Source organism: Pipistrellus kuhlii, unplaced genomic scaffold (assembly GCF_014108245.1).
Source record: "Pipistrellus kuhlii isolate mPipKuh1 unplaced genomic scaffold, mPipKuh1.p scaffold_m20_p_11, whole genome shotgun sequence".
NCBI lineage: Eukaryota > Metazoa > Chordata > Mammalia > Chiroptera > Vespertilionidae > Pipistrellus > Pipistrellus kuhlii.
The window spans coordinates 21743585-21945851 of record NW_023425416.1 but is presented as its reverse complement, the minus strand read 5'-3'; the positions used below and the strand labels follow the sequence as shown (position 1 = coordinate 21945851).

At 43.0% G+C, this 202267-nt stretch overlaps 4 protein-coding genes across 21 annotated transcripts; 2 read left to right on the top strand and 2 right to left on the bottom strand.

Annotated features, from left to right (window-relative positions):
• Positions 1 to 26860: 26860 nt before the first annotated feature.
• On the top strand, positions 26861 to 92956 carry RAF1 (Raf-1 proto-oncogene, serine/threonine kinase). Of its 8 annotated transcripts, XM_045579192.1 has the most exons (18): positions 26861 to 27005; positions 66966 to 67198; positions 71616 to 71728; positions 73715 to 73817; positions 74107 to 74264; positions 75499 to 75597; positions 77633 to 77786; positions 78378 to 78437; positions 81037 to 81064; positions 81171 to 81298; positions 81645 to 81762; positions 87471 to 87555; positions 88259 to 88435; positions 89494 to 89540; positions 90713 to 90831; positions 91190 to 91321; positions 91453 to 91587; positions 91915 to 92956. In XM_045579192.1, the coding sequence occupies exons 2-18, from the start codon at positions 66992 to 66994 to the stop codon at positions 92056 to 92058; spliced, it is 2007 nt and encodes a 668-aa protein (XP_045435148.1). In that variant the 5' UTR covers positions 26861 to 27005; positions 66966 to 66991; the 3' UTR covers positions 92059 to 92956. The 8 variants fall into 8 exon arrangements, with proteins under 8 accessions (XP_045435148.1, XP_045435149.1, XP_036287052.1 ...); XM_045579193.1 differs by lacking the exon at positions 75499 to 75597; XM_036431159.2 differs by lacking the exon at positions 78378 to 78437.
• Positions 92855 to 125341, bottom strand: MKRN2 (makorin ring finger protein 2). 3 transcript variants are annotated; one of them, XM_036431165.2, is made up of 8 exons: positions 125187 to 125341; positions 105594 to 105722; positions 104127 to 104308; positions 102688 to 102989; positions 100940 to 101154; positions 99235 to 99345; positions 94663 to 94807; positions 92855 to 94292 (listed from the first exon to the last, which is right to left on the bottom strand). In XM_036431165.2, the coding sequence occupies exons 1-8, from the start codon at positions 125210 to 125212 to the stop codon at positions 94155 to 94157; spliced, it is 1248 nt and encodes a 415-aa protein (XP_036287058.1). In that variant the 5' UTR covers positions 125213 to 125341; the 3' UTR covers positions 92855 to 94154. The 3 variants fall into 3 exon arrangements, with proteins under 3 accessions (XP_036287058.1, XP_045435157.1, XP_036287060.1); XM_036431167.2 differs by lacking the exon at positions 92855 to 94292 and adding an exon at positions 94377 to 94429 and having other exon boundaries at positions 94623 to 94807; XM_045579201.1 differs by lacking the exon at positions 94663 to 94807.
• A 259-nt stretch (positions 125342 to 125600) lies between these two features.
• MKRN2OS (MKRN2 opposite strand) lies at positions 125601 to 137619 on the top strand. 3 transcript variants are annotated; one of them, XM_045579202.1, is made up of 5 exons: positions 125601 to 125712; positions 129978 to 130145; positions 134732 to 134781; positions 136019 to 136181; positions 137204 to 137618. In XM_045579202.1, exons 4-5 carry the CDS (start codon positions 136108 to 136110, stop codon positions 137442 to 137444), a joined length of 315 nt encoding a protein of 104 aa, XP_045435158.1. In that variant the 5' UTR covers positions 125601 to 125712; positions 129978 to 130145; positions 134732 to 134781; positions 136019 to 136107; the 3' UTR covers positions 137445 to 137618. The 3 variants fall into 3 exon arrangements, with proteins under 3 accessions (XP_045435158.1, XP_036287066.1, XP_036287067.1); XM_036431173.2 differs by lacking the exon at positions 125601 to 125712 and having other exon boundaries at positions 129476 to 130145; positions 137204 to 137617; XM_036431174.2 differs by lacking the exons at positions 125601 to 125712; positions 134732 to 134781 and having other exon boundaries at positions 130088 to 130145; positions 137204 to 137619.
• Positions 137620 to 143508: 5889 nt separating this feature from the next.
• On the bottom strand, positions 143509 to 180929 carry TSEN2 (tRNA splicing endonuclease subunit 2). Of its 7 annotated transcripts, none has more exons than XM_045579196.1 (13): positions 179892 to 180407; positions 176449 to 176547; positions 174295 to 174486; positions 171792 to 171873; positions 168719 to 168755; positions 163366 to 163882; positions 162441 to 162518; positions 155485 to 155535; positions 152685 to 152823; positions 147590 to 147626; positions 146754 to 146865; positions 145596 to 145685; positions 143509 to 144631 (listed from the first exon to the last, which is right to left on the bottom strand). In XM_045579196.1, exons 3-13 carry the CDS (start codon positions 174466 to 174468, stop codon positions 144572 to 144574), a joined length of 1377 nt encoding a protein of 458 aa, XP_045435152.1. In that variant the 5' UTR covers positions 174469 to 174486; positions 176449 to 176547; positions 179892 to 180407; the 3' UTR covers positions 143509 to 144571. The 7 variants fall into 7 exon arrangements, 6 of the variants coding, with proteins under 6 accessions (XP_045435152.1, XP_045435153.1, XP_036287057.1 ...); XM_045579197.1 differs by having other exon boundaries at positions 174295 to 174481; XM_036431164.2 differs by lacking the exons at positions 176449 to 176547; positions 179892 to 180407 and adding an exon at positions 180765 to 180887 and having other exon boundaries at positions 174295 to 174488.
• Between the last annotated feature and the right edge of the window lie 21338 nt (positions 180930 to 202267).

Below are 202267 nucleotides of genomic sequence, written 5' to 3'. Positions count from 1 at the left end.
AGCTGCCTCCTGCACACTCCCCACTGGGTATGTGCCTGCAACCAAGGTACATGCCCTTGACCAGAATCAAACCCGGGACCCTTGAGTCTGCAGGACAGCACTCTATCCACTGAGCAAAACTGGCCAGGGAAAAACATATGGCTTTTTAAAAATATAAAGTTCCACGACAGACAAAAACAACACTATATTTTTAAGCATATTTTTTTTATTACATATACAGGTAATAAAACCACGAAGTAAAGCGATAAAGGAATAACCAAAGCATTCGAGAGGGAGTGTGATGGGGGGGAGGGGGTTGTGTTACTGGCTGTGCTCTATTTATTTACCTGGGAGGTTATTTTATAAGCTGTATGTATATCTTGGATATTTTTCTGTATGTTATAGTCCACAACAAAAAAATTATTGAAATCAGGTATTATAAACAAAAAGTAATCTTGGCTCTTTGCTCAACTGAAGGTGCTATTACAGGCATGGACACAAGAAGGCGCTCTAACCAACGAGCATAGGCGAAGCGAGGTTTCCTAGCAACAGAAAAAACACCGAGGAGAAAACTTCCTGAGAGTGGTTAACTGAAGCATTCTGGCTCCTGCACCTGCCAGGTCAGCATGAGGTCAGCTTCTGGCACCTGGAGCGTTTGGGTCTAAGAACGCCCTTGACCTTTCCTGGTAAGAGGGGCTCTTCTTCCAAAGGCAAGCTCAAGCTCAAGCTCAAGTCTGCAGAGGTGGGGAGGCTGCACCCCGGAATCCCTTGCTTTTTTGCTTTTTTTTTTACTTTTCACCATTGAACATCATCTCACCATTTAACATCTCAGTTTCCTCATTTACAAAATAGAGCGATACCAGAATAATTGTGAAGTCAAGTGATACAAAGTCTGGGAAAGCTGTATTTTGCATTTCCTGCTGGTGTCAAATAATGACACTCTCAGGCTTTGATGGAGGCCCTTCTCTGCAAAACCCCAAACACTCTATTGTTTCCTTCAAAGCACGGAGGTATTAAGAAGGGACTTTTCTCTCAGCTTTCTAAGGCACCAGTTCCCCCACAAAAAGTAAGACCTTCAGGAGTGGAGGAAGTTTTCTGAATTGTTGACAAAACAGAACTTTGATAATAAAAAAAAAAAAAAAACTTTTATAGGTATATTCGAGGCTAAATGGGTCCAGTCATGATAATAAATATATGCAAAATACAGCTTTCCCAGACTTTATATCACTTGACTTCACAATTATTCTGGTATCGTTCTATTGTGCAGATGAGGAAACTGAGAGGTTAAGTGGTGAGATGATGTTCAATGGTGAAAAGCCCAGAGCTTTTCTCTGAAACCAATTTACAAAAGAATAAATATGAGCTATTAATTTATTTTTAAAGGTGAGAAGCTGTATTTGTCTCTAATTTAAAAAAAATAAGAAAATTAAAACAACAGGGCGATAACTTATTTTCTCCATCGAGTTAGCAAAAATTTAAAATTATCTTACCTCACCCTGGGAAGACTGTTTGGAAACTGGCTGTCTTGTACCATGCTAGTGGCAGCTGAGACCGGTAATGGCTCTTTGGGAGAGCGGTCTGGCAATGCCTAGCAGGAACCTTAAAAATATTCCTATCCTTTGATCTAGCAACCACACTTCTGAGAACCTACCTAAAACTTGAGAAAAGGTGTATGTGTAAATATTGGCGGCAGTATTATTTATAATGGCAAAACATTGAAAACACAGGGGAACAGTCAGGTGACTAAGGAAACAGCCTTTTAAGTCTCTCTATGTGTCACACATTGATTTCTCACCAGAAAATGATGGACACTTAGGCTGTTTTTCTATGAGCATTCTTGTAGCTAAATATTTGGTGCATTTTATTTTTATTATTTTTTAAATTTATAATTTAAATTCATTTTAAATTATGAATTGTATGAATAATTAAGATAGTCATCATTATTAATTATCTTAATTATGAAAGTGACTAGGATTAAGGTTTCAATTCCAGAAATAAAATTGTTGGGTCAAAAGACCTGTGTGATTTTCAAGCTTTTGATACATATTGTCAAATTACCACCTTAGAATCTAAGGTTTGCCCCATGCTATGCATATGCATCATCTCATTTAACCTTCAAAAATTCATTTATTCATTCAGCATATATTCACCAAATGCTCCTGTGTGCCAGCTATGTTAGGGACTCAGAGATAGACAAGACACAGCAATCCTATGAGGTAGACACTGTTATTAATTCCATTACATGGATGAGGAAACTGAGACCATAAAACATCTTGCCTATTGAGAGCAGCGGTACCTGAGAGCTCTGAGTTACTGTTGGCTCTGGGAGGCCTCAAGCTCTATTGTTCCACGCGAAAGGGCACATTTTAACTTTGGGTGGCAACTCCTTCCTCTCTCTTTTCCCATCACGATCCTGGAAAAACCAAACGGGGAAACATCCTGGCATATCGCTTAGAAAATAAAGCTCACCCAAAAGCTGTCAGGAATAAAAGCTGACGAAACGTTCTCAACTGAACGTGACACCCGCCTCTTAAGAAACCAGGTAGAGCTGGTCCTCTTTGATCCCAAAGTTAGTTTATGAAAACTTCCAGCAAAAAGCATGATGGAAGTTTGGGGACATGGAACAATTCATTCAGATCCTTTTTCACTTCCCTGCATTAGTTCTGATTACAATTATTGTTTGGATAGCTTCGTGGTTAAATGCAAAAGCTTGTGAATTAAACAGATCTGACAACGTGAACATTGATTTTACAATAAATATACTATTTTAATGGCTCTCTAAACTTTAGTTTCCTCATCTGCAAAATGGATCCAGGAATACTTTCTCCTGAGATCTCTGTGTAAGATCTAAAGGATTCAGGGGTAGCAGTCACCATCTATTCCCCCTTTAATCCACTAATCTCACCCAGCACAAACCAGATGGTGGACTACTCCCAACTCAACCAAACAGTAGCCCCAGGTGCAGCTGCTGCATTGGATGTGGTAGCTTTGCCACACAGATTAAGAAAGCTTCAAGATAATAGTGTTCAACCATCGATCCGAAATACATTATTTTATATATATATATATATATATATATATATATATATATATACACTGTATATATATATATATATTTTATTGATTTTTTACAGAGAGGAAGGGAGAGGGATAGAGAGTTAGAAACCTCAATGAGAGAGAAACATCCACTAGCTGCCTTCTGCACACCCCCCACCGGGGATGTGCCTACAACCAATGTACATGCCCTTGACTGGAATCGAACCTGGGACCTTTAAGTCCACAGACCGACGCTCTATCCACTGAGCCAAACCAGTTTCGGCCTAAATACATTCTTTCCCATCCCTAAATACAACCAGAAACAGCTCACTTTTATGTGGGACAGACAACAATACACATTTATGATCCACCTCAAGGCTATAACTCTCCTGGCCTCTGTCATTACAGATTCTGAACGAATTGAAACACCTGGACATTCTGCAAAACATCGTATTGGTCCACTTTACTAATGAGATAATGTTACTAGGGCTAGAGAACAAGCCAAGGTTTTGGAGAGCAGGAGATAAAACCCTCCAAGAATTCAAGGGCTCCAGAGGATGGCCAATTAACCCTATAGTAAGAGGCTCACCACATCGGTGTAGATTTGGGGGAGTGAGTGATCTGAGGTATGCTGGGATATGCTGGAACATCCCCTGCAAAGTGAAGGACATGTGATTGCATCTTGTACCTCCTAACTGGGGTAGACCTCTGCAGGCTGGAGTCAGCATGTTTTATATTTGGCAATACTGATCCAACCTATTTCTGAGTGACATGGAAGGCTGCCAGCTTTAAGCAGATTCTGGGCAGAAAAGAGCTCTGCAGTGGATCCAGACTGTGCTGCAAACAGCTCTGCCTCTTGGGCCATGTGGCCGGAAAGGGTCTGTGGTATCGGAGGTACCTGTGGTATTAGAGAAAAGGTGCCATGCTTTTACAGCAAGCCCAATGAGATTACTACAATCTACTAGTAGAGAAAGGCTGTTCAGGCTACAGCAGGGGATTCTCACCTTTTGAAAAGCTCCTCCTGGGTTGGGCCTTGGTAGAGGTGACGCACCTGGCTGTGGACATTAAGTGACCCTATCGCCAAAACAGCCATCATACGCTGGGATCTGTCAGGCCTACCAAGTCATAAGGTCAAGTGGGCTCAACAGCAATCCAAATTAAGATGGTACATATGCCCGGCTGGCACGGCTCAGTGGTTGAGTGTCGAACTATGAACCAGGAGGTCACAGTTCGATTCCTGGTCAGGGCACATGCCTAGGTTGTGGGATCCATCCCTAGTGTGTGGATGTGTAGCAGGCAGCCAAACAATGAGTCTTTCTCATTATTAATGTTTCTGTCTCTCTCTCCCTTTCCCTTCCTCTCTGAAATCAATATATATATATATATATTTTAAGATGGTACATCTGGGATCAGGCACAAGTAGGGCAGAAGACCCAAGTAAGCTGCACATGCAGATGACCTAAACCCCCCATGTTGTCCACCGATGTTGCACTAACACCTCTCCTTCATCTCACACCTATGGCTGCGTAGGGCTTCTTTATGGCTATCTGACAAGGATGGAAAAGGCCAACCTTGATTCACAGATGGGTCTGTTTGGTAGGCGGGCAAAAGCTGAAAATGGAATATAGTTTCACTATAGCCTCACTCAGAAGTGACCTTTAAAGACAGGAACGAGATGGGATCTTCCCACAGGCAGGGCTTTGGGCAATGCATACAGGCATCCACTTTGTAGACATGTGGCCTAAGATAAAAATAAATACAGACTTATGGGCAGTGGCATTGATTGATTGACTCCTGCATGTGCCACCAGTGGGGCTGGGGGTCGAATCTGCAACCCAGGTCTTGACCAGGAATAGAGCCTGCAACCCTTTGGTACACTGGTTGACGCCCTAACCATTGAGCACACCGACCAGGGCTGAAACATCTATTTTAGGTATGAGTTTGCCTTTCCTTCAGCCATTCTAAAGACTTGCAGAGTGTCTGATCTGATGACATTTAGCCTCAGATAGCATCACTTTATGGACCAAGGGCTCATTTCATAGCAAAGCAGGTATAGTAGTGGGTGCATGATCATGGGATCTACTGGACCGCATGGCATTGCTCTGAAGCCACAGGCCTTTGGAGCTGAAACCTACATCTAAGCCAAACTGGGCCCCAAAGAGAACAAATTTTGGGTTTCTCCCAGCCTCAGCCCAGAAGTATCCTCTCAATTCTACCCCCACAGGCCTGTAAGAAGCAAGTCCTTCACAATTCTTTAGTTCTTAGTTTTTTCTGACTTTGTGTCCTTTCTCTCATCCACACATGCAACAAACTCTGCCTGAGAGCATTTGTACCGCTAGGCTCTCTTGAGTACTCTTGGCCGAAAGCTGCCGCCCAAGACCTCCCTGGCCCACCTCGAGGCTTCCTTAGTCGACGCTTGGCAGGGCTCCAGCCTTGTTTGGCCAAAGGCTCTGTCATTCCTCCCCTTTCCCAAGCATCAGAGCCGATCCAAGACTCATAGGCCAGGAATCCCGGTATGAGATAGGCTCGGATTCCATTCTGTTCTTCTCCCAGGCGGCTTTTTACCTCTTGCCAATCTAACAACCTCTAGAAAACACTATTCTACACCCAAAAAAGTGTGATCAGCAACACACTGAAAAAAAAAAAAAAAAAAAAAGGTAAGTTTCTTCTCAATAACAACCACTTTCCTGTTGTCTCCTAACTGCACTTGGTTTTCCCAAACGTGGCGATGATGACATGCTGGTGGTGCCTCCTGGATTCAGGCCACCCTAGCGCAAGCTCTGAGACGTCCATGCCTCTAGCTACACTAAATTCTCCTCTGGTAAGACCTTGTACTCCCAGGCAGCAAAGGCGATCACAGGTGAGGGAAACCGAGACCTGAAAACCTCCCCTTTCCCCTCATAACTGCCCCTCGCCCTCACTGTTCTGCAGACGCTGTTATGATTGAAGTTTGTATATTAAAGAATTCTTATATTAAAAATATTTGGTAGGTCTAAAAATAAAAAAAAGCACTGTAGCTAGAAAAAAGAGATGCAACCGAGGCACCAACTGGGAAATACCAGTGTGAACGAAGCATCACCTCCCAGGATGCTTCATTCCGGCACGATTCACCCTGGACCAGAACCATGAGTGAGCGCTGTCGACACCAAGTAGAATACAGCCATACCTCAGAGATATGAAGTTTGTTTCCAGACCATGGCAATAGAGTGAGTCTCACAGTAAAGGGAGTCACATGCATTTTTGGTTTCCTGGTGCATGTTATGTTTACACTATATTGTAATCTGTTAAGTGTGCAATAGCATTGTGTCTAAAAAAGCAATGTACATACTTCATTGTTGGCCTGGCCAGTGTTGTTCAGTGGTTATAGTATTGGCCTGCTCACCGAAGGGTAGTGAGTTCAATTCCCGTCAAGGGCACATACCTGGGTTGCAGGATCAATCCCTGGCCTTCAACCAATTGTCTTTCATCAATTTTTCTCTCTCTCTCCCCCCTTTTCTCCCTTTTTTACATTCTATCTAAAATGAATGGAAAAATATCCTCAGATGAGGATTAGCAACAACAAAATATTAATCATCCTATGAGCCTCAGCAAGTCATAATCTTTTTGCTGGTGGAGTCTTACCTTCAATATGTAAAAAATGCAATATGTATCTGCAAAGCACGATTGAGAGAAGCACAATAAAACGAGGTAGGCTTGGAAATGGATCTGGGAATAGGGGGTAGAAGTAAGAGTGACTCCTCTCACCATACTCCCGGTGAGCCTCTGGGAGAATTTGAGCTTCCCGCCCCCACAGCTCTAGACTCTGTAGGTCTCCAAGGTATCGGTTCACAGCAGGCAATGCTTCCACTAGGAGACACAAGAGTCCCATTATCCTTCAAGCTATTGTTGCTACCTGATCGCTTGAAGTTCCTCATGCCAAGAGACCAGCAGGCAAAAAGCGGAGTCACCCTCCTGGCAGGTAAATGGACCATGACATCAGAGAAGGCAGGGCGGCTGTTACACAACAGGACAGGGAAGAACACATCTAGCCCAGCAGGTGACCTACTGCAGCGCTTCTTTGTGCTTGTCTGCCCCATTTTGAGGGTACGTAGACAGATACAGCAACCATGACTAAGACAAGCGTGGTGACCAGGGTCTCAGATCCCTGAGAGATGGAGGTCTGGGCCATCTCGCTAGATAAACTGCCTAGACCAGCGGAGGTGCTAGCCAAGCAGTAGGGTTTAGAGGGGGTAGTAGAGGAAGGAGATAATGAGTCAGCCAGCTGTAGCGTGAGAGCTATAGCTCATTCCACTAACCTTTTAAAGTTTATGCAGAAAAAAAAAAATGGAGCCAAAACCAGTTAGGCTCATCGGATAGAGCTCAGCCTGCGGACTGGAGGGTCCTGGGTTCGATTCCTATCAAGGGCATGTGCCTTGGTTGCAGGTACATCCCCAGTAGGGGGTGAGAGGGCAGCTGATCGATGTTTCTCTCTCATCAATGTTTCTAACTCTCTATCCCTCTTCCTCTCTGTAAAAAAATCAATAAAATATATATATTTTTTTAAAAAAAAGAAAAATGGATCAGAATTCAGGAGGACCTGTTCTCAGATGGCATTAACTTATTTTACCAAGCAGGAGATTCAAATGCCACAGAACTGTGGAGAAGGCTGTGGTGTGTGCCCTGATCTTCTTCGGGACTGAGGCATGCACTCCCCAGCTGCCAGGAGTCTTGCCTTCTAATAGATGGGGCTGCTTTGTCCAAGGTTCTGACCCCTCTTTGGGGGCAGCCTCGGGCAATGACTGGCCAATAGAGGGGTACAAATGCCTGGCACCTTTCCATCATTTCAGGACCACTCTGAAGGGCCATCCTGCTTTTTAGAGCTCTGGGTGACTGGGTGAGTGAGGGCTCTGCCACAACGCCATGGCAGTTCATCCTCTCCCTTTGTGAAATCCTGCTCTTCTCACTCCCTTGCCAGTAAGTGCGGCTCCTGAGAGTGCTGCCCGTGAAATCTCCCGCCTGCAAACCTCCTCCTCAGAGCTCGTTTCCCAGGGAACCTCGCCCAAAACACTGTGCACATCCTCAACCGCACTAGTTAACGTCAAAGCATTTCCCAAGAAGGTTGTACCAACGTAGACATTCCTACCCACAATGCACGAGCGTTCCATTGGTTTAACGTCCTTGCCAAATCCTGGCATTGTTAGGCGTTTTTATTTTTAGCCGATCTGGTGGGTGTGAAATGGAATCCCATTGTGGTTTGGGTTTACATTTCCCTGATGACTAATGAGGCTGAGCACCTTTTCATGGGGGTTCCTGGCCATTCGATGTCACTCTTTGAGGACAGCCCCAGCTCCTTTGCCAGTTGGTGTCACAGACCCACCCGTAAGAGAGTAAGTGCAGGGGTAAGCCCAAGTAGAATTTAAGCGGCTTTCCCAAAGGTCACTGATCTCGATGAGTCCTTCCGTCCTTTTCTAACTTGACCCTGGAGCGGAGTGAGATTTGGTGGGCCACTCTCTCCTCCCATGACCTTCTTTTCTTGGCTTTCTCAGCAATGCACAGTCCTCTGCCTCTCTAGCTGCTCCTCGCTGTCTCCTTGGCAGCCTTAACCTCCTGCAAAGGCGCAGTTGTTAAACGCTGGGCTCCTCAAGCCGCAGTCCTTGGTGTCCTTTTCATCTTCCTCCGATGTTCCCTCTGGGCCAGCTCACGTGGACTCTCGACAACGGTTGCCATAGTGAAGCACCGAGGATTCCCACATCCTCTCCTTTGGCACTTCCACACGGTGTACACGCCGTCTCCAAGCTCCAGCTCGAGCTATCCAAAGTGGAAATCATGACTCTCCCTCTGCTGGGAAATTTCCCCTGAGCCCAGAGACCAGGGAAAGAGGCTGACAACGCCAGGATTACATCAAGAGTTTATTAAGGGAACTATGCAATGTATGTCACCAGGCTTGTCTTGGGCAGCAGGGAGATGACACATGGCAGGCGCTGGAGGGTTATATAGGGCAGGGTAGGATGGATAGCCGTACTGGGGTGTGACCCGCCTCAGAGGAGGGGGAAAACACCTTGCACACTTGTCCACAGCAGAGCCAGAGCCTGTTCCAGGAACTGGCACGTCTGGGGCACAGGGGAGGTTAGTCAGACACTGTCAGAGGAAATTTATGGGAAGCAACCCCTGTTCTGGCTTGAATCTAAATGGATTTAGCTCCAGGGTCCAGCAGCCGTCACATCGTTGAACACATAGGAGCTATTATCATTGCATCACAAATCAGCAAGCTGGACAAGACGCCTTCATGAGCCAATCAGTTAGGAGTCATCTTTATTGCGCGCAGGTTCAGAGCAGATTACCTCTGTCAAACTCTGAACACCCAAGGGAGGAAGCATTCTCTTTTTATATCTTTTTTTTTTTTTTAGGTCCTTTGTAAGTTATTTTTACAGACAAAGTGTAACCTTGAGTACGTATCCTATCTAACACACACCTGTAACCTTTATTATCACATCTATACAGGCACCTGGCATCAATATCAGCATATCAGTTAGATGGCTAGCTTGCAAGGTCAGACAATTAAGTTTATCTTTTCTATTCAAGCAAAAAAAAAAAAAAAAAAACCCACAAAGTTATTTCACGGTCTAAAAACAGAGTTGACCTACAGAATAAGAGACTAAGAAACACAGAGTAGTTCAAACAGCAGTTTCCAATAGCAGTTTTCCAAAGGAGGGATTACTGTGCTTCATCATTGGCCTCTCTTCCGTGGGTGAGGAAACAGAAGCACAGAAATGATAAGTGACTTACCCAAGGCCACACAGCTAGGAAGTGGCAGTGACAGGATTTAAACTCGGGTGGCCTGTAACCACTACCCCACACTGCCCCTGCCTGAGACAGTGCTTTCCTCTGTTTACTTTTCTCAAACTAGTGTTTGGTTTCTGATAATAAAATGATGCATGCTCATAAAAAAAAATATACAGAAAAGTTTAAAGAAGCTAATAAAAAATGGTTCAGACGTCCAGCATATTGGGCCATCTCCACAGACACACAGAAATGTATGTCATACAACATGAGATAATAGGCATAGGTAATAAAAACCAACAACCATGAGAGAAGGATCTAGGGCTCACACGTGGGAGCCATTCAGCCCGGGTTCAGTCCGCCTAGCTCAGTGGTGGGCAAACTGCGGCTCGCGAGCCGCTGCCGCCATGGTTTGCCGCTCTGTTGACGAATGAGTTTGCCCACCACTGCGTAAGGCATTACCCTTACCCAGAAGTTTTGACTTCGGGTTAAAGACTTTAGTACATGATTAAAATGTCTTTTTAAGTGTTTTTCCCTAAGGCAGTGGTCAGCAAACTCATTCATCCACAGAGCGGCAAACCGCATGTGGCTCGTGAGCCGCAGTTTGCCGACCACTACCCTAGCTCATCCTCTGCCTGTGTGATCCTGGGCAGTTCACCTAAGTTTCAGTTTTGCCTCCGGGAAAATGGGACTGATAGTATTATAGTCCAACCTCGAAGAATAGGCCTTAAAATTCAGTGAGAGCCAAAACCGGTTTGGCTTGGTGGATGGAGCCTCCGCCTGCGGACTGAAGGGTCCTGGGCTCGATTCCGGTCAAGGGCATATACCTTGGTTTCGGGCACATCCCCAGTAGGGGGTGTGCAGGAGGCAGCTGATCGATGTTTCTCTCTTATCGATGTTAATCTCTCTATCCCTCTTCCTTCCTTTCTGTAAAAAAAAAAAAAAAAAAAAAAAAAATCAATAAAATATATTTTTAAAAAATTCAGTGAGATAATCCCTACAGGAGAAATGTGCAGTACGGTACCTGGCATCACCCAGTGAGCGCTCAAAACATTTTGGCTAAGATGATGATTATTCAAGACTTCTGTATGCACCTGAGGTCAGTGAGCCTCCCAAGGAAGATCTGAATTCTGGCCACCAAGAGAGAAGCAGGGTGAAGGCTGTACACAGTCTGAAAGCTGAGGGGAGCCCCTCAGGCTACCCTGACTGCGGCCCGCGGCCCCGGGGCAGCTTAGAAAGTGAGGTGCCCGCCCCTATGTTCATAGCAGCACAATCTACAATAGCTAGAATCTGGAAACAGCCTAGGTGCCCGTCAGCAGATGACTGGATCAAAAAACTATGGTACATCTAAACAATGGAATACTATGCTGCCATAAAAAAAGAAGGAATTCTCATCATTTGCAGCAACCTGGATAGAATTAGAGAACATCATGCTGAGTGAAATAAGCCAGTCAATGAAAGAGAAATATCACATGACCTCACTCATTTATGGATAATAAAAACATTATAAATTGATGAACCAAAAGACAGATATAAAGACAGTAAAGCAATAAGCAGACTGTCAAATTACAGCGGGAAGGGGAGGGAGAACTGGGGGAGATAAGAGATCAACCGAAGGACTTGTATACATACAAGGACTTGTATACGTAAGTACAACCAATGGACACAAAACTCTGGGGAGGGAGGGTATGTATGGGGGAGCAATGTTAAAATATGTACACAGATAATAATTTAATAATGAAAGGAAGGAAGGAAGGAAGGAAGGAAGGAAGGAAGGAAGGAAGGAAGGAAGGAAGGAAGGAAGGAAGGAAGGAAGGAAGGAAGGAAAGAAGGAAGAGAGAGATGCCCGGGGAGCCAAGATGTGGACTGTGTCCTGAGGTTTGGGGTAGAGGCTGGCGATGCTATGGAAGGAACACCACACAGAACAGCGCTCTCAGGGGAGGGATTCTCTCCTGTGTGCTGAGGGTGATGTTCTTCCGATGATGAAATTTGCCCTGCAGTCTCCTCCCTCCGAATAAATAGGTGCTGCTATTCTGAGCAGAGGCCTGCGATAAAAATACTTGCTTTGCTTTGGAGAGTTTTTCTTGTTTTGTTTTGTTTTGTTTAAGGTATGAAAATAACAGGGCAGTAGGCTGTCTATTTTAAGGTTGGGGCCTTTGGCTTGCTTTCAAAGTCACGGCCCACACGGGATCTATTTAGAAGCAGGTCACTGCACACTTTGCACGCGTTGACCGTCCGGTAGAACAAGCCTGAATGCACTCCGGGGCCTGTTCCTGAGGGGTCAGCGCTGGAGGGAATGTCGGGCCATTGTTTGTGCCCGAATGTAAATAAGGAGCCCTGGCTTCGTTCCTGGGCCTCAGAGCGACCCCCGCGCCCCCGCCCTCCCACCACCACACCCCACCCCTTCCACCTCCGCCGGCCACCTCCCGCTGCAGAGCGCGCAGGAGGCGGAGCCCGCCTGTCTGGTCGCTCTCCGCTTTAAGAATCCTGGGCCAGGGTGGGGCTGGGGTATGGAAAAGCTCCCCGCCTTCCCTGTAAATCACCAGGGCATGCTGTAGCGTCAGAACGAAAGCAGGATCTCCGGTTGGACTGTGTTTTTTCTATCCTGAGTGGACCAAAGAGTGCCTGGACTGAGGAAGACAGTCTGGAGAGGATGGTCTGAGATAAGAGTGGAAAGAACTCGTGTGAATGTCGGCCTTGGCCCTCCCTAGCTGTGTGATCTTGGGGAGGCAACTTCACCTCTCTGTGATCCCTTGTGTTCTTAGTGAAATGGAGACAATAAAGCAATCCTTACAAGACTATGGGGAGGATTAAATAAGGTATTTTTTTTTTAAAGCATCTAGCACATATAAAGTGGCATCGATCTGGAAGCATAGAGGAATTTTTAGGGAAAATCGTTTATTGATAATGTATAATAAAATTCTCTATATTTCCAGACTTTAGGATCACCCTGTGGTAATAATAATAATTGCTAGTACTTATATGGTACATACCATGTCCCAGGCACTGTTCTAAAGGTTTTACATATATCAACTCATTAATTCTTCATAACAATCCCACATCATTCCCATTTTACAGATGAGAAAACTGAGGCTCAAAAGTTAAATGACTTACTCAAGGCCACCTGGGTAGTAAGTGGCAGAACTAAGAATTAAACCTAGGCAGTTAACCATTATACTATAGTTAACTATTTTGCTGTATTTCTTTTTCTAATACAGCTGATGTCTTGACACTCAGATGATGCTAATTGATAAAATAATGATAATGACAATTATGATGGTCACAGAGTCCCAGAATTGCAAAAGGCTCTTAAGAGGGCCACCCAGTGACTATGGTCTTAACTTTCTGCCTTTCTCAATCAAGATTACTCCAAAAAAAAATAAAATAATACTGCAAAAATACTTGGGAGGGAGTTAGCAAATTGACTTTGTCCAATCTGATAGGTGAAAATTGGGCTCTCAGTGTGATTTCTCTTATTACGATGGTGGCTATCTCTTAATATGTTTGATTTATTTGCATGTTTATTTTCATGAATTGTCTTTTCAGATCTTTTGGTTATTATTATTTTTTAAATTGATTTCAGAGAGGAAGGGAGAGGGAGAGAAACATCAATGATTAGAGAGAATTATGGATCAGCTGCCTCCTGCACACTCCACACTGGGAACCGAGCCCACAACCTTGGCATGTGCCCTTGTCTGGGAATCGAACCTGGGATCTTTCAGTCCACAGGCCAATGTTCTATCCACTGAGCAAAACCAGCTAGGGCTCCTTTGGTTATTTTTAATTGGGCACTTGGTCTTTTCTTATTGATTTTGGAGCACTCTCATTATAGAAGCCAGTCCTTTGACTATGAATTGAATCACAAATATTGTTTCCCCGTGTGCCACCTGGCCTTGGATCTTACTTCAGCTATTTATTACCATGCAGAAAGTTGACTTTTATGTGGTTGAATTTACCAACGCTTTTTTCTTTTACAGCTTCTGGCACTTGTATCACACTTAGAAATGCCTCCCTTGCACTGAATAAGTTTGTTTAAACTTTCACATATTTTCCTCTAGTGTGCATATGGTTTCATTTTTTATGTTTAAATTTCACTCTTTGCATTTCATTTTGGTGTAATTTGCAAATTAGATGTAGAGCCCCCCCCCCCCCCTTTTTTTTCTAGGTGCTGGGAAAACAGCACTTGGGGTCCCATTCTTCTACATTCTTGGCTCCTCCAAGTTTAGCATGGGGTAATTTCTGCCCAGTTCTCCTTGGTTCCAACTTTGTTTGTTTGTTTGTTTGTTTGTTTATTGTAATCCTCACCTGAGAATATTTTTTGATTACCTTTTAAAATTTTTTTTAAAAGAATGGAAGGGACGAAGGGGAGGGAGGGAGGGAGGGAGGGAGGGAGGGAGGGAAGGAGGGAGAGAGAGAGAGAGAGAGAGAGAGAGAGAGAGAGAGAGAGAGAGAGAGAGAAACATTGATGTGAGAAACATTGATGTGAGACACATTGGTTGGTTGCTTCCCACAGGAGTGTTGAGTGGGTTCCATCCAGTCCCGTTCAGGGTGTTTGTGGGAGGCAACCAATAAATGTTACTCTCTTGCATTGATGTTTCTCTCTTTCTCTCTCTATCCCTCTCTAAAGTCAATACAAACATATTTTTTAAAGTTATAGGATAAATCATAAAATCATTAAGAGTGGAGGGAGTGGGTGGAGGTGAAAGAAAGGATGGGGATAAATGGTGACAGGAAAAAATTAAATTTAATTAAATTTTTAAAAAGAAAAGAAAAATATCAAAATACAGACAAAAGACTTCCATAGCTTAAAAACATCCAAAAATACCACAACAATAACTTTAATTACAAAATCACCAAAAATAAATAAAACAGTTTCAAAATAGAAAGGTAAACAGAAGACTAGGAACAAACACTTGCAGTCAGTACGTAAGACATTAACTGCTTTCTCATAAATATTAATTCACACATATTGATAAGAAAATAATGCCAATACCCAGTAGTCAAAGCACAGGCACAGATAGGTCAGAAAGTAGGGAACATATATATGGGAAAATATTCACCTGCACAATTAATCAAAGAGATACAACTGAAAGCAGTAATAAAATACTTTTATTCTTTTTCTAATAATCAGCAGGAAAAAGTTATAATATTTTGTGCGGACAAAGGGGTAGTGAAACTGGCAATCTCAGATGCCACCAGTGGCAGCACCCTTTTGGAAAACAAGTTGGCAATATAGACCAAGGGCCGTAAAAAATGTTTATTTCAGTAGATTCAGTGATTCTACTTCTGGGACTCTGTTCTAGAGTAGTAATCTGAAGTATTAAAGCTATTTGAAAAGAGAGAGAAAGGAGACAGTTATTAGATCCCTAATAGGTACCATGCTCTTTACATCTCTTATCTCAAATTCCCTCACTAATCTCATGAGGGCTATATTCTTTGCTCCATTTACAGATAAGAAAACCCAGGCTCTGTGAGGTTAGGCCTCAGTCCAAGGCCACATGGCTTATAAGTTACAGAATTGGCCTTTGACCTGAGCTGATCCGGTTCTAAAGCCACTGGGCTCTCAGCTCCCCTGGGCTGCTTGGGAGTCAGAGCCCTGGCCCCTCCTTCGGCCGGCTTACCCACCTGACGAGGGTGGGAGGAGGGGGCAGGAGGTGAGGAGGTGGTTTGCATTGAAAAGTGTCTAAGGTTTCTGTAAGCTCTGAGCTTTTGTGAATTTTTGCTTATTGCCGTAAGTAAACCTCAGGAAGGATAAACACAGAAATGAGTAAGAATTGTGCAGAAAATATTAGACACATTTCATTTCCCCCTTCAGCTTTGTGACTTCCAGCCAAGACTAATCTTTGTTTTGGATTTTCGTTTTGGGAATATTGATGTTTTCTTAATTAAAATTAGCTGCTTACTATGTTTCTGTGCCTATTTATGTATTGAACAAATATATTGTAATGGTTAAAAGTGCAGGTTCTATATATGTGAGCTCATTATAGTACTATTGCACATTTTCTTTTTGAAATTATGTGAAAAACAAGTAGCTATTTTTTTTTTTAAATTAAGGGGGTGGGGTTGAACTGTTTGAATTGGATCCAGAGCTCAGGCATGTTAGCCGTGTGTCCTTGCCTTAGTTCCCTCTTCTGTTGATGATGTTCTCTGTCTCACAGCGTTGTTATGTGAATCAATCATCTGATTTACTGCTTACTATAATAGGCCTTATGGCATTAGGCCTGATATAGTTATTAGCTCTCAATCACTGTTATCGGTTTTTGTTAATATTAACTTTATTATTACACTAACCAACTTGCTTTGGAGTGGTTTGGTTTCTGAAAATGTTTTATAACAGAAAACATTGCTTTTCCTGGTGGACAGGACCCCAACATTATTAGAGGAAACCTGAGGAGGAAGATAAAATGTAAATTGCCCAAAACCAAAATGAGGGAATGAACTAAGAAATCTATAGACTTTTAAATGTGCAAACCATATCTGAGGCTGAGAAAAGGGCTGCACAGATTAATACTAATCTGGTGTCAGAAGCTTCTAGCTAAGGTTGACCTCTTGTATCATCTTTAAGTCTTTCCCTTCTAGAGAGGTAGGTGAAGGGGTACCAACTTAAGCTGAATCCCAGAGCATCCCATCCACACCTACTGAACAAACAAAGCTCCTCACTTCTCACCTACTCAGTTCTGTGGCCAATATCTATTTGTAAAGGGTGCAAACATTACTAATTATAAGAATACCCAAATTCTCACAGCATAGTTAACCTAAGTCTGGTGAAGGTGGCCAGTTGGCCTTCCCAATACGAAACCCTGTGAATCCACAAGAGCTTCAGAGGCTGGGGAGGGGCAGATACTGTGGGGGTGGAGTGGAAGGAGCAGGCCATCCAAGGACACAAAGCTGCAGAAGGAAGACAAAGACATTGGGAAGATGTCTCCTTGGGGGCTGGAACACTCTTTCAGGTCAAAGACACACTCCCTCTGCAAGTGTGTGCATAGCTTCCCAGTGGTTTCCATGTTCTACAAGATCTCTCTCTTCAGAAGAAGGAAAAGAATGACCTTAACTTAATGTCAATATTGCAAGAGAGGACATCAACAGGTTATCCCTGGAACATCTATTAGGACTCTATTACAAGTGATAGGAAAACTAACTCCATGGTTTTAGGTTTAAAAAAAGGAATGTCACGCTACATGGAACTGAAAAGCCTGTGACTGGCTGGTTGTAGGTCTGGCTGGTTTTAATGCTCAGCAGATGCCAGCAGGAGCTGCATGACTTCAGGCGTAGCTGAGGTGACCCCAGCCTTCCCTTCTCCCAAGATTCAAGTTCAGGGGAAAAGGTCAGAAGACATCTGGGGGCTCCCTCAAAACTCCTGAGATTTGCCCTAACTGGTTTGGCTCAGTGAATAAAGTGTCGGCCTGCCGACTGAAGGGTCCCAGGTTTGATTCCTGTCAAGGGCATGTACCTTGGTTGTGGACACATCCCCAATAGGGGGTGTGCAGGAAGCAGCTGATGGATATTTCTCTCTTATCGATGTTTCCAACTCTTTATCCCTGTCCCTTACCCTCTGTAAAATATCAATAAAATATATTTTTAAAAAACTCTGAGATTCACTTTGTTTGGATCCAGTTGGGTATGTGTTCATCTCTGAACCAATTATAGTGATCAGGGGCATGTGCAATTTTGATTGGCCAGGCCTGAGTCACATGCTCTGTGTAACACTAAGACCTGTTTGAGTTCCTTGAATATAGTTATACTTCATTTGTCTGTGAACAACCCCAACCCCCCTATTTCCCCCCCACACACACACACACTGAGGGGGGCGGTGCAGACTGTGCTTGGCATCCCTTCATCCACAGTGGCTAGATCAGTGCCTGGCTCCTGGCATACAGTAAATGGCCACTGAAATAAACTGAATTGTAGAAAATGGACTATGAACTAGAGCACATGTGTCAAACACAAGGCCCGCGGGCCAAATCCGTCCCGCCAGGCCTTGCAATGTGGCCCGCACAGTGCTGTCATCACTGCACTCCGCTGCGTTTCCATCACAATGACAGTTTATGACTGTTCAGTAAACCATTCGGCCCGCGATTTAGGCTGGATTTTAGATTTTGGCCCCTTCTCTGATTGAGTTCGACACCCCTAAACTAGAGAATTGAGATGACTGTCCATATGACTTAGGCAAAACAAAGCAACACAAGCATACCTTTGGCTTTAATTATCAGGCTTTCTTTCTCCTTTTGGAATCATCCAACCTAAGCCAATGAAGGACACTACCTGCTTTAGGCTCTGGATAGTGGTATCAATGAAATAACCTGAAATTAAAGTTTTAGTCATCCAATAAGTCTTGTTTCATCAGAAGTTACCTCCAAGTTAGAATCACAGTTTCTCTTCTGCCTTAGCTAATTGTGAAATAAATATATATATATATATATTAAGCACCACCTGTATGCTCAGTTCTACATGTTGGGGAATCATGATGGTAGAATATTACAAAAATAAATCATAGGGCCCTCATTTCAGAGACTGAGGCCAGAGCCACTTCCATTTAATTTTTTATTTATTGATTGATTTGTGTGAGAGAGAAACATTAATTTGTTGCTTCACTCTTCCATGTACCCACTGGTTGACTCTGTGTCCCTACTGAGTATCAAACCCACAATCCTGGCAAATTGGGACAATGTTCCAACCAACTGCACTACCAGGCCAGGGACATGCCTAGCATATTTTTTAAAAATAGATTTTTATTAATTTCAGAGAGGAAGGGAGAGGGAGAGAGATGGAAACATCAATGATGAGAGAGAATCAATATCAGCTGCCTCCTGCATGCTCCACACTGGGGACCAAGCTCACAACCCAGGCATGTGTCCTTGACCAGAAATGAACATGAGACACTTCAGTCCACAGGCTCTATCCACTGAGCCAAGCCAGCGAGGGCCTGGTATATTTTTTAAAAGTGTAGAATGCCAAAGCAGATATTTAAAATGGTGATGATATATTTTAAGTTCTTATATTCAACAAATTAATTTTTAAAAATCATAATCCCATTATAACCGTAACAGAAATTAATGATGCTTTTTGAAAGATAATTACAAGATTTATTTTAAAACTTAATTTATAGCTGTGGCTGATTGCCCTTTTATTTTTAAAAAATATTTTAAATTGATTTTTAGAGAGAGGAAGGGAGCGGGATAGAGAGATAGAAACACCTATGAGAGAGAAATATCCATTGGCTGCCTCCTGCACTCCCCCTAACAGGGATGGAGCCGGCAAACTGGGAATCGAATCATGAACTCCTGGTTCATGATCTGACACTCAACCAGGCTTATTGCACTTTTCAAAGATGGCTGCGACAATATGTCCCACCTATATGAGTTTCTCTAACCTTGACAGTTCCCCATCAAGAGACGGAATCTGTTTTTTCTGCCCTTGAACCTGGGTGGGCTTGTGACTATTTCAACCAGGAGAACATTGTTTGCTAGTGCTCTGGGCATAGAAGTAAAGAAACCATCTTGGCAGTGGACACTCCAGCCCCAGCCATTGAAGTCCTTTCTCCTGGGGCCCCAGACATCCTGGGGCAAGCCGTCACGGATAGGACCTGTCTGCATTCCTAACCCAGACAATTTGTGAGCATTAAAAAATAGTTGATGTTTTATACCCCTGAGTTTGTGGCGACTTGTTAGGCAACAGTGGGCTCTTGGAGTGATGGTCTGCCACAGACAGTGGGATCTGGTGACAAGGCTCCAGGTTAACATTGCGTGCTGGGTGGTTTCTCCTTTTACTGCTATTCTCATTAGTGTGTCTCTGTAACCTTGTTTGGGGAGAGCTGGCAAATTTTAAGACCCTTTGGGGGGCCATAGGACCTTCCTGGCCTCTCTCCAGAATCAGTGACATAATTTCTGAGCCCGTTGCAAAGTGAAAATGTGGAGCCCCTTGCTCATGAAGCAGGAAAAAGTGCCATCGAAAGTATCACAATGTAGAACGTTTTCCTTTCTCCTGCCTTGTCACAGTGCTTTGTGTTTGCTGTTTAATGTTGGGTTCCCTGAGGGGCAGGGGTCTTCACAGGGTGAGTGCAGACTCCAATAAGGCCCAGGTTGCCTGCTGGCTGAAGGGTCTTTCCCAGGGCTGCTGGACGGGGGCAGAGGCAGGGAGGCTGGGCAGGACTTGGCACGCAGGTTGCAGGTGGGGGGAAGTGTCAGAAAGGAAGGGCAGTAGGGAGCTGACCAGAACCCCTGGGAGGCAGGAGGCAGGTGGCAGGACCACGTGTGAACAGTGGTTCCAAAGCCCCCATGTGCATGCTCCGTTGTCCCATCAGACTTCACTTATCCAAACACAAATTCAGAGATAAAATTATCAAGAATTTTAAGATAGAGACCACAGGATCATTAAAGCCCAAGCTTTGGGCCTTCTGAGTGCAGGCAGGGGTCTGCCCGGATCTCATGCTCATGAAGCCCGCTCTGCTTTAATAAGGGTCTCAGCCGCACCAAAGCCCCGTGACATGAGTTATTATCTCCATTTCACAGATAAGACAACCTTTCAGACAGGTGTATTAGCTTGTTGGCCTGACACAGCCAATAGGAAGAGTAGCTGGAAATTCAGTCTGCCCTGGCTCAGTTGATTTGGCATCAATCCGGCCACCCACGGGGTTGCTAGTTTGATCCCTGGGCCTGGTTTGTGGGCTCCACCCCTGGTGGGGTCAGTGGAGGAGGCAGCCAATCGATGTGTTGCTCTCACATCGATGTTTCTCTCTCTCTCTCCCTCTCCTTTCCTCTCTCTCTTAAAATCAATTTAAAAAGAAATCCAATGGCTGCTTCCAAAATGTGTCCTTTTCTGCCAGTTGACACGATGAGAGACCGAGAAAAAGACAGCGTAATGAGGTGTGGGCTGAAGTGGGAAACTCACAAAGGTCCAGAGAAAGGACAGGCACTGTAGGTGGCAGCTGCCAGAGGAGGCTCCACGGAGATGTGGCCCTAGCGCTGGGGCTGAAAGTCGGGAAGAGCATTTCTAGCAGAGGGAATAGTGTGAGCTGCTTCTCCGGGTGCCCCGGGTCCCGCAGGCCTGAGAGGAGAGCAGGCACGGGTCCTGGGACAGGAGGAGTCAGGCCGGTGAAACAGACCAGAACCTCAGAGGCAGGCCTTCCACAGGAAAGGGGTGCCCTTTACCAGATGTCAAAGAGGCGGTGAGGCCTGGGCGGGGTCCCTCCGGGGGGCATGTTTCCCTGCGGAGAGGCATTCAGGGGTGGCTGTGGAAGGCAGACGGGTTGGGGCTTAATGGAGGGGTGGGTGAGGATGGGTGAGCCTGACTCCACACTATTTTTTAGATACATTTGGCCCTAAAAGGGAAGAAAGAACGAGGGTGGCAACTGAAAGGGGGGAAGAGACCCTTGAAAATTCTGATGTTTTTTTTTTTTCTTCTTCAACTCCTGGCAGACTTGTGTGAAGACCTGGCAGACTTGTGTAAGGCAGAAACCAGCAAGTCAGGGGAGGTGTGGGCGAGGAAGGGGACGAGGAGCAAGACTCCCTGAGCACCTGCTTGCTGCGTGCCAGGGCCCGTGCTTTCCTGCTCCAGTTCTCCCCAAGAAACCCTCCAGGCAGGTGTTCCTCCTCCGACATCACCTGAGGGAGAGGCCCCACGTCACAGCAGGAGGGCCCGGCTGGCATCTGATCTGCTCCTCCGACTTCAGAGCCCATGCCTGCTGCTCCGCAGGGGAGAGAGGAGGGACTGCGGCCACCCCTGGATGCCTCTCCTCACCAGAACATCCCTCCAGGCCTCACCGCCTCTTTGACATCTGGTAAAGGGCACCCCTTTCCTGTGGGAGGCCTGCCTCTGAGGTTCTGGTCTGTTTCACCGGCCTGTCCTGTCCCAGGGACGGTGCCTGTTCTCCTCTCAGGCCTGCGGGGCCCAGGGCACCCGGAGAACCAGCTCACACTATTCCCTCTGCTGGAAATGCTCTTCCCGACTTTCAAACCCCAGCTCCAGGACCACATCTCCGTGGAGCCTCCTCTGGCAGCTGCGACCTGCAGTGTCTGTTCTCGGCAGCTGCGGAATTAAGAATATGGTGGAAAGGCAGCAGCTCAGCCTCCGGCTGGAAGTGGTCTTCAGGTTGAAGGTCTGGTCTGGGGATGGGAGGAAGTCGGAGGAGGTGGAGCCATGGAGATGGTAGCAGAGACTGTCTGAGGCTCTGTGCTGGCCATACCTCAGAGGCAGGTGGACCCCATCAGTCACTATAAGTGGGGCTGATGTGAGAGACACATCAATTCGTTGGCTCCTGCATGTGCTCAGACCAAGGCTGGGGATTGAACTTGCAACCCAGGTACATGCCCTTGACCAGGAATTGATCCTTTGGTCTGCGGGCTGACACTTTAACCACTGAACCAAACCAGCCAGGGCTAAACTTTAAATTATTTACTTATTATTATTATTATTCACTTTTTTTTAAAAATTGATTTCAGAGAGGAAGGGAGAGGGGGAGAGAGATAGGAACATCAGCGGAAACTTTTTCAAACATGTGCTAAGTCACGCCTCCTACGCCTTTGCCCATACTGTTCCCACCTCTTACTCTGCTCTCCCTTTCTTCTCGGTCTGGAAAATTCTGACTCCTCCTTTAACATTCAGTTTACATGTTGCCTCTGCAGAGATCTCTGTGACCCTCCCTGGCAGAACTGGTTGCTCTCTCCCCTTTCTGCGTGCCCTCCCACAGAACTTGGATAGCTCGCCATTAGAGTACATTGAGATGACCTGCTGGGGTAACTGTTTGTTTACCTGGCTCTGTCTCCAGCACTCCGTCCAGGCCAGCCCACACTTCAAACTCACCAGAGAGGCAGGGTGGGATGGAAAGGCCATGGACTGGGGGTCCAGCTGCATACGACTCTGTCCTCTGTTCTCTTCCCACCTCCCCAGCCTCATCTCCTCCCCAGCCTTCTCTGTGCTCTGAGCCCACTGGCCTGCACTGCTTTCCCACTCCATGGCCCTTCAGTGCTGTTCCAGCTGCTTAGAATGCTCTCCCCCGGCTCTCTCTCTTCTCTTGGTGCCCAATTTAACAACCACCTCCTAAGAGAAGTCACAGGCATACCCCTTCCCATTCTATCATTCTCTAGTCATTCCCCTTATTGATTTACCACAATCCGAACTCTCGTGTTGATATATTATTGGTTCACTTGTTTGCCTCTTGTCTCCCTGCTAGACCTCGAGGGCAGGGACTTTGACTTGTTCACTGCAGGGCCTGGCACATGTGAAGCACAACATTAATCTTCGTGAGGAATAAAGAAATGAACAGGTTCAGGTCCCTGTTCTGCCACTTCCCAGCTTTGCCCTTGGATTAATTACCCTCTCGGAAGGCTTCCTCATTTGAAGATCAGGCCTTTCAAGTTGAGATGAGTAATGGAGATTGTGTAAAATGTCTGATTATACGAAGAGGCTCCATAAAAGGCAACTATTATGTGTGAAGTTTTTCTTTCCTTCATCTGAAAAATGCACCCTTTTGCCAGGCTTAGCGACCTGGTGTTTTTCCCAAAGAACGTTTTACTGAGGTGTAACAAATGTATAGAAAAGTGCACATGCCAATTACTGATATATATGTAGGTACATATAATATACACACACCCATGTAACCACCTCCTAAATTAAGGAGAACATTCTAATACCCAGGAGAGTTTCCATGGTAGTCTCCCCAATCACTCCTCCCACCGAGGACACCTGTTCTTCCCCTCCTCTGTTTGATCTGAGATCATGGCCTGTCCAGTCTTCCTTCATGCCATTTCTGACTCATTCCTTTCCCCCTTTTCTTTCCCGAGACCTTTCCTAACACCCATAACTCTCCTGACCTCTCCTTCCACCAGTGGATGAAAAAAAGGGGTTCAATGGGAAGTAGATGGGTGATAGGTCAAGCTCAACTGCTGAGCCACACAATCGGCTCATGCCCCTCCTTCTAATATGAGGCCACCCTCATATGAGTTCAACAGCCTTGTAATCCAATCCCTGCCTTGCTTTCTCCCTCTAGGGTAGGAGTGTCGAACTCAATCAGAGAAGGGGCCAAAATCTAAAATCCAGCCTGAATCGCGGGCCGAATGGTTTACTGAACAGTCATAAACTGTCATTGTGATGGAAACAGCAGCGGAGTGCAGTGATGACAGCGCGGTGCGGGCCACATTGCAAGGCCTGGCGGGGCGGATTTGGCCCGAGGGCCTTGTGTTTGACACATGTGCTCTAGGGGATCTTCCTTATGGTCTCTCCTTAATTTCACAGGCAAAAAAGAAACTGTTATTCTCTGGAGGATTTGAGATCTCGCTCCCTGGCATATGTCACCAGTTTGGCTCAAATAAACTCTTATAAAAATTCTCTACAGGTATGGACATTTCTTCAACACACCAAATCAGAGGTTTCAAAGTGGGGACATGCAACCCAGCGGAGTGCAAGATGACCCCTACAATTCCACTCCTGGTGTATGCCCGAAAAAAGCTGTAAACAGGTACTCAAACAAGTACATATATACATGCATGCTCATAGCAGACACTATGCACAATAGCAAAAAAATGGAAACAGCCCAAATGTCCATCAACAAATGAATGGATAAACAAAGTGGTATACACTTACATGTTTAGCTATAAAAAGGAAGTAATGACACATGCAACCACATGGATGAACCTTGAGAACATCATGTTAAGTGAAAGAAGCCAGACACAAAAAGTCACATATTGTACGATTCCATTTATACGAAATACCAGGATAGATAAACCACGGGGACAGAACACACGTATTGGCGGCTGTGAGGGGCTAGGTGGAGATGGGATAGAAGAAACTGTTTAAAGAGTAAGAGGTTACTTTGGAGTGATTGAAATGTTTTGGAATTATATGGTGGTGGTTGTACAACCTTGTAAATGTACTAATTGCTACTATAAAATGGTTAGTTTCACGTTATGTGACTTTTACCGCAAAAATTATTTTTGAAAAAAATCAAGTTGGCACTCTTTTTTTTTTTTTGCATGCTTATTGATCAGCTGAGAGGTTTGAATGAGGCACAGATTCCTGAAGATTTCTAAGCTGTGAAGTGCAGGACAAACACCTGGGTCAACGGAAAGGCATGGCCTGGGGTCAGCAGCTGTGGCTTTGCTGCCCTGCCCTAAGTACTGATGATGAAGAGAGAGGGCTAGAGTAAGTACAGCTGACGCTTGTAGTGTAAATGAGCCAGACACTGTTCTATGTGCTTTACATCTTCAACTCACCAAAGTCTTACCATGCTGTCAGGTGGGTACTAGCCTATTTTCTTTACAGATAAGGAAGCTAAGGACCTGAGGTCTAAAGGACTTTTCCAAGTCACAGCTGAAGAAGTGGCAGAGTACAAATTTGATCGTAGGCAGTTAAGACTCCACAAACTGAAGTCTAAAACCCAAGGCTCTGTGCTAAGTGATTTCTATTATTTAATACTATGAAGTAGGTATTGCTGTTATGTTAAAAGAAAAAACAAAAAAAGAAACAAACAAAAAAAAAACAAGCCCAAAATGTGTCACTCATTAAAAGCCCATGATACTGCCGTAACGGTCTGGCTCAGTGGTTAGAGCGTCAGCCTGCAGACTGAAGGGTCCCAGGTTCGATTCCAGTCAAGGGCATGTACCTTGGTTGGGGGCACATCCCCAGTAGGGAGTGTGCAAGAGGCAGCTGATTGATGTTCCTCTTTCATCGATGTTTCTAACTATCTATCCCTCTCCTTTCCTCTCTGTAAAAAATCAATAAAATATATTGTATTTAAAAAAAAAACACAAAAAAAACCACCATGATACCAAACCTAGACTTAATACCTGATCTAATTGCAGATTCAACCTCTCCCACACACTGTTTTCTGGTCAGGTACCAGTAAGGTAATCTGTCACATAGGCCCTTTCCTCTCCCTATGGAAAGAAGAGGCAATCTGCATGATAAAAACCTTTTCCCTTCTCTTCCCCCAAGAAAAGATGTGACTGCCCCCCCATCACTCTTGCCCCATCCTTCTTCTTTTAAAGACCTTCCACTTTGTACCCCTAAAAGCACCTTTCTAGTTGCTGGATAGGATGCTGCCTGATATCGCTCAATAAGATCAACTAGATCTTCAAGATTACTCAACTGAATGTTTTTAAAAAATATATTTTTTTTGATTTTTTTGAGAAAGGGAGAGGGAGAAACATTGATAGGCTGCCTCCTGCACGCCCCCTACTGGGGATCAAGCTGGTAACCCCGACTGGGAATCCAACCCATAGAGAATCAATTGCCCTCTTCACACCCATTCCTGCCAGTGGCTGATTGAGGGCGGGTCCGCCACAGGTTTTCCTCTCCTTGGGACCACACTGGATATTAACCACTTTGTAACTTCTTGCCAACCTGATTTTTTTTTTTTTTGGGGGGGGTGAGGTGGGGAGGAGAGGGAACCACCAATTTACAGATGAGGAAACTGAGTTTCAGAAAAGTTCAGGGGCTTTTCCACATCCCCGGTAAGTGGTGGAGCCGTGATTTGATAGCCCTAGTTGCCCATCTCTGGAGAGGATGCGCCAGAGCTGGACAGACAGTCATGCACGCTGAGCATCCTCCGGTCCTCCCCGGCCTCCTGATGCTGGCACGTCGGCCTTTCTCCCTCTGGCCGCAGACCCCTTGGAGGCAGGCGGCCAATCACCGGCCCTCCTCCACTGCCAACAGCCGGGGACTCCTCGCCCTGCAGCCTGCCCCTCTCCGAAATGGCGACCAGCTGGACGGCGAAGCCACGCCCCTCCTCGGGAGGCGGGGCCTAAATCCAGGCCAGAGCGATAGATGCCCGAGTCAGGTTTTGAAGTCGCCAGCGCCGGGCGGGCGGGCTCGCGCAGGAGCGGAGAGACGGCGGCGCCGCGCAGGTCGGGAGGAGGAGCGCCGAGCGGAGGAGGGCTCGCTCGCCGCCGGGGCCGCCCGAGAGAGTTTCTTCATCGCGGGCGCTGGGGCCGCCATCTTAGATGGAGGGAGTCAGACGAGAAGGAGCGTGAGACGAGGAGGGTTGCCTGCCGCTTCTCCTTGGGCCCCCGAAGAGGGCCAGCTGGCCGGGCTTTGGGGCGTGTGCCCTGAGGCGCGCAGCGCGAGTGCGGCGATGCGGGGGCTGCCCGGGGCCCCGTCCCCTGGGCTGGGGACGCGCCGAATGTGACCGCCTCCCGCTCCCTCACCCGGCGCGGGGAGGAGGAGCGGGCCGGACGCCGCCGCCGCCGCCGCCGCCGCCGGACGGACCACGGGACTCGGAGGCGCCCCGGCTCCTTCAGGTAGGCGGCAGGGCCGAGGCCTGGATGAAGGGAGGGGAAGACCGGCGGCGGGGCCGAAAGGCTCGTCTCCCCGTCGGGCCGGACTGGGCGGCGCTGGCGGGGTGGCCCCGCGGCTGGTCGTGGGTGGAGGGCCCGCGCCAGGCCGCTGTCACCCCGGGAGGCGCTGGCGGGCGGGCGGGGACCCCGGGGCCCGGTGTCATGGCCGGCGAGCCATGCTCCCCACATCTCCCACTCTTTTAATTTCCTTGTGCCAGCGCCACCCCTGTACCCCGTGTGCACATTCCTCACTTTTTGGTAATGGGAAAGTCCGCCGGAGCGAGCTGCCCCGTATTGTGTTGTCACTCAGATGAGCTCATGCCTTTTCTCGGGGGAGGGAGGTGGCGCCGTCGCGGAGTGTGGGGCCCGAGCCTGCATCTTCTCTCCAGGTCCGTCCGTCACTCCAGTGACAGACAGCCTTTTTTTTTTTTTTTTTTTTTTTTTTTTTAGGGGAGACGCGAGGAACCCCGTGACCCGGGGAGGGTAGGAGAGGTCACTCACTGCCCCCCCTCTCCCACCACAAAGGCATAGGGACCTCGAGGTGCGTGCCTCTGGGTTTCAGGACTCGGTGGGTTATTCACGGAAGGTTTGGGATGCTTTGGCATGAAGATCCGGGGCTGGCTGTCTTTTGTGTGGAGCGAGAGCCGCCGGGCCGTTTCGGTTCTGCAGCTGCAATCACGGGCTCTGCAGCGCCAGGCGATGCCCAGGGAGAGGAGTTTGGGCTCCAGGAGAGGAGAAGAGAGGCCGGCGGCTGTGTTCATTCATTGTTCTCTTCCCAGGGCCCTGGGTGTGCCTCTGGTATTCATTTTCTGGTGGGAAGAATGATAGGATCTCCTTGAGACGTGACCGGGCTCCAGAGGATCGCTTCATCTGTGTTGTAGGGATGAAGTCAGCGCACGTTCGCTGAGGATTTTCTGCTGGCCTTTTCCTTTGTGGGCTCGGCGAGGGGGTGGGGGTGGGAATCCACCCTCTGGTGGCCCCCCAGGGCGTGAAAACAAGGCGCCGCGATCCGGGTGGGCTTACCGGTGCTGTGGGAATTCGGAGCTAGTGTTTCCCTGGGCGAGTTGAGGAAGAGCTGTCCACGGGAGGGGACTTTTGCTCCGAGTTTTGGAAGAAATAAAGTGCTCACCAGGTGAGGAGGGCAGAGCATTCTAAAGGGAAGGAACAGCTGGTACAAAGCCTGAAGCCTTGCTGGGCTTGGGATGAGTTTGGAGAGCAGCAAATAATTATAGTCTGGGGTGCTGGAAGTGGTGAGAGATGAGGGCCTGAAAGAAAAGGTGTCTACATTGTGAAGGCTCTTTGGTGAAGATAGTGAACTAGTTTACTAAATTTGGGTTATTTTAAATGTGTTGCTTACTCTTTTTTTTTCTTCTACTTCTTGCTGATGACTAATTTTCCCCCTTCTCTTGATGATGTTGAAGGTGATAGTAATTGAAAGGATTTACTTTGTGAAACCCAGTTAAGAATATTTTTGATAAGTGCTTTACACTATGAGTTAAACTGAACGCATATTCCCAAAGACTCTTGCAGAAGATTCTTCTAAAATAAAGCAACGATTTTCAACCTGCGTGCCATGGCACTCTGGTGTGTCTCAAGAATTTTTAAAACATGCAACACCTGCCCTGGCCCGGTAACTCGCTCAGTTAGAGCATTGTCTCCATTGGACTCAAGGTTGCTGTTCCTTCTGTCTTCCCCCTTCAGGGCATATCCAGGAATCAATGCAGAGATAAGTGGAACAAGTAGTCCATGTTTCTCTTTCTCTCTCTCTCCCCCCTCCCTCTCTCTTCCTAGACCCCCCCCCCCTCCCTTTTCTCTCCCATCCTCCTCTCTCCCCTCTTAAAAAAAAAAAAAAAAAAAAAGCAATGTCTATTTAGTTCGTTAGATTGTCAAAAAAAATGACAGCCAGCCAACAATATCTGTCCTGTGTGAATGAATCAGAATTATATCCTTATTTATTTATTTTTTGCCAGAAAGGCAAAAATATTTTATATTTTTTGTGTGTGCCATATAATTTTAGTATTTAGTTTCTGTGTGCTATGAGATGAAAAGGGTTGAAAATCACTGTTTTAAAGTTATAACTTGCTCACAGAAATGTTGACTTTATAAATGTAGTCCACTGTACTCGTAATGCATTTTAAATGGCTGCTACCCAGTCATATAGAAATTGACAGGTTATGTAAAACATCTGAAAAAGTGTAGAATGCAAGTGAGTATATTAAGTTTAGTAAATGTGTTTTGTACAGTAAACTATCTTTGGATTGATTCCATGGATTCCAGTTCTTTATAAAATCTTTAGCTTTATGAACACGATTTTCCCACAACAGGATTAATGCTATGTTAAAGTGTTGTTTATTATCATATTAACAGACTTCAGCTAACAGTTTCTAAATCTTTCTTGAGTTGTGCTGCTTATATGCCACTGAAGAACATTAAGATTCTCTTGATGTTGATGGAAGGAGACTAGACTTTGGGTGGAATATATAGATGATGGATTATGAAATTGCATACCTGAAACTTATATGGTATTATTAACCAGTGTTACCCCCTAAAACTTGTCTTAATAAAAAGACTCTTCTGGCTTATTTTCACTCTTATCACTTCAAGGACTAAGCTGCTTAAATTGCACCAGAAGCATTTGACCCAGTTGAACACTGGATACTTGGGAAAATAAACCAGTTACAGTTTCTGTTGTAAAAGCTTATCTTTTAGGTATGTGGTGTTTATGAGCATAAATCATAGTGGAATTGCTTAGTCTTTGTTAAACTCTTGTCAATAGTTGAAAAAAAAAGTGTATGCCTTCAAAGTAGAAGGTTTGTGAAATACATTAAAGTATTTTAAGGGATTTGGTTTTGCAGAAGAAAACAGCGAGAAGCAGATTAAGCTGGTCATTTATGATGAAAAGTATCTAAAAGATGAAATGGAGAATGTTTAAACATCAAGTGTTGTATTACAACCGCTCTAGTTGCTTTTAGTTTAAAACATGCCACTTGTGAAATCACAGTAGGTGGTTTTCTTTGAAGATTAAAAACTTCTTGGAAATTAAATTTGACTTTTCCAGAAGCACTAGATTACTTATTAAATGGAAAATATAATTAATTACTTCAAATTACTATTTTAAGTAGTCTGTTAGTAGATGTATGATTCTATTGCACTTTAATTTCAGATAAAACTTTGTTGATAACTTACTGCCTAAAAATAGAAAAATGTTACATGAGGGAGTGCTTTTGTTTTGCGTGTGAGGAACATAATGGGCCATGCATAATAATCCTGTTCTTGGGAGGAGCTTGTTAGCCAAACAGCATGCCTTAATGTCGATTTGCAGAAGAGAATTTTAAATATTGCCTTTGAAAGGCAGTGGACTAAATGTGACAGTAGGGGGTTTATGAAACCACAAAATTGTGACTTGAAAAGTTTGTGGGTTTTTTTCAATTGTGCAAAATCATGGAAATTTCATTTCTTCAAAACAAATGACTGTAGTTGGAAAATTGCTCACCTTGACTAAATTAATTGGAAACTGAGGAACACTGGGCTGATTTAGGATGAGTTTGTAATATTTAGGTTGTCTTATTTTGTGTGTATGTGTGTGTTCATGCATGTGTATGGATGGAAAAGGACTCCTATTTAACAAACTAGGTTCAAAATGTAATATCAGATATCTGTACTAAATTCAGTTAGTATTTCATGTGTAGGGCTAAATTAACCTTGCTTATAATCTTCATGATAATAATAGCTGGTTATTTTATTCTTGCCTTAAAGTTGTGAGTAAAATTCTGTAATAATGTATTAAAGTTTTCATGTTTAATTTTACAGAGACATCTGTTCCTTCATTTCTCCCAGAATACCTGTGTAGCCTTTCTTCTAAAATTACTCCCAGGATTTCATTTTAACCAAGGAAAATGTCAAGTGGGTGTTGTTTCTTTGTTACTGGTTTTGGCTCAGGCTATCTGAAGTCTCTTTGGCAAATCACTCACAAAGTGTATTAATTGCCTCACATTCCAATCAGTGTACATAGTTTTTCTTGAGGAACACTTGACACATAGTTTTATTTTTAGACCAGATTCTAAGGGATTTTATTGGGTGGGATTAACAATTCTAAAGCTAGTTTAGAATTTTAAAACCTTTGTGACTAAGATTGTTTACATTTTTGGTTAATGAATGAGAAGCAGCAGGCATTGGTAATTGATGGCAACCAAAACCCAATATCTGATTGCTTATGAGGACCATGTGGACTACACCAGGGTCATTTTCTCTTTTTACTTGTTGGATTTTTATTGTCATTTAATAGCAAGAGTTAAGTACATTGCCCTAGATGGTTTGGCTCAGTGGATAGAATGCCGACCTGGGGACTGAGGGGTCCCGGTTTTGATTCTAGTCAAGGGCACATTCCCGGGTTGCAGGCTTGATCCCCAATTGGGGGAGGGGGAGAGTAGGGGGTGCGGTGCAGGAGGTTTCTGTCTCTCTCTTTCCCTCTCTCTTCCTCTCTGAAATCAATAAAAATATATTAAAAGAGAAAGAAAGCAAAAGGAAAACTGGTGAGGAAAAAATATCTTAAAAAAAAAAAAAGAATTAAGTACATCTTTACTGTGTTAAGATGTCTGTTTTATTATTATTTTTTTAAATCAGTCTCTATGCAGTCTCCACTTTCTGTCATTGGTTATTAGGATTCTCTCCAGCTTGTCTTCAGCTGATTATTCAGGGTGGCTTTAAAAAAAAAAAAAAAAAAAAAAAAAAATATATATATATATATATATATATATATATATATATATATATATATTCAGAGAGAAAGGGAGAGGGAGAGAGAGAAACATCAATGATGAGAGAAAATCATTGATTGGCTGCTTCCTGCACACCCCACACTGGGGATGGAGCCCACAACCTGGGCATGTGCCCTTGACTGGAATCAAACCTAGGACCCTTCAATCTGCAGGCCGATGCTCTTATCCACAGAGCCAAACCAGCCAGGGCTTTTTTTCTTTTCTCTTTCTTTTCTTTTTTTTTTTTTTTTTTTTTTAATTTTTGTTGTAATTTCAGTTTAGTCCTGCGAATGTAGTATCCACTTATCCGCCACCATTTTTTTAGTCTCTAGAGGTGTTTTTTCTTTTTCTTTTTCCACTCTCAATCTGCTATGGAAAGCAAGCTTTCTGATTTCTTTGAAGCTACTTAATACTAGGCATCACATATGGACAAAGTATTTACCTTTCTCCATCCCTGTACATTTCTAATGGAAGAGTAGTCAGGCTAATGTTTAATTATGCTAATATGTCTTTAAATTGATGAGTTTTCATTGTTAAAATGGGTATTTTGGAGGCATTCTTTTCAGCCTCGGATAACTTTTAACGTCTTCCTTTACCTAGGCTTGAGATAGATGAAATCTTAAGTTTTCCTTGGAAGGATGTGATTCTTCTCTGTGGCAAATCTCATTAGGAAGCTCAGAGCTTCGGGATCCAGATATATCATTCAGAAAGGAGCTCCCATTTGATTTAAGGAAGTTTGTTTTCAATAGAAAGAAACTGGAAAGAGTTAAAATGTTCAACAGTAATAAAATGATTATGTACACTGGTATAGCCACTTGATGAAGCACTATGCTTTTCATTAAATATGACACGTATGAAGCATTTATGACATGGAAAATGCTGAATACCAAAATTATGTATCTGGAATATAAAAACTTAAAATAGTGGAATATTATCTAGGAACAAAAAGAAATGGTGTACTGATATATTCTCCAACATGTGTAAACCTTACAAACATTATGGTGAATGAAAAAAATTCAGGCAGAAAAGACCACATATTGTTTGATTCCATTCATATGAAATGTTCAGAATAGACAGATCTGCAGAGACAAGACTGTAGATTAGTGGTTGCCAGGGGCTGGAGGAAGTGGGGATAGGGCAGTGATTGTGATGGGAATTTTTGGGGGGTTGGTGATGAAAATGTTCTAAAAATTGATTGTGGAGATGGATGCACAAATCTGTGAATATAATAAAAACCATTGAATCGTACAGTTTAAATATGTGATTTGTATGGTATGTGAATTGTATCTTAAAAACTACACATAGGAAGAAAATACATGTAGATGTTAACAATGGTTGTTAAACAGTAGACATAAGGGTAATGTTCCTCGTTATACTTTCCATATTCTTTGAATATATTGCTTATTATTACATTTAATAAAATAAAATTAAATCAATTCAATTTATGGTATGGGCCCTTATGTCACTACAGACATTCAGTCACTGTCAGATTACATTGACAATCATATTTTTTAGCGTCTTTCAACTACTTTCTACTTCAGATTACCGTATTTTTCGGACCATAAGATGCACTTTTTCCCCCCCAGAAGTGGGGGGAAAAAGTCCCTGCATCTTATGGTCCAAATATAGCCTACACATATACTTTAAAAAAAAAGTTTTTTTACTTGCCCGGCTCTGTGGTCTCTGTGTGCTTGCCCGGCTCTAAAATGGTTCTAAATGCTGCTGTTTACTTTACAGGGTTGATTACATGTGTTTATGACTGTGATGTTGGGTTTTAATGCACATAAAATATTTTAGGACACTATTTGTTTCAGAATCTTTTTTTCTTCTTTTCCCTTCTCTAAAAACTGGTGCGTCTTATGGTCCGAAAAATACGGTAGTTCTGGCTTTTATTACTACCCTGTTTCCCCGAAAATAAGACAGTGTCTTATATTAATTTTTTCTCCCAAAGTTGCGCTAGGTCTTATTTTCAGGGGATGTCTTATTTTCGGGGAAACACGGTATTTGCTTTTACTGTTGAGCCTCTGAACTGAACTTTAAAAAAAAAAATCCTTACTCAAGGATATGTTTTTTTTTATTGCTTTTTAGAGAGAGAGGAAGGGAGAGTGTGAGAGAAACAACATCGATCAGCTCCCTACCATACACGTCCTGACTGGGAATCAAACCCACAATCTGGTATAAGCCCTGACCAGGAATTGAAACCTCAAACTTTTGGTATACAGTACAGCACTCGTCACTGAGCTAACCTGCCAGTGCTGAGCTCCTTTTCCTTATGTTTTTCCCCATGCCACTGCATTATCCTTTATTACTACCAGATTCACTTTCTTAATGTGCAAATTTAAAAAAAATGAAATTTTAATAATTTTTTGAATCGATAATATAATCACATGCCACAAAATTGAAAGGATGCAGGAAGTTATGTTGTGCAGAGTAATGCTACCTTCTTGTTTGTTTTGTCCCCCCAGTTACCCAGCTTTCTTTCATGGAGAAATCTTATATATATCTTTTTTATGATGATACAAGAATATTCAGGTGTAGATGTGCTGGCCTTTGTGCAAATCTTCCAAGAATTTCTTCCATTACCTATCAGAATACTCATACAGTTCTTGGTTCTGTGTCTTGCTAGCATGGATTCCTCATACTATATTTAGTGGAATTAAAAAACCATTTTTATTAGCACTTAAGTAGATGCAGGGTACTGTGCTTGGTGCAGAGTGAATAAGGTAATAAGTTCCTGCTTTCAATGAAGAGAGATTGGCATGATTTCCTTACTTTTATCTGTTCTCTTTTAATAACCATTTTGAATACCATCTTCTGAATATCTCATCCTGATCTTTTTCTCTTCTCATTTATTGTTATTTCCTTGAGTCCTGCCTTAAAACTCTTTGTATTTATTTTTTTATGGCCTTTATCATATAGTCATTTGTAAGTTTACCATTTCCTTAGATTAGTGTTTCCCAAAGTGTGGTATGCGTACCCCCAGGGGTACAGGAAGAGTTTGGTGGGGATATGCGCTGCACCTAATTCTACATTCTCATGAGTATGAGGGGTACTCAGCGTTACAAAAATTATAGAAGGGGTACACATATGTCAAAAGTTTGGGAAACACTGCCTTAGATTATAAACTCAAATTAATGCTTCCAACTCAATGTTCAATTCCTTATTTAGTGATACTTGTGGGGGGAAATTTTTTTCCTTTGAGAGGCTGAGGGACCAGGTCTGTGTGTTTTGAAAGTATTGAATCTAAATTCCAATAGTTAATAGTAGGTTTTATTGTAGAAGACCGGAAAAAAAACAACAAGCAACGCTTTGAGAGTTTGGAGTTACACTTTAATATATACTGGTGGGCTTAGAGAAAAATGAATTTAAATTCTAAGCAGAACAACAAGCAGAAATTTTCTTATTATTAGAGAGCCAGCCTTATGTGTGTTTAGTGGTTATCTCACTGGAAGCTTGTGGCCTTAAGAACAACACAGTTCTATCCAATTAAAAAATACATCTGGCATGGCATGAGAGTATGGGTGTATTTAGTCTCTGGCCTACAAGGTCAGACAGCTAAGTTTATCTTCCTTATTCAAGCAGGCTAAAGCAGGCTAGAAAGCAAAGTTATTTTTTTCAGAATAAGGTGTTTCTAAAAAATAGCAGAGCTGACTTTACAGAATTAGGGACTATCTAAATAGCAGAGAATTTCAACAGTAGTTTTACAAAATAGGGTTTAGTCTTCTCATGAGATCTTTTATTTAAACTTAAATTGTATAAGTACCTTTTGGTACTACTCTGCTTTGTAGACTTTATATGTATTTATTGTGGTACATATTTGTTTATGTTTCTCTTTTCATAGAGGACTGTATCTTAATCACCTTTGAATATCCAGATTTTAGCACAGTGGCAAGCCCTGATTGCAGCTCTATTTGTTGAATATGTAAGAGGCTAATGATATTTATTGAATTGAATTTTTTGTATAGATGTCTTACATCTCTGGCTAGACTTAAGCTCCTTAAAGGTAGGTCATGTCTTACTCTTGGTTATAAATCTCCAAGTCTTAAAAGTTTGTGTATACATAAGTAAGGTTAATAGGATAAATTTTGTTATATATAGTTTACCCCACCCACCAAACATTTTTCTGTGTAAATTTTACCATATTAACCATATGTATGTAAACTATTCAGTGGCATTAAGTACATTCACAACATTGTGCAATCATCACCACTATTTTTAGAACTTTTTTGTCATCCCAAACAGAACCCTGTACCCCTTAAACAATAACTCCCCATTCCTCTTATCCTTAGCCTCTGGTAAACTTTTCTATGTTCTCTCTTATAAATTTGCTTATTCAAGTACCTCAAATAAGGGAATAACACAATATTTATAATTTTGTGTCTGGCTTATTTTACTTAGCATGTTTTCAAGGGTCATTCATATTGTACCATGTGTCAGAATTTTTTTTTTTTAATATGGTTTTTATTGATTTTTAGAGGAAAGGAGAAGGATAGAGAGATAGAAATATCAATGAGAGAGAGAAACATCAATTGGCTGCCTCCTGCACACCCCCTACTGGGGATCGGGCCCATAACTAGGGCATGTGCCCTGACTGGGAACTGAACTGGTGATCTCTTTGTTCATGGGATGATGCTCAACCACTGAGCAACACCATCTGGGACCAGAATTTAATTCTTTTTCTTATGACTAAATAATATTTCTCTGTGTATGTGTATGTAATATATATATATTTTAAATATTTTTTATTGATTTTTTTTACAGAGAGGAAGAGAGAGAGATAGTTAGAAACATCGATAAGAGAGAATCATCGATCAGCTGCCTCTTGCACATTCCCCAATGGGGATGTGCCCGCAACCAAGGTACATGCCCTTGACCGGAATTGAACCTGGGTCCTTTCAGTCCGCAGGTGGATGCTCTATCCACTGAGCCAAACCTGTTTTGGCATGTATGTAATATTTTGTTTATCCATTTATCTGTTGATGGACTCATGTTGTTTCCACCTTTTGGCTACTGTGAATAATGCTGTTATGAACATCTATACTAATAAAAGGGTAATATGCTAATTAGACTGGTGGATGTCCTTTTGGACAAAGCCATGGCAGCTGCTGGTACTGCAAAGGCTGGGTCGCGGCTCAGGCAGCTGCAGTGACCGGCGGCGGCAGCAGCAGTGTGATGGAGGCATCGTCTTCCCCTGATCAGCTCGGTCGCTTCCTGCAGGGGGAGGCCAGAGACAGCAGCAGCGAGGGGGTGATGGGGACAGTGCCTTCCCATGATTGGCCTGTTGCCACCCGCAGAGGAGAGGGCCTAAGCTGTCAGTAGGACAATCCCTGAAGGCTCCTGAACTGTAAGAGGGGGCAGGTGGGGCTGAGGTTCCCCTAGTCCCCCACACTAGGCCTCTAGTTGGTATATAAGTGTTTTAGTTTCTGCTTTGCTTTGATTATATGCCTAGGAGTGGTCTTATGGTAGTTCTGTTTAACCTTTTGAGGAACTGCTAAACTGTTTTCACAGCAACTGTAATATTGTACCTTCCCACCAGCAATGCATGGAAGTTCAAATTTCTCCACATCCTTGCCAATGTACATGGTTTATCTTTTTCTTTTTTTAATAACTGTCCTAATAGATTTGAAATGGCTCTAGGCTTATTTCTTTATGCTAATTATATTTAACGAGAGGCCCAGTGCATGAAAATTCACACACTGGAGGGGTCCCTCCGCCCGGCCTGCCCCCTTTCACAGTCCGGAACCCTCAGGGGCTGAAGACGATGCCCCCATCACACCTCTGCTGCTGCCACTGACAGCAGCCCAAGCCTCGGCCGGCCCTGGTTAAATGACCCTTGGGCGGCCCTGGGCAGCCGCCATCTGAGGCTTGTCTGAGCTGCTGGGTGGCTAGGGGGCTGAGCGCCTGCCGCAGGGCTGAAAGGACAGGGGCACTCCGGCGGGGCTGTGGGGACTGGGTGCCGCCATCTTTGTGGTGTGACAATTTGCATATTCCCTCTTTATAAGATAGGATAGGCAAACCAGTAGCTTAGAAGATAGACAAGTGTCTATATTTGCATTTGATGGACTTTTTTTCTTCCTTATAAATATATTTGTATATAATATTGTTCAAAGAGATAAATTAATTACACAATTAATGACCTTTTTTTTAAAAAATATATTTTATTGATTTTTTACAGAGAGGAAGGGAGAGAGACAGAGAGCCAGAAACGTCGATGAGAGAGAAACATTGACCAGCTGTCTCCTGCACACCCCTTACTGGGGATGTGCCCGCAACCAATGTACATGCCCCTGACCGGAATCGAATCCGGAACCTTTCAGTACGCAGACCGACACTCTACCACTGAGCCAAACCGGTTTCGGCAACGACTCATCTTTTTTGAAAAGAATAAAGGTTTTTGATGAGCTGGTACATGTAGTTGTTATAACTACCTTTCTTTATACCCTCATACCCTTTTTTTAAAAAGAAGTTTTTTCAAAATTTTCACTGAAGATATGTTTTTATTGATTTTAGAGAGAGTGGAAGGGCGATAGAAAAACATTGATGTGAGATAGAAACATTGATTGATTGCCTCCCTTATGCACCCCAGGGATCAACCAGCAACTTAGGTATGTGCCCTGGCCGGAATCGAACCTGCAACCTTTTGGTATATGAAAAGATGCTCCAACCAACTAAACCATCTGGCCTGGGCATATCCTTTTAATCTAAAATGTATTCTGTCAACTAGTGAAAGATGATTTCAGTTAACCCTGGGTGATAAGATATATTAAATGGAAAAAGTAGGGCACTAAGTATAAGAAGATCCCATTTTTATAAATAAAAATATTGAGAGATGCAAATCAAAACAACAATGCAGTACCATCTCACACCTGTCAGAATGGCCAACATCAACAAATTAACAAACGACAAGTGTTGGCGAGGTTGCGGAGAAAAAGGAACCCTCTTGCACTGCTGGTGGGAATGCAGGCTGGTGCAACCACTGTGGAGAACAGTGTGGAGTTTCCTCAAAAAACTGAAAATGGAACTCCCATTTGACCCAGTAATCCCACTCCTAGGAATATATCCCAAGAAACTAGAAACACCAATCAGAAAGGATATATGCACCCCTATGTTCATAGCAGCACAATCTACAATAGCTAGGATTTGGAAACAGCCTAGGTGCCCGTCAGCAGATGATTGGATTCAAAAACTATGGTACATCTACACAATGGAATACTATGCTGCCATATGCACCCCTATGTTCATAGCAGCACAATCTACAATAGCTAGGATTTGGAAACAGCCTAGGTGCCCGTCAGCAGATGATTGGATTCAAAAACTATGGTACATCTACACAATGGAATACTATGCTGCCATAAAAAAGAAGGAATTCTCATCATTTGCAGCAACCTGGATGGAATTGGAGAACATCATGCTGAGTGAAATAAGCCAGTCAATGAAAGAGAAACACCACATGACCTCACTCATTTATGGATAATAAAGAATATTATAAACTGATGAACCAAAAGATAGATATAGAGACAATAAAGCAACAAGCAGGCTGTCAAATTACAGCGGGAAGGGAGAACGGGGGGGGGGGGGGGGGGGGGAGATAAGAGATCAACCGAAGGACTTGTAAACATGCATATAAGTACAACCAATGGACACAAAACTCTGGGGAGGGAGGGTATGTATGGAAGGGAGGGGCAATGGTAAGATATGTACACAGATAATAATTTAATAAAAAAATAAGGAAAAAAATAAAACAATATTAATATTTAGTTTATATTTAATTAAAAAATAAAAATAAATAAAAATATTGCTGAAAACCGGTTTGGCTCAGTGGATAAAACGTCGATCTGCAGACTGAAAAGTCCCAGGTTCAATTCTGGTCAAGGGCATGTACATTGGTTGCAGGCACATCCCCAAGTGGGGGGTGTGCAGGAGGCAGCTGATGTTTTTTTTCTCGTAGATGATCCTCGCTCTTTATCCCTTTCCCTTCCTCTCTGTAAAACATCAATAAAAAATATATAAGAAAAGAAACATTGAAGATTCTTCCATATCTATCTGGCTGGTATGATTCAGTGGCTGAGAACCCAGGCTGGGCCGGGAGGGAATCTCTACGGGGTCTGCGTGCTCTGCCAGCCTGAAACCCCAGGCTGGGGGCATGGACCCAAACCTCCGCTTGGTGCTAGAGCATTCCCAAGTGGCTGCAGGTGGGGCGGTAAGTCCCCCGCGTCCATTTCCGCCCTGCCCCCAGCTCAGGATCTAAACACAGGCCTACGGGCTAGGAGCAGCCTGGGCCTGGAGGATGTTCCCGTTGTCTGGGAAACCCGAGCCTCCCTCCTGTTCTCTGTGGCTGTAGCCATCTTGGTTGGGTTTATTTGCATGCTTGCTCTGATTGGCTTGTGGGCATGGCTTGTGAGTAGCATAGTGATGGTTAATTTGCATATTACTCTTTTATTAGGTAGGATGGTATTATAAGCATAGAGAAAATCACCAAAGAATGTTAGGCTGTTAATATAGGTTACTTAATGGAATTAGGAGAAAAAAGGGAAGGGGTAAAGCAAAGAAGGGGTTAAAAAAAAGAGCCCTAATTTATATATTATTTAGATACTATAGAAAAAAATAAAGCAGAACAAAAGTTTTATTTTTTGAGGATGGAGACATTTTGCTATTTATGGTGGATATTTTTGTAAAGTTATTATATTTAAATATTTAAAATAAAAGGAAAATGAAGTTGTATAAAAAATAAAAATGACTATCCTCTTCATTATTAGGTTCGTTTCCTTCTACACTTTTCCTCCATTCTCACTCCCTGTAAAACAATGATTGATTTGGAGATGAAAAGCAAAACTTGGGTTAGAAAGGGTTCAGACAAAGTAACTTTGCAAGAGTTAAAAATGAAATTGGCTAAAAACATACTTCACTGTGGGGCTGATTAACATAATTATTTTTGAACTAGCTGATTTTTAACTTGTATTTTAAAATTAATTGCCTTTTTAAAACAGAAACTTCAAAACTTGAGCAGTCCCTGCTTGTTAATTTTGAGAAGGATAGAGTATCCCATTTTTCTATGTGCGTTTATGCTGGCAAGTCATCTGATGAAGTTATCAGTTTGTGGTCAGAAATTGAGAAAGAGGAGTGAGGAAACTTAAAAATAGTGACACCCCCCCCCCCCCCCCCCCCCCCCCCACACACACACACACCTTGCAATGTATCAGAGTGTCCTTTTGGACTGATTGGGAAACTATAGCCTAATACTACAAATAGCCTTTTCCAAAGTAGACATATTGTTTCCTAGCTTGGATGAGTTGACATTTGATTTTTTAAGGGTGTGATTCTTTTGTTTAAAGAAACGCTTTTTTAAAAAGTGACCTGTAAAGATAATAGCTTACCTTTATTGACTGAGTATACTTAAGATTTTGTCTTAATTCCCTTAATCTTCCCAACAACCTGGTGATGTAGACATATACATTATCCTATCTTAAAGAGGAAGAAACAGGTTCTGCAGAGGATCTCTGGGAATATAGATACAGTTTGCAAAGAGCAAATGAATAGATAGTGCCAGCTAGTTAAAAAATAATTATGTTAATCAGCCCCACAGTGAAGTATGTTTTTAGCCAATTTCATTTTTAACACTTGCAAAGTTTCTTTGTCTGAACCCTTTGTCTGAACCCAGTCTTACTCCCCTAAGTAATGTCAAAGCTAAACAAGGTCTTTCAAAGTTGGTCTGTACTTTGGTACCTGAAACTTAATTTTTGGAATACAATAGCATAGTGATTAAGAGCTTTAGGCTTTGAACTCAGAAAAACCCAGGTTGGAGGTTTAAGGTTCATTGTGAAGAGTTCCTGATTATTGTAATCAATAGAACCATCATTGATTGTATAACAATTGATAATAGGTAACATTTACTATCTCAGGCTAACACTATGTACTTCCCATATATTATTTAATCCTCACACGTTATAAAACATGCTAAGTAGAGAAGAAAGAAATATGTCTTCAATTTAGATGTCAGTAAGTAAAATACTATTTAAAAATACAGGCATTATTTAGTGTATTCAGGCCATTTATGCCAGACTTTTAAAACTCTTTGCTACTAGTTCCTCCTCCTCTCTTCTTGTGAAGGAGAAATTCAGGGCAGCTAGATAATATTACAATAGAATTTTAACTGGAGGGCAGTGCTTAGGTTATTTGGATGTATAGGAATTCTTTTGTATTGACTAATATTTATAATTAGTGAGTCATGGTTTTTAAGTTCAGAAGTCTTCTAATTTATCTAATCTAGGGAAATTTTTTTGGAATGAGGATAAAAAGGAATGGCTTAAAAATTTATGGACTCTTCATTGTATTTGTCTTAAATTGTATCCATTTACTGCAGATTATAAGAATTAACTTTCTGAATAAGAAATTATGTTTTTGATACACCCTCTGTTCTATATTACTTAGTAGATAAGAAAGAAAGGCCAAGTTAGGGGAAAAAAACATTAGGAATACTAGGATAATGAATTTAAATTAAATCATGCATTATTTAGAAATGAGATAAACATCTCTTAAATATGGAGAAAAATATAAATTTGTGATATATAAGACCATGGTGTAAATGTTCATTTCCTATACATACAGGTCTGATGCATTACTCATAAACTCTTTAAAAGTACTACAATAGTAACATCACATAATTAAATCAGTGTGTTAAAGAACTGCAATTTAATGAAGATCTGAATTTTTTATTTGTTTTGCTTCTCTTACATTTTTACTAAAGCTTTTTTGTTGTTGTTGTTAATCCTCACCCAAGGATATTTTTCCATTGATTTTTAGAGAGTGGAAGGGAGAGAAAGAGAGTTGGAGAGAAACATCGATGTGAGAGAGAGACATCTATTGGTTGCCTCTCATATGTGCCGTACTAGGGGCTGGGATCCATCCAGCAACTGAGGTACGTGCTCTTGACTGAAATCAAGACTGATGCTCTATTCACTGAACCAAGCCCACTAGGGCATCACTAAAGCTTTTGAACTTTACATATTCTTTAAAAAAGAAATAGGAATACTACCCTGTTTAACAGTCCCGTGAGATAGTGGTGAGGAGAGTTGGATAAACTGTAAAGTTCTGTAAAATTATAAGGTCTATTAATTGAATCAACATTTTTTAAAATATATTTTTATTGATTTCAGAGAGGAAGGGAATGGGAGAAATATCAATGATAAGAGAGAATCATTGATCAGCTGCCTCTTGCATACCTCCCTCTGGGGATCAAGCATGCAACCCGGGCATGTGCCCTTGACCGGAATCGAACCTGGGACCCTTCCATCTGTAGGCTGATGCTCCATCCACTAAGCCAAACCAGCTAGGGCTGGACTCAATCTTAACCACACAGAATGTATTGCTACATTCTCAGAAACGAAGTTTTAGATAGATTCTTTTCAAAACCACATTTAAACACCGAAGTGTTTGGTGTCATAGGTATTTTTGTTCTGCCACTAAATATAAGTGAAATATAAGATATTATTTGAAGAAAAACTAGAAAGTAAGGTTTTTCAGAGTAATAAACTGATTTATGAGGCATTTTTTTTTCAAATTTAATAAATCTTTATTGCTTAGATTATTACAATTGTTTCTCCTCCCCTCCCCATAGCTCCCTTCCACCCAGTTCCCTACCCCCATTGTCCTTACCTCCCCCCCCATTGTCCTCATCCATAGGTGTAAGATTTTAATCCGGTCTTTTCCTGCACCCCACACCCCTTTCCCCCTGCTAATTATCAATCCACTTCCTTTCTTTGCCCCTGATTGTATTATATTCACCAGTTTATTCTGTTCATCAGATTTTTAAATTCACTTGATTTTTAGATTCACATGTTGATAAATATGTATTTGTTGATCACAACTTTTTATCTTTACTTTTTTCTTCTTCCTCTTCTTAAAGAATACCTTTCAGCATTTCATATAATACTGGTTGGGTGGTGATGAATTTCTTCAGCTTTTTCTTATCTGTGAAGCTCTTTATCTGCCCTTCAATTCTGAATGATAACTTTGCTGGGTAGAGTAATCTTGGTTGTAGGTTCTTGCTATTCATCACTTTGAATATTTCTTGCCGCTGTTGTCTAGCCTGCATAGTTTCTGTTGAGAAATCAGCTCATAGTCATATTGGTGCTCCCTTATAGGTAACTGTTTTTTCTCTTGCTGCTTGTAAGATTCTTTCTTTGTCTTTTGCCCTTGGCATTTTAATTATGCTGTGTTTTGGTGTGGTCCTCTTTGGATTCCTTTTGTTTGAGGTTCTGTGCGCTTCCTGTACTTATAAGTCTATTTCTTTTACTAGGTGGGGGAAGTTTTCTGTCATTATTTCTTCAAATAAGTTTTCAGTATCTTGCACTCTTTCTTCTGGCACCCCCATAATTCTGATGTTGGTACACTTGAAGTTGTCACAGAGGCTCCTTACACTATCTTCAGCTTTCTGAATTCTCTTCTTTTCTTGCTTCTCCAGAGGAGTGTCCTTTGCCTCTTTGTATTCCAAATTTTTGACTTGATTCTTGCGTTCCTCTAGTCTGCTGTTGGGACTCTGTATAATATTTTTTATTTCAGTCAGTGTATGTTTAATTTCTAGTTGGTCCTTTTTCATATCCTCAAGGGTCTCGTTAAATTTATTGGCCTTTTATAGGAAATTCTTGAAAAACCTTATAACCATGGTTTTGAACTCTGTATCCATTCTTTTGTTCTTCATCTCTTTCGTTTGAGACCTATTTCCTTGTCTCGGCATTTTTGCTGCTTCCCTGAGTTGGTAGGGTGGCTTTGTGTGTTTGGTGTCCTAAATGGCCTGGTGGGTCAGCCTCCCCAGTTACCTGAGGTAGACACTCTTGGTGCTCCCCTTTGTGGACTGCGTGTACAGCCTTGTTGTAGTTAAGTCTTGATTATTGTTGGTATCACTGGGAGGAATTGACCTCCAAGCCAATTGGATGTGAGTATCAACTGTGTCTATGCCAGGTTACCTTTTGTATTGGAGACAGTCTTATAGGATCAGACTTGCAAAATTACAAAAGCCTCTGTGCTCAGCTTGAATGGGGCGGAGTCTCAGGGCTGAGCCAACAGTCTTGGCTTCCAGTCAATCCTGACCTTGTGTGTACGCCTCAGACCTCTACCTTCTGTGGCTACCCTGAGTTTCCGTCTGACAGTCCAGATTCCCCCAGCAAGAATGTGGGTGCCCCAGGGGCCCACCCGGAATTGGGTTGGGTCTCTGTAGTCTGGAGCTTCCAACTCCTTCCACTATGGAGCGACTGCGGCAATCCATGGTCAGATCTCTCTGCGTGCACTCACTCACGTGTGACTGTAGACTCTGCCCCCTGTGGCTCCAAGCTCCCCCGAGTCTCCTAGTCTCTGAGTCTCTGGGTGCCTTTCTCTAAAGTCCAGATTCCACCCATATGAGCCTGGGTCCACGGGGTTTCAGAAGGGGTTGGGGTTTAGTGCAGCCGGAACTGGGGTTTAGTGCAGTCAGGGGCTTCCTTTCCCCTCCCGCCAGCCAGGCACTAGGCTGCCCTTCCTTTCTGCATGCGAGCGTCTCCCTACCTTAGTGCTTTGCGGCTCCCCTATCCGTGAGCCTCTCTCCCTCTTTCTAGTTGTAGATTTTCCCACTCAGCCAGCTTTCCTGTGGTTTTGGATGATGTCCATTCTGTCTTTAAGTTGTTGTTTTGAAACTGTTGTTTGAGGCGGGCAGCTTAGGTGCTTACATAGGCCGCCATCTTGGTTTCCCTATGAGGCATTTTTGAAGAAAATTGAAAATGCCTGTGTGTTAAGTATTTACATGATTCTGTTTGTGTGTGTGTGTGTGTGTGTGTGTGTGTGTGTGTGTGTTTCCCTACTTAAAAAGGGTTAATAATAAGATTTATGTGTCTGCTTGACCTGGCTGAGGTAGGGAGAGGGTGAAACAAAGTCAATTTTAACCCTAAATTTGCCAATTTCTTCTTGATTCTTTTAGGCAGAAGTTTTAGGATGTTTTTATTTCTTGTACATTTGAACTCCTGAAAAGCTATGTGGATTAATTAGGATTGCTATAATTGTGGGTTTTTAAAATATATTTTTAATTGATTTCAGAGAGGAAGGGAAAGGAAAAGAGAGAACCATCAGTGATGAGTCATTGACCAGCTGCCTCCTGCACACCCCACCCTGGGGATCTTGCCCCAAAACCCAGGCATATGCCCTAGACTGGGAATTGAACCGATTCATAGGCCGACACTCAACCACTGAGTCACGCTGGCTGGGCTTGTTTATTTTTTTAAACCAAAACATGGGGCCACCTTTTAGAAGAGGAGCTGTGTGACAAGAGGATAAGTCAGAAATGTTGAGTGAGTGCTCTATCTAGTATGTTTTATATCTCCAGAATTTGGTAGGGTAGAATTTCCAGGTACTTATGCCTCAGATTAGGCTTTACAATGGGAGATGGACTTTAAAGCATAGAACTCAAATCACTTAAAATTATACCCTAAGTACTGCTAGTTACATTTACATAATTGTAGTCTTAACAGATTTGACCTGTCCTGAGGCTACTTAACAGTATTTTGTATGTGTGCTGCTCCCTAGTAATATCGCACCTTACATAACCCTGCTTTTAAAACATTTTTATAGCATTTGATAAATTCAAGCAAAACCAGTGAGACCCTACTAAAGTTTTTGAAAAGCTTATTTTGTTTTCTAACTTATATTTTACTAATCGAGCACTAGTAATTCATTTTTAGAAATGCCTTTGAAATTATTACTAGAGCTGGGCCGCAGTGTGAGCAGACTGAAATGAATGTATTGAGTTTAAAATGCTTTTATCACAACTCAGTGTTCTCCTGGATTATGAGCATCAGAATAAATTATACAAATGTCTTTTGTAAGATCACTTTGGACAGTTTATTGGGAATTGTACCAGGAAATAACTTGATTTCTTGTAAAATTTTTAACAAGTCACTTTCACAAACATAGTGTGGCCCCTATATTTACTACCTTCTTACTTTGTTTGATATATAAAATGTTTGCATACTTGAATGTTCTTAACTGCTATAATTGGTTTCTCATGATGCTTTGTGTAGATTTGGGCATGCAGATTGTGGGAAGTTTTCAGAACTCTGCAGACTCTGGAAATACAGTACAGCTTTTTGCCTTAGCCAACAGAATGTGGCTTCTCTGCTGCTGCTTGGGGGTTGAGTGCTGGTACTGTGCTCTTAATGGCCATTTGATTTGTTTCTTGAGAATGGAAGTGCAATATTATGGCAGGACTTGAACCTTGACTTTCTGATGTTTAGACTTAAACAGGTAATTAATAATTTTTAAAAAATGTATTTTTATTGATTTCAGGGAGGGAAGGAGGGAGGAAGGGGGAGAGAGAGAGAGAAAGAGAGAGAGAGAAATATCAATGATGAGAGAAATTGACCGGCTGCCTTCTGCACAGCCGCCACTGGGGTTTGAGCCCGCAATCCTGGCATGTACCCTGACTGGGAATTGAACCATGACCTCCTGGTTTACAGATTGATGTTCAACCACTGAGCCATGCCGGCTGAACAAACTCCTTGAATAATTCAGAAATATAGAAATGTTCAGAAACACTCTGTAAATGAGATTTTTTAAAACCAGGAATACGTTTTCTGAGAGTTTCCATGAATAGCATGCACCAGTACAGCCAGTGAGTTTTCTGCTATATGTTTATCGGAAAGCTCTGAAGCAGGAGGCCAGTGATTTCCATCGTTTTACTTTCAAGAAATAAGATTAGCCCTACCAGTATGGCTCAGTGGTTATGAACCAGGAGATCATGGTTCCATTCCCGGTCAGGGCATATGTTACAGTTGTGGACCGGATTCCCAGTGTAGGACATGCAAAAGGCAGCTGATCGATGATTGTCATCATTGATGTTTCTATCTATCTCCTTCTCCCTTCTTCTCTGAAATCAATAAAAATATATTTAAAAAATAGTTCTAAAAAATAAAGGATTTTGAGAAATTTATATTGTACCATAGAAATCAGCTAATTTGCTGTGGCTTATAAAACTTGTTGACATTCAACTGTTCTTATTAAGAAATTTGCTGCTGCTGCTTTTTTTTGTTTGTTTTTTTTTGTTACTAAAGTGGAGAATTATTCTTACGAGTACAGTATTATGGCCTGTGGTGTTTGGTCCATAACAAATAGAAAGTAGTGATTACCATTACAGTCATTTGCATTATATAGTCATAATGTGAACATGTAACAGTTCTCTTATTATTTAGCTTTTGCTAGTTTTGGAAATCCTGGAAATGTTAACAAAATGTTAAGCTTGTTTTACTGAATTACTCCTGTTTGTTTACGTCTTAATTTTTCTGTTAATCTTTTTTAATATTACTCCTTGATTGTTTACTCTTTAATTCTCAATTTTACTGAATGTCTGCTTGGTTTCATGGTGGGCAATTTACAAATGTACATGAAGAATATATATATATATATTTTTTTTTTAATTTTATTTACTTACTTATTATTTTAAAAAGAATATTTGAGTATTTATAACATAAAAGTAAACAAAAATAAAAGAAATGAAAGAATACATACATATGTAAATATACCCTGGGTCCTGCTTCATAAGGTGGGTTTTTTTTTACATGCAGTAAACATTAATATTTCAAGAAAAATTTATTTTAAATATAATAATGTTACATGCAATAAACATTAGTATTTCAATAAAAACTATTTTAAATATAATATTACCAAAACTGTACTAATATAGTGTAATATCAGAAAGCTTGTAGGAAATATCAAAAATCTGCAAATAACAGAATTCTGTTATTTTCTAAAGTATTTTTCCTCTGGCTCTATTTTTATTCATTAGTTTATGTTGTTTATTATATTCCACAAATGAGTGAGATCATGTGATATTTATCTTTCTTCGACTGACTTATTTTGCTTAGCATAATGCTCTCAAATCCATCCTACAAGAAGAATATTTTAAATTTATACCCAAGAATCTAAATTATAACTAGCATAATGCTTACAACATTCTTGGTGTGTGTGTGTTTGTTTGTTTTTGAAACATGCACTCCAAATACTTGGGAATTATTGTATTTTCTTTAAACTGAACAATCACCTCTAAAGAATGCTTCTCTTTCTATACATTCTTTTGGATTGCACATGACCTTATGCATGTTTAAAAACACATTTCTACTTTCTTTGGTAGGGTTACTGTGGTTTAAAACCACTTTTTATTTTCAGCATTCTATATTTAGGACCGATTGAATGTGTGTGTGTGTGTGTGTAGGTGGGAAATGTTTACAATTTCATGTGACAGAGCCAGGTGAACAGAAGTGGTGCTTAGTTTTATTAAAACACACACACACAAACTATGGAGGGAAAGACCAAACAATATTAGTAAGTCAAACTTTGGAAATAACATCAATATAATAATTCCATAATGGCTTCAGTTGGGTATTGTCAGCTAGCTGGTTTTTGCCTGGGCTCTGTTCTGATGAGTTCTTGTAAGACTATTTAGTTGACTGCCAGTCAACAGTTGTAAAATGCTGAAGTACAATTTTAGAATTCTGCAGTTGTTAGTGTTCTGATTCTAGAGTGTAGTCTCTTAGTATAAGGGTGATTCCTAAATGATTGCACTGAAGATTTCTGTTAGAGTGCAGCATTCATTGGACCCAAGTGACAGTGTTTTGTTATTCATTCAGGAAATATCTCAAGGACCTACTGTATTTTAAACATTGTTAAAGGCAAAGAGGTTATAAGGGTGAAATGAACTTAGCTTATTGGAGCATATTGTCTAGAGGGGTAGGGGACAATAAACACTGAATAGACAGATATCTAATACAACTTCAAAGTATTATGAAAACCACAAAGCTGAGTAAAGGGAAAAGAATGATGGGTAGGGGCAGGTTGGTCAAGGAGCTCCCCTTTGAGAAGTGACTTTTGAGTAGAAGCATGATTGATAAGAAGTGAACTCTCAGCAAGAAGGTTAGTATGACAGAAATAAAGTGAGCATGAGAGAGGGGTAGGAGATAAGGTGGAAAAGGAAGATAGAGGCCAGGTCATGGTGTAAGGCCTTGTAGGTCATAGTTAAAGAATTGGGGTTTTGGGGGGAAACCAAGATGGCGGCATAGGTAAACACCTGAACTTGCTGCCTCACACAACAACTTCAAAACTACAACTGAAAGACAAAACAGACATCACCCAGAACCACAGGAAGGCTGGATGAATGGAAATTCTACAACTAGAAGGGAAGAGAAAAGCATACTGAGACTCAAAGGATCTGTGGAAGTAAAGGGCTGGCAACTGAGTATATGGCTGGCTTTTTTAATTCCCAGGGAGAGACAAGCTCCCAACTGCTCTGAATTCCAGTTCTGGTCAAGATTCTGGGGACCCAGACTTATACGGGGGGAAATGGACTGTCTGGCATCAGGTGGAACTCGAGGGCAGCTTTTCTCAGAGATGCTTGCAGCGATTACCAAGGGACTTTGAGACCTGGGGGCCTTTTAGGGCAGGGCTGATGGGAAGCCATTGCTGTTTGCTCTGCCCTGAGACTCTGCCCAATCCAAGCTGTGGCAGAGGCTTTTGCATATGAAAGGCCTGGTCCTTTGAAATCTAAACTTACCTATCAAACTGCAGTTAAGTCAGAGAGATCCAGAACATTCAAAAGTAGGCCTAAGGCCCTACAGCAGCTTGCATTGCTTCACAGCTGGGCCTCATCTGGGCACCTCCAAAACCCAAACAAAGAGGAATCTGCAGATCTCTCCATAGCTCCTGCTGGTTGGCCTCAGGCAGAAGCTAAATTAGCACCTCCTTGGAGATTCAAGAGCCAGTGTACCCAGGGGTCAGAGTAGGACCATCCAGATTACAAATCCTCAGATCCATAAGGGGCACACTCAGGGGGCATACTCAGTGAGCACCAAAACCCCACTGAAGCAAGTCTTGCCTCATAAGGGTGTCTCCAGCACAGAAGTTCTCCCATCGTAGACACAGCTGATTCTCACAGCCACTTGGCCTAGAGGTCAATTCCTCCCAGCCATACCAACAACAATCAAGACTTAACTACAACAAAACTGTGCACACAGACCACAAAGGGGTGCACCAAGAGTGTCCACCTCATGTAACTGGGGAGGTTGAGCCATTGGGTCCTGTAGACACCTAGCACACAAAGCCACTCTTATCAACTCAGGGAAGCAGCCAAAATGCGGAGACAAAGAAACAGGTCACAAATGAAAGAAATGGAGGAAAGCAAACTACAGGATATAGAGTTCAAAACCACAGTTATAAGGTTTTTCAAGAATTTTCTAGAAACTGCCGATAAATTTAGTGAGACCCTCGATATGAAAAAGGACCAATTAGAAATCAAGCATATACTGACTGAAATAAAAAATAATATACAGAGATTCAACAGCAGATTAGGGGACCACAAGAATCAAGTCAAAGATTTGAAATACAAAGAAGCAAAAAACACCAACCGAAAAAGTAAAAAGAAAAAATCCAAAAATAAGATAGTGTAAGAAGCTTCTGGGACAACTTCAAGTGTACCAACATCAGAATTATGGGGGTGCCAGAAGAAGAGAGAGAGCAAGATACTGAAAATCTATTTGTAGAAATAATGACAGAAAACTTCCCCCACCTAGTGAAAGAAATAGACTTACAAGTCTGGAAAGCACAGAGAACCACAAACAAAAGGAATCCAAAGAGGACCACCCCAAGACACATCTTAAAATGTCAAGAACAAAAGACAGAATATTAAAAGCAGCAAGAGAAAAAGAGTTTGTTACCTACAAGGGAGCACCCATACAATTATCAGCTGATTTCTCAACAGAAACTATGCTGGCCAAACGGGAGTAGCAAGAAATGTTCAAAGTGATGAATAGCAAGAACCTACAACCAAAATTACTCTACCCATCAAAACTATCATTCAGCATTGAAGGGCAGATAAAGAGCTTCACAGATAAGAAAAAGCTAAAAGCACCACCCAACCAATATTATATGAAATGCTGAAAGGTATTCTTTAAGAAGAGGAAGAAGAAAAAGGTAAAAATAAAAATTATGAACAACAAATATTTATTATCAACAGTGAATGATGAACAGAATAATCTGGTGATCAGAATAATGATGAACAGAATAATTGATGAACAGAATAATCTGGTGAATATAATGGAATCAGGGGCATAGAAAGGGAGTGGACTTATAATCTTCGGGGGGAAAGGAGTGTGGGGGGTGCGTGAAGAGACTGGACAAAAATCATACACCTATGGATGAGGACAGTGGAGGAGGAGGTAAGGGCATGGGGTAGGGTGGGAACCGGGTAGAGGGGAACTAGGGAGGTGGGGGGAGAGGAACAACTGTAATAATCTGAACAATAAAGATTGAAATAATTTTTAAAAAAATATTGGGGTTTTATTTTGAGTGGGATGGAGAACCTATGGAGGATTTTAGGAGGAAAAATATCATCAGGTTTGTGTTTTAAGATGATAAGAATAGATTTAGAGAGATTGGGAGTGAAACATAGTGGAATAGATGGAATAGGCAAGGGATGATGAAGATTGGCTAGGATTAGGTTAAAATGGTTGGATTAAAAATTTTTTTAAATATGTTTTTATTGCCGGGACCGGTTTGGCTTGATGGATAGAGCATCGGCTTGGGGACTGAAGGGACCCGGGTTCGATCCCGGTCAAGGGCATGTACCTTGGTTGCGGGCATATCCCCGGTAGGGGGTGTGCAGGAGGCAACTGATCGATGACTCTCTCTCATCGATGTTTCTAACTCTCTGTCTCTCTCCCTTCCTCTCTGTACAAAATCAATAAAATATATTAAAAAAAAAAAAAAAAGAGGCAGCTGATCGATGATTCTATCTCATCGATGTTTCTAACTCTCTATCCCTCTCTCTTCCTCTCTGTAAAAAATCAATAAAATATTTAAAAAATATATATAAATATGTTTTTATTGATTCAGAGGAAGGAAGGAGGAAAGAGATATAGAAATATCGATTGGCTGCCTCCTGCATGCCCCCTATTGGGGATTGACCAGGAATTGAACCAGTGACCTCCTGGATTCCTGGATTAAAATAATAATAATAAAAGAAAAATTAAAAAAAAAAAAAAAAACCATTTCAGAGAGCTCCTGGAAATTAGGCTGCTGAGTTATACTTATCTTTGAAGAAATATGAAGAATACAAAATTATCTCATTTACCTTGCTGATGAAAAGCTGACCTGATGTGAAATTCTTATAAAGGTTACACCCCTGCCGAAACCGGTTTGGCTCAGTGGCTAGAGCTTCGGTCTGTGGACTAAGAGGTCTCAGATTCAATTCTGGTCAAGGGCATGTACCTTGGTTGTGGGCACATCCCCAGTAGGGGGTGTGCAGGAAGCAGCTGATCGATGTTTCTCTCTCATCGATGTTTCTAACTCTCTATCCCTCTCTCTTCCTCTCTGTAAAAAATCAATAAAATATATATTTTTTAAAAAGTTACACCCACTGGTTGCCTTTATCAATCTATATCTTTACCCTTTTCTATACTTTTAGAACTCTGTCTTCTAAGAAAATGAAGTAGTATCACAACTTGCCTTTTCCGGATTAAACCTCCCCTTTACCACCACCCCTCCCCCTAAAAAAAGATCAGAGAAAATAGATAGCAACCAATTGCTTTTAGAAAACAAGCTTATTTTAAAAACAAAAATTTACTCAAGTCCAGTTTTAAAGTGTTAAAAACATGACAGTAGCAGTACTCATACATAATTCTTAACCTTTCGACCCAGTAATCCCAAGCCTAGGGTGTTAAGCACAATGTCTATATTCCTGTGTTTATTTCAGGTACTCTGTTCGGACAAATAAGGCGATTTCAGAAATTTTAAAATTTGAAAAAAATATAAAAATATGTGGCAATAGGTAATAATAAATTACATCCAACATAATTGAGTATGATTAGGCAAACAATTGTCAAATATTTAAAATTATATAGGAAGAATAATGGAGCATAGGATTTGGATTGGGAAAGCAATTGTGCATACATATGGACAAGGATTATTAATGTGACACTAGCCCCAAAGGCACCATTTCCAAATAGTGAAAGATCCATGGCTCAGCTAGCAGGACTGCCCACTTCATGTTAATTAGGAGAAAGCCTTTCCTCCAAGCTAATGGTATCTGTCTACAGGGCACATGGCTGAATTTCTGTCCTGTTTCATTTTCTATGCTAGGTGTCCTTGTGTAGATCAGAAGTTAAAACAATACCAGAGGCCGATGCGCGAAATTCATGCAATGGGCTCAGCCCTCCCAGCCGTGGCTGCCTTGGCCCTCACAGCCCCCGCTGCCTCCAAGCCCCATGGCCCCGCCCACTGGTCTTTCTGGAAGGCCTTTTGGGAGGTCATTCTGCCAAGTCTAATTAGCATATTAGCTCTTTATTATATAGGGTAATTTTCTATGTGTCAGGCACAGTGCTAAGTGCCTTACAGACATTTTTGAACAACTTTCATAACTCAGTGAGGTATTTATTATCTCTTTTTTTTACATTTAATTCTTCAACCCAGACTTCATAATTCTACATCTATTGTCTTTGTGGTTTATTTGCAAAAAGCAGCTGGACCAATCCTTGTCTGCTTTGGTCAGAACCTTTCCATGGCTTTTTTGTTTCACTCAGTAAAAGGCAAAGTCCTTATAGTGCAGTGTGTTATCTGTATTGTCTCCCCTGCTCCCAACTGTACTCTCAGTTCACTGAACTCCATGATCTTTTTGGTATTCCTTGTATACAGGACACTCATGCTCTAGCAGGCGTCTTCAAACTACGGCCCGTGGGCCACATGCAGCCCGCAGAGGAGCCTGATCTGGCCCGCCAGGTTTTTTGGGCAGTGAGCGCAGCTGAGGTGTTACAGTAGGAATTAGTAGTTCATATAGTCTGGCCCTCCAGCTCTCTGAGGGACCGTGATCTGGCCCCCACTTTAAAAAGTTTGAGGACCCCTGCCTAGGGTTTTTACTGGCTCTTCTCTCAGATATCTGCAAGTTGAACTCCCTGACTTCCAAGTCTTGGCTCAGCTGTTGCCTCCTTACTGAGGCTTACTCTGACCTCGATATATAAATTGCAACCTCTCTTTCTTCAGTACTTATTACCCACTGTTATATATCTTACGGTACTTATTTTGTGTCTCTCCACTAGAAGATAGGCTTCTCCTAAAATCAGGGATTTTTGTCTCTATTTCAGTGAGGTACCCGAAGCATCTAGAACAGTGTCTGGTGCATATTAGGTACTTAATAATGTTTATTGGATGAATGACCAAGTGAGAAAATTTTTGTGATGGCAGTAAAGCAGTTAAACAAAGGCCACACAGCTAATAAAAGTTGGAGGTAGATTTTTGAATTGATATGCATGTATTGTGTTTTTTAAAAATATATATATATTTTATTGATTTTTTTACAGAGAGCAAGGGAGAGGGATAGAGAGTTAGAAACATTGATGAGAGAGAAACATTAACCAGCTGCCTCCTGCACACCTTCCACTGGGGATATGCCTGCAACCAAGGACCTAAATTCCTTGACTGGAATCGAACCTGGGACCCCTCAGTCTGCAGGCCAACACTCTCTCCATTGAACCAAACCAGTCAGGCGTATTGTGCTAATATTAGAAAACAGTATTTTAAAAGTGTTAGGTTAGGATGAGTAAGATTATAGGTAATGTTTTTCCTTTTTCTCCTCAAATTTAATTCTTATTATATCATGTTCTAAATAAAAATATAATTTTTAAAAAGTTACCAGAGTGGAAGGAAAGAGCAACTATAAGGAAGCAGGCAGCCACAAGGTTGAAATCTAGCATCTTATCTGAGCAATAGCTTGTCTCACAATTGCACTGATCTTATCTCCCCTTAGAATAAAGAATGATGGTTTGATAAAACCTTAGTAAAACTGTGAGTGCTTTTGACCTTAGATATTCTCTCAGTAATCTTGATTGTTCTCTATCTTATTATGTATCCTTGGACAATTTTATTTAACCTTTTTGGTCCTTAGTTTCCTAATCATCAAAATCAGAATACAATAATAATCTTGGGGAACAGAGTTGGAATATTAAATGAGATATTATATGTAAAGAATAAACTTCTTATGTACATACTAAAATGTAAAAAAACTCAGTATAATCATTAATGTTGCTATTTAGTTAGTATAGAATTTGAAGAAAAAAAAATTTAGTGGATATATCTTGTTCCATAGTGAGATGGCAGGCATTAAAATAGAAAGCAAACCAGTATTGTAATTGTTTAGATAGCCAAACAGTCTTTGTTAAATATTTGTGTTTTTTAATGGATGCTTGCTTATGGTTATAACTTTCTATTACAGTGTTTCCTGATGGCAGCAGAGTTGGTGGATCTTTCTTGCACTTCCTCCCAGAACCAAATTGGAAATAAAACTAAATTGGGAGCCTGGTTGGTGTGACTCGGTGGTTTGAGTCGACCTATGAACCAGGAGGTCACGGTTTGATTGCCAGTCAGGGCACATGCTCGATCCCCAGTAGGAGGCGTGCAGGAGGCAGTGGTCAATGATTCTCTTACATCATTGATGTTTCTATTTCTCTCTCCCTCTCTGAAATCAATAAAAAATATATATATTTAAAGAAAACTAAATTCGGTAACATTCACCTTGAATTACCAACTGAAGACTAGCAGAAGTGGAGACTTTTAAAAAACAAGGAAGGACAGAAACCATCTTGAGACTGCACTTGCACAGCAGTTCTCATGATTGGTCAGGGCTGAGCCTCACAGTCAGCCAGCTTTAGGGGAGAATCCCACCCATGAACGGGGCAACAACATTTAGGACCTAATTACTAGAGGAGAGCCCAAATAACCCACACAAGGCTACATTTCTAGAACAGCCAGCTCAGGAGATCAAAAGACTACATCACTGAGTCACATAAGGCACTTACTACATGAGGCTACCCCACAAAGAATGGGAGTCATAACAGTTTCTATCTAATATATAGAAATAAACACAGAGACAGTTAAAATTAGGAGACAAAGAAACAGTTCCCAAATGAAAGAAAAGGAGGAATCTCCAGAAAAACAGCTAAATGAAATGGAGGCAAGCTATTTATCAGATACAGAGTTCAGAGTAATGTTTATAAGGATGCCTACTGAACTTAGTGAGAACAACAACGAACTTAATGGGAACTACATCAGCATAAAAGACATAGAAACCAGGAATAAGTAACAGTCAGAAATGATGAATTCCATGTCTGGTATAAAAAATACACAGGATGGGATTAAAAGTAGACTGAATGAAGCAGAGGGTGGAATCAGCTATTTGGAAGGATGCTATGATTTACACTGACCACTAAATTACAGATGCTCAACGCACAGGATTGGGCTCTCTCCTGTCTGGATTGGGCTGAAACTGGCTATCCAACATCTCCTGAGGGGTCCAGATTGCAAGTGGGTGCAGGCCGGCCAAGGGACCCCACCGGTGCACGAATTCGTGCACTGGGTGTCTAGTATAATTATAGTAGGGAACTATCACCCCACTAACATCACTGGATAGGTCTTCCAGACAAAATATCAGCAAGGAAACACACTGGATCAGATAGATTTAATTGATATTTATAGAACATTTCATCCCGCCAAAACCGGTTTGGCTCAATGGATAGAGCGTCGGCTTAGGGACTGAAGGGTCCTGGGTTCGATTCCGGTCAAGGGCATGTACCTTGGTTGTGGGCATATCCCCGGTGGGGGGTGTGCAAGAGGCAGCTGATCAATGACTCTCTCTCATCGATGTTTCTAACTCTCTATCTCTCTCCCTTCCTCTCTGTACAAAATCAATAAAATATATTTAAAAAAAAAAAAAAAGAACATTTCATCCCAAAGCAGCAGAATATACATTCTTCTCAAGTGTGTACAGAACATTCTCAAAGATAGATCACATATTAGGACATAAAATAAATCTTAACAAATTTAAGAAGATTGAAATACCAAGCATCTTGGATTGCAGTGGCATGAAACTAGAAATCAACTACAGTAAAAAAAAAATACCTGGAGGCTAACTAGCATGTTATTAAATAGTGAATGGGTTACCAAGGAGATCAAGGAAGAAATTAAAAAAAAAATTACCTGGAATTAAATGAAAATAAACACACAACATCCCCAAGTCTATGGGACACGGTGAAAGCAGTCCTGAGAAGGAAGTTCATAGCATTATAAGCCTGCCTCAAGAAGGAAGAAAAGTCTCCAATATAATTTTATATTACATCTTAAAAATAGCCATTTTACTTAATAATTTAGAAAATAGCCATTTTACTTAATAATTTACATTAATGTTAATATATTGTGGATTCTACAATTACTATCCCATTGGTTTTGAAGTCTTGGTTGAATAATGCCAATGAGGCAGGAGTCATGCTAAGTTCTGGAAGAACAAAGAAAGCATGTATTCCATTCTCAAAGAACTTACAGCAGGTGGGGAAGCAGACATGTACCGGTAAATAAATAAATTATAGCAGAGGGTGGGAAGTGCTATTAATATATATGTAGATAATATAAATATGAAAAAGAGGAGAGAGTAATAAATTCTTTATGAATAGGAAACGAAGAAGGAAGCTTTATCGTGGAGAATTTTAGGTGCTTTACCTAAAGAATCTCACAGAGGATCGGAAGCCTCAATAGAGGCTTCCAGAATTTTACTGAGGGGCTGCCCTCAAAGAAAGACTTCCAGAAAACCATTTGTACATTTTCAGATTTTTGTGAGGTATGGAGTCTGAATCTCTTAAGCCATCTAGAGAGAAGGTAAAAAGTTGCTAGACTAAATGAATACTGTAATCTTTGTTGTGTGCACTACAGAGGATTTAAATTGGGGAGGGAATCTACATTAAGTTTAGTGAAATAGAGTTAATACCACCCTCTTATTTGGTGTTTTATTTGAAAGTAGAAGAGAAAATCCTCTCAGCAGGCAGGAAACAGAAGGCCCTGCAGCAAAAACGATCACTTTAAGAAATGATAAACAAGAAAGTAAAGGAAGGCCTAACATTGAGAGACAGATAATATCAGAATTCCACTTAGGGCAAAGTAATGCATTAAATGAGATTTTATATATATCGTAAAAACCCTGGGAATGTAAGTTCCATGCCTTAAAATGTCATCTCGTTTAAGTTAGTAAACAGTGTGACCTAATCAGTATTGGAGAATGGTCTCAGGTTACTGTCAGTGTATTCATTAAAGTAGATATCTTCACAGCAATTTAAGTAATAAATGAGGTCACAGAATAACTAATGTATCTGAAAACTTAATATATTGATTTTGTTTCTTTTTAGTCCAGATAGCAATGAAATACACAAAACTGGAAGAATTACAATACATGAAGTAGGGGAAATGACTTTTTAAAACATATATAACATAAAGTGGAATTAGCACACATATGGAGAGCAGTTCATTAGTAGGACTAATAAAGATATTTTAAGACTAGATGGATCTATAAAAAAGTCATTCAAGTGCAGGAATAATGTATTGTGTGTGGATAAATAAGTGCCTTTGGAGAAGGTGATGCCAACTCTCCTTGAGGTTCTAGGCCTCAGAATTAACATCAGTAACTTTCAAATTTATTAGTGATTCACACTAAGAAAAACATTTCATAATGTGTGTGTACCTAAACAAAGACTTCTTAAAATAGTACTTGTCCTATGCAAGATACATTCTGCCCTAATCCTATATAATAAAAGCCTAATATGCTAGGTGTCCGGTCGTCCTGTTGGCTGCTCAACAATCAATCAAAGCATAATATGCCAATGATATGCTAAGGCTGCTCAACCACTTGCTGTGATGTGCACTGACTACCATTGGGCAGACGCTTTGATCCTGTGATCGGTAGGTTAGCTTGCTGCTGGAGTCTGGCTAATCAGGACTGAGCAAGAGGGGCCTGACACAGCCTGGAGCCCTCCCTCGGACCCTCCCCGGCTGGCCAACCTCCCACGTCCCTCCCTGGCCCCAGTTGTGCACTGGTGGGGTCCCTTGTTCTGGCCTGCACCCCCTCACAACCCAGGACCCTTAGGGGGATGCAGGAGAGCTGGTTTTGGCCCGATCCTGCAGGCCAGGCCGAGGAACCCCACTGGTGGACCAATCAGGCTTCTAGTTTTAACAGAAAGCTGGTCATTACTCACCAAAACTATTTCCTGAGCAGTAATGGATCATCATACCCCACTGTTGGAAATAAAGAGACTTGAGTATTTTAAGTCTTTCCCCTGAAGAAGCAGTCTATTATAAGATTAGAGGCCCGATGCACAAAAGTCATGCAAGAGTAGGCCTTTTTTCCCCCAGCTGCCTGCATTGGCTTCCCTCATAGCTCAAGCCTCATCTGGAAGGATGTCCAGTCTAATTAACATATTATTCTTTTATTATTATAGATACCTAGTCCTGGCTGGTTTAGCTCAGTGGTTAAAGTGTCACCCTTGGACTAAAGAGTCCCGGGGTTGATTCCTGGTCACAGACACACACCTTGGTTGTAGGTTCAATCCTAGTCTGGGTTGGAGTGTGTGCAGGAGGCAACCAATTGATGTGTGTCTCTCACATCGATGTTTCTCTCTTGACTCTCTCCACCACCCCCCCTTTTCTCCTTCCCTTCCACTCTCTCAAAAAGATTAGTGAAAAAAATATCCTCTTGTTTGAAACCATATTGGGTGCTATTTTAGTTATACCACAAAAGGGGCTCGAAGAAGGCAGCTGAAATAGATCTCAAGATGGAGCCTATCAGATTATTGAGGGGCTTGGCTTTTGACTCTGTTGAGTCCCTTGCTGCATTATTCAGGGCTGTGCGTCTTTATACTGTATTTATTTTGCTTGTTGCTAAACTCAGTACTTTAGGATTTACAAACCGTCTTTTAACTTAGATACTCTAACGTTCTAAAAAGGAATATTCACACAGAGGATAAATGAGGTTGAGTGATTATGACAAGTGAACTGTGATAATAAAAATGGACATTTTGTGTGTGTAAAACCTCACCCAAGGATATTTTTTCCATAAGCTCTAGAAAGCTTAGAAGGGAGGGAGGGAGAGAGGGCAAGACAGAGAGAAACATGGATGAGAGAGACACATTGATTGGTTTTTTCCTCATACGGAGATAGAACCTGCACCCCAGTTTGTGCTCTTTACTGGAAATCAAACCCATGACCCTAAGTGCGCAGACCAATGCTCTAACCACTGAACATCAGCCAGGGCAAAAACGAACATCTTTGTATAGAAAGATAAAGCTTTAAAAAAGAGTTTAGACTATAAAAATCTTGAGTTATGTGACTACAGTGAACATATCTTGACTCCAGGATGGGAAAATGAAGCATGAAGCCAATTGAAGGCAAACTTTGGTGAACTATGGAACCCACTGCCCTCAAAAATAATGTAGGCCAGAAATTATAGATTAAGAGAAATTTAGAGAAACTTATGATTGACAGTTATAGAGTGGGTAACTACAGAAAGCTAAGATATCTAGGAGTTCATGCGTTCTCTCCATTTTCTTTCATAAAATATCCTTACTCTACTATCTCCCAGAGACTGGCTTTGGGAGTAGGCCCAGTGTCACTTCTTCAATGGAATAGTAGCCAAGATAGAGGAAGCAGTTAGGATCTAGGCTTTTAATTTCTGAGGTGTTCTTCGATGCTGTAGGTGGGTGAGGAGGGAATGGAGTCTGGGATGTAGAAGGAAACAGCTAGAACCAGTTGAACCTGAAATCTAAAATAAGCCAGAAAAATTTATATTAAATAAATTGTAAGCTTTCTAAATAATTTATGCAATGTAGCTATCGCAGTAAATAAAACTGAGTGTTATGTGTTTTCTGGTGAAAGGTGAATGTTTAGATTTTAGAATACAGAATTTCAGACTGTTTCAACAAATATTAAGGTCAAGGAACTTTTGCAATAATAAAGGTACTGTTTTATGGGGGGAGGGCTGTTATTTACTTTGGATATTACTTATTTCCCCCCTTTTTATTGAATGTATTGGGGTGACAAAATTTATCTGGCTAACAAAGTTATACAGTTTTCAGGTACACATCCCAGCAGCAATAAAGTTGCTGTTTTGTATATGTAAAGAGAATGACTTTTTTTTTTTTTAAATATATTTTATTGATTTTTTACAGAGAGGAAAGGAGAGGGATAGAGAACTAGAAACATTGATGAGAGAGAATCATCAATCAGCTGCCTCCTGCACACCTCCCACCAGGGATGTGCCCGCAACCCAGGTACATGCCCTTGATCGGAATCGAACCCAGGACCTTTCAGTCCGCAGGCTGACGCTCTATCCACTGAGCCAAACCGGTTTTGGCATGACTAACTTTTGATACTACATAACACATGTAGTCCTTTAAAGTATTTTTAAATGTATTGGTAACAGATAGTTGACATTGGCCCCATTCTTACATTATGAAAAGTAATTTACAATTTTAACAGTGGCATCCAATAGTTTTTCTACTTAAATAAAAATGTATAAGATAATCCCTATTTAAAGCAAGTTTTCTTTTTAAAAAATTTACTCTGGCAAAACAAAAGTAGTGTTTTTTTGTGTGTGTGTGTTTGTTTTTTTGTTTTTTTATAACTTTAGATAATATTTTTTCTAGACAAAAAGTCTAGCTAAATATTTTTTAAATTAAACCTTTAGCCAGAGTGTTGAAGCAGCAACCTTGCCTGGGAAGTGTTTTTGTAAACCAGTCTTGCTTTAAATTGTTCCTACTTTAGTTCCACAGTTTTGGCTCTGAAATAGTTTACAGTTTATTGATATTACAGACAATGCTGCAGTAACTATTCCTGTGTGTTTATTTTTTTGTTTTGTTTTTTTTTTGGTGCCGTGACTCGGATTCCTGTGTGTTTTTGCAATCCTGAGTTCAGGTCCTCTTCCCTCCTGCCACCCCAGGATAGATTGTCAAATGCTAGGGGAATTTAAATCTTCATTTGATTGTTGCAATTTATGCTATTAACAGTATAATGAGAGGTAGTTTTCCTCAAATGCTTGTGATGGATGTCTTCAGTCTTTTAAATTTTATAAATCTGATATTAAAAGTAGTACTTTATTTTAAAAATTTGCATCTCTCTAATATACGCTGAGTGACCGGATTATTATGATCTCTAAATGCATAATAATCTGGCCACTCAGTGTATATACATACATGTTTATGTCCTTTGTGTTTCTAGTCTGTGAATTTAATTGTGTGTGTGTGTGTGCTTTTTTATCTTTTTCTTATTACTTTTCAGGAGTTTGTGTACTAAGAATAGAAATCCCTTATAGGGGATATATATGTCTTTTAAATTTTTATTTTATTTATTTTAAATACTTTTTAAAAAATTATTATTTCAAAGAGGAAGAAAGAGGGAGAGATAGAAACATCAGTGTTGAGAGTGAATCATTGATTGGCTGCCTCCTGCAGGCCCCCTGCTAGGATCTAGCATGCAACCCTGGGCATGTGCCTTGAGTGGAATCGAACCCAGGACCCTTCAGTCTGCAGGCTGACACTATCTACTGAGACAAACTGGCTAGGGCTATAGTTTTTGTTTTGTTTTTAAATATATTTTTATTAATTTCAGAGAGAAGGGGGGGGGGAGAGAGATATCAGTGATGAGAGAGAATCATTGAGTGGCTGCCTCCTGTGTGCCCCACACTGTGATCAAGCTCACAACTTGGGCATGTGCCTTGATCGAGAATCAAACCATGACCTCCTGGTTCATAGGTAGACACTCAACCACTGAGTCTATGCCTTTTTTTTTTTTTTTTTTTTTTAAAGTATGTTTTTATTGATTTCAGAGAAAGGAAGGGAGAGAGGGATAGAAACATCAATGTGAGAGAGAATCATTGATCAACTGCTTCATATACATCCACCACTGGAGATTGAGCCCACAACCCGGACATGCACCGTGACTGAAAATTGAACCAGTGACCTCTTGGCTGGGCTTTAATATGCTTTTTATTGATTTTTAGAGAGAGAGGAAGGGAGAGGGATAGAGAGAGAGAAACTTTGATATAGAGAGATACATCAGTCTGCTGCCTCCTGCATGCCCCCTACTGGGGACCAAGCTGGCAATTCCAGACATGATCCCTGACTGGGAATGAATTGGTGATCTCTTGGTTATTTGATCAATGATCAGTTGCTAAGCCACACCAGCCGGCCAATATATATAGTCTTTTTAAAAAGGATTTTCTTCCTCAATGAATTTCTTCGTTTACAAGAGAATGCATTTGCTTTAAATTTTTTCTTTGGAATTGTGAAAGACCTTCCTTTCATGTTCAGAAGTTGATTTGTACGTATCTAGTTATAGTATGTCTCCACGTATGTATGTGTTGGTGTATGTATATTTTTTATGCTTAGAGCATGTAGTCAACAGATCAGAGAAATCACAATACTGGAGGCTAGATGTACATTTATGTTGCATCTGTTTACATTTGAGAGTAGCATCAACGGGATATCTGAATATCTCCATTGGAGACTGAGTGTTGCTACTATATGGATTTTCATATGGGTCCCCTTTAGTAAATTGATTAAGAAATACCTTAGCATAGAGCTTCCTATGATGGACAGGTTAGAGGTGCACCCATTAACCCAGGGCAACTGGGAAGGCCCCTGGCCTTCCTGGGCTTGTAGTATGTTTCCAACTAAGCGTGGTTGTGTTCTCAGTGCCTACAAGACTCAGAGACTTCAGCATGAAATAACTGTGTTCTTTGATTTAAGCTACATTTAAGTCTCATAAGTGGGTTCTTTAGACAATAGATTATACAAGGTGGGGTAAAAGTAGGTTACATTTGTTTGTATGGCAAATAATACAATAATTAATTAATAATACAAGGATAAACTCTGTTTCATATACTCACAATTGTAAATCTATTTGCCCCACCATGTAATAATGCGGTCTTCCCACACAATTAAATACAGAATGTAATTTATTGCAGTTTGTCTGTTGCTCAGTGGTTGGTGTTTTTCATTAAATTTTTTAAAAATTTATTTCAGAGAGTAAGGGAGAGGGAGATAGAAATATCAATGATGAGAGACAGTCATTGATTGGCTGTCTCCTGAAGTCCCACACTGGGAATCAAACCGTTACCTTCTTGTATACTGAGCCTCGCTGGATAGGCGATGGCAGGTGTTTTTCCTACATATACTACCAAATGGAGATTCAATTCATATTTCCTTGAAAAGTCTTTTCTGTGAAAAATTATATTTTTACAGCGTTATTCTGGTTCCTAACTTAATTCATGTAATAAATATTTGGGTGCCTTCATGTTCCAGGGACTGTAATTAGGACCAAGATTGGCAGAGTATTGCCTTCATGAAGCTGAAGGAGGAGTGGGGCATTGACCAAAATCTGTAAACAGTCTAACATAGGAATAAGTATCAAGAAGACAATGAGATAGGATTATTTGATGGTGCTAGGGGAATGGTATCTTTTGGCGACGGTGGCTAGGGAAATTGTCTCTAAAGAGACCTTTTAGGTGAAGACCTTAGTAATGGGGAAAGGCCAGCTTGCTTATTTCTGGAGGTTTCTACCTTTCAGGTGAAGAGAACAAGAAATTCAAAAGTCCCTAGGTGTGAAGCTTGGAATATTCAGAAAGGAGTTCAGCTTTTATTCCGTGTTTAAAATGGGAGCAGTGAGTTATATTTTAAAAATTGCTCTACCCGCTTTATATCTATAGGTCATAGGAGCTGCATTGAGATGCTCAAATGAGTTCTCTCTCCCTCCCTCCCTCCCTCCCTCCCTCCTACTCCCCCCCCCCTCTCTCTCCCTGCCTCCCCCCAATCTGGTTGTAAACTCCTTCTTCTCTTTCTCATTAGTTTGGGAAAAATGATCCAGGAAAAAACAGAAACTGTAGGTGGCCCTAAAAAGTGACCTCATGGTAACCAAGGGATAAGTTAGGAGTGTGTCAGGACTCAGTGTGCCAGAGGTAGAGGCAGTGTTTCATGGCCCTGTTACTTGTCCCACACTCCCTCCTTGCAGAAATAAAATAGGCATGTAGAAGTTTATAGTGTAATCTATAATATTAAAGCATAATATGCTAATTAGATCAGAGGTCCACATGTGAGATCATGTGATACTTGTCTTTCTCAGAATGGTTTATTTCACTTAGCATAGTACTCTCTAGGTCCCTCCATGCTGTCTTAAAAGGTAAGAGATCCTTAATTCCCACTTTGCTAATTTTTTTAGTTATCTATGAAATATTTTATAGGCCCTGGCCAGTTTTTCTCAGTATTTAGACCACATGTGTCAAACACAAGGCCCGCGGGCCAAATCTGTCCCACCAGGCCTTGCAATGTGGCCCGCACCGCACTGTCATCACTGCAGTCCGCTGCGTTTCCATCACAATGACAGTTTATGACTGTTCAGTAAACCATTCGGCCCGCGATTTAGGCTAGATTTTAGATTTTGGCCCCTTCTCTGATTGAGTTCGACACCCCTAATTTAGACAGAGCATTGGCCTAAGTACCAAAGGGTCCTGGGTTTGATTTCGGTCATGGGCATGTACCTTGGTTGCAGGCTTGATCCCCAGCCCTGGTCAGGGCTGGTGCTGGAGTCAACCAGTTGATGTTTCCACATGTTTCTCTCCTTCTATCTCCCCCTCACTTCCACTCTCTAAAAAAATATCATTGGGTGAGGATTAACAAATATTTTATAGGGATATACTAATATAGAAGCTTTCTAATTAATTTATTTAAGCAGAAGGTATCTACATATATAACAACCTAATATGCAAAGTTGTCCTCTCAGGAGTTCTATCAACTAGGAGTTCACTCACTCACTATGACCAAGGGGTGGTGTGGAATGAAGGGATGCCTCAGCTGGCAACCAGCAACCACTAGGGACCCTACTCATGCATGAATTCCGTGCACCGGCCCTCTGGTTACTTATAAGAAAGCTCTAAAATAGTCAAATTTATAGAATCAGAATGAAATGGTGTTGGCCGGAGGCTGGGGAAGGGGTAAATGGAGTGTTGCTAATCAAAGGCAAAAGTTTTACTTAAGCAAGATGATGAATAACATTAAGAGATTTGAGATTTGTACAACACTGTATGTATAGTCAGCAATATTGTATTGTACACTTAAAAATTATCAAGAGTATCTCATGTTGTGTTCTCACCACAAAAAGATAAAAATAAGTAAAATGAAGTACTTAAAAAAGAGAAAGCCCACATACCATGATTTTCACCATTTATATATTGTTGAGTTAATTGCTTATGTTTTAGAATTATAATTTAATAAAATAATTTAATTTGTTGTTGTTTTCTTATAACCAGGTTTAAGTATTGTGTAAGCTGCATCAATGGAGCACATACAGGGGGCATGGAAGACGATCAGCAATGGCTTTGGATTCAAAGATGCAGTGTTTGACGGCCCCAGCTGCATCTCCCCCACCATAGTTCAGCAGTTTGGCTATCAGCGCCGAGCATCAGATGATGGCAAACTTATGGACTCTTCTAAGACAAGCAATACTATCCGTGTTTTCTTGCCAAACAAGCAAAGAACAGTGGTACGTGAACATTCCTCTGAGAAAATGTAGTTGTCCATCTGCCTATAGGGAACATTACGGATCATGTTGCCCACCGTATGAACAGGCAGAGTCTTCACTGTCACTTAGGATCTTCATTAATTGGCTTTCCAGTTGCAGATTTTATTATTTTATACGGCTGTGTTCCTCCCATAGCCCCTATTTTTTCCCAATCCTTGGCCTTTCTTCTATTATAACTCTTGCCTAGTGTATCTTCTTTTCTGCACTTCATTTAAACAAATAGTACATTCTTTTTTTTGTTAATCCTCAACTGAAGATATTTTTTTCATTGCTTTTTAAAGAGAGTGGAAGGGAGGGGAAGAAAGAAAAACATGGTGTGAGAGACACATCGATTGATTGCCTCCCATGCACACCCTGACCAGGGCTGGGGATTGAACCTGTAACCCAGTTATGTGCCCTTGACTGGGAATTGAACCCAACACTGAGCACACCCGCCAGGGCATATATTATATTCTTATGGGATATATTTTAAAGACTTTCAAAGCTCCCTTAGACCTTTCTAGCTAATTAAAAAAAAATCATTAATAATTAAAAATTATTTTCTTCTGAATATTAAAGCAAAATGTTCACTTACATTTTTTTGAATATTATAATGAAGTATTTAGAAGAAAATAATATTACCTATAAAGATTTATTATGTTAAAGTTCATTGGCCCCAGGGCAAAGCTGGAGGTTGCTTAGAAATCAGAGCATCATCTTTTCTAGAACACTGGCACTAGCCAGTTGTTGCAAAGCTTATTTTTTTTAGTATCAATGACAGACTTCTATTAGCATCATGCATGGCAGACACTGCCACTCAGTTTTTTGACAAAAAACAAACAAAAAAAAACCCCAACTTAAAAAAAATGTTCAAAAAAGTTGCCTGCTATCCTAGCACCTCCGCATTGAAGCAGAAAAATGAAGGTTGTGCTCATTTTGCTTGGTGGGACATTTGCAAACCTTAATTCAAACTTCCACACCTTCTCCTTTCCCACCCTTCATTCTTTATGCAAAGTCATTGCATAGTGTTTACTCTTTGTACTTAGTGTGAGGCGGAGGTCAGGACAGAGTTTCTCAGTCTGTTCGAACAGTTCCACTCTCCGCATTTTACTAATAAATTATACTTCTTTTGTGAACCTACGGAGCCTCCCAGTTACCGTATTATTGATACATTAGGTACATTTGAACTCAAAAGTCATTTAAAATTTAAGTAAATTTATTTATGTTTCCTAAAAATGAAAGTTTAATGACTGGCAAAATAAATAACAATCCCCTTATATTTCAGTAGTGGTCTTTCATTTGCAAAGTGATTTTTACCTACTATTTCAATTTTCTAACTGTAATAGAGAGCCCAGGTGGGAAGTATGAATGTGATGTGAAGATCATCTGTTGTGGCTCTGGGCGTTATTGCAGTTACTTCTCTCTCCCCGTCTACCGTTAGTTTGCCTGGGAGGCTGGGAACCTTAGTTTGACATAATGATTAAGTGTATGGACCTTTAAGAAAGCAGGCCCAAACTTAAATCCCTGTGTTGCCTTTTATTAGCTGTGTCATTTAGACAGGTTACATAATATTTTGAGGCTCTGTTTCCTGACCTTTATGAAATGAGGCATGCTGAATACAGTGGCTAATTCATAAGTAAAATGGTAGCTGTGATTATTTCTGAGTTTTTTTCTACATCTGTGTAGTCCTTGGCAGCTTTCATTTGAACACAACTGGTAGTTGGGAACCAGTGATTTGGAAACTTGATTTCTTCTACAGCTCAAGAGAAGGTTCAGTAGAAAAAGTTTCTCCTATTTCTTTGACTTGAGATGGACCCTCTGTCTCTGGAAGAACCAGCTTCTTTCACAGGCACCAGCTTAGGGGGGCACCGAAGGAGAACGGAGCTCCTTGCTGGCCAATACCGTCAGTCAGCTGCTTCTAATTAGCTCCAGGTTGCTTCACTGTAGGAACCCAAAATAACTCATCATTACTTAGCGGGCTCCGGAAATTAGTCAGATGTAACCATTTCCAACATGTGTCCATGGGGAGTTGTAGAGAGAATGACAGAGAAGATGTATATCTGATTTAAATAATTTTATAAGTAATAAATTAGTAGTTGCTTATATTTTGAATTTTTTCTTGTCATTTGTTTTGTAAACATGTCTCTCTGACTAACTGCTGTTGCTCCTTGTTGTATGAGAAACTGCACCATAGCTAAGACTTAAACAGTTAGAATCACCTGACAAAGCAGGTTAAAATAGAGATTCCTGGCCTTCATTTAAGATTAATTGAATCAAAATCCTTGTGTTTTGGAGGGGAGTGGCTGGGAATCTGTATTTCACAAGCCCCTTGTATGATTCTAATGGCAGCCACATTTGAGAACCCCACTGGATTAGAAGATATTTAAAGAACTGTCTAACTCTTGGAGTCTGTTAATTTTAACGAAGATTAATGATATAATACAAGTATCACTTTACAGCTTTCAAAGCACTGTTGCACAGTGTTTGATGCAGGTCATGTATGATAGTCTTAGGATGTGTTTATTACTCTTTGTTGTCCTCATTCTTGCTGTTCTTATCTACATAGTTCAGCTCATTATATTTTATTATTTTACTATTTCCCCCCCCCTTTCAATCCTCACCAGAGGACATGCTTTAATGGATAAGAAAGATGTGGGGGAGGAGGAAGGAGAGAGTAGGAGGGAGGGGGGAAAGGAGGGAGGGAGGGAGGGGGAGAGGGAGAGGGAGAGGGAGAGGGAGAGGGAGAGGGGGGAGGGAGGGGAGAGGAGGGAGGGGGAGAGAGAGAGAGAGAGAGAGAGAGAGAGAGAGAGAGAGAGAGAGAGAGAGAGAGAGAGAGAGAGAGAAATATGAGGGTGAAACATCGATTGGGGATCCCTTACTACTGGGGATCGAACCTCAACATGGATACATGCCCTGAACAGGAATTGAACACTCAACCTTCCGTTTGTACAGGACTATGCTCCTAATAACTGAACCACAGTAGTCAGGGCTCAGCTCATCTTTATTTCACTTTGTTTGTTGTTGGTTGGTTGTTTTTCCCCTGAAAAGCTGGAAGTTAGTGTGATCTTTTAAAGAATATCACTGATTCAAGAAACCTTTAAAATAAACTTCTTATGTAACATTTTAAATGAATGTTTTAAAATATTTTAAACTTTTATAAAAGATACACTCACATTCCTCTTGGTCAGCAACTGGCATCTGTTACACTTTCACCCAGTGGGGGAGCTCCACTCCAGGCAGTTCACAAATGCTGTCATTCCATTCTGCTCCCCTTACTGGCCATTCAGATTCTAGTTGCCTTACGTTGTGTCAACTTTATTGGCTTTAAAAATAAAGTATATAGGGCTTGTATAAAAACCCTTTAAGATTTTAGTTGAGATTTTTATATAGCAGCCCTTAATAGTACCGTGGGCACTCACACATTCTACTAGGCCTCTGGACTGTTAAGGATTGGGTACGGGGACTGTGGGGAGGCATACATGCGGAGGCTCCTGGCATGTTGTGCACATTGAGTTAAACTAGCAGTGGTGTGTCCTTACAGCAGGCAGAATCTGTCCTTTCATTTCCTGCTTGCTCTCACTAGTGTGAAGTGCAAATGAGATGGGATTTTTTTTTTTTTTTAATCCTCATTCAAAAATACGTTTTAATTTACTTGAAAGAGAGAAAGAAACATTGATGTGAGAGAGAAACATCAATTGGTTGCCTCCTCTACGTGACCAGGAATTGAACCTGCAACCTATCGATAGATCTGTGCCCCAACAAGGAATCAAACCTGCAACCGCTTGGTGCCCAAGATGATGCTCCAGCCAACTGAGCCACCTCACCAGGGCAAAATGGAAATTTTTTTATGAAGATCAACTGTTTGATTGAAAATAGTTTGAAATACAAATTTTTTATCAGAAAGACTCGTTTGTTTATAGGTCAGATTGGCTTATTTTTCTTTCTGGTGGATATTTATGCTTGCATGTACATTTTAATGAGTCAGATAAATTAGAGATGGGGAAAGGGAAAGTTTATTATTTTATCTTTTCCAACCACTCTCTCTTGATGTTAACAGCTAGGTGTATATCTTTTCACACAGATACATGTACATGTTCTCCACCCTGTAAATAACCTTACTCTTTGTATTATTCTGAAAAACATTTCCCCTCAGTTAACATATCATGGACACCCCTCCCTCCACGTTATTATGAATAATCTAGTAGTGGCATAATGTGACATACACAGATGTTCTGTGTTTTATTCAAGCGCTCACCTATTGCTAGACATTATATGTGTGTGTCTATGTACTCCATTATAAGCTACATGCCTCCTTACAGACTGGTGCATTTATTTCTGTGCTTGTTTTTCCAAGGGTGTGCAGCCTGTGTTGGTTCTAAAGATGGTCCTTTGTTTGTAGGTCAATGTACGAAATGGAATGAGCTTGCATGACTGCCTTATGAAAGCACTCAAGGTGAGGGGCCTGCAACCAGAGTGCTGCGCAGTGTTCAGACTTCTCCACGAACACAAAGGGTAAGAACTCACAAAATTAGCTGCTTCATGCTAGTAAGGATCTTCAAATACTTTTTCATTTTTAAAAATATATATAGCTTCCTGTAAAATATTGTATATTTGTATATCCTTGTTTATAAAGATAGAATTCAGAAAAATAAAATACTAAAACCTTGAGATTATTGCTTAAAAACATTGCATTGAGCCCTAGCTGGTTTGGCTCAGTGAATAGAGTGTTGGCTGAAGGGTCCCAGGTTTGATTCTGGTCAAGGGCACATGCCCGGGTTGCAGGCTCGATCCCCAGAAGGGGGCAAGCAGGAGGCAGCCAATCTCTCTCATCGTAGATGTTTCTCTCTCTCCTTCTCCCTCCTCTCAGAAATCAATAAAAATATATTAAAAACAAAACAAAACAAAAACACATTGCATTGAAAAATAAAATACATGTTAGATGTTTTCATAGATGGAAACAGTCATGTCATTTTTTGAGAGCAAAGTGTTTTTGTGTTTGCAATAATGCAGTGCATACATTAGGTACTCACAAAATGTTGCATTATTGTTTATAGATAAGGAATACTATTCCCAAGAGATTGACTCTCTTGTAATTCACTCATTTATTTTTATTCAGTTAAGTTTACTGAATCCCTACAGTTTGATTGACACAGGGCTAAAAGATGCAGAAGAATTTCTGCTTCAAGCAAGATCCAGTGGCACAAAAGAAGCATCCCCTCCAAGGCTAGGAATAATACACCAGTATATCAGAGCCACTTATAATTGTCCATTATCTGTTACTGTACCCCCAAAGTGTGGATAAATAACCTCGTCTTTACCTTATTGGAAAGTGCTAGTTCTGTTGTTGAGCTTCAGCTAACATTTGTAATATTTGAGGGAGTCCCCCAGTTTGAGAGTATGGCCCAGAAATGAGCCTACTCAAAGAAGTGAGCATAAATTCCTCTATTTATGGTATTTCTCTCAGCTTAGAAGGTGGTGTTGAAGTGCAAATATTCTAAGCAGATGTCATCTTTAGCTCCAGGTTGGTCCTCAACCCAATCTATAGTGCTTCTTAAAGACTAGAGATTCTAATGTGAGGGATACAGTGCAAAGGCAGCCACCTTCAAGCCAGGAAAAGGGCTCTTAGCAGAACCTAATTTCTGGCGCCCTAATCTTAAGACTTCTAGCCTCCAAAACTGAGAGAAATAAGTCTGTCATTTAAGAAAAAAGGTTAGAGAGATTCTGAGATAAGGAGGAGCTTGGTCCATTCCATTCCCATCCAAGGTTGCATTGATTTAGAACTACCCTGCATTATTTCTTGGATAGACAGCACCTGAAGATTGATTGGAAAATAGGGCTGCTCCTCTTTTTTCTTTTGGGCAAAACAGGACTTCCCAGACCTTGTGTAAGGGATTATATTAAGGGATTGATTGTTTACTATTGGAAACAAAAACAAAGAAAAAAGGCTGGAATCGTCTTCTGTAAACAAAGGTTTGAATGGTGGTTTTCTTTCCCTGAGAGGACTTGTCATTCAGGATGATTGGCCTAATTAACTAGACAAGACATGAGAAAGGAGCTGGGCATTACATTTTACTTCAATGCATCAATTTTTCTGTCTTGTATACTCTAGGCACAGAAAGAATGGTCTCAATAAATATTAAGACAGTCAAGTCGGCTGTCAACTTATATTTATAGAGTCTGCAAACTACAGATTTGAGCCTGTTGTTTATTAATAGAAAAGTGCATTTCATTTGTGATTCCTTTCTGTTTATCTTCTAGATTGAAGTAAGCAAGTGAAGATTAAATTTTACCCCCATAGCAGTATTTATAACCTGTTTTATAAGTTCTTTAGGATTTTTAATAGGATTTTAATATCACAAAGTCCAATTTACTGCATATTTACATTATCATGAGATTGCTATATTTCATTGTGTAAACAACCAACCTGGGTTCCAATAATAATAGAACTCTCACCTTGTGTAAACATTTTCCTTTTGCATTTTTTTTAATCCTCTTTAGTAAAAAAGCACGTTTAGATTGGAATACTGATGCTGCCTCCTTGATTGGAGAAGAACTTCAAGTAGACTTCCTGGATCATGTTCCTCTCACAACACACAACTTTGTAAGTTGCAGATCTCTTCTCTCTTTGTGGCATAGTGAGTGTTTTGGCTAGCAGGAATTTCCCTGATGTCATAGCATATATCTAAAGCGTTAATTATGTCATTGTTTTACATTAAGGCAGTTTAGGCTTCATTAGTCACAGATGTACTTTTTTCCTAGGTATGAATTTTACAAATGTTGGAAGTATGATTATTTATGAAACCTCTTGGGGGTCAAGAAAGAAATTATTTTGTCTTTTGTCACCTTTCATTTATTCAGCATAATTTACACCCGTGTTCTTGTCGCTCCAGGCTCGGAAGACTTTCCTAAAGCTTGCCTTCTGTGACATGTGTCAGAAGTTCTTGCTAAATGGATTTCGATGTCAGACTTGTGGCTACAAATTTCATGAGCATTGTAGCACCAAAGTACCTACTATGTGTGTGGACTGGAGTAATGTCAGACAACTGTTGTAAGGCATTATTCTTTATTAACATAATATAAAGAGGTGGGGGTGTATAACATCACTTGAGGATGCTTATTGTATATTTGACTGACAGGTCAGGTTTTTGGACTTGGTAAATGAATTATCGTGATCCGGAAACCATCTACTATGGAAATATGACATACCTGAAGCCAGTGAGTTTTAGTGCAGCATAACTCTCTAAAATGAGCAGGTAGGGCTGTTAATCCGTCATATAGAGATTGAGATACTGTGATTCAGTAATGCAATGAACAAAGGGATACAGGAACCAAAAAGACAGTGTCAGCTAATACACTCTATCGTTACTTCAAACTGGAGAAACAGTCTTGAAATGTTTTGAATCTAAAACCTTAAAAGACATTTGTATCCCTCAGGAGATAAACCAGTTATCAAAATGTATATCATATAGAAGAAATACCTTTTAGTAAGATTTAAGTTAAAGGTACATATTCCAAAATGCTTTTTAAAACTGTTAATACAAGAATATGAAAAGTCAAAGTGTTACCCTTTTTTGAGGGATAAATTAAGGGAGTATGATCATTAAACCACAATGGGAACATCTTTTTTTACTTTTGTGGTAGTGACATGTTGCTTTTACAGAGACCTTGAATGGTATAAATGGCACAAGCTTTGGAGTCCAGCAGACATGGGTCAAAATGTTGATGTCACTAACTGTAATCACCTCCGAGCCCCCTGATTCACTTATCTGGGCGGGGGCGGAAGGTGACTGCCTTCCTTGCAGTGTCCTGTGAGGATTACCTGAGATGATGTGGAATTGCTGAGCACAAGTGCTCATCTCACTACCACTTCTCTTATTTATAACCTTTGGTGCTGAATGTGACTTATTCTTTACATTTCAGTCTTTTCATCTGCGTGTTTCTGAGACAATGTTTCCAGAAAACTCCACATGATTTATGTTATAAATGTGCTTTACTGGAGCTTTAAAAAATATTATTTTGACGTAGTTGGATATAGGGCCAGTATTTCCTAGAAATACATAGAGCCTGCAATGTTGATTGACAGATCAGTATTGTTCACAATTTGTGGTCATTCAAACCCAGTCATTTGGGTTGGTGGTCTCTTTACTCTGGGTAGCCTAAAATAATCAAAGAAAATGTGAATAGGAAAAGTTCAGTTTGAGGAGCTTTAATTTGCAAGGAAGTCAGGCTGATTATAAAATAACTGCAAGTCTATAAACTAGACTTTCTCTGATTTCATTTAGATTGTTTCCAAATTCCACTATTGGTGATAGTGGGGTCCCAGCACTGCCTTCTTTGACAATGCGTCGGATGCGAGAGTCTGTTTCCCGGATGCCTGTTAGGTAAATTTTTTTTATTTTGTTTTGTTTTGTTTTTAAGTTATAATGGGGACTTGAGAGGTGGGATTGCATCCTGAATAGAAAAGAAAAGGGGTTTGTTTGTTTTTTGCATTCTCTCCTCTCTGTGTAAACCCTTTGCTGCTTTATTGGTATTAGAGAAAAATGTAGAACTTTCTTTTTTTGGTCCTGTGATTCTTACATTCTGGAAAGTGACTCTTACTAGAGGATTCTTCTATTATCATGTATGACCCTTAATATCTCATCATATTTTTAAAACCTTGTGATTTTGCTGCCTTCTTTAGTGAGGTGAGCCTCAGGAAGGATCCCAAAACTATGTAAAATGATGTAATAAAGACAAAATTTGTTAAAGCTTTTTTCTCTTTTAAAGGTATTTTTATTTATTTCAGAGAGGAAGGAAGAGTGAGATAGAAACATCAATGATGAGAGAGAGTCATTGATCAGCTGTCTTCTGCACACCCCCTACTGGGATCAATTCTGCAGGGGGCATGTGCCCTGACTGGGCATCGAACTCTGACCATCTGGTTCATAGCTCAGTGCTCAATTACTGAACTTACTGTGGCATTGCATTGCTAAGACATGGTATTTAATAGACTGCTATCTTTAAAAAGAATCTAATTACATATATATTTTTTGAGTCTTCAGTTTTATTACGAAAATGTAGATGATTAGTTTGATCAGAATGAAAGCTTGTTCACAAGTTTGCATGAATATTGTAAATACAAAGAATTCTGAAACAACAATTTTGATACAATTTTCAGTTTTTAAAGGGATGCAAACATTCACTTTTCTGCTTTGTAATCTCAATGCCAAGACATACTATTTTAATAGTGTATCTTTTCTGCAGTTAAATTGAAATTCACAGGAATAGTTGAAACATGTAGACAAAACCTGGTCAGCAAAGGTTAAAAATCCATTTTTTGGTGGTATTTTTATGTAAATACCCTTCGTAATGTACCTATGATTTTGAACATTTTCTTTTACTGTTTTCCACCTTTAAAATGAGCGTTTGTGACTTTACATCTTGCTTAGTGTTACATGTGAATTTGGAACCTAAAGTAATAGCTACATCTTTGTCAAAAAACTGACTTTAATGTACATATAATTGTATAATATTTAATGGCCTTTATGAAATCACCATAGAATTGTTAAAAGCAACATATCTTAGAACAAGGGACTTGTATTGAAATAATATCTGAATATATATTTGTGTATTATTTTGTTTTTCTTGATAATTTGAAAAGCAAGTCTGACCAAAAAAAACTACTTGCTTCTAAAATAATAAAATAATAAAATAACCAAACCTCTACAGCAGTGGATCGTGACCCACAGGTTGAGAACCGCTAGTAGAGTCGCCTAAGACCATCGGAAAACACAGATATTTACATTACGATTCATAACAGTAGCAAAATTACAGTTATGAAGTAGCAACGAAAATAATCTTGACCCCCAACAGCAAGAACCTGTATTAAAGGGTTGAGGCATTAAAAAGGTTGAGAACCACTGCTCTAGATGTTCTTTTCACATGAATTCCAAGAGCATGTATTACTTTCTTTTCAAAAATTTGCATGCAAAAACACCTACAACAGAGGAAAAATTTTGAATGATGCATATTGAAACAAAAGAACATTTTGTAAAAGGTGGTATGTAGTACAAGTAGGGGTTACCACAGAGTATCTTTTTTCCTTTTTCTTTTTTTAAATATGTGTATTGATTTTTTTAGAGGAAGGGAGAGGGAGATAGAAACTTACCAATGTGAGAGCACAACATTGATCAGCTGCCTCCTGCACCCTCCTCCCTACTGAGGATTGAGCCCACAACTCGGGCATCGAGCCTACAACTCTGTCAAGTGCCAACAGGGATCGAACAGGCAACCTTTCAGTGCAGGGGATGATGCCCAACCAATGAGCACACCTGCTAGGGTCTCCCAAGTATCTTAATGAAGTAGGTAGTTGAATGACTTTTCCAGTGGGGAGGCATGCATGTCAATCATGGAATTGTCTTTCTTCTCTTCACCTAGTTCCCAGCACAGATACTCCACACCCCACGCCTTTACATTCAACACCTCCAGCCCCTCCTCTGAAGGTTCCCTCTCCCAGAGGCAGAGGTCGACATCCACACCTAATGTCCACATGGTCAGCACCACCCTACCTGTGGACAGCAGGATGATTGAGGTAATAATAGGGTCCGGTGGGTGGTGATGGGAATCAGTCAATTCGGGTGGGATTGACTATTGTGCCATAGAGTTTTGGGTTTCAAACCTGATAAGCACTTTCTCAGATCTCTAAACTTTGTAATTTCATTTTTATCCACTATATCTTTAGATTGGCTCAGTAATCTGGTTGGTATATCATTCAAGTGGAGAACTAAAATTTCCTGAAGAAAAAATGTAAACCCTTGAATTCATTTTTTTCCATGTTAGATTTTAATAGGATTTAAGTGAGCTAGTGAATAAACTACATAAAGATTAGTTTCATTTTGGTGTGGGAAAGAAAATAATAGTGATGAAAAAACTACAAATTCTGAAAGACTTTAAATGTTTTAGCTTAGAAATAAAAGGGTGGAGTCAGATTTAAATAAGCAGGTATTTAGGGAGATGTAAAAGTGCTCAAAGCTAGTGCTTTCAAACGCCTTTTCTTTTCTTGGCTTTTGGTTGATCTATTTGTTTGGTTTGCTTTCTAGTTCATCTTTAATAACAACTGAATACACTTAAAACTACTTCCTTTGTTCTTTATTCTTCTTTATTTCTCATTGCTTTGGACTAGAATAACAGCCTGAATGCTTCTCCCAGGGCGTGGTCCAGAGGATTTTGTTTGAGGGGAAGAGTAGGTATTCTTCTTTATGCCTTTGCTTTCTTGTCAATTAACAGGATTGCTAAGACTGTCAGAAAGGAAACAATCACTAAGTTAAATTTTATATTTATTGTCAGACTTGCTTTCTTGTTCCTTTTCTTTTTTTGGAAATACAGTACATAGGAGTAAAAAAGAAATATTGTCTGTGGTATTGCTGACAGGTGAAATTAGTTTCTCAAGTGTGATTTTGAGGCTAAGGGCATTACAAAATTTTAAAAAAATCATTTCTAATCCAAGATCAGAGCTAGTATAGATTTGGTTGGTACAGCACCACTATTCTATTTATACCTTGTTTAAAAACCAAATGTGTAAGTTTGGTTGACATGCCCTGAAAATCCTTTGTTAAAATTTATCAGAGATAACTGTGCTTTCTCTACATCATAATTTGTTCCTTGAAGAACCTCAGGGATACCTGCCACTTCAGGCGCAGCTTACCTCACTCAACCCTTAAATCACTTGTCCTACCAATAAGAGGTGGCAGGAACTCAACAAAAAACTTGGCTTTCTGATATGGGGTCTATAGTAGGCATTTGTTGGGAGGGACACTTTGAGTATCACAGGATTATTGTGAGGTCATGTGTATATATAAGCTATGAATTTTATTTTTAAATCAAAATTAGCCCTGTTAATCATATGGTAATATATCAGTTACTTATTTTTTTCTATATGACTTGTTCCTGTGTAAATACTCTAATATTTAAAGGAAACATTAAAAGTAAAACATTTTTGTTACTATAAAATAACCAGCACTGCCATTGTGCTTAACCCTCTCTCTACTTTATTTATTTGATCCTCACCTGAGGATATGTTTTTATTGATTTTAAAGAGAGAGGGAGAGAGAAACATGAGACAGAATAAATTTGGATTTGTTTTTATCACATATGATTCAGCATTCTTAAAGTATACATTCTTGCTTTAATATTTAGATTCCAAGATGACTGAAAGGTTCCTTTTAGGATAAATCAATCCAACTGTAGATATTAGTACAGAATAAAATATGTGATATGGAATTGATACAGGAAGAAAATTACTGACATTAAGAAAGAAATCCTAGTGAATGGGAATAGTGCCATGCTTTGACTTCAAACAACTAATAGTTGGATAATAAAGCTGTAGCTGCTGCGTATTTAATAAACGTCAGGTTTATTTTTGGCCAATATTTTCCCTCCTGGCAGTCATCCTGTTGTACTTAAAACCATACCGGTTCCTAGACTCCCACCTGCTCCCCCAAACATGCTCCCTGAGTCCTAGTGGGGTGCAATCTGTGATATTAAGCACCTCTCTAGGGGATTATTAAAGACTTGCCAGGTGTGGCGACCCCAGATCCAGGCTTTATTAAAGATGCTTTGGTTGGGGCTACTAAGGCCAGGAAGGGGCAACTTGGTTTATGATTTTTCTTTAAATCTTGTGAGGATATTACGAAGTCGCAGCATTCTAGTAATAGTTGTGTGGAAAAAAAGTATCTTAATGTGGTGACACAAAGAAAACAAAGAGGATAGGATTTACTAGAAAAATACCCTTTTTGAGGATATAGGGGCCATGTGGTTTTACATTGTTACTATTTATATACTCTTTTTTTTTTTTAAATATATTTTTATTGATTTTGTACAGAGAGGAAGGGAGAGAGATAAAAGAGTTAGAAACATCAATGAGAGAGAGTCATCGATCAGTTGCCTCTTGCACACCCCCTACTGGGGATATGCCCGCAACCAAGGTACATGCCCTTGACCGGAATCAAACCCGGGTCCCTTCAGTCCCCAAGCCGACGCTCTATCCATTGAGCTAAACCGGTCCCGGCTATTTATATACTCTTAAGTGAGGATATATAAATTGAGTATTTAGGACTGTGGAGGGTCTTGTGATTTAACTTTCACCCAGTTTGTAATAAATTCTACAGAGAGCATTTGACATCTTACCCACCTAGAGAGGAACGAATTTCAGAGCTTGCCCATAAGGTCTGAGGAGCATTTTGTGGTGAACGAGCAGAGATCCCTCGTGATGGTTTCTTGTCCTAGTTCTGCCACCTACTGGCAGTGTGACCTGGCCAGGTCTTTTGACCTGTTACACAGTTTTCTTATATGTAAAATGTAGGTATTGGACTAGGAGATTATGATCCTTTCATCTTTCCACGATTTTTAGACTTGGATAAAGTGATAAAGTCATGGCTCACTCATATCAAATCCAGCTTCTGGCCAATGTACCCTAATAAACTCCCAGAGGAAGTTAAGAGTGAGCTTGCCACTGAATCCCCCACTTTTTTTGGCCCCACAGGAGCAAGATCCCCAAGCATTGGAAAGATCTTAGCTGATAGTAACTTTCTTAGCCTTCCTTAAAACGTATGTTTGCTGTGTGCATTGCTTTCTTCTGAGATAATATGGTTTTCATCATATATGAAAAATTAACATCAGTTAGAAACAGTGACATTTGGTGAATTTGATTTTTAAAAGTGTAAAATTAGACTGTATTTAGAGATTTTGTCATCTACTTTGTTCCTGCAAATCCTCCCCTCCCGCTTCCCCAAAGAACATCTTTTCTGATGCCGAAATTGACCAGCTTTCCTTTTCTATTTCAGGATGCAATCCGAAGTCACAGCGAATCAGGTACTTGTCCAGAGTCTTAGCAAATAGTAATGGGCTTTTGCTCTTTATGCTGTGTATCTTCTTCTGGCTTATCCACGTGTGGATTCTGTTTATCTTGTCTATTAAGCCTCACCTTCAGCCTTGTCCAGCAGCCCCAACAACCTGAGCCCGACGGGCTGGTCACAGCCCAAAACCCCCGTGCCGGCACAGAGAGAGCGGGCACCAGGATCTGGGACCCAGGAGAAAAACAAAATTGTGAGTATGGCCAAAGCATCTGCTGCAGGTTAGGGTTCAGTAGGAAAAACTTAGAAATGAGAATCCTTTTAATTTAGGGAGGCAGGGGACTCTAACAAAAAGCACTTGCTGAATCATATTATAAATGTCATGCCATTTTTGGTATGCTTGCATTAGGAAAACTTGCTGGTTTGTTGTAAGGGAGGGTGCAATTAAGATGGTATTTTCTAAAAAACAAAAATTGGAATTATAGTAAGTTTATTTTCAAAATGTCTGAGAATAGATGGAGTTGATCTTTCCTTTGAAACCCTTGTTAAATAGGCCTTTACCTTTCCATGAAATGTATTTAATGATCTGATTGTTTCAGAGGCCTCGTGGACAGAGAGATTCAAGTTATTACTGGGAAATAGAAGCCAGTGAAGTGATGCTCTCCACTCGCATTGGGTCAGGCTCCTTTGGAACTGTTTATAAGGGCAAGTGGCATGGTAAGTTTGGGGCCTTGACTTCAAGGGGTGAAGTCAAGTTTCAGTCCAAAAAGCATAGGAGGGGGATACGGTTCAGCAAGCTCTGTAGCTCACAGCAGCACGCTCTAGGGATACTGGATTACATCTGAAGATCGAATTTAATATTTCAGCGAGATTCCACAGCATTCATTTTAGTCTCTACAATGCTGTAATTGGTATAAGGTTGTGAGGGTAATTGGAAATTTGTGAACAAGAGGTGAGCTCTAAATGTCAGGGAATCTTCTTATAAACTGACTAGAGGCCCGGTGCAGGAAATTCGTGCATGGGTAGAGTCCCTAGACCTGGCCGGCAATCGGGGGGGCAACTGGCAGATAAATGAGGGGGAGGGCTGGGGGATCCACTGGCACCTGCCTTGGCTGGCCTGGCACTGCCCTCTTGCCAGCCCTTTCTCCCCCCCTCACCCCCGCTGGTCACCTCCCTCTGCAGGGCGATTGGGGGGTCTCCACTAGCACCTGCCTTGGCTGGCCTGAGGCCTGTGGACAGAAGGCAGCTCCTGCATTGGGTGTCTGCCCCTGGGTGATCAGTGCGCATCATAGTGACTGGTCATTCTGCCATTTGGTTGATTTGCATATTAGGCTTTTATTACACGCATTAAATACAGGCTGCACAAGGGACATGCTTTGAAGCTTCTCAGATGAGTAAGAATCTTCTGCTATGGTGGGAGCATGCATTCTAGAACCTTAAAGCCGGAAAGCACCTTAGAGATTTTACATGTAAGAAAACAGGTCCTGAGAGGGGAACCATCATGCCACCCTGCCTCTGGTCAAACATCCTACGACAGCTTCTCTTTGATCTGCCCTGGGATTGGCTGTGGGAATCCCCATCAGATAGGGAAGGGAGCTTTCAGAGGCTTACTTCTTGAATCTGTAGTTGTTAGTATTCTTATTCTAATGGGAACGCTTTCTCTTGGAAGAAATGTACTATTGCAATGTCTGTAGCCACAGCTGGTGTATTTGGCAACTAAATACTTGGCATTTTTTGTCGGGTTTTTAATGCCTCTGGTTTATGTTAACATTTTAAGAAGTATTGCCTTTAAAATGCTACATGTTCCTAAAAAGACATCTCTTATAAATTCATATTTTAAAAAAACAAAAATAAAAACCAAAGCAAACAAACAAAAACTAAAAACACCTAAAGGGCCTACGTGCCTATTTCCACTTTGGATGCTCCTATATTATCTTTATTGTAAACAGGCAAAGATTGAGAGAGCTTAAGAGCATCATGTGAATGGAGCATTAAAATTCAAGGTTTTGAAAACTGAGAAATACCTCCAATATTGCCTGAACTTTTAAGTACATGAATATGAGTATACCACTTGTAATTAATCATCTGACAAATTTCTCCTTTCAGGGACTAGCACATTTGTAAATTACATGTACGATGATTCATTTTCCTTTGAAAATTCTAAATAATATACTAGTGGCCTGCTTGTGGGTTTCTGAGAAACATGTCATAAATGTCTGACCCCTTAGGAAAAGATAGAGGTGCTTGTATCTGCAACAAGGCTGATAGTAATTGTAGGAATTAGAGCAGTGACTATTGCTTTAATGCTTCCATTGGAAGCATTTAATCATTTTTATGCCACATTTTTTTTAAGCATCAGCTAAAAGCCAATAGATGCAGTGTAAATTGTGCCCAAATTTAAGTTTCCTGATTGAGCACATATTTTTTATATTATTAGTTATATTTGGCACAATACTGCTTATGAACTTGTGGTTTTTTTTCTCAATCATGAGCTTTTAGGCTGCTATACTGATACTGCCATAAAGTCTTCTGTTAGAAGGTAGATAATATGTCTAATGGCTTTTAAAATTCTAGTTTTTTAAAGTCTGAAAAGTCAGAGGAGTGAGGAGCAATGGACTTTTATGTCAGTCCCTCAAAAAGAGTCATGTGAGCTCTAAATGTCAGGGGAGAGTCAAGGAAACCATAATTTCTAGATCGAGTGTTTTGTGCTGTACTCTCCCTGCCACCCCCTTTGTTAATGTTTCTCTGGTTCCTGTATATAGTATGTTATTCAATTTATCAGTGAGACTATTTTGATGATTTTTGAAAATTTGTGATTCTGCCTAGCAGGTGTGAAAGTAAACAGAAGGGTCTCAAACAGCTGAGATGGAGACCTCAGATCCATGAACTAAAAGCTTACTTACTGTATGTAAAGAGGCGGCCCTGGGGTTCAAGTACAGAGCCTCCTTTTAAGCATAAGTTTGTGGTCTGATTTGTTAGTCTCGGCTCATTACAAATAACACCTTAAAGAGCATGAAGATAGCAGTAGAGGCTGTAAACTGATGACAGGGACCAGCACTGACAGCATGAAGAGGAGGCAGCAAAACCCTCAAGCAGGTCTCTCAACTTAGCTTGAGGCAAGCAGTCTGGCATAACCTTGTCTGGGGATCCCCATCTCAGCCTAACGCTGAAGTTTATAACTTTCACTGAGTCAATGAAAGGAAGAGAAATGGTGTTCGTTCTGTTCTGTTGCTGAAAACAAGGTCTGTGTATAAATCTTAGACAATCCCAATGGGGAAATGAATTAGTACCATCCTTGTTGAAAGATTGCCAGCTATAAAGGTATTGAGATAGTTTGGAGAAGCATCTTTGTTTTGAGCTGGTACCTAATTCTGCAGACTTGGGGCCAGGCAAGGCCTGGGGGCCTCAGGCTGGGCACTGAGTCCTGACTTACCCTTCCAGAAACTGATTCTGAACCTGGGCTGCAAACAGCTAAGTCCTCAATATTCTCCACTTCCCACTCCAGAGCCTCAGACAGCTTGTTAATTCATAACTTATCTTGCTTACAGTTACATTCATTCCTTTGCAATGCTTCCTGAGTATTCTTCTAATACCAAGCATTCTTCTAGGGGCTAGGAATGAAGCAGTGAACAAAACACATAAAAATTCTCTTAATGAAGTTTATATTCTGATGAGGACAATAATCAAGAAAAGTAAAGTATTTGTGTGTTGTAAGTGCTAAGCAGGAAAATGGAGGAAAGCAGGCATGGAGTGGCAGGCCCAGTTCAGTTTTTGTAGATTGGGAGGGGAGGAGTCTGCTGAGGAAATGGCATTTGTATGAAGCCTGAGGGTGGTGCAGATACCAGCAGGTGCAAAGTGGACCACTCACCTGGCCTGATGGCTTCGGTAGAGTAAATGAGGAGAAAGGCTAATAGGAGTGAGGTCTGGGGGTGGAGGCTGTAGGATCCCATGAGAAATCATTCCAACTCTGGGCAGTTCCTACCAATAGGAAAACTGTCCGTTATACGAGTTGAACTCCATTTTCCCTTGTCCCTTGCAGACTGCCTATCATGGAAATTCTTAGACTATTTACACGTAAATGAAGTGGAGTCATATAGTCAGGCTTCGGTGAGAAGTTACATATAATCTGTTCTTGTGTTTACTGTAAGCTGGCTGGCAGATGCATCCCTGTGGGGGCCATGGGACTCTGTCTTGGACCCTGTTCGGTTTCCCATCAGTGACTTGCATGAAGACTCAAGTATTGTGGAGCGCTCAGAGTTATTATATGATGTATCTTTGGATAACAGAGTTTAGAGAGATGGGTGGATTTGAATGGGCTGTGATGATGGAACAAAGAAAATATGAACTTTTAATTATCCCTGTTCACTCTTCCAAAAAATGGAGGCTAGAAGTGAAGAATGATCAGCTGACTACCAAGTCAAGTGAGTCACTGTGAGCAAGCTTTGGCTCCCAGTGAATCCTGAGCTCTGAGGTAGGTCTAAAACTGGTGCCACTGGGGATGAGTTTAGTAGCAAGTGGAGCATGTCTGGAGGAAAGCTGTAAAAAAAGGGAAGGGCTCATGAACTAGGAAGCTCCTGAGGAACAGTACAGCATCTCCTCAAGCCTTCCTCCTGCCCCCCCCTCTGGTCTGTCCCTTTTAAGCTCTGCCCAGTGTCTGGGCCAGCAGCATCACCATCTCCCAGCCCTGCCACTCAGTTGGCCGCCACATGGGTTTTACCTTCATAGGGCTTCTTGCCCCCCCCCCCCCCCCTTCCTATTCCCACGCCACCACTGTGCCTGCATCTTACCTGGGCCCTTGCAGCAGACTCCTTCCTAGCTTCTCGTATCCTGCAGGTGCCCAAATCCCATGCTAGAGCTTTCTGAACACAGTTTCTATTTCTCTCACCCTCCCCTCCTTACCTCACCTGCTCCTCACCTTTCTTGGCTCAGATGCTCCAAGGTGAGCAGTTATGCTAATCCTACTCAGTCATAAGGAACTTGAGATTGGGGCTTCATGTTTTCCTGGCTCCATCTTCCTAGAAGGCAGCTCTGAATACAATGTGCAACTCCCATCCCAGGTCAGCAGCAACTTCACAGGAGCCTGGCTTGAGGCTGCTGTTAAGTGGACTTCAGTTTTTAGTTGATAAAACCAGAGATCACAGTGCAACAGTTTGGGACCCATCTCAAGAACTACCTACCTGTTGGTGCTCCCCAAAAGTGTAGTGAGGAGTGCTCCAACAGAGGTTGCAAGGATACGATGTGCTTGATAGGTGAAGGAACTATCTCTTCCAAGGTGCTATTCAACTGACTCCTACTTTATTTGATCACCAGAAGGCTGTGTTAGTGAATTTATTTGCCATGAAAATCCAAGGTCCTAATAGGGCTTCAAGTAACTTATTTTAAGTTCTGTGATAAATTTGACATAAAAGCATTTTTGAAATTGGTTTCTAAATTGGTAGCACATATAAAGTAAAATTGATCCATAGATATTCCTAAGGTAATATAAAGAGGCTCACAGTGATTGATAATGATTAACAGTAACTTGATAGTATTATGGTTAAAAATAGCCTTTGGAGTCAGACTACGGGTTCTATCTAATCTTGATTCCAGCACTATGGTTTGTGGCTATAAACTTCTTTTTCTGTAAAATGAGGATAATAGTATGTATGTCATAAGGCAACTGTGAGAATTAAATGAAATAATGCCTGTAAAAACACACATTGCCAGGATATAGTAAGTAATCACTATTAATCGTTAGGAATTAATAGTATTGAAAGCATCAGAGCTTAATTTCAATATATATCTGAATTTGTACAACGGACCATCTCAGGTCTCATTGAAACGTGGCGGCTAAGTTTAACAACTGCTTGCTAAATGGCCTCCTTCCTGGCCCCAGCCTTCTGGCTCCAAGATTCAGTATCTGCTGGGGCATTCATGTCCATCCACTGATGTCATCCTCAGAGGCCCAGGTTGTGTGACCTGTCACACATGCCCTTACCTCAGGGAGCCAGGCTTCTAGGAATAGTTTAAACCAAGCCTGTTCAACCCCGTGGGGTGGTATGAATGTTTGTATATATATGTTTTTTATTTAAGAGAGTGAGGAAGAGAGCAAGATAGAAACATCAATGATGAAAGGGAATCATTGATCAGTTTCCTCCTTGCACACTTTCCACTGGGGATCAAGCCCGCAACCCTTCAGTCCACAGGCCATCGCTCTATCCACTGAGCCAAACCGGCTAGGGCTTGTGGGGTGGCATTTAAAGGATAGTAGTGTAACCTATGTAACTTTTTTCCAGCCACTTGAATACCGGTAATTTAGAATTTTGCATATTCTATCTTTCTAGGTACATGATTTTTTAATGATTCACTGTATCTCAGAACTAGGGTCCATGAACAGTAAAGTAAGATCATTCAACTGACTATACTGACTACAAACTAATTTGCAGGAGACGTTGCAGTAAAGATCCTGAAGGTTGTTGACCCCACACCAGAGCAGTTTCAGGCCTTCAGAAATGAGGTGGCTGTCCTGCGGTGAGTAGAAAATGGCAGGGTGGGGACTGGTGGTGCACCAACCAGAGAGTAAGTGGGCTTACTGGTGCAGACCTGTCTCTGAGGGCTATGGCTGGGACTGGTGGTTGGTGAGTTCACTGTGGAGGCCTGTGGCTCAAACTCCTCCCTTTCAAGTGAAAGGAAATGGAAGGTTTCCTTCCAGCTTATGTGGTTGTCAGACCTTTAGAATGAGCAGACCCCTCCGTTGCTTTGTCTCTGGGCACACTGTACTCAGTAGCCCAGGTTATTTCTTGAGTTTTGGTTTGAGGTAGGGAGAAATAGGTTTCATTTCACATTTATTTTCATGAGCTTTTTTATGGCCAAGCTTTCTTATTATGGATGTCAGACCTTCAACTTTCAAATCTCTGAGTCACTAGATTTGTAGCAATAAGTTGGATAATGTTGAATTCCACCAATGAGGGGTCCTGCCGACCCCTGTGGGGAGAATCGGGAATGCACAATGATAAAGAGAATGTCCTTTATACAAAAAGGCCAGCACTGAGGTGAATCGTAAGTCTTGGTGACAGCTCAGAACACCAGTTGGATTGTTTGCTTTGCCAGCCACCCAGATTGTAAGCAAGAGTGGTGTCAAGAACATACAGGGTTTGTCAGTGAGGAAGCAGAGTAGATAGATCTCAATCTGAAACAAGGCAGAGTTCACAGCCTTCTCTCTTCCCTCCTCCAGCAAAACACGGCACGTGAACATCCTGCTCTTTATGGGGTACATGACAAAGGACAACCTGGCGATAGTGACCCAATGGTGTGAGGGCAGCAGCCTCTACAAACACCTGCATGTCCAAGAGACCAAGTTCCAGATGTTCCAGCTGATTGACATTGCCCGGCAGACGGCTCAGGGAATGGAGTGAGTAGATGGCCTGATGACTACAGTTTAGGGTCCCAGCATCAATTTGTCCCTAAATCAGGATGAGGAAAAGCCAAGTGTGTTAAGCGATTTCTGTGATATTTTTGCATAGCTGAAAATAAGCCTCTGGTATAAGAATGACACTTTCATGTTCCTCATCCAAGTTGAGGCTGCTATCTTGGGACTCAGATTCTGTTTTCAGCCACTGCCCTTAAAATCCAGCCACCCAGCCTTACAGCTGTGGGAGTGGGTATCAGATGTCACTTTAGGATAATGCTTAAAAGGTTATGCTCAGCATCTCCAGTACACACCACCCTTTTGTGTCTGTTTCACACATTTCTTTGTGAAAGTGTTTATTCCTTCCATTCTTGGCGAGCTCAGAGCAGTGCTTCTGAAACGTTTCCTCGGAAGTACCTTATGTGGAGGAGCGTGTGTTCCTCACACACCACATACCTGGGAGCTTAAGCTAAGCTGTGCTTTAAAAGCTCACTTCTACCTACGTTTTAGGAAATAACTAGTCACAATTACTTTTTAGGAAAAAACTAAGTCTATTATTCACATGTCATCAAATTCACCCCTTTAAAGTGTACAATTCCGTGTGTGTGTGTTTTAAATATATTCAGAGTTGTGCAACCATCACTATTTATTTTAGACCAGTTTCAATAACGAGATCTTTCGTGTCTGGCTGCTCTCATTTAAAATAATGTTTTTGAGAGTTTCATTCATATTATAGTATCAGTACTTCATTCCTTTCATGGCTGAATAATATTCCATTATACAGATATATGCTGCATTTTATGCTGCATTTTATTTGTTAATCAGTTAAGGGATATTTTGGTTGTGAGAATTACTTTTTGGTTAAAATAGATGCTTCAAGAGTCCCTCCATTTTGCTATAGTCATGACCTTCAGGGTGAGGCACGATGTGGCCCTGCCTGACCGTCACAGGGCCCAGCCCCAAACGTAGCTCCACCAGGAGCCTGGCCTTCGGGTGGTTTGCTTCTTAGTAGTTGGAAGCTGCTTTCTAGCCAGGCCCCTTAAACTGTTTTCCCTTTACAGCTACTTGCATGCAAAGAATATCATCCACAGAGACATGAAATCCAACAGTATCCTTTGGTGATGGTTTGACTGCTTAGTTATCAATTTAGAAAAACAAGGGAGACTTTCATTTCAACGTTATCTCAGCAAAAGGTGACCTTGAAAAGGATTCCACAAGAGTGAGATGTGTGTGGGTTATGCTTGAAATAGGTATAGTTTTATTAAGCTGTTGATTACTAAATTTAACTGGGGTGTGTGTGTGTGTGTGTGTGTGTGTGTGTGTGTGTGTGTCTTTTCCCCTAGTCAGAACATAGATGAAGCCAAATGTAAAATTTTCAAAATTACTACTTATAATTGTCTGTCTTAAATGTACAGAAATAGTTTCCTTAGAGGTTTAGAATCAACTCTTCCCCTTTTTAAGGTTTAATGTGCTTTTGTAGAAATAATTAAGGCATATTTCACACTAATGGGCATGAAATGTGATTTCACATCTTCCTCCCTCTCCCACCCTTTTTCAGGCATGACAGTTTAGTATTGAGTTTGATTATGGGACATAGCTTATTTGGGTACGTGTCTGAGGTATGGGATACTTTTTAGTAGTGGTTTTTTGGGGACCAATACATTATGCCATGAAGGCAGATACCACAGATTTTAAGGTGAATCACTGGGCATCAGCAGATCACAAGGCAGCCTTCAACAGCCTGATCACCCAGAAATGATTTTGCAGTCAAATGGTTCTGATTTTGAAATCAAGTGCTACCTGTTCTAGTAAGAAATGACTTAGGACATTCAGAATTTATTGAGTAATTTGCTCTATTGTTATTCACGTGCCATTTGAGGGCAGAACACTGAGAGAAACAATAACAGCAGGCCATGCACAGCTGTGAGGCGCACCTGCACTCTAAGTCTTGGGGTTTCAGACACCTGTCATGTGGGAAGGTCACAGGCCAGGAACCTGGCACCTAGATGTGTAAATGGGGAGAAGCAGCAGGGGCTAAACAGCCTTGTTTTGGGCTGGAGCCAAATAATTTTGCACTCCAAGCATATTTTCGATGCCTCCTGGAAGAAGGGACATTTCAAAAGTACTTCTTAAAACTTTAGAAACCCTAGCAAATCCAGGGCAAAGCAGGCTTGCGGGCAAATGGGAGGTGAAGAGATGCTATGCTAGTAAGAATTTTGGTAAGTTTTTCAAAATTAACTTGACCAGTGTTTGAAACCAGAGTCCTTAACAAGCATTGAGATATATTTCTCCATGAAGGCCTGACGGTGAAAATTGGAGATTTTGGTTTGGCAACAGTGAAGTCACGCTGGAGTGGTTCTCAGCAGGTTGAACAGCCCACCGGCTCTATCCTGTGGATGGTGAGGCGGCCTGGCTCCCACAGGAGGGTACAGGGAAGAAGGGGTGCCCTGCATGTCTGTGCAAAACGTAAAGCGTTTCTCCACGTTTCCCCCAGTCCAGGCCACCTCACGGACGCTTCCTCTACCAGACAGCGGGGGGTGAACTTGGGCTTCCTGGAAGAAGCTGGTGATCAGAACCATGCTCAAGCTTAGAGCTTGAAAAGAAGTGCTAGATCACAGAGACTAGGATTTCTGAGCTCGAAGTGTCAGGGGCCCTTTAGGGAAGAGTGACAGAGGACAGGACTCTCATGCCCCATGGGAGAGATTGGCCCCTGGGAGTGTTGGGTGCAGACGGTGAGGAATGCCCTTTGTCCTGTAGGCCCCAGAGGTGATCCGAATGCAGGATAACAACCCGTTCAGCTTCCAGTCTGACGTCTACTCCTACGGCATTGTGCTGTATGAGCTCATGACAGGGGAACTCCCTTACTCCCACATCAACAACCGCGATCAGGTACGTGCACTGCCAGTAAAGGGCCTAACTTGCTGTGGAAGCTTCTGGGCCTCCTGCCAGTCTGTGCAGCAGAGGGTTGGAAGTTGCTTTGTGTTAATCACGCATTCCCTCAACTGTTTTCTTCCCCTTAGATCATCTTCATGGTGGGCCGTGGGTATGCCTCCCCAGACCTGAGTAAGCTATACAAGAACTGCCCCAAAGCAATGAAGCGGCTTGTAGCTGACTGTGTGAAGAAAGTTAAGGAAGAGAGGCCTCTTTTTCCCCAGGTAAGACAGGTCAAAGGTGCTGGAACTGGTTAAATTGAAGCAATTTTTAATGACGAGGCAGTGTGGTGGTGGTTTTTTTTGTTTTGTTTTTTTGTGTTTTTTTTTTAAACCACTTGAACGCCATAAGCATCTATAGACGTAGGTTTTGAATTTAAATAAAAAGTATCATAGCAGTAACTGGTTAAGCAGGGGAAAGGCTCGTGTTCTCCACAAAAATGTTACAGGTGGGCTGAGAACAGCTTGCGTCTCTGGATTCCTAACTGAAAGCTGCTGCTGCTGTGGAAATACCAAGGCCCTCATAATGAGACTGTTGTGTGGCTGTTTCAGATCCTGTCGTCCATTGAGCTGCTCCAACACTCTCTACCGAAAATCAACAGGAGCGCTTCTGAGCCATCCCTGCATCGGGCAGCCCACACCGAGGACATCAATGCCTGCACACTGACCACATCCCCAAGACTGCCTGTCTTCTAGTTGACTTTGCACCTGTGCTCAGGCCACCAGGGGAGGAAGGGAAGTCAGCAGGCACCATCTTTCTGCTCCTTTTCTATGGGAGCAGAGAGCTTGTTTTCAGAGAAGCTGCTGCTAAGGACCTTCTAGACTACTCACAGGGCCTTACTTCATGTTGCCTTCTTTTCTACCCTTTCTGGTCCGGGGAGAAGGAAGCCATTTACCATGCTGGTTTCTCCTGCTCCCTACCTGCATCCTCCATGCTCATGAGCTGAGCCTTCTCCAGATTCACCAGTGGCTGCTGATGGCAATATATGATCTGGGACGCTGGCCATCAGCTAGACAAGTACTTTTAGGGCAAGAAAAAGCACTTGGAGAGAAAATGAAGGTAGGCAGACCAGCCATCATGGCAGGGGGACATGTGGATTTTGAATATCAGCTCCTATAAGGAATGCTTATCACAGGAAGGACTTTCTTCAGAGACAGTGGCGAGTGATGTGGCTCCAAACAGGAAGTTTTGCACATAATGCACCAAACAACCCAGCACTGTTGAGACCATGGCCGCCTAAAGGCGTCTGCTTTGGTACTATGGAACTTGGGTTTGGGGACCCTTCCTTTGTCGTGGAGGTCTCCAATGCATTGGGATGGTTTTCCAGAAGAGGTGCCCGGCCTACCCCATCCAAGTCTCCGCTCTCTCAGGGAGCAGTCTTCCATCATGCTGAATTTTGTCTTCCAGGAGCTGCCCCTATGGGGTGGGGCCATTGGCCAGCCTTGTCTCTCAACAGTCGTCATGTGTATGCAAGGAAGCCAGGAATACAGGTTTTCTTGATGATTTTGGTTTTAATTGTTTTTATTGCGCCTGACAAAAAACAGTTACCTGATGGTTCCTCAATTGTTATTTTAATAAAATAAATTAAATGTAGGCTTACTGGCTGTTTCTTCCTTTTAGAGTAATGTTAAGCTCACAGCTTGAACTCTCCATTTGTTCATCCCTTCTGGAACAGGACTCGAGAAGCACGAAATGGGCCCAGAGCCTCTGCTAGGAATGAATTTAATTCAGCCTTTGCCTGTGTTGTCACCCTTCACTAAAGAGTTAACTATAAAAATTATGCATAAAGCACTCTAAACTCAGGTAAGAATAGACCTTTTTTTTCTACCCACACTTTAATGCATTTTACAAAATATTTGATATCTATAACTGTTTATAAAAATAGGTAAATTCAGGCTTAGAGTGAGTTTGTTCTGATTCACAACATTATGCTCCTTCCATTAAAATCACAACTGATGATAAAAAGACATGCTTAGAACCACTGATGGGTCTGGACCAGGTTTTTTTTACAGGTAAGACTAGATAGGTTGAGCAGGAGGCACATACAAGAGCGCGTGTGTACCAAGCCCACAGGGAGAGCGAGGGCCATGTTTCCCTGGAGGCACATGCGTAAGGTTTCCTCCAATCGTGGCTACAACACTAACCAGAAACGAGGGGCTGTAGTGATCTACCGCCTCACATTTCCTGCTACTTTACGAGGCCCCCTTACAAGGAAGAAGGTTTATATTCGCTTACTGACTATAGAGCAGTGAGACGCCTGCTCTTGTTTGGGGCACTAAGGCGTGCAGTGCCCATTTTTTGTTTCTGGAAAAGCCCTGAATATATCAGGTTTTGACCACACACAAAGTCTTATGGAAATTCACTTAAGGAATCATTTTTAGGGATGAAGAATCCTTTGGTAAGAAAAAGAAATCTGCTTTAGTGGCAACCGTAAGTTGACTAGTTTCTAGGGAGCTAAAGCTCACGAAGGATAGGAGCCAAATTTGTTTTAAAAGCAATCAATCAAAACTCCATCTGGCTGTTTAGCTAGTCCCCCTCCCTCCCACCCCCCAAGGAGCTTGAGGTGCAACTAAGATATCAGCTATAAAGTAGTGATTCCATATACTTGTTAACTTTACATCCTTCACTCTTCTCACGGCTGTAATAATGGAGAATGGGTGAGAGCCCAGGTTAAAACAACCCCACTCACTCCAAGCCGCACACTACCTGGGGCTGCGGTAAAGGAAGCTCTGCACACCCTACTTGGAAAGGCTCTGCTGGCGGAGCCCGAGGCAGGGGCATCCGTCCCTCTTCAGGGTTCTGACGACTCCGCCCCAGACAGGTGCATGAAGAGGTCCCCGAGCTCTGTCATGTCAGCGTCTTCAGTGCCGGGGACCTGCTGGCTTTCTCGGTTCTCGATGAAATCCCAGAGGCGCACGGAATTGAAGAACTGCAAAAATAGCCAGAAAATATGCCTGATTACCAAAAATGACACTATGAAGGCTGAGGAGCTTATTTTTCTTTTGTCTGTTTCTGGTTGCCCTGACTATTAAGAGAAAAACTCAGGAGCAGTATCTAGAAATGCCCCTCATTTCTGGTTAGTGGTGTAGCCACGATTCGAGGAAACCTTACACGTGCCTCCAGGGAAACATGGCCCTCGCTCTCCCTGTGGGCTTGGTACACACGTGCTCTTGTATGTGCCTCCAACCTCTCTAGTCTTACCTGATGTATACAGGACAGGGTCCCATGCAGTGTGATAGTGCCGCAGTGGTGTGTATACACAAGTAAGTGTGCCTGACTAGAGATAGCAAAGTCCTTACCCTCACGGTGCCTTCTGAACTGAGCTGTTTCCGCGGTTTCTCAGGCTCTGCCAGCCGCCCATCAGGGTAAGCGTGGCGGTAAAGACATTTGTTTCCAAATGGGCAGGTGCCCTTGCCTTGATCAAAGTACTTACACGCTTTTTTCCTAAAAAAAAAACAGAAAAAAATCCAAGATGGTGGGAGAATCTAGGGCCTACAACGCTGGGTAGGACTGGTTCACCCTCATGTTTCAGGGAGGGAAGCTGAAGCTCAGAGAGGTTGGGATGCTGATTTCCAAGCTGGATAATACTGGTATTCCCATTGTGACACATACCCTTGTACAGAACTTGACCTGCATGGGTGCTCCACTGTTTTGAGCCTGCAGTGCTCCAAAAAGGCAACTGTCATGGGCTTCAAGGTGCTGAAGCTGGGCTACTCAACAGGAGATCTACCCAGGGAACTTCCCATCCTCGGGGCCAGCAATGATAGGAGCCACAGAGGGGGGGAAATGGGGGTGAATTTTAGCAGCTGCCTAAAGTTAGAGGTCTCATCCGTTTTCCTTGGTCCCATCCTCTCAGGGGTTCTTAACTATATGCTGCAGAAAATGCATAAAATACACGTCTACCACATACAGGTATCAAAATTTAAACTCCCCCCCCCCCGACCCCATCATTGCCACAGATCTCTATGTTAAAACATTGCAGACGGATCATGAGAATTCTCATGTTTTCTGTTCTAAGGCTTGTGGCCAATCACGAGAATTCTTTTAAAGGATTAAGCAATAATATGTAATAATTTCAAAATGCAATAGGTATTTAACATTTATGTGAAACATTTTTTGTACTCGTTCAATAGAAACTTATCTGGCCACTGGGTAAAGCTAGCGATAAAACTACTGGTCCACAATGTTTTAAGAACCTCTGCTCCTGAGGAAAATGACAGAATTCCCATTTCTCATTACTAAAATGAAATTCTCACAAATGATCCCAAGTTAAAGAAGAGGAAGAGAGCCCCATAACCCAGAGGGCTATCTGTGGGTGCTGAGGAAGAGAAGTTGCAGAATAAAGCCAAATCACCGCAACAAGTGTGGGCTGCTGCCAGGGGCAGGTGACAAGGGGGACTCCCTGGCTCCGGTATTTCCAGTGAAAGACCAGTGGTGAAGGGCCCTTACACCTAACGCCTGTGCAGACGGGAGGGAACTACCTTGCTTGCCTGGGTGCTGCTCCCACCAGGTCTGATCCCAGGATAGGCGGCAAGGAGTCCATTCAAGCAGAGATGTGTGAACCAGACACCTTCCATGGTCCCCCGCCCCCGAGGTTCTGAGATCTTGAAATGACTCACAAGAAGTGTGTTCTTACCAGAGTCAGTTGGACACAGGCTTTAATAAACACATCTAGTTCAAAACTATTCTCTAGTTCCTGTCCCCAAAATAACTGCTTTTCTTTCTCCAGCCTTTTCTGGTCACCAAGGACAAAAGCCTCCAGATCACTCACTCCCTTAGTTCTCAGCACTCACATTCAACTATCACTTCTGCTTACAGAGCAACTCCCAATACACTGTCCTGTCAGGTCCCACACTGTTGAAGCCCTCAGAGGTGCCATCCTCTAGTACCCGCCTGTCAGTCAATTTCTTAATTGGCCTCTTTTCCCACTAGGTTCCAACCTCTATCACAGAGGAGCATCTCCAAATAGGTCACCTGTTTCCCCCACCCCCCCTTTGACTTGATTCTTTCTAGTCTGTCCCCCATTATCCCTGTGGTAGTAGGCCCTCCCAAATCCTTCTACATACCCCTTTCAACCTCAGTGATCACTTCCACTGCTCCCCAGACACACAATGTGTACCACCCTGCACCCATGTCATTCTGTGCACCCACCCCCACCTTCTCACACACATGGAGAGGCTGTTCATACTTCAGGTTCTTTGACTCTCCTACCCAGGTGCATCCAGGTGCATCCTCTTGCGACATATGGCTTGGGAATTTATCACCAGAAAACCTGTATCATAATTGTCCTTTTGCAATTTCCTATGAAATTATATTTACTAATCTATTCCATAGCCCCCATTGGTGTTACCTGGAAGATGCCTGGTACATAGTGGGTACTCGGTAAATGTTTGTGGAATGAATAAAAACACAGTCAATAGAAACTGAGGCCAGGAAAGATAGGAACAAGAATTTCTGGACTATTCCAGCAGACCTTCCTACCCTCTGCCTTGCCACTCCTGCCCTCTGGTGGACACATGAGGAAAAAAACAAGCCTTTCATAATCAATGTACAACTTAAAAAGGAACCTATAGCCCTGACCGGTTTGGGTCAGTGGATAGACTGTCAGCCTGTGGGCCAAAGGGTCCTGGGTTCGATTTCAGACAAGGGCACATGCCTGGGTTCCAGGCTCTATCCCCACTAGGAGGCGTGCAGGAGGCAGCCAATCCATGATTTCTCATCAATGTTTTTCTCTCTCCCTCTATGAAATCAATAAAAAATATATATATACACATATATATGTGTATGTGTGTGTATATACATACATACATACATATATATATATATATATATATATATATATATATATATATATATTTTTTTTTTTTTTTTTTTTTTTTAAAGGGACTTATAAGTAACAGTTTTTAATCAAGTAAGCGACCTGGCCCAACTGCAAGTATCTAGAAACACAAACCTTTTAAAACACCTGAAAGTACTGGAGAATGAACAGCAGCTGGAGGATTCTGTAAGAGATTAGACACCAAGGAGGAGGAAGGGCAAAGAGGTGCGTTATCTTTATAGAAAAAAATAGATTTTAGTCAAGAGCAGGCCACAGTTGGGTGTGTCTATGAAGGCTGGCTAAGACTGCCATGGAAAACTTCAGTCCTGGCCTGGAGAACCGAAAGATAACTAGAAGAAACCAGAAACGAAGAAGGGATAGGAAATATTTGGTGACCAAACTTTTCTAAATTTGGTGAATGACAAAACTTAGATTCAGAGAACAACAAGCAGCATAATATGAAAAAACAAAACACTCCTTCGTAAAATATATAACTGCTGAAACCCAGGGGAAAAAAGAAATCCCAGAGAAACAATACAATCTGAATTACCACTGACTTATCAGAAACTACAGGGGGCAAATAAGCTCCTAAACACTTGTCTTGCCAGTAATCTTTTTGGATTTGACACCAAAAGCAAAAAATCAAGTGGGTTGCCTCAAACAGAAAGCTTCTGCATGGCAAAGGCAACCTACTGAATGGGACAAAATATTTATAAATCATATCTGCTGAGGGTTATATTCAGAATATATAAAGAACAAATATAACTCAATAGCAACAAGAACGTTCCATTTTAAAAGGGGCAGAAAGGGAGAAGGGGGCCTAGATGAGATTAACCAAAGAACTTACGCATAACCCATGGATACAGACAATATTGTGTGGTGAAGGCCTGAGGGTGGAGGGGATCGAGGAGGACCAGCCAATCAGTGGTTCTCTCTCATTGATGTTTCTTTCCCTTTCTAAAATTAAAAAAAAAAGTATTTTTTTCATTGATTGGCTGCTTCATTCATGTCCCACACTGGGAATCGAGCCTGGTGATCTCCTGGTTTATAGGTAGATACACAACCACTGAGCTATGCCAGCCAGGCTGTAATACTTTCAATAATAAAGACAAAACATTCTTGTTACTACTAAAAGTACTAGTCTAATTATGACTTTTTAAAGAAAAATAATTTTTTAAGTGCTTTGCTCTTGTGGAGAGAAAAGCAATGTCCTATGTACTTTATATTTTTTTATGAAGCCATTTCATTTATTAATGAAGTTAGATCAGAATATAGAAGTGAAAATAAAATATCTAACATAGTTATATCTGACTTCATGAGGATATCATGAGTGAAATAAAGATTTTAGAGTCAACATGTAACTATGCACTTTTTTGAAATTGCAATAAAGTTATATTAACTTGGGGGGGGGGGGATAAATAAAAATGGGCAGAAATAGACATTTTCCCAAAGAAGACATACAAATGGCCAACAGGTCCATGAAAAGATGCTTGCACATTGCTAATCAGTGAAATATAAATCAAAATCACAAGAAGATATCATCTCATATCCGTTAGAAGAGACATCTGCTCTGGCATGCATGGCTTAGTGGTCAGAGCATCAGCCTGTAAAGGGTTGTGGGTTCAATTTCTGGTCAAGGGCATGTACCTGGGTTGCAGGTTTGTTCCCCAGCCCCAGTTGAATGCATGTGGGAGGCAGCCAATTAATGTGTCTCACATCAATGTCTCACACCCCCTGACAAACACACTTTACTTTTACTCCTTCCCTTCAACTCCATAAAAATAAATGGAAAAAAATATGCTCGGGTGACATGATCACAAATAAAAAGTTGACCTCAGCTTAGAAACAAGTCCACTGCATCATGGCTTTGCTCATCTCTGTATCTGCAAAGCCCAGCATGATGCCAGAGAGAAAGAAGAAATTCTGAGTGGCCTCAGGCTCCCAAGACCACATTCTCAGTTGGGGGTAAGGAAGAGACTCTGCAGGCAATGGCAAAGATCGAAACAAGAGCCAAGGCAGGCACCAGGATCATGCCCAAACTCAAAGCACTTACCCCATTCCTTGTTTAAAAGCTTCAATCAACTCGTTCTTTTTATTCTGATCTTCTACCCAATACACACTTGGAATTACAAACTCTGATATCACCCGGCATTCTGGACAAGACCTGAAATAAGAATCAGTTTAGTACGGAACAGATTAAGTTTCAAATCCTGTGCACATTACACCCTAAACCCCTTGCTCAAATGCATGACCATTCTATGTTCCCTAACCAACATATTTACTATTAAAAACATGTTTTTCTCAACAACAAAAAGCCCAATTTTAAAGTGGGCAAAGGATATGAGTAAGCATTTTAGAGAAATGCTGAGAAAGCACAGAAAAAGATGCACAATATCATTAGTTATCAGAGAAATGTAAATCAAAGCCACCATAAAAATATTACTTCACACTTACTAGAATAGCTAAAATCATAAGTAAAGACAATAACAAGTATTAATGACTATGTGGAGAAACTGGAATTTTTATACATTGCTAGTGGAATGTGAAATGGGTCAGCCACTTTGGAAAATAGTCTGGCAATTTCTGAAAATGTTAACTCTAGTTGCCATATTACCCAACCACTCCTAGGTATCTACGCAAGAAAAATGAAAACATGTTTTCCATAAAAAAAACTTGTATACGAATATTCATAGCAGCACAACTCACAATAATCAGAAGATGGAAACAACCCAATGTCCATCAACTGATGAATAGATAAACAAAATGTGAATATCCATACAATGAGATATTTGGCCATAAAAAGGAATGAAGTACTGGAACATGCTATAACATGGTTTGCACTCTAAAAACACCATGCAATGTATAAGAGTTAGCCAGTACAAAAAGGCTAAGTCCTAGAAGACTCCGTCTGAGATGGCAAGGATGGTCCCACGGGGCAGAAAGCGAATTAGTGGCTGCCAGGGCCCGGAAGCATGGAGGGGTGGGCAATGACCACAAATAGAGGTTTCTTTTTGAGATAATAAAATATTCTAGATTGTAGCAATTAACGGTTGTACAAACTCTGAATATACTGTAAAAAACACTAAGTTGTATACTTTTCTCTCAATAAAGCTGTTATTTTACCACACAAATGTGTAACTTTAGGCAAGTTATTTGAGCTCATACCTGTTTACTCATCTGTAAAATGAGGAAGACTGTAGGGTCTCTGAGACATAAGTTAATGTGTGAAAAATTTCTAAAACAGTCCACAGCATGCAGTGACTTCGCAATGAGTTAGCTCCCCTCCCCCCTCCCACCTTGTCCCACTGTAGAATGTAAGAATCCTGTGTTGTCATATGTCAATTATATCTCAATACTGGCTTCATGGAGCACATCATGTTTATCAGACATGTGAAATGTTTACATGCCATTATTCCACTTAATCATCAAATAACCCTATTTTACAGATGGAAAAAATGAAGCTTAAAAAGGCAACAGCAATTGGCCGAAGGGCAGCCCCTGTACTGTTAGGGCTGAGCTCAAACAGGCATCGCCATCAGCCTTAACAGACGACCCCTGCTGTGTGTCCTTCCAGTGCCCGAGGCTCGGTGGGAACTGTTAGCACACACCACCGGGAAGGCACTCGCTCAGGAAGGGGAGTGATGTGCCGGGGCCAGCACTCAGTTCATACCCTGCATTGAAACGCCTTTGGATGGAAGAAGATTCCAGATCAAACACACACCCCTTCTTCTACAGCTAAGACCCCTTGCTGTACTTACTTAATGATTGTGTTCTCGAACTGCTTGGCACACCTCCACTGTCGGATGCAGGACAGGCAGTACGTGTGGTTGCAGTTGGAGAGAATCCCAAATCTCCTCTCAGAGGCGGACGCCTTCTCGAGGATCACTTCCATGCAGACACTGCACACTTTGTCCTGGCTCGCCTGGAAGGCGAAGGCCTTTTCCATCTCGTGTTCAAATGTTGACATGCAGATCTGAAGTACAGAGAGAGGAGGGAAAGCTTAGGTCTGGGCTGCTGAGTAGCGGGGAGAGCTGGGGGGCAGCTGCCAGCCACACTGCCACGATCGAGACCAGGAAAGAACACAGACTGTGGCTGCTTTATGCAGGTACAGCAATCCCTGGATTCAAGACACGACACTCTCTCAGGACACAAAGAGGACTTAAAGCCATCACTGGCCCAGCGCCGTGCTTTCCTAGCATGATACGGTCACTTCCAGTTAGAGCCGAGGCCATGGCTGTCCCAAAGGCTAGAGCAGCAGGGTGGGATCACAGAGTTCACAAGAACCGGGATCCTGGTCTCCTCGCTCCTCTAGGCTGCCTTCCTCACTCTGAACCACACCGATACCAGAAACGCCAAATAATCCTTTACTTAAAACATCAGGCTGGCAGTACAGAGTCGTAAGCAGAGAATACATTATTTAATGAATCCATTTATTCAGTAAGCAGGTGACATACAGTCCAAGAAGCGTACAAAGACCTCGGCTCTGCCTTCGGCGCTCACATGAACACAGATGTGAGATAAGTCAGCGCAGCACAGAGACCTCAGCACACCCGGGTGGAGCTCTAGCTGCACTCATCGGAACTCTGGAGACAAGGGAGAGTGGCGGGCACCACCTCCACATCCAGGGAGGAGCTCCTCAGGGGTTCTACACACAGCTGTGGCTCCCCCCCTCTCTCTCACCCATCTTCAGGGCCCTGAACCAAGCACAGGGCCCACTGTGAGGCAGTGCCTCCTACACTGGCACCTAATGACCTGAAAGGCCCCTTCCAACACGTGGCTCCTCAAGTTCTATGATTTGGGCTCCTCAAATTCTCCAGATTCAGCCTGGCTAGAATGTAGCCAAAATGCCACGTAAACCTAGGGAGGAAGGGTGTGTGTGTGTTATGTGTGTGACAGACTCACTCACACCAGGCTCCTGAGGCTGATTTTATGAACTTTGCATAGCTTTATGCTTCTGAGATCTCTCCTTTTCCTTTTATTCTAAACTAGAGGCCCAGTGCACAAAATTTATGCATGGGTAGGATCTCTAGCAGCTGCCAGCTGCTGGCCTCCCTTGCCCCAGCTGCCTGCCGCTTCCACCAGCCGGGGCTGCCTTCGCACTTGCGTTGGCCTGGTGCACCCGCTCACCTGCTCCACCATCCCGCCGTGGTCCCAACTCTCATAAGGGCCCATTGGGCCAGCAACACCTCCACGGCTGCCTGCTGCCAGCACATTACCAACAACCACCATGTTCTGTGCCGCCCCCTGGTGGTCAGTGCACATATAACTTCCAGTCGGTGGAACTCCCACCCATGGGGACAATTTGCATATTAACCTTTTATTATATAGGATAATCAAGAATTGTCAAGTGACAACAGAAAAGGACTTGAAAATAGGGTGTAAATATGCCAGGTACATAATACAGGTATTATTAGCAGTCAGATGCTTGCAGAAATACCAACAATTTTGTCACATAGCGCATTTCAAATTTCTTAAAATGAGTTCACATGAAGTCCTGTAACTTTACCTTCTCATGAGCTTTCCTCTGCTCTGGGTCGAAGGGATGCAGGACCTGGAGCCTGCAGATCTCACACATCTCCCCGTGCAGGTAGACACAGGCGTCCCCAAAGCGGCACTCCCCGGCGGCCGCGTAGGGGCACAGCTGCTCCTCGCTGCTGTAGGAGCTGCTGGCTTCCACGTAATCCAGGCCACTCCGTATTGCATCAAGGTAGGAATTCGGCCTCATCTCTGGGCTACTCTGGGCGTCACTGCCTCCTGGGTTATTCACCACACTTGGGCAAGCCTTTTCTTCATCCATGCCACAGAGATCTTAAAACAAAACACACAGCACACACATAAATGAAAACTGGCCCAACCATTCTGGTAAGCGGCTAGTCAAAACCTGACAGATTAAGCAACTCTGACCTTGGGAATTTCACTCTTGGAACATATAGGAAAAAACAGGCCAAGAGAGAAAAATAAAAGAAATAGCATAAAATGCTCTTAAGTGACATTAACTTAAAAGCATAGTTAGCAACACAAGGAAATAGCATAACAGACCATGATATACTTATACAAAAGAACGCTAAAGTTGCTTTCTAAAAATAGCAAGTATAGAAATGTCAACATTTGGACCAGTTAATACAAAAATATATATATCAGTGTGTGTGTGTCAGTCAAAGGGAAATTAGAATGTGGTCAATAGAATACAGTGTTTTCTTTTATACCCGTAAAGTTATGTATCATTTTAAAGTGAATTAGAATTAATGAAAACCTGAAACTTGTCCTATGGCCTCCTCTTCTCACCCTGGAGCCCTTCCCCTCCCATTACACACACTCGTGCCTTTTTAGAGAGGACATATTTAACTGGATCACTTACTTGTTTGCTTAGGATGGAATCTGCCTATCTTAAAATCACACATTCCGAGATCTAGAAATCCCTTCACCAGATGAGAACCAGCCAACAAAAACAACTTTTATGATTTTTAGCTTTCTTTCTGCCCAAATCCTGTTCCAGGGTACAGATCACTCCCCAAACCCCAATATGCTATTCTTTTTACCAAAAGTGCAACCTAAAATGGCAAACACTGGCTCACCATAAAAACCAAGACCATGTACTGAACGAAGGGTAAAACAGTGAGTGATACATGCTCTTTATCAAAATACGTAGCTTTGACACGAACAGTTTGATGCTCCTCAGAATTGGGCAACAACCTGTGCAGATGGTAGTTAACAAGCCGACAAAAAAGTCAGTTTATATTTTGCCAGGCCAAACTTAGGGTTCAGCCCAGCCGTGGGCACAAGGCCAAATGCACCATCTGAATACTCTGCATTCAGACAGGTTGGAGGGGTATTAGGTCAGCAACTCTCTTGTCAAGAGAAAACCAGAAAGGAATATGAAAAAAAAAAAAAAAGAGACAAGACTGCTTTTCAGAATGAGACAAGAAAAGAATTCCGCACACTCACTTCGGTCTCTAAGTACCAACGTTCTTTTCTCACGTTTCCCAGGCTCGTGTAAGTTAGTTTTCACAATAGGCGCAGTGAGGTCGGAAGGAGGGTGAGGACTGTGGAAGCCTGGGGAGGGCACACTGTGGGGCACGGAGCCCACAGCACCACCAGCTGCAGCAGAGGGCCTTGTGTGATCATATCTAAACAAAACACACAGCAGATGCATTATGGACACACTACAAGCACATGTCTCCCACACTGCCCAGACGCAGAAAGCCCTTCCTTCTGCTCCATTTACAGAGGTGGAGAATGAAACAAGCTCTCCCCATATTTTAACTGATAAAAGGCTTATCAATTTTAAAAACTGCCTGGCAATTCAGAGTGAGTAGAAAATTCACCTAAGTGTCTTTGTAGGACATGAGTGGGGCAGACATACTGCCTCAGAACACAAAAAGAAACCCTGAAAATTCCTGACAGATGTTAAACTGAAATTTCCTAACACCCAATCCAGCGTTCTTTCGGGCAGGAGTCCATACAATATTAATAATGGCCAGTGTAACAGCTGGAGACCAGCCTTCCTGGCTGTCTCTCTGGGGCACCACTGGCAGGGGTAGGGCAAGGTGGGCCAACTGCCATTACCCATAGGCAGCCAGAGGAAGGGCTTTGCGACCCGGGAAAAACAGCAGCTCTTCATTAGGAAAGGACAGAAACAGATTTGGAAATATTTCCTTGTTTTAGAAGTTACAAAGTTGCCTACATATGTCAGTGGTAAAAAGAAAATTTTGTGTGTGTGTGTGTGTGTGTGTGTATATATATATATATATATATATATAAATAAAATTGATTTTTTACAGAGAGGAAGAGAGATAGAGAGTTAGAAACATCGATGAGAGAGAATCATTGGTCAGCTGCCTCTTGCACACCCCCTCCTGGGGATGTGCCTACAACCAACGTACATGCCCTGGACCGAAATCGAACCTGGGACCTTTCAGTCCGCAGGCTGACGCTCTATCCACTGAGCCAAACCGGTTTCAGCATAAAAAGAAAATTCTATACACATAATTGTTCATAGCAAAACAAACAAACAAAACAAAACTGGAAGTCATTTAAATTTCTAATGGAGTCACAGTTAATAAAGTGATGGTCTGTTAACATTATGTAACATTATAAAATAGCAGCATAGGAAAATGCTTATGACATGTTAAGTGGGGGGGGGGGAAGCAAGATATAAAATTTTATATATACCATGGGTGCAATTTTATAACTAGAGACTTATAAAAATAAAGCATGAAAAGTGATTCTGAAAAATTAAGTTTTGGGTACTGAAATTGAGGTTTCAAAATTATTTGCCATACTTTTTGTAATGTTGTCATATTACTTTTAAATTTAAAATTTCCCCTCAAGATCCATGTTCCAAATAAAGGATCCGAATCCTAGATAATATTTAACCCAGTGTAACAATTGGGGCAGTGGCGGGGTTCTTGCCTGCATCGAGTTCCATAGGCACAGTAGCCCTTCTGATAGTACTTGCAGATGGTGGATGGCTTGCTGTTTGCCAAGTCATGTGAGAACAGGCATTGGTTTCCTTCCCGACACACACCATGCATAAAATACCTGGAGAGACAAGCAGAGGCATAAAACTTTTAGAAGCATACTTTGCTGTATAAAATCATCATATTTCATAACCTAGCATATAAATATCTATTGTGTACATATTATGTCATCAAGGCTGTATTTGGCACTGGAGATATATTTCCTTGATTCTAAGACATAATGATTTTTAGATATACCACAAGGAATTCAAGGGGGGAAAAATTACTCCATAATATTTTTTCTGGAAGAAAAATGACCCCAAAATTTTCTATTTTAAGATACATCCTCTTGATTTGAGTGACATGTGTAAAATGTGCACTTCATAATTGTGAAAATACGGCTCCTTCTTTCTCATGGAGCTTACATGGTATGGTTATAATGGAGTCAGAGACCTGGGCCCAAGATCCAGCCTACCACCTATGAGTAAAGTCACAAAACCAGCTTCCCTGGGCCTCACTATCTTCACCTACAAAATGAAAGTCATACAACCCATTTTATTGGGTTGTGGTGAGCATCAAAAGATTTATGTATCCTATCCTAAATAATATAAGCCTAATATGCAAATTGACCCAACAACCAGTGGAACAACTAGTTGCTATGAAGAGCACTAACCACCAGGGGACAGATGCTCAATGCAAGAGCAGCCCCCAGCCCACAGGCCCCAGCCCAGCCTAGACAGGTCCCAGAGGGGGCCCCACAAATCAGCCCTGATTGTCGGCCAGGCCGAGGGACCTCACCCATGCTCAAATTTTGTGCACTGAGCCTTTTGTGTGTGTGTGTGTGTGTGTGTGTGTGTGTGTGTGTGTGTGTGTGTGAGAGAGAGAGAGAGAGAGAGAGAGAGAGAGTCTAATTCTGGCCCTGAAGGAATAACTGGGAGGCATTCGTATTCTGTCCAACCAGAGTAGAGAAATGTGATTGAATACTCAGAGCAAACAGTAAAGAGACCACAGAGGGGCACACCAGGTATTAAGGGTAAATAAGTCCTAAAGTAGAGAGTATTTTAGATATACCCTAATAGAAAATATCTTAGTCAAAACACACATTAATACTCTTTGAAAGAAGACAAAATCCAAATGCTCAAAAACACTAATATTTGGTATTCATCAAAAATTAATAGATATGCCAAAGAGCAGGCAAAAATGCAACCCAAAACTAGGAGAAAAATTAGTCAGTAATAGGAATAACAGATGATGAAATTAGTGGACAAAGATTTTTTTTAAAATATATTTTATTGATAGGATCCAAGATGGCTGCACAGGTAAACACCTAACCACAGCCGCACACAACAATTTCAATAAAATACAACTAAAATATAAAATGGACATTACCCAGAACTACAGGAAAGTCAACTGACTGGAAATTCTACAACGAGAAGCAAGGAGAAAACCAGAAGGAAAAGCGGAGGAGCTGTAAAAGCCTAAGGTACGGAGACACGCGGCACACTCGGAGAGGACGGAGCCGGAGAGGAGGGGGCGACTGAGTGCCTGGCTGGCGTTCCCTAGCGGGAAGGAGATAAAAGCTCCGGACTGTGCTGAACCCCAGACTGAACAGCGCTGAACCCCAGTTCTAGGCCAGACCCTGGGGACCCAGGTGCAAACAGAGGGAGCCTGGGCTGTGAGGCGGAATATCAGGGGAGCGGCGCGCACACTGTGCGCAGAGGACGGACTGTTGATTCTGCTGCTAGATTGCCCTAGTGGGAAGGAAACAAAAGCTCTGGACTGTGCTGAGCCCCAGTTCTGACTGCTCTGAACCCCAGTTCTAGGCCAGACCCCGGAGACCCAGGCTCATACAGAGGGAGCTGGGCTGTAAGGTGGAATCCCAGGGGAGCGGCAAAAGACAGAGGCCCAGGAGGCGCGCACATTGCGCGCAGAGAAGGGACGGTTGGCTGTGCTGCGGGATTGCCCTGGCGGGAAGGAGACAAAAACTCCAGACTGCTCTTAATCCCACTTCCAACTGAACTGAACCCCAGTTCCAGGCTCATTGGGGGAGAGACTAGACTGTTTGGTAGCAGGTGAAACTCGAGGGCACCTCACTCTCAGAGGTGCTTGCAGTGAGTACCGAAGGACACTAAGAAACACTGAGGCTCAGGAGCCATATAGGGCGTGGCTGACCTGGCTGAAGGAAGCCAAGGCTGTAGGCTCCACCCTGAAACCCCGCCCATATCAGGAAAGCTGTGAAAATGCCGAAATAACGAAATAGATCACAAACGAAAGAAATGGAGGACAAAAAGCGACTGGATATAGAGTTCAAAACCACACTTATAAGGTTGTTCAAGAATCTCCTAGAAAAGGCCGATAAAATAAACGAGACCTATGAGGATATGAAAAGGGATCAACTAGAAATAAGGGATCAACAAGAAATAAAGAATACATTGTCTGAAATAAGAAATATAATATTATACAGAGTCCTAAAAACAGAATGGAAGATCGCAAGAATCAAGTCAAAGATTTGGAATATAAAGAACCAGAAGACCCTCCTCCTCAGAAGCAAGAAGACAAGAGAACCCAGAAAGTTGAAGATAATGTAAGAAAACTCTGGGACAACTTCAAGCGAACCAACATCAGAATTATGGGGGTCCCAGAAGATGAGAGAGAGCAAGATATTGAAAACATACTGAAAGAAATAGTGACAGAAAACTTCCCCCACCTGGTGAAAGAATTAAGACTTACAAGTCCAGGAAGTGAACAGAACTCCAAACAAAAGGAATCCAAAGAAGACCACACCAAGACAAATCATAATTAAATTTCAAAGAGCAAAAGACAAAGAGAGAATATTAAAAGCAGCAAGAGCAAAACAGGTAGTTACCTATAAAGGAGCACCTATACAATTGTCAACTGATTTCTCAACAGAAACCAGGTCAGACGGGAATGGCAAGAAATATTCAAGGTGATAAATAATAAGAATCTACAGCCAAAAATAATCTACCCAGCAAAGCTATCACTCAGAATCAAAGGCCAGATAAAGAGCTTCACCAATAAAAAAAAGCTAAAGAAGTTCATCACCACCAAACCAGAATTATATGCATTACTGAAGGGGGTTCTTTTGGAAGAGAGAGTAAAGAAAGAAAAACTATGAACAACAAATATGTAACTATCAACAAGTGAATCTAAAAACCAAAAAAAATATTTTTTTTTTAAAAATCTGATGAACAATATTAACTGTTAAATATAATAGAATCAGAGGTATGGAGGGGAGTGAACTGACGATTCTTGGGGAAAAGGGGAAATGGGGGTGTGGGAAGAGACTGAACATAAACTGTGCACCTATGGATGAGGACAATGATGGGTGGGGAAAGGGCAGAGGGTGGGATGGGAACCTGGTGGAGGGGAGCAACGGGGGGGGGGGGGGGGGAGAGGAATATCTGTAATAAATGAACAATAAAGAAAAAAAGAAAAAAGAAAGAAAATATATTTTATTGATTTTTTACAGAGAGGAAGGAGAGAGGGATAGAGTTAGAAACATCTATGAGAGAGACATAGATCAGCTGCCTCTTGCACACCCCCCATTGGGGATGTGCCCACAACCAAGGTACATGCCCTTGACCAGAATCGAACCTGGGACCCTTGAGTCCACAGGCAGACGCTCTATCCACTGAGCCAAACTGGTTTTGGTGACAAAGATTCTTATAACAGCTCTTTTAAATATGCTCAATATGCTGAAGGATCCAAAGGAAAACATATGACTGGTTGGTAGGGGGCGGGGCCTATGAGTGGGCAGTGCCAGGACAGCCAAGGTGGGTGCCATTGGGCAGAGGGAGGGGTTGGCGATCAGAGGGGCAGGGTAGAGGGAGGGGATGGCGACTGCTGGCTGCAGGAGATGGGAGGGTGAGGCTGGAGCTGCCCCCTGGTAGTGTGCTCCCACAAGGTGAGTGCCACTCAGCCAAAAGTTGGGCTGACGGTTGGTCAGCACAGTGGCAGTGGCAGGAGCCTCTCCTGCTCCTGTGGTGGCAATAAGGATGTCCAACTGACGGCTTAGGCTCACTTCTCATGGGCCTAAGCCACAGTCGAACATACCCTGAAGGCTCCTGGACTGCAAGAGTGCGCAGGCCAGGCTGACGGACCCTCCTCCCACCCCAAGTGCACTAATTTTCGTGCACTGGGCCTCTAGTCCTATCTAATAAAAGAATAATATGCAAATTGACCATACCAGCTATACCCACCAGCCATGCTCAGCAGCCAATCAGAGCAAGTATGCAAATAAACCCAACCAAGATGGCTACAGCCATAGAGAGCCGAAGGGAGGCTTGGGATTCCCTGACCATGGAGGAAGCTAAGCTTTCCGCCTGCCCTTGCCTACCTAAGCCTCCACTCAAGGCTACAAAGTTTCAATTATAGAAGGTAAACAAATTCCAACAGAAATGGCTGCAGCCACGGAGCAAGCCAGAGGCTTGGCTCCGCAGGCTGCAAAGCTTCAATTATAGAAGATACATAAATCCCAGATACCAAGACCTCTGCTTAGGCCACTAGGGGGCGTGGCCAGCCTACAAACCACCACAGGCCCCTTGCCCAGGCCACCCCACGCCCCAAAGAAACCCCCACCCTGACCCGGGACATCCTTCAGGGCAAACCAGCTGACCCCACCCATGCACCAGGCTTCTATCCTATCTAATAAAAGAGTAATATGCAGATTGACCATCACTCCAACACACAATATGGCTGCCCCCATGTGGTCAAAGATCCTGCCCCCATGTGGACACAAGATGGGCACCACAAGATGACCAGCAGGGAAGGGCAGTTGGGAGGTATCAGGCCTTCAAGGGAGGGCAGTTGGGGGCAAACAAGCTGGCAGGGGAGGAGTTAGATATCAATCAGGTTGGCAGCAGAGTGGTTAGGGGGTGATCAGGCTGGCAGGCAGAAGTGGTTAGGGGCAATCAGGAAGGCAGGCAGTTGAGCAGTTGGGAGCCAGCAGTCCTGGATTGTGAGAGGGATGTCCGACTGCCGGTTTAGGCCCGATCCCACTAGGGTCGGGCCTAAACGGGCAGTCGGACATCCCTTGAGGGGTCCCAGATTGGAAAGAGTGCAGGCTGGGCTGAGGGACACCCACCTCCACACAAAAATTTCATGCACCGGGCCTCTAGTATAATATAAAGAGAAATACATCCAAGAGCTGCTTTCAGACATGGACAAAAGGCAATGTAATACTGGTCCTTGAGAGAAGGGATACAGGGAGGTGAGCCCGTGTTCAGTGTGGCTTACTGCCTGGAGGCATATTCTGGATCTTGGTGCAGGGAGGGGAACAGCAAATAAAGCACAGCAATCTTGCTGAGTAGAAAAGACAGAGTTTGGAGTTCAAGAAAGATAATGGAAGCTTTGTGAAGAACCCATTAATTAGAATCAATTAAAATCACACGTACATGATTAACTGACTCCTGATAGAGGTGTCAAAGTAATTCAATAGGGGAAGGGGGGGGAATCTTTTTTTTTTAATTTTTTTTTTTTTCAGAGGGATAGGGAGAGACAGAAACATCAATGATGAGAGAACCATTGATTGGCTGTGTCCTGCACTCCCCCAACAGGGGTTTGAGCCCACAACCCAGACATGTGACCTTGACTGGAATCGAACCTGGGACCCTTTAGTCAGCAGGCTGATGCTCTATCCACTGAGCCAAACCAGCCAGAGCAGAAAAGTCTTTTTAACAAGTCATGCTGGGAGGATGCTTGCTGTCTGCCCTTCATGGCCTTGATGGCTGTGACAGTTTCTCTCCTGCTGTGATATGTATAGGAAGGACTCAGGGGCTCCCAGGAAACCTAGGAGTGGACTCAATGGCCTTTGAGGATGTGGGTGTGAACTTCACTCTGGAGGAGTGGGCTTTACTAGATCCTTCATAAAAGAACTCTGTAGTGATGTGATGAGAGAAACCTTCGGGGGATTAAAAAAAAAAAAAAAAGGAGGCTGAGGGGGTAAAGGATCATGAATTGAAAATCAGTACAAAAACCAGGGTAAAAGTTTAAAAAATCAAATGGTGGAATCTGTGTAAAGAAACTTCAGCCTTATTCCAAATTTTGACTGAGCAAGAAGACTTCTGGAGTAAAACCATGGGAATAAAGTGTGTGTACGCAAAAGTCTTTATGCATCATTCACTTCCTAATATGCACATCAGATGTCAAACTGGACATGAGCCATGAGTGTCAGAATTATGGAGAGAAGCCATATAAATACAACATGTGAGCGAGCCTTCAGTTATTTCTCCTGTTTTGAAAAACATGGAAGAAATCACAATGGAGAGGAAAACCTATAAATGTAAGGAATGTGGGAAAACCATTATTTCTTCAACTTCAATACATAGAAGCACCCACCCTAGAGAGAGAAACTACCAATGTAAACTATGTGGAAAACCCTCTATTTAACATGCAAGTTTTCAAACACCTAAAGGGACCCTCAGGGAGGAAACCCTATAAATGTAAAAAATGTAGTCAAACCTTCAGTTTCTCAGTTCTCTCTTTTTAACTATCAGTATTCTCATAATGTAAATAATCTCATCCATCCAATCCCCTACAAATCTGTGTGTTCCTGGAGGCATATAACAAAACGTGCAGGGCAAAGGTACTTAGTGCTTATTTCGTTATTAGACTAGATTGGACTTAAATGCTTTGAGCATATGGCCTGTGCTTACCCTTTATTTGGCATCTCCCTTAGACATAAAAGTGCTTCCATGAAAGCACTTTGAATAGGGGAGGGTTGATGGTTGACAAGCAGATTGAAATGGCTTCAATGGTGAGAGTCCCAAGCCACAGATGGTCCTAGAAGTAGCATTGTTACATAGTCCAGAGCAAGACCACTTAGCTGAGGGGATATGGGAGGGTTGGAGAGTCAGTTTCCTTTTTCTTTAAATTTTATTTTATTGATGACAGAATTATAGATGTCTCCTAACTCTTCCCCCACCTCAGCTTTATTCCTCTCCTCTTAGCCCCTAACACCCCACACCTTCACCACACTATTGTCTGTGTCCACACACACACATATATATTCTTTGATTAATCTCTTCCCATCTCCCCTCAACCCCGAGATATGTTCCATGACTCCATATCTCTGGACCAATTTTTTAACTTTTAAATTAAATCTTCATTGTTGAAAGTATGATGTAAGTCTCCCTTCTCCCCCCACTGATTCCTTAGTTGATCTCTTCCCACCCACTTTCTCTCTGAAATTCCACAGTCTATTCTATGCTTCTATATCTCTGGACCTATTTTTTTCATCAGTTTATTATGTTCATTAGATTCCACTCATAAGTGAGATAATGGGATATTTGTCTGAGTGGCTTATTTCATTCAGCATAACGTTTCCTAGGTCCATCCATGCTATCGCAAAGGGTAAGAAATCCTTCTTGTCTTATAGCTGCTATAGTATTCCATTTTGTAAATATACTACACCAGTTTTAGCCACTCATCTGATGGGCACTTGGGATGTTTCCAGATCTTAGCTATTGTAGACAATGCTGCTATATTCTTTCTGATTAATGTTTCAGGCTTCTTAGGATATATTCCTAGAAGTGGGACCAATGGGTCAAATGGCAGTTTCATTTTTAATTTTTTGAGTAAATTCCATACTGTTTTCCATAGTGGCTGCGCTAATCTGCATTCCTTTTCAGTTCTCTTTAAATACATGAAAGAACTCACACTGAAGAGAAACTTATGAATGTCAACAATGTGGTAAAGTAAAGCCTTACATATACTGCAGTCTTACCAACAAACCAAAAGTTAGTCACAGGCAAGAAACCGTATGCATGTAAGCAGTGTGGTAAAACTTTCAGTTCTCATCTAGGTTTCCAATCTCATGAAAGAACTCACACTGGAGAGAAACTCTTTGAATATATAAAAAAAAAAAGTGGTAAAGCCTACAGAGATCCCAGCTCCTTGCAAACACATGAAATAACCCATATTGGAGAGAAACCTATGAATGTAAGGAATGTGGGAAAACTTTTATTTATCACACAACTTTCCTAAGATATGTAACAATGCGCACGGAACAGACCACATAAACTGCAGAATTGGGGAAAGGCTTTGGCTATCCCAGGTTCTTTTGAACACATGAAAGGACTTACCGGATAAAAACTCTTGAATATGAACAACTAGAATTGGCTCACATCATTACATGTGAAAAATCCCATGGAAAAGAAATACAAATGTAAGTAATATGAGAATGCCTAATAGATATTAATCCATATATATCCGGGGTGGGGCAAAAGTAGATTTACAGTTGTTCATATGGAAAATAAAACAATAAATAATAATATAAAAATAAATTGTTTCAAGTACAACTATAAACCTGTTTCTGCCCCATCCTGTATATAATGCACTAGGGATAAAAAAGACTTCCAAAAGGTCACTAGGAAAATCCAAATACCAAAATGACCTTTTTAAACAAATAAAACATTTTAAGACGATATTTAACCTAACTTCATATAAAAAATATTTAACCTAACTTCATATAAAGTTCACCCATATACCTAACAGGCTTCAAAATGGAGAGAAAATATTATTAAACATTTTAAGGAGGAAAAAAAACCACTATTAACTCTTTGCACTCTGAACCTTTCTGGACATTGGCTACCAGCTACTTGACGCTACTTTGCGGCGGACATGTGCGTTGAATTAACTCAATTCCCCGTAATCACTAATAAACTGCAATGTCCCCCCTGAGAGGGGACAGCGGAGTGCAAAGGGTTAATCTTATGTACTGCTATTGAGAGACGATTCTCAGAATTATTCCACATGAATAGTCACCTTTAAAGTAATTAGAAATTCACAGTCCAACAATATAATATAAACAGTTTGATAAACACAATATATTTACATTAATAAGAACTCTTTCAGGCTGTTCTCTTTCTAGTCAATAGTATATAACAGTATAAGAGCATGTTAACTGGCAATCCTTGATGGTAAAGTTTATAGTATTTTCATTTCTTATTTTTGCTGATCTGTACTTTCTAACATCTCCACCATGAACATATACTGATTTTGTAATAATAAATGGTTGCTTTAGATTAAAAAAAAAAAACAAAAAACATTTTTATTGGTTTCAGATAGGAAGGAAGAGGGAGAGAGGTAGAAACATCCATGATGAGAATCATGGATCGATTTGCCTCCTGCAAATCCCCCAACGGGGATCAAGCCCACAACCCAGGCATGTGCCCTTTACCGGAATCGAACCTGGGACCTTTCAGTTCATAAACCAATACTCTACTACTGACTGAGCCAAACCGGCCAGGGCGGTTGCTTTAGATTTTAAAAATTATAAATGACATCCAATTCTGGTGAGGGTATGGTTAAAGAAATACATAAAATGCTCAATACAGTACCTATCACACAGTAGGTACCCCCAAAAGTTCAGCTCTTATTAAAGTCTAGTAAAGAACACTGATGATTAGACAGTTACAAGAGGTACCTATGCCTTGTCACATGTATGCAGAATGCTGTGGGACAACAGGGTGCAATGTCTCAGTGGAGATCATGCCCAAGTTGAGTCTACAAAATGGAAGGCATGACAGTGGGTGAGAGGAGTATGTGACAAAAGATAGGACAGCAAGAAAAAAGGTGGAGAGGGGTGAGAACAGGCCTGTTGAGAAATGAGACTGAAACATCATTACCCTAATTATGCTTTAAGATACCTCAGTAGCAGCTGTAATATTATGACTGCATACTCAAAACAAGCAATTAAGGGCCCACAGTCAAGTCAGCTTTGGAAACCACAGTCTCATGTTTCTCAGAGATATACAATAGACAGTAGCAGAGGAAAAGTTATGAGTGTTCTGTCATAAAAGCAAACTGTTTACTCTTATTAAACACACCCTTTCCCAGGCTTTTTTCAGAAAAAGCCACTTGAGTTATATGTGTAAGATAGATTAGAGAGGGCTGAAGGGCCTATTAGGAGATTGCTTTGTAAAGAAGCTTTATCCAAGAACTGTTTTCACTTATTTTAAAAACTTCAAACATACAAAAGTAAACAGAATGATAGAATGAACCCTCAAGATATACCAGAATGCTTTCACATTATCAACTCACAACCAATCTTGTTTGATCCTATCCCCCTGCTCTTCTCCTTTGTTTTTGACAACTTGTCTTTTCAAGAGGGATAACTCATAAAGATTTGAATGAAGATTTTTGAGCAAGATGTCATCTCACTACTGTCACCAAACAAGTATATTATGAGACATACATGAGAAAAAATACAAAAGCTCTGATAAGCAGTTCTATCAATACTCTAGCACTTTTGCTTATTTATCTCATTTAATCCTAACAATACCAAGGACTATTACTATACCCATATGTAAATAAAAAAGTTGAGGTTCAGCCCAAGCCAGTTTGGCTCAGTGGATAGAGCGTTGGCCTGCAGATTGAAGGGTCCTGGGTTTGATTCTCAAAGGCAAACAATGAAACCAATGGATTAGTGAACTATAAAGCTAGTACAAAGGTTAAAAAGCAACAGTAGGAAAATCATGTGAAATTAAAATAAATTAAGGGATACATACAAACACATGCACAGAAGAATTAAATAACAAACATTTTGAGTGAACAAAAACTGTAGTGATTTTAGAGTTTGTTTGAGCCTAAGTGACCATGAACTTAAAGTAGACTGTTATAAACATAACTATATATACATATAAAACACATAGTAACCACAAACCAAAAATCTACAGAAAATGTATAAAATACAAAGAAAAAAGAATTCAAACACAATACTCTTAAGTCATCAACACACAAGAGCAAGAAAATAAAAAGCAGAGAACTAAAAAAAAAAGAAAAATTAATATGGCAATAGCTTTATACCCATCAATAATTACTTTAAATGTAAATGCTGTAAAGTCTCTAATCACCTTAAGACACAGAGTGGCTAACATCCTATCATACTAAACAATGAATGAGTGGGTTAACAATGAGATCAGGGAATAAATCAAAAGATACCTTAAGAAAATGAAAACACAACAATCCCAAATCTATGGGACACAGCAAAAGCAGCCCTAAGAGGGAAATTCATAGTATTACAGGCCTACTTCAAGAAACAAACAAAAACTCTCAAATAAACAATCTAACCTTACAGCTAAGTGAACTAGGAAAAAGAACAAATGAAGCCCAAAGTGAGCAGAAGAAACAAAATAAAGATCAGAGCAGAAATAAATGAAACAAGAGTCTAAAAAAACAATAAAACCAATAGCTGGTTCTCTAGAAAAATAAACAAATTCGATTAAGTAGACTCATCAAGGAAAAATAAGAGAGAAGCCCCAAATAAATTCATAAGTGAAAAGGAAATAACCACCAACAAACTAGAAATACAAAGGATAAGAAAATACTAGAACAATTATATGTGAACAAATTGAAAGAAATGTATAAATTCTTAAAAATACACAATCACCCAAGACTTAATCAGGAAGAAATAGAAAATCTGAACAGACCAATAACTATCAAAAAAACAAAATCAATGATCAAAAAACTTCCAATAAACAAAAGTCCTGGATCACATGACTTCACAGATGAACTCTACTAAACAGTTCAAGAATCATTAATATCTATTCTTCTTAACCTATTCCAAAAAATTGAAGAGAAAGTTCCTACACTTATTTTCGAAGGCCAATATTACTGATATCAAAACTAGACAAACCCTAAAAAAAAAAGAGAGAGAGAGAGAGAGAGAGAGAGAGAGAAAGAGAGAGAGAGAAAATTATAGGTCAATATATTCCCAATGAATAGATGTAAAAGGCCTCAACAAAACAAAAAACAAATTCAGCAATACATTAAAGAGATTATACACCATGACTAAGTAGGATTTATTCCTGGATGCAAAATTAGTTTAATATCTGCAAGTCAATATAACACAGCATATAAATAAAATCATTAAACATATTCATATAGAAAACATTTGATAAAATCAAATATACATTTATGATTTTTAAAAAAGTCTCATCCAAGTGGAGATAAAAAACATTCTCCCAATATTATAAATGCCACATATGACAAACCCACAGTTAATATATTCGATGAAAAGTTAAAAGCTTTTTCTTTAGAATCAGGAGCAAGACAAGTATGTCCATTTTCACCTTACCAAGTCAGGGAAGCAGCGAAAATGAGGAGACAAGGAAACAGATCACAAACGAAAGAAATGGAGGAGAACAAACAACTGGACATAGAATTCAAAACCACGATTATAAGATTTTTCAAGAATTTCCTAAAAAAGGCTGATAAATTTAACGAGACCCTCGAGGATATGAAAAAGGACCAACTAGAAATTAAACATACACTGACTGAAATAAAAAATATTATACAGAGACCCAACAGCAGAATAGAGGAACACAAGAATCAACTCAAAGATTTGGAATACAAAGAGGCAAAGGACACTCCTCTGGAGAAGCAGTAAGAGAAGAGAATTCAGAAAGTTGAAGATAGTGCAAGGAGCCTTCGGGACAACTTCAAGCATACCAACATCAGAATTATGGGGGTGCCAGAAGAAGAGAGAGAGCAAGATACTGAAAATAATGACAGAAAACTTCCCCCACCTGGTGAAAGAAATAGACTTACAAGTACAGGAAGCACACAGAACCCCAAACAAAAGGAACCCAAGAAAGACCACACCAAGACACATCATAATTAAAATGCCAAGAGCAAAAGACAAAGAGAAAATCTTATAAGCAGTAAGAAAAAAAAAACAGTAAGTTACCTACAAGGGAGTACCCATACGATTACCAGCTGATTTCTCAACAGAAACTATGCAGGCCAGACGAGTGGCAAGGAATATTCAAAGTGATGAATAGCAAGAACCTACAACCAAGATTACTCTACCCAGCAACGTTATTCAGAATTGAAGGACAGAAAAAGAGCTTCACAGACAAGAAAAAGCTAAAGGAGTTCATCACCATCAAACCAGGATTACATGAAATGCTGAAGGGTATTCTTTAAGAAGAGGAATAAGAAAAAGGTAAAGTTAAAAATATATGAACAACAAAAAGACATCAAATACATACCTACCAACAAGTGAATCTAAAAATCAAGTGAATAAAGAATCTGAAGAACAGAATGGACTGGAGAATATAATAGAATCAGGGACATAGAAAGGGAGTGGACTGACAATTCTCAGGGGGAAGAAGGTCTGAGGAGTACGAGAAGAGATTGGACAAAAATCTTACACCTATGGGTGAAGACGGTGGCAGGAGGTAAGGGTATGGGGTGGGATGGGGTGGGGAATCAGGTGAAAGGAAGCTATGGGGGGGGGGGGAGAGGAACACCTATAATAATCTGGACAATAAAGATTTTATATATATATGTTTAAAAAATAAAAAGCACCAAGAATACAGTGAATTTTTAAAAACCCAGACATAGCTCCTGATGGAATTTAAAATGATCAGATTGAAGAAGTCTGCCCACTTTTCCTGCAATAGCATGAATTTGTTAATTCTGGAAACCTTTAGAAGAGTGGCTCTCGAATGTTAGCCTACATCAAAATCACAGAATTTCTTATTCAGTAGGCCCAAGTGGGTTTTGAAAATTTCCATTTTTAACAAGTATCCTAAGCAATGCTGAAGTTGATGGTCCAAGGATACACCTTGAAAATTGCTGCTCTAGATCAAAAATTCCCAACCAGTTCAACCAGAGCCCTGGGCTACTATGGCATTTTATGAGCAGTAACTATAATCTATTGCCTGGATAAATACAACTACCATTAAAAAAAAATGCTATTCAAAATCAAGACTGAAATACTATTTTAAGATTTTTGAAGGTATAAAAGTTAAAAAATAAAAATAAAAAAAAAGTCAGTGCCAAGAACCAAGTCTGAATGACAAAGAGTTATGAGGATTAATAAACTCAAATAATGGAAGAGAACAGGCTCAAATTGGCTATACAAACAGTTGGATAAAAGTGAGATCTAACAAATAATTAATGGTTTCTTTTGGAGAAACTAGATAAGAGTATTACATGAAAACAAACAAAAAAACTAGGTAGGAGATGGCCAGAAGTTCTCTACCAGATACTATTTGTTAACCAGGCATGTAAGAGGAAAGATTTTTTTACATTGGTCATACAAGGATGCCTTTTATCTCTCTACAATCACATCCCATCCTATATAATAAAAGGGCAATATACAAATTGACCCTAAAGGCAGAACTATGGGGGAAGACCGGTCATTATGATGCACACTGACCACCAGAGGCACATCGTTCAACCAGAAGCTGGCTCATGGCTGGCCAGCGCAGTAGCACTAAGGATGTCCGACTAATGGCTTAGCAGAGCGGTCCTGAGCCGTCAGTTGGACATCCCCCGAGGGCTCCTGAACTGCGAGAAGGTGCAGGCTGGGATGATGGGACCACCCCCCTCCCCGAGTGCAAGTATTTTGTGCACCGAGCCTCTAGTAAGTCATATTCAGAAAATCTGCCTTCCAAATTGCATTCACTAATTATTTTTGCCATTAAGAAAACAAATATTTAACCACCAACCAGAGCTTTTAGTTAGTTTTGCCACTTTATAAGCTGGTGACTCTGCGCAGCCATTTCACTTTGCTAAGTGAATGAGCTCAAATTTAAAGATTCAAAAGTAACTTCTAGACCACCATCACTGCCTTCAAGAAAGATGAGTGCTACTTTTGTAGCATTTCTCCATTTCCATTCCCCAGTGACAAACACAAACTACCATACATCCTGCCTAATCTCTGGGGCATCCTTGTCAACCACTTACAGCCATTCCTCGCATTTGTTGTATTCAACTTAATCCAGGACTCTCATACCTTGTAGTGCATTTCCAATTGTCCACCTTTCTTCATGGCCAAACCATCTATCCCTTATACCTTCTTAGACATGAACTGAGGCAGATAATGTGTATGAGGGTGGGGAAGGGAGGGGGGAGAGACGAGTAGTACAAGGGCTGGGAAGTACATAGCTGGAGACTTAAAAATAAGTAGGGAGATTCTTTCTGGGGAACACTCCAGAGGGGTCTGCTATTCTGGGTGACTTCAAGATTGTTTCAGACAATATGGCTATTACTGGTATATGTTGCAAAGTATATCAACTCACTCTTAGCCACAGAACCACCAATAATTCTAGCTGTTGCTGAGGGCTGAAAAAAAACAAAATCAATATGGTTTCTTGAAGGCCTTTCAATGGTGCCTGTCTGTAGCAGAACACTTTTGCAAATCATCTCCAAGTATATGGGTAATTTATTTTCCCCGTCACCTTCCTTTATGTTTTCCTGCACATTTTTAAGGCTTAAAATTTCTGGCTCTCCTACATGTAACAACAGATCTGTTAAGGAGGAAAGAAGCTAGCTAATGCTAGGCATGATAATAGGCTTGAAATAAATGTATCGGAAGTGGGGATGAAATACAGTGTAGTGGTTAAGTGAAGACTCTAAAGTCAGACAGCTTGCTATATGACCTAAAGCAAATTATTTAAATCTCCAAGCCTCAATTTACCCATCTATAATATATAAAAGGCTAAGTGACCGTCTGACTGGCCGGTACATGATGTGCACTGATGTGGTGGTTCTCAGGTGACACACCCCGGAACCAGAGAGGAAGGAGCCCGATTGCTCACTGGGCCACCTGCTGGGCTGTACGATTCCACCTTCGGCTGTGGGTTACATTGCCTTTTTTTTTATTTTTTTACAGAGAGGAAGGGAGAGAGATAGAGAGCCAGAAACGTTGTTGAGAGAGAAACATCGACCAGTTGCCTCTTGCACACCCCCTACCGGGGATGTGCCCGCAACCAAGATACATGCCCTTGACCGGAATTGAACCTGGGACCTTTCAGGAGCTCTACCACTGAGCCAAACCGGTTTCGGCTTACATTGCTTTTATATCATGTTTTTAAATCTTGTTTTTGTGGTTTTTATATTGTGACTTTGTTGTTGTTATATCATGTTGTTATTGTTTATTCATTAATCAATTTATATATTATTTTCATAATACATTTTACTAATTTTCTTTCATTTCTGACACTTCTATTTAGAGAAAGGGCAAACAGCAACATTATAATATTTCTTCTAATTAATTTCCTTTCAATGTGCATAAATCCATGCACTGGGCTACTAGTATGATTATAATAATCATACTTCATAGTCTGCTGTTACAGATTACTGTGAGATTTAGCTGAGGCAATGCATGTAATTGCTTATCCTAACACATCATAAATGCTCCAAGATAGTCTGTTGTTATTACTTAGTATTTTAACCAACTCTGCTGGTTAGGCATTACTATTCCCATTTTACAGATGTGAAACTGTAATATCAGGATCAGAATCCAAAACTACCTCAACTCTGGAGCTCACATTCTTCCTATCACTAACTGGTCATGTTTTGTGATTTTCAAAGAATAAAAAACTAGGTTTGACTCCCTCAGGAAACTGAAATTTCTAGATTGTTTAATAGTAATAAGACAGAGGAACTTGAGGAAGAAAAAAAAAAAAATGGTTACCAAGCTATAATAAATGCCTGCACCAGTACTTTGAAGACACCTTGGAAGACATAGACAATGGTTAGGAAGGAGAGTTGAATAACAAAACTGTATGAGCTGCCATTCTAGACAATAAACATTTAGAGAGTCTTTGTCATTAAATTTGGAAATCCTAGGACTTCATATCCATCTCTTGGAGAGATATAATACCTACTAGAATGGAAGCAAAATTAACCCTTTGTCCTGCTGCCATTCAGAGTAATCATGTACATCACATTCCAGTCAGGAAAACAAGCCACAAAAATACTTTGCACCCTCAGACAAACCCAAGAAACCTGTTTAAGTTTGTCCTCCAAATAAATCATTCCTTGAACATTTCCTATAAGTCACTAATGTCTAGAAATAAGACTTTAGTGGTAAGATAGCTTAGTTGGTTAGAGCGTCATCCTGATATACCAAGGTTGTCCCCAGTCAGGGCACACACAGGAATCAACCAATTAATGCATAGCATAAATAAGTGGAACAACAAATAGATGTTTCTCAACTAAAAAATAAAAACAAAAAGGACTTTAGTGAATAAGATAATAAAGCGAGAAAGGCTTTTCCACCATGAACACACTAATGTAAACTTGGAACTCTTGGTAATACCGCGGGGTTTTTTTTGTGTGTGTGTTTTTTTTTCCATTTAAATATATGTTCAGTCCTTAGGAGGGCTGATTGCTTCACCCTCTTTGGCAAGTGAACTTTCTGTAGGTTTTTGCCTATGTTTTCCTTTCACATGAACCTATTAAAAACTTTGAAAAGTCCTGCAGAAAAGAAACTTTCATTTAGCATTTCTAAAACTTACTTGGGAGGCCATATAGTCTACAAGAAAATGGACTCTGATGCCACAGCTCCCTCACCTGGAAGCTGAATGACATTGGGTAATCGTTTCAATGTGGAGGCTCAGATTCACAATCTATGGAATAGTCCTGGTTGCTGGACTGCAAGCAATATGGCTGGCAGAGTACTCAGCATGTTGTAAGCCCCCTCTCTCCCCACCCCCAACAGAATCGGACTGTATTTAAACAGAAGTGATCCCTCCCAACATTCCAACTCACTCTTAGTTTACATGCAACATCCTGCAGGACGCCCCTGTTTGGCAAACAAAGACTAAAGCTTTCAGGTCAGGCCATCTCCTGGTACAGAAAATAACCAAGATGATGCTGATTTAAGTTCTTATTCCTGCAATTAGATGTGAAGTTTGGGGCAAGTCTCAAGTCTTTCTGAGCATAAGGTTTCGGCATCCTTAAATTAGATTCTACCCAGAGTTGAGATCCGATTATAAAACACTGTATAAATGTGCACTTCTTTTGTGAACCCCTTTAGGAGCAGTAGCCAGAATCCGCTATAGTCCACCATGACTTAAGACATTGCTCCAACAGGGATGTAAAAATATAAACAGTCACATTAAACAAGAGCTGGAGCCGCTGGGACGGCCTTGCGAGTCTTACGCCTCAAGCCTTTGTAATGTTAAAACAAGGCAAAGTAACCTTTACTGGGCCTAAAGCAACATGGTGCCCCCAGAGAACCCTTAGCAAGGAAAACAAGAAAGCAGATATGCCTAAGGACTTAACATTTAAAAACACGATCCAGAATTAGCATCACAATGTTAGCTTACCTGCATCAATACAAATGCCTTCCTTCCAGAGAAGTAACCGTTCCCCTTCACTTTCTCCTAAATACCCCTTTTCTTTGTTTCCTAATTAAAACACTACGTGGGTTTCGGCCTGAATCAGTGATTCCCCCAAAGAGACATTCTTCTTTTCTTTTGGAAAACTCAAATAAATGTGTATTGCCGCTCACTCTGAAAAGGCTTTTCAATTTTAAGTACACTGGGGAAACTTTATACAAATAAAAACAAACACACACGTCTTCACAAAAGACTTTCTAGCACAAATAACCTAGTGCAAGTCTTTCCTAGAAACGCTAAGGAAATCTCTGACCACTGCTTAACATAAATCAGCTGGGCCTTGGCTAAATTGAACCGTTAATTACACACTAATGCTAAAAGGAAAATTGTTTTCAGTCGCTTCTCAATTATTCATACTAAAGAAGAGAAATAACAACATCAATGATACTTAAACAGTGTATTACATAATCAAACGAACATCCTTTTTAGCAATGTTTCCCAAACAAGTTTAATGGAGAACAGTTATTAAAATAAAATTTGTACTTTCCAAGTGATCAGTTCAGCAAGAGAAGCATCGCAATCCTGGTGACGAACGCACAGAAACCACGGAGTCACACAACCAAACCATTTCTATTTCATCCGGTTCCGAGTTTTCTACAGAAATTCACCCATTGCCACTGTATTTCTCCACGTAAATGGGTTGTCTCGGTATGAGGATCCCTTAACCCCTCCCAGCCTGCCTCCTGCGCTGTGAAATGGAAATCACATTTGCCTAATACTGTTATTGTGTGAAGCCTAAAGACAATGAATATTAAGGACTTGGAAATAGGAGGAGCGCTTCAACTTTCAACAACAAAAACATCCTACCTACTGTTATTTCTGCGAACAACAGTGCTTACTGGCTTATTTTCGGTAAGTTCAGGTCGGAGTTCTTCGAATTCTAAGAAAACCAAGGCCGCTCTCAGGCCTCAGCTTCTTCGAGGCCCTCATCACCGATCAACAACCCACTCCTGGGCCGCATCCCCTTTTGGAAACGACCTTTTCGCGTTCCCTCACTCGAACCCAAACCTCATTTTCCTGCTCGACGGTAAGTTCCAAGAGCCCTTCTCCTGGGCCCAGGCCGAGGCCCCCGCAGGCCCCTGGCTCGGACGTCCTTCCAGCCCCCGGGGGCCGCGCTGCCAACTCGGGCTCTGGCCCCGGTGTTGGCCGCCTCCTGGGGCTCGGCCCCGAACACGGCCTCACACCGCTGGCTCCCCGGCTCGGGCCCGGCGCCAGCTCCCCTGGAAACGCCGCCGGACGGGGAGCTGAGCAGCCTTCCACGAACCCGCTCCGGCCTCAGTTTCCCCGGCGGCTGCACGAGCGCGCCCTCGTCGCTCAGGATCCGGGGGGGAGACGCCCCAAACGGCCCCCCGGCGCTCCGGGACCCCGCAGAGCCGCAAACTAACCTGCAAGTGACCTGTTTGGTGCTCATGGTGGTCGGGATCGAGGGCCGTGGTCGTCCTACCGCCTCCCCTTAGTCTGGCCGCCGCCGTCGCCGCCTCGGCCCTGCCACTCCCGCGCGGCCGCGTCACGACGGCACACGGCGTACGCCGCCCCGCCTCCCCGTGCGCACCTTTGTAGCGCCGGCCGGAAACCTCGCCGCCGTCACAATTGGTTCCGCCCCGGTGTGGAGGCAGAGCGGATCCTCAGGGCCTGCATTCCTCGTCCCGCCATTTCCAAAACTAGCGGGCTCCCTAGTTTTGATGGTCTTGATACAGAGTGCGGTTAGCCCCTACGGGTCTGCCCCTTCTCCAAGAGCTTTCCTTAGCGACTGCTCGCGTCCCTAGAGCTACCTCACCTCTCGGGCGGCTAAGCTCCCGCCTCTCCTCTGCGCATCTTAATCCCAAACACCTGCCCTGTATGTAGATGTATTCTCCTGGACCCCTTACTCAGGCCCTGCCTCAACGGTTACCGTCAGACCTCGTCTCCCAAGTAAGGAATCCCGCTTAGACCTCTTCCAATTGCTCTTTTACAAAATCTCTACTCCCCAAATTTTAGTCATTTTCTTTTCAAGCATTTCTCTATTTGTCTTCCATTTCCTATGGTGGAAACCCAGAAATATAGTTTTAAAAAATTATATATATATATATATATAGATAGATAGATAGATATATAGATATATAGATATATAGATATATAGATATATATATAGATATATATATAGATATATATATATAGATATATAGATATATAGATATATAGATATATTGATATATATAGATATATATAGATATATTTTTTTACTTTTTACAGAGAGGAAGGGAGAGGGATAGAGAGTTAGAACATCCACCTAGGGATGTGCCTGCAACCAAGGTACATGCCCTTGACTAGAATCGAACCTGGGACCCTTTGAGTCTGCAGCCTGACGCTCTATCCACTGAGCCAAACAGGTTAGGGCCCAGAAAGGTAATTCTTGACACGTTACTCTGGTTCTCTGTATCCTGCAAAAGCTGCACCTACATTTGAGAGCAGACCCTGCCCTCCAATGAATCCTCTTGTCTCCATTTCTACTTTTATGGTTCTAGTCTGAGCAACCCTCACTCCTCAGCTGGGCCCACGCAAGGGCCTCTTAACTGCTCTTCTGGCTTCTGCTCCTGCCCCCTGCTAGTCAGTTGTTATACAAAACCTATTTTGTTAAAAGTAAATCAGATCATGTCATTAAACTCTTTTAATTTCAATGATTTCCTATTGCCTTTAAAAAAAATTCTTAAAAAATTTTTAAAACATTGAAATATAACAGACAAAACACATATGCTCCCATGAATTTTACATATGTATACACTGGTGAAACCACCACCCAGATAAAAGAACATTATCAATACCCCAGAGGGCTCCCTTACGCCCCTTTCCAATCAATAGCTCCCAACGATAAGTGTAAATCTCACCTCTATCATCATAAATTAGATTGTTCTTGACCTTGATATAAATGAAATAATTCAGTATGTACTTTTTTTTTCCTTTTTATCTGTGTACCTATCTCAGTATGTACTCTTTGTCTTCTTTTGACCAATATTATACCTGTGAGACCTATATGTGATGTAAAAACATGTAGCTGTCAGTGTTGATGTAAACATACTATGAGAACTATAACTGTATGTAGTTCTTTTACTTTGCTTTTGTAAAAGTATTGCCTTCCAATGAATGAGCACAGTATATACTTCCAATTAGAACTTTTGAAATTTCAGAAATTTAGGAACTACATTGGGAAATTTGTCATTTTCAGTGTACAGGTCTCTGACAGCTTTTATTAGATGTATTCCTAGGTATCTAAATGGTTTTTGGGATGCTGTTTTAAATGATATTTTTTTAAAATGTCCTAATTGTTGTTGCTTGTTCCATGCTATATTTATGTATTAATTCTAATGGTTTGTTTGTTGATTGTTTTGGATTTTCTACACACACAATCATGCCATCAGCAAATAATGAGTTTTACTTAATTTTCAATATTTATATATTTTCTTTTTTTAATTTTTATTTATTGATCTTGGAGAGAGAGAGAGGAAGACAGAGAGAGGAGTGAGTTGTTGTTCCATTTATTTATGTACCCATTGGCTGATTCTTGTGTGCCCTGGATCAGGACTGAACCCACAACCTTGGTGTATCAGGACAATGCTTGAACCAACTGAGCTATCCTTTATTTCTTTTTCTTGGCTTACTGCTGAGAACTCTCAGTGTAACCTTAAATAAAAGTGGTAACAGTGGACAACCTTGTCATGTTCCTGAATTCAGGGAAATTATTTAGTATCTCACCGTTAATTAAAATGTTAGCTCTAGGGTTTTTGAAGCTATCCATTATCAAATTAGAGTTTTTAAAAAATATATATTTTATTGATTTTTACAAAGAGGAAGGGAGAGTTATTGTAGAAACATCAATGAGAGAGAAACATTGATCAGCTGCCTCCTGCATGCCCCCTACTGGAAACCAAGGTACATGCTTTTGACTAGAATTAAACCTGGGACCCTTCAGTCCACAGGCCAACACTCTATCCACTGAGCCAAACCGGTTAGGGCTTCTTAGAATTTTTATCATGAACATATATTAAAAAAAAAAAAAAATCCTTCCCCATATATCAAAAAAGCCATATTGTTTTATTTTTTATTCTGTTATATTATTCTTTCTATAAATCATTAGGTCCTATTTGTTAATATTGTGTTTAGGATTTCTTTATCCTTGTTCATGAGAGATAGTGGTCTGTAGTGTTCCTTGAATGTCCATGTCAAGTTTTAATATCTGAGATATGCATGAGTTTGAAAGTCTTTCTTCTTTTCAATTCTCTGAAAATGTCTGTATAATGTAGGTATTACTTTTTTCTTAAATGTTCAGAATATTTATCATGGGAGCCATTTCATCCTGCAGTTTACTTTAGCTTTGTTCATTTTTTGTATTGAATGTATGATTTTTACTTCAGACTTCTGCTCTAATCTTTATTATCTATATTGTTAAGTTCAAATTGTTCTTGTTTTCTAGCTTCTTCTTTTTTAAGTATTTAAAGCTATAATTTTCCCTCTACGCCCCTTTTAGTTGTATTTCACAAGTTTTAATGTCATTATGATTAGACTTGAAATATTTTCTAATTTCTATTGTTATTTATTCTTTGACCATAAATTATTTAGCAGTATGCTGCTTAATTTCTAAACTACTGGGTATTTTCTAGTTAGCCTTTTCTTATTGATTTCTTTTTATTTCTAGTGCAAACCCCCTGTGGAATTGTCTATTATCCTTTTAGTTTGGTTAACACTTGGTATATATTTTTTGAAGTATGTTTTTAGGTTCAAATAAATTTAAGATTGTTCTTCTGTTTTTCCAACACATTATGACCAATAAATTTCCCTCTTTGTGCGAGTTGCCGTGTGATTCAGGACAATGTTATGTCAGTGAAAGAATCTATTCACCTCCTGTTGTACACTATGTAAAGACGTATACAAAAGATTTTTCTGAGAATGCTAGTTGTTCATTGCATCAGGCTACTGTTTGCAGTGAAAGAATGTGTTGACTACAGATAGAATGGTGCATTTAATACACTATATAAAAGATGCTTCTAAGAGTGTTAGTTCAAAAAAAGAAAATATCTCAAAATTAATAGAATTATATCAACTTTCTTTCACGGAGCCACACTGGCCAAGCTAGTTGGTTGGTTTTAAAATGCAGTCTGAGAGCCTCTCACACCCTCTCCTAGTCAGTAAGTACTACCTAGGGTAACCACTATCTTTTTCTTTTCTTTTTTTAAAATATATTTTTATTGATTTTTTTTATAGAGAGGAAGAGAGAGAGAGAGATAAAGAGATAGTTAGAAACATCAATCAGCTGCCTCCTGCACACCCCCTAATGGATTATTCGGCAAGTAATCCAGTGGTTTCGGCAAGTAACCACTATCTTTATTTTTACTGTGCTGTTAATTAAAAAAAAACAAAAAAAAAACCCCACATATATTTTATTGATTTTTTTTTTTTACAGAGAGGAAGAGAGAGGGTTAGAGAGAAACATCTATGAGAGAGAATCATCGATCATCTGCCTCTTGCACATGTGCCCGCAACCAAAGTACATGCCCTTGATCAGAATCAAACCTGGGACCTTTCAGTCTGCAGGCCGACGCTCTATCTACTGAGCCAAACTGGTTTCGGCTGTGCTGTTAATTTTTTATGAGCAAGATTACCTTAACAACATAAAGCATCAAAAGACAGTCACCTCAAAGTAAGGTTACTTATTCAAAACCAAAACGATATAAACTTTTCCTAGACACACACAAAAAAGTGGAGATGCCTAATTCCAAGAGGCGCGTAGACTTATGACTAATTAAAGGACAGTGCCCCGGTGGAAACATGAACCCAGCCCTGCAGGGCCAGGGAACGCTGGAGGAGGCGGAGAAAGTTTTCCCAGAAACCTGCGGCTTTAAAGCATGAGTAGGAGCTGGCTGCCAGCAGAAGCAAAATGTGTGAAGGCTAGAAAAATGGCCTTGTAAGCAAGCACAAACGAAAGGGAAAATGAAAGACACTAGTGTTAGGGGCGGCCTGACTACCGTCCTGGTTAATCCTACCCGGCTTGGCCTCGGAGGCCGTCAATCAGAATGACGTCACAGCCGATCAGGTTGCTCGGGCTGCGGGAATTTGCTACCTGTGCAATCAGGAAAAGGAAGTCTGGGGAAAGCCATGCAGCTCGAAGAGGCCGGAAAGCCTTTAATTAAATTCAACCACTGCAGGAAATGCATCTACAGCTTCAGCGTGCCGCGCTGCTGCCCCCTCTGCCGGCAGGACGTGGGCTCCAGGAAGCTGGAGGAAGCACCTGTCAGCATCTCCAATCCGTTTACTAATGGGCATCAAGAAAAGTGTGCATTCCTCCTCAGGCCAACCGAAGGGACGTTTCTTAGGTACAGTGTTTTGTTTTGTTTTTAATGTGTTGCATTGAATTGTGCAAACTTTCCTCCTGTATTGTAGTCACTAAAACCTTTTACAGTGAGAGTGAAATGTGATGGATAATTCTTTCCAGTTTTTTGGCATTTAATTCTAATATGTGGGCCTATTTATTTTATTCGGTCTAGTAATAATTAATGTCGTTTTCTAATACTTTTTAAAATCGAATTTATTTAAACAATATAACAAAATTTAATCAACAATATAGTTGCCGTTGTTTTCTACTACTTGTGCCCAACGCTCAGGAAGCATTTTAATTCCTCTGTTGTAAAATTCTTGTGATTTTGATGCAAAAAATTCGGTCAATGCATTTTTGAGGCATTCTTCATTATTAAATTTTTTTCCAAGAAGAAAGTTTTGCAAAGAACGAAACAAATGGTAATCGGAAGGGGCAATATCAGGAGAATATGCAGATTGAGGGAGAACTTCCCATTCCAACTGGCGCAGTTTTTCAGCAGTGATTCTTGCAGTATGCGGTCGTGCGTTATCATGGTGAAGAATTACGCCCTTCCGATTAATCAGCACGGGTTCTTTTTCTCTTAAAGCTTGGGCTAACCTTTCCAATTGGGCACTATACACTGCACTTGTAATGGTTTGGTTAGATGGTAAAAGTTCATAATAAAGAATTCCTTTAAAATTCCACCAAACACACAACATCATTTTTTTCGCATGCAAGTCAGGTTTTGGCGTGGGCTGTGGAGCCTCATTTTTGTTTAACCATTGAGGCCGCCTTTTCAAATTAACATACAGCACCCATTTTTCATCTCCGGTAACAATTTGCTCTGAAAACGGCAAACGGTTTTGATGAGAGAGGAGCGAACTGCAAATTGTGACTCTTTGATTACGGTTGTTGTCGGTCAACTCATGAGGAACCCATTTTCCAAATTTTTGGACTTTGCCAAGTGCACGCAATTGATTGGAAATTGTTTTTTGTGAACAATTTAAAGTTGTCGCAAGCTCTTGTTGGGTAATTTGAGGATTTTGCACCAAAAGAGCTTGAAGAGCTTCTTGATCAAAATTAGACACACGGCCTTGACCACTCTTGTCTAACGAAAAATTTCCCTTGCGAAATTTCTCAAACCAACGCTGGCATTTTCTGGCGCTAACTGCATCTTGACCAAGAGCACCACAGATGTTTTTTGCAGCCTCACTTGCTTTTCTTCCTAATTGGAACTCGTAAAGCATGCAGTGCCGAATATGCTCTTCATCCGCCATCTTCTTAGCCCTAGTTTTGCAACAAAAACCAATCCAAACACAAACTTTTTCAAGCAAAACTTGTTAATTGCACTTCACACGTTCTGTAGATACCACGTGTTTGAAGGTTATGTCAATACAAGTCAACGCCAAGCAAGATTTTAAACGGATGTTTAAAAATGACATTAATTTATTATTAGACCCGATAGATGGGGTGCTTACTTTCCTGGAGCGATAAGTGCAAGAATATATGAAGGTCAAACCTACTTATACAATTTTAAGAGAGAAAATTCCATAATCTGGAGACTTACTCAGCCATAGATTTTGAGCTAAGAGGCTAATTGGAAAAAATGACCCAGCAGCCGGTCTTACCAAAATACCTCTATTGTGAGTTAGTTTGTAATCTCTCTGATGAACAGGTTCAGTGTACAGAGCCTGAAGACGCTTTTGCATGGAGGTGAATTAAACTGGAGACTGGAGCTGGTTTATTTTTATTGCAGGCACCACCTGACTTTAAGGTTTCAGAAATCAAAAGGAAGGATTGTGCCTCCTGAGAGTCCTTGTGGAGTTCACAAAGGGACAAGCCAGGCTGCAAGAGAGCAGGGGAGCGACTGGAGGGCGGCACATCCGTTAGGAAGCGTGTCCATGCACCATCCCGACCTAACGCTCCCAACTCGCTCATGCCCTCGGGAGTGCTGGGGAAAAGACTTCAGAGTTGACTATTCACTTCCCCGCTCACTAAATTCTTTCATCGATTTCCTTACTGTCCCTCTGAGGCTGACATGAATCGAAGTGTGTAAAAGGTGTTGTACCAAACTGTTTTATAAGCAAGCCCCTCATTCATTCATGCTAACTTGAAGTCATTAACTGTTTAGATTCCTAATGTTTTTTAATAAAGTGGTTAAATTTTGGAATTCATTTGCCAAAACACGGTTCATTCAACAAATCCTTACTGAGCAGTTCTGGGTGGGGAACTCTGCCCTCAAATGACACACGACTGGCTTCCTGATTGGCCCCTACTAAGATTTACTTATTCTGTGATGTGGGGTCATATGACATCTGTGGCTTCCCCGGGCATTGGCAGAATTGAGGTGGAGATGTTGAAACAAGCCATAGGCTGAGCATTCTCCCAATCCTTTTACCCCTCAGGACAGGATTTGCAGAGTCTTATGTAGCCTCCTGCCTACTACCGTGTTTCCCCGAAAATAAGATATCCTCCGAAAATAAGACCTAGCGCATGGAAAGATAAAACATCCCCTGAAAATAAGACCTAGCGCAACTTTGGGAGAAAAAATTAATGTAAGACACTGTCTTATTTTGGGGGAAACAGTGTAGACCCTCTAAAGCTAAATTCCAAACTGTTTCCTTCCTTTACACCCAATTTCCAAACTCTCAGGACTGACTCCCACCATTTACCTTGAGACAGTTTCACTGACTTCATAAAAGAGAGCCCGGCAGTGACCCAAAGGAATCCCTGAGGCTCTGATCTAGCGAGGCTAGGGTCCCTCAGAGGCCCCGGGCAAAGGTGGCGTCGAGCACAGGAACTCAGCATTCCACTCGCCAAGCCAAGCGGAGCTGCTTCTGCAGGAAGGAGGGGCCCTTCGTTTGTACAAAGGTGCCCTATAGGAGGGGGTGGCCCTGGCCCTGCCCCATTATGTGCATCTGCAACATTCTATGTATTATTTCCCTTCACAGCACTTACTATTAGAAACTTGCTAAACTAAAGCTAGAATGTCTTCTTTGGAAGTGAGGGCAGAGACCTGGTTTTATTTTCTGTATGTCACTAGCCCCTCACTTCAAAATATGAGAAATACCTGACTGTACAGGCTCATAGTTGACACCCGATAAACGTGTGTTGCAAGACAGAAATAACTGAAGGAAAGAAGAGCAAGGGAGGACATGCCTGGGACTTAGGCAGGAAACCAAGGGCAGTGATGTGCTCAGGGAATGAGCTTGGGGTAGAAAATTTGGTGGGTGCCGTCCTGTCCTCAGCCACCCAAGACTATCCCTGCTTTTCTCATCTTCATTTTCATTTCTTTAAAAAAAAATATTTGTATTGATTTCAGAGAGAAAGGGAGAGGGAGAGAGAGAAACATCAGTAATGAGAGAGAATCATGGATTGGCTGCCTCCTGCACATCCTACACTGGGGATCAAGCCTGCAACCTGGGCATGTGCCCTGACCAGGAATTGAACCGTGACCTCCTGGTTCATAGGTCAACGCTCAACCACTGAGCCATGCCTCGTCTTCAACCTCTGGCACCCCCAGGGTCTCAAAAGAACTCAAAGTGGCTCCAACAAGATGACCCTGAGGAGACTGCTCTAAAGAAATGGGGCAGCCATGTGGGTCCTTGGTCATTTTAAAACCTGCAACTGCTTACTTTAATGAGGAACCAAAAATATCCAGACCTGTGGTCCGATAAAGAAGCTTTATCATTTAAAAATAACCTCTATGTGGCAGGCACTCAACGGATATTTTATTCTTACAGCCAGCTCACTAGGAGGCTTATGATATTCCCAGTTTATAGTTGAGGAAACGAATTAGAGAGAGTAAATGATTTGCCCAATGTCCTAAGGTTAGTTAGTGATGGCCTGGGACTGTATACGAAGGTTAAATTATACGGATTATCCATCTAATGTCCAGTCTCAGGTAAATAATAATTCCAGGAGACAAGGGCTGTCCAGGAGAAGCGGGTGTGGTCACAGGCTAAAAGACCAAAATGCGCGGAGGCAGACCGCACTGGGAGGCCTTCAGGAGCCTCTCACCCATGTTTGGCTGAGGAACAGGCTGTCCCCTCACAGAAAAGGAGGAAAGAATAAGGTGCTCCTTCAACAAACCACCTCTGGGTGGGCTCCTCTGCCACGTGTTATGCTGACTTTTTGCTCTAGCACAGCGGTCCGCAAACTCCTTAGTCAACAGAGCCACATATCAACAGTACAACGATTGAAATTTCTTTTGAGAGCCACATTTTTTAAACTTAAACTTCTTCTAATGCCACTTCTTCAAAATGGACTCGCCTAGGCTGTGGCATTTTGTGGAAGAGCCACACTCAAGGGGCCAAAGAGAAGCATGTGGCTCGAGAGCCGCAGTTTGCCGACCACGGCTCTAGCAGAACCGGCCTTCTAGCACACTCATCTTGAGTACTGGGGGAGGGGCAACAAAATAGATAGGGGAAGAGGGAATTTTTAGGTCTCAAATGTAGAATTGGCCTAACCAGCTTTGACACAGGCTCTGACACTGTTAGCAATCTGGCACCAGGCAAGAGAGGAGGCCCACCACTCCCCAACTCTAAGTACCAACGCTTTGTGCCAGACATATGCAAATGAGGAAAAAATATTTGTTTCTTTCAGGGAGTATGATGGAAGGTCTGATCTTCACGTTGGAATTACTAACACAAATGGTGAGTGCCTTTTCATATATATATTTTTTAGCTTGAAAAGCCCCCAAAATATCCAGAGGAGAGTAGTATTTCTAAAGAAAAGTGATGGTGCAACACTTAATTGGGAATTCCTCTGGTCCCTGGTTTCTCTTGCTGGACCATGAGGCGAGTGATGCTACTCTGCCCCCAAATGAGAGATACTTGACAGTATAGCAAAGTATTACCAACAATACTAAATATTTGAAAACAAAGGTCATTAATGTTTTCTCAGCCAAGAGTGACAGAAACCTTTTAGTTTTTTGTTGGTGTTTAAAAAAGGAAAAACAAACAAACAAACAAAAAAAAACCCAGAATCCTGGAGAGACTGAGTTGCCCAAGACCTCACTGGGTGTGGGAACCAGAATCTGGACTAAGGCCCTGTGCTCTCCAATCCTGTACTCACTCAGCCCACTGCTACTGGGTCTTCACACTCCAGGGTCTCCAGGAAAAAGGCAGAAACCTCTGGATAAGTCAGGGGATATAACGCCTGAGCAGTGGAGCAGCTGTTTTCTGTTAAAAAAAAAAAAAAAAAAAAAAAAAAAAGGCATCAGCATCAGCATGTTTAAATAAAATAAAACAGCTCTTTTGGCCAGATTTAGCTCTGAGGGCACAGAGTCTGCAACCCCTGGACCCAGAACATCCTTATCTGTAGGAAAGGGGCCTGGTGAGCCGCTTGCAGGAGTTGTAGGCCTGGGAAGGTGAGCAAGGCAGCCAGGAGAAACTGATACTGTGAACAGAAACCTAGGATTGGGTTTTTGAGCTCAGAGTTAGCCATGTGATCAGTAACACTTACCACCAGCCTGATCACTAGAAATTTATTGCTGATTGAAGGAAAACTAGGCCCATTTGTAAACGGAGAACTTCAACAAAAATATTTGGAGATGATTATCCTGGTGCCTATGTCTCCATTTCCTGGGGGTGACTCCGGAGGCTGAAGAGCAGGTGCAGCAAGAACTGGGTTCCCTGAAGGAACTGCTTTGCAGAGAGTAGGGGAGGCAGGGGCACCATAGCCTCTCCTTAGGTCCAGGCAAGACCTTCCCGAGATCTCCCAGGCAAGTGGCTGCCTCCTGAACTTGATGATCCTGGAGGAAGGAGGTCCCGGAGCCTCTCGGGACCTATTGCTAATGGGCAGGAATCAGAACGTGCAACCTGGGCTTCCAATATGTCAGGTTACTGTGGCGGCTGCTGTCATTTTCTGACGTCCTGGCTCTGGTTGCAGGAGTCGTCTATAATTACACCGTGCACGGCGTCCAGCGAGACGAAGCGGGCTGGGAGCAGTGTGTCAGTATCCCGTTGTTGCAGCCCGGCATGTTCGGACTGATGGACCAGTGGGACAAGTACCTGGAAGACTTCTCCACCTCGTGGGCCTGGCTGCCTCACAGGTATGGGGCTGCTGAGACCACCTGCTCCCTGGCCCACATTTGCCACACAAATGTCATCAATTCACTGAAGATGCTGAGCGGCATTTAGCAGTAGCACCTGTGTAACAGAATTTAAGCAGGTGTTTCTTCAGAGGTGAGCCAGCATATCCTATATAATAAAAGCCAAATATGCAAATCGACCGAGCAGGTGTGCATCCAGCCGCTATGATAAGCACTGACCACCAAGGGGCAGATGCTCAATGCAGGAGCTGCCGCAGGCCCCAGGCCAGCCATGCTGGGTGCCAAGAGGGCCCCCCTGACCACCCTGCTGGTCGCCCCACAGATCGGCCCTGATTGCCAGCCAGGCCTGCGGACCCTACCCATGCACGAATTTCCTGCACCTTGACTCTAGTGTTACATAATAGAATCAGAGCATTTTAAGAGTTGAAAGGGCCAGAACTTAGAACTCTCATTATTTGAATAGATATTTTTTACATACGTAACACTTCACAGTAATATGTACAGCAAAAGCTGTGATATTATGTTCCATAAAACAAACAATTTAAATGATATTCAAATAAAATTTCAAATGGCTAAAACAAACAATTTAAATGATATTCAAATTAAATTTCAAAATGGCTAAGAAATTTGTTGTTTGGTTTTAGCCATTTTGAAATTTAATTTCTCAATTCCTTGCTCCCTTAACATTTTATAGAATACTTGTCCACTTAAATTGTTTTCAGGCTGCCCTTGAAATGTAGGCTATCCTAAAATTTAAGAAATGAAATTCTACTTCTAGAATCTAAAATTTCAGCAAGATTAAGTTCCCCAGGTTGGGGTTTATGTGCACCTTCACTCATCACTCTGAACATTCAGTGAAGTCTCATCTGTACCTCGCGCTGCAATCTGCACTAGCCCAGGCCGGGGCCCGGCTCGCTGAGTGAGCCCGGTTTCAGGTATGGAAGGCCCTCAGCAGCTTCCCGGCCTGCTCCTGAGCAGCTTTCAGAGCTAAGCCTTCTCTTCTTCACGCCCTTGTTTTGAAGGTACGAAGAAGAACACCACAACTGCTACAGTTACACCCTCACGTTCATTAACTGCATTCTGGCCACAGAAGGCAAGGAGCAACTGGACAAGAACGAGTTCACGGAGAAGTTTGTGGTCCCCAGGACCAGGAAGGCGTCCAAGTACATCACGCTCTACCGGGCGATAGAGGCGCACGGCTTCCACGTGACCGACCGCCCGGACCAGGCGCCGAGTCCTCCTCCGGGGGGTGGTTTGTGCTGAGTGTGCCGTGGGAAAGCAGAAGGGACAGGATCTTTGGGGGTTACTACTTTTAACAGATCCTAGAGACTTCTAAAGACAGTAACCTGTGGTTAATTAAAAAAATAAAAAATAAAAGGTGCCCTGACCTGTTTGGCTCAGTGGATAGAGCATCGGCCTGCGGACAAGGGCACCAGGTTTGATTCAGGCCAGGGGCATGTACCTTGGTTGCGGGCACATCCCCAGTGGGGGGGTGTGCAGGAGGCAGCTGATCGATGTTTCTCTCTCTTAGATGTTTCTAACTCTCTATTCCTCTTCCTTCCTCTCTGTAAAAAATCAATAAAATATATTAAAAAAAAAAGGTGATAAGGCTTCCCTTTAAGCATACTTCAGTTTATCACAGTATAAGATTTTACAAAATTAAAATTGCCCTGGGTTTTCAAAATTCTTTTCATAGAATTTCAGTTTTCAAACTGAGAATCCATGTTAAAGCATAAAGTGGCAGCATATTTTATCCCCAGAACAATGAAAACTCTTCCTATAAATTAGAGCTGAATTAATCCATGTTTCCGTGTAAATCCAGACGGTGGAGTCATTTTTAAGAAGGTGAGCAAGACATCTACAATTTATGAAACGAGTGTTTTCACCTCACCCAGTGGCAAAACCAGGGTTTAAAGATGTTTGACTGCAAAGCCCATGCACTAACTCCTGGGCCACCTGGTGACCTGCAAGAGGCCCGCGGTTCCTGAGATGTGCAGCCACTGGGTGGGCAGTTTTTGCATTAGCGGAGATAAAGGAGAAAATAAGGGTTTTGCTTTCATCATTCAAATTCGGAGAGGAAGTAAGTTATATGTCATAAAGCAATTCAGATAAGGTCAATATTAGGACTGCCAATTTCATGCAACTGTCTCAGTGCTACATCCCTTGCTTTTCAAAGCTTCAGCAGTGCCCATCCTGTTTCAGAGGCTGCTCCCCCGCCTGGAGGTGACGCTGGCAGTAGTCGGCCTGTTATTTCTCCACTTGAGCAGGCTGTGAGGTCCCTGCTGGTAATGCCACAGCATCACCCTCCCGTCTCTACCCCTACTAAAGGAAATTACGCATCTCGTCACACCAATAGATGGCAATGTTGCTCTGTTCTTAGGATGATGAGCTGAGAATCTGAAGGTTTCTGTATCGTACCAGCTGAGTGCTGACTGACGGGCGGGGAGGTTCTGCATTGGTACCGGCTCTGCTTCTCCCCGCCACCTCCCCGGACGCACTTCTTCATCTCGGCCCTTAGCACTGACCACGCGCACGTGGTCTCCCATCAGTGCTGATGGAATGACCGCTGGGTTCCTTTTCACAGAGAGGTCAGAGTTTGTCTCAGTGTGACTGATTTGAAAGACTAAAATGACCCACACAAAGGTATTTTTCCAAAGCCGCTACAGCATGCATGGATTACTGTTATAACCAAGAAAACCCACATAAACATTACTTAACCCCCCCCCCCCCCAGGCCATATCTAGCTCTCTTAGTTCAGGAAGTGCTTGCTACCTCCCCTTCCCCCATCTTCGGAGCCGTCTTCACCTCACCTCAAACTATCTTCCTATCCCCTCCTTCTCCATGCTTACCTACCCGGGCATAAACCAGAGAAATGGGTGTGGTAATGCTTACACTTTTGGCCTTATCTGAAAGGGAAAAAGGTATACCTACCATGTACGATCCTTTCCCGTCATCTCATTTAGTCTGCAAAACAAACTCGGAAGGAATCACTCAGCCTCACTTCACAGCTGAGGAAGCCGAGCCTCAGGAATAGGCAGTTTCCAAGGTTGCCGTGGAGTCTGGACCAAGTGTTCCTGATGCCACTGTTTCCACTCTACCAGAACGTCCATTTAAGTCAGGAAGATCTACCTTTGCAATATTGTTTCAGAACATGTACACATTCAAAAAACATAAATGCTTAAAGCTTTTGAAAAAATAAAAGACTGCCCCAGGCAGGTGTGACTACTAACAGCATTCATCCCTCTTAACCGTCTTGGTTTGGATGGTAAGGCCACTCAGCGAACCTGCCTGAAACTCGTCCCATTAAACTACTGCCAGGTTTAATCCGTACCAAGTGTTATGTTTGAACGGTTACTTTACAGAAGTGAGATTCTTCAGAGAGCACTCAGGGCAGTAAAGGCACAGATGTCACTATTTCCCCTCCCGGTGGAGGGTAACTGCCTTAATAGAGGACAATTCCCCTCCCACCCCCACCCCCCTCCCATGAATCATCCCAGCTGCAAAAGACCAACAGTACATTAACTGGCCACTGTGTTAATAAGCACCTTATAAGGACCAACCCACACAATCCTCCAGTGATCCTCTGGGGTTGACAGCCTTTTTTTTTTTTTTTTTTAATTGAGGTGAGATTCATATTACACCGATTTTAAAGCAAAAAAAAATCAGGCATTTAGTACGTTGTGCAACCTCCTCTACTGAGTTCCAAGTCATCTCATCACCTGAAAGGTGATTCTGTACCAGAAGCTCCTCAGCCCTCTCCCCCTACTGCCCCTGGTCACCACCAAGGAGTTCTCTCATTGGATTGACCTGTTTGGGGTATATAGTTGGAATCAAACAATATATAACATTTTGTGTCTGGCTTCTTTCACTTGGCATGTTTTCGGGATTCGTTGTAGCCTGTCAATACTTTTTTGGGGGTGGCTAAACAAGAACTTCCTCTGATAGATGAGGAAAACCGAGGTTAAGAGTGTAGGGCCAGTAAGAGGATGAGTTGGGATGCAAACCTGCATCTGACTTCAGAGCAAGGAGTTCATCTTAGCCATAGCCATCCTGTCCTCCACCCAATGCCCATCAGAGAGACTAAGGAATTGCTGAAATTTAATACCAAGACCAGAGCCTTAATAAATAGTTCAAAAATTCTGAAAACTGCCGAGACCGGTTTGGCTCAGTGGATAGAGCGTCGGTCTGCGGACTGAAGGGTCCCAGGTTCGATTCCGGTCAAAGGCATGTGCCTTGGTTGCGGGCACATCCCCGGTGGGGGGTGTGCAGGAGGCAGCTGATTGATGACTCTCTCTCATTGATGTTTCTAACTCTCTATCTCTCTCCCTTCCTCTCTGTAAAAAATCAATAAAATATATTTTTAAAAAAAATTCTGAAAAGTGTGAGCTATGTGGACTCGAACTTGAAGAGGTGGTGCCTGTAGGCAGGGTAGGTCTGTGGTTACAGAACCACATCCAGTGCCCCAATACCCCGGGGCTGGTTCAGCACTGCCAACGGCAACTGTCCGACTCTGGCCACAGAAGGCAGACTCTGAAGAACTCGCTCCCAGGACAAACAGCCTTGGCCATAGGAGGGCCTCTTCAGAGTCCCCTCACCTCCCCACTCTGTGCACAAACACTGCTTGCATTTGCTTTCTGATGAGCCCAACGTCCACCAACACCTCTGTTCTCAACCCAGATTTAGCTTTGAACATGGGCACTGTGTCTTCTCGGTCTCCTGCCCGTCTGGTGGGTTTGAGCCAATCCTTCTGAGAAGGGAGGGCAAACTTGTGTCAGGTATTTTTTGAGTTCTCCTTTATCCTCAGAGCCACAACGAAGTCAATATATTAATTGGCCCCATTTTAGAGGCATGAAAATCGAAACTCATAAAGGGCAAGTAAGTTGCCCCAAGGTCACATAACCACTGAGGCAGAGCTGAGGTCGAGATGGGTCCTTTTTACGGGGCTCATTTCACTGCCAAGCTTTCAATAGAATCATCCCCAGGGCAACGAATTAAAAGCCAGGGAGCACATACTGCTCCCACCTTGGACCCACAGGTGGTCCTCAGACTCTGTGAACGCCCTGAAGATGGATACAGATTACATGCAGGAGCAGGTCCCTGGTGAGAGGGATCTCAGGCTGCACCCCAACCTTTGAGGTAGGGGAACCACCACCCAGCGATGCCAGCACACACCCAGCCCTGTGTGGAGGGCATTCTTCCTTAACCGCCAACCGCACAAGCCCTATTTCTGACTTCACAGGATTTTGCAGGCTGGCGTCCCTTCAGTGGTGGGGATGGTGTGAAGGCATTGCATGCAGGCGCTCTCAGGCCACGTCCTCCACTTGCACTTCTGACAGTGGCCACACCTCCGAGCCCCACACCTTCCTTTCGGAGGGTCCACCATCTGAACTCAAAAGGCGTCTGCCCTATCTCAATTCCCACTACCTGAATATTTACTGTGACAATTTGCAAAAAATGTTAGCCTGTATTAGTCACAAAAATGTAAACAACACACGAAATAGATGAGTTTGCAGCAGAATCATTCAAGTTGTGTCTGGGCTAGAAAGAGGACACAGCATGCATTGCTGCCTTAGGTGCCTGGTGCTTGCAATGTTTGGACAGATGGTCTATCATCCCATCACTTCCCCGGCCTTTCTATTAAGTAAAAGTCTCCTTTGGAAGTGGAAAAGTCTGTGAAGAAAGTAGGTGAGTTTTAGAGGCCGAGGAAGTAACGCTTCATTAGAAAAAATAGTTGGAAGTGATAGTGTATTTTAAAAAAGTGAATCATATAAAGTATAATTTTTACAATGATATAATCTTGACCAAGCAGGTGTCCACTTTTTCGTATGATTGTTTGCGGTAGGTTAACAAAATATAACTCGTGAAAAATGTTGGCTGCACCGTTTCACAGTGTTGACTGTGGGGTGCTATTTTCAGCGAAATTCTTGTGCACTTGGTCAGCCTGATGCCACCTGAATAGAAGACATGCTGGCACATGGAGTGGCTCTGATTACCTCAGGAGAATGGGAAAGTGATGGAGGAGAGGGTTTGGTGAAGAATTTCAGTTTTAAAGCAAGTCTCAGAAGTTTGAGAGGTTTAAGAACTTCGGTGCAACTTAATAAAATCGGTGCAACTTCTGCTCTCAGTGAGGCTGCGGCATCTCTCCGGGGAACTGCAGGTCTCCTGACGGTGGTTTTATTGCAGTCAATTTTTGATCTTGAGGAACTTGAGCTTATTTTTGAAAACAAATGCCATCTGGTACATTCATTTCAGAAGGTAAGAAGAAAGTGCTAGGACTTAATACTTCCAAAGAAAAGCTAATACTGCTTTTATTTTTATTTATTTGTTGTTAATCTTCACCTGAGGACATTTTTTAAAATTGATTTTTAGAGAGAGTGGTGGGGAGAGAGGAGGAGGAGAGAAATATTGATGTGAAAGAGACACATGGATAGGTTGCCTCCCACAAGCACCCCGACCTGGGGCTGGAGGGCCAGGAATAGAACCTGCAACCAGGAATCAAACCTGAGACCCTTCAGTCTGTGGGCTGATGCTCTCACCACTTTGCTAAACTGGCCAGGGATAGCTAATACTTTTACCTGGAAACTGTGAGGGTGATTTAAACTAAAACCTTTGCTGGTGTACCATTCCAGAAACCCCAGGGCCCTCAGGTAAACGCTGAGGAGTGCACGGCCTGCTACATCGTGTTCAAATCTACATATAAAGAAGGAAAATGCTCCGTTCAGGCTTGACTGCAGACGATGCTTTGGACATTCTACTGGAGCGTCTAGTTACAAATATCTGTGCTGTCTTTGGCTTTTCCACATTGTTACTGTCGCCATTATACCAAGGAGTCGCCACAACCTTCAATGCACATCAGCTGATGACAAAGCATCTGAGTGCTGACAGGAGGCCTGTACTCTGATGAAGGATTCCTGGAAGAGGTTTTACCATAAAGGCATCTGGTGCACTGATTAGACTTGGAAAGAAGTGTCACTACAAATGATAAATGAAATAGGGAAGAAATGCCTCCCGAAATTCTTTGCCAGCATTAAAGGTTTTGAGAAAGTGATGATTCAAAGCAAAGTCTTTCATTTTGCTCAGAAGCCTGGAGTAAGCAAAGTGAATGGTAAAAATGCTGAAGAACTATGAGGATCACGAATGAAGAGCAAAGAACTTACTAAGAAGCTCTTTCAAATGGATGGTCGTTATTGGTCTGAGGCAGGGGAGCTCCATTATTTGAGTGCCAAACCTTTAAAACACATCCGCAGGCAGACTCTTAGGCTGTCAGGATCTCTAAGGTCCTGCATGGAGGGATGCAAACAAGTGTTCATTCTGTGTGTGTTTTTTGTTTTTGTCTCAGCTTCCAAAGATGGATCTGACCCATCTACTCTGGAGCATTTAATGCCGAGGAGGGGCTGTCCGCCAGCTTCTCGAATCTGGACCGCGGACGAGCCTCAGACCATTGCTCCCTCACTCCTACGCTGGCTCCCTCTCGCTCAGCCTCCCCATCCCCATGCCCTCTGCCCACTTCCCCCCTCTAGCCTCCAAATGCCACTCCTCAGGCAACTCTGCCTTGGGATCCAACCAATTAAAAAAAGGCTCTGTTTACTGTGTTTACTAAATGTCAACTGCACTCGTTTTGTATCTTCCTTCACACATTATTTCACCACCTATTTTTATCTCAAAGAAGTTAACTGAAGCAAGGTGCACCTTTTTTCTAATACTGCAAAATATTGTGTATTCTACACAAACATGCCTACCAATTAGTAAACTGACAAATAATTAGGTAATTGATGTTTTAAATGCTTTCTCTGATACAAAAATCCTTGCTAACTATTAAATGGACTGTTATGTGCTTCAGTAATTGGTTGAAGCTCTTGGACAAGCGGAGACGTGTAACTTTTTCCATTTAGAGTGATGGAACATGGTGTCCTGCAGCCCCCAGATCTGCCTTCCGGCACTCTTTTGGGAATAGACTGGATGTGGTAACGAGATGCTGACACATGAAGTGCTGCTGTGGGACCTGTCGAGTGCCACCTCATGTAACTGTCACCAGGTAGAGGTTAGGTTAGAGTAAAACAGAGGCTCCCCATTGCAGACTCATCTGTCCACGCTCCTCACTGAGCAGATGAGGATGCAGAGCGGGGCCTGGAGGCGAGGAGCGGGGCAGCCACGGTTGGTGCCCGCCGAGGACAGAGCGGACGTCCGGGCACAGGGCTCTCTTCTTCTCCCGGTGCAATTTCTTTTTAAAACACGAATAGTTCTCTGGTGTGGGGAGCACCATGCCCTTTAAAAACCTTCCATTAATGGCCAATCACAATACAAGGACCCTTTACCTCGCCCTGAGCATGGCTTATTGTAGGAGACTCAATAAATATTTTTTGGTGAAATCAGAATTCTGAGGTCAAGTGTTAGAGTTCATCTTGGTCACTCCTCTCTCGTGAAGAAACCCAGCGGCTCAGAATCACTTCCTGTAACCAATAAAAACAAAAAAGGCCAATGACAGTTAAAAACAGGAATGAAAGAACATGCCAGGCATGTGACATCACAGCTACTTTTCACAAAAAGCTATCTACATTATGAAGATATCTGTTCCCATTTCTCGTAACCGGACATTCGGAGGAAAGTGAATGCAGCGATATAAACCTTACATGCAAGTAGCATCAACCGTAACTGTGAAAAGATTTGAAAGCTAAACTTGCCTCAGCTGTGGGATTCTACTAGCACCTTCCAGGATTAGAAATGCCAGTACAAAAGTTCATATTTAACATCGGAACCAAGTCTATGATGGCACCAGGCCCGCACTGAGAGGACAGACGTGGGTCTGTGTTGGCATTTTATGAAAAGTTAACCTAGTGGGGATGGCAGGACGAACTGAAGGGATAAGAGGCGGGGGTCCTCGAGCAGGTCTGCAGTGGGACCAACAGGAAGGATGCAAGGTTAGAGAAAAACCATGAAGTGCTGGATGTGGAGGAGGGTCAAAGACAGGGCGAGAGATGGCGATAGTAAACACTGGATGACGGAACAATGAACTTGGCAGCCCTGGCAGAGAAAATCCTGTCAGGAAGACCGGGGGAGACTCAGCTCAACACAGAACCCCAGAAGCCAGCCGAGAAGTTCAAGGAAGGAATGTCAACAGCGACACCCCTGGCCTCTGAGAATGAGACTGAGGAGAGGCCTGGCCTGGCCAGGGGTCCCAGGCCGTCGGGATGGCAGTTTCAGCTGGGCGGTGAGGACAGAAACCAGATCACATCGCAGGAATGGGAGCAGCAGGAATTAGGGGCGAGTGAAAGTAGGTTTAGCAGGGAAGGTCCTAAAAGACTTTCTTTCCAAGGCAAGACGGACTTGTTTGTTTTCTTGGGAGCACATGTTCAAGAGGATGCAATGCAATGGACAGAATCTTTGGGACGAACTGAGTGACCTAAAGTTACACACCTGAACTTTAATTCTCTTCATGCATTCTGGGGATTCCATTTCTTTGTCAGTCATGGTAGAGGGTTTAATCAGATAGCACAGCATGAGTTCCTGTTGAGAAATGAAGACAATATCCATATCCCACAAAATCACAATACAGATCTGAGTGGGCCAGCAGGACACGCAGTCTCGTTCCCAGCAGTGTCCTCCGGGAGCATCATAGCTGGGCTCAGCCTCTAGACTGAGGACCTGCCATCAGACATTGTTCACATGCCAGGAGAATGCAAATAAAGTAGATATATTCGTTATAAACACAAAATTTAATATATTAAACGTGTGCTCAAAAGTGGGCATAAAAACATTAAAAACAGTATGGACTCCCATATTTCTATGGGACAAAGTTCCTTTTCCTAGCCTACAGCCTAAGCACCCTCCCTGGCACTGAAGACAGTTGTCACCTGGCCCCTCCGGACTCGCCAGTCTCAGCTCTCACACCCCCAGCAGCAGGGGCACAGGTGGGAGGGGGTGTTTCAGTTAGCAAACTACTGAATCACAGAGAACAGAATTCCCACCCTGCACAGTCCTGGTCACTTCCTTCCTATCTTGAAGGCAGCAGGAAACAGAACACAGCCGGGCAGTCAGCCGGCTCTCAGTTCGAATCCCACTTCTGCATTTGAGCTGCATGATCATGAATTTCTCACTCAACGTCTCTGACACTTTGATTCCTCACTTTTAGGATGAGGATAAGAAATGGTGGTGAGAAACATGTAAAGTGTTTAGCAATCAATATTAATTCCCTCCCTGCCTTTTCAAGAGATCTGCGAACTTTCAAAAGAAACGTGTCAATGTTTGGACTCCTTTGTGAATGTGTGGGTGACTTTTGAGCGTGTGCTGGCTCACCAGAGGCACCCCGGAGAAGAAAGGCAATGCCCACCAACATCAATCACTACGGGGAACTTCAAAGTTCAGTTCCTGGAGCTTACACCCAGGTGGTGGTGGGAGGGACATAAGGGGGAGGAGAGCTCCTAGCCCCATCTTCCAGAACGTCACTGGGAGAAACACTTTGAAGTTTCTCCAAATGACTTTTCTATTTCTACTACATTTAAGAAGAAGAAAAAACTCCAACCATTTCAGTGACAGATAATGCAGGGCATTATGAAAGGTTAATAATGTTATTACCTTGGAGACATTCACTGACACTCTGCTCAAGGTAGCCAGTGACTTCCAACTGAAAGGTCTTCGAAGACAGCCCTCAAAATGGTCATCGACTAACTCAACAATGACAGAATAACTGGAAAAAACAAAAAGGGAGTTTTAAAAGTAAAACATATGAAATCAATCCATTTAAAAAGTATTATTTTTTCCTATCAAGAACAAAGCTACAAAAAAATGTACATCATCTGATCCTAAATTTCCCTAGACCACTGAGAAAATATTAATGAAAAAAACTCAGACTTCACATAGAATGTTAGACTGATTTCAACACATACAGGAAAGGAACAGAAATGTTTCTCCCAATACGAAATCTGAAAATACACTCAATGGTTTGGATACTAATACTCACAGATATTAAGATGAACTGTTTCTACATAGATTAACTCAATGTTTAATACTAAAAGACAGATTATCAGAACCATTTATTGTTTTATATGTAGTATAACACTGTTGGTGGAGAAGGCACAGACACATATTATTTATCCTTATCAGGCCAACTGGAACATGACTGATTCTGTGGTACTAGAAATTAAAGTGGCCAAAAATATCACGTCCTTTTAAGTCATTGACATTTAAAAATAACTCTAGCCTGGACGCGTGGCTCAGTGGTTGAGCATGAAATAGGAGGTCATGGTTCCATTCCTGGTGAGTCACATGCCCAGGTTGCGGGCTCGATCCCGTGTGAGGCATGCAGGAGGCACCCGACCAGTGATTCTCTCACATCATTGATGTTTCTCTCTTTTTCTTTTCCTCTCTTAAATCAGAAAGAAAACTATTAAAAAAAAAAAATCACTCCATACCTTGCATGGCAAAATGGAGGTCCTTTTCGATACAGCACTGCAAAGAAAAAGAAAGAAAATGTATAAGCATATGAAATAAAAATCTTATTTTATTACTTAAGTTTTTTTCCGGCTCCAGAGATACAAACACCCAATTATCTGTATGTGGGTAATCTGCAATATGCCCTGCAGTCTATTTTTAAAACCCAAACTGTTATTCCCCCTGGAACGAAATGCAATTAGTAAAGCAAATCTGTTGCCCAGGCCCTAACACCCTCCTCCCATCCCCACCCCATAAATGAATTCTGGAGTCAAGTAAAAGTGATTCTTATCTTGCTGCTTGTTTTATACTCTGGAGTGAGTGCTTGAAAGTGTATTAAAAATGTGAAATTTGTATAAAGTAGATAAACATTTTCATTTCTTAAAATTTTTATTGATTTCAGAGAAAGGAGGGAGAGAAACATCAATGACGAGATGCCTCCTGCATGCTGCTAGTGGAGACTGAGCCCAAACCTTGGGCATGTGCCCTGACCGGGAATTGAACCCTGGCCTCCTGGTTCATGGGTCGATGCTCAACTACTGAGCTACACAGACCAGGTGTGGATGCACATTTTGTTATTCATATCAAATCAATGTAATTCAAAGTGTCTGAGCTAATCTGGCCAGGTGCTGACTTAGGTGTTGGTGCTAGATATGAACAAGGCTTTTGCCTATTTTTAAGAAATTCAAAGTCAAGTAGGGAAAAGAAATCACAAAACCATACACAACACTCAGAGATCAGTCTGCCCTACCACAGTAGTGCCTCCTCCCATGCATGAAGGACATGTTCCAAGATGCCAGTGGATGTCTGAAACTGGACAGTACCAGCCCCTATATATGTTTTTTCTTATACATACATACCTGCATTAAAGTTTAATGTACAAATTAGGCACAAAGATTAACGACTGCAATTAATAATAAAATAGACCTTTTATAATGGCTTTGGGCCATAATTAAGGTAAAATAAGTGTTACTTGAACACAAGCACTGTGATACCCCAACGGCTGACCTGACAGCTACTAAGTGACTAATGGGTGGGTATCATCTACAGCATAGAGACGTGGAGACATGGAGACGCTGGACAAAGGGATGATTCATGTCTTGGGCGGGATGGAGGGGGACAGCAAGAGACTTCATCATGCTACTCAGAAGGATGCACAATTTAAAACTTATAAATTGTTTATTTCTAGAACTTTCCATTTAATATTTTCAGACTGACCCTGACCACATGTAACTGTAACTGAGAAAAGCGAAAGGTGGGACAATAGGGGACTACTGGTAACTCAGTCTGTGGAGGCCAGGAGCTGCTGCTGGAAGCATGGGGCCGGGGACTCTGCCACGAGGTCCTGGGGGCCCTTTGGAGGCAGGCGAACACCACCCCTCACAGGAGCAGAAAGACTGAGTCAGACGAGAGCAGAAAAGGACGGGGAGGGGGGGTGCGGGGGGCAATGGTAAGATATGTACACAGATAATTTAATTAAAAAAAAATAAGGGGGGAAAAAAAGAAAAGAAAAGCACCAAGGCAAGCCTTGGCCAAAGGAGCCAGCACCACAGGAGCTTCTGGGTGGGAACCAGAGAGGACCCGCCCCCGCCCCCGCCTTCCCATCTCCCTTTCAGCACTGGGTGACCAAGGTCAACCAGCTCCGCAGCTGCACTTGATTTGAGATCCCTATCACTGGTTCCAAATACTGCTCCTGGAATGAAGCTTGATTGACAAGATTTATTCAAGGAAGAGTTTCCCTGATAAGATGTGAATTTCATAACGGCCCTTTGTCATGAGTCATTAGCTCTGTAAGCAGAAACAACTGTTAAAAGAATGTCCTGCATTGAATCGGGGATGGCAGTTCTGAGGTGCATGTGCTTAGGTCCCCAGCCTTCAAAACTAAATAATATTGTTAAAGGCCAGGCACGGGCAGCTGTGCCTGGAGAAGGGGCACAGCTTAGGAAGCGCCAGCACCGCTGGGGAACCCTGCGGAGGCGGGCACGGGGAGGACACCCTTCGCGAGGCCGCTGGGCCGGAGGCTGGTCTCACATTAATTACACAGGCAGCTCCAGTGCATGATGGGCCCCAGCTGCGGCGAGGCCTCCGGGGAGTTGGGAAATAGCAGTTGATTGATTTCTTTTCTTTTTTTCCCCCGAAAATCTGCCTGCTTGTCCGTTCTTTCATTCATCCTTATAAGGCCGTTTATTTTTAAATTAGGAAAGGTCTTGCCCGGCCGGTATGGCCCAGTGGTTGTGTGGACCAATGAACCAGGAGGTCAAGGTTTGATTCCAGGACAGGGCACACGCCCAGATTTCAAGCTCGATCCCCAGTAGGGGGCATGCAGGAGACAGCCAGTAATGATTCTCTCTTATCACTGATGTTCCTATCTCTCCCTCTCTCTGGGGGAAAAAAAAAAAAAAAAAAAAGTTTTTTTTTTTACAAAGCAGGCATTGTTACCCATGTTATATGAAGAGCAAACGAAAGCTTGGAGCGATGAAGAAACTTGCGTAGAGCCAGCTGTGACCCCAAAGAGTGCTCTTTCCATCACCCATGCCACCTCTTAATGCATCACTGTAGCCTTATCCGCTGGAAAATTCTACTCAAATTTCACCCTTAAATTAAGAAAGTTGGGGAAGACCTGCCAAGCATTTGCACTGAGAGGCTATTCTTGTTTTTTTCTTTAATCCTAGGATGTGTTTTTATTGAAGAGAGAGAGGAAGAGGTGGAGAAAGAAAAACATCGATACGAGAGAGAAACTTGGATCAGCTGCCTCCTGTACCCATCTGACCAGGGATCAACCCTGTGACCTTTCAGTGTTCGGGACGATGCTCCAATCAACTGAGCCACACCGGCCAGGCCTGAGCGGCTACTCTTACAGGAGCGTGAAAAGGAGAACGGGGCAGGAAGCCAATAAAGAAAAATGAAACAGGCACATCACTTATTTAAGCAGCGTGACCTGTAGCCAACACAATTATCTGGAAACATAGCAAGCTAATCCTGAACATTTGTGTGGTGACTCTGAGTTAGGAAATCTGCATCTGAAATCCAGGCATGGAAGAAACAAAATAAACCATTTATCTTAGCGATATGGGATTCTGAGTAAAATTTCAGGAGGTACCTTCCAGCCCCTGAAGACCATTCTCTGAGTCTAGGTTAAGCACACTCAACTTTAGAGCACTTAAATATTTCAGAGACTGAACTGGCTTTCTTTGGGCACTTAAAAGGCTCAAAGGCATATGGAACAAGGATGTGACTTAGCTCAAAAGACCTCAAGGGCCAGGACTTCTTAGAAGACCTCTCAAACATCTGGCCTGTCTTTCCAATATCTCCAGGGGGCTTACTTAATGTGTCTAAAACATTAAGCCAAATACCTATGCATTATCCCTGATTCCTCTCTTACCCATAAATCTCATATCCATTCCATCTGCAGGGCTGGCTGGGCTCAGCTTCCCTGACTAAGTCACTCTGTTCCCATTTTTGCTCTCCTGCAGTCTTTTGGTAAGAGACAAGATAGAAGATCCTGTTATATGAAGTCATTAAATTTAAGTCACTCGCTTGCTCTAACTCTCCCAAGAAGTCCAATCGGCAGAGTAACATCCAAAGTCTGTGCCCGGCCCTACGTGAGCCGGCCCCAGCCTGACGCTCACTCTCCCCTGGGCCTCTAAGTTCTAGGCACAGTCTTCCTGAGGCCTGCCAAGCTGTTCCTGCCTCCGGCCTTTTCACTTACCATTCACTTTCCCTAGCACGTTCTTCCCCAAATTCCCAAGGGCACGGCTCTCACTGTGGTCACACGTTTTCAGTGTTTTCCTGAGCACCTTTACCAGCGTCCTTTACTCTGCTCTATTGAATTACAACCTGCAAATGGATTATGTCTCTTTGCTTGTTTGTCTCCCCCGCCAAAAAGTAAGTTGTTCCATCAAGGCAGCTCTGTGCCTGTCTTGTTCGCTTCTGTATTCCTGGCCACAGGAGACCTTCAGCAATTCTCTGTTGAATGAAGTGCTTACATGGCCCAGACTCCTCACTTCAAGTAAAGATCAGTGGAGGAAGAACTATGTAGAAGTTTCTCAGAGTTTGGGCTCCAACACTGAAAGTCCAGCTCTATAAGTTACTGGCCCTGAAAACTGTTAGGGGCAAATGACCCATGCTCCCAATACTGCAGTCTCCTTCTCAGAACAATGAGGTTAACAAGTATCCATTGCCCAGGATTGCTGTAAGCATTAAATGGGCTAATGAAAGTAAAACACTTAGTACAATGCTTGGCATGTATGAAATGATTAATAAATGAGAGCTGTCGTTATTAATATAACTAGAGGCCTGGTGCATGAAATTCATGCAGGGGGGGAGCATGTCCCCTCAGCCCAGGCTGCACCCTCTCCAATCTGGGACCTCTTGGGGATGTCTGACTGCCAGTTTAGGGGATGTCTGTTTGCCAGCATCGGGCCTAAACCGGCAGTCAGACATCCCCCTCACAATCCTGGACGACTAGCTCCTAATCATTCACCTGCCTGCCTGCCTGGTCACCCTAACTGCCTTCCCTCCCCTGCTGGCCTGGTCACCCCCAACTGCCCCCCCCCCCCCTTGCCGGCCTGGTCACCCCATGCAGCCTGCTGTTCATTTGTTCCGTCATCCCTCATTAATGCCCCTGTCGGCCTGGTTGTAGGCAGCCATCTTGTGAGTGTGTGAGGGTCAATTTGCATATTACCTCTTTTATTATATAGGTGGATGATTATTCTCATTTGCCAGATGAGGCAACTGTGGCCTAGAGGACAAGGGACTGTCCTATGTAACATGACCACATGGCTAATGAGAGGTGAGGGTCAGGATATGGGGGTGCTGCAGATTATAGTGCGGACAAGAGGAGGAACCTGACTTGGGTCTGCAAGCTTCTACTCCTGGGCTTTTCTCCTAGATTGCCCTTTCATTCACTCTGGACATACCCTAAACCCAATCCAAACATCCAATATTCTTATTTAAGCCAGAAGGAAGAACCTCATAGGAAAGATTAGCAACAGCACATAAAACCAAATCTGATTTTCATCCTAGGATCTCATGCAAGCCCTGGTTCTCACACTTAACAAGTCACAAATTACTTACGTAAATCTGTTCCGTACTTAAGTCCCACTTTGGGCACCCAGCCCTTGCTTCGGAAGTAATGGTACGCCATATAGGTAGTCCTGAATGTGGGCTGAATTACCGTGAAAACTTTCCAGAGTTTCAGAATTGTTAAAGGCTCCTAAAGTTATTGAACAAAAATAGGCATTATTATGTATGTACTCACTCATCACTCATCCAGTGAATCAACGTCTGTAAGTGTGAAGCTGGAGCAGTGAATAAAACAAACATGTTACCACCCTGACCAATGTTGCCAAATGGTTAGAGCATCAGCCCGAACACAAAGGGTCAAGGTTCAATTCCCAGTCAAGGGCACATACCTAGGTTGTGGGTTCATTCCCCAGTCCCAGTTTGGGGGCATATGAGAGGCAACCAATCGATGCGCCTCTCTCACATCGATGTCTCCCTCTTTCTCCCTCCCTCTATCACCCTTACTAAAAATCAATGGGAAAAAATAATTCTTTTGAGGATTAACAACAACAAACAGGGTACCCAGAACAGAGGGACTTAACTAGAAGAGCTAGACATGTGCTGTCCAATGAGGTGCTGCAATGAGAGGTGCTGCAAATGTAAAATACACACAAAATTTAAAAAGCTTAGTATAAAAACAACTATCTCCATAATTTTGGACATGTTGGGTTACACAAACTATATATTGTAAGTTAATTTCACCTCAAGAAGACTTTTTAATGTGGCTACGTAAAATGTTAGATTATACACAGGGCTCCTGCCTGAGGCTCCCATGGCATTTCCGGCGGACAGCGCTGCTCTAAGGACTTGGAAGAGGCTGCCCTGAGACAGTGACGTCTGAGAGAAAGGGGTGGTGAAGGGTCCGGAAGGGGGTGGTGGCGGCGGCTGGGAAAGAACATTCCAGGCAGAGGAACGAGTACACTTGGGCTGGGGGCTCAAATGTAACAAGTCCACAAGGCAGCATGCTCCAAAAGACCCTAAAGAGCAGCTACTACTAGTACCGTGTTTCCCCCAAAATAAGACATCCTCCGAAAATAAGACCTAGCGCATGGAAAGATAAGACATCCCCTGAAAATAAGACCTAGCGCAACTTTGGGGGAAAAAATTAATATAAGACACTGTCTTATTTTCGGGGAAACAGGGTATATGTCAGGCCATGCTCAGAAAAGCCACACATAATTTTGTAAAAGCTTTAAAAGAATGCTCCATTTAGTTTTTGAAACTAGAGAATTTGTTATCTGATAGCACAAATTAATAATCCACTGCTTATAAGAGGACTTTGTTTCTACTGTGGGACTTGAAGAGACTGAGAATGCTCAGTTCAGAGAACAAACATTCTGATGTATCAATACCAAAAAAATAAAAATAAAAATTAAAAATAATACAACAATGAAAACCAGATAAGTTGGGGAAGTTTTCTGCTTCATTTCAGTGCTCAGTAAAATGGTCAATTCTTCAGTTGGTTTAAGGTTCAGTCACTCGAAAAGATTTGCTCAGTTGGCTCAGAGGAAGATTTTAATGCCATAAGTATGAGTTAGAGTTGTGGTTTTCCTTCTATTTTTTTGGCGTTATTCCTAAGGTGGAAGCTCCATATGTGTGTGGCCTTCAAATCCCACTGCGAGCAAACACTCAACCCCTCCTCTGAGAAGCAAGTCTTGTAGGGAAGGCTGAGCTTCCAACTGGAAGGCCCACCATGTTTCAGATGCTGAATGTTCTGACAAATTTCAGCTGATGCCCAGGAGAGGAGGCAGGGTGGGCTAGGAATGGCCACCATCTGGGAAAATGAGTCACCCATCAGCCAGACACCCATTTTCAAACCCATGGAATACTTGTGAAAAAGATTTATATAATTAGAATCTGATGAGTGATAAAATTATGTACTTCCAAGAACAGAACGAAATATGCTTTCTCTAGTCCATTTACTGCTCTGCTTACATTTTTCTTTTTAATTTAAATTTCATTTGAATCAGTTTTTGAATATGTATCGGAATCACATGGTTCAGAATTGAAAAAGGACAAAAAGTGCCCAGTGGAGCCCTGGCCGGGTGGCTCCGTTGGCTGGGTGTTGTCCCGCGCACTGAAAGGCCGATGGTTCGCTTCCCGTTCAGAGCGCAGCCTGGGTTGCAGGCTCGATCCCCAGCAGGAAGCATGAAGGTGGCGGCTGACTGATGTTTCCTCTGACATCAATGTTTCTCTCTATCTTCTCCCTCCTCTCTCTATAAAAATCAATAAAAATCTATTTTTAAGAAAGAAAAAAAACGTACAGGAGAAAGTCTGCTCCCATATGTGTACTCAGCCCTCCACTTCCTTTCCTAGAAGGCAAGCAAAGGTGTCAACTGCTTTTGGGATGACCCTTTTCCTAAGGGAAGCAGCCGCTGTGCAAACTCGTGTGCTTTGGAGCTACTCTGCCCTTGGGGGAGGTAATTTCTCTGAGCTTCAGTCACTTTATCTATAAAATTCTCACCAGATGGAAGGATTAGAAATATTGTATGTAAAACACCTAGTACACAGTCTGAAGTAGTGTTAAACACTGGTAGCTTTTACTCCTGTTGTTAATTTTGTAGTACTGTTCTGACATAGATTTCCTGGTCATTATGTAAGATATTGCTTTGCTCCTAATCTCTGGGAATAAAATTCAACCTCAAAGGGTCAAAGCTGGCTTTTGCCTGAACAGTTCCAAATCAGGACCCAAAGCTGAACTTCGAAAAGAAGACACTTCCTATTTTATTTAGGGAAGCAATTGAAATTACTATAGCCTACTTTTAATATCAGCAAAGTTTAACGTGGATTACATATACATAAAACAACTTACCTTTTCATAGTAAATACTTAGACATCCCAGAGCATATACCAGGAAGAAGGCCTAAAACAGAGCAAGCAGAAAATGCTCATTAAAAACCATACACAAACTGCTGAAAAATTATGTTACACATTGACTTGTTTTCACCTCAAATACAAATTAATGTTCTTGAATATTCATCAAAACGGTCACATATTTTTAACAGAAATGGATCATATAATCTTCAAAGATTAAAAAAAAATCTAAGAAAATATGAATGTCCCAAACTGGTTTAAAATAAGTGAAAAACACCCATTCTTGTCACCTTTACTCAAAAAGTACTAGAAGTCCTAGCCAGAGCAAACAGGCAAAAATAAATAAATAAATAAAAGAAAAAAAAAGAAATAAAAGGCACCTACATTGGGAAAGAAGGTGCTTATATACAGATGACATGTTCTAATATATAGAAAACTCTAAAGAACCCACCAAAAAACTATTAAAACTAATAAATAAGTTCAGCAGAATTGTAAGATATAAAATACATAGAAAGAAATCTATTGAGTTTCTATCCTATACAAAAAAAGCCTAGGTACCGTCCTGCCCTTGTGCGACAACCTCGGGCAACATTGTTACAATGTAGCCACCACAAGATGCCTGTCATCATGTTGTCACAAGATGGCCACCACAAGATGGCCGGCAGGGGAAGGCAGTTGTGGGTGACCAGGCCGACAGGGAAGGTAGTTGGGGGCCATTGGGCCAGCAAGGGAGGGCAGTTGGGAGCGACCAGGCCTGCAGGGGAGGGCAGTTGGGGGCCATCAGGCTGGCAGGAGAGGGCAGTTGGGGGCAACAGGTCTTGTAGGGGAGGGCAGTTGGAGATGATTGGGCTGGCAGGGGAGAGCAGTTGGGGGTGATCAAGTTGGCAGGGGAGCAGTTAGGGGGTGATCAGGTTGGCAGGCAGAAGCGGTTAGGGGCAATTAGGCAGGCAGGCAGGAGGTTAGGAGCCAGCAGTCCCAGATTGTGAGAGGGACTGGGCCTAAACCGGCAGATGGACATCCCCCGAGAAGTCCCAGATTGGAGAGGGTGCAGGCTGGGCTGAGGGACACCCCCCCTCCCCCGCCCTGACTCCCATGCTCGAATTAGTGCACCAGGTTTCTAGTACATTAATAAAGAACCACCAGAAAGAGAAATGAAAAAAAAAAAAATCTCATTTATAATGGCATCAAAAAGAATGAAATATCTAGGAATAAATTGAACCAAGGAGGTGACTTGGTAATTGTTGATAGCTATAAATTCACATAACAGCGCTTCTTGGAATTCTCAATAATTTTTAAAAGAATAAAATGGCTTGAGAACTACTACATCTTCAGAGATTCTCTGAAAATGAAGGTGGTTCCATGGTCTCAATCACCATGGTCCAGATACCACCTCCTGCCTGGACTTGTGCCAAGGCCTCTTTATTTTTACTTAGCCCCTTCCAGTGCCCTCTCCACAGGAGCCAGAGCCATCTTCTCAAAACACGAAGACTGGCCAGCCGGCATGGCTCAGTGGCTGAGCAGTGACCTATGAATTAGGAGATTATGGCCGGATTCCCAGTCGAGGCACATGCCTGGGTTTCGGGCTCAAGCTCCCAATGGGGCGTGCAGGAAGTAGCCAATCAATGATTTTTTTTTTCTGATCACTGATGTTTCTACCTCTCTCTCCCTTTCCCTTCCTTAAAAAACAAACAAACAAACAAAAACAAAACAAAACAAAAAAACGTGAAGATGTGGCCCCTGTGACTAAAACCCTCCAAAGGGCTTTATTGAATTCTTTTGTTTGATTTGTTAATCCTCACCCTATGATATTTTTTCCATTAATTTTTTAGAGTGGAAGGGGGTGGGGGAGGAAAAGGAAAGAGAGGGAGAGACATTGATGTGAGAAAGATACATCCATCTTGCACATGCCTCAACTGGGGCTCAGAACAAACCTGCAACCGAGTACGTGCATGCTCTTGACTTTGACTGGAACTGAACCTGCGGGGCGCTCTAACCACTGAGCAACATCAGCCAGGGCCTTTACTGCATTCCTGCTTCCCGCATTCTACAGCAGCTCAATGTCTGATCACCAGTCTCTCTAGCCTTCGTGGCTTCACTTGTCCCTTAAGCACATTAAGCTCATTTTTGCCTCTGTAATTGCTATTCCCACATCTGGCATAATCTGCCCCTGACTCAGAGGTCACTTCTCAGAGGTCTTCCCCAGTCACATGGTTTAAGTGACCCCCATATTGACTGTCTTCTTCAACAGAGCATTTATTTTTGTCGAAAATATCCTTCTTATGTGTGTCTCTACAAACAGAATGCAAATTCTGTGAGAGCAGAACAGTCAATGGGTGCTCAATGCGTGTGCTGGGAGAATACAGAAACAGGTCCTGGATCCTGTGCTTGGTTTAGGCCTAGAGCCACCCAGAGCAGGGCAGGCCCTCAGCTCCCTTCTCCAGCGTCTCAGTGTGGACACAGGTTTGGTTCTCTTTTTACAATAGCTACTGGTACAGCCTTGCCAGGTGTCCTCAATCTCACTTTGACCCTTTCCCTTCCCATGGCCTAATACTTATTGATAAAGAATACTTTTGTTTTCCTCTCAGATGGACACCAACAATGGCCTAAAGGTGCAAAGGAAAAGGCAAAGCTGGTTCCTCGAACAGTCACGTCCTTTTTTCCCTTTCATTTTCTCACTTCTCGGTTCAGAATGGTGTAATAGGAAGAACGAGCTTTGAGATATGACAGATCTGGGATGGAATCTCATTATTGGCCATGGCCTTGGAGAACTCATTTAAACTATACTACCTCCCCTATAAAATAGGAATAATAATGCCTTCTTGAAGTTTTAATGAGGTTAAATCTCATAAAAAATTTAAAAAGCTGTGCAAACACCTAACTGCTCAATTCATTTCAGCCTCTCTTCCTTTCTAACAATCATTCAGCTACGGTAGCTGGAAAAGTTCCATCCAATTTTCACCCAGCAAGAAATTCTTTCCTGGTGTCTGTCAGAATTTAAGCTCTTCAGAGACTTTCCATTATTAGCAAACATACATTTCCCTAAGAACTGATGATCCAAGGCCTCATTTTAGCCGGCCTAAAATGAGGCATTGGTTTCATTTTAGGCCGACTAAAATGACTTTCATGAATCAATGCAAACTGATTTCAGGCACTTATTTCAAATGGAGAGAGTCTCACTTCAGTTGAGTTGGTTTTATTTGGAAGTAAGTCATCAGTACACTGGGGAGGTCTGGGGAGACTGGCAATGATGTCCCTTGAGATCTCATTGGTAAGTATTTTCTTTGACAATACTAATAAGATAGAAGGATGAGTTTAACAATTATTTTAACGTCGCAGATAACAGCAAAATAGTTCTCCAAAACAGATCTCTGAGAAGCAGATTTTTAAGTCAGCGGTGACATTACCATTCTCAATCCCTAAAAAGAACTGCTCTGAGTCACCACAGCAGGGCTGCTTGTGTTCCTGACAGACATTTACGGAAATACATTAAACAGAGCAAGTGGCGTGCCAAACACAGGCGATTCTTTCAACGGCAATCTGCCAAACAGAACTGAGAAGCAGAACCAGGTTTAGTTGTGTGCTCCTTGAAAACGATTGCACTATATCTCTGGAATGTTCTCAGGAGCCAAGCAGCTTCAAGAAGGCAGAGCAGTCTCATCAGCTATCTCCTCTCACTCCTGCCTTTCTTCAGGGCGTGTTTGGGAGGAGGCTTCTTGTCATTAAAAGCATCAACTGGTCACCCACCTGGAACAGTAAGGCTGAACCCCGTTTCTACACCTGATACTCCCTCCGGGCCTACGGATGCCGCCTACCGGAGCCGAGAGGGTCCTCATGGCCTCCGCCCTCCAGCCCACGCTCCTCCCGATGCCAGCTCTGGTCCCTGCCGCTCCCCTACATCACTGCCTGCAATTCCCTGGTGCCACCGTGGCCAGGTCAGACCCCTACTCGCAGATACGCCTCCCACCATCTAGCCCTCCTGTGCGGTGCTCTCACTTCCGGGACTGAGCTGCATGAAGGAAGAGCCCATGCCGTCCCCTGTCCACCTGGCAATCCCTATTTATCCTTTAACAACCGCAGATACCACCGGCTCTGGAAAATCTTCCCAGCTAGCATGTGTCCCTTCAGACTCCACCGGTTTCTGTGCAAATCCCACACCTCGTACACATCCGTTTAACAAATCATTATTAAGCACCTAATGGTCGACAGGCATTGGATTCAAGGACACAAGAGGAGCAACACGGGGACGATTCGTGTATATCACACTGTACTCATCACATAGAGTTACAGTTACTTCAGGGCTACCTCTAGGGCCAGCGCCATGTTCTCTGTACTTCTGAATTATTAGTACTAAACCCAGGGCCTCGCACAAAGTAAATACCCAGTGAATATCCTTGCAAAATATTGATGGCACATACCTGAAACTGAAGAGAAAGAAAACACATACAGAACAAATACATACGTGGGATTCATACTGTTAAAAAAATAAATTTTTTATTAATGTGATACTGTAAACCAATATTTAAATAAAAAATAAAAAAAAAAATGCTGACTGTGCCCTGGCTCGTGAGTCTGCTGGGTGAAGTGTCATCCTGTGCACCAAAGGGTCTTGGGTTCGATCCCCAGTCAGGGATCGTAAGGGAGATAACTGATCGATGTTTCTCTCTTTCTCCCTTTCTCTCTCTCTAAAACCAATAAAAACAGCCGAAACCGGTTTGGCTCAATGGATAGAGCGTTGGTCTGCGGACTGAAAGGTCCCAAGTTCGATTCCAGTCAAGGGCATGTACATTGGTTGCGGGCACATCCCTGGTAGGGGGTGTGCAGGAGGCAGCTGATCGATGATTCTCTCTCATCGATGTTTCTATTAATAGCTATCTATCCCCCTCCTTCCTCTCTGTGAAAAATCAATAAAATATATTTAAAAAATAAATAAAACCAATAAAAACATATCCTCAGGTGAGGATTAAAAAAACAAAAAACAAACACCCTGTGAAAGAATTAGCTACTAAATAGCTTTTACAACTAACTTAATAACAGGCATGAACTAACTTAATAACAGGCATGAGCATGTACTATATCCAGGCACTGTGCTGAACCCATTACAGGCATAATTTAGTTTCCAGACCTTATATAAAGAAGATGTTATGTAACCCTCATTTTAGAGAAGAAAGCTGAGACTCGGAGGTCAAGCACCTACCCGCAGTGCTGTCCAATTCTGCAGCCAGTAGCCACATGTGGCTATGATTATTTTACAGTTTTTTATTTTTATGTTTTTATTAGAAATTTATTTTAATCCTCACCTGAGGATATTTTTTCCATTGCTTTTATTGTATTTTATATATACTAGAGGCCTGGTGCACAAATTTATGCATGGGTGTGGGGGGGGTCCCCTCACCCTGGTCAGCGATCAAGGCCTATCGGGGGGACTGGCCAGTCAGGGGGGAGGAACTGTGGGAAGTTGGCCTGCTGCCCCTCTCCCCATTGGGATCTGGGGGAAGGAGCCACGTGAGGTTGGCTGTGGGAATGCATTGACCACCAGGGGGCAGCTCCTGCACTGAGCATCTGTCCCCTGGTGGTCATTGTGTGTCATAGCGACTGGCAGACAGGTCATTTGGTCATAATGGTCGCTTAGGCTTTTATGTATAATATATAGATATATTTCAGTTTATATTTATTTTTGAAAGTATTACAGAAGCCCCTCTTTCCCCCCCCCCATTGATCCCCTCTACCCAGATCTCATTCCCTCCCCAGGTTCATTGCTTTTAGACAGAGTGGGAGGGAGAGAGAGAGAAAGTGAGAAACATCAATGTGAGAGATATACTGATTGGTTGTCTCCTGCACACGCCCTGACCAGGATTGGGGAAGGAACCCGCAACCCAGGTTCGTGCCCTTGACCAGGAATCGAACCCGAGACCCTTCAGTGCGCAGACGAATGCTCTAACCACTGAGCATACCGACAGGGCTGTTGTGTTTTAAATGTAGTTGGCACAACTAACTGAGAAACAATTTTGAATTACGTTAAATTTTAATGAGTTTAAATTAAATAGCCACGCGCAGCTAGTGGCTATTGTATATTCAATAGTAGACTAAACTGTCTCATTCGTAAAATGAGATGAAGTAAATAATTCCAAACATCCCTTCCTGCTCTGAAAGTCTGTTCTTTGTATCACTGGCTTCTCTGCAAGGGAGGACATGCAGACCAGGAGATCAAGATGCTACAGAGACACAGTTACTTCTCTGTGCACACATCTATGAAATCACCCATGCGGATGCATTTAACAAGCACTCCCTGACACCTAGATATCCGCCAAGAACTGTGCCAGGCACTGCAGAAGCTATCCAAGACGGGCAGGAGCGCTCCTGGAGAGGAGGCAACCATGGACATGAGACTGAGGAAGGGGTGCTACCCTGAACGGCAGACAGGACATGTCTGTGTTCAGTACAAATGTGAGCAAAAAGGGAAGGACTGGCACTATCCAGTATGGCTCGGTAGATAGAGTGTCAGTCTGTGGACTGAAGGGTCCCAGGTTCAATTCCGGTCAAGGGCACATGCCTGGGTTGTGGGTTCGATCCCCAGTGCAGGAGGCAACTGATCAATGATTCTCTTCATCATTGATGTTTCTATCTCTCCCTCTCCCTTCCTCTCTGAAATCAATAAAAATATATTTAAAAAAAAAAAAAAAAAAAAAAAGGACTGAATGTCATGTGAACACAGGCTAGAGGAATTCCAAATCAGAGGAAAAACATGATGCAGTTGCTAGAAAGCCACCTTTTAAGTCACCTTTTGAGAAAGCAGCTATTGTCTTGAAGAGAGCATATGTTGGTAATTCTGCAGAAGGGAACACCCAGAGTTACTGAGTCACATGCAGGACTGCATTTGGAGGTAGACTCTATAATCTACAGTGTTGTCCAGTCCCAGAGACCAGAAGCTGGGAAGGAAACAGGCGGGGCACATACCTCCTCCAGGCTGAGCTGCAGATACTCAAAGATCCTATACGGATTTCTTCTGCAGACGAGTCTCTTCTTTTGTGCCGACTGAAGAGAAAGAAAGGTTATACATACAGAACAAATGGGAAGCACTGCATTTTATACAAAGGAGACTGCATTTTAAAATGAACATCTTTCCTATAAATTTCCCAGATTCACATTTGTTGGATCCATACTGTTAAAAAGTAGTAAGTTTTTATTACTTAGGTGGAAAAGTTTTGTTTCTCTACTTCAACATTTTATTCCTTCTTTGTGCCCCATGAGCATTTCTGTGGTGATCATTTTGTTGGTTGACTTTATGTGCTGCTTTTTTTTTCTTTGTACCTCGTAAGCATGTGCCTAGGTTCTTAATGAGCCATAAACCTCGCTTGAAAGGCTAGCTAATATTTCTTCAAGTGGGTGTTTCGCATACTCCTTAGCGATTAGATTGTTTCTCGTGTTTAGCTCTTACAGATAATTCCAGGGCGACTCTGGCAGAGTGTCCCTTAAAGAAGTGCCTGCTAACTGCTTCCCGGGGGACGGCTGACTTCCACGCCTGAGACCCGCCCCTCGGCTGTACTCAGACTATGTGCAATCACCACTGCGTTTCTTTCTCTCCCTAGCAAGACAGGATGATTAGACCTGCTTTAATCTATTAAAAAGGTAAGTTATTCACAAACTTTAAAGGTTTTAGTTGAAACAGCCCTCACAACTACTGAGCCAGCAGAGCAGGACCCAGTGCCTGCTGGCTCCCCTGGGGCGTCTGCAGTATGATGTCTTGTCTGCCTCTCACGTAAGCCGGGTGCTTCTATGGGGCTGCTACCCGTTCCAAGTAAGGGACATCCAATCAGCCAACGCCTTCTATCGGCCAGAAACAAATGGCTTTGGGAGAAGTGATTTATTTTCTTCTACTTACTTTCTCACTCGGGGCATCTTCCTTCTCGCTCACATCACACACGACTTCCTCCACCAGCACGTACTCATCAGCAGGCCCTCCCTCTCTGGCACAGGGGAGACCCCCTCGCTGGCCGCTGGCCCGAGCACCACACTGCGAGAGGACATCTCTTTGGCTACAATGGATGTGGGACAGAGGTGCAGGGACCTCCGATAAGTGTTTATCGAAGCCGTTTGCAGCCAGTGGGTCATGCCCAGAGCCGTCCTGCAGGCGGTCTGATGGCTTGCTGGGATCCTCCGAATCATCTGACTTTCCCAAGTCTCCGTTCGTCACAGAAAGTTTCGTTCTATCTGCTATGGATTCTATTTTGGAAACCATTTCAGAGTTCATCTCATCATGCAATGGAACGTCTTCATTCTGTTCTAGGCAAGGATGCTCAAGTGGTTTTGTGTAATCTTCAAGGATTCTATGCACTGTACTCTCATCCTTCCCCTGTCTTCGTATGAGCTCTGTGGCCCATTCTACACTACGCTGATACCTGAAAAATAGAAATAGTGTTAGCAACAACACTTGAAGAATTTAAAAGACAACAGACAAAAAAAAAAAAAAAAAAAAAAAAAAAAAAAAGCCCATAAAAAAAAGACAACAGAACATGTAAAAAAGATGAGAAGGTAGTATGCCAAAATGTTTACAGTGTTTTTTCTCAATGGTGAGCTATAGGATATTCTTTATACTTTTCTGCATCCTCTAACTGTTCTACAATGAACATGTACTACTTTTGTTTGCTTTTATTATAGAGCTTCATTTAATTTCCTGAATTAAAAAAAAAAATTAACCTCAGTTTAGCAAAGTATGACAATTTGTGTAATTTAAAATTGATTTTGGTAAACAAAAAGAGAAAATGGCCACTCTTTGTCAGACCTTGTTCTGTGCTATTTTCAATTTTAGGTATTACATTTTCAGATATATCTTCCATTCATAACATAAAGAGTCTTTGTTTGGTATTGGAAAGCAAAAATGAACATTTCGATATTTTTCACAGTACCTCCTAATGTCTCAGTGGAGGTCACATGGAAAAAAACGTTTACGATTATGTACATACAGCCAAGCAATCTAACAGAAAAGGCTCCTTCTTCCATAATTTTTGAACTATATTTTAACGAGAAAATACATGCTTAGTTTCTTAAACTTGAAGGCAAACCCTGAACACCTCCCGGTAACAGAATTTACAACAAGACAACAGGGCTCCGTTCTGCTGACAGCAGGCACCTAACGATGCTGCTGGGATGGTGCATGGAACGCGAGGTCTCGCCACGTGTGGGAGATCCCGCCTGCGGAAGGCCAAAGACTGTGAAACTCACCGCAATCAGTGTCAAAAGCACCTAAGAGGACACATGGCTTGTGAGATGTCAGATGTAATTTCAGTCTTAACCTTGAGTATTTTGCCTGCATGGGGATGACTGACTGTCACAGCTTATACACTGCTACATCCCACACACAGTTAAACAAGGAAGGTGGCTTCCGCGGTATTTGAAAAGGACATCTGTGGCTGCTTAATCCTAATCCATCAGAAGACTCTCCAAACTCTCCACATCCTGTTTATTCTACGTGGGGATGAACATGCATTCCTGTATACTGGGGACAGTCTGTTAGATTTAAAAATTAAAACCTTTCAGGGCTACTCCAACACTGAAAAAAACAGGATGATGCAGCGATGACAGGCATGGACTCTGGCCTTGCACATTTTGTGGTCAGCCCTGATTCTGACACTTATAACTGTGCGACAAAGCCAATTACTTAACTTCTCTTTAAGATGGGGAAAATGGTACTACTGCCCCAGAAGGATCATGTTATGAACTACTTTTTATAACCAGGGCAAAAAAATGTAGCTGCCCATGCAACAGTGAGACGCCTTTCACCGTTATGAGTATGGTCACTGGTGCATGCAGTTAAAACTTTCACCTGGGAAGAATTAGAGATCATCATGCTGAGTGAAATAAGCCAGTCAATGAAAGAGAAATACCACATGACCTCACTCATTTATGGATATTAAAAAACATTATAAACTGATGAACCAAAAGACAGATATAAAGACAGTAAAGCAACAAGCAGACTGTCAAATTACAGCGGGGAGGGGAGGGAGATCTGGGGGAGATAAGAGATCAACCGAAAGACTTGTATACATGCATATAAGTACAACCAATGGACACAAAACTCTGGGGAGAGAGAATATGTATGGGGGTGGCACTGTTAAAATATGTACACAGATAATAATTTAATTAAAAAAAAAGAATCAGAGGCATGGAAACAATAAAAAAACAAAAACAAAAACAAATAAACTTTCACCTGGTAGATCTAAAAATAATCTTCGCTCTTCCTATCACTTAAAGCACTGGTTCGATGCTTTCATGGGACTATACATCTTCTTCATTTGAACACAAATCTTTGTGTCCATGTATATCTTTCTGGGGAAGGGATCCACTTTTATTAAATTCCTTGACTCCAAATATATGAAAGAAGCACAGAATTAAAGATTCAACAGTTCCCCGCTTTGAGCAGAAGAGCTGGAAGAGAGAGAGACAGCACACACTGGTCACTGCTCTGCCCTCTGCAAAAAAGTGGCCAAGGCAGGTGTGAGTTCAAATCCTCACCCCACCTTGGTCTTGCACTAGTTGTGTACCTTCCTGAGGTTCAGTTCTTCTGTGAACCAGGGTCACTGAACCTACCTCCCGGGGCTGTTGCAGGGGTTTAAGGAGACAAGACACGTGAAGTGCTCGGGATGTAGCAAGTGCTGGATAAATGTGTTACTATATGATTGCCAAGTTTTTAGGGAGGCTTGAAAAATAAAGACAGTTTGACTCACTATATATCACATTGAAATGCAATCGACATTTTAATGAACGGAAATGTACACCTTAGCTAACTGCTCTTCGAGGGCAGGGGCAGCCACGTGGGGACAAGGACTGCACTTGGCGCTCCGCAGCTGGCACTGCTGCGATTCTCAGCTAAGCCACCGAGCACCTCCGACCTCTGTCTGCTTTCCTGACAGATGCCAGAATCATGACTGCATTTCTGTCTCAGAATGACCTCAGATATTTAGGGAAGCGCACGTGAGACAGTGCTACAAAAGTACGGAGAAAGAAAGACTCTAAGTAAGGCTGGTGATGCAAACAGCCAGACGCACAAATGACTAAGACACATGGCATATGGGTCATGGAACAGGTGTCCTCTCATTGGCTGGCAATGCCTTCAAGAGCCAAATCCTAGCGCAATTAACCCCGAACACTGCCGGAGAAACGCAGAAGAAAAGTGGAAGTCAGAAACACAGGGGAGGGTGGCAGAAGGGAAAGGTGGCAGCAGCTCTGGTCAGAAACCGTAATGAGACTGAGGAAAAGCAGGCCCATTTTAGGGCAACAACACAGATGGTACCACTTGAACACGCCCCAGCTCCTCGTGTTTCTATGCCTTGAGCACACCTCTTCCATTTCCACATCTTATTACTTAGTGCCCCTTTATCACTGGGAGTTCACAGCAAACTGGTTTTGAGTCAGTCTGCTTGGGTGCAAGTCCTAGCCGTGAGCAGGTTTAACCTCCTCTGGTTCTGTTTCCTCACTTGTCAAAGACAGAAAATAACAGGACCCACCCCACGGAGGGGCTGGAAGGACTTACGGAGACAATCCATAAACATGTTATTAGCATGGTACCTCACACAAGGAACGTATTTCAGAAATGCCAGCATATAAAACTGTATTATTCTCATTATGGTCAGTTCCTTTTAGGCTCTGGAGCTGGACTTCGTGGCTTAATCTCATGTCATCTTGGGCAAGGTAACTGCCGATTCCCATGTACGGGATCGGAAGGACTACACCTGCAGAAAGGTTTCTTAAGATGACCTGAGATGGCACATGTGTACAGACCAGTAACTGGCACTGTTGGAGCAACCAGAACCCACTGGCCATAATGATGAGGATGGTGTTGTTGGCCACAACCAGAAGCCAACATGAGGCGTGGAAGGATCCTCCCCTAGAGCTGTCTGAGGGAGCACAGCCCTCCGTGCCTGGGTTTTGGATTTCTGGCCTCCAGATCTGAGAATAAATTTCTCTTCTTCTAAGCCACTCAAGTTCGTGGTACTCTGTTATGTCTAGGGAACCAATACAGGGATCAATAACATCCTTGGAATATTACACTGCGGAGATTACAAGGGATAACCCTCAGGTAGATGACATTCAGAAACCTACATACTCAAACTGGCTTGATGTCACGTCACCTTTATTGCCAGCCTAATCAGGATGCAGCTGAGGGGCGGGCTTCTCTTTGGTTTCTTGGTCTCAGTGTGGGTTGCAGCGACCTGCCTATACTGCGGCCCTCCGGAACGCGGGTTCTGCCAGGTTCTTAGCAGGCCCCTCCCACAGCCTGGGGCCCTACCCCCACGCCCAGCCTGCAGTCTTAGCCAAAGCAGCCACTGAGATCTCCCCAGTGCCACTGCCTCCCAGACCCTCATCTGGCCACGGGGTTACTGGGCATGTGAACAAAGGGGGCTCTCGGATCCTGTCAAACACGCAGAAGCAGGATGGGGAACCACTGTGGGCTGCGCGCTTTTAAAGGCTTCCGAGAGGAGCTGTGACTCAAGCTGCTCCTCAGGGACGAGGAGGACTTGGATGGACTAACACAAGTCGACAAGATCCGACCAAGGGAACGCTGGTGCTGGGGCTGCCAAGAGGAACCAGACGTGGTCCCCGCTCGCTGAGAACTGACGTTCTAAATGTTGGGGTGTGACAAACCGTGCCGTGAGGGGCCCCAAAGCAGACTCCATGGAGCTGGAGGAATGACCTCCAGCTCAGCGGAGGGAAAGGCGGTGGAGAGAAGAGAAACTCAGAGAGCGACCAGCAGGCTGTGTGGAGTGTGGAGAAAGCCAGGCTGTGTGCACGAGTGCAGGGTGAGGGAGAAATGCTCCAGGGGAACAAAGCCCAGAGGAAGGATTCGCACGAGAGTGGACGAGGAAGGGCCTCTGGGAAAGCCTGTCCCTCACCCTAACGTGCAGCGAGGACTGGGCCGGGCGTGTAAGCCCACACAGCACAGGAAGCCAGTTCTAAACGGAAGTCTAAGCACCTTGGCACTTAAAGACATACACATTGCAGGGCAGTTGTTCATATTCTGGAAGGAATTCAACTTGCAAAGGATTTGGTTTAGGATTATTTTTAAAAATAAACTTAGTACAATATTATTTGATTCACATTAAATTCAGATACATTTCAAAGACTATTCAAAAAAAAAAAAAAAAAAGGCATGAACTAACCACATCAGAAAAGGTTATCTAAAAATAGACCCCTTTAAGCCATAATTTTGACCAAGGCCGAAGTTCACCATGACTTACTTCTTTGATGTGATTATAGGCATATTTGTCTTCATATCTGTAACAACAAAGAAGTTCTTTTAATTCAGACAAATTTTCCTTAAGGAGCCCAAACACTGACAACCTAGAAAACACTAAGGGTGTTTCAACATCCACAAAATCACACACCTAGAAGGCTGACTGCCCAACCAGCAATGGCAAATATGTGCTTTATATGCCATCACTCCTGCACACAAACCCCTGGCAGGCTCAGCTGACCAATCAGTGCTCTTGCTGGGCTCAGATGTGACCTGGGAATCCTTCTCAACTCAACACTGCAGCTAAGCAGGCTGGCATGCAAGAGGCATCCTTTCTGCCACCTCTGGAGGCTCATGCTCTTAAGTTTCAGATGAGAATTCAGAGGCCCTAACGTTACCCTCAATGCCCTGTGCTACATACAGCATCGTCAGTGAAAGCTGTGCCCGTAAGAAGGGCTGTTATAGGAAGTTTCATGGTGGAGTTTGGGTGTGAATCTGCATACCAGGTGACTCTCTAACCAACTGAGCTACCCAGTCAGGGTTTTGGATATGGACTGAGAGTTCTGGGCTCTATTTCTAGCTCCGGGTATATGGTTGAGGGGGTCTTTCCACCTAAAATGTTTATTGGATGGGCCTAGAGGGTATTCTGCTGAGTGAAGTTAGTCAGACCCAGAAAGACAAACATCATATGATTCCACTTACACGTGGAATTGAGAAAACAAAATAAATGAAAAAGCAAAAGAGAAACAAACACACAGACATAGGGAATAAACTGATGGTTGCTGGGTGGGAGAGATGTTGAAGGGTTGGGTGAAAAATATTTGTTTCTGTGTCGCTCTCCCTCTCCCCTCTTTTCTGAAATCAACACAAAACAAACAAACAAACCACAACATAACCATCAGAGGACACAGAATGTCGTGTTGACTCTTATGTCATCAGCACCATGCTGACCAATGCCTAGATCTAATAATTCATTAGAGTTTGCAAAACAGTGACATTCTAATCCTACTATTTATTCTTTATTATCGGGATTATTCTATAAAGACAGATCCCTCACTATGTGGCTATCCTAGGAACCAGTCATATATTCCAGTTTTCAAAATGATGTATCCTCCATAGGTGACTGACGAATTTCTTCTGGCATGTGTCAGAATGATCTAAAGGATTCAAGCATTTTGGTGGTATTGTTATGAATGAATACATTTTAAAATAAATTGTAGTATTATTCTTATCAATGCCCAAATGTTTCCGTGGCCTCTTTTGAAATAAGCCTAGTAGTTTTGGTAGCTTCCTTGCTTCCTGGTACAAGATGTTTCATCTAAAAAATCCTGGCTGCTCTTAACCACACCATCAAAATTATTGATTTGCTTAATTATACAATATACATACCACAGGCTCAGCATAACTGTAACACTACAACCGATAAAATACTTGCTGAAAACAATGTGAAGATTATTTTGTAGCTCTTTCTTTCTTTAGAGTACATGGCAGGTGGACTGCCCCAATTCTTCAGGTCTGCCATCTGCCAAACCCTCTGACGCTGGGCCAGTGAAATCTCAGCAAGCATGATGCAAGTAGACTGCCCCCTCCCCCTCCACCCCCCTTCCCCGCCATTCCTCATCCCAGTTGAGGCCATCTTAGACCAGTTGACAGCCAAACAGACAATCAGTGAGTCCCGCTAGATCCATTACTGGACTAGACCCATTACAGCAACCAGTTGACCCATGACTAACATAAGAATGAGCCCATCCAGCCAAGATCAGCACACCTACCCAGCAAACCTATAGACTTGTAAGCAATTTGGCTGCTACTGAAAGCCATGGAAATTTGGGGTGGTTTGTTAAATAACATTATAGCAAGAGATAATTGACGGAAAGTCTATCCCGTTAGAATTGAATAGTCAAGTTATCATGTTTTGAAGTCATTCAAAATCGTTTCCTCCTTGTGGCTATACCACTAATTTGATATACAGGCTCTTTTTTATTTCAAGAATTACTCCTACCAGCAATACATGAGAGTTTCTCTCAGGGCCTCACCAATGGTCAGACTTTTGGATTTTTGCCAATCTAATTGCTGAAGTGTCTCAGTAGCGTTGTTTTTTGTTTGTTTGTTTTACAATATAATGTTTTTAAAAATCCTTTCTAGCCCTGCCTGGTGTGGCTCAGTTGGTTGGAGCACTGTCCCATGCACCGAGGGCTATGGATTCGAATCGGATACATGGTCGGATACATGGTGTGGGTCCAATCGCCGGAGGGGCATCTATGGAGGCAACTGATCAATGTCTCTTTCTTTCCCTTCCTTTCTTGTTGTAAAAATCAATGAAAAGCATATCCTCAGGTGAAGATTTTTTTAAAAATATTTTTAATTGATTTTTTACAGAGAGGGAGAGAGAGCGAGCGAGCTAGAAATATCGATGAGAGAGAAACATCGATCAGCTGCCTCCTGCACACCCCCTACCGGGGATGTGCCGGCAACCAACGTACATGCCCCTGACCAGAATCGAACCTGGGACCTTTCAGTCCGCAGACCGACGCTCTACCACTGAGCCAAACTGGTTTCGGGCCTCAGGTGAAGATTAAAAAAATCCTTTCTAATTATGTTTTAACCTGATATTGGCTATGTAATTACCATGAGACTTCCCAAGAGAAATACACTAAAAGATTTATAAAGAGGACCAGCAAGTGAGAACTACACACATTACTATGTTTTAACAAATACATCAATGTTGTTAAAGTTGTTGTTGTAAATTCTAACTCTAGAAATAAAACTCATTTTGCATTCAGGTGAGCAGGTACCTAATTATCACCACCTTTCACATGCACAATACTCTTCTAGGCAATGCTTAACAACAAAGCCTGAATAACACTTTTGATAATTCTAGAAATTAGATAAAATGCATTTCAATTTAAAGAGCCTTTTCACCTTTATTAGAATGATTCTAACTACTATTTTTAGCAATAAAATTGTCAGTGTGCATCTTACTTCTCCACTAGAATTTTATGATATAATCCGAGGTGCAGGTTAAAAATGAAAGAAAATAATACTTTGCCACAAGAACTGAATGACATGCAAGTTACCTTTCCATTTAGCAACCAGCTTGGGATCTGAAATTGTGAAGTTTGGCCGGCTTCTAGACAGGATTCCTTTTCCAAAATAACCCTTCCAGGAAGAGAGAAAATAAAGTTAGTTCACCTTTAGTTATCAATTTTTTTAGCTGAGGGAGGATCACAATTTGAGTTAACAAAGTTTATTCCACTTTTCACCTTCCCTCTGATTATCTAATGAATACAAATACAGATTATCTAATAAAAATACAAATAGCATTTTATCTCTGTGATAAGTTTCTAGTATACCTCTTTTGTCTCATAACTAATGATTTCAGTCTAGGTCTGATAAGCTGAAGGCGACTGGGCGGGCAGAGACGGAACCTGTGTCTACCAGGTACAAAAAAGCTTCCTGGATTCTCTTGTACTCCTTCCTGCTGATTCCAAAACATCATGGGTCCCCCCACCCCATTTCTTAATTTAAGCCCACAGAAAACTGAAATTGAGAGGATAAAAAAATGAACATCTTTTACCCTCATTTAGATTTAACAGTCAGAATAAATAATCTGTATAGCAATTTACAAAGCTCCTATTTAATGTTATGTATTACAAATTTGAACAGACTACCTTTGGCTTAGACCTCCATCTAATCAAGGTCAATGCCACCCAACGTATCCCACTTTGGGAAGATGGTTAAAACAAACATCTATCTATCTATTTATCTATACACACACACACACACACACACACACACACACACACACACACGTATCTGTATATATATATGTACATATGTAAATACGCAACTGAGGATATGTTTTTATTATTTTAGAGGGAGAAGAGAGAGAGAGAGAAATATTGATGTGAGAAAGAAACATCGATCAGTTGCCTGATGAATGTGCCCTAACTGGGGATCAAACCTGCAACCTAGATATGTGCCCTGACCAGAATAGGACCAGCAACCTTTTTTGGTGTACAGGATGACGCTCCAACTGAGCTACCTGGCCAGGGCAAAACCTATATGTTTTATAAAAATGTCTAAAGAGGGCACATTTATAGCCAGGCAGTGGATCGCTGGGTGCCTTAGGCTGGGAGTGGAGCAGGGATTAAGTTCGAGGGCATGAAGGAACTTTCTGTGCAGATGGGAAGGCTCTAAAATGGGATTGTGGTGGTGGTTGTGCAACTCTATGAATTTATTACAATCACTGAATTGTACACTTACAATGGGTGCATTTTATGGCTGTAAATTATACCTCAATAAAGCTGTTTAAAAAGTGGCCCAGTGATGAACCGGCTATGAGGGGCAGGGAGGGGAGCAAGTTACCAATCTCAACCCTAACCTATCATCAACAAAAATCAGCAAAAACTATACAACTTGTCCTCAGCTAAGAAGAGGTCCCCAACTTGAGAGAGAGCAGATGCGGAGCCAGAGTGAGTACATGCTGAAGCCTCATCTGATCTGTCCATGAGCCAGGCAATATGCCACTCTGGTTACCTCTGGGGATGGAAGGGGAATAAGTGGGGAATTTTAACTTTTTACCCATTAATTTAATTTCTATAAACTGCTTGAAAATTTTAATAAATATATTTTATTGATTTCTTATAGAGAGGAAGAGGGATAGAAACACTGATGAGAGAGAAACATTGATTCAGCTGTTTCCTGTACACTCCTTACTGGGGATGTGCCCACAGCCAAGGTACATGCCCTTGACTGGAATCGAACCTGGGACCCTTCAGTCCACAGGCTGATGCTCTATCCATTAAGCCAAACAGATTAGGGCAGTGGTCATTAAACTCATTAGTCACCAGAGCCGAATATCAACAGTACAATGATTGAAATTTCTTTTGAGAGCCAAATTTTTTTAAAAATATATATTTTATTGATTTTTTATAGAGAGGAAGGGAAAGAGATAGAGAGTTAGAAACATCGATGAAAGAGAGTCATCGATCAGCTGCCTCTTGCACACCCCCTACTGGGGATTTGCCCGCAACCAAGGTACATGCCATTGACCAGAATCGAACCCGGGACCCTTCAGTCCCCAAGCCGATGCTCTATCCATTGAGCCAAACCGGTTTTGGCGAGAGCCAAATTTTTTAAACTTAAACTTCTTCTAACACCACTTCTTCAAAATAGGCCCAGGCCGTGGTATTTTGTGGAAGAGCCACACTCAAGGGGCCAAAGAGCCGCATGTGGCTCACGAGCCGCAGTTTGTGGACCATGGGGTTAGGGCATGAATTTTTTTTTTTTTTTAACACAATGAATATGCATTGCTTTTTATAACTGAAAGATAAGAAGGGTCAATGTTACCGACTCTACTTTATTGTTGAAACGTGGGTCCAGGGTGGGGCAGTTATCCTCATAATATATGCCTTTAGGGCACCTGAGTCAAACTGTAGTGTTCCTACAGGAGACTGAATAGCAAGAAGAGAATCCGGGTCATTTATGGTCTGTTGTGGGAGTGGATGGAGAGGAGGAGGAGGGAGAGCTGGCTCAGGGTTATCAGGAAGTAGCTGTGCCAGGGCCCCTTGTACTCACTTTCCCATACAGCTGCTCAAAGTCTTCTGCGTTCCTCACAATCACATTGTTGTTTATCATCTCAGCACGGAATATTCTGAAGTCTTTCTGACCAAAAGGGATTGGAAATGGAGACTCGTAATTCTCATACACTCTTCTTTTCCTCTTTGGGGCATGGAAAATGGCTTCCGCCATTTTTCAAGTGTAACTGTTCTTCAAAGAATACAATGAAGAGAAAGAAACAGTCAATCAATAACTACACTGATAAAAAAAAAAATGTAAGTACACTTATACCCAGGCTCAGAAAACCTAGGTCTATGGGAAATATAAAATATTTATAAAGCAGTGAACTAAAGGACACAGAGTCACAAGAATACTTTGTAAAAACAGTGCAAATCTCATTCACCTAGAATATCTCAGTTAATTCCTAAAATAATGCCCAAGAAGTCAGTGGCATTATTTCTAACTACAGCTGACAAGACTGAGGCCTTGTGATATGCCCCCAAAGTCACAATGCTATGCAAAAGTCTCCTAAAAGCCAGCACAATAGGACTCCTGCCTATTAGGGTGGCTCCCATTCTTTCCCTCAGCCAATAGACTTCTAAGGAGTACCTATCAGGGCTCCTAATATCAGAGGTGCTGGGGATATAAAGATAAAACCAAGAGACCCTGCTCTCAAAGAATTAAATTTAGTGAGCACTTCATTTAAAAAAAAAAAGGGGGGGGGTTAAAATACATTCCAAACATTATGTCAATCATCTTCCAATTAAAAAAAAAAGTGTATTGATTTTGAGAGGAAGAGAGAGGGAGAGAAAGATAGAAACATCAATGATGAGAGACAATCATTCATCAACTGCATCCTAAACACCCCCCACTGGGGAGTAAGCCCAAAACCTAGGCATGTGCTTTGACCTGGAGTCAAACCATGACCTCCTGGTTCATAGGTCGATGCTCAACCACTGACCCACACCAGCCAAGCAATCATCTTCCAATTGTTAAGGTAAGTTGATAAGTAAAAATGACAACAGCAATTCCCAATTAAGGGTCCACTGTGTACCTCCAATTGGAATGGAATTGGCTTTGCTACTTCCTAGTCGTGCAACTGTGGGCAAAGGTTACCTAATCTCTCTGTGCCTTGGTTTCCTCATCTGCAAAATAAGAATGAAAACAACCACCCTCTATGTTACAGTTGGGACCCATCAAGTGCTTAGAAGAGTACCCAGTTCACAGTGAGCGCTGTGTGTGTATTTGATATAATTAGTATTATGGAGTGAGCACTACCAACATCATTATATAGATGAGGAAATGGATTCAGGTTCAAGATATATATATATATATATATAAAACCCTAACATGCAAATAGACCGAATGGCAGAACTGAAAAATTGGTTGCTATGGCGTGTGCTGACCATCAGGGACACACGTGGAACATGACGGGCAGGCTTCAGCAGCAAGCGGCAGGATGGTGGAGCAGGTGAGCAGGGGCACCAGACCAAGGCGGGGCACCAGTCGCTGTCATCAGGGTGAGCCTCTGGTGGTTACTGAAAATTCTTTGTTCCCACACGCTGTGGTCCCGCCCGGCTCTCACACCTGCTGTGGGCACCGGTCCCATTTGCACCTGCAGCCTGTGCCGGAGCCACTGCTTGCACCCGCTGACTGCTGGCACCAGCCCTGCTCGCATCTGCTGCCTCTGCTGCTGGCGCCAGCACCGTGTCATCAGCGGGTATGAGCAGGGCCAGCAGTGGGAGCGGGGCTGCCAGCAGACAGGGGACCAGGGGTGCAGTGGGAGGGGCCGGCGGGGGTGCAGAGGATGGGCCCCTGTTCCTTTCGAGGTGCACTAGTCCTATATAATAAAGAGCTAATATGCTAATTAGACTGAACAGCCGATCGACCTTCTAGACATCCTTCTGGACATCCTTCCAGACGACCTTCTCGACACAGCTGGGACTGCGAGGGCCGAGCACCTTGCACGAATTTCGTGCATCGGGTCCCTAGTGTTATATAAAAGGCTCCAGGGTTGGGCACTAGGCCATCCCAGGTTTGCTGAACTCCAAAGCCCATGCTCTTTGCTCCAGGTTCTGCATTAAGCATAGCATCTGTCCCCCTTTGTCTGAAGCCTCACTGTTTCTTAAGGCTAGAAGCTAAAGGGTTATGGAGAACTGTGGGACCACTTACTGTGCACTGAGCAGCAGCAGGGAGTCAAGGAAGCTGAAGCCAGTACCTCTCCGTTCCAGGCCTCACACTCAGTCTGAGACAAAACAAGCACCGAACAGGCTGCAATTCAGTAACGGCGGAAGGAAGGAAATAGAGTTGAGTGTATTGTGCGATAAAAACACAGAGCCACGGCAGATGCATTTAACTTAGGAAAACTCAACCATATGCAAGGGGGGAAAAATGTAAACAGGGCAAGAGATTGGCCAGCCACCCCAAGCGCTGAGCAGACGCCCTAGAATGAGACAGAAGACCTGAATCTGCTGCTCCCTCAGTCCTGGGTCTAGACTCGATTTAAGCTGAGAATGTGTCTGCTGCTTGAAGATACAGTGGAGCCCTTTTACAGATGTGTAAAGTACACGGCTCCAAACCCTCACAAAGAAAGAAATAGGACTCATTATTTAGGTGCCTCCTCCATTCAAAACCAGCATCCCACTGGGCACGGGATTAACCAAGCCCAACCGACACAGGCAATGAAAAGTGGCCAAAACTGAGAAAGGAAGTCAGTGGTCTGAAGGACTCATGATCACTCAAATAAATAAACAAATAAATAAAATTAAAAAATTAAAAGCTTTGTCCAATGTATGATGTCTTTATCCACCTTCTCAAAGAAGTTGAGGAATAAAATGAGTACAAAGAAAAGCACAGATCAAGGAAGAGTCAGAGAAATTGATAAATCAGTTACAAAGATAACGGTGAAAAATTAGATCAGCAAGTCAGAACCTTCATATAACTGCCAAAGAAAATACTCCACGCAGCAAAATGCTAGAATAATTTCTAAGTAAAATCCCTCAATGTAATCACATACTGAGCATGACTTGACTGAACACATAGTGTACACACACACACACACACACACACACACTCAAAACAAAACCATGTATACTACATGTCAATGGGCAATTAAGAGATTTTCTTCCAAGGGAATCTTAACTAGATTTTTCACTTGCTGACATATTCCTCAACCTAAGTCAGCTCTTTGGTATGCAACTGTAGAAATACCAATTTATTTTAAAACTTAAGCAATACTGTATTAGCTTTTCTGAGGCAGGACATTGATCTCTAGTGAGAAAATTTCTAGGGATTTCCAGGAGCAATTCAGACTTTTATGAGACTTTCACTTTTATAATTTAACCTTTTGTTAATATCTGACTTGAATATATTACATTTGGAATTATTATTTTTTTAAAGAAAATACTTAATGGCTAACTTCAAGAACTTGCAATTTAAATCATCTCAAATGAAATGAAAAGTTGTGTTTTAATTTGTCTGATTTGTTTAGGATTTTCCCCTTTCTGATGGCAAATGTACTCTAAATAAGCAATACTGAGGTATGACACTTGATGACAAGAACTCTTGCCAGGCCAGTGTGGCTCAGTGGTTGAGCATTGACCTATGAACCAGAAGATCATGGTTTGATTCCTAGTCAGGGCACATGCCCAGGTTGCAGTCCTTGATCAGTTGTAGGAGGCAGCCTGGAGGCCCAGAGCACAAAATTCGTGCTCTCCGGGAGTTTGGGGGAGAGGGGTCCCTCAGCCGGGCCTGAGCCCTCTCACAGTCTGGGAACCCTTGAGGGATGTCCAATTGATGGCTTAGGCCCAGGGGGAGCAGGCCTAACCTTGCAGTCAGATATCCTTAGTGCTGCCACAGAGGCAGGAGAGGCTTCCCCTGTGGGAGCGCACTGACCACCAGAGGGCTTCGAGAGTCTGCCCCCTAGTGGTCAGTGCAAGTCATAGTGACCAGTTGTTCTGCCATTCGGTCAATTTGCATATTAGCCTTTTATTATATAGGATGTTTCTATCTTTCTCTCCCTCTCCCATCCTTTCTGAAATCAATAAAAATATATTTTTAGAAAACCAACTCTGTACTCCAATCCAAGTGTATGTGATAGATTTCTTGCCAAAAGTTTTTCACAAAACCTCAATAACCAGGATCTAGTGTCATCTCTGCCCCATTTGACAACATGCACATCAAGGATTTGGCTCCTAGTAGGCCTTCCATATATACAAAGATGTCATTATTATTGTGTGACCTTCACAATCCACTTAAGCTCTCTGAGCCCAGTTTCTTCATCTTCAAATTGAACAGGACTAGAAGATGTTAACCACAGAGTAACCAAATGTTAACCACAGAGTAACCATATGATCCAGCAATTCCACTCCCAGGTACAGATATTAAAAAAGTGAAAGAATCTTGTTCATACAAAAATTTGTATGTGAATGTTAACATAAAAGCCAAAAAGTGAAAACCACCCAAATATCCATCAACAGATGAATGAATCAACAAATTATAGGATATCCATATAATGGAATATTATTATCTATACTAATAAAAGGGTAATATGCTAACTAGACCGGGAGACCTTCCAGATATCCTTCTGGACAAAGCCATGGTGGCGTGGCCGAGGCAGAGGTGGTTAGGGGCGATCAGGCCAGGAGGGGAGGGCAGTTGGGGGTGAGTAAAATTAGGAGGCTGGCAGGTGAGTAAAATTAGAAGAGGTCGCCAAAACCGGTTTGGCTCGGTGGATAGAGCATCAGACTGCGGACTGAAAGGTCCCAGGTTCGATTCCGGTCAAGGGCATATACCTTGGTTGCAGGCACATCCCCAGTAGGGGGGGTATGCAAGAGGCAGCTGATCAATGATTTTTCTCTTATTGATGTTTCTAACTCTGTATCCCTCTCTCTGTAAAAAATCAATAAAAGAAAAAGAAAAAAGAAGAGGTAACCATCATCGGTAAGTACAATGCATTGCAGTATGCTGCACAGGTGGGTACCACTCTCCTGATTTCACAGACACAGAAACCCAGGCTTAGGGGAGGAAGGCTTTGTCCAAAGCCCCGTTGTTAGGGAAGATGTGAGGTTTGTAAGGCAGGGAGACTGGCCTATAAGGAGCCCACGTTCGAAGCACACACAGATGTACAGGAAGGCCTGGGTCAGCTGTCAGCGAGTGTGGGATGTGAAGGTTGGTTGGTTTGGTCTTGGAGACAGTGTAGGTCATGACAAATGAAGATAGATGAACCACCTTCACCTGGGTCGGCATATAACCGCGGCTCTCAAGCTTCGCTGCCCTTAGAATCACCGGCGCTAAATTAAAACTCCTAGGCCTTACTTGCAATTACATCAGAAGTCCTGGGGTGGGACTCTGGTGATTTCAACATGTATGCAGCCCAAGTTGCCAACCACTGCTTACAGGGCAGCCTACTTCAACGCACTTAATCCCAACAGCCCCCTGGTCCCCACTGCACAGACAAGGAAAGGGATTCAGAAGGGCTGAATGCTGTGTACCTGTACGAGGTTGTTACTCTTCCTTTCCCAATCCAGGGCATGCCTGGTGAATTAGTATAGATAACAACAATATTAGTATAGATAATATTAATTCCAGACGCCCCAAGTGCTAAATATATTTACCTTTCTATTAAGAGCGGGGCTTGTTCTTCATTCTTCCCCTGAGCAGATAAGCGAACACCTTGTAGGTGTGTTCCACACATGTTCATTCCAAACAAAACAAAGCAAAACCAAAACCACATGTCATCTTCCAACTCGCTGGGCCCACTTAGCCTTCGCAAGCCTGGTTCGAACCTCCCACCCTGCGAGGCTCGCCTTCTCCCAATTAAAGAAGCGTTTGAACTCCAACGGCTCCCCGCGGGGGGCCAGGGATAAAAGGGGCGAGGTCAACAACCCTGCCTCTGGGGCGCTTTCAAGTTAGAACCTAAGACGAAGACACACAAACAAACAGCAACCCTTTGAAGGCTGTGGTGAGGATTACACAGGGAATGAATGGTGGGAAGGCGCACCGTCCGGGGGGCAAGTGCTAGCCAGACGGTAGGTGCAGGCACATGTCACACAAGCCAAAAAGTGTGCAGAGCCCAACAAAGTCGTAACTCCATCTTAACTCATCCCTTTGCTGGTTTCCTGCAGTGCCCGCCATCCCTACCCCTACTCCCACCCCTCGCAACCCCACTAGCGGCTGAGGTTCCTCCTCCCGGGCAGAGGCGGGGGGGCAGATGCACCTCGACATCCCCAGCCCTGGGACGTGACATGAACATTTGCAGGAAGAACGAAGAAAGAGAAATAAGTACGGAAGTGCACGAGGAGGAGGAGAGGCGTTCCTCCCGGCAGCCTAGCTCCTCCTCCCGGCCCAGTCTGGCTGCGGAGCCGGGGGAGAGGCTCCGGACCCTTCCCTCTGGCCCGCGGCGCTGACACCTCGCCTCGGCGCCCTGGGCTGGGCCCACCGCGCTCTGCGCCCCAGCGCGCCTCCCGCCCCGAGGCCTGGCGCCTTACCTGCGTCCGCCCCACGCGCCCGCCGTTACCCCGACAACGCCGGCTGCGGGGGCGGACACCTCTGCCGTCAAGCAGTGCGGCCGCAAAACTGGAGGAATGCGCAGCCGCAGAGCCCGCGGCGCGCTCGCCGCGTCTTCGCTGAGTGCGCATGCGTGCAGCCTGGAAGCGGGGCGTGGGGTCGGGTGGCGGCTGTTCTGCGCGTGCTGGTGGAAGCCGAGGCAGCAGGGCCTCTCCTTGGGTTACTATTCTCGTTTAATTCTCACAACAACAGTCCCGCAGGACCCGATGTACAGATAAGATCCGAAGCCACTGCCAGCAGCTAGTGGAGTCCTGGTATAAAGACTTGGAGTCCTCGTCCCCCTGGGGCGATGGGACGCTGAGCCCACGGGCTCATCACCGGGCCCTGCCCCTGCCCCGTCCCAGCTTTCTCAGTGCACACGTACACGCTGCCGCCTGCAGGTGTGAGGAAGCGCCCCCTCGAGGATAACGGACCCCGAGCCGCTGTGCGCTGGCTGCCCTGTGCAGTGCAAAGGACCTCACACCGGGAGTCAGACCTGCATTTCAGTCCCCACCTTCTCCCTCCCTGGCCGTCTGCAATGGGTGACTTGGATGAGCGAAATTTAAAAAAAGAAAAAAAGAAAGAAAAAAAAAAAAGCGCCTTGCGAAGTGTGAAAAGTTTCTCCTATCCTGACTATTTCACTTATTTTTTATTATATAGATTATTGTGGACAATATTACAGATGTCTCCCATTCCCCCCTCCTCCCCTCTTTACCTGGAGTTCTTCACTACCTTATAGCCCGAGTCCATGGGCTTGACCTGGTTATTTAAAAAAAAAAAATATATATATATATATATATTTTTTTTTTATTGATTTTTTTTCACAGAGAGGAAGGGAGAGGGATAGAGAGCTAGATGCATCAATGAGAGAGAATCATCAATTATCTGCCTCCCAGGCACGTGGGGATGTGCCCACAACCAAGGTACATATCCTTGACCAGAGTCAAACCTGGGACCCTTCAGTCTGCAGACCCCTCGCTCTATCCACTGAGCTAAACCGGTTTCGGCTGACCTGGTTATTTTTAAAGGAGGCCTGGTAGGGAGTTCAATATATATTAATACCTCCCCCAATATGAATCCCAAGGTCCCCAGTGCGCACACGGCACATGCTGGGCAGTTGGGAAGGCTGGTGACGGGGGATGAGGTGAGGTGTGACTGCCTTTGGAAAATTGGGACCTTTCCCAACTTTCTTGTCTCCAGGCCTTGGAACACGCTGTGCCTCTGCCGGGAACATCCTTCCCCGCTGTTTGCCGAAGTAATTCCTGGTCACCCTTTAGATCTCAGTTCAGATAGCTCTTCCTCCAGGAGACTTCCTCTTGCCTCCTCAGGCTGGCCTGGGTGACTTTCCCCTGTGTTCCCTGTTTCCTGGTCTTCCTTAACTGGATTGTGAGCTCTTGCTAGCAAGACACCATGTGCCTTGACTCCTCAGCTAAGGAGTTCAGACGTCAGATGGACCAGAATCAGAATAGCTTCCTGTGGGAGTGTTGCAAAAAAGAACTTCAGCAAGATTCGGAGAAGAGTGGTATTGGGAGGGATTGGGCAGGGAAGGAGAGAGCTGTGGGGAGGCTGTAATATTGCACCAGAACATGCCAATTTAGGAAACACTGGTTTTAGAATCAGAGAGTTTTAACAATGAAAGGCAACTCATAGGTTGTCCAGTTCAACTTCCTTATTTGACTGATAAGAAAAAAGGTTCAGAGGCCCCTTGAGCTGCCAGAGGTAGCCAAGCCAGTTAGGGGGTTGCTGAGACCACAGCCGTCTGGCGAGGCTCAGTGTGGTCTCCACACTCAGGCTTGGGATCCCCCCATAATGGGAATCTCAGGTAGCATCCCCTGGAGCCCCGTCCGCACAGAGGGTGCAGCAGAGAAATTACTGAGTAAGATATTCTCCCTAGATTTTCTCTCAAAGTGTATTTTAAGCTTTTTTATTATGGCATTTTCAAACATACACAGAGAATTATCTAATAAATCATCACTTCCACAACCCTCAGCCTTTGGTATCTTGTTTCTTTTACACTGTCCATACACACACCTTTATCCCACTGCTTAGCATTTCAAAGCGGTCCCAGACATAATTTCAATCAGCATATTTCAGTATGTATCTTTAATGTTAAAAATTTATTACACACCTATATACATATATAGAGAATTATAAAAAAAAAAAAATATATATATATATATATATATAATTCTCATTATTCCAGTAGTTCTATAGGGCAGCGTTTTTCAACCGCTGTTCCGCGGCACACTAGTGTGCCGCGAGATGTTGCCTGGTGTGCCGTAGGTGCAGACAAGACAAGAATTTTATAATTTTTCACTATTTTGTTTACTTAATATTTCATAATAAAATAATTATAAAATACTTTCTTTGTGTTTATTTGATTCCTATTCAAGAGAATTACTTTATATATAGTCAATATAGGCACAGAGTTAAATTTTTTAACATTTTCTAATGGTGGTGTGCCTGGTGATTTTTTTTCATGAAACAAGTGTGCCTTTGCCCAAAAAAAGTTGAAAAACACTGCTATAGGGTCAGTGTAAACACTGAATTAGTGAATACTGAAGCATTCCTCCTAGGACCTAGGGGAAAATATAGGGATAGATTCCTGCCAGTCTCTACATAACCGTTCAATACATAACCTTTCATCAACCATTCAATACATAACCTTGTCTTATTTGTGTTCCTATTTTAAAAATACTTCATGTAATATCGATAGTTGGCTCATTGACATCAAACCCATGGCAAATAGCACTAGAACGCATGCCTGAAAGAAGCTCATCTAACACACATATTTCCTCTGTAAGATACATCACAGCCTTCTTGACTTAGGAACACTCGACAGCACTTCAGCACTCTGCTTGGGGTCCATTGGAAACAGCAGAATCTCCAGAAAGCACAAAAATTCGAGAAATGATCCGCTGGGAGGTGCCCTTGGTTGGAGTACCCTCCCGGACACCAAAAGGTTGTGGTTTTGATTCAGCACACAGGAGGCAACCAGTCGATGTTTCTCCCACTTTCTCTCTCTGGAATTAATAAACATATTGTTGGGTGAGGATTAAAAACAGGCAAAAGCCCTGCCAGCGTGGCTCAGTGGTTGAACATTGACCAATGAACCAGGAGGTCACATTTTGCTTCCTGGTCAGGGCACATGCTCCGTTTTCAGGCCCCATCCCCAGTGTGGTGTGGGCAGGAGGCAGCTGATCAATGATTCTCATGAACCCGAGATCCATGCCTGTCCTGCGTGGCTCAGTGGTTGAGCGTTGACCCATGAACCAGGAGGTCACGGTTCGATTCCTGGTTAGGGCACATGTCCGGGTTTCGTGCAGGAGACAGCCGATCAATGATTCTCTCTCAGCATCGATGTTTCTATCTCTCCCTCTCCCTTTCTCTCTGAAGTCAATAAAATATTTTTAAGTAAAAAAAAAAAAAAAAGTGCAAAACGTGGTATAGACTGGTAAGAAAAAGATATTTATGGAATGAGAGCTGAAACAAAAGACTATCATCTGTATATTGCAGCTGAGAATGTGCATTCTGGAAGGAAAAAACTCCACATTTGTTCTCCACTCTGTGTCTGCGTGTCTGTGAATGACCAAGCTCTGTGAGTACTGATTTTGGCTTTACAAATAAAATTTAGCCAGTAGGTGTATTTACAAGTGCAGAATCCACCAATAACGAGAATTGACTCTCTCTCTCTCTCTCTCTCTCTCTCTCTCTCTCTCTCTCTCTCTATATATATATATATATATATACACACACACACACAATATAATCAGCCATTTTGCATCCTATCTTAATGATCATCACAACCTTATGGGACAGTGTTCTCACTGCTCTTCTATTGCACAGCTGAGATTCCCTCCCTCTCCCAAGTTCCCAGAGCTGGAAGCCGAGGAGGCCAGAGGAGGGCTCTAGATCCAGGGACCACGGGGCTTGCATTTATTTGGACCCATCACGCTGGATATGAGGGAGAGCAGTGCGTGGTCAAAACACAGCTTTCAATTCGGAAATACAAAAACGACGCGCACGTGTTGGTGGGAGGTCAGGGAAGAACTGGGATGGGTTGAAGGACCCAGGAAGCTTGAGCTGAGCCTGGACGGAGGGTTAGCCTGGGGAACACGGCGGCTCCACGTGCCAGGCAAGTGTGGACTTTGAGGTTCCGGGCGGGCCGGGCCTGCAAAGCTGGAGGTCGGAGCTGCAGATAAGGGACCAGATAGGCGGGGCGGGGCGGGCGCGTGGGGCGCGCGCTCGGCTTCCAGGCTCGGCCTTTGGACTTCACTCCGCAGACAATGGGGAGCCGGCGGCGGCGTTTCTGAGCAGGGCGGGGCGGCTCCGAAGTCACCCACTGCTTTCCCGCCAGGTGGGGCCGAGCCCTGCAATACTCCGCCGAGTCCACTAGATGGCGATGTTCTAGCAAAGTTAAGCCGCAGGAGGGCCTCTGCAGACCCTGCGGCCAGGACACAAACCAGGCGCCTCGCAAAGCATGCAACGTGCAATGCAGGGATCGTGAAACCAAAACCCAATGAGGGACATAATTCAGCCTGACCTGGCCGGTGAACTTCAGATAACTTCAGAGCTCGAAGGAGAAAGGGTTCCGAGTGAGCAGGAAAGGCCAGACAGTTCTGACCAGTACCCTGCATGCATTACCCAGCATTCAAGTCTCATGACAGCCCTTCACGTTGGTGCTGTCATCCCATTTTTACAGGCAAGGAAACTGGGGTGCAGAGGGGGTATGTCTGCTAAGTTATTTACGGAGCTGGCACCAGACGAGGCAGGGGAGAGAGCTGATACCATGTGGTAAGAGGTGAGCTGGGCAAACCCCTAGCACATTGCTTTGCTGGGCCCAGGGCCCCTTTTGCAAAGGGTTAGACCCTGCGGTGGCTGCTAGGAATGAGGAGAGCAGGGATGAGGAAAGCAGCTGGACTCCTACCATATTTGCATGATTCCGGGTGATTTTCAGAAATAGCCTCAATTAATTCTCTCATAATACAGTGAGTTAGGGATTTTACAGGAAAGAAAACAGATTTAGAGAGGTGAAATGAGTCGCCCAGGGTCACACAGGAAGTAGGCATCAGAGGAGGTTGGATCTCAGGTATGACTGTTTGGGCCCCACAACTAACAATAAAATACATTTGACTTCTACGTAAATTTCCAAGAGAAATGTGGATACCCAGAGACACACAGAGTTTTAAAATCAAAGAATGGTGGTTTGTAATTTAAAAAAAGGGGTGGGGGTGGAGGAGAGAAACAACTTAAATGACCACCCCTAACGGAATGGACATATAAAATGTGTTATAAACCGTTCATAGAGTGGACTATTATGCAGCTTAAACAAAAAGGAATAAACTAGCTCTCTTATATACATATTAACATGGATAGATTTTAAAAAAACATAATGGTGAAAAAGGCAAGACACAGAACAATATGAATCCTATGTGCCATTTACGTAAATTAAAATACACACAAAACAATGCAAAATACTGAATATGTATAGGTAAGCTAAACTTAAATTAACAGGAAATCTGTGGGACTTGGGTAGTAGATAAGGGGACTTATACTTTATGGTTTGTTTCTTTTTTTCTCTTTTGTTGATTTGAGAGAAAGAGGGAGAGAGAGGAAGATTGATTTGCTGGCCCGCTTATTTATGCCTTCATTGGTTGTTTCTTGTTGGTGCTCTGACTGGGGATTGAACCCTCAACCTAAGCATATTGGGCCGATGCTCCAACCAACCAAGCTACCTGGCCAAGGCTTATGTTTTATTTCTTAAAACAAAAACAAAAAACGAATAAACAAACCCTAGAAGCAATTATGGGAGTGGGGATATAGATGACTGTTAAATTACTTGTTGTGTTTCTTCATCAGTTTTAATCTTTGCACAAGATAATTTGTGCAAACAAATAAATACAAAGACAGGAAAGTGCAAAAATCCAAATAACTTTGTGACTTGGAGATGGGGTTTGCCAGTACTCTGACGGCATAAGAGGAACACAGATTTCAGCACTGGGAAGCACAAGCCTAGACTTCGTTGTTAAGGGAAGCTGGCTGATGGGATCTAACTCCCGGCATCCCACCAAGGGTCCCACCACCTGTGACTGCCCTCCCCGCCGGGGAGAGACTGTGGGAACCCCACAAGGAAGACAGACAAGACGGGGAGGCGGTACGGGGGGCTGGGGAAGATACACTCCACTGTGGAGGCAACATGGCTGGATGTGACCACACCCTCTGCTTCTCTTCCTCCCTCCCTTTCCTTTCACCATTTTCTCTAAACTCATGGTCACATAAGAACATGTTGTGTGTCCTTCAGGGGCCACACCTACTTCCCAGCACCAGGTGCTCCAACTGGAAACAATTCCCATTTTGCCCACCTCCTCTGGCTGAGGTGACAAGCATGTAAAGCCATGAGTGCTAATGTTTTTTGCAAACTGTTATCACCACAGAGAAACACAGAGAAATAGAGCCTTACTGCGCTTTCTCTTCCTTTTCAGTGGTCACACTACACAAAGAATATGGGATACATATACAGCCTAGTGCTTGCCTTGCATGGGCTCGTTTTCCCACTCATTTATTGCTCATGACAGCTCTCTTAGTAAATACATTGATTCTTTCCATTCTGAAGGTGAGGAAAGTGAGTCAGAAAGGTAAGTAATTTACCCAAGATTACCCACCTAAGATGTGACAGAGGTAGGACTTAAAACCAGGTCTGCCTAGCTATAGGGCCTCTATGTTGCATTAATATAGTATATTTTATGATCTCATATCTTATCCTAAAAAGGAGGTTCCGAGAACATTTTCTCTCTCTCTCTCTCTCTCTCTCTCTCTCTCTCTCTCTCTCTCTCTCTCTTATAAAAATCTTCTTTGCTCAAAGTTGCTTTTGCCCAACACTGAGCTCAAGATCATAAACCCTGGGTGTCTGAATAAATCTTTGGTTTGCTCGCTAGAGAGAGGGGAGAATAGGCCAACATGACCCAAACCTGGCTTTCCTGCTTGCCTGGGTACATTCACCTCAGATGTCAAAAGGTCTGAATTCCAAGCAAACCAGGAATAATGCCCCAGTCATCAAATTTGAAACCAAAATTCAGCAAAGACATGTATTTGCTGCCAGAAAGCAAATAGCTTTTTCTTTACTTTCTCATTTTTTTCGCCCAAACAAAACATCCTCTTATGAAATATGTCCAATTTGCAATATTTACTTTCCCTTTATTTAATAACAGGAAAGGGTTTGCTGGACTTTTGTTGATTTTTGCATTTCTTATTAAAATTCTTAAGGGGGTTTTGGGGGAACTTAATCAGCAAAAAAAGGAGGAGGAAAAAAAAAAACTCATCTGCATTCCACAGGCCTTATTAATGGAGGAAACTTGCTGTTTGTTTAAGAGCATTTTCTGATGGGAGAGGCCATCGTCACGTGTTCCAGAGCCTTCCTCTGACTCTTTTTCTTGACTGTGCTTCCTTCTCTGCTGTCTCCAGAGCTCTGAATTCCTCAAGATGGAGCTGGGATGGATGCTACACCGCCGGGCTGTGGGGAAAGCTAACATTCTGAACTATCCAAGCATGGTTTTTTTCTGTATCTGATCTCACTTCACCTCTGATTAGCCCTCCTGGAAATCCTCATTTGGCAGATGAGGACAATGAGGCTTGTAGATTATACTCCTTGGGCTTAAAAGGAAAGGATCCCTAGTGTTTGTGGAGTCCTAGATCCAACTGAGTCCTCATTGCAACTCTCTGCAGGCAATCTCCCATGTGTAAGACTCGGAAAGGTGAAGTGACGTACGTGCCAAAGGTCACACAGCTGGAGGGCTGCAGAGCTGGGATTGGAGCTCTGCTTCTCACGCTTCATCACACCACCTCTTTGGGGACAAGAGTGGCACAATGATTCTTGCAATGAAATATATCTTCCCCCCCACCTCTCCCTTTCCCCACAATTTAAAACCTCTCCCCCTAAGAGGTCTTGGTCTTCCCTCCCTTAGTTCCAGAACTAGGACTGCAAATAACTTCAAGGACTTTGTTTTACATTTTCATGCTACCAGAAATGTTTACATACCTTTTATCATTATTGTGCTTATTTCTAGAATAGTGCCTGTACCGAATAAGTCTTAATAAATAGCACCACAGATTGCCATGTCCCAGTGCTCTCCTTCTGCAGAGAAGGGAACTAGAGAGAATAAAAATTTGCCAAGGCCCCAGAGTCCAGATCTCTGGTCCTCTCTGCATGGTGCTTCCCCATGAGCAAGTCTGTAACAGCGACCTTGTTGTTCATCAGTCCCTACTGCACGTGGCACCATTCTGGATGGAGATTCAGACACCCAGATAAACCAAACATGATATTTGAGGTCAGAGTTCTCAGGGGCCTGCAGGGGACAATACTTGGAAAAGTTACACCCCCCCCCCCCCTCATATAAATGCTACGATTAAGGGTTTCCTCTGGTCCAGAAAAGACTGGGGGGAGGAGTGGACATTTGAGCTGGGTCTTAAAGAATGAGGAGGAATGGGCCAAGTAAGGGAGGGCAACCCAGGCAGAAGGCCCTACCTGAGCAAAGACCTGAAGGTGTGAACACACATATCACATCCAGGAACATCCAACAGTCTCCTGGGGAAGAGAAGCAAGCCTGGAAAGGAATGTTGTTTATTGTGAAGGGGCCTTGAATGCTCGCTGTCCTTAGGAACTTGAGTTTTATCCCATGGGTGGTGGGGACAGGGGAGGGTTAAAGGAGGGGAGTGACTGGGTCAGATATGGTTTAGGAAGGTCACACTGGAGGTCTGGAGTAAAGAGGACCAAGGGCTGAGGGCCACCAGGAAAGGGGCAGCTGCATGTTCCCGGCCAGAGAAACCCAGCCCTTGCCCACCTAAAGTCCTCTTTCTCCTATTTTTAATTTTGTTTCTCTGATTGAGTGATTTTTTTTCCAGCACTGTCTTCTGATTCACTGATTCAGTCCTCCACTTACCCTACTCTGCTGTGTATTCCTTCCAACGTGTTCTTCATTTGTGTTATGTCATCCTTTATTTCCGTGTTCACAGTTACCTAACTTTTCTTATGCTGTTGAGCATCTTTTAAAAAAAATGTTTTATTGATTTTCTTCCAGAGAGGAAGGGATAGGGATAGAGAGTTAAACATCAATGAGAGAGAAACATCCATCAGCTGCCTCCTGCACACCTCCCACTGGGGCTGGCCTGCAACCCAGGTACATGCCCTTGACCCAAATTGAACCTGGGACCTTTTGTTTTGCAGGCCGATGCTCTATCCACTGAGCCAAACCTGTTAAGGCCTGTTGAGCATCTTTAACATTATTATACTGAACTCTATATCAGATAAATTTCTGATTTCCATTTCATTTCTCTCTTTTTCTGCAGAATTCTCTTGTTCTTCCATTTGGGGGTTGTTTCTTTGTCTCCTCATTTTGGCTGCAGGTTTGGGTTTGTGACTATGTATTAGGTAGCTCTGCTATGCCTCTCAATCTCTAGTGCAGAGCAGTGTTAAATCCCAGAGCTATTCTTACTGGTTCCTCTAGTTCTTTTTCTTTGCACTATGCAATCCAAACCTTCCTCTCCACTCTCAAAGTCCTCGTGGCGATGGATCTTAATCTCGTGGAGGTCAGAGAGCCCTGGGAGAGGCGAAGGTAAGGCTTGAAAAGTGCACAAGTAGGTGAACATTCCAAACGTCGGATGTGCTGTGGAGACCCCTGGAGCTGTTTCCACTCATGGAATGTGGCAATTCCAGGAGAGTGAGGGAGGCAGACACCCCACAAGATGTCATCTACACCCCGTAAATCCTTCCAAAATGGGAAGGCAGTCTAAGGAGGCAAAGGAGGGAGGGATAAAGACTGCCTTGAACGATTAAGCATACAAACCAGGAGGGAATCCTAAGTGAATGCAGTAATGCTTCTAAAAAGGAACGTGTCCATCTGAGGAAGAGTTGGGTAGTCAGGGAGGCGGAGAAGAGAGAAAGAGGGAGGATGCGCTGGCCAAGGATATCCTGATCCCAGCGGTAGGTCTAGCTTGTGCTGGTGCAGTTAACCCTGGAATCCCATAACCAACCCCTCCCTTTCTCTCATTCTGTGCTAACCCAGCACCGTTCTGATTAGAGTTTGGCTTCCCCTGGGTGTGCCTATAGGGAGCTGGTGTGTTGGCTGGAGGACACGTGTATCCGGTCCCTTTGGCAGTTACATTTCTCGTTGTAAATTAGTAAATTGGGAACAGACAATTCGCAGAAGCAATACAAATGACTAATAAGCACATGAAAAAAAAAATGTTCACTCTCACCAGTAGTCTAAGAAACGTAAATTCAAACCAAAACCGAGATTGTTTTCTAACCATTAAATTAGAAAGGATTTCTTTTTTTAAGTTAGTGCATATTGCTGGGAAACGGGTGATGCAAGGGCACTTTCATGTGCTGCTGGTGGAAACAGAACGCTACCTCCTGGGCCAGGCACCTCTTGGCCCCACGGTGCACGTTCTCTAAAGGCGTGACTAGATCCACCCCATCTCACCTGCCTGGAAAGAACGGCCGGAGAAGTCTCTTTATAAATCTATTCACCAAATGTTTCCTGAGCACTCAGCATGTGCTTGGCTTGTGGGACACCTTTCGGGGTAGGAGCCACATATACCAAATCACAATGGTGTCAGACTGAGAGGGAGACTAGAGGCTAGTTCTTGGTGAGCTAGAAAAGGAGGAGATGGCAGGGAAGGTGAGGGGGAGAAGAATCTGGAAAACTCCATTTCTCCCTCACCACAATCCAAGTCTTCCTCTAGTTCCATGTCAAACGGAGGCTCTTGGTGGAAGATGAGGAAATTCCTAGAGTCGAGGTCTCCAAACTGTGTACAATCCTTGAGCGTCGCATTGAATTGGCTTGGGATGGGTATGGACAAAGAATTTTTGGTTGTTGTTAATCCTCATCCGATGATATTTTCCCCCCATTTATTTTTAGAAAGAGTACCTTGTTTCTCCCAAAATAAGACTGTCTTATATTAATTTTTTCTCCCAAAGTTGTGCTAGGTCTTATTTTCAGGGGATGTCTTATCTTTCCATGTGCTAGGTCTTATTTTTGGAGGATGTTTTATTTTCGGGGAAACACGGTAGGAGGGAGGGGGAGAGACACAGGGAGAGAAACATCGATGTGAGAGAGACACATCAATGGATTGCCTCTCACACGTGCCCTGACCAGGGCTGGAGATGGAGCCTGTAACCAGGTACGTGCCCTTGATCAGAACTGAACTTGGGACGAAGTTCTATCCATTGAGCCAAACCGGGTAGGGCTAGCCAAAGTATTTTTAAGAAGTATCCCAGGCATTTCAAATATGCAGCCTGGGTTGAGAACCACTGAGAAAATAAGAAACTCGCACAGGGCACGGGTAAGAGCACAGGCTCTAGCATCACCAGACCTGGCTCAGGGGCTGGTCACTTTATTGCCTGGGCCACCGCTTCCCGTCTTTGAGCTTTGGTCCTCGACCCTGTAAAACAGAGATCACATACCTGCCACATGTGTCGGCGAGGGTAAATGAGGCAATGCATGTAAAGGGCTTGCCAGTATTCCATGAAACTCATCATGGAGTATGATTGTCATTGACCCGCCAGACACCGTCCCAGGTGACATCCAGGAGGAATAAGGGATAGACTCCCAAGATTCCTGAAAACTGCCCAGGGGGAAAACTCCCAACTGAGACAGCTCTGACTGTTGATTTTTTTTCTTCTGTGAATTGGGAGATGATCCTCAGGGCTTTACGTGAGCTGCAGAATTCTTGTCCCGGCTGACTTCTTAGCAGATGGGGAAACAAGGTGTGATTTCTAGCCCAAGAAGCATCATGCAGGAAGAGTCAGAGCTTAGCAGCTTCAGGACTGAGCTGATATTTCAAAGTCAAGATTCACTGGCCTCACTTCTGTCAAGACAGCGACGTAGAACACGGATCCTCAAACCTAGTGACGCCAGATCCCATCACCGCGAGCTGTGTGCCTTGGGCCAGTGGCTTCACCTCTCTGTGCCTCAGTGTTGTGGTCTCTACCGGGGGAACGGTATTGGTTCCCACCCAACGGGCTTTGGGGGAGGGCTGAAAGGGTTAATGCCGGGAAGGCTCTGAGCCCGGGTCTGGCTTACGTTAAGGCCTCTGTGAATGGCCGCCATATGGGCCTCTCCCCAGCCAGCAACAGGCCCTTCCCACAATAGTGTGATTGCCTCGTGGCATTTTACTCCCCCACGCCCTCCCCACACACGGGGCTTGGGGGTGTAATTGCTTGTGTGTGTGTCTTGTCCAGGGCCCTGGCCTGATCCGTCCGCTCCTTCAGTTCCATGATTCACTGCTATGTTCAGCCACTGCTCAGGGAATGAGTGTGGAACTCAACTGACCCCCCTCTCCCTGCCCAGATAAGGAAACCGAGGCTCACAAAGGGGTGATGACAGGGGAGCTGAGGTCATGCCCTGGGCTGAGAAAGGAATCTCAAAGGGGGGCCCACTCCTGGGTGGAGGGACTGGGCCTTTTGGGGCCTTGAACTTTAATGGGGGGGGGGCATGGAGAAAGAGGCGGCTGAAGACACTCCCTGGGGACTCCCACCAGACGGGTGAGACTTTGCAGGTGGCTGGAGGGCCAGGGTGAGCCAGGGGAAGGGGAGGTGGTGAGAGAGTAAAGTCAGCCTGTTACTGGTAGCATGACTCATCTATGCCAACAGGCTGGTGAGACATAGAGAAACTCTGGGTACAGGAAGATCAGGTGGGATAACGCCTTTGAAAGTTCTTTGAAAATGATAAATTCAAAGGGGGGGGGGATGGGGACATATGTAATAATGTCAACAATTAAACAAAACAAAACAAAATTTTTTTTAATGTGAAAAAAAAGAGAAAATGGTAAATCAACCTAAGAGCAGGGGGCTGTGGCTTCAAAGGGACCTGGATTCAAAGTCCACTTCTGGAACTTTCCTGTGCCCTTGGGCAAGTGGCTTCACCTCTCAGAGCTTCCGTTTCTCCTTCGAAAGCCGGGGGAGGTAAGAGAAACTGCCCCCGCGGGTTGCTCTGAGGACTGCATACCACAATGTAGATAACGTGGGTGGCACAGCGCCTGGCACGCAGCCACCGTGAGAGCCACCGCGATGGGGAGGGAGACGTGCCGAAGGAGGAAGTTCTTTCTCACGGGCGCCTTCCTCCCCGATCCGATCCGAACCCATCCTTCAGATTCCCCCGGACAGAGAGGCCTCTCCCTTCACACACTTTCGGCATCTTATCTAAGCCGTTCCCACAGCTCTTATCAGATGAGGCCTGGCACCCACGGCTGGGTAAGGAGCATGCCTTATCGCCCTCCGCGGCCTGGGCCTGACTCATCTGTGCCCACTGCGCCCTTGACCCTTTCCAGAGCGATGCCAGCCGACGCGTGCGGCCGGGCCAGAAGGCAGAAACGGCGGCCGGTGGTTGCTGTGTTGATACCAGAAAAGAGCGTGTCATTGGCACTGACGGAGTGCAGAGGAGAAAAGCATTGTATATACTCTGTATAGACATCGGGAAAACAATCTATAGGCTTCTTTCGACTGGTACAATTCAATTCATATTTTTTTCATGAAGGCAGTCCCCTGTTTGTTTTGTTTTTAGGTTGTGACATAAAGTAAATGGATGAGAACTTCCCATATAACCCACAGGGCAGTAAGTCCACCCAGAATGTTTGTTAAAGAGCCAGGCAGAGAAAGTTAACAGAAAGCACTAAACCTAGCCATCAGCAAGGGCCAAAAGAGATAAAAAGTGTTACTTCCAAAGATTCGAGAGTCCAAGAGCTCTCACGGATACGCCCTGAGTGACGTGACCCCTCCTAAGCCACAGTCTGGTCGCCTCTAAGACGGAGGGAGCCCAGAGCGAACCTCGCAAGGGCCTTGCGGGGTCTGATGAAAGTGTGCGCGGAGCCACACAGGGATGCCAGCTGTTCTCACCGTTACCACTTGACAAGGATGCAAACTTAATGATGTTTGAAGTGAGTCGTGCCTAAGACCATGACCTGTAGCTCTGTCTAAGGGTGAACCCAGCCCAAGACCTCTGACGTGGATAAAATTTTCAAAGCCAAGAGTCTGGGAAGTAGAGGAGAAGACACAGGAGGGGTGGCTGTCGGGCAGGGTGAGAGCTCATGGAGGCTTAAGCTTGGCTGCTGGGGTTTTCTTCAGTAAGAAGGTTCGGGAACTGCTCTGAACAGGCAGCTAACCCTATGCTCCACCCACTGTTACCGACCCTGAAAACAACAACCAAGAAATAAAACCACCCATCTTCTCAGTATTCACTGGGCTGAGAAGACCCTTCCTTCCTTCCTTCCATCCTTCCTTCCTTCCTCCCTTCCTCCCTCCCTTCCTCCCTCCCTCTCTCCCTCCCTCCCTCCCTTCTTCCCTCCTTCCCTCCCTCCCTCCCTCCCTCCCTCCCTCCCTCCCTCCCTCCCTCCCTTTTTCCCTCCCTCCCTCCCTCCCTCTCTCCTCCCTTTGTATCTCCCTCCCTTTGTATCTCCCTCCCTCCCTCCCTCCCTCCCTCCCTCCCTCCCTCCCTCCCTTTGTATCTCCCTCCCTCTCTCCCTCCTTCCCTCCCTCCCTCTCTCCCTCCCTTTGTATCTCCCTCCCTCCCTCCCTCCCTCCCTCCTTCCCTCCCTTCCTCTCTCCCTCCCTTTGTATCTCCCTCCCTCCCTCCCTCCCTCCTCCCTCTCTCCCTCCCTCCCTCCCTTCCTTATTCCCTCCCTCCCATCCTCTCTCTCAATGAGAAGCCCCTTTTCCTGCCTCGTCATTTTCCAAACTGAGCTCTGCAGGACAAACACCCATGGTGTTTCTCTCTCCTTCTCACCCTTCCCAGGGTAAATGGCCAGCTCCTCTGCTTCTGACCTGCAGCCAGTGTGACTGGCCTGAGACTACAGGCTGAAGAGTCCAGTTCTGGCTGCCTCCCCGCCCTCGGGCCAGCCCTGTGCCCTCCCGCCCTCTGCTGTCTCCTGGCTCGGGTGCAGTAGGAGCAGGTGACACGTCAGGCCCGGTGGCTCTGCCGCTGTGACCCACCTGTGGCTCTGGAGCCTGCCTGCCTGGAGTGCCAGTCCCTGCTCCACCACGTATGGCGGGGCGGCCTTGCAGAAGGCATACACCTGCCCGGGGGACACCAGGTGATACAGGAATGTCCTCTTCTGGTCGTGGTGGGGATTCAATGAGATGCTACAGCCTAAGGTGGGTGCTTGGGCCGGCACCCGGTCAGCACTCCACACATGCCCTACGATTACTCTTACGCAAACGAGGGAGCGGTATCACGTGAGACCAGCCTCACACGGATGTGGGCCCCCTCCAGGGCCCGCTCTCTGCCAGTTCAGAAACGCGGCAGCCCTGCTCGCCAGCGCGGTGGCGCCCCATGAGAGAGCGCTTGTGAAAGCAGCTTCTGAAGCAGGTCATCCCAGGTCAGGGCTGTGCGCCCCCACGCCCGTGCTTTCAGGGGTCCCCCCCCCCCCCCGCCCCGCCCCGCCTTGCTGCGAGGGCGAACACGTCGAGCCGAGCCGTGCAGGTTGTGTAAACGAGCACATGCCCAGCCTACAGGCACAGAGGCTAAATGATGTTTTCAAATGCTGCCAAGCCAAACAGGACTCCACGACCCAGCTCAGCCCAATTAGGAGATTCCTTGTGCTGTGCTGCTTGCCCTGGGCTTGAGTCGTGGTCCTCACTGCCACACGTATGTGTGTGTGTGTAACAGGTCCTCACCACCACATGTGTGTGTGTGTGTGTGTAACAGGCTTCTCTGAGATGTAACTCACATGCCATCCAGCTCACCCTTTTATTTTTATTTTTTTGTTTGTTTTTAAATATATTTTATTGATTTTTTACAGAGAGGAAGAGAGATGGATAGACAGTTAAAAACATCGATGAGAGAGAATCATCGATCAGCCGCCTCTTGCCGGAAACCAAGGTACATGCCCTTTACTGGAATCGAACCCGGGACCCTTCAGTCTGCAGGCCGACGCTCTATCCCACATGTGTCAAACACAAGGCCTGCGGGCCAAATCCGTCCCGCCAGGCCTTGCAATGTGGCCCACACCGCGCTGTCATCACTGCACTCCGCTGCGTTTCCATCACAATGACAGTTTATGACTGTTCAGTAAACCATTCGGCCCGCGATTTAGGCTGGATTTTAGATTTTGGCCCCTTCTCTGATTGAGTTCGACACCCCTACATCCACTGAGCCAAACCAGTTTTGGCTACAGCTCACCCTTTTAAAGTGTACAAAGAAGTGTTTTTAAATATATTCGCAGGTTTGTGCGGCCATCATCACCACAATAAATTTCAGCACGTCTTCAGTACCCCCCGAAAAGTCACTCCCTCCCCGTTAGCTATGCCTCATTCTCCTCCTGCTCCAGCCCCTGGCAACCTCTCATTTCACTTTCCATCTTTATAGATTTGCTTATTCTGGACATTTCACATACATGAAATCTTTCACTGTGTGGTCTGTTGTCACGCCCTTCTTTCATTTTGCACAATGTTTTCAAGGTTCATTCCAAGTGATCGCATCCATCAATGTTTCATCCCTTTTTTGATGGCCAAATAACATTGCAGTGTATGGACAAGACTACATTCTGGCTGTTTCCGGTTTTTGGCTGCTCTGAACGTTCATGTACAAGTCTTTGTGTAGATATATATTTTCATTTCACTTTTAAAAGTACCTGGGGAGGGGTGGCTGGGCCATGTGGTAAAGAGTAGAGTTAGATTTATAATAAGCTGCCAAAGTGCTTTCTCAATGTGTATTGCATCGTACTGTACTCCCATTAGAAGTGTCTGAGTGATCGTTTCTCTACATTCTCACCAGCACCGGCTATGGCCAGTCTTCTTAGTTTCCGTTGTTCTGATGGGGGAATAGAGGTGTCCAGTAGTTTTAATGCGCATTTCCTTGTCCTCATTCTGCTCCGCTATGGTCAGTTGGCTGGCTCTGTGTGGGACAGAGGATGGGGAAGGGACAGCAGCAGCCCTTGAGGGTCAGTTACTGCACTGATCTCTGCCTACCCCTCCAGGTAACAGAAAAGAGTAGATGTTGGTATGGAAAGTCTGCAAAATCAGACCAAGAAAAGAAAGAGTATTTCTGTGTGTGTGTGTGTGTGTGTGTGTGTGTGTGTGTGTGTGTAGGAGAGGAGGGGCAGGGGCAGAGCAGAGAGCTGATGTAGCAGTTTGCAGGTTGGCTGCCTTTGTTTTTTCAGCACACTGGAATCTCCTCTTTGATTTCCTTTAATTAGTCTTCCCCACCGATGGCGACAGGTCAAGATTTCTAGGAAGTGCTCCAGACGATCCTGCCTGACAGACGTACATCCCAAGTCCGTTCATTCCTTAGGATGAAATGCATCCTATTTTTCATCCTTGGAGCTGACCTAGAGGCTGGCAAGACAGTTGTACCTCCCCTGGAGCTTTGCCTTTTCATCCCCTGCTTTAGCTCTAATAAGACAGAAGTGTGTAATTTACAAAATATCTCTATCACCCAGAAAATATCTCCCCTGGAAGAATGAAAGCGTTATACCTTCACACCGTTTAAACACGCAGGCATGCGTCAGCTGCCATTTGTGCACCAGCAACTGCAGACCCATTTACAGTCTATTTGGTGGAAAAATAAGCTACTAAAGCTTCAAGGTGAGCCCTGGCTGGTTTGGCTCAGTGGGTAGAGCGTTGGCCTGCAGACCGAAGGGTCCCAGGTTCAATTCCGGCCAAGGGCACATGCCTGGGTTGTGGGCCTGATCCCCAGTAGGGGGCGTGCAGAAGGCAGCTCATCATTGATGTTTCTATCTCTCTATCCCTCTCCCTTTCTCTCTGAAATCAATAAAGAAATGTTTAAAAAAATAAATAAAATAAAATCATTACTGTAGGAAGATATACCATATCTGGCAAAATGAAACAATCAGAGATGTAAAGTGTTACTTCTCTGAAAGCATGGTTATCCAAGGCTGCTTGGCCCAGCATCACATCAAGAATTGACCTATTTGGAGAGTGTGTGGGGCAAAAAACAAACAAACAAAGAAACAAAAAAAACCTTCAAGGTGAAGATGGATCCCTTGAAGGACACTTGGTTGTAAATCTGGACACCATCAGAGATTCCTTAAACAGAAGCAAACCACACAGTCCTAACCTATTAAGCCCAGGGTCCCAAGTAGGAGACAGACAGCTCTATAAAGAAATAAATGATAAGAGCTGTTATGACCGAGAGGGGAAAGGCCACAGAGGAGAGAATCATTTAGAAAACGGGACAGTGAAGTTAGGCTTTGAAGAACAAAGAGGAGTCTGTTGGAACAACAGAAGGAACAACCTGCTCGTCAGAAGAGCAAGCATTAGGCACTGAGACTGAAACCACTGCAGGTTCAGGAAACTGCGATCCCTGAGTGATTCCGGAATGTAGGGCAGGTGAGAGGAATGGTGAGGGGGAAGCTGGTGAGCGCAGACTCCAAAGAACCTTGACGACTGAGATCAGGAGTGTGACCTGGTCTTCTGAGTACATTCTTGAGAGAGACCCTAGCCACACCTGGGGAATGAATGGATGGACAGAGCAAGGCTGGGCGTGATTTCATGAGGACCTTAGTCAGTGCTAGGCATGGCCCGGGGATGTGTGATGTGCCAACTCCCTGCCAGGCACCTGGGACTGGGAGTCAGCTGACAGTGCTCTCAGGGGAAGCTACAGTTTGCTGAGGCCTGAAGGAGGGGTGCCTTGTGCACCACCAATGACCCCTCCCAGTGGCCACCCAGCTCAGTCTTTACCACTAGAAAGGGGATGCTGACCCTGCTCCTCTCTCAGCCCAGTCCTGGGATGGCATTCTAATTCCAAGATGGAAAAATGGCCGGGGCTGGGGCTCAGCTGGGATTGCAACAATGCAAACACTGCAGGCGCCACCTCCTTGGTATCCGAACCCCTCGCCACCCAGTGTCCTGAGCCTGGCTTATAATCCTGCTCCTCCAACAGGCACATTGGATGGGGGAAGGCAGGCAGACCCCTTGCTTTTCCAGGGGAGAAAATCAAAGAACAGAGGAGAGAGGGGTGCCAAAGCTTCCAGGAATAAGAAAGAGGAGGGTCACACTTTTTCGGGCTGCTTCTCACAGAAGGTCAGAGAGATGGATACTGTGCTGTGTGCTGTACACACATGTTCTTACTTTAATTCTCAGGACTGCTCCCATTTTGCAGATGTGGAAACTGAGGCTCCAGACAAGTAGATTAGATGTAGTGAGAGGCCTGTCCATCTAATGATGCCTGGCAGGTGCTTCAAGCAGCCTTCTCAAGTCTGGATAGAGTTTTGGAGCAAAATCTTTTTCTACAAGCCTGCTTTGCTAAGCAAGGGCCGATGGAGACACAGGCCTCTGGAGACGGTAATACTTTCCGTACCGACATGGCAGCTGACTTGCAAAATACCACGGCATTAAGAGGGGTTTTTGCAACAGAGCTCTTATGACAAGGCAAAGAGGCCATAGTGCTTTGGGACTTTTTTTTTTTATGACCATTTTTGCTCCTTTTGACAAATAATTCAGATCCTGGGCAAGCGTCAGAGCAGCCAGGGCACACCGCCCCCCCCCCCCCCCTTCCCCCGGCAGCACCCACTTCCTCTGGGGCCTGGGAGCAGGCTGCCTGGCTGCTATCTCCAGGCCACTGCTCTCCGAGCCGCCCCAGGTACCTGGAGTTTGTTTTATGGATGGGTCTGCCGTGAGTCAATATGATAATGTTTCCTGTGAGAACTTTATTTCCCTGCATTGTTTGCAAAGTCTGTGTGTGTGTGTGTGTCTGAGCACGTACTCCTAATCGCGGTGCCCCGGTGACAGGACTCCCCTGGGGGTGGGGGCAGAGGCCCAGGGGACCGTCGTCCCCTCCGGTGGCAGGGAGAGGCGGAGTGACTCACATGGGTAGGTCTCGCCTCCAGCCTGCAGTGGGCTGGCTCTCCTGCGGGAAGTCACTTAAACCAGTCACGTCCGGTTGGGAGAGACTCACCGAGGGCCCGGGCCACACCAGCTGCACCCACCCTACAGGGCTGCACCTGTTCCGTGGCCCTCTGGGGCCGTCTGGAACATGGCTGGATAGTCTCTTTAGGGCAGGAGAGGAGCGGGCCTCTCAGACCCTGGATTTGCAGATGGGAAAACCCAGAGAGGCTACGGGACCTGTCTAAGCTAAAACAGCCGGTGGGGAGGCAGCGGGGACAGTAAGAAAGCAGGGCCTTTGGGGTCAAGCACTGACTTTGTCACTGGGCAGGTTACTTCCTCAGACTCAGTTGCCTCCACTGCTCAATGGGGTTAATAATACCTCGCCGACAAGCATTCAACAAGAAAGGGCAGTGTGGACGGCATTCTTTCTTTCCCCGATTTCCCCTGAAGTGCACGTTGGAGCAGGGACTGGAGGCAATTGCTACAAGGCAAATGCCTCGGGATTCCGCCCGCCCGGGAGGACCTCAGACCACTGGCACACCTGACTCAGAATGGCTGTCCTTGGACCATTGAACCGAAGCCTCCTGAAGTCTCCAAAACAGAAAGGAAATGCCCTGGTGCTAAGAGATGGCTATCAGTATCAGGCAGTAGTTTGGTTAAGGGTTTTAAAAGAAGAAGACAGTAAGTTGCCCCAGTTTTTTTTTTTGTTTTTTTTTTTAGCTTCTTAGCCCCTTGCTCAATTCTTTCTCCTGCCCCCTGCCCCCTGCCCCTTGTGGCACCTGGGGCAGTCCTCACATTCTGAGCTTACCTGCCTTGATGACATCTCCCTCAATTCTTTCTTTTCTTTTTTTTTTAAGAAAATATATTTCATTGTTTTTTTACAGAGGAAGAGAGAGGGATAGAGAGTTAGAAACATCGATGAGAGAGAAACATCCATCAGCTGCCTCTTGCACACCCCCCACTAGGGATGTGTCCGAAACCAAGGTACATGCCCTTGAATGGAATCAAACCCGGGACCCTTCAGTCCACAGGCCGACGCTCTATCCACTGAGCCAAACTGGTTTCGGCTCTTTCTTTTATATATATATATATATATATATATATATATATATATATATATATATCAGAGAAAAAGGGAGAGGGAGAGATAGAAACATCAATGATGAGAGAGAATCATTGATCAGCTGCCTCCTGCACGCCCCCTACTGGGGGTCGAGCCCGCAACCCTAGCATGTGCCCTTGGCTGGAATCGAACCAGGGACCCGCAAGCTGACGCTCCATCCACTGAGCCAAACCAGCTAGGGCCTTTTATTTATCTCCCCCCCCCCCCCCCACCCATATAGTTTTCCAAACAGATGAGCCATGTCTGCTGCCTTGACACATGCTTGCCATGGCATGATCTGCGAGCCTCTCCCCCATACTTGCCCATACATTTTGTTTGCCCTACAGTTACAGTTGTTTGTACCTTGCTCCCGAAGCATCCTAAGGCATACACGGTGAGTATAAAAGCACTGACATTTTGCTTCCTCAACTTGTCTCATGAACAGGATTAAGCCATTTATTCATTCACTCATTTATCTATTCAACAAACCCTTGTCAAGTACCTAC

Bases quoted from the DNA above. Each gene is read 5' to 3' on its own strand.
- RAF1 (XM_045579192.1), top strand. From the start codon at position 66,992: ATGGAGCACATACAGGGGGCATGGAAGACGATCAGCAATGGCTTTGGA. The intron at 81,065-81,170 runs GTACTTGTCCAG...TTGTCTATTAAG, and splicing joins CCGAAGTCACAGCGAATCAG to CCTCACCTTCAGCCTTGTCC. The intron at 87,556-88,258 runs GTGAGTAGAAAA...TCCCTCCTCCAG, and splicing joins AATGAGGTGGCTGTCCTGCG to CAAAACACGGCACGTGAACA.
- MKRN2 (XM_036431165.2), bottom strand. From the start codon at position 125,212: ATGAGCACCAAACAGGTCACTTGCAG. The intron at 99,346-100,939 runs GTAAGTACAGCA...TTCTTATTTCAG, and splicing joins TTCGAGAACACAATCATTAA to GTCTTGTCCAGAATGCCGGG. The intron at 94,808-99,234 runs GTAAGTGCTTTG...TTTTTTTTTTAG, and splicing joins GCTTTTAAACAAGGAATGGG to GAAAAAAGCGTGTAAGTACT.
- MKRN2OS (XM_036431173.2), top strand. From the start codon at position 129,928: ATGCAGCTCGAAGAGGCCGGAAAGCCTTTAATTAAATTCAACCACTGC. The intron at 134,782-136,018 runs GTGAGTGCCTTT...CTCTGGTTGCAG, and splicing joins TGGAATTACTAACACAAATG to GAGTCGTCTATAATTACACC. The intron at 136,182-137,203 runs GTATGGGGCTGC...CTTGTTTTGAAG, and splicing joins TGGGCCTGGCTGCCTCACAG to GTACGAAGAAGAACACCACA.
- TSEN2 (XM_036431164.2), bottom strand. From the start codon at position 174,468: ATGGCGGAAGCCATTTTCCATGCCCCAAAGAGGAAAAGAAGAGTGTAT. The intron at 171,874-174,294 runs GTGAGTACAAGG...TCTTCCTGGAAG, and splicing joins TTGAGCAGCTGTATGGGAAA to GGTTATTTTGGAAAAGGAAT. The intron at 144,632-145,595 runs GTGTGTAACTTT...TATTGGTTACAG, and splicing joins TGAAGAGAATTAAAGTTCAG to GAAGTGATTCTGAGCCGCTG.